This window comes from Leptinotarsa decemlineata, unplaced genomic scaffold (assembly GCF_025532065.1).
Source record: "Leptinotarsa decemlineata unplaced genomic scaffold, Ldec_3_MD MMD2_tig00001973_RagTag_RagTag, whole genome shotgun sequence".
NCBI lineage: Eukaryota > Metazoa > Arthropoda > Insecta > Coleoptera > Chrysomelidae > Leptinotarsa > Leptinotarsa decemlineata.
The window spans coordinates 3,532,288-3,815,927 of record NW_027412572.1 but is presented as its reverse complement, the minus strand read 5'-3'; the positions used below and the strand labels follow the sequence as shown (position 1 = coordinate 3,815,927).

The 283,640-nt window shown below is 35.0% G+C and overlaps 4 protein-coding genes and 2 long non-coding RNA genes across 11 annotated transcripts; 3 read left to right on the top strand and 3 right to left on the bottom strand.

Moving 5' to 3' along the window:
• Positions 1-44,313: 44,313 nt before the first annotated feature.
• On the bottom strand, positions 44,314-51,188 carry LOC141482822 (uncharacterized). The gene is made up of 2 exons (XR_012465742.1): positions 50,402-51,188; positions 44,314-45,204 (listed from the first exon to the last, which is right to left on the bottom strand). It is a non-coding gene; the product is annotated as an uncharacterized lncRNA (long non-coding RNA).
• Positions 51,189-65,377: 14,189 nt separating this feature from the next.
• Positions 65,378-244,348, bottom strand: LOC111515069 (uncharacterized). Of its 4 annotated transcripts, none has more exons than XM_074176584.1 (2): positions 244,093-244,348; positions 65,378-66,185 (listed from the first exon to the last, which is right to left on the bottom strand). In XM_074176584.1, the coding sequence occupies exon 2, from the start codon at positions 66,172-66,174 to the stop codon at positions 65,491-65,493; it is 684 nt and encodes a 227-aa protein (XP_074032685.1). In that variant the 5' UTR covers positions 66,175-66,185; positions 244,093-244,348; the 3' UTR covers positions 65,378-65,490. The 4 variants fall into 4 exon arrangements, with proteins under 4 accessions (XP_074032685.1, XP_023027077.2, XP_023027076.2 ...); XM_023171309.2 differs by lacking the exon at positions 244,093-244,348 and adding an exon at positions 82,078-82,204; XM_023171308.2 differs by lacking the exon at positions 244,093-244,348 and adding an exon at positions 78,568-78,725.
• Positions 92,268-95,091, bottom strand: LOC141482821 (uncharacterized). Of its 2 annotated transcripts, none has more exons than XR_012465741.1 (3): positions 94,886-95,091; positions 93,367-94,831; positions 92,268-93,311 (listed from the first exon to the last, which is right to left on the bottom strand). It is a non-coding gene; the product is annotated as an uncharacterized lncRNA (long non-coding RNA). The 2 variants fall into 2 exon arrangements; XR_012465740.1 differs by having other exon boundaries at positions 93,367-93,851; positions 94,886-95,081.
• RpL35A (Ribosomal protein L35A) lies at positions 96,529-102,132 on the top strand. Of its 2 annotated transcripts, none has more exons than XM_023171306.2 (3): positions 96,529-96,681; positions 96,872-97,287; positions 102,067-102,132. In XM_023171306.2, exons 2-3 carry the CDS (start codon positions 96,874-96,876, stop codon positions 102,088-102,090), a joined length of 438 nt encoding a protein of 145 aa, XP_023027074.1. In that variant the 5' UTR covers positions 96,529-96,681; positions 96,872-96,873; the 3' UTR covers positions 102,091-102,132. The 2 variants fall into 2 exon arrangements, with proteins under 2 accessions (XP_023027074.1, XP_023027075.1); XM_023171307.2 differs by having other exon boundaries at positions 96,588-96,709.
• LOC111517008 (WD repeat domain-containing protein 83) lies at positions 115,835-153,044 on the top strand. The gene is made up of 5 exons (XM_074176691.1): positions 115,835-115,993; positions 116,048-116,187; positions 124,732-125,202; positions 131,367-131,475; positions 152,772-153,044. The coding sequence occupies exons 2-5, from the start codon at positions 116,121-116,123 to the stop codon at positions 153,037-153,039; spliced, it is 915 nt and encodes a 304-aa protein (XP_074032792.1). The 5' UTR covers positions 115,835-115,993; positions 116,048-116,120; the 3' UTR covers positions 153,040-153,044.
• LOC141482820 (uncharacterized) lies at positions 120,647-122,273 on the top strand. The gene is made up of 3 exons (XM_074176693.1): positions 120,647-121,131; positions 121,191-121,412; positions 121,471-122,273. Exons 2-3 carry the CDS (start codon positions 121,233-121,235, stop codon positions 122,116-122,118), a joined length of 828 nt encoding a protein of 275 aa, XP_074032794.1. The 5' UTR covers positions 120,647-121,131; positions 121,191-121,232; the 3' UTR covers positions 122,119-122,273.
• Positions 244,349-283,640: the final 39,292 nt, after the last annotated feature.

Sequence of the window (283,640 nt, the reverse complement as noted above, 5' to 3'; positions counted from 1 at the left end):
GCAGCTTTCAAATATTCCACCAACCAATGCAGCTGCTCATCAACATTTCAACCGTATAAATTATCAAGTTCAAACTTGGTTAGGACATGATTTGGAACCCCAGGTATGGGGTTGGGCAATGCGAAACGATTTTCTGGAGCCTATCATGACAATTTTACCACCTGTTTTTTTTTTCATCATGTAAGAGGTTATACATATTAATTAGGTTAAAATCCAAATATAATTCCTATATTTTCATTAACAATTCTGCAATTACATGGGCAAGTAAGTCTTGTTAAATAAATTAATACTGAATAAAAAGTGGATAAGTTAGGAAAAAAATGATAAAATATAATATAATAGTTAATAAAATTGACAAATATTTATAATCATTGATTTATCGATAGTTCATCAACTATATATGGCGCGTTTTTGACCGGAGGCACCGGTTGACCTGAAGTGATGCTGTTACCGCGCGCTCTCCGCCCTCTATCTCGAAAACGGTTCACCGTATGAAAAATTTTCTTGAACAAAATTTGTAGAGAATTTTGTATTCTACAATATTGATAATAAATACAAATAGCAAAAAACCCATAGGAAATGAGATATTTCCAAAAAAAGCGCAAAAAAACCGATTTTTGTGACCTTTGACCTTGAAATTTAATAGTTGCTTACACCCTACCATATGTAGGTTTTGAGACACCTTTTAGGGTGTCAATATACAAGTATTTACAGACTTACAGCTGGGTATCTAGAATTCCGAAGTGAACTTACTATAATGACTGGACTATGATGGCTTTGACAGAATAAACAATTTGGCAGCCACATCTGTCCATTCTGCCGCTACATTAACTTCTAATGGCGATTTAAGAAACGGAGATTGCCCATCTCTGCAAAGTCTTGAAATCTTGAGTAGCAAATTCGTTCCTAAGATCGGGCAGAAATTTTATGAACATTGCAATGTCTTCTTCAGAGTTCTTTTCTTACACGCTTTATATTAGCTTCACCTGTATGTATGTATGTTTGTATGTATGATGTTTGCTTGTCACTCTCAAGCCCAGGATCTGTATCGATAGAATTATCGGCATTATTGCTTGATCTATTCGCGGGCAGATGGCGCTGTATGTGACCTCCTTGATATTTCTTGATCTATTTGCGGGCAGATGGCGCTGTACGTAACCTCCTTGATATATTCGCGAGCAAATGGCGCTGTACGCCTTGATAGGTTGCTCAAAAGAGCAACTACAACTACTACATATGAAATATTCAGATAATTAAATATTTTCAATTACAAGTGATTCAGTACAGAAAAAAAAATTGTACGAAACGGGAGATACATTTTAAAGTCTAATTCTATTATTTGAAAGCAAACCAGAATATGGATTTCAACAATGAAAACTTCATCGTGAATTGTACACCTAAAAAATTCAGTTACTTAAATATTTTTAAAAAATCGAAAAATTCGAATTAAGGTGCTAGACATACAAATAAATTTTTAAATGGTAAACAAATAATAAGACAAAAAGTTACATTGGAAATAAATTTTAGGGGTTGCGTTTTCCACCCCTTACAACCATGGGGTAAACCAAATAAATTTCTGAGTAAGTGTCTTTATATCAAATCAAAAGATTGATTTGAAAAATAAAATTATTTACTGAAAAAATATTAAGAATCCATTAATATTTTGAAAGAAACTTCAAATCAAAACATCAAGACTGAATTGTTTTTTGAAATTATTACTGCAAATTTTCTCTATACTTCGAAACAAATTTTACAACTGTACGCCATGTGTTGGAGATTTACTGCATCTCAGTATTACTATAGAATTTAAGACCTCAACCTTTATTATGATGTTTGAGAGGAATTTTACATTCGTGCACCGTCTGTTAATGATTTATAATACTAGTGACTAGAACTTGAAAAAAAAATTATTTTAGGTAATAAATCGAAATTTAAAAAAATTTTAGACAATAAATCGGAATAAAAAGTGAAAAATAAATATAAATTTATAATTTATATATAATAAATTTTTTTCCAGGCATCGCAATCATTCGGAATTTCAAAATCTTATTTTTAACTGTTTTGAATAATTACACGCATTTGCAGCTTGTTGTAAATTTATGTACCTTCACTCTTATTTTTAGTCTAATTTGACCGGACTAAAATATGGAACCTACTACACCATTTATTGTCTTCATTTTAGAGTCGGGAAGTAGGTATTTGAAGGTAGAAGCTTGATTTAATTTTTTTTCTAGAAATATATTTTTTATATTGAAGCCAACCCTGGATGTGGCATCTATTTCATGGTGAATGTGAATGTGATTCAGCATATTCTGACTTACTGCAACTCAACAATGTTCGTTGGCTAAGTAAAGGTCAAATTATTGAACGTTTCTGGCTGATAAAAGAAGAAGTAAATTCCTTCTTGCAAAACTTAGATTTGGAGGGTGCCAGAAAGCACAAACATACGTAATATGCTGGTTGTAGCTTTTTTAAAAGATATTTTGAAATATTCAAATGAGTTTAACAAAGAACTACAAGGAAATGGAAAATGAATATGTCATCTGATACGAAGCGTGTCTGTCGCAAGCAGGATATCTTTGAAAAAGACATTGTAAGACAAGAATTTATTCATTTTTCGACAATTCTTGAATATAGTAAATATAGTTTTAAAAAACCCGCTTTTAAAGAACATCGAACTGAAAAGTTGAAAATAATTTTTTAAATAAGCTCAAAACAATAACGAACGAAAAATAACAGTATTATTGTGAAAAAAGCGACTGGCGCTTGTTATACAAAAAATATGACACAAGGCGCCCACGCTTTTTACTATTATTAAAAGCTTTTATTTAACTCGACTTGTATGTATGTCAACAAATCTTGCAAGTTTAATTCAACCCACTTCCCGATATCCAATTGATCTGAAATTTTGCATGCTGCTCCAAAACCGATGGTTGTGTAGAAAGAATATCTCTATTGGGAAAAATTTGTCTGAGAATGTTATAAGATGTTTTACAAAGATGACTAATATGTTTAGAAAATCTCAAATCAGAATCAATCCACAAACCCAAGTTTTTGCATTCAGAAAGCCATTTTTCGCCAAAAATTCAATGACTTGTACAATAACAAAATGTCATTGAGAGTAACAAACTGAAATTCAAATTTAGAAACATCAAAGTCAAAGCCTATTATGATAAAATTTAATTGTTTTTCAATATCTCCAATTTTTCGAAAAAGAAGGATAACTTATGATACATCATTGAAAAGGTAAAATCTGCTGGTTCTATCAAAAACAGAAAGAATCCAATGTAGCGCACATAAGAAAAAATATAGTTGATGATGGTGGCCGGAAGACGAAACGTCGGATAGCAAATCTGAAAACACCATTATGTAGCAGGAAAAAAGTGGCAATGTGGAAGTACAATTTATTTTCGAATCCTTCAAAAAATGAAGCCAGACGAAAACCATTTTATGATTACCAATTGTGTAAGTTTCTCTGGGCATTCATTTTAGCTGCATGCAAGTACAAATATTGAAAACCGTAACAGTTTGAGAGGCTCAACATCCATTTTCCACAACACTTATAACAAACAAAACTGGCTTAAAGAATTCACTATCAAAATTTGGAAACTACTCATGAAATACCATTTATAGAACGAAAAATTAAACATTGTATAGTAATTTCGTCTCTATAAACTATACTTATATAAGTATACTGTGCCTAAACCTCTCCCCGTTAGCCCGCCCATGCTTTTGAACAAGCCACCATCTAACCACTCACTGCCAGATGTCTCTACTTTCCGTACTTCGCTTCGACCAATCCGCTGTTTGCCGGTAAATGAGTGTCGTCTTCTTTTAAGGAGAGACGATCCATGATTGTCTACTACGCATTTTATTAAGTTTTATGAATTTTAGTGGCTCAGTTGATGATGTGAATGGCTTTATAAAAAAGTTTGGTGAATGTTTCTATATTCCACGTGATGTAATACATTCATACTTGTGACGTTGTTTTCTGAGATGCTTCAGTTAGTGTAAACCCTGGTGAGTACATTTCCATTAATATTTTGGCATGTTTCCTGCTTAATTTTCCGTTTATTTTCATAAGGAATCGCTTTACTGCATTCATTAATATAGTAGTGCCCAGTACAGCATTCTTTTTTATAATCACTACAAAAAAACATGGTCTTTGCTCCTTCATTTCAACGAGTCTATCTACCACATTCTAAAATGTTCACAGTGCGGATGCGGAAAGACGCTACAATTTTTTGTTCTTTTATTATGTTACAAAATGTATGTTCCTTTAATATGTATATGATCGCTCGATTAGCTCGGATAATGCAGATCTGTTGACTCCATTATTTCTACTCTGTTTAATTGAAGTTATCCACGTTTTTTTGACGTGTAGATCATCGAATTCGGGATAGAGAATATCCGTGGGTAAATTTTCGTTATGTGGACACCCGGCGATTTTGAAAAAATTTTTGACTGTACTTACGTATTTTGATGCGTAGATTACGAATCCGAAAGAAAAAAGCGGCGCTCTCCCTTATTTAAAAAGTTACGGCCCTTCAAAGTTCAGAAAAGGGCAACTTTTCAGCCTTCTTTTTCACTAAATAAACTATTTAAAAACACAAGCATTTATTCACTAGGTCACCTTTACACCTTATTCCTCCTTCTTTAACACTTTTCACTTCAATAATTAACATTTTTCTTATAAAAAACTTAATTTAAAAACGAATGCTTCTCCTGGTGACATTATTCTATTTTTAGGTTAGTTACTAGTGACATTTCAGAAAAAAGCGGTTGGTATTTGCCGTCGCCTACTATTTCAAATTCGTAATACACCACCAAAAACCAATTTACAATCTAAAGAATGAAGGTAAAAATTATTTGAATTACTTTAGGAATATGGACTGCATCAGTCGTACCAACCATATCATTAACCTTAAAAACGTAAAATACAGTGATATGTAACCAAAAAGCAGGTACATTTTTTAACATTTTTATAATTATTTTTATAAATTAATTATGCAAATATAATTAACCATCTGCAACATTTATATCAAGGATGTTCCATCGTTTACCAAAGTTTCAGCAAAAAATGCCAAACATTATTTTTCCTGAAATTAAATACATTGATAAATTAAGTATTACTTTTTTCTCCTTTAGGACACCATCGAAATCTATACAAACATTTCCAGATGTTACAATCAGGTGTATAAAAAAGCATACTAGTTTATAGTAGAATTCATTGCACGGATATTATCCTCTATCCGGATTTCGATGTCTACACGTCAAAAAGTGTGGATAACTTCACGAGATAAACTTTACGAGAACGAATAAAAAATTTAATCTTCAAAAAATAGTTCACGATTCATTCTTATTGTCATAATAATAATGTGTTGAAGGTTTTGTGACGACAAATAATAGTTATAACAAATGTCGACCAGTCTTTTTCCAGTTAGGATCGAGCTATCCGTTAAATACAGTGCGTTTCTTTAATGCCCCCCCCCCTTTTATTTTTTGAACGGGTCAACTCAAAGAATTGAAATTTGGGATAATGAAATTAATGCATGAATGCTTTATTTTAAAGTGAAATTGACAGATGAAACTTTCAAGATGGCGACTGGGCGCCATCTGGGAAAAAAATTTAATGGAAGTGGGGGTCTTGTGACAAATCATTTTGAAGCTCCTGAGGAATACTTCACAACCCTAGAATATAATGTTAATATCTTCACCTACTACAAAATGGCGGAACATTTAATAATTTCCTGAAGACAAACACATTAATATCGATATTTCTAGAAATACTCCTTTTTATTAGGGCAATTTCAACAACCCGATAAGGTTTGTTGAGTTATTTTTTGTTTATAAAAACTACAGAAAATGTCAGTATGACAATGAACATCATTGTTCAGTTAGAATATTCTCATTTAGTTTTCGGTTTTACTAGTAGAAAGTGTCCTAAAGGACCGCGGGTTTGGAGGGAGGCGTGCCACTACGCATCGTGTCCGCCATTTCCCCACGCCATTCGCCGTAATGGCCTCCTGACCTCCCAGACCTGGCCCTCAGGGACTTCGACGCCCATTCCCAGCCTGGGTACGACGTTAGGATTACGTGTCTCGGCAAACCTTTGATTCGGGATTGGTTGGAGGACTGGCCCCGCCATGAAGTCACCCCCAAGCCTCTCTCTCTGCTTCAGGGTGACCCCCTGGCCTACCACCACCCCCTAGCTCTTCTGTTAGGGCGCCAGTTCCGAGCTGGATCGGGACACGAGGCGCGCCTGTGTGCAGCGTGTCCGCCACCTCCCAGGGACCGCTAAGGGTTTCCCCCTGGAGGCATCTCGACGCCTGGCGTCGGACGACCTGCACTACGTCGTTCCCAAATTCTCTTTCGACGTCGTTTTCGAAACTTTCCCTGTTTCGAAAATTCTGTCCTTCGTTATAGCATGAGTTTCTTGTCGGGTTCGACAATGGCAATGATTCTTTTGGAATTTTCGATTCCACAGGATGGCTGTACACCCTGTGTATTCTTGACCTCCATAAAGTTAGTAAGGCATCTTGCAGTGAAATTATTGAAATATACTTTTTTTATTGTCGAATAATTGTCGAAAATTTGTCGTGAAACAAAAATAATTGTCGCGCATCTTTTTTTTATAAGGGATAGCCCTGCTAACTTGATATAAAGTTAGCACAGCACCTGTAGTAAAATTTTTATTATAACTGAATTATTAAAACATTACTAGTATTTGTATAATAATTGTCGTAACCCAATCCATATAAAAAAATCCTGAAACGTATTTTTTTGGAAAATATTGCGTTCTTCGTGTCATACCTTGTACTATATGGATATTTTGAACCATATGGCAACACCGCAACAGGCGTATTTGATTTCTTCATATATTTTTAAATAATAGGTGGCAAAGCCACCTATTCAAAAAAAAATTGGAGAGCGACAATTGTTTTTACAACAACACTTGTCAAAAAAATCCATGGCTAGAACTCGTGGCTGCTTTCACACTGATCAGAAATAATATGTTTTTTAGAATGAGGATAATTATCAAAACTTTTAGTCGAGTATATCTCCGTTTTTACATTACCTTTCCCAACTTTTTTAAAGAAAATTTCTTGTTCGTAAGACAGTGTACGCCCAATTAAAATGACAAGTAAATCAATATCTTGTCCTATTATAACTGCAGTTTTTTTAGACTTTGATTCTTCAATTGCAGTTTCAACAATAAGAACATCCGCATCATCTCTGGCTTGTTTAGTAGTAATATTTGCAGCTTGTAATTTTTCAATTAACATATTAATGAACTTATCTTTGTTATTTCGATTTGACGTAGTGGAAGAATTTTAAAATTTACAGATTTTAAAGAGGCACTAAATTATTTTCTATTTGAAATGTCATTAGTGTAAATGGGAATGTAATTATATTATGATTTAAGTTTTTCTCTTAATTATTTTTTAATTTTAGTAAACGGTTATCAGTATTATTGAATAGATATAGATTTAATGCATGAAGAAAATGATAAAATATAATATAATAGTTAATAAAAATTGACAAATATTTATAATCATTGATTTATCGATAGTTCATCAACTATATATGGCGCGTTTTCGACCGGAGGCACCGGTTGACCTGAAGTGATGCTGTGACCCCGCGCTCTCCGCCCTCTATCTCGAAAACGGTTCACCGTACAAAAATTTTTTTTTAACAAAATTTGTAGAGAATTTTGTATTCTGCAATATTGATAATAAATACAAATAGCAAAAAACCCATAGGAAATGAGATATTTCCAAAAAAAGCGCAGAAAACCGATTTTTGTGACCTTTGACCTTGAAATTTAATAGTTGCTTACACCCTACCATATGTAGGTTTTGAGACAACTTTTAGGGTGACAATATACAAGTATTTACAGACTTATAGCTGGGTATCTCGAATTCCGAGATTCTTACCTAATTTAAGCTTAAATGACTGGATTATATTGGGCAAACACGACATCGAAACAGTCTTCAAATCCACGAGGAAGATACAACAAAGCCTCAGGTCGGCTAAAGACAAAAGAGACCCATTATCAGCAACAGGGGTCTATCGCATTCCGTGCAGTTGTGAGAAAGTATATATCGGAACTACCAAACGATCCATGGGAACAAGACTGAAAGAGCATAAAAGCTAGTGCAGACTAGGCCAAACAGACAAGTCAGCTGTGGCAGAACACGCACTGAGTGAAGGAGACCACAGAATCTTGTTTGAAAACACAGAATTGATTGCCCCCAACCAGGGATATCATAGCCGACTGGTACGGGAGGCAATAGAGATCCACAAACACACGGATAATTTTAACAGAAGAGAAGAAGCGGCGAACCTCAATCAAATATGGAACCCCATTTTAAAGAATTCGAGAATAACGATCAGGACAACAGGCAGCAAGATTGTTAATGTTCCAGGTTCAAGTTCAGGTACGAATACAGGTACACATTCAAGTACAAATACAACTGATTACCTGACAAGGCATAAATACGCTTTACGAAGCCTAAAAGGGTAGTCATCGGACAGCAAACCATGATGGTTAAACCTCTGAAGAAGCTAGCCACTCGCGCCAGCGAAACGTCAGGAAGAAATTCCAAAAACCCACGGCTTTCAAACTCGAAAAGTAACGACACTGAAATTCTTAAAGCTATCGGCGAACTCAAAGGCCAAAAAACAAATACAAAGACATAACGCCGCTACGAATTAGTCCACGTGGACTGAAGAACTGGCGGTTCGTATTGAATAATTTCTACTAACTGAGTTTTATGATTGGCTGAAGAATCATAAAATTAAATTTGAAGTCATGTTACGGTGATCAATAGAATGTAGCAATGAGTACCTCCGTTGTGTCGTCAATGTTCAGCTCAGGAACTGATCGCGATTTGAGTGTTGAAATTCGATATTGGTGAAGTTATAATTACTTGAAATTTGTGTTAATTGTTTGAAATTTGGCGTCCTTGGACATGTACTAATAGTAATAACGACTGTGATAACAACGTAGACTTTTTCCTGTGCAGTGATTCCAATAGCGATGGTGAACAATGCGAAAAAGAGATACCAGTGAATAAGATTCGGATGCATTTGAATACTGAAACAGAAAGTATGTTTCAATGTATATAAGAATCTACATATCAAGCTTGGTTTCGAGGGAAAAAAGCTATCACAAATAACATCAGATTTGACAGAAATTCCTTTCTTGACTGTACGTAAAATATTCAAAAACAAACCTTATGAACGCAAGACGCGATTTGATGCGGGATTACCAAAACCTTTAGATGTATATCCAATGAAATCATTAAAAAAACAATACACAATTGTTACAAAAGCAATGAGATTCCTACAATTGAAATCATAAGGAAGAAATTGAATAATTCCGGCCATAACGTGAGCTGCTGTGACAAAACTCTTCAGAATTGGATAAAGAAACTAGGATTTATATTCAAAATAATAAACAAACGTCAAGCAGTTATGGAAAGCAGAAGAATAGCGGAATTGTGTAACATATACATGGAACAAATAACTATAGACAAGAACAACTGCAAACTTTCTATTTGGACGAAACTAGATATGACACTCACGACACAGTTACGAAAGGGTGGACTGATGGTTCGAGAATGTGTACGCCTAACAAAGGATCGCGACTAATCATTGTGCATTGCGGAGGAAGTAATGGATGGGTTCCGAACTATTCGAAATTATGTGGAAAAAACTTGAGGACTGCAATGTTGACTATCATAAGAACATGGAAGCTAATATTTTTGAGGAAAGGTTTGAAAACACATTGGTCTAAATTTGGATGCGAATAGTGTAATAGTTCTTGACAACGCTTCGTATCATTTGCGACAGCTCATCAAAGTGTATAACTGAAGAGAAAAAATACAAAGTTTTTTTATGGATAACAATTTGTATTTTGAAGATAATCATACCAAAAACCTACTGCTTCGAATTTCACAGACAAAAACATTTAAAAAAGTATATGCCGTTGAGAGTATTGCTGAAAAGTATGGACACACCATATTGAGATTTCCCCCCTATTTTTGTGTTTTCAATCCCATCGACTTGATTTGGGTAAAATTAAAACAAAGCATCAGGCGTAAAAAGAATTTTCTAAAATTTGATAAGAAGGTGATAGAGCTAGTTGAAGAAGAAGTAGCTAATATTACCGAAGAAGACTGGCAGAAAAGGATTAAGAAAGTAATTTTAGTTGAAAAAGACTATATGGAGATTGGACACTTCCATATCAATAGTGGAAATAAATTCATTATTGATTTAAATGACAACAGTGATAGTGAAACGGAGAATATGGAAGAGGAATTATCAGAAGCTTTCGAAGAAAGTTATATATATATATGTATATATATATATATATATATATATATATATATATATATATATATATATATATATATATATATATATATATAATTCTAGGTCTTCTAATTGAAACCACAAATGTGCGGTTAGCTCCTGTTGGTGACACCGTGCATATGTGATGTTTTTCATGTTTGGTAACCAGTTGTTGTCCATCTTTACAATTGGCTGCACCGCGCTGATGAGGCCAATAGCCAGAAACACGTGTCCGCGGTTTGCCCCTATTTTTTGAGTGTTCTGTCCACGAATTTTCCCCTTTTGATTTATATCATACACACTCGTTAATATTTATATCTCTGTATATATATATATATATATATATATATATATATATATACACATTAGTGCTTGTATATATATATATATACATTAGTGCTTGTATATATATATATATACATGAGTGCTTAGTATATATATACATATATATACATTATATATACATTTTTGCTTAAGGGAAGGGTGTACTATTTTTCTATTCTTTTTTTCAAACAGAGTATTGAATTGATTTTAACTGATTTCTTATGGAAAGAGTAGTAATTGATATATCTTCCTGAATTAGTAGGTTTCACATACCAATCGGTGATCAAAAAATTATCAGTTTTACGGATCACTTTTGTATCAAGAAAAGGAGGGGTCTGATTATTTTCTAATTCGATAGTGAATTGTAATTTTTTATCATATCTATTGACAACATCAAGAATTTCATGAGATTTGTCATAAGGTATTGCACAAATGACATCATCAACGTATTTCTTTAAAAAAGGAATTTCAAAACTCAGTTTAGGAAGTATGTTTTCAAAAAGATCATCCATTACATATTGAGCTATAATAGGAGAAATAGTAGCTCCCATTGGTGTACCAAGAATTTGTTTATAGTATTCACCTTCGAAAGAGAAATAACTTGAGTTGAAGATGAAATCAATTATTTCAATAAACTTTTTTTGGGTTATTGAACATTTTTTATTTATATCATTCCATCTTTTGATAATACTTTTCTCCACTAGATGCATAGGTATATTGCTAAAAAGTGAAATCACATCAAGGCTGATCAGAATATAACCTGGAGGTAATGATTTTTCGTTTATAAAATTGGAAAAATCGAAAGAATCCTTAATATAGAATTCATTTTCATAATTATAGGCATCAGTGAGAATTTTAGTGACCATTTGGGCAATTTTGCTATTTGGAGCATCAATGGAAGAAATAATGGGTCTCAATTTCATATCAGGTTTATTTACTTTAGGTCCATAATATTTGGGTGATACAGAATTATAAATCATATACATTTTTGCTTCACCTTCTGATATCATTTTAGATTTTTTCAAATCTGTAATGATTTTATTTGCTTTTTGTTGAATTGTTGAAACAGGATCTCTATTAAGTTTAACATAAGAATCACTATCATTAATAATCTCAAAAGATTTTTCAATATAATCAGATTTTTTCATAATCACTGTCACGTTGCCTTTATCAGATCTTGTAAGTATCAATTCTGGATGATTTTTCAAAATTTTTTTTGTTTTTTCAAATAGGGAATTAAGATAATTTTTATTATCATGTGGTTTCTGGAAAAAGTTAGTGACAATATTACCATTGTGAAGGTGGCCATGCATTTTCATCCATGTGTTTGGTGAAAGAGAGGCGAGCGCGCTATTCCGCCATAGGTCGTTTCACCGCAATTATTCACATGGCTAGCCATGGATATTTTTTCATTGATAGACTCATTGCTGGAAACGAACTGATGTGATTGGAAATGATTCTAATGATGATGAAAATCCTTTTTTTTTATGAAATGAACCGCATTTTATTGAAATTGTACAAACAACTGATAATAATAATGAAAAATAATTCCAAATAGAAATTCGTTGCTAGGAATATTTTTTCTGTCAATTAATTGAATACACCCCCTTCTACCCTTAATTCAATTTTCATTAGAAAAAATCATAAATCCTTACAAAAACACATTGCTGGGAAAATTTTTCCATGAAACCATCCAATTTGGCATGCTTAATAACCCCAGAAGGGTCGCTGATGTGGTCTCGCGAAAGAACACCCCCACCTACCCTTAACTCAATTTTCATAAAAAAAATCATAAGTCCTTGCATAAACACATTGCTGGGAGTATTTTTTCAAGAAACCATCGAATTTCGCAAGCTTGTTAACCCCAGCAGGGTCGCTGATTTTGTCTCACGAAAATACACCCCCTTCTACCCTCAATTCAATTTTCATTAAAAAAATCATAAGTCCTTGCAGAAACACATTGCTGGGAATATTTTTTCATGAAACTATCGAATTCAACGAGCTTGTTAACCCCAGAAGAGCCGCTGATTTTGTCTTAATTAAGTGGCTGTGACACAACTTCTGCGCTTTTTAAAAAGGGAAAAAAAACATTTTTAAAAGTTTTTGAGAAACTGACAAATTTGGATGAACTAGCTGCAGCATTTGAGGAAGAAAATTGTTCGGCCTAGAGATTATTAGAGAGTGGAACTCAAACCTTATTGGCAGTCTATAATGCTCCGAAATCTGTGAAAAGTCTCGATCATCTTCGTTATATGCATTACGTCAAGTCTACAAAACTTAATAAACCTGTGCAGCTTTCAAATATTCCACCAAGTGCAGCTGCTCATCAACATTTCAACCGTGTATATTATCAAGTTCAAACTTGGTTAGGCCATGATTTGGAACCCCAGGTATGGGGTTGAGCAATGCGAAACGATTTTCTGGAGCCTATCATGACAATTTTACCACCTGCTCCAGAAGATTTGCTAAATACAATTTTCTGCAACTGCAAGAGTGGTTGTGGTTCGCGATGCGGATGCAGGAAAGCGGGCTTGCAATGCTCTTTAGCTTGTGGCCAATGTAATGGGCAAGCTTGTCTCAATGCTCTACCATATCAGAGCGACATTAACGAAGATGGAACCTTTGACCCCGAAATCATGGAAGAACTTGAGACAAATGTCGTTGAAGACGATAATGAAGACCAGTTTGAAATTTACCAGCAGCCAGAAGACGACGATGAAGAGGAAGAAGATGATTAAAATTATAAATTGTAGTTTTTGTACCCTTTATTCCATTTCTTTACTTTCAATAAAAATAAATGTATTCAATGATATTTTTCAATAAAAAGATTAATTCATAATTTATTTGTTTTTTTTTTCATCATGTAAGAAGTTATAAATATTAATTAGGTTAAAATTCAAATATAATTCCTATATTTTCATTAACAATTCTGCAATTACATGGGCAGGTAAGTGTTGTTAAATAAATTAATACTGAATAAAAAGTTGGTAAGTTAGGAAAAAAATTATAAAATATAATAGTTAGTAAAAATTGACAAATATTTATAATCATTGATTTATCGATAGTTCATCAACTATATATGGCGCGTTTTTGACCGGAGGCACCGGTTGACCTGAAATGATGCTGTGACCGCGTGCTCTCCGCCCTCTATCTCTAAAACGGTTCACCGTATAAAAAATTTTTTTAAACAAAATTTGTAGAGAATTTTGTATTCTACAATATTGATAATAAATACAAATAGCAAAAAAACCCATAGGAAATGAGATATTTCCAAAAAAAGCGCAAAAAAACCGATTTTTGTGACCTTTGACCTTGAAATTTAATAGTTGCTTACACCCTACCATATGTAGGTTTTGAGACAACTTTTAGGGTGTCAATATACAAGTATTTACAGACTTACAGCTGGGTATCTCGAATTCCGAGGTGAACTTACTATAATGACTGGACTAAATAGATATAATTGGAAAACTTAGCTTTAAGTCAGCTTTAGGAATTACTATATCAGTTACTTCGACTATACCAGTTTGCCACAACTGCCATGATATGTTGCGGACCTGCCCAGAATACCTTCCAGCCAATGGAAGGTTGAGAGACAGACTGGTTCATTGCGCCGTTGACGTTAGCCTACTAGCACCATATATAAGTAAACAGAAGTAAATTCACTCCCGTCGGCCTCTTTGATGTTTCGGGTCGAGATTTTATTTGTTGCTAGCATGTAGCGGGGCAGAAGGGTGCAGGCTAAGAGCTGTTGTGCACGAGGTTCGATCAAAAAATATGTGACCATGATCTGACTTCATTGTTACGAGGTGTTCCCAATAAATAAGACAAGGTGGTGAAATAAACGTATATTTTATGTAGTAAGATTATGCAATTTAGGTCAAAAACGTATGCTAATATATTTTAAAGGTTTTTCAGAATGATAAGTTTTTGATTTTTATTTTACATTTGTTTTCAAATTTCTATTGACAAATTTCAAAGTATAATCAACTCTTACCCTTGTGAAAAGAGAAAATAAATAATCCAAAGGAAAATTATCACAAGGGTGGGAAATGTTGATTTTTGAAAACATTGTTTTAAGCTGGTTGCCTATGCAATCAGTGGCACATAAATTGCTAAAATGATTAGGAAATTTTGTCTCTAGATGAATGATACATTATAAAAATGAATCTGGAGGCATATATAAACTTCCAAACTGTTTGGCTACTGTATTACTATATGCCTTGAAATGACTATATACTTACATTTGTTTCATTCAGTGTCGTACTAGCTGCAGTGGCAAAATTTCTACATACTTCACATGAATGTTTTCTTACACATTTTCTCAAAAGATATCCACAAACATAGCCCAAGTTGTTGCCTTCTAGAGTGGTTAGAGTTCCATAATCATTTGTCTCTACTTCTCAAAGGTTTATTGGGATTTTTTGGAACTTCCACAAGAATCTTCATTCTATTTATGTCTGCATCTGTAATATTCATATTTCTATCAACTCACATTTTATTATTCCAGAAAAGTTGTGGAAATACCAACTAATGAATGAAGAAAAGCGAATAACATTGAGTGGTTTCGACAGAAAAACAAAATCATTCGACGAAAGTATGGTCATTACTTTGCAGTGTCAGGAAATAGTTTACGAGAAGAATATATTGCCGAACAGATAAAAGCTATTTCGTCAACAGAACAGTCAACAGAAAGTGGTCACTTGGGATCCGCCGATGTCAAGAATGCCAATTATATTGATTCCTTGCGAAAAGATTCGAACTGTATATTTATTAGCGTCTTCTGAAGTCGCTAAATTTTAGATTTTATATATACCTAATTTTCATGATTTAAATATTCAGCGAACCATAACTCATCTCACATAACGATCTTCTATTATGTAATGGAAATACATATGGATTCAGTTCGAGAAATTTTATCACATTTTTAATGACGAACAGAACAATGAGACAGGTGAAATAACTTCGACTCATGTAAAAATCTTATTTGAGAATCTTTTTTTTAATGCGTCTCAAAGTGCTTCTTCATATGATCTCGCCTGTGGTGAATCTTTTGCCACATTCGATACAAATGGGTGGCTTATCTCCAAAGTGCTTAAACATATGCTGCTTGAAATCGACTTTATAATTGAATTTCTTTGTATTCACATTTGAATGGTTTGTTCAACATATGTCGTCTGAAATGTGGTTTCAGGAGAGCGCCAGTCAATTTTTTGTCCCATATTTGCCACATTTGAAGAGTCGGGTTTCCATGAATTGAATTGTTATGCTGTTGGAGATGACAAGTATGTAGGGACAGTGTGAATCTCGTTAATCCATTCGTGCGCGTTACTAATTGAATGACAAGGCATTTGGCAAGTGCGTCATCCGCGGGAATGTAGCAATCGCCTAGCCTGATCTTGAAGTGTATCCTACAACGTCCGCTCGAACGGCGTCACGTCTAGGGAGACTAATGCCTGCAGATGTTCGGCCTACGAATATTTCCAGCCTTTTGAAGCCTATTGGTTCGTTCAGTGAAAATATATGCGATGAAAAGTACTGTCAAAGATACCCTACTAGAGACAATGAAAAAGCAGTGTTAGATCTTTCCATATCTGCTAGACGTGGGTGGTGATCGGTGTTGCTAACTCGCCCTTTTGACTGTTGGGAATCGTCCCCATGAAGTCGTACGCTGAGCTGATAGATGAGGGCAGGGCCGTCAACGGAATTGTCGTTACTAGAGACCTGCCATAAATCTCAAATATCCTGAGTGCATTGACCGTAAATTTGGAACTCTACCTCTTGTGTCTACGACGAAGGGTACTTCTTCAACTGGCCACTCATCTCCTCAAGTGTCGCTTGCTTCACGTCCTCATACTTGGTGAACTTTTTTCCGCGTTCGCTTTAAGGGAAACCCCATCCTCGTAGCAGACTGCAACGTCGACTACAAAGACCCTTTCATTATCTCTCAAGACCAAACTTGTCGGTACGTTGACAGATTACATTAATCAGCCTACTGCCCGTGAGCACAGCGACTCAAATATTTGTGAGAACAGATGTTGTCCCTCCTGTATAAAGTGCCTATACCTTGGGAAGTGATCTTCAAATTGGTAAATTCCAACTGGAGTTGATGGTCCTTTATGGCTTAGAACTCCTTGATACTACTGGCCTGTTGAACCTTCAGATTCCTTACCGCCATGCCGGAAAATTTAACCTGGTCAGGACTCTGAACAATTCCTCTGACAACTTCGTCATCGAGACATACCTCCTCAATACAGCAAGCCGTATTATCTTATGTAACCTCGGTAAATCCGGGCCTTCGTTCCTAGTTCGTGTGTAGAAGATGTGATTGATGAAGAATTTGACGAACGACTTGACGAATCTCGTCATGCGCTTGTGTAAGCGCCGTTTTTGATGGCGCATTTAGCGATAGCGCATAACTACTTCGGGTACATGTATCTTTTGATCAACTCTAGTTTCTTCTTATGCTTTGAGGGTTTTACGCTCGCTGTCCAATGTATACAGTCAGCCAGTCTACGGAGAGAGTCGACCCCAGTCGCTTTCCAAGGAGTGAGGTCGATCCCAAGATATTGGAACTCACATATTTGATTTCGTCGCCTCTGATATTCAAGTTCGGGGTTTGTTATCGCCCAAGTCTTTCGCAACGGTCTGATCTTCAGCGGATTCATCGACCAAGGTCAGGTCGTCCGCAAAAGCCAGTACTGATACACCTTCTTTTCGCTTATGATAATGTTTCCCCCCGATTCTCAAGGAACGTCAGCAACGGGTCCACGGCCGCATTGAACAAAAATAGGGACATCGGGTAATCCTGATTGATGTTTTATATCTACATTCCCATCATAACCTCTTTTCGCTAATGGTAATTTTTCCCCCGATTATCGAGGAACGTCAGCAACGGGTCCACGGCCGCATTGAACAAGAATGGGGACATCGGGTAACCCTGATTGTTCCCTCGTAGCAGTTCTATACCTACATTCCCATCACAACCCTTGATCACTGTTTTGAAACCTTTTTAGCTACGGCTAATGTAACTGGGTATGTCTTGAACATACCCCGCCTTTTTTTGTCCTATATAGTCGCTTGTACTTCCTTTAGAATGGCCACATTGTTAGCTGTGAAATTTTTCTGTCGATAACTAAATTCAACGTTCACCAGTTGACGATTAATGACGGATCGGCGAACCCAATCGCCGGGACCACATCAGCACATCTACTTTTCTATCTACTCCAATTACCTGGGCACGTTGATTGTTCCTTACTACTCCAAAGAGTGCACTCAATTCTCTTATTTTCAGGTAGGGAGGGTTCTGGTCTGTTCGAGGTCGCAGAGTTCATCCTTGACGATCAGGTCCGTTACACGCTTCATGTCTTTCTGGACAAGCTGTTGAACTCTCTCGTAGTTGCGCTTTCGTTGGTTCGTTCTTTTATTTCTAGAAGCCCGTTTTTCTCTTGACTGGGTCTGTCCAGGAATTATCTGCCCTTCGGTTGGTTGTATGGGTGGGGTGCCTCACTATGCATTCTGCGATTGTTAGCAATCGCAGTGCCGATCCGGATATTCCCCACCTTTCACCTCGTCCGTCAACTTGTGGTAACTGCTGATCACCAAAGTGGCCAGTGTTCTCCGCCAAGTCACCTCATCCCCTACTCCTTTGGGGGTGCAAATACTTGGGTCAATGTTGTGTACCGGCAGCGCCTCAACCTGTAGGGTGGCTCCCCCGGAGTAATCTGGATCATTTATCTAATTATGATTCCTAATTATGGTTCTCGTTGTTTAGCCACGCTCTCTTTCTCCAGTTGCCCGCCAACATCCGGTAACGATTGGTTCCAGTGTTTAATGTTTCTTGCTACTAGTTCAAGATTTCAAAGCATAGCTCCTAGTTACAAGGATCTTACACCACCTTCTGCATTGGATGTCCCATCATCTTTCTCCTGTTCTAGAGGGTATAATGGTCAATTTTTACTGGCTTGCTATAACCATTATAGGAATCATGCCGACCTAGTTTTGCTTTACCTCCGCTCAAGATTTTGGAGTTTGGTCAGCATGCTTCTGGGTGCGCCTTACGGCTAGCACTTCTACCACCGTCCGTGCACATTTTGAGTTCGAGTTTACCACGACGGAGTCTGGCACTATTCCCTGTCCCTTATGGCTAGGTACAACTCGAACAAATCGAGACACCGGACGGCTATTTGCGAATTGGAGTGACTCGACGACTGGGGCTTCTTCGTTGAATTTCTTTCTGGCAAGTCGACTGGCACCTTCACGCGGTACCGCCGAGGAAACGCGATTCTGGGTATGCCTACGCTAGCGGCGAACAAACATCAACCGTGGTGAGCTCCAAGGGCTTGATCGAAATGCTTGAACCACGTGAATAGCAGGTAGGTCATAACCGTGGGGGACATGTATGAGCACCTAGCCATAAGGGACAGGGAATAGTGCCAGACCACGTCGTGGTAAACTCGAACTCCAAATGTGCACGAACGATGGTAGAAGTGCTAGCCGTAAGGCGCATTCCAGAGGTGTGTGACCAAACTCCAAAACCCTGTGCAAAGGTAAAGCAAAACTTGAACTAGGCCGTCATAAATAACCTCTATGATATCTATGGCAAGCCGGTACCAAAAAAATTGACCATTGTTACCTCTACAACCGGAGAAAGATTGTGAGACATCAAGTAATGTAGGAGCAACGCTTGAACTAGCAGCCAGAAACATATAATACTGGCACCAGTCGTTAGCGGATGCTGGCTGGCGACTGGAGAAAGAGAGCGTGGCCAAACAACGAGAGTCACAATTAAGTAAACAAAACCGTTGTGCATTATGGTGATGAAGCCGCTTGAGAGAAATAATCCGGGTTAGGCTCCAGTTGGATTACCCGAGAGATGACCCGTCAGCGAATCCCGTTAATGTGCTGCCGGCACACAACATCGACACGATTCTCCGCGGGATGTGGCCAAAACATTCGAGTTGTACCTAGCCACAAGGGACAAGAAATAGTGCCAGACCCCGTCGTGGTAAACTCGAACTCAAAATGTGCACGGACGGTGGTAGAAGTGCTAGGCGTAAGGCGCACCCAGAAGCATGCTGACCAAGCTCCAAAATCTTGAGCAGGGGTAAAGCAAAACTAGATCGGCATGATTCCTATAATGGTTAAAGCAAGCCAGTAAAAATTGACCATTATACCCTCTAGAACAGGAGAAAGATGGTGAAACATCAAATTCGGAAGGTGGTGTAAGATCCTTGTAACTAGGAGCTATGCTTTGAAATCTTGAACTAGCAGCAAGAAACATCAAACACTGGAACCAAAGAGAAAGAGAGAAAGAGAGCGTGGCTAAACAACGAGAACCATAATTAGGAATCATAATTAGATAAATAATTCAGATTACTCCGGGGGAGCCACCCTACAGGTTGAGGCGCTGCCGGCACACAACATCGACACGCCGGCCATCGAGCTGTCTTTCCGCTGGATGTGGTCAACACACCAGAGGCCATGTCCACAACTCCCACTGGAACTAACAAGAGTCTAACTCTCCTATTCCCAGTGAAGGGACAATATGACTGCGAAACATGCAGGCGATCTGGCCGGAGGAATGACATTGCTTCAGACAGCCAAGCAAGGTGCGCAACACGTGCAAACTGACCACTCGACCTTCAAGTTTGTCTAGAAGTGCCAAAGGTGCGAAAATTACTACCAAAGATGGAAAACTATTAACATACACCAGCACCAGCATCACTGTTAAGGAAAGGTCACAGTGGAACAAGGGGATTTTTCCTGCCCAAAGAGGGGGCGCCACTGGAGGCCGCAATCAAGCTAGACGTCAGTCGGCTGATTAACGCAAGTACCGCAAAACGGATTAGTGACAAACGTCACGATCTGCGGCGCATTTAAGCGAGACGGACAGCATCGGACATCGGACAGCCCACCCTCCACACACATACTGGTGACAGGGCAAACTCTTATTCGACTCGGAGTCGAATGATGACGGAATATTTAATATATTCCAGCCGGTGCCCGAAGTTTTAGCCGAGTAGAGAATAAGCTGACTTGGCGGAGAACACTGTCCACTTCGGTGATCAGTAGAAACAAGTTGATACCCGAGTGCGGGATAGATCCGTCATAAGTCGCCAACTGGCTACCGATAACGATCAGCTCAGTGATTAGTCGATTGTTCTCCGAAATAATTGACGAAATCTTGGGAAAACACTTTAAATTTAGTTATCGACAGAAAGTACTGGCGACTATGAAGAAGGAAGAAGGGTATGTTCAATATTGGACATATCCAAAGCTTTCGATATGGTGCCACACGAAGCTGTCGAACCGTCTGTTACTGGGATAGGAGTTCCTTCTCACATAGCCAGTTACATCAGCCGTAGCACAAACAGTTGTGATAGGAATGTAGGTATAGAACTACTACGACGGGTGAAACAGAGTGACCCCATGTCTCCATTCTTGTTCAATGCGGACGGTCCTCGGGAATCGGGGGAAAAACCATAAGCGAAAAGGTGTATCAGTTCTGTCTTTTGCGGACGGCTTGATCTTGGTTAATGAATTTGTTAAAGGAGCCGAAGAGGACAACTGTCGACTACTTCAAATCGCTAGGTATGAACCTTATCGCCAAGTGTTGCTCATTTAAGATCAGATCGTTGCGAAAGACTGGGCGATAGAAAACATCGAATTAGAGATCAGAGGCGTGGACGTCGAATATGTGAGTTCCGACAAGAGTTTGCAATATCTTGGGATCGACTTCACTCCCTGTAAAGGGAGTATCTCCGGGGGCGACTCTTTCCGGAGACTGGTTGACTGTATACATAGGACAGCGGGCAACCTCAACCTCAAATACTACCCAGAAACTAGTAGTGATCAAAATATACATGTGCCGGAAGGTATGCGCTATCGCTAGATGCGCCATCAAAAACGACGCTAGTGACGAAGTTGTTAGAGGAATTGTTTCGAGTCCTGACCAGATAAAGGTTATTGGCATGGCGGCAAGGAATCTGAGTGTACAACAGCTCACTAGTATCAAGGAGTGCCAAGCCATAAAGGACCATCAACTCCAGTTGGAATTTAGCTATTGGAAGATGACTTCCCGAAGTGTACGTGCTCTATAAATACTGTAGACATTTGTTTTCACGAATGGTTGAGTCATCGCGACTTGCTCATCTGTAGTAGGCTGATTAGTGTAATCTGTCTACGGACGTTGGGCAACAGTTAGCGCGCGTTGGATACGAGGGGTCTATTGAATATCGTCATTGTAGGTTGAGGCCTGAATCATTCAGCCACATCCTCGGTGGGTGCACTCGGTGAAAAGACCATCGTCTCAATGAATGCGGGGGAGAGACTCAAACAGGACCTGTTCATGAAAGATCTATCAGGTTAGCGTGCAACTTCTTGGGGACAGATCCCTACAGCCAAGGGGGCGAGTCAACAACACCAACGGTGACCTCACGTTCCATAGCAGATATGGAAAGATCTAACACTGCTCTTTCCTTTTCTTTAATGGGTTTTCTTCGACAGTACAAAACATTTCTTTTTTCACCGCGTATATTTTTCACAGAACAGTGCCAAACCAGTAGGCTTTGAAACGCTGGAAAGAGTGGTGGGAGTAGCCAGCATGGCAACAATCTTGGAATCTGAAATCACCGCGTCTAACATCGACGGCCGAAGGTCTGCAGGCATTAGTCTCCCTAGGCGCAACAACATCCGAGCAGAAGTTGTAGGAGACACCTTTAGATCGGGCCACATCCCCGAGGATGACGCATCAGCCAAACACCTCGTCATCCTATTAGTGATGCGAATGAATGAAATAAAGAGATTTACACCGGGCCCGCAACTACCATGTTTCTGTGGCTACGGTGAGCCTGAAACGGCAGAACACATGATTGGGAGATGTATGGATGGAGACAGAACTGGATGACATGATGGAAAGAACATTGGGAACGAGAAAATGGAGAGATTACACTGAGAGGAGAGAACGGAAGGAGTAACGAATGGATACGGTTTGTGAACAAATGAGTAAAGATTATAGTGAGGGATGAAAGAGAAGAATGATGGGTAAGGTGTCAGCTTACCGCTGTGTTAGATTGAGGGTTAAAACAATGATATCCCCTATTAGAGAGGGATCTTGTGGAAGGTACAGTTGATCGTGCGTCGTGCTCATGTCTATTCCTCACGGTCATCTCCTACCTGCTATTCGCGTGGTTGAAGCATTACGATCGGGGCCTTGGAGCGTAGCACGGTCATTGTTCGCTCGCCGCTGGTGTTGGCCTACTCAGGTCTGCGAGCAGATCTCCGACGATACCGTGTCGACTTGACAGAAGAAGCCTGATTCGTCGAACCGCTCCAATTTGGAAATAGCGGTCCGGCGTCTAGAACGAATCGAGACACCTGACCGCCTTTCCCGTCACCATCTATCGAAAGCCAAGCAAGTACTAGGCTCTCAATTAGGAGTGATAGTTCTGCAGTTTACGCAGCCTGGCTGGGAAGGAAAAGGGCGAAATTTCTCCGAACAAGAACATAGCGACGATAGTGGAAGCGTAACTTCATTCACCTCCTCCACCTCCAAAAAATTGCGCTTCAACGGTGGATTCCCTCCGTTGCCGGATGTCTCCAAGCGACGCATCGATGAATGGATCCGCGACAAAAATGAAAAGCCAGCCAATAAAGTTGAGGTCAAAGAAATTAAAGAAAAAGGCCGTTCTTGACAACATCAAGGACGAGGCTCGGAATTATTCCGAGTCTGAGCCCTCTTCTCGCCAAATAGCCCAAAATCGGGTCAATGAGGTGGTCACATCTAGTGGAAACATAAACGACATTGAAATGGACGTCAATGCAAAGACGCCTAATGACAGTGCTTTGGAAAAATCTGCAGGCACCGTCAAGACAGTTCATGGCGTGGAGCCCACCCCCCCTACCCCTCTGAAACAAAACATTCATCCAGCCGCCTCAAAGGCCAGAATACTGCCCATTGTCGTCGGCGAGAAGGTCAAATGGGTGACACTGATAAAATTGACGGCTCAAGAGAATATTAAGTTCTCAAGTGCCGTCAATTTGCATGACGGGATCAAAGTCCAACCGGAGTCTTCTGACGACTCATCGACTGGCTAGACTCCTGGTGAAGGAGAAAATCCCTCACCATACTTATTCGCTCCCTGAAGAACGGCAAATTCGCGCGGGTCTTCAGGGGAGTGCCAAAGCACTTGGCAGTCGAAGATGTGCGCGAGGAGCTTTGACCTCACCACCACCACGCGCATGAAGCGTGCTGGTGAACCGATCCCTCTGATCCTTGTTTTAGTACAGGGACCAGAAGCACATATTCGAGGTCAAAGACCTCTTGAGTGTAAAAGTTCAGGTCGAACCCCAACACCCAAAAACTTCGGTGCGCTAACTCCCCGAAGTGCAACAACTGCAAAGGGGTCCATACAGCAAACAACCGCGGCTGCCTTGCGTACCCCAAGGTACAACGCAAAGGGCAGTCAACACCCAAAAAACCAGCCCCTTCAGGGAGATCTGCGGGGTCTGGACGTGTCCAGGAGGGGGTCAGCTTTGCTAGAGCTGCATCCAAGGGTGCAAGCAGTACAGCAAAGCCCACCTCCCCTCGACCTGAACCCTCACCTCAGACTCAGGGGGTTTCAGACATCTGTCCCGCACTGGACCAGATGAAAAAGCTGTTCGTCAAATTCCCCGTGCTACAGAAAATGTTCGCGGTGAATACCGACGCGATAACCGGAACTGTCAATGTCTAGACAACCAACATTGCCTAGATCTCTGAAGATAGTGTTTTGGAATGCTAATGGCATTCGTCACAAGAAACTTGACTTAGAAAATTTCCTTACTGAAAACAACATCGATGTGGCTCTGGTTCAGGAGACACATCTGAGGAACGAATCCATTGTCATTCCAAATTACAGATTCTACCACAGAGAACGTGTTGGACGTGCTGGAGGGGGAGTTGGCAATTTTGTCAAATGATCCCTTCAGTGTGTCCAATACGGCATTGACAGTGCTCGATTACACGGAACTGAAGCCGTGGGGGTCGAAATTCAACCGAGCAGGGGTTGTCACAGAATAATCTCGATTCACAACCCTCCGAACAATCATTTACTCCCAGAATCTCTGGATGAACTGCTGATGGGAAGCAACATTCCGACAATTGCTGCTGGCGACTTCAATGCCAAGCACAGACCTTGGAGCAGAGCCACAAATCGAAACGGCCAAGTGCCCCATGCGTATGTTGACAGGCACGAATATCTTGTGCTGGGATCAGATGAGCCTACGTACTATCGCGGGCTGACTAGGCACGACGTACTAGACATCGCGCTTCTCAGCTGAAGAGCTATAATGAGTTTCCCCCTCGTATCAAAGTCTTGATACGAGAGAGAAATCGCTTGAGAAGGCTCTATCAACGAATCCTCTTCCCAGGAGACAAAATTGCGACAAACAGGATGGCCAATCGAGTCAAGCAGGCCATCATTGATCATCGAAACGAAAGGTGGGAAGAGCTTTTGGAATCCTTTGAACCTGGGGATGACGAGCTTTGGCGAGTCACCCGCAGGCTCAGAGGAAGAAGACTGCTCTCTCACCCATTCACGGAGAGCGCGGAGTGTGCTACTCCCCCGTCGACAAAGCGTTAGCCTTTGCCGACATGATGGAACGTCAGTTTCAGCTTAACGTTGACGATGACGACGACATCGACCGCGATATGCTGTTGGAAAGACCGGGTTCACCGTATCCTCAGAGAAGATGACGATGATAACATTCGTTCAGCTTCTGTGGAGGAGCTGAAGGGATACATCAGGGCCGCAAAGGCCAAAAAAGCTCCGGGGTCGATTCAATAATCAATAAGTTGTTGAAGAGGCTCTAGGAAAATTGCGTCGAGAACCTACTGTTCATTATAAACAGTTCGTTGGCCCTCAGATACTTCCCCAGAAGGTGGATACATGCGATCGTCATCATGATCCCAAAACAGGGTCAGAACCTGCTGCTCCCACATAACTATCGCCCGATCAGTCTACTCTCGTCGGCGGCTAAGCTGGCTGAAAGAGTTGTTCTCCAAAGGCTCAACGAAGAAGTTGAAGACGGAAATGTTCTGCCTGATGAACAATTTGGCTTCAGGAGAGAAATCTCCACTGAGTTACAGGCTCCAAGGCTGGTCGAAAATACCATTAAAGAGTTAAACGACAACAAAAAAGTGCATATTGTGCTGTTAGACATCTCGAAGGCTTCGACCGTGTATGGTACGAAGGCCTTCTGCGCAAATTAGTCGCGTTCGACCTGCCTCGGGGCCTGATCTGGAGGATTGAATCTTTCCTGAAAGACAACATTTCAGGTTAGAGTAGAGGACTCTGTCTGACAACAGATAGATCCTCGCTGGAGTGCCACAGGGAGTAGTGCTCTCTCCGACACTGTACTCACTTCACACCAGTGACCTTCCGAGGCCCGAGTGTGCGATAACCATGGGAAGATTGCTATCTTCACCGGCCAGAAAAGTGAGAATCTCTGGAAGGGAGATTGACTGGCAAGCGCGGGTAAAGAACCTCGGCCTTCTAATAGACCGTAGGCTCACTTGGAACCCGCACATCATGTGCGTTTAATCAAAGATCGAGGTTTGGATAGCCAGACTGTCCCCTCTGATCAACAGAAGATCCAAATTTAGTTAAAAAACAAAATTACCATCTATAATACGATGTTCAAGCCTGTCATCATGTATGCTTCAGGCGTCTGGGGACAAGCGGCTCCGTCCAACATCTCCATCTTGGAGAGATTACAAAACAAGTTGATTAGGATGATTGTGAATGCTCCTTGGTTCGTGCGGAATGAAGCCAACCGCAGAGATTTACACCTGCCTTCCATTCGGCAGTCCATCCAGTCGAGGAATTGACGAGTTTTTGAAGGTGCGGAAACTCACGAAAATCCGTTAGTTAGGGAAGCTATAGACTATGCTGTAGACGACCCCTCCCGATATAGAAGGTCCCGACACTCTGTTGAATGAGGCCCTCATGTCCCCCGTTGAAGGACGAATAGTTTTTTCATCCATCCCACCCCAGCCAGGTAGGGGTACACCGTGAAGGGCGGTACTGATATCTGAGGACTTCATACCGCCAATTTCCCCTCAGTCATGAACCCATTTGTCCTTCTTCGACAAAAAAATCAGCTAAAAGGGTAAGGGAGCTGGGCCCCAACCTGATTGAACTGAAGACGTTGGTTGATCAGCCGTTTACGCCATGGGGAAATCGCAATGTTTCATTTTATTCATACAGTCGAATTCTCCGGGTCCGTGCCAGTTCTGAGATGACCTCAAAACAAATTCAAAGTCTTCGGACTTCCTTTTTCAATCAATTCTTTGATGACAATTTAACTGTCCTCTGTATTGATATATAATCTCATAATGCAATTTTATTTATTTCTCTAGGATATTTTTCACAAATTACTTATCTGAGAAATTCTTTGAAATGTATTATTTTCTATTTCATTTTTTGGGTACACTTACCACCAGAAGAATGAACAAACAATATTGCATATTCCTCAAAATCGTCCAGTTTTTTTATAAATTGAAAGATGTTTGTATCGTTTTAAATTCATTAACAAAATGATGAAAACATTTGGAATTTATTTCTGAACCAAATTATGCTTTTCATTTTCTAATATTGTTATAAAGTGTTATGTTTTTCGTGGTTCCTCGGAAATAATTTTACATACTGAATCAGAGGCGTTCGGCATTACATTCATTGGATATTTGTAATACAAAATTAGGTACCAAAAAACTAGTTTTTGAAAACATCCAACGAACTTCAATGTTGATTGACTTCATATTCGAAACAAGAATATTTTGTCTTTCAAACCTTAGTTTTAGTGATCTGAATACTTTCAAGTGTTTCTTTATTTTAATTTCCTATCCGTCATAGGGAAATTTCTCTTTCTCATTTTTTGTATCAAGATGGAGAAGAGGAAAGCCATAATCTATTTCCCACAAATAATTCTCCCCAAAAAATATAACCCTTTTTTTCACTAGTTCAGACTTCCATTGTCTACTATATAAAATGATTTGAAATCCCTGAAACAACTAAAAAAAAAAAGAATTGAAATAGAATAGCTGAAAATAACAATTATATTAACCAAAATAAACCTGAAATGAAATAATAGTGAAATAAAATACAAGTAAAAATAGAACAATTGAATAAATTAAAATAAAGAAATGAAAAAAGAAAATAAAAATAAAAAGTGGAGAGATTGACTTGGAATCTCTCCACTTTCTATTTTTATTTTCTTGGAATCTCTCCACTTTTTATTTTTATTTTCTTTTTTCATTTCTTTATTTCAATTTATTCAATTGTTCTATTTTTACTTGTATTTTATTTCACTATTATTTCATTTCAGGTTTATTTTGCTTAATATAATTGTTATTTTCAGCTATTCATTTTCAATTCTTCTTTTTTAGTTGTTTCAGGGATTTCAAATCATTTTATATAGTAGACAATGGAAGTCCGAACTAGTGAAATTCATCATGAAACATTGTCAATCATTTTCAAATATAACCCTTTTGTTTTAAGAAATATAAATGTAGGAAAACTAGTCACTTATATATTAGAGTTATTAAATGATAACAGTGAGGATAAGTGGGATGAAGTATACATAAGATAAAAATATTTAATATTTTTTGATATCAAAAGTGTTGTCAAAGGGAATTATGCGAGATGATCCATCCTATGAGTATTGATAAAATGATGTGATTATATAAAAGTGAAGAAAATATATGAAGTAATGGTTAACATAAGTATTATTTTTTGTTTAAATGGTAACTATGGTTGTTACCGTGTCATAAAGGAATTATGGAAGGATGTAATGAATGATTGCCTGTGAGTATGAACATGAATATTAATGCAAGGGCAATAATGCTTTTAATGAAGTTGCACCAAATAGATGTTGGAGAATATGTTCTTTGCTAGTGAATAGTCATTCAGGAAGATAAATATTAGAAGTCACTTTGAGAGTTTAATTATTCCGAAATTAAATGATTGTTTCTATTAGGTTCTTATTATAGAGGTGAAGTTATTTTTTACTCAAGATATGTAGATCCACCACATGTATAAACGGGTTTATGAAAACTAAGGGATACTGACTAAACGTATGTTAAAATGTAGTATTTTAATTATACTTATAGTTAGCTCTAGAAGCTCATGTAGAACCCAAATTCGCAAGAATAACTTCTTGCGTTAATGTAATAAAACCAATAGTTAAGTAAACCACTCTGTTTTAATTCATACAAGAATTATAATTTGTTATATTAAGAGTACTTACTGCAAAAAATTTGTTTCATGTAACCTTGGTCATCACGGAGGCACTAATTTGAAGAAGAGAGACGGCACACCATCAGACTTGATCCAAGCAGTATCCACCATGCAACAAACTCACTCCAAAGCAGCACCCAGTCCCACACGAACGCTATACGTCCCCTGAACTCGAAAATGTTTCCATGACTACAGCTGGACACCACGCCTTAGACCGACTCGATTGCTGAGATTTACGTACCTGGTCTAAACACAATTGGTCCGGGGTACGCTAAAGTTATCGTCACAATGTCTGGAAACCACAACCAGGAGGTTGGAAAATTAGTTAAACTACTGTAACAATTACCACACTTTAACTAACAATCCCAAAATGGAGTATTTGGCTTCCAGATTCAGCAAATTTCATCCAGGAATCTGGACTTCCAATTTCCAATCACAGGTTATTAACACCTTGAACTGTTATCCATAACCTGTCAATATGTAAATAAACAAAGGAGGGAGAAATAAAGTTATACAGTGTGATTCAAAAGTACTTTGACAAACTTTAGGAGGTGATTCCTCACAATATTCTAATATGAATTGTCCAAATAAATAAATGTCCGGAAACGCTTCGTTTCCAAGATACAGGATGTTGAAGTTTAATTTTTATTTTCGTTTTTTTCAAATAACTTTTGAAATACTGAACTTAATTAAACGAAACTTGGTCATAGGAGGTTTTTGAGGTGTCGAATTCGAACCTGATGTTCTTATTGCTCTTACTCGTAGGGGGCGCCACCTACACGCCTTTTTCTTTTTTAAAGATTCATAACTTTTTTTGGGCGTACTTCTAGCACATTTTTCAGTAAAAAAATCGATTCCTCTATCATATCTACGTAAATAAGCTACCCTTGTTACTAGTCGCTGTAAGCAACCGTTTTCTAAATATTTGGACTTGAAAACTTCAAGTCGATTATTTGATAATCGATGCATGTTGAAGTTATTACGAATATTTTGCTTTTTTCACAAGAATGCTTTGGAAATAAATTTGACGTTTGTGAGTAGTTTTGGTAATTACATATTTTGTGACAGTTAGACGTTTTGTTGAAGTTTCCGTAAGTAGAAGTAGAAAACACTTATTTTGAAAAAATGGATTATTTAAACAATAATGCTCATTTGGCCGATATGCATTTCGTTTATGGCCTTGCGGATGGCAATGCGCGCGAAGCAAGACGTATTTACCAGGAGCGATTTCCTAATCGAGTACTGCCTTCAGCTCCAACATTTGCTAGTCTCCACCGTCGTTTGGCAGAAACAGGTAGCTTTAAGAGGGCAGCTGATATTATTGGAAGACCACGAGCAGTCCGAACCCCAGAATTGGAAGAAGGTGTTTTGAACGCTCTCGAGGAGAATCCAGAAAAAAACACAAGAGTAATTGCTAAAGCTGTCAATTCTACTCAGTCCACAGTTTGGAGAATTATCCACGATCAACAGTTTCATCCACACCATATTCAAAGGGTACAAGCTCTTTTGCCACGAGACTTTCCCCAACGCATTACTATGTGTCAATGGTTTTTGAGAAAATTGGCTGGAAATCCTCAATATTTAAGATATGTACTCTTCACGGACGAGGCAAACTTCTCCCGAAATGCTATCACAAACTTTCATAACAACCATGTTTGGGCTCTTGAAAATCCGCACGCAGTTAGTGAAAGGCATCATCGGTATCAATTTTCTGTAAATGTATGGGCGGCAATAATTGATAATTACTTGATAGGTCCTTTATTTCTTCCGCTCCGACTGAATGGCGCAACTCACAGACATTTTTTAGAAAATGAATTGCCGGGACTACTTCAGATTGTACCATTAGAAATTCGTATCCGCATGTGGTTTATGCATGATGGGGCTCCGGCCCATTTTAGCGTTGTAGCCAGGGAATTCCTTAACACAGTCTATCCAAATCGATGGATCGGTAGGGGTGTAGAAGAACCTAACCAGGCGTGGGCACCAAGGTCCCCAGATCTAAACCCGATAGATTTTTATTTTTGGGGACATTTGAAGTCACTAGTTTATAAGACTCCAGTAGTGAACGAGGAAGATCTAAGAAACCGAATAGTAGACGCCTGTGAAACAATAAGAAACACACCAATAATTTTTGAGCGGGTACGAGATTCAATGACTAGACGACTGACTGCCTGTATCTTCTCTGAAGGTGGACACTTCCAACAATTTATTTGAATACAATTTAGTTTCGTTTATTTTAGTTTATTCTACATATTCAAAATTTCCTGAAATAAAATGTTGACATTTCTTGCAAATTTTATTAAAACAAATACTGATTATGCACCCTTGATACAAAAATAACTATTTCGCTTAAGGATGTCATAAAGGAACGTACCCAACAGTAATGATCTCTTCAAACGAGTAAAACGTCAAATTCATTTCCAAAGCATTCTTGTGAAAAAAGCAAAATATTCGTAATAACTTCAACATGCATCGATTATCAAATAATCGACTTGAAGTTTTCAAGTCCAAATATTTAGAAAACTGTTGCTTACAGCGACTAGTAACAAGGGTAGCTTATTTAAGTAGATATGATAGAGGAATCGATTTTTTTACTGAAAAATGTGCTAGAAGTACGCCCAAAAAAGTTATGAATCTTTAAAAAAGAAAAAGACGTGTAGGTGGCGCCCCCTACGAGTAGGAGCAATAAGAACATCAGGTTCGAATTCGACACCTCAAAAACCTCCTATTACCAAGTTTCGTTTAATCAAGTTCAGTATTTCAAAAGTTATTTGAAAAAAACGAAAATAAAAACATCCTGTATCTTGGAAACGAAGCGTTTCCGGGTATTTATTCATTTGGACAATTCATATTAGAATATTGTGAGGAATCACCTCCTGAAGTTTGTCAAAGTACTTTTGAATCACCCTGTATACCGTTCTAACATGGCATCAGGCGAGGAACCCATTGTCATTCATCCGGAGGGTAGACGTAGTTCCAGAAACAATCGCCACATCAACCACCGTCGCATCAGATGAACTAAGCCGAAGAACCAATCAGCATCGTCAGCCGGACAATCATTTACTAGTCCACCTACAAAACGTATTGCCTGGCGTATGGACGTATCATAAATAAGTACAAAGCGCTGGACGGGGTGCAGTAGTGTAATTTTCTTTTCCTGTGTTGGGGACACTGCAGCTCATGGAACATTCAACCAAGAGGGCGTTGCGACGTAAGTGGAATGTAGCTATGGCAGTCTTCCCAGACAGAACTGAAGTGATTAGTGCCGAACTCGGTTTTTGGTGCCACATGTGAACTCCATGACCGAAAATTTGGATTTTATGAATTATTTCTGTTTTTTTTCAAAACTCAGATAGTTGTACCTTATTTAATAATTTATTACCTTCAAGCTGAGAGCCAGCTTTTCCAAGTGGGGGAGAGATGTGTCAAGTATGGAAAAATATTCTTTGAATTTAATTTGATTTTATTTATCTTCTCAAATAAATAGTTCAATCATTCGATTCTAATTATTCATCGCATATTACATTTATCATAACATTAAATTTATGATTCCGATGTTTGTCACACAATCAGGTTTGAAGTTTCTTTTCAGGTTATTGCAATAATTTACACCACCGTCATTGAGAATTGCCTATTCAGCTATCGTCTGCGTAATTATTCATGTTGAAAGAATACGTTTTCTTATAAATTGGAGTTGGGGTACTGATTTTTAAATTAAAGCATTTGTTTATCAGTTTTTGTTGAAGTTACTCCAATTCTCAGTTGGAGTATTTTCTCCAGCAATGGCTTTCTTGACACAACTCTTCCTAATAATGCAAGCAACATTTTCGATTTATTTATTTTTTTATGAATCAATTAGTTCAAAAGTGTTTTTGAAGATAAGCGTTCAATTTAGAAGAATTTTAATCACTTGTCTGATAAATCGATAAATCACTGTTGATAAAGATACTGTGTTAGCGAAACATGTGGCTATATATTTTTCAAATTAAGTTTGTGGAGATCAAATCGTGAGGTGTAGTTTATGAAAAATTATTTTGTTGTGTATTGCACTTTGTTTTTATGTTCCATTCACTTTAATATTTAATAAACCAATCAAAATTCACTTCACTTCATTCAATCCCCAATACCAGGGTTGTTACCCTACAGGGTGTTCCTTAAACACATGCTAATATTTAAGGAGGTAATTCTTAGACCCATTTTAAGGAAAAAACGTCTTATAGACGTATGTCCTAAACGCCTTAACTTTTGAGATACGGGGTGGCCAAGTTTTCAAAAATAATCAGTTTTTTAATAATAACAGATAATTTTGTAGACATCTTTGGCATATTTGGTACATATATTCCATGCCTCAAGGCGCATTTTCTGATGTACAATTTTCTTAATTTTCTCTGCCAGTGGCGTACGTACGAGTTTTGAAATGTATATTTTTGGCGAAAAAAATAATACGCTACTGCTTTATCTTGAATTAAAAATTATTTTTAAAATATCCATACATTTTTGAGCACATTTGATTTGCTGGGTTTTCTCTGTCCGACGCATGGTTTTCGCTCAAAAAATTAAAAATCGCTTTACTTAAGGATAAATTCCTTAAAAATCTGATGCGGTATCGTGCATCGACTGAAAGCAAACTAAGAGATCAGATTTGTTGCAAAATAATTGAGGATCTAAAAGATATTTGTTTGTTGTCAGATGCACTGTTCTCAATTAAAATTACGTCATAACGCAGCACCGCTTAATAATTTTTGAAAACATAAATTTAGTTATCCTGGAATAAATGACGTGTAGCAGAATTTATTTACTGCACCTCTTGGAAATATGGAGTTTGTCGATATGTGATTTCTTTTAAAGATTGAAAGCAGAAAAAACAGCGTACCCACCATAGCAATAAAAAACGAATTCTCTGTATGTACAAACGTCAGTAGCTAATATTGATGTTGGTTTAAAGTAAGGTGTTGGTGTTAAAAACTGTCACAGCGCGTTTTGATTGATTTTGAAGTGTTATTGAAGTTATTTTGGTAGTCCGCTGTTTTTCTGAATATCAGTAAATATGGCAAATTATACGAATGCGGAAATGGCGCAAATGCATTACGTATATGGCCTTGCCGATGGTAATGCAACAGAAGCCAGGCGCATTTATCAGATAGCCAAACCTTTTCAAATATTCATCGTCGACTTGGGGAAACTGGTAGTTTCAAGAAAGGGACTCCGGAAGGTAGACCTCGTGTAGTAAGAACTCCTGAAATTGAGGAAGCGGTGCTGCAAGAAATTGAGGAACATCCTAAGACGAGTACGAGGAAGATCGCTAGAACTATGGATATTTGTCATCAAATTGTTTGGCGTATTTTGGTTGATTTTTTGTTGTACCCATACCATATTTCAAGAGTGCAGGCATTACTCCCCAGAGATTTTCCACAGCATGTGAACTTCAGTCAGTGGTATCTACAAAGTATTGCACTAAATCCGCAGTTTGAGACACAAATTTTGTTCACAGATGAAGCAAATTTTTCTCGGAATGCCATTCAAAATTTCCATAACAATCATGTGTGGGCTGAAGAAAATCCCCATGCAATAACCGAAACCCATTTCCAACACCAATTTTCGGTTAATTTATGGGCAGGAATTATAGGTGATCATCTAATAGGCCCATTTTTTCTACCAGGACGCCTTGATGGTCGTTCTTATTTGCACTTTCTCGAAGAAGACTCACCTGGGTTATTGGAAGATGTGCCACTTGCGTTAAGGAATCGAATATGGTACATGTACGATGGTGCCCCTGCTCATTTCAGTGTAATTGTCCGAAACCATTTAAATACAGTTTATCCTAATCGTTGGATAGGTCGCGGAGGAGCTCAGCAATGGCCAGCAAGATCCCCCGATCTCAACAGTTTAGATTTTTTTTCATGGGCTCACCTTAAAACTCTTGTGTATAAAACTCCCGTTAATACTTTAGAAGATTTAAGAGAGCGAATAGTTGCCTCGTGTGAAACTATACGAAATACGCCGGGAATATTTGAACGGGTGCGTAATTCCATGCGTAAAAGGGCGGAAGCATGCATACTAAGTGCAGGTGGCCACTTCCAACAATTTTTATAATCAGTTTTGGTATTATTACTAATTAACAAATTTGTGCTATTCCTTTAGACTTACTGTCACAAAATAAAATGAAACTCGTTTTTGTGAAAAATTTATTTTTTTGCAGATTATGTTTTCAAATATTATTAGGGAATTGGTAATGCGTTATGAAGCAATTTTTAGATTCTCATTCATTTTAGAATTGATCTAATTTCTCAATTTGCTTTCTGTCGATTTTTATTTTTTTGAGTGAAAATCATGCGTCGGACAAAAAAATACCAGGAGATCAAATTTTCTCAAAAATAAATGAGGATTTTAAAAATGATTTCATTTTGAAAAGAAAGCATTGGCGTAGTACTTTTTCCCCAAAAATATTCAATGCGAAACCCATAGGGATGCCACTGTTTAAAAAAATACAAATTTGTGTACATCAGAAAATGCGCCTTGAGGCATGGAACATATGTACCAAATATGCCAAAGATGTATACAAAATTACCTCAGTTATTATCAAAAAACTGATTATTTTTGAAAACTTTGCCACCCTGTATCTCAAAAGTTAAGGCGTTTAGGACATACGTCCATAGGAAGTTTTTTTCTTAAAATGGGTCTAAGAATTACCTCCTTGAATATTAGCATGTGTTTAAGGAACACCCTGTATATATATATATATATATATATATATATATATATATATATATATATATATATATATATATATATATATATATATATATATATAAAATCTAGAAAGGTTAATGCAGTCAAGCTGCTGGAAAATAATTCCATGAAAAGCAAAAAATGAATAGATTAGTACTCTTTGATCATTCCCATATTGATTTCAATTTAAGAGCCACCGGTATACAGCTGTTTCAGCCTATTGGGCATCGTCAGTACCGGGCAGGCGGTCCTCGATTGAAGACAAAATGAGAAAAAACCAAGAAAGTACTTGATAAAAATAGCTGCGTAAACGCAAGCGAAACATAAGTGGAACCACCTATTGGTGTGACACCCAAGTCAACTTGCCAAGTTTTTATGTCAGTGTTGGTGGTTTGACCAATCAACCGACAACTGCGGTAGCAGAAATTTGGGAAGCTAACCTGAAATGCCATCGGAAAACGAATCCACATGTTTCTAGAAATGATATGAAATCTAGAAAGGTTAATGCAGTCAACTTGGCAAGTTGACTTGGGTGTCACACCAATAGGTGGTTCCACTTATGTTTCGCTTGCGTTTACGCAGCTATTTTTATCAAGTACTTTCTTGGTTTTTTCTCATTTTGTCTTCAATCGAGGACCGCCTGCCCGGTACTGACGATGCCCAATAGGCTGAAACAGCTGTATACCGGTGGCTCTTAAATTGAAATCAATATGGGAATGATCAAAGAGTACTAATCTATTCATTTTTTGCTTTTCATGGAATTATTTTCCAGCAGCTTGACTGCATTAACCTTTCTAGATTTCATATCATTTCTAGAAACATGTGGATTCGTTTTCCGATGGCATTTCAGGTTAGCTTCCCAAATTTCTGCTACCGCAGTTGTCGGTTGATTGGTCAAACCACCAACACTGACATAAAAACTTGGCAAGTTGACTTGGGTGTCACACCAATAGGTGGTTCCACTTATGTTTCGCTTGCGTTTACGCAGCTATTTTTATCAAGTACTTTCTTGGTTTTTTCTCATTTTGTCTTCAATCGAGGACCGCCTGCCCGGTACTGACGATGCCCAATAGGCTGAAACAGCTGTATACCGGTGGCTCTTAAATTGAAATCAATATGGGAATGATCAAAGAGTACTAATCTATTCATTTTTTATATATATATATATATATATATATATATATATATATATATATATATATATATACAGCGTGACTCACGGTCGATGATAGGTTAGACGTTTCTGGAAAACGCGAAGCATGATTTTCCTGAAAATTTCACCTCTCACATTTCCTTACCTGTTCTATCGATCTAAAATATTTTCAGCATTGCGGCGTCGCCACTTCCATCAAAAAGTCCTAGCAACTTTATTTTTTTAAATGGAACACCCCATATATTGATACATTTTTGGAATCGCTCTGGTATTTTAATACTTTTTTGTTGATAATATCCTATACCTATCTCTATCTGTTTTCGAGATAAAAAATAAATTGTGCTGAATATGGTCCAGAACATAGCCTTAATTGAAATTAAGTACATCAGTACTCTCAATTCATGAAAAGTTGATATTTTGATGATAGTTTGGACAAACTCGAAATATTCAAATAACACCAAGAAATCGACTCCATATTGTACAGGGCGTGCTAAAATTACTATTATTTCCATTGTGCATAAAAGTAGTCAAAAGTTCATTTTTTCAAATGAAACCCCCTGTATATTACTCGGTAAATTGAAAGATGGTGAAAAATGCTTCAAGATGATATATCATGTCCCTATACCTAAATCGTCAAGTTTTCTCAATAAAGTCGCTTCTTCTAGAAACATTATTTTTTTTAGAATTTGGATTTAGGTAGCAGTGGAATTATCAAGCTTATAGCAGTTTGGTTACTTTTATAAGTAACTAGTTGTTGCCCGCGGCTTCGCCCGCGTAGAATTTGGTAGTTGTAGTACTAATGAGTACTATATTGCTCTATCGCTGCTGTTCCAATATTTTGACAGAATCAGAATCAACGAACTTAGGCATGCGCACCGTTATAGAATAGTGCTTTCAAAAAAATTGTTCTACAGCGCCATCTAGTGGCGAGTTACAGAAAAATTGATAGCCTAAAAACCTTCTCTATGAAAAATTACTTATACATGTCAAGTTTCATCACGATCGGTTGAGCGATGTAAAAGTTTATCATTTACCAACCAAAATCCATTTTTATATATTAGATTAGATTAGTTTGCTTCATTGGTTCTGTTTTATCTTTCAGTTTAGTATATAGATTTCCAACGGTTTTGATATTTTTGTATATATATTAGAAGTGATGTCAAAATATCTTCAGAAATATTAAACAGATCATTAGCATTCAAAACAATTCTGGATGTTGGTTAGTGTTTTCCATAGTTGCTCTATAGAAATCAATTGCAAACGTTCGAATTGCTCTGCCTGGAACATCAAATCTAATCAAAAAATCTTCAATTCCGTAGACCTAGGGAAGGCATGGAAAAAGTCACATAACTCAGTACAATTACAATGAGGTCACAATCATAAAACAACATAATAAGACATATTATATTACATTTAGACCAAAAAAGGGATAGAAAAATGAAAATTTAAAATTCCAAATCAGACTGAGAAAATTCATCAAGCGAATAAAATATCTTTTCACATAATAGTTTCCGAACTTTTTGTTTAAAGACTTTACACTAGTTATTATTTTAATAGATATTGGGAGCTTGTTGTACAGTTTTATTGACATGATATGAGGTCCATTAGTCACCTTGGCTAACTTATGACTAGGAATTAAAATGTTATAGTTTTTTCTCAGGGTGAAGCCCGAAAGAAGACATGTATCATCTCTGTTCTGAAACGTGGAGCAATTTGATGTAACGTAGATTATGCAATTAAAAATATACATGCAAGTAACAGTTAATATATTCAACTTTGCAAATAGTGGTTTACAGGAATCGAGTGGTTTTTTAAAACAAATTGTTCAATCTTTTTCTAGAAAATTAATAAGTCACTGATTCTATTGCAGTTGCCAAAACAAATAATACAGTAATTGAGGGCAGAGTAAACATATGCATAATAGTAACTTTTAAGAATTTCAATAGACACAAAATTACGCAGATTCCATATAACGAAACAATGTGTCGCTAATTTCTTCAGTATGAAATCAACATGATGATTCCAATTGAGTTGGGAATCAATAAAAACTCCTAAAAATTTTTTATAGTTTACCTGTTCAATACTTTTAATCTCAGACCTAACCAATACACTATAATCAGTTTCCTGAATTGTAAAGAGAATGGTGTTGGTTTTAAAATTATTTAGAATCAAGCCATTCTTAGAACAATAATTTTGCATGTTCGATACAGCATCATTTGCTTTTACTGACAATGTTTCACATTCCGAACCACTGACAGTAAAAGATGTGTCATTAGCAAATTGTATAGAGCACTGTGGATGATTAATTTTTGAAAGGTCATCAACAAATTGAAATAAATAGTGTAGGCCCCAAAACACTACCTTTGGGCACACCTGTAACAACGTTTCGGGATTCAGAGAAAAATGACCCAGTCTGAAGCCTAACTTTAACAACCTGTGTACGACCAGTTAAATAGGTTTCAATCCATTTCAGACTTGGACCACGGACGCCCATGTCAAACAGTTTATCAAGAAGAAGACCATGATGTAAGGTATCAAACGCTCGTGTCAAGACGAAAAGAACACTAAGTGATTTTTCACCGTTGTCGAAGTTTGATAATACATGATTATGTAGAGAAAAGATGGCATCCTGGGTTGACAAGCCCACTTGAAACCCATATTGGTTGTCAGATACGATATTGTATTTATTTAAAAAGGAGACAAGTCTGTTTTGATATGATTTTTCAAATATTTTCGAAAATGGAGGTAGGAAAGCAATACCTCTGTAGTTCGATATTACATTCTTATCGCTTTTTTTTATAGAGTGGGACGACCGCTGCTTGCTTAAGCCGGGAAGGAAAAATACCTTCAGAGAAAGATAAATTGATTAGATAAATCAGAGGTTCCATTATTTTCGAAGCAGCCTTTAATAAAACATTGGCTGGCAATTCATCAACCCCACTGGAATTTTTTGAACATGCGAATTTAATTATTTCCACGAGTTCAGTTTCATCTATTGGATAGAGGAAAAGACTCTCAGTTTTTACACAACGATTTTCAATGCCACCAGGTGCAGTATTTTTTACTAATGACTCCACTGAATCGACAAAATAACTACTAAATGCTTGAGATATACCGGGACCATCGTCAACAAGTACACCATCGCCAATGTCAAAATAGCTGGGTAAACATTTGAATCGTTGATAATAGTATTTTTCCTGATGATGGACCAGGCAGCTTTAGATTTATGTTGAGCCTTAAGGAATTGATTATTGAAGTATTGACTTTTTGAGAGCACAATTTTATGTCTATGATTTTTTAAGAGTTGCTTATATTGACCCAACAAATGTACATTGGTTTGGCTCTTGTTCAAATTATATATATATCTCTGAGTAATATACCTTCTTCAACGATATCCTTAGTAATCCATGGTTTGTGTCTACTTGAATTTTGATTTCGTTTAATTTTTTGAAACTGTTTATGAAAGGATATATCAAAAGCTTGAAGAAAAACATAATAAAAATGGGAAAATTTAGTATCGAAGTCAAATTCAGTGAAGTATAGAAAATTCCAATTTTCATCCGATAATAAATTTATGAAATGGAGGATATTATGATCATTAAAATTTCTCTTCAAAAAATAATGGTATTTATCAGCGGCGACGAAATTTATAGGTAATGTAATGAACTGGAGAGCATGGTCCGAGAAGTCCTCATTCAAAACTTTGTTTTCAATTTCATACTCAACCGATGAGAATATATTACACTGGTCTACAGTGGTTTTGTTGCCCTAGATATAAGATTGATTTTGGGTGTATTTATACTCACAATTCATGAAATTATCAATGGTTTTGTAAGATTTGCTCTCGTTTTCCTTTAAATATTTATTTTCATTTTACATTACAAAAATTCGAAAACAAGAAACAAAATAACAAAGATATATTTATAATCTTAGTTTTTTTGTGAAAAAAATATGATACTTTGAAGTAAATAGAGAGGGAAATTTCGAAAACATGTTATATTTCCATGAAACGCCTTTTAAGAGCTTTTCTTTTATAATTTTTCAGAGGACAATCTCTTTTTAAAGACCAGCAGTAATCGGCCATCATGTGACAATTCCATCGACCCTGATATCTTTCTTCCATTACTTTTAGATCCTGGTGGAACCGCTCTCCCTGCTCCTCACTATAATTTACTAAATTATCTAGAAATTTATCCGAATGGTTGCGAAAATAGTGTAACTTGATACTCATATTTGCTCCTAGAATCTGAAAGATCGTCAGCATATTTTGTACAATTTCTACATAGTTTGGTGCTTTATGGTTACCTTGGAAATTTTCGACTACCAACACAAAACTTTCCCAAGCTTTACTTACCGGAACAGTCATAACTTTAATAAAATCAGTGTCTTTCTACAATTGCCGTATTTGAGGACCATGAAATATTCCACCTTTCAACTTTTCCATACTAAGATTTGGAAATTTTCTACAAATATATTTAAAACAATCTCCTTCCTTGTCCAAAGCTTTTACGAATTGCTTTATCATTCCTAACTTAATATTCAATGGTGGAAGTATAATTTTGTCTCTGCTCACCAACGGCTCTCTTATTACATTAACTTTACCGACAGTTAAAGAATTTCTTTCAGGCCAAACATCTTGTTCCCAATGACGTTGCTTTGCTCTACTGTTCCACATACAAATGAAGCAAGGTTATTTCGTGTATCCACTTTGTTGACCAAGTAAAAAATTAACCATTTTTAAATCCACACAGATGGACCATTGATGCTCCGAGTAATAGATTTTTTCTAAAACTAATTTGACATTTTCATATTCTTCTTTGAGTTTTGTAGAATGGCCAATTGGAATTGATGCAAATTTATTTCCATCATGCAGTAAGACGCATTTTAAACTTCTTTTACAGCTATCAATAAAAAGACGTCACTCAGTAGGTTTGTATTCTTTTAAACCCATGTCCAGAAGCAGCTTCGCAATATTATTACAGTATGCCAATCCTTCATTTTCATCAAAAAATTGTAATAGCTCACTTTCTCGCGTTCTGTACGTTGTAATTGTAACTGTCGGTGCCAATAAATTTTTTTCTTTCAATCTTGAAGCTAACAGTTCTGATCCTTGTTTTGATAAATTTAGATCACGTATTAAATCACTGAGTTCATTTTGAGAAAACAACTTTGGCGTTGATGTTTCACCCTCCCATTCACTTTCACTGGTAGACTGATTCGATTTCTGTGAATTTGGCAATATCATTGTTTCTGAGGGCATGCGAATCACTTTTGAAACATAAATAGGCCGAGGGAGATTTTCACTGTGTAAAACAGGACATTTTGTACACTGTAAGCCTGGATATCTCCACGTTTGATTTCGATTAAAACCTTTAGCATCTACTACGCAAAAGTATCAATCATCGAAATGATTCTTAGGCTCCATCCAGATCATAGGAATACCAAAGTTTAATACAGAACGTTCTCCTTTTTTCCACAACCGCAAAGACTCAACGCAAGACTTACAAACTTTATTAGGAACCCATGATTTATCTAATTTGTCCATTTCAAAACCGAAATATTCAGCATAAGTTTCCTTAACAAAGTCTGTGATATTTCTTTTTTGATATATAAATACCACAAATATAACAGAATAAATCACTACTATATTTGCACTTCCTTCGTGACAAACTCATGTTTAAAAAGACAAGATAAATATATTAGAACGGACACTCAACAATTGAAACAAAATATTAACATATAACAACTTATCCAGATTTCCGTGTTAGTACTTCAATATTATCAAATAACTGAGTTCTCAGCTGTTTTGCAGAGCAAGGAGCCCGATAAGTGGGGATCACGTGATGTTTGTACGCGCAAAGAAAATGCGCAGAAGCCTAATCATGACAGAAAATAATTTTTTTTACTAACAAGCCGATTATTATTAAAAATACAAGTTACGCAAAAATCATAAAAAATAGAGCACATTCAGTACTTTCATAAATATATTCGTGATTTAGGCACTCGAAAACATAAAAATTTGCAAAAATATCCAGGGCAACACAAAAAAAAATTTGTAGAGCTGTGTTATCAATTGTAGATTTACTGTCTCCTTGTAACCTTGTATATTCGAAGATACATTGTTTTAAACCATATGCTGAAAGTAGATTACGAAGTATTTTTGCCTCACTGTCATGCACTTCATCATGAAAATTGAAGTTACAGTCACCAAAAATAATATTAATCGACTTAGAATGTTTATAACTGAGTGTTTCAAGAAATGATTCCATTTTAGTGAGAAACGTTTTACCATCAGTAGCCGGTGTCCTGTAAAAGCAACTTATGAATAATTTTAGTACTTTTCATTATGAAATCATGATCATTTCTAACAAATATGGCAACTCCACCACCATCTTTGTCTTTCCTACAAAAGTAGTCTGAGACGTTGTACGAGTTCAAATTGACTGATATAATTTCATAATCTTTGCACCAAGTTTCAGTGATACATACAATATCCGGATAACCAAGAGTTTGCAAGACAAATTCAAATTTATCAATTTTGTGTCTGATACTACGGATATTTCAATTGAGAATTTTCAGATTTGGGTTATTTTTGTTAAAACCATGTGATACATTAAATAAATTAGAGCAATTATGGAAAAAGCAGAAATTCTTTTATAATGATATTTTCAGGCCATGCATCACTATTTAGCAACAGTTGCTTGCACGACTCCGATACACCCAGTTTGAAAGAACTATTTTTTCCTTTTGTATTTAATTTGAAACACTTAATAACTTCATTCGGGAAGGCTTCATCCAAAAACGATCGCATAACTTCATAATCGATCTGTCCTTTTATTTTTCCGACATACAGTCATGCTAAATCATCATCTTTTTCAACGCCTTGGATCTTCATGTTCAGCTTTTTGTTGGATCCGATAAATAGAATCTGGGATTTATCAACTGGACTAATATTAGTTTGAGACGGAAGGTTTGCTGTAATTCACATTCTCATTGGTGTTTATTTTATTTCAGATGTTTCACTTCTTTCGTTTGGTTTTTTTACTTTTTGTTCGGTATGGGTGTTCAGGTTTGACACTTTTTTATCTGTATTCAACCGAACATTTGACGAAATTTGTTGCTTGTTATTGGAACTAGCTATTTGATTTTTAAGGAGAAATATTATTTCTTCCTGATCTTGCAGTCTTTTTGCCATCTGGTCAGATAGTTTATCTTGAAGTAAACACTCACGTTCAAGTTGCTGGCATTTTTTCGAAATAAACATGCTCACTTTTCTTCAGCTTATTTAGCTCTGTTGATAACACAACCTGCTCAGTCGACGACATGTCGACTACGACATGTAGACCAATTAAAAACAAGAGGTGTGAACAATCAACATGAGAGTTCAAAATCTTCTTTAGAAATCTAATGTTTGCTTACACTCTACGAGTACTCAGTTTCAATTAGTCAATATCAGTGTAATAAAATTCTGAAAATTATATATTCTATAATTCAAAAATATTGTTCTCAAAGGAAGAATTTGACAAGAATTGTTATACATAAAGTACACAAAAAAATTTAAAAAAAATCATTTTAAAATAATGCATTACTCTTTTAGTATGAAATCATCTTCTCTTCAGTTAATTCTTCTTTCAATCATGAACTTGTCGTTTCCCTTCTTCCTCTTCTTCGTGATAAAGTTTTCAGCTTACAAACAACATTATTTGTACCTCGTGAACACAGTTTCAAGTTTTTTGATTTTGTCCGTCGACTTGTTGCATTACCATTGTTTCTACGAGTGGAATTCTTCATGATCCCCTTGAAAAATGATTCACAAAGCTGCTTGGTGAAAGTTTTGTTCAATAAATGAATGACCTCAAAAAAGAGGGCTAATACATTTTTATAAATTTTGAATGGTATCTTTTCCATATTCCTTTCTCTACAGGCGCCTGTCCAAGAACATTGAGTCATGAAGTTTCTCGTAAAAAAATAGTCAATCAATTGACAGCAATCATCTTTGACCGTGTTGCTAATTTTTCTATTTGAAGTATAAATTTCATTGACTTTTTTTAAAAATTCGTCAAATATATCTTTATCTTTCAGTTTGTTTTCAAGGCTGTTGAGTTCCTGGACATTTTCAATGGGTTCAAACATTTTCACCTTCACATTTTCACGATTTTCCTCCTTTTTTATTAAATTATTTATTTTACTGAACGCTATTTCAAGTTTAGCAGTTCTTTGAAGTAAATTATCTTGATTTTTGAGGATTTGATTAATTTTGTTTTCAAGTGTACCAAAACCTTGATACTTTGGTAATGTTTTGGTGGTTTCATTCAGCTTGTTACCATTCTGTACATCAGCAGAAGCTGGTTTTCTAGCCATGTCCTACAAAAAAACAGAAGGAAATCAAAATGAGCATCTGACATATTTTTGATGAATTTTTTTATGAGTTTCTTAAAAAGACGTCATGTTACATTTGTTAAAAGAACATTGAGACATCCTTTTGGGGATAAAATGGTGAAAAATTGTTACTACACAATGTCATGTATTCAGTAGAAGCGGCAACACGGCAGCGAATCCAGTTGTCAATCAACCATCACGATGGTGTGCACCTATTGTATACAATCACTATTGTATCCATTATTAACAAATGAAGTACATCAAGGAAGTGATATAGAGAGTTGTCAATGATGCCTTTATTAGAAACAATCAGTATTTCACACACAAAATATTTTTGAAAATATTGATCACATCCTGATAGTATTCAACATAATACTCTAGTAAAACCAATAATGATTGAGAGTGAAGCGCGTTCTCATATCTAAATTTTACGTTACCAGTTTATAGCAGAATCAAAATATAATAAGCAGTAGAGTTGTAGATTGTGGCAAATTATAGATAATACACAATACTAGTACGATTAAAAGGTATTATTTATGACAAAAATCAGTAATGAGCTTGTAATGAGTAATACTTATACATTTCCTGATTACTGATCAGTTAAAATTCATTATTTTCTGTATAGTGTTAGATATTTATTACAACTAGTGGCAACGCTGTACGCAACGATATTTCTGTCTTTGTCACTTTACCGTAACTTTCATCTAATCGTTGCAGTCCTCACTAATGTACTTGCAGCCATGAGCGTATCATTGGTTCGTGAATTATACAGCGTGAATTGTACGTTTTACAGTTAAGTTAGTCAGCAATCGACGTGTTGTGATAACAATTGGTGAAAATAATAGTGCTAAGTGTTTAAGCGTTTCATAATTATATTTCTACACCGTTCTCAAACTACTCAAAAAATGGGAGACATGAACGGGCCTTCCACGTCAAAAAAGGTAAAACGGTCGGAGTCTCGGTCAGTAAGAGAAAAACAAATTGTACTGCGAGTATTTCACTGTCTTGAAAGAGATCATCAGCCACCAAAAGATGACTTTGTGCATATGTGCTGTAATTCTACGTGTGTACCTCCGAATAACCAACCGGGCATTTCTACATCATTAAGTTCCACAATTACAAAAGATAAATTATTTGATATGTGATCTGATTATACCGGTGTACCAAAATCATCGAAGATTAGCAGAAATTCATGGGGACTTACAAACGCCAAAAACTAGTAGCGGACGAAAAAAAATCACAGTTGATGAAGAAGCCAAAACCAGTATACGCAGAACTATTCACAGTTTCTTTTTCAGAAATGAGCTGCCCACACTACAAACAGTTCTGGAGGCACTTAGCGATCATGAATTGGTCCCAAAAATGGGTAAAGAAACTTTTAGGAAACTTGTACACGAAATGAAATTTACGTACGGAAAAGTTGACAGGAAAAGCATTCTCATTGAACGTCAAGAAATAATAGCATGGAGAAGAAACTATCTAAGAAAAATTGACGAATTTCGGAAGCTAAAAAAAATTGTACTTCATGGACGAGACATGGGTTAACCAAGGACATACGGTCAAAAAAGTATGGCAGGATGGTAATATAACAAGTGCACGACAAGCCTTTATTGAAGGTCAGTTGGGTTAAAACAGCCATCTGGAAAAGGTAGTCGTCTGATAGTTACGCATATAGGAAGCGACAGTGGATTTTTACCAAATGGTGAATTAATATTTAAATCTAAGAAAACAGGCGACTATCATGAAGAGATGAATGCGGAGGTGTTTGAAAAATGGTTCGAAGGCATCATTCAACTTGTGGAATCTGGGTCTGTCATCGTCATGGACAATGCCCCATACCACAGTCGACATTTAGAACCATTACCGAAACAATCATGGAAAAAAGCAGCAATTCAAGAATGGTTAATTAATAAGAACATCCAATATAACAAAGATAGTTTAAAGGCAGAACCACTTCAGCTAACAAAATTACACACAGACAAATATAAAAAATTCGCAGTGGATGAAATGCCGTTGAGTCGTGGAATTACAGTTTTAAGGTTACCACCATACCACTGCGAATTAAACCCAATAGAATTAATCTGGGCGCAAGTAAAAGGATATGTGGCACGAGAAAACAGAACATTTAAATTAGTGGACGTGCAACATCACCTACAAGAAGCTATTCGAACTGTTTCTGCAGAAGACTGGAAGAAATGCATGCAGCATGTTTTAAAAGAAGAGCAAAAAATGTGGGTCGTAGACAACCGTATTGAACACAATATTGAACCACTCATAATTCACTTTGATGATAGCGGTAGCAACAGTGACGAATCTGAGGTTGAAGATTAGACGAAAATTTGTACATTTACATTTATATTATATTCTATTACCAAAAATTTGTAATTTGTATTTTCTAGTACCCCTGACGATGAGTTTAAGTTACTCGAAAGCTTGAGAATAGTTATAAAGAGTTCATTTATCAATTGCTGCAACCCAATAGTGAAAAAAAGTTATATATATATATATATATATATATATATTGTGTTTTTTATTAATATTGTTAATTTATTTGGTACCTACTATAATTACCATGATTATTACTCCGTTTTCATAAGGCCCACCTAATGACTACAACGATTAGGTAAATTACGATATTGCAAAGTTTTAATGAAATAAATAAAAAATGTGTATGAATATTTTAACTAATTGTACTTAGAACTTTTCTTTCATTCTTAACCCTCTCAAAAATTAATAAGCACGCCCCCGATTTGCTGTCAACTGGGCTTACTTCTACTCTCAATCATTATTGGTTTTAGTATAATAATAGTAATAAATTAGCAGGGATGGCCATCCCATATGTTAGACCAGGGGTCGTCACGTAGTTTTAAGTGGGGTCCGGATACTGTGGGAAAATTTTGACGGGGTCCAAAAAAAAAACAACTGATAAAAATTGAGTGCTAACCTATGTATCATTTTGGTTTCAAATTAAATTCTGAATTATAAAACACAAGACCTAAAATTAATGTGAGAAATGGGCTTGTTTCATGCTATGGAAAATGATACTAATTTGCTTATAGACTGATCGAGTTAGGGGTATATTATACTTATCAAGCCTAATCGGTCCCAAGATCTCTTTATATTTGCAGAAAAAAGAACAATTCGAAAAGCAAGAATTTGAATTGGCCGCGTGTCTGTTGACCAATAAAATTGATCGTGTCTAGAGCGGAGTTGCCAAGTGTATTGGTTTTCAATATCCAATCACAGATCTGATGATCCAATTTGACAGACGCCATTTTTGTTGTTATTGTTGTCAACTCTGTGTGAATACAACTGTTACAATTATCTAATTAAAGATTTTTTTTTTGTAAAAGATGGGTCTCGGCGGGTGCCTATTTTGCGGCATATTCCGTGTCATTAGTTTACATTCTGAAAAATATTTTTTCATGTTATTTTTGGATTGAATTTTACCATTACTACCACCAAAATGGTTGAATATGTTTTATACCTAGTTGTAAAAACAGATTATCCATATCAGACAAAAAGTTTTTCAGTGTTCCAAAAAACGAAACTCTAAGAGATCTATGGTTTTATTTAGTTGGCCGAGCTAAAATAACAATAAAATCAAAACTTTCCATCCTTCGATAAAAGACAAAGTCTGAAATGGCCTACTAAATATACCACCTACCGTTTCAATTTTTCATTCTTCATTTCGGTACCCAAGTATTGCAAATTTTACAGCTAAAATTCATCGATCATTTCAAAATCGACACTTGTGGTAGGTTGTCGGAGTCAGCTTTAACAAAACAAAACTCAACATTCATTTTGAAATTATTTCAACAAAAATACGAAATTATGTGTGGAAACCATTGACAGTAGAAAGAGCACATTGTCGTATACACTACAGCGGGCAACGTGATCCTGTTTTTCTGTCAATTATTTTTTTTTTACAAAAGATACCTTGTTGATGAATTGTTGTATATCTTTCGACAATTGTTTATGAAGGAAAAACAATTGTCGCTCTTCAACATTTTTTTTAAATAGGTGGCTCTGCTAACTTGATATAAAGTTAGCTGGGTCACCCCTGTGCAGGTCAAAATAATACTCAAACATCGGAATTTTTGTTATTAATATTTGTCGAGTAATTGTCATAACGCTCTTCATGTGAGAAAACGATAAAAAATGTATTTTTCTGTACGTTATATTTTAAGAATAGTTTGCGCTAGATGGCAACACCGCAATAAAAATATCTTATTCGTTTATTGGTTTTTTCTAGAGATATTCAAAAAGTAAAGTATTGATGAATTGTCGAAATATCATAATTGATATGTCGTATGTATTCGTGTTGAAAAAGTCGATTATATTAAAGAGGAATTATGAATTTCTCGCAGCGGGCAAAGTGATCCTGTTTTATTATTTTTTTTACAAAAGACAACTTATCAATCAATTATCGTATCTCTTTCGACAATTGTTCACGAATAAAAAACAATTGTCGCATCTCAACTTTTTTTTAAATAGGTGGCTAAACTAACTTGATATAAAGTTAGCAGGGTCAGCCCAGTACAGGTCTCAATAATACTCAAATATCGAAATACAGGTACTGTGCTAACTTTATATCAAGTTAGCAGGGCTACCCCTTATAAAAAAAAAGAAGATGCGCGACAATTATTTTTCTTTCGCGACAAATTCTCGACAATAATTCGACAATTAAAAAAGTATATTTTAATAACTTTACTGCAAGTTGCTTTGCTAACTTTATGTAGGTTGAAATTTCGAGATTGAAGTCGAAATTTCGAGATTCAAAGTTGTAATTTCCAAGAAACAAATAATAAAAATATGTGGCCCTTTTGCGCTTCCGTAGATATACATCTTTATTCAAGGTAATTACACACGCTATATCAGTAAGATATATTCTTCTGGCACTGAAGTTTATTCATTATTATCATTATAAACATTCATTATTGTAGCCAAAATGGTAAATGAAAACATTAAAATCTAATGACAGTGCTTAATGCAGTTGCAACAAAATTTTCTAAAAAATCACTGTATCTACTGACGACCTGATACTGACCAGATATTTCACCATTTAACATAAAAAATTGGAATATCAATTTTTAATGCATTCTCCCAATAAACCCATGATGTCTATCAAGATTTAACTTGTTCGAAAGAACTTACAAAAGCTAATTTTCACCATACTTACTGTAGCCTGCGTTTCCTCAATTTAGCAGATTGAATTCACAATATCCATTCAACAATCGAAGTTTTTGCACCTCTTTATCCCACACCGTGTTTGTTATTCAAAATGTAAACTTCATAACTTAGGTTAGGTTACCGTTTCACGGTTTGCAACCCAACGTTAACACACTAAAATATCCAGTGAAGCTTACACTGAGCACCATATAGTTTTTCAAATGTATTAGTCAACAGATTAAGTTTATTCCCAAAGTAAAATTAACCGAAAACTATCACAATCACCTCTGAATAACCAATTATACTGCTTCCCGCCTTGTGAATCGAGACTCGCGAGTAACGTACCCGATGAGGGAGTGAGGGGATATGAACAGACCAGTGATGCCAGATATATTAGAAATATTCAGGGTTTGGTAGGATTCTTGGGTTATAAAATTAGAATAAACGGTATTATTTGTAGAGACCTCAGAGTAACAAAAGACAATAGAGAGGCCTTTTCCATCCTTACATTGAAGGCAGCATAACTTTGATTGTTTACGGGAAGTAAGTTGGACCATAAAACAGTGGCGGTTGGTTTAGCTGATAATTGGAGGGATATTATATATTTATAAAATAAATCATTTCAAGTGAAAATGTATTCTTTTCAAATAGTTCCTACAGAAAATCTGATTCATTATTGATGATTATGAAAATGGGGCCAGTTTTTCTACCACCTACTTGATTTTTATTTATGTATGGCTTTATAATAAAGCGCATGATTTACTGGGTTAAAATTAAGTAATGAATTTTGCTTCATGTAATCAGATGAAGAAATTTGTGATATATTCTTAAATTTGATAAACAAGTGGTAGGGGAGAGGAGGGTACTTGTACCCATCTAAACAATATTTGTCATAAATCAAATGTTTTTATCGGTAAAAACTACAGATTTGCCATAGACGTTCATTCATATGTTCCCTTTAACATAGCCATCTCAAATTTTCTACAAAATGAAAGGGGTTGGTATAAAACAGATAAACCCAAGTTTTGAGGTTTGCGTACCATTACCCTCCACGGCGGTTAATAATACGCATTTTATCGGGCAATGATACGCAAATAAAAACTGTTAAAAAAAATCGTGTTTATTAAAAATTGTTAGAAAATATCATAAATTCAAAAAAAGTAAACTTATTCGTAATTGAAACTTAATAAAAACGAAAACTTTAAACATATTTTAGATATTTAACAAAAAAATTGAACTTGTATAAGAAACTAAATCAAAATTTCCCAATAAGGCTCCTTTTTGTAAAGGATTTTTTACTGCAAAAGTCGCATTCGTAGTCAGTGGCAGAGTCCTGCCCACTGCATTCAGCATGTACCCGCACTTCCTGCAGGTAATACATCTATACCAAATTTCCCCATCTTTTCCGAAATCTTCACATAAGAAGCATTGATCCTTCTCGTTTGAATCCACGTACATGCCATCCAGTTCATCAACATCAACAACATTTTTCTCGTCAATTTCATTGTCCTCGGAAGTATCAGAATCTAGTTCCATATTTCTTTTATTCATTGTTTTTTTGCGTAATGGCACTTTTGCTTTGATATTTTTACCCTTACCTTCTCGAGCAAAATTTATTTTATACCTTCTATGTTGCTTCTCCTCGAGAATTAATTTCATTGGTGTAGCTGTTAATATTTCTGACTTTCCCTTGGTACATTTTCTAATTTGACGGCAATGGTGAAAGTTCTGCAATGCTGACTTCGTCAGCATTTCGTTTAGGACAGGATTGGGGTATAATTGGAACTTTGGAAGTTGACGGGCCGGGGTCAGGCTGATTTTTGGAGTCCAAATAACCAGATACAGTAAGCAAATATTGACTAGCAGCTTTAAAATGGGCCGAAAAACGAAGTATCGAGAGGATGTAAGCGGTGGGAGGTATGTGGCGGTATTGACAACATGTCAATTCCATTATCTTTGCAATAGTCATACATCGGAATGGATATATGGCTATAATGGTTGTTAAGCACCTGGAGAACAAGTAACCACTGAAGAAGACATTTTTCGTCGCTCCAGCCATTATCGGTAACTGCATAAACTCCCTCTAGTGATCCATTTTTCGTCAATGTAGGAGATATTCGTTTCCGAGTAAATATCAGGAGGAGGAATAAAGGAATTTCACTAGTTCGGACTACCATTGTCTACTATATAAAATGATTTGAAATCCCTGATACAACTAAAAAAGAATAATCAAAAATGAATAGCTGAAAATAACAATTATATTAAGCAAAATAAACCTGAAATGAAATAATAGTGAAATAAACTACAAGTAAAAATATAACAATTGAATGAATAAAAACAAAATAAAAATAAAGGAATGAAAAAAGAAAATAAAAATAAAAAGTGTAGAGATTCCAAGTCACGTTACTTCACGACGTTTCGATTGTCAGTATCTACAATCGTCTTCGGGTGATGACTGGACTGATTCCTCCGAGAGATGACTATTTATAGGTCGTTGAAATACTTTCACTTATCTTCCTGTGTGAGGTCACACAGGAAGATCAACTAATTAGTTTCGACGTGGAAAGCCTTTACACCAACGTTCCGGTCGAAGAAGCACTCCAAATCATACAGAGAAAGCTATCCGAAGACGGGAACCTGAAAGAGAGAACGAATCTACCTATAGAAGTAGTAATCATGGAATTACTAGGATGCTGTGTACGAAACTGTTATTTCCAACTGAAGGACGAATTCTTAACACAAGATGAGGGACTGCCAATGGGATCGCCACTTTCACCAGTCATAGCCAATATATATATGGAACGGTTTGAAACTCTGGCCATTGAAGAAGCCCACAAGAAACCCCGAGTCTGGTTGAGATATGTTGACGACACCTTCATAATATGGAACCATGGGAATACTGAACTAGACGCCTTCCTGAAACACATCAACAGCGTGAGACCTTCCATCAATTTCACAATGGAGAAGGAAATTCACAACGAATTGCCATTCTTAGACGTTTTGGTGAAGAGGACCGACACTAAGTGGCAAACATCTGTATACCGAAAACCCACTCATACGGGACAGTATCTGAACCACGAATCCAACCACCATCAATCGACTGAAAGAGGAATCATCAAGACTCTATTAGACCGTGCTTTTGGGCTCTGTAATACGAAGGAAGGTCTCGAGAAGGAACTAGACATCATCAAAAATGATCTTCAACGGAATAGCTACTCCAAAGCGATGGTAGAAAAAACTTTGGCTAAAAGACAGCAGGAGCCTCGCAAGGAAGAGAAGCCGTCACAACCAGTGCTTGCACTTCCCTACATCAGAGGATTATCGGAGAGGATAAGAAGAATTGGTTCCAAGTACAACATCAGAACCTGTTTCAGATCCGGTAACACTATCCGTAGCAGCCTCACGAAAACTAGGCCACCAAACGCGGACTGCGATTCCAAGAATTGCATTACCGGATACCCTGTGAGTGCGGAAAATCCTATATTGGTGAAACTAAGAGGCCATTGAATGTTCGCATTGCCGAGCACAAGAAGCACACACAGCGAGGGGAAACCAGGCAAATAGCAGACCACGTTTGGACCCATCAACACAATATCGAGTGGTCCCAAGCTGAGATCTTGCACAAAGAGGAACATTGGTTTAGGAGAAAATTCAAGGAAGCCGCATACATGTTGTCCAACAACGTATTCAGCCAGGCCAGCGTAGAAATACGCAACATATGGAAACCCTTCATCAAGCGAAAAATGGCCAATTCCCGCCAAACGGTTATCTCCCACGGAACCAGTGAAGCGGAAAATGGAAAGCAGGGATAAGTGAAGGTATTTGTACGACCTATAAATAGTCATCTCTAGGAGGAATAAATTATTTTTATTTTCTTTTTTCCATCCGTGTTAGGAATCACACGTTAAAAGGTAAGACCTCGTTAATCCTTAGCTCGCACAAGTTTCGACTTCTGAGGGTTGTCGTTCGTAGGGGTGCGACAGCTGGTTAACGGAAAAACAGATTTTTTAAACAGATTCCTTTATTTTTATTTTGTTTTTATTTATTCAATTGTTATATTTTTACTTGTAGTTTATTTCACTATTATTTTATTTCAGGTTTATTTTGCTTAATATAATTGTTATTTTCAGCTATTCATTTTTAATTATTCTTTTTTAGTTGTTTCAGAGATTTCAAATCATTTTATATAGTAGACAATGGAAGTCCGAACTAGTGAAATTCATCATGAAACATTGTCAATCATCTTCAAACAAACGAGGAATAAAGGTCCCAGAAGCACTCATTGCGCATATGGCAGTTAAGTTCTTTCCACGTTCCCAAGATATTTTTGATCCAAATTGTTTCACGCCTTTTGGTCCCAGTTGCTTAGTTGGCTTCTGAACAGTTGAAATCCCAGTCTCGTCAACATTGAAGATTCTGCTTGGACCAAATTTTAATTATTCTAACTAATATCCCAAAATGGAAAAAAGTTTAAACGGATTCTTCATTGAAAGCAGTAATTCTATTGATACTTATTCCTTCAGGTTTTCTTAGGCTAATTTGGGGGTTTCTCTTAAAAAATAATCACACCCAATCCTTGCCTGCTTCTTAGCGAGTTTTATTAAAATCGTGTCATATGCCTTTAGATTCTGCATATTGAAACGCGAGTTTTCGTAACTCTACTGGAGTCAATCTATAAAACAATTTAGCCAGTTTAAGAACGTGACTTGCCATTTGAGTTTCAACCCCAGCTGAGAAGATAGAGGGTCTTCCTAGTCTTGGACCAGATCTGTTGTTGTTCTTTTTGCGCGCCTCGTGAATGTTTAATGATCTGGAAACCGCTCGAATTTTTCTACCAGAATCTATTGCCTCAAGAACTTTCTGTAAGGTCTCCTCGGTCCAACCAGCGATATTTGTTTTTCTCACGTACTTGTTAGACATCTGAAATAACAATTTGGGCAGCTGAATCACATGTACTGATGGTTTCGGTATTATGCGGGTAATGGTAGGGTAAAAGAGGGTAATGGGGGTCACTTAAGCGAGAACTCGAATAAAAGTGTAATCATAAATAAACTATTTATTGCAACCGCCTTTAAACATCATATACTTAATTAACTATCATTAGAAATAATTATCAGCCACTCTGGCAATCAACTTTGTATATTATAAAATTAATAAAAAAAAACAGTTTGACTCCCATTACACCAACATGAAGGTAATGGTGGTCACCCTGGGGGCAATCGGAGTCAAAGAAAACCTAGCACATATTGTAATAAATGACCGTCGGGTCTGAATTGGCGATCCCTATATGAGTACTACTAATGCATATATAATAATCATTTCAGTTTACTCGCACCAGAAAAATTCACCCCCCCTGTATATGGGATCGTTCAGCCAAAGATATTTATTTTCTTAATTTAGTTTGGTAGCGTGAGAGTTGCTGCCACCAGATCAGAAAAAGTTTGAAATCCGTCCTGATCACACGGATTGAGAATTAGTAGGCAACTTGGTCAACAGCTGAATTTTTCCTACCTTCGGAACTTCGTGGAGAAATGACTTGGTTATGCCACCAATTATATCCTCAGAGACTGGATTCGGCCACGGCTTAAATGCGTGGTCTTTTAGGGGTTTGAGGAAATGAAATAATATTAGCAGAGTTTTCACAAACCAACTTTATTGATGAGTAAAGTTGGCAGAATAATCGGATTAACAATAAAAAAAAATTAAATAAACAAAAAGTAATAGTGAACGTTATTTACACTATATAAAAGAAAAATAAATATATAATTATAACCATGAGCAAATTATGGATAAACTACTAAAACAAAATGACAGGAGTATTCTTTTGAAAATTGAAGATACTTCACTCAGGGCATAGATATGCCTTGCCTGAATTCTACTAGCTATGCTATAAAACCAACTAAAATACAACTCTGAGAAACTATAAAGAGACCCACTTAATCGCTCCCTGTATAACGTAGGAAATTACTATGACCTATAATAACCTAATAAAATGAAAAGGGAACCCGATTCGTAGCTATATTATTATGGTAAATGTTCACTAATACCCTAGGTGCCAAGTCAAAAATATAATCCACATACACATGCAATAACATCTACACTATATATCAGAATTGTTTAAAATACGCTCACCAAAATTATCGTAGACGGACTCCCCTGAAAACTCCAACAAAAGCTACTATTTCCCCAAAAACTCTTACCAGGAACTCGAAAAAATCTCTAAATCACTAAATTGAATAAACCCGCGAATACTTCCAAAACCCAATTAGTATCACTTCTCTAAACAGTGACTTGAAATATATCACTATTTCAATTCACCCAAAATTTCCTCTAGAATTTCCAGCTACTGTAGGAAATTCGACTGGATTCACCAAATCTCCGCGCACCACTGACTTTACCTCAAATCAACTAAACCTCGATTATTTATCAATTCCAAAACACCTCGCAAAACGGTGACCTGAACTACCTCGTATTTCAGTACCTCCAGAAGTCACTCAGAACTTCGTAGGAAGTCCAACCGATTTACTTCTGAGTTCGTACGCTCCTGACTTTTTACCTCAAGTCAGCTAGCCAAATAAAACGCGAATAACTCCCAAATATCGAGATCACTTCTTGAAACCGTATTTCACTCTATTCGAGTATTTCCCAAAACTCTAGGGGAAATTCAACCGGCCTATTTCTGACTTCGTACCCTCCTGACATTTTACCTCAAGTCAGCTAGTCAAATAAACCGCGAATATTCATCGCACTACTGAAATCCCCTCACGACTCAGTATTTTAAAATCCCTAGCACCTCAGTCCCTTCAATAGCTTTCCCAGCAACCTCCCCAAAGGGGCGAACTGCCCCGGGCAAGAGCCCCTAAACGACCCTGGGGTTCGCGCACGACTCACTTAATTCTCTCACAAAAATTTCCACCTTGACTCTATTAGGAGATGTAATTCAAATAATCTCATAAAAATTCCCACCAATCAGAAAGTCTGAAATTATTTCCGGAACTGGTACTCTTAACGTCCTCTACATGTCCAGCGGATAAGTCCGCAAGAATTACCGTCTAGTTCCCGACATTTCTAATGTCGTGAGTCTGCTACTGATATATAGATGTCACTGCAAGGGTCATTTTGATATTTTTGCTGTTTTGAATAGTGGTATGTAGACTATGCCAGACATTAATTTTATCATGTCGTTAAAATTAAGGCTGACACTCTAACCCCTCGGAACATAAATAAATAATAAACTGTATACTGTGACTTTCTCCCTGGTATTCCGGATATTTTATAGTGAGTGTAATAAGATGGCACAAAACAAAAGTCGGTTAAGATTTACATATGAAAATGATATTATATTAGCTAGAGAAATATTAAGTCAGAATCCCTATGAGGATGCTGTAAGATGGGAAACAATCCAAACTAATGTTAATATCTTAACCACAAAAAATTTTACAATACGAGTACTAAAGGAACACTTAAATATGCTTATATTACCTACATTTAACAGATCCAAGTAAGTATCATGTAATTACTTCATTACTGTTATTACCTAATAAAAATTGTATTTTTAGATCTGAGGTGGAAGAGGTTTATTCGGAATTGGATCAACTTCTACAGGAAATAAGCGATATTGCCAAAAATAAAATGGTTACGTCGGAGAAAAAAAATGAAAAACAATTATTGACCATATTGGCAAAAAAAGGAAAAGAAGCCAGAGATTCAGCAATGAAGTTCCACATTATAAATAAAGAAAATGAAATAATTAATTCAGATCATGATTATGGTAGGTATATTTTTACTTTTTTTTATCCAAAACGGGAGTTGCATGGTGAAAATATATTTTGTTACATTACATTTTGTCAAATTTAATAGTTATTTATGTATCAAGGGAATTAGGAGGGCCTTAATTACCGATGGCAAAGTTTGCGTCCCGAGGGCCTCTGGCCCGAGGGACAGCAATTGCCTGAGGTTATTAAGGCTCATTAATTCCCGTGGTACATAGATAATTTTATTTCTGACCGATTTCAATAAAATTTTGTTCATTTTTGAAATGGAAAAATGTACCAATTCATTACCTTCCCGGTATATTTGAATCAGGTACCGTTGATTATAGTAGAGTTTTCTTGTTGCTAGGTTGTTGCTATGTTACTTGTTTATAAACAGAACTTTGTTATCAAGCTGTGTTTGCGGTGAAAACGTGTTTTCTACCTCAAATATAATGGAGGATATTTTGAAAAAAGCTGAACAAGCAAGAGAATCATTAATTCCATCGAAAAGTGAAGCCGTATACCAAAAAGAATACAAGATATATCTGGACTGGCTGACACGGAAAAATGTTATGCCAAAAGATGTCACTGAAACTGTATTTCTGGCATATTTTCAAGAACTGGTAAGGAATTTTCTATGTTTTTCGGTAGATTTGGTAGTAATTGTGTTTATTCGTTTCAGTCAGAAACGTATAGTCCGAATTCTTTATGGACTAAATGGTCAATGCTAAAAGAAGTGCGACGAAGGCAATGTCCCGTATAGGAAGATGAGTTTGGCAATCCTAAATACATTGCGATTTTGCTGGGGATTTTCCCAAACATGTTTTTTCCAATTGGCTGAGATGTACATTTATTTTGTCGGAAGCTCAAAAAAAATCGTTCAATACCTTTAGGACGTAAAGACATATAAAGTCTTAATAAAGGCAAAGCGGAGAACTCTTTTTCATCCACAACTGTAAATTTCTTCGATACACGTGAATAAATAAAATATGGTTCAGTTTTCATTTCTATTTATTTTTACTTGTGAAAGGTAGAGGGAATTATAAAATCTATAATGTCCCAAGGGAGTTATGACCCTCTTTATTGATAGCGTAACTATGACGATATAAGCTTATAATATCCCGGTCAGAAATAAAATATATTTTCAGCCATATCGAATGCTGAAGAAATTACAGCAGATGTGGATTTACATTGTCTGATTGAAGAACCTGATTCAGTTACCACACATACCCCAAACGTAAAACGAAAGATTTTGAGTAAGTAATGTTCAAATAATGATTTTGTGTAAACACTTAGTACAATTGGGGCTAGTTGAAAACGGTTTTATAAATTTCATCATTTTGTGTGCTTTATTATGCCTATGTATTTTAATGTTGTTTGTATATTTGAATTGTAATTACTTACAAGTTTCTACAAGACAAAGAGGAAAGAAAACAAATAATTGAAATGATTAAAGTGCAAACGCAACTATTGCAGCAGTTTGTAACATTGAGTAATACCTCTAAGTTAGTGTAGTGTAGGTTTATTTAAATATAGATTTTAGTTGTACAGGTTTTTATTTTTAAGTTAGCTTAGATAATCCTTTATAAAGTAGGTTATTGTAAATAAAAATGTCTAACATTTAGTGTTCACTGTTTATATTTTACATATACACTTGTCTGGAAGTTACGCTGTTAAACTCCCAAGTATTCTTCTAAATTTGGAGGTACCACATTAAAATATTGACTCGTCTGACTGCCATATAGGGAAGTATGGCAATTTGTTAACATTACAGCCACTTTATAAAGTTGTTCTATGTCTTCAACAAGAAGTTTCTGATTTTTCTTGAAATCTAAGACAGCAAATTCTGCAGTAAATTTCTGGAAACCCCATTCTACAGCTTGTCTAACTGCACTCATGCTTCTAACTCCTGTTGTTGTGGAGTTAAGTGCTGGTTTCCGTAAGGACATATCAATAGATCTCTTATACCATATGCTAGATCACCATATAAAACAAAATTTTCTTCATTTGGAAATCTTGCAACTATGTCCAATTCATCGTACAAATGGGAGATCCGAAAAATACCTGCATCATGTCTTCGACCTGGATATGCACCTTTCAGGCATAATATCAATCCATCAGGACTCAACAAAGATTGATATTTTACACAATGATATCGTTTGTGTCCAGAATAATAATTTTCTTGTTCTTCTGTAGGTCTGCAAATGGCTCGTGTTGTGCCATCAATAAATCCCCAGCAATTATTTAAAGGAGCATCTTTGGCAAATACTGCCTAAAATGTGAGATATTTGTTAAAAATGCTATTTTAAGCAACATTCAAAATTAATAAGCTTTGTGAGAATTATACAAATGCCAAGAATTTTCTAGAAAACTTACATGTGACTATAGTCCGTTTATAATTTGTCGATAGCACAAAATGAGGGCCCAAGTCATAAAACACTCATAAAACTCGTAAAATCATAGGCGGAGGTTCCTAAGGTGTTTATTCATTAAATATAAAGCTTCAGTTTATATTCGAAACTTGCCTTGAAAGGGTGAAGTTGTTACGAACGAAAATAATTTTTGGTTTAGTACATTTTTTAATCGCATTTAATTTACGGCTCGTTGGTGTTTCGGCGTCTACGGCAGTAATTAACGTCTCTAATATTTATTTTGCGAATTTTGTGCAGTGCGTGAGTAACTTTTTTTCATATTCCTACAAACATATACGTACCTTTCGTTCCTGCTTGTTTTGTTTGATTGCTTGCGATGGCTTCGTCATCATCATCAACATCATCAAGTTTTACACCGGTACTGTTGCGTACAGTCAGTAAGTCTGTCTATTCACCAAGAGAGAAGACTATTGTTTTGAACGTTCACGATGCTCTGGTTTCTCAGAATCCCACAAACACTGTTCAGAACATAATCAAGAGTTGTGCCAACATGACGGGCGTAGGGGAGTCAACAATATATATGTTCCTATCAGAAAGAAAAAAAAAAGGTATAGCTAACCCAAATACAAACGAATACTTAAAGAGGGGGAGAAAACCTATTGAAATTGATGAATTTGCCAAAAATGGTATTCGAAGGAAAATTCACGAATTTTTTTACAAAAAAGAAATACCCAACTTAAACAAAATTTTACAAGAAGTTAGAGACGACCCGGATTTGCCTCATGTCGGACGAACCAAATTGTGGCAAGTTTTAAAAGAATTAAATTTCCGGTGGGAGAAATCAGACCGAAAATCACTTTTGATTGACCGGGAAGAGATAATATGTTGGAGAAGAAAGCATCTAAGATCTATACGAAAATTTCGGGCTGAAGGAAGGCCAATTTACTATCAGGACGAAACGTGGGTAAACGCAGGTCATACTCTCACAAAAATTTGGACAGATAAAAATATATCAAGCTCCAGGCAAGCCTTTATGGAAGGTTGGTCTATTGGTATTTCCCCACCCTCTGGTAAAGGCAGTAGATTAATAGTTTCTCACATTGGCAGTGAAAAAGGATTTGCTAAGCATGGTTTGTTGGAATTTGAATCCAAAAGCACAAAAGACTATCACGAGGAGATGACAGCTGATGTTTTCGAAGAGTATTTTGAGCAGATGATTGAACATATACCACCAAACTCAATTATAGTATTAGATAATGCACCTTATCATTCACGACTAGTTGAAAGACTTCCAACGACTGCGTGGAAGAAACAGGATATCATTGACTGGCTGCGGAATAAGTCCCTGCCTTACGAAGATGAAATGGTTAAAGAAGAACTTTTAAAAATTGCCCGGCAACACAAATCTAAGTTCAAGAAATACATAGTTGACAAAATGGCGGAAAGACGAAACATCACAGTCCTTAGACTTCCACCCTACCACTGCGAATTAAATCCAATTGAACTCATTTGGGCACAAATGAAAAGCTATGTGGCTAGAAAAAATACGTCATATAAAATACAAGCTGTACGTGAATTGTTATATGAGTCTTTACAACATATTACAGAACAAAATTGGCGAGATGCAGTAAGACATGCAATGGAAGAAGAACAAAAAATGTGGGATCTCAACAATATAATTGATGCGACTGTAGAGACACAACCGCTAATTATTAACCTGCAAGACGACTCGGATTCCGAAGATGATCCTGTTTATTTTGAATTTGAATAGTTTTGTAAGTAATCGTAGTTTATATCATTTAAAAATAGGTATTAATTAAATAAATGTATCTTTTACAAATTGCAAGTAACTTATTATTTTTGAATAAAATAAAGAATTTTTTTAAAAATAAAAATACAGTTTACAGTACCTACAGTTTAAGAATATTAATATATTTATTTATTTAAAGTAACTAATATTTTAATCATATACTCTACGACACTGGTCACTCATTTCCACTCAAAATACCTACATAATCGGATTAAAAGTTTTATAGCTGTATTGTATTTCTTCAGATACAAGGTGGGTTAGTCGAAAACATCTTAAACTGCCAGTTTTAGTTTGGTTTTTGTTATTATATCATATTAGCTGTCCTCTCTGTATTTCAGTTCTCTAATGAGGGTCAAACTTGCAGTGAGCTATCAACAAATTATGAACGGACTATAGTACCTTAACTTGTAAATTCTGTAAATTTTCAATTAAATGACCATGATTTTGGTATATTATATCTGCTACTTTATTTGCAATCTGCGATAATGATTGTGCAGATAATCCAAACAATGGATCCAAATCACATAGCCGATTAGGATATGCTAATCTTCGCAACAAAATACAAAGTCCATGTAGCCCTGAAATTAAAAAGATCATTTGAAATATTAACAACTCTATTGAAATATAAGAGCATACGTTTATTCAAATAAATTAGATAGTTTTTTTACTCACCAGAAATACGATGCCTTTGTTGGGTAACTATTTCATTAGGTAGGCCAAGAGCTCTTTCTAAACGATTTATATTGTCTTTGTCAAAACGGAAGTTATTTTTTAATTCAGCAGGAACTAATTCGTTTAAATCAAACCTTCCATAACGTTCTGCTCGATTTCCCACAGCATTCTCTCCTTCATTAGGAATTTCAAATAAAATTGCATCCTCAATATCGTCGTCGTAGCCACCACCAATAATCACAGCTTCCAGAATATTATTCATAATAAATTTTTATGTTGAGTAAATCTACCAAAATTTATTATTAACTTTTGTTTTATTGCATGAAGTTAAAATGTCCAGGTTAAAATAAACTAATGGGGGTTATGTTATGATTGTGACATGACATATGCCATAAGTCAGTCATCATTTTTACGTATTCCCAAAGTTATCGCATGTTGCGATAACTCTCTTTTTTTCATCATACCGTAATACCGTATTGGATGTCAAAATAACGTTACCGTATTTTTCAGAGGAGTGGCGATAACTAATGATATAGGTATACGGTGCTAATGATTATGTGAATATTGGTATGGAAATTTAATTACTCTCTTTGGTGTGTTATACAAAAATGTATGATTTTGGATATTTACTTAAATTTTCAAAGTAATACCATCATTTCTCAAATTGAATCAATGTTATCAGACGCATAGGTAAATGTTTCGTTCTCAATTTTAGCGTTGTTCGGTAGAACTAGCTTTTGCTTTTTATTGCTGTAAAACTCTGTACTTTTTGGTGTCTACCTTAGTAACAGGGGTCCCAATTTATTCACAAGTTAATCGTTAAATGGTCTTTGGAATTATGATAATGAGTTGCAATAAAGATATTTTGTATAACTAGGATTCAGGTAGGTCTATAGGAGTATCAGCCTTGGCTGATACTCCGCCTATTCACCATATACTGGAAGTTTTTTCCTTTGTTTTTTTTAATTGTTCCTGTATACTGTTTCATTTTATTTTTGTCCATCCCATTTGTGTTTTTGGAGCATTTCTCCTTAGGGCAGCTGCTCGAGCAGCTGATGAACTCGGTATAGTTTTCGACTCTGAACGAGGTGACTACATATCTGTCACCGAGTTGGAAACCGCTCAGCAAAAAGCTCCGATAAAAGCCGCAGAGATCACCGTACTTCTGCGGAGACACAGGGATAAGCCAATGCATGGGGTCTTCTTCAATAATATTGAAGACCTTGGCTTATCAAAGCGCCTGACGTTCGCTTTTCTCAGGTCGAGTGGGCTGAAGTCGGAAACTGAGGGGTTCATCATGGCTTGCCAGGATGATGTCTTCAACACCTTAGTCTACCGCAGTCGCGTGATGGGTATAGAGGTTCCTGACACAAGGTTCAGGGCCTGCCGCGAGGCGCCCGAGACCCTAATGCACTTGCTATCAGCATGTCCAGCATATGCGGTCTCGGCCTATATCCATCGACATAACGCGGCCCTAAGAGTGCTATATTACCATCTACGGCACTCTTACGGTATTGGCGAGACACCGGTGTTGCCCTACGCTCCGGGGGATATTGAATCCGTTGTGGGGAACGAGAAGTGCCGAATTTATTGGAACTATTCGTTCCCCACCCTCAGGCTCATACAAGCTAATAAGCCTGATGTAGTCCTTCTCGACCACCAGACCAAAACGATATTTGTCGTGGAGTTTTCAGCTCCTGGCGAGACGAATATCGTCAGAAAAAAGGAGGAAAAACGGATAAAATATCGAGATTTTCTCTTCGAACTCCGCAGACTCTATCCAGATCACTCTGTCAAGATGGTCGTTCTGATTATTGGAGTCCTTGGTGGAATGATGTCTTCTCTACTCTCGAATCTCAAAATCATACCGGCTTGCCGCACTAAGGCAGAAATCTTAGCCGCACAGATGCAGAAGGCTGTCATTCTCGGCTCACTGCGTTTGCTCAGGGCACATGATTCTCGGACCCAATGATCACTTACCCCACGGTGTGGGGAGTGGTCATTGGTTGATTATGCTGGCGTTGATTATGTATCGGGGCTTCGGGGGATAGGGCCTGACCAGCGCACAGTACGGTGAATAAAGACGTATTATTATTATTATTATTTTTATCATATTCCCCTCCTGTTTTTAATGGGTTTCACCCTACTTTTATTTTATTTTTTAATTTTTTACCATTTTTGAAGGCTTTATTAACCCTGGTCAAAATCTCAAAATGTTTATCTCTTCCTACACAGTAGATTCTGGTAAATGCTTGCCAAAAAACAACTGCTTTCCCGGCTAATACCACGCTGGATATAATATTCCACGCAGTTGTTTTAATACTATGAAAAAAAAATACGTTTAGAAAAAATTCGCTATTGAAAAATGAATGAAACTATTATAATCGTCATAAATTTAATAAAAAAAATTCACAGTAATTGTAGATTTGTTACTGCCCTCCTGAAGTGGAACTTCACACTGAAAATAACGTGCAGCTTCATCAAAACACCTTCACTCTTTCTCTGAATCTTCTTCTTCTTCTTCTTGTGTATTTACCACTTTCGTAGTTTTACAACGAGATATCATATTTTTTGTCTTTGATTGTCGAATTGGTGGATAACCATCGTTGTTTCTTCTATATGCATTTTTCAAGACAGTCAAGAAAAAAATTTTACAATCGTTCATTGTGAAGGTGTTGTTTGCTAGACGAATAATTTGGAAAAATAGTTCAATTACATTTTCATAAGTTCTCAAAGGTATTTTTTTGACATTTTGTTGTCTCGAGGCACCGGACCATGAACATTTCGTCATGAATTTTCTTGTGAAGAACCAATCTACCAACAAGTAGCAATTATCTATAGCGTTGTTTATTTCTAAACAAATATTCCTCAAACTATCAACATATTTGTCAAATACTACTTTATCTTTCAATATTTCTTCGAGTTTGATTAGTTCTTCAACATCATCAATCGGTTCGAATGGTTCTAATGTCATATTTTCATCTTCTTCAAGAAATCTGTTCAGATTTAAAACCTCATTGAACATTAATTCAAGTTTCTCAATTCTTTTTAACAAAACAACTTGGTTATCCAGAATTCCATCTAGTTTTTGTTCAAGTGTATCGATACCTCCAGCTTCTGATTTACTAATTCCATTCGGCTCATTATCATTTTCATCAGCTGGCATTTTAGACATAATGTATTGTCCTGAAAAAAAAGTTGAGTAAGTCGTTTTTATAACTGTCCCCAATCCAGGGGCGGATTAAGAACTAAATTTTGGGGGAGGGTAATTTCGGAATTTCGGGAGTGGGTAATTTTCAGGGGGAATAACTTAAACAGACCGTTTTTTTCAGCTGATCCTACTATTGCTGTCTCCTAAACGATGAGACCTACAAAGTCGGTTAAATTGGACAAAAATTTCATATTTTGGGGAACTAGAATAATCTCTTTTCTCAAAATGGTTTGGGGCATTTTCAGCCGAGGTTTACACTGTCACCGTATAGAAGTAAACACAAGCACCGTACATAAGTAAACAGAAGTAAATTCACTCCCGTCGGTCTCTTTGATGTTTCGGGTCGAGATTTCATTTTTTGCTGGCATGTGGCGGGGCAGGAGGGTGTAGGCAAAGAGCTGTTGTGCACCTCTGCACGAGGTTCGATCAAAAAATATGTGGCCATGATCTGACTTCATCATTGCTACGAGGAGCTTCCAAAAATGTCTCATATGATTGTGAACTGTTTAGGAACTCATTAAAAATAAGACAAGGTGGTGAAATAAACGTATATTTTATGTAGTAAGATTATACAATTTAGATCAAAAACTTATGCTTATATATTTTAAAGGTTTTTCAGAATGATGAGTTTTTGATATTTTTTTTCAAAATTTGTTTTCAAATTTCTATTGGCAAATTTCAAAATATAATAAATTCTTACCCTTGTGAAAAGAGAAAATAAATAATCCAAAGGAAAATTATCACAATCAGTGGCACATAAATTGTCGAAATGATTAAGAAATTCTGTCTCTAGATCAGGGGTCTCCAAACTACGACCTGCGGGCCAAATCCGGCCCGCCAGTGTCATCAATCCGGCCCGCGACAGCCAATGATTACCTAATTGTTGTTACTATTGCTGTGATAAGTTGAAGAAGAAAACACAGAATGATAATTACATTTACATTACATTACATTACATTTTTTACGTAATTGCGATTGAAATAGTATTATTTTCTGCCTGAAGGATTTGATATTGGTGTATAAATCAGAGAGAAGCTGATTTTCTCCTTGCAATGTCAAATTCAGTTCGTTCATATGATTTGTCAAATCGACATAAAAGGCTAACTTCCACATCCATTCACTATTTTCTAAATCGGCAAAAGGGCGCTGCTTCTCATTTAAAAAAAAATTCGATCTCTGCTCGAAGTTCAAAAAAGCGCTTAAGGACTTTTCCGCAACCAAGCCAGCGTACGGCAATATGATATGGTAAATCATTTTCTCCAATCTGTTGAATAAACTCGCGGAATTGTCGGTGATTCAGCCCAGTGGATCTGATGAAGTTAACAACTAATATGACTGGTTTTAGAAGTTCAGACATATCCAAACATTTTCCGCACAAGGACTGTTGATGAATGATACAATGTAAGACTAATGGTTTTGAACCACCATCATTTTCTACAGCCTTTGACACAAGTGCAACCACTCCTTTATTTTTACCATACATATTTTTGCCTCCATCAGTTGTTATAGATTTCAAATTTCTCCATCGAAGCTTATTTTTATTAATGTCATTTTCAACTCCCTTAAAAATATCTGCCCCAGTTGTCGTGCCGTGAATACTATCAATATCAAGAAGTTCTTCATACACTTTATAGCTTTTATCTACTCCGCGAATAAAAATCAACACCTGAGCAGTATCTGACACATCCGTTTACTCATCCAATGCTAGAGAAAACCACTCATGATGTCCATTTTTGTCAGACAGTTGAGATGATATATTTTCTGCGATGTCTTGCACCCTCCGAGCCACGGTGTTTGCTGACAAACTGACACTTTTAAATAAATTTACCTTTTTGGGGCATATTTCTTCGGCTACTGCAATCAAGTATTCTTTTATCATTTCTCCATCGGTGAATGGTTTGCCACGTTTTCCGATTTCAAGAGCCACACGAAAGCTGGCGCGAGTTGCAGACTCTTGTTCAGTATTTGCTTTGGTGAACAAAGATTGCTGCGATTTGGGTCCGCGTTTCAAAGCTTCAAATTTTTCCTACCGCAAACTTCCTGTATACTTAGAGTAACTTTGAAGATGTTTCGATTCATAGTGTCGTTTAATGTTATAGTCTTTGAAAACACCTATGGTTTCATTACAAAATAAACATAGCACCTTATTACTGGACTCAATCACAAAATACTGAAAGTTCCATTTTTCTTGGAACGTTCTGCATTCACTGTCGATTTTTCGCTTCTTTTCCATACTAACAAATCACACATAAAAACAATAAGTCAAATCAAAATACTTTTATTGACAAGTGTTACTTTATTTCACAATAGACAGTTTCGCTTCCTTCGCCTTTCCTACGCAGACTAACTCGCACTTGCGCCGCTAACCTTTTTATATGCAATTATTACTGCCATCTCGAGGGGATCGGAATACACTAGCTAGAACTAGAACTTTCTCGAACCAACGCGGTAATTCCAAATATTTAATTACGCCTAATGCCACCTAGCGGGTAGCTGAAAAAGATAGTACTTAGTACCACTACTCGCCACTAGATGTCGTTGAGTGTCACAATACACAATAATAATTGAAATGCAAAAAAAGCGTAAGTTTGCTTAGGTCACGCACTTTGCGACTATCCTAGTCTAGAAATATAGTTAAGGGCAGAAATTGGCCCTTGGAACAAACTGAAAAAATCATTATGGCCCGAAGACTTCAAAGTTTAGAGACCCCTGATCTAGAGACAGAATTTCCAGAGCATTTTTATAATTTATGTGCCACTGATAATTTTCCTTCGGCTTATTTATTTTCTATTTTTACAAGGGTAATAATTTTTTATATTTTGAAATTTGCCAATAGAAATTTGAAAACAAATGTTAAAAAAAAATAAAAAACTCATCATTCTGAAAAACTTTTAGAATAGATTAGCATAAGTTTTTGACCAAAATTGTATAATCTTACTTTACAAAATATACGTTTATTTCACCACCTTGTCTTATTTTTTATCAATTCCTAAACAATCCACAATCATATGAGACATTTATTGTGAGCTCCTCGTAGCAATGATGAAGTCAGATAATGGTTACATCTTTTTTGAACGAACCTCGTGCAGAGTTGCACGATAGATTTTAGCCGACATCCTCATGCCCCACCACACGCCAGAAAAAAATAAAATCTCGACCCGATACATCAAAGACGCCGACCGGGAGTGAATTTACTTGTGTTTACCTCTATACGGTGACACTGTAGACCAGCGATACTCAACTTGCGGGCCGCATGCGGCCCTCTAGCGGCTCTAACTTTTTCTGCAGCCTGAAGGCTGATTCAATATTTCTATATTATTTGACAATAGTTTTTTCTGATAACGACAAAAAAATGTGTAGGGGTTTTTGACCCAAATCGAATACTGTTGTCGAACACAGGAAAGCCTTGTGTTTGAATACTCGCGTAACCATTACAATGGCTGACGTGACCTCAAAATCAAAACGTAAAATTTCTGACGAAAAAAGATTATTTCAAGACAATTGGGAGGAAGAATATTTTACTTATGATGCACTTTTTGGGACCTTTGGTGTAGTAATGAATATTACTGGAGTTTTTTCCCAACACCAAATCGTTAGTTTTAACACCTCGACACGTGTTTCGATCACCAAGTGATCATCTTCAAAGAGGAAGATTGAACTCAGTTTAATCTCCTCTTTGAAGATGATCACTTAGTGATCGAAACACGTGTCGAGGTGTTCAAAATAACGATTTGATGTAGAGAAAAAACTCCAGTAATATTCGAAGAATATTTTGTTGTAACTAACAAATACAGTTCAAGTACTTGTTTGATTTGTCGAGAAAGTGTGATACTAAAAAAATACACACATCGGAAAAGTCTAGGAATATTTTTAAAAATGGCAATATTTTTTTTTTTTGGATCACTTTAGGGAAAAAAAATTGACGGGTGATTATTAAACGAATGTAACTTACAACAAAATTTATTAAATGGTCAAAAATACTGAGTGCGACTATAAGCAAAACTAAAAAAAAATATGGCTCTTCTTTGGCACCCCGAAAAAAAATCATAATACAAAAAAAATTGGAATCAGTACAAAGTATAGCCTCCACGCTGGTTTATTACAGCCCTACATCTATCGTGCATCGACAAAATGAGATTGTCAATGTCTTGTTGAGGTACATTTGCCCATTCAGCGATTAAAAGCTCTCTCAATTCAAACGTTGTGTGAATATTCCCCATATGCGGAGTAATTCTTCGTTGAAGCATGTCCCACACATGCTCGATGGGATTCAGGTCCGGTGATTGTGCTGGCCATGGCAATACATCAACTCCTTCGTTGGTGAGCCAGTCAGTCACTAGACGCGCGACATGTGGACGAGCATTATCGTGCATTAGGTGGAAGTTTTCACCAACAGCACCAGCAAACGGTCGGACGATAGGTAGAAGAGTGGTGTCGAGGTACTGTCGAGCTGTGAGGGAGCGATTTGGAAAAACGAGATCGGTTCTGCCGCCGATGATGATTCCGCCCCATAGCATTACTGTACCACCTCTGTATGTGTCGACTTCCTGGACGTGTCTCAAACGTTCATTATTTCCAGGTCGTCTCCACAGTCTTACTCGACGAGAATCTGGATGAAATCCAAATCTGGATTCGTCTGTAAACAAAACTGTGGCCCAATCATTTGCATCCCAGTTTTGATGTTCTTGACACCACTCTAATCTTCTACCGTGATTGCCTCTCGAAAAAGGTGGACATCTAAGTGGCCTTCTGTTGTGGAGATCTGCTTCATGCAGTCGATTTCTGACAGTATCACGACCAATGGTTACCTGGTGCGTCTGCTGCAACTAGTTAACCAACTCAGGTGCTGTGATTGTCGGTTGTCTTCTTGCGGTTAAGACCAAAAATCGGTCTTGAACTGCAGTTGTAGCGCGTCTTCGCCCTGGATGTTGTTCGGCTGGACTGCCATTTTCATGGAAACGCCGCCACAATCGACTGATAACACTTTGGGAGACCCCCAAACGAAGAGCTACATCATTTTGTCGCATGCCACCTTGAAGAAGCCCTACAGCTCTATTCATCTCAGCCAATGGTAAGTGATGGCGTTCCATGTTAAAGCACAATATTTCCAGTTTAATTGCTGGGCAAGAACTGCATAGAATGTACAAACTCGACACTTTCAGATTATTCATTTTAGCCGAAAACCTACAGTTTATAAAAAACTTGATAAAAGATTAGTTACCGTTTTTGCAGGCTTTGTCCAACCCATAGAAATCTACAGGGTGGTCGAGCGTACCAATTTAATCGAAATTAAACGACCTCATGCATTCATTTTTATAATATTTAGTATGTTATAAAAATATTCCTAGACTTTTCCGATGTGTGTATAATGTTATGAAACATTATAATACAAAACAGAATATGTTCAGCGATAGTTTTCCAGTCGGCTCTGCATTGCGAAAAGAAAAGCTATGATTTTGATATGAGCTATAATATGAGCTAATTGATTTTAAAAATGATACAAATCTGTAGGCGATTTTTAAAGGAAACAGAGAGGGAAACAAACATGAAGAATTCTGGAAATTAGTACCGGATAGCTACAAAACGCTCAAAAATTGCGTACACTTGTTCCTCACCTTGTTTGCAATAACTTACCTGTGCGAATCCTCATATTCAAAAATGAAATATGTGAAAAATGTGTATAGATCCCGACTAAGTGATTCGCCCCTGGACGACATTTTGAGAGTAGCATGTAGTAATTATGAGCCAGATTTATCAGAAATTGTAAATAGTTTGCTTCGATGTCAATCATCACATTAATTTTTAAATAAATGGTTTATTTTTACAGTTGTGTTTTATTGTATTTCACATACAACGTCGAACTCTAATAACGCAAAACCTGAAAGTAATTTGTTCATTCTAGTTTTATTATTGCGGCCCGCAAGGTCTAGCAGTAGCGACTATGTGGCCTAAGGGGAAAAAAGATTGAGTACCGCTGCTGTAGACGCTAGATCTCTTTTCAGATCGAGAATATTAATGATTGTTTTCGAAATATTCGCAAAAAACTAGGATTATCGAATTTAAATTTTTGGATCTACAGCCGTCATTCTCGAATGCAGCGTCGGCTCGTCAGAGGAGGCAAGGAAGGCTTAGCCTCCCCATAAAATTTGAGGCTATTCATCGCAATAAACTAAAAGATACTGACAAATAATTATGTTTTTTTTTTCTAAAAATGCTTGGGTATCATTACTTTACCATTAATTTTTAATGTAAATACATAATATGCCCGAAAAAACACTATCACTCACTACGTAGTACGTACCACACTGTATCCTGCATGAACGAAACTCAACGCACCGTCCATGAACGAATAATGAATAAACCATCAACCCGAAATAATAAATGCCATACGTTGCAAGGGAGCCAAGCCTCCGACCGCTTTAAGAAACACAGGCTCCACGAGACCGATCCAACCAAACGCCGACATACGTCTCGATTTGTAATTTCAGTTGCAGAAGTTATAGTCTTAGAGGAGGCTAGCCTCCAGTTGGTCTCCGTTAGTGTACGACTGCATTTGTTTTTTATTTAATTATTCGGACGGGATGCCGTGACGGACCGGGACTGAAAAATATTTCGGTAAATCAGATAAATTTTTGTTTTGAGGTCACCCAGCGATTTTGAAAAAATGTTTGAGTGTACTTACGTATTTTGATGCGTTGATTACGAATCCGAAAGAAAAAAGCGGCGCTCTTCCTTATTTACAAAGTTACGGCCCTTCAAAGTTCAGAAAAGGGCGATTTTTCAGCCTTCTTTTACACCAAATAAACTATTTAAAAACACAAGCATTTATTCACTAGGTCACCTTTACACCTTATTCCTCCTTCTTTGACACTTTTCACTTCAACAATCAACATTTTTCCAATAAAAATGGTAAAAATGTACGGAGCTGCTTTTTTATTACATATCCCTGTATTTTACGTTTTTAAGGTTAATGGCATGATTGGTACGACTGATGCAGTCAATATTCCTAAAGTAATTCAAATGTTTTTTGCCTTCATTCTTTAGATCGTAAATTGGTTTTCGGTGGTGTATTACGAATTTGAAATAGTAGGCGACGACAAATACCAACCGCTTTTTTCTGAAATGTCACTAGTAACTAAACTAGAAATAGAAGAATGTCACCAGGAGAAGCATTCCTTTTTAAATTAAGTTTTTTATTAGAAACATGTTGATTATTGAAGTGGGAAGTGTCAAAGAAAGAGAAATGAGGTGTAAAGCTGACCTAGTGAATAAATGCTTGCGTTTTTAAATAGTTTATTTTGTGAAAAAGATGGCTGAAAAGTCGCTCTTTTCTGAACTTTGTAAATAAGGGAGAGCGCAGCTTTTTTCTTTCGGATTCGTAATCTACGCATCAAAATACGTAAGTACACTCAAAATTTTTTTCAAAAACGCCGGGTGCCCTCAAAACGGAAATTTGCTCTTTTTGGTAATATTTTTAATGTGTTTTTAAAGTGTTTTGTTTCAATTTCAAGGTGTTTTCAGGTTTTCACTTTTCGGTAAGTTTTTTTTTCATTTATTATGGATAAGTTGGACGAAATTGAAAGATCTGACGATCTAGTCGATTGGTTGCTGACAAATAATTTTAAGTATGTATCTTATGATAATAAATTTTACATTATTAAAACTCTGGGAAGGCCTCAACCAAATTTGATTTCAATTAAAGCGTTAAATAATCGACAAAATCGAGGATTTAATATTAGTTGGTACGATAAATGCGATTGGTTAACCGGCTTCATTAAACGAAAAAAACTTTTTTGTTAGCCCTGTGTTTTATTTTCCGTACAAACCGAATACCAAACGTGGTCTGAAATAGGATACTCCAATTTGAAAAATTTAGATACGTCGTTCTACAGAAAAACATTTTGAATCTAAGGAGCATATATTTTCGTCTTGTAAATTAAAATTGTTTAGCAAACAAAATATAGCAACAGCTTTAGATACAGCTCAAAAAGAGGCCATAATTTCTTTTAATAATCAGGTTAGGAAAGATCGGGCGACTTTAAAAAGACTTATCGATATTACGATTTATTTGGGTTCGCTTTTCGCAGACACAATGAAACCGAAGATTCGATTAATCGCGGCAATTACAAGGAACGTTCAATGTTATGGGGCAAAAATGATTCACAATTTGGCACTTTTTTAAATGGTAGCGTTTTTTCGGGCATCTCAAAAACCATCCAAAATGAGCTCATAGACAGTGTGGCATATATTATTAATAGTCTGGTTCACATGTAGGTACTCGATTTAGCTCTTTTTGGTGACATTTTTCAGCTCTGTCCAGAAATTACGACCAAGGTGTCATTCGATTCGTATTTTTGCCTAGAAAGTTTGAGGGAAGGTCCGAAAACGCGCCGATAAAAATTACATAAGTTATAAACAATTAAGTGAAAAAAAAGGGGCTTTAGTTTTTTCTTAATATCTCGGAAAATTTTTAAAATTTTGAAAATGTAAAAAAAGATTTGAAAAGATCAATGAATTTACGTAAAAAAAGTCCCGACTTCCGAAACTGTATCTCGATTATTTATAATTTTTACAGAGCCCTGAAAATAGAGCCAAAAGCGGGTAGTCTGGCTTCCGCGCGCCTTTCGTTACTCTGACATAAAAACAAAAAAAATTATTTAAACATATTAAATGTAAATATTAAAGAATGAAAAAATTCATGTAATGTTGGGATACATCAAACAATAATCCGCAGTCAAAAAATTTTTATCCCAATTTTAACGTTAATTATAAATTTGTTAATTAGTAACTTTTTTTGAATTGAAAGTTAATATAAAAATCCCTATAATTATTGAATTAAAACCCTGGCATTTTTTCCTTTGGTGAAGTTATCTTTAATAGGCAAAAAAATAGATTACCGTTGCCAAAATAAAAAAATTGTTATTTTCCATTTTTTTATTAACAATTGAAAATTATAATTTTATAAAAAATACATAACAATTTTTTTTTATTTTTTATTGTTTCAATGTCTCATGGCTAAAAACTAATTAATAATTTTTTTTTAATTTTTTACAGCTATTGTTAATAAATTTATTATAAACGAATACATTGTTTATAAGCAAGTCGATTTTTTTTGCATTATGTTAATTGAAAAAAATCATGATATAAGGAAAATATAAGCAAAGAGATTGAAAGTGTTTCTTTTTTTGCATGGGAAATTGATGAAACTACCGATATTACCTGTACATCACAACTTTCAATCGTTTTTAGATATGTCAAAGATGGTAATGTGGTAGAACGTTTTATGGTTTTTCATGATGTTTCATCTGGGTGCACATGCAGCTGACGATTTGTTTAATTTTTTAATTCGTACGTGTGACATCTATAATTTTAAGCAAAAGTTAATTGCGCAAAACCTATGAAGCTGCGGTCATGGCCAGCCATTTAAATGGTTTACAAACTAAAATGCCCATGCCCCAACTTTAGTATTAATCAAAGCGTGCATATAGTGTGTATATAGTCTTTATGACTTTAGCCTTCCCTGTTCTCCAATGCACGAGCCGTCACTGCTCGAATGATATAAAAAAGATAGGGGAACTTTCAAAACTGTTTTATATTTGTTATGATCCGATATGAAAGAATTTACATTTCGACGTTTCATTCATTAGATAGATAGATAGATAGATAGATATATTTATTCGTGTATACAATAAAAATATGTCTACATTTGTCATTAAACACAAAACAAAACAAATGCTATAGAAAACAATATATATATATATATATATATATATATATATATATATATATATATATATATATATATATATATAAAATCGATACTCACACACACATGCACTTCCATGAAGCAAAAATTCTTCCACAGAATAGAAACAATGATAAACTAAATATTTCATCATCAACTTAACTTTTTTTGAATACGGACCTCTAGTATTTTTCTTTGATTTCTGTAGCCACTGTAATAACAAATTCAGATATCTGTTGCAACACAGGTCGGTATCTAAAGAAATAAAGTTGATGATAAAATCTCATGAACGAAACGTCGCATTGCAAATTAGTTTCTATCAAATTATAACGAATATGAAACAGTAGAGGAAGTTCTCCAGCCTTTTTTTGTTTTATTCTAAATTAGTCTTTTTCAAAGTGGGCGATAACGTCCCCTTGTGGGCGCTGGAGGCCTATAGGGGGGCAGTGAAGGGCACAAAGAAGATTGGGGGGCGTTGAAGTGTTTTAGGGGGGCGATGAATAATTTAAAATTTGTTTTTGCTTTTAACACAAACTTTACCGCTCCTTTACGATTGACGCGCTTCCTCGTGTAACGCCATCTAGGGGACTATACAGTAACTATTTCCTGCCCGATAGTTGTCAAACTGCACAATAGATGGCGGTAAGCTTCAATACGAAGCGATAAGTTTTCAGTCTCAATTCTCGAAAGTACTAAGCCCGCCCGCTGCCTCAATCAATTTAATTTCAGAATCTTTCAATATCAATTGTTTTAAATCTGGTATTTTAAAATAATGCCTCAAATTACTTTCAATTCCAAAGCAAACAAACTCTGATGTATCATGCTCAACAGGTCTCAAACATTTTTTTAGTTCCTAACAGTGTTCGGCTATCTAGGGGTAAACTAATCTCTGGAAAAACATTTTTGAGTCCCTTTAATAGGCTACTGAGCTGTACTGAATTAACATTATAATTGGTAGCCCATGATCTTAAATATGTCTGTAATTTTTTACTTCGAACAGTACATTTCAGAATTTAATTGGCTATCAAATACATTGTCGCAGTCGTTTTCATTACAAAACATCAGCTGATAATTATCACGGTATTTTTTACAGTATAAAGAATTGCGTTGCTTATCCACAATAATACTTACACCATATAGTTCAAATTGAAACAACAAACAACTCTAACAAAGTACCTATATCTACACAAAACACGTTTTGCACGTTGTCTCCAAAACTCTAACCTAAAAAGCCGGACAAAAGACAAAACAAAATATAGCTGTTCGTCCCGCACACGTTCACGTTCTACACCTCAATGCATGCTCAGTCACTGTGTCACTGATTGCGAACTCTCAAAATATAAAGAAAACAAGATTAAATAAAATTTATAACTTGTATTTTACTTGGGCAGAAATATTTTTCAAAAACGAAAAATAAACTGTCTTTAGTAGGTACCTATAACATCTTGTTTCAAATTAAAACTTGTTATATATTATTTATTCTTGTCGAAATATTTATAAAATATTTTTATAATATAAGCTCTTGAATATTTTATATACGTTAGAAATCGAATATTTGTTCTATATACTTAATAAAATATTACTTTTCGAATATATTGGAAATATTAATTGAATATTTGAAATGAAATATTGTAAAATGAATATTTTAAAAAAAATTTTTTTAGATAACAAATATTTGTAAAAGATATAAATATTTATTTCATGCAAAGAAAATATTTACCAAATATTTGGTGCTATCGGAATCATATTTGTGTGAACGTGGATTTAGTGCTGTGGCAACGTTGCTAACTAAAAAGGGAAATCGGTTACAGATTACCGAAGGCGGTGATTTACGGCTGTTTTTGAGTATATTCGAGCCTGATATTAAAAATCATCAAATTTATCCTTTTAATAAAATGAATAAAAGTTTTCCTAATAATACAAAATGGTGTTTTACATTACCTTCATCAGTAAATCTTATTTTCACATGACACACATAATTTAATTATTAAAATAATGACAACGATTGTGATTCTTAAGATGTAGTAAAGTAAAAAAAATTGGGGGTAGCTAGAAAATAATTAATTCTTGAAGTAGGCGGTAAACAAAATAAGTTTGAGAACCTCTGTTCTAAATGCAGGCGGCAGAGCCAAAAAACTAAATTCGACAAATCTAGTTTTTAGCGTATAGTTCAAAAACAAGCACTGACGTTCTCGATCTGAAAAGAATTTATTCTAGTTTCCCAAAATTGGAAACTTTTGTCTTGTCTTACCATTTTCGAAATGACAATATCATGTGAAATGTTCTGAATGTTCAAAACAAACAACAGAACACAGAACTGCGGTAAGAATGAAGCGTAAAAAAAATTAAAAAAAACATGTGCTAAGTATACGCTTGATTTTCCTCAGAAAGAATATATCTATTTCCGAATTAAAATTACAATAGACTACAAATTATGACTTAGATAATCGCCATAATTTTTTTATACACTCCTTCGATTCTGTTAACAAAAATAATAGGAGGGGATAAAAAAATGGAACAAAAAATTTGTTGGCTCCAGAGCCCGGTCTACTATTATAAAAATGTGGCTAGAAATCTGTGGCAATTTAACGTTAATAAATAATGAAACATACCTATATTCATCTCCTAGTAGTTGATTTAGTATTATTTTGGTTATAACTGATAAAATGGAACAAACAGTCTTCTTGACAACGAACAGTTACCTACTTCACCAAACTCGGAAGAACTAGAATAAATTATCATCAAAACTGGATAAGAGGGTTTGAAACTTTCAGAAGTTTCCTTTTATTTAGTACCCATCTATGATTTACATGGGAAAAATACAACTTGGCATTGTTATTTGTGTTCCATTTACACAACATGAGTAAACTATGATTTGAGCTAGAAAACTGTTTAAAATTACGGGAAACAGCACTCTGAGCCTCTCAATAATAGATGGCGCTGGTTGTATCAATTTGTTTTCAGAACTGCAAATTTAATAATCATATACGGAAAATGAAAAAAATTAATGTATTTTTTGTTACATAATGTATTTGGAATATAATGCCTTCATTGTTTTTCATATCCATATTTATGGTGAATCCTCAAGTATCGAATAACGATAGATGGGTAATAAAAAATATTTCAATAAATTGATGGATGTAGCCGTTACTACCTGGTAGGTAGATCATCATGAAAAATGAGAAATAAAACTTCCTATGTTTTTTTTCACTTGAATTTGTAACTGACGTAACTAATAACCTATTTGTTCTGAGTGGTAGAGAAATTCATATTGAATATAATATAAAGAAAATAACTCTCGTCTGATTTCTACTGAGTTTTTTATTTGTTACGACCGGGTTCGGTTTGTTAACCCTTTGAAGCCCATAGAGAAATTTTTCTGTTTTCAAAAGTTTTTATTCGAAAAATAGTCTCTCGAAGTTTAAAAAAATTACTTTATTAAATGATTTTTTTCATGTGAAACACAGTTTTTTCAAAAATAGGTGGTTCCGCCAAGCAACCACAAGGCCATTAGTGTTTCTGATGAAATTTTTTGAAGCAGTTGAATTTTTCGTTGAAACATAGACCAACGTCGCAAGTAGTACAATGCCATCTTGTACGATGTGGCTCCAATCAAGTGCTACATTGGGCACAACGAACTTTATTTCCATGTTCAGGTAAATGTGCACATTTGTCATATCTTCTCTCAAGCGGTACAATTTTTTCATACCTGTTTGATTCAACACTATCACTTGGTCTCTTATTAGATATTTTGGAGCCGGCTCCGAAGAGTCCTGCCGCTACTGCAATCCTAAAATCTTTCAGGCTTAGAGTTTTGGTTCCAAGTGCACGAGATTTATAAATAATATAAGCATTTCCAATTGCAAGATCTATAAAGTGCTGTTGAGTTGTACAATCAAATCTAACGCTTTCTATTTAGTTTTACTCCAGTGTATATCTTTATCGTTCCAAGTTTCACTAGAACCGATGGCAACACTGTTGCACGTTGACGTCTGACACAAGTAAGAAGAAATACAATGTATGTACACAGTATTTCTGTATACAGTAGTTTCACTCAGCGTCGGTCCCTTTGATGTCGGTGTCCAGGAGTTTCATTTTTTATAATGATGACGTATTTGACACTAATGACATTTCTCCCTACTACAATCTCAACCAAAGCGTGTATACACTGCTCAACATAACAACTATTCATATAAACTGCTCAAAAAAAAAACAGTCTATGAAAACCATGTTGGGCACCTGAGAAAATTGTACAAATGATAATTTTGCATTTGTGTAATATTGAAGTAACCCAGATCATTTGGGCAATGATGAACTAAGTTTCAAGTAGATTTTAAAAATTCATGGAATCGGCAGATGTTCATATTCGAATGTGACAAAATATATTTTCATTTCAACAAGAAAAAAGACAAGATAAAGAACGTGTTTTGTTATTCATGAACCATGGTACGAATCCATGCGAAATTTCTTTGTAGTGATTTTTGGGGCCAAATATAGCATATTCATTTATTGATTGGAGAATTCAAGATGGCGGACGAGTTTGCCGATTCGATTATATTAAGGACCAATTATTAAAAATATTCCTAATCGAATTCATCACTCAAGATTAAGGAATCTGTAGAGCCTATTCTTTCTGAATTATGTAGTTACTATTCAGGACTTGAAGAAGTAAAAAAGTAATTAAGTATGTAGTGTTCAATCATACAAAAATATTTTTTTTGTATGTATGTACTAACTATAAATGTATGTGAGAGTTTTCGGAGTCGGAAGTTATGAATTATTTACACTGTAAGATGATAGGTTGTTTTGCTGCTTCCAGCTTTTATCCAAGTAAAAATTGATAATAAAATCACTGACAAGTCCAAATGCATTTTGACTATACCATTATATATGTTTTCCGACAGAAAACAACTACTTCTTTAGCTAATAACTCGACATATATTGACAAATGTTGATATTTGAATCTATACAAGTCTAGATGTCTAATCAACCCCGAAAAGTTGCTGCGTAGATTAAAAACAGTTATTCTAAATGAAACATGTCCTATTAGTCAGCAACTTCTTATATAATGTAAATTTGACTATCAAAAATACCTTACGACTGTTAACCTTTCGGAATCCAAGTCGCCTCAGACATAATTGCAAAGATTCTCACTTTGAAGAAACAACTTTGCAAGAGCTCTCTAGGACAAATAGTGGGACTTCGCCTGATTCGAACAAGGAACCAACTGCGAACTGTTTTGAAGTGTTCCTCATCAGTGCAGACCATGCTATCACGGTTGTATACACACAGGGACTCGTTATTCCTCCTAGAGAGCTCTTGCACAGTACCATGGTTCATGAATAACAAAACTCGTTCTTCATCTTGTCTTTTTTCTTGTTGAAATTAAAGTATATTTTGTCACATCCGATCCCATGAATTTTTAAAATCTACTTGAAACATAGTTCATCATTGTCGAAATGATCTGGGTTACTTGAATATTACACAAATGCAAAATTATCATTTGTACAATTTTCTTAGGTGCCCAACATGGTTTTCATCGACTGTATTTTTTTGAGCAGTTTATATGAATATTTGTTATGTTGAGCAGTGTTTAAACGCTTTGATTGCGTGCCTGTCTTGAACTCGTCGTTTGCGCAGACCTGAGACTGCAACTCCTGGGTCTGCGTGTAGAAAATTCAAACCAAAAATCACCCGAAGTGGGATTACTGTATATAGTATACTGTGGTATGTATGTATGTAACAATGAAACTCATCAACAACTTTGAACTTTGCAATAAAAGAAAGCAATAAAGGAATCAAACTCCATTTTCCTGATTAATTAGCATTCCCAACAAGTGCCACAAGATTCCATCGTTGAAAAAACTGTCGAAGTATACGTTGTGATTTTTTCCAACAAGGAATATCTTCTACTATTTCAAACATTTCATTTGAAGTCAATTTATTCAAATCAAGGAATTTTCTATCTGAAAAATTGACCAAAATTAGAGTGGCCTTGTGGTTCCAAGTGGAACCTCCTGATATTTCTCTGAAGATATACCATTTGAAATTTGATTTCCATTGTTTTTGCAGTGTAATGATGAAATATACTAATGTCTGTTATATATTTACTAGGATCTTACCTGCCTTTATCGAAAATGCCGTTTATTTAGATGATTTTATAAGAATGTGCACACAAACATGAATACTTGACGTTTTCCTGCACTTCATGACTTTATATCTCCAAACAATTAGAATTTCTTTTCACCTTGTGCTTCTGGTAAAGAGATGGCGGTAGGTAGTATATTACTGTTTCAATCATGTGGTTCCAGCCAGCGCTTACTGGGCCACTTCAAAAAAATAATTTGATTTGTGGTTCCACGGTGGCACTTCTAGGCTTCAAAGGCTTAAACTACTTTTGAGTAAAATACTTTCAAGAAAAAAACTTCAGCTTGAAAATAGTTCAGCAAATCGAAACCGGTCGTAACAAATGAAAAACTTTGTAGAACTCAGACGAACGTTATTTTTTTATCCTATATTCAAATCGATGTTACTTTTCAATTTCCAAAACCATTAATAAAAAGGAAAAACCCGCACTGTTATGTAGAGTCGCACAATACTTTGTAAAAAGGAATCATTTTCAGTATTTTTTCATGAAAAGGCCAATGGTGTGACATAATAATAATAACAATAAAAAACTCACCTGGAACGCTCACTTGGAAAAAGTTTTACACAAAGCCAGGGTGTCCCTATGGACGTGTCGAAAGATTTGTGGTAAAACTTGGGGTTTAGGTCTCAAACAAATCCATTGGATTTATGTGATGATTGTCAGACCAATGATCACTTATGGTGCAATTGCCTGGTGGCCGAAGGCTTTACAGAAAACGGACCAAGCGAAGCTCTTTGGCTTACAGAGACATGCTTGTCTGGCCATCAGTGGTGCCAACAGTACCACACCGTCAGCGGCCATGTCAGCTACCTCCTATCCACATTTTTCTGGAGAGAGAGGCTAGATGGACTGCATATAGACTTGTGCACATTGCCAATTGCACAAATCACTTTAATGCAGAGTGCAATAGACTGTTGGTCGACACTGGAAGTCACAGCATTCTGGAAATGACCTCTGACTATATGGCTCCAACTGTCAACTACGAACTGCCTTATAAAGAACTGTTCCCGAGTAGAGGGCTGGATCCTCCGGGAGAAGGAAATATTATGAGCAGATAGTTGTTATAGTGCACAAATGGATCAGAAACACCTTCCGGTTCTGGTGTTTTCAGTCGTAGACCCAGGACAGAGATAACCTGCCTAGGAACCTATGCGCGACTGTGTGAATCATGGAATACTGCTGCAAAAGCTTGAGTACTATAGCATCAGAGGCATATCCCATAAATGGATGACATCTTGCTTGCAAGACCGGGAACAATGTGAAAGCTTCGGGTACAGTATCTGAGAAAAAGTTTAACCAGCGGAGTTCCACAAGACTCTGTCTTGGGTCCCATATTATTTCTGTTATATGTAAATGATCTCACTAACTTGAATATTAGTGGTAGTTTCACTTCATTTGCAGATGATGCAACCATAGAATGGTACACTAAAGATAAGAATACTCTCAGCCAACTGATCTCTTTAGATCAAACTGAAATAAAAAGGTGGTGCGATGCCAATCAAATGGTCTTCAACTCTAAGAAAACTGAAGTGTTATCATTTAAATAGGACATCGACAAAATACAACTAAATATTGATATTCTCAAGAAATCTGACAATTATAGATTCTTAGGTATTGTATTGGACCATAATTTAAAGTTTGATGAGCATATTATGGCAATGGCAAAGACATTGTCATCTGGGTGTTATGGTATCAGAGTTATTCGAAATTAAATCGGTTATCTTATTGCTAGAAAAGCCTACTTTGCTCTCCTGGAATCTCACATCAGATATGGGATAGCATTTTTGGGAGCCTGCTCACAAGCGTTGTTCTCAATGATCTTTAAGCTACAAAAAAAACACTGACATACATATGCCATGTTAATCACCAAACTTCATGTAAACCCTCATTTATATCTCAAAGGATACTTACGTTAACATCAATCTTCGTGTTAGAATCAACTAGTTTAGTTTATAAGCATAAACTACATTTATTAAAATCTGACAACTGCACATAATACTAGGGCAAATGGCCAATATATACCTTTATTAATCCACAGAACCACCCAATGCCAAAATTCAATTGTTTGCAATAGTACGAAAATGTTCAACCATCTACCGAAGCAAATCAAAAATATTCATAGCACTCCGAAATTCAGAAGAGGTGTAAACAAATTTTTAATAACAAGACCATTTTATGATTTGAGGAAATTTTTTGAACAAAATTTTGAATAGCTGTGACAGCAGTACAAAATATGTCGTATTGTAATATATATATATTTATATATTATTTTAATGTTTTTATCATCTGACAACTCTGTCCTGTTTTGTATTTATAACCAATTAATATAGAATAAATTAGAGAAAACTTTTTTTATATCTAGTTTACTGTATTGTTGTGAAAATATTTTATAGTAGCATGACTGTATGTTCACAGAGTACATCCACTTTTAACATCCGACAATCCATATTGGTTTGCATAATTTTAATCAAGAAGAAGAAGAACTTTATTTCCAGATAGGCAAGCCTAATATAAACATAATTAATGTACTTTATCCAAATATAATACATAAAAATCAAAATAAATTAGTGTATTATAACCAAATAACACAAAATCACAAAAAAGAAAAAAACTATATCGCACATATTCTATATAGGATACACGTTTACATATTTACATATATATTTATTCAAAACAAAGTCTTAGTTATTATTATATTTTAAATATAAATTAACTTTAATTCAGTTTTTCCTTATGAATGTTACCAAGTCCCTCTTGAATAAACAGAGAGAAGAGTTTTTTTTGTTATTTGGTAGTTTATTGAAACTGTCCAGACCTTTGAAAAATAACGAGTTCATACTGCTACGTGAATTTGTCCTTGGGATGTGAAAATTGGTGTTCGATCTAGTATCATGATGATGTACTTCACTATTTGTGATTAAAAGGTTTACTAAGTATGTTGGTTGCAATTTATTTATTATTTTAAATATAAATAATACAATCGTTGAGACATTAAGCCACCTCAAAATACAGAGCATATTATGTATATAGTAAAACCAATAATGATTGAGAGTAAAGCGCGTTGTCATATCTAAATTTTACGTTACCAGTTTATAGCAGAATCAAAATATAGTAAGCAATAGAGTTGTAGGTTGTGGCAAATTATAGATAATACACAATACTAGTACGATTAAAAGGTATTATTATGAGCTTGTAATGAGTAATACTTATACATTTCCTGATTACTGATCAGTTAAAATTCATTATTTTCTGTATAGTGTTAGATATTTATTACAACTAGTGGCAACGCTGTACGCAACGATATTTCTGTCTTTGTCACTTTACCGTAACTTCCATCTCATCGTTGCAGTCCTCACTAATGTACTTGCAGCCATGAGCGTATCATTGGTTTGTGAAATATACAGCGTGAATTGTACGTTTTACAGTTAAGTTAGTCAGCAATCGACGTGTTGTGATAACAATTGGTGAAAATAATAGTGCTAATAAGTGTTTAAGCGTTACATCATTATATTTCTACACCGTTCTCAAACTACTCAAAAAATGGGAGACATGGTCGGGCCTTCCACGTCGAAAAAGGTAAAACGGTCGGAGTCTCGGTCAGTAAGAGAAAAACAAATTGTACTGCGAGTATTTCACTGTCTTGAAAGAGATCATCAGCCACCAAAAGATGACTTTGTGTATATGTGCTGTAATTCTACGTGTGTACCTCCGAATAACCAATCGGGCATTTCTACATCATTAAGTTCCACAATTACAAAAGATAAATTAGTTGATATGTGCTCTGATTATACCGGTGTACCAAAATCATCGATTTACAAAATACTAAGAGAAGCAGAAATTCATGGGGACGTACAAACGCCAAAAACTAGTAGCGGACGAAAAAAAATTACAGTTGATGAAGAAGCCAAAACCAGTATACGCAGAACTATTCACAGTTTTTTTTCAGAAATGAGCTGCCCACACTACAAACAGTTCTGGAGGCACTTAGCGATCATGAATTGGTCCCAAAAATGGGTAAAGAAACTTTTAGGAAACTTGTACACGAAATGAAATTTACGTACGGAAAAGTTGACAGGAAAAGCATTCTCATTGAACGTCAAGAAATAATAGCATGGAGAAGAAACTATCAAAGAAAAATTGACGAATTTCGGAAGCTCAAAAAAAAATTGTACTTCATGGACGAGAGATGGGTTAACCAACGACATACGGTCAAAAAAGTATGGCAGGATGGTAATATAACAAGTGCACGACATGCCTTTATTGAAGGTTTGTCAGTTGGGTTGAAACAGCCATCTGGAAAAGGTAGTCGTCTGATAGTTACGCATATAGGAAGCGACAGTGGATTTTTACCAAATGGTGAAATAATATTTAAATCTAAGAAAACAGGCGACTATCATGAAGAGATGAATGCGGAGGTGTTTGAAAAATGGTTTGAAGGCATCATTAAACTTGTGGAACCTGGGTCTGTCATCGTCATGGACAATGCCCCATACCATAGTCGACATTTAGAACCATTACCGAAACAATCATGGAAAAAAGCAGCAATTCAAGAATGGTTATTTAATAAGAACATCCAATATAACAAAGATAGTTTAAAGGCAGAACTACTTCAGCTAACAAAATTACACACAGACAAATATAAAAAATTCGCAGTGGATGAAATGGCGTTGAGTCGTGGAATTACAGTTTTAAGGTTACCACCATGCCACTGCGAATTAAACCCAATAGAATCAATCTGGGCGCAAGTAAAAGGATATGTGGCACGAGAAAACAGAACATTTAAATCAGTGGACATGCAACATCACCTACAAAAAGCTATTCGAACTGTTTCTGCAGAAGACTGGAAAAAATGCATGCAGCATGTTTTAAAAGAGGAGCAAAAAATGTGGGACGTAGACAACCGTATTGAACACAATATTGAACCAATCATAATTCACTTTGATGATAGCGGTAGCAACAGTGACGAATCTGGGGTTAAAGATTAGACGAAAATTTGTACATTTACATTATATTCTATTATCAAAAATTTGTAATTTGTATTTTCTAGTACCCCTGACGATGAGTTTAAGTTAGTCGAAAGCTTGAGAATAGTTATAAAGAGTTCACTTATCAATTGCTACAACCCAATAGTGCAAAGTTTTAATGAAATAAATAAAAAATGTGTATGACTATTTTAACTAATTGTACTAAGAATTTTTCTTTCATTCTTAACCCACTCAAAAATTAATAAGCACGCCCCCGATTTGCTGTCAACTGGACTTCTACTCTCAATCATTACTGGTTTTAGTATAGGTGTGATTCTATTGCAGAGTAATATTATTCGCATTCCACGATTTTGTAATTGATTTAATTTGTTTTGATTCAAGAGATATAAGAGAGTCCCGCAAAAATCGTAATAAGGTTTTATTATGCAATTATAGCACGTGTTATTTTGGCATACATTGATAATACAGATGCCACTCTAGAAGAAAAAAACAGTTTCTTTGATATTTTGCTTATTATATAGTCAGCATGATCATTCAATGAAATTGTATTATCTACAATGAACTCTAGATACTTAATTTTACTCACTATTTCTACATCAGTTTCGTTAATTTTAATTTTGACTGTGTTTCTCCCAATTTTATTTTGTTTATACTTTGTTGTAATGATCATTGCCTTAGTTTCAGTGATATTATAAGTTTCAGTTTATTTATTCCAAGGTACAACTAAATATTTTTCAATGAATTATTCATCTTAATAGTAATAGTAATAAGAATTATAATACTAGAAATTCCCTACAGTTGGAGGTGCCAACAACACACACATTAGTTGTATCTGAATCATGTCCCAGGCTTATGGCCATTAAATTGTACAATAAACTTCCAAGTACAATAAAAAGTCTGGCTCTGAAACAGTATAAATATCAAATCAAAGAGTTGCTCCTGGATAAATCCTATTATTCTCTCAAAGAACACATGGATGATAACGTATTACCCTGTACATGTGTAACATTTAGGAAGATTTTAATAACGATGCTGTTACATAAATAACAGATTTTTGACTTTTATATAGTATGTACATGTCCAACATTTAAGGCTGATTTTAATAACGATGCTGTTGCATGAATAGCAGATTATTTTAGGTTTTGACTATTATATATTGTATTATATTATCTATGTAAATTGTATATTCTGCCTCTAAGTGCACGGAGTTTGTATTTTTGATTTTGTATTTGTACAACTGATCAGAAGTATACAGCAAATGTTTGGGTGTTGTTTCACAAATACTGTTGGCAATGAATAAAGCAATATTATGGGGCATTTACCATTTAAATCGCAAAGTTACTACCTATTGAGTGACAAGTTTTCTATTCTTCACAGCAGTTCAAGGTCAAACTTGTTCAAGGTTAAATTTGAAATGCTTCCTCAAAGTCACCTTGTGTACGTTGTCATTCAAGGTTAAACCCAAAACACCACCTCAAAGTAACCTTGCCTGCATCGTATGACGTAGGTCAAGGTCATTCGAAGTCAAACTCAAGACACCTCCTCAAAGGCATCTTTGCTACTTTGTGAGACGTATGTAGAGGTTATTGTCAGAACGCCGGGTAGCTTTTATTAAAACGTTCTGCCATTTCAAATGTATGTTAGACCGTGAATGTTTTTAAATTTGTATTGTATTTATTATGTTTTACTCCCTATGGACGTCTTCTTTGTTACTGTGTACTAGTTTGTAAATGAAATTTGTATATTTTATAACGAGGGAAGTAAATAAATATTATTATGATTATATTAATTGAGTAATTTGGAAAAGTTAATTGGCGTATAACCGAGTTGGTTGATACTTTTACTAAGCGAGTTGTTGAAATTGGACAGTCAAGTCGTTATCCCTGCACCTGGACAGTGTAGAACTGAATTCTTAACCTTATCATCTTGAAGAAATCATAGAGGAGTAATACGAGCAATGCAAAATTTTTGGACTTGTGGCAGATGGATTTGATGGAAATGCAACCATATGTTTTGTTTAATAAATAAGTGGACGTAATTTATACCGATTTCTCAAAAGCATTTGACATCGTGAACCAATGAAGTTCTTTGTGAAAAATTAAAGGCAATTGGCTTCTTTAGGAGCTTGTTGGATTGGTTCTCAAGTTATCTTTGTGATGGATTACAGTTTGTGAAAATTAAAGGATTTATCTCTCACAAGATATCTGTTACCTCAGGAGTACCTAAAGGGAGTCACTTGGGACCTTTTGTCTTCAATATCTTTGTAAATGATATCAAAGAAAAAATTACTCACTGTGAAATACTGATGTTCGCAGACAATCTAAAAATTTTTAGAGCAATAGATTCATTGCAGGATTGTGTGAAAATTCAAATGGACCTTAAATCTTTTTCTGATTGGTGTTGGAACGTGTACAATATATACAAGATCTGGGTGTTATGTTGGATGACTAAATGGACTTTCATTTACAGTATGAACACATATCTAACAAAACGATGATAATGTTAGGATTCATATGCAGATCAACTAAAGATTTTACCAACATTTTTTCTATCAAAATACTATACATTGCATTGGTTAGATCAGTGATTGAGTATTGCACTTGCATCTGGTCTCCAACTTACTTCAACCACAGTTATGATATTGATAAAGTTCAGAATAAATTTCTTAGATATGTTGCCTACAAAATGAACATGCCAGCTAGAAGTCATTTGTTCTACTATTGGATTGCTCCAACTCAGAACAAGACAGGCACATGCAGACATAACATTCCTACATAAATTGTTGAACAATGAAATCAAGTCAAGTCAATCTGCATGTTCCCCCGAGAAGGACACGTAATAACCAAACTTTCAATCTCAACTTTCATAGGTGTAATTATGGAAAACATTCTCCTTTGTCCAGAATTCTATCGAATGCCAATGGGACCAATACTGATTTTTTTCACATATTTCAGAGCACTCTTACATATACTCTACGTGGTACAGATTTATAAGTTTTTTTTTTATCACAATTTTATTTTAATTTTCTCTATGTAGGTTGACTTATTAGATATATAGACGTTTTCGTTTTCAAAAAACCATCATCAACTTTATTTTTTTAAATAGCCCGAAAAAAAGTACACCCTGTATCTGATTCCATTTTTTATAACGAATTCAACGATGTAACACATATCATTGTTTTCTTTTTAGTTTAAGGGAAAATTGCATTTTTTCTATTTTTGAAATGTATTTTTAAGGAGGTTAATAATGATTTTTTTAAAGTAATGAAAACAACAAAGAAATTAACGCATTTTTTATTTAATAAAAAGGAGGTGTTCAAACAGGTTTCCGTTATTTTCCAAACATAAGTATGATCTTCTAACTGTAGAACTTAAAACATCACGTAACATCTCTGGTGTAATACTGTTAAATGCGACAGTTACACATTCTCGTAACTGCTGTTCAGTTTCAAAAGAATGTTGGTAAACTCGGTTTTTAACAAAACCCCATATGAAGAAGTCCAGAGGAGTTAAGTCAGGGGATCGCGCTGGCCAAGACACTTCACTAAAGGTTCCAATCCACCTTCCAGGAAATCGCTGCGAAAGATACTCTCGAACTTGTCTAGAATTATGTGCAGGAGCACCGTCTTGTTGAAACCAACAGTTATTGACCTGTGCCAGAGGTAAATTATCTAAACAGTCTTATACATAGTTTTGCAATAAATGATGGTATCGTTCGGCGGTCAAAGAATTATAGTAAAAAAACGGACCTAGTATTTTAGTTCCTAAAATTGCACACCACATATTAAACCCAAAACGTTCTTGATGTCTTGATATTTTCTTAACACGCGGATTTTGCTGAGCCCAGTAATGCGTATTGCGGCGGTTGAAGATACCATTATTAGTGACCATACTTTCGTCGGACCATATTATTTTTGAAGGGAAATTATAATCTTCTTCACACGCGCGTGTATACCATTCGCAAAAATTTCGGCGCCGTTTGAAATCCCCTGGTTTAAGTCCTTGGCAAATCCTAAATTTATAGGGGTGATATCTATTTTTACGCAAAATAAATTGAGCTGTGGATTTGGCTACTCCTACATTATTTTCGATTTGCCTATTTGATATTTCAGGGTTCTCAACAACTGCTTGTAAAACATTATTTTGGGCTTCTTCTGAAGATTCCTTTTTTCGGGATAAAACAGGCTTTTTAAATGAACCATATTCTTTTAAATTTCGAGCCAGCTCTAAGAAAATGAACTTACATGGCTGCTTTCTTTCTGGATATGTATTAAGATACATTGCTGCTGTATTTACAGTATATTTGTGGCACAAAATGAGCACGTTAGCATGTCAAACTTTTCTTCATGGCTATAATGCTCACCCGGCATATTCGACGATAATAACACAATATTATCTATTCAACAATAAACAATAATAACGACAACAGTAACAATAACTCTAAAAACAACAACTCGACAAACAGGCTAACAACAACGACAATTACTATTTTATCGTGTAATTAAATAATATTTGACAGGCTCGGTGACAGGTATTTACGTCAAAGCATTTGTTTGCAACGCCTACTTAAAGATTTTTTTTAAAATAGAAAAAATGTAATTTTCCTTTAAACTAAAAAGAAAACAATGGCATGTGATACATCGTTGAATTCGTAATAAAAAATGGAATCAGATACAGGGTGTACTTTTGTTTCGGGTCATATAAAAAAATAAAGTTGATGATGGTTTCTTGAAAACGAAACGTCGGATATAAAATCTAAAAATACCATCGTGTAGTACCTTAAAAGTGCCAATAAAAAGTGTTATTCGTTTTTTGATATCTTTTCAAATAAAGTCAGAAAAAAATAAAATTGATATTGTCAAATTCTCGTTTTTCCCAAATATCTCAGCAGGCCATGAAAATTCTTCAAGTTTCTAAACGGCATGTAAATAAGCTTTAAAGAACACAACTTTTTCCTAATTTAACCTAAGCTGTATCTCCAACAGGTACTGAGATTCCCATGCTTAGGATCCTTATCTTGGACACACTGTATACAGGGTGAAATATCAATTTTGCACAAAAAAACTAGTAAAAATTTAAACCGTTTTCAACAAACATCGATATAATAGTTCGAATAATAAATTGGACTGAATTTCGCATTGAAATAATATTATAGTAATATGAGGGAGGCGCCTAAGGTGTATAGTAGTAGAAGTAGTATCTTTATTCATCATTAAAGCAATCTACAGATCTTTGCAGTTGAACACATAAAATGCTTATCAGACTAGACAAATATGGACTTACATACTAGTTTAAAATCTTAATATTAAAGTAATTATATAATAAAACAAAGATTAAAAAGAATTCATTCATTAAATATATAAGATTCACATTAAAATTATCATATTGAAGAATATTCTTCCAAGGAATAAAATGCCTGATCAACAAGAAATTCATATAGTTCACTTTTAAATTGATTCAAGTTCCTATATGAGATACTAACACTCTTTATGAAGCTAGAACCATAAAAAAATGATTTATATTGTTTTGTTACCTAGGTGGGTGTGATTTCAAATCTGAATATTGTGTTCAAATTTAAACAATTTTTATAAATCAACATTTTTGATAATGTCGAAAACAAGGGTAGTTTAATCTTTTTTTGACAAAAGCATAATAAAAAAGTTTCCGATATGGTACAAACTTTTTGAAACTCACTGTATTGATGCAAATATTTAAATATCGGTGTATGTTGTGATCGGTGGTACCATAACCAATGGAATGTATGTCCGAGTAAAGTTACCATGGATTTCTTGTCATTTCATCTGATTTTCATTCTCGAACACCAACAATGCCGGAAGTGAATGTTCTCATAGAAATGGAAATCACCAACATTTTCACATATCCAACCACTTCTACAAATACTACATAAATTGTTCCAACAATCAACTTTGTAGTTATCACAACATAGACAACGTTTAACTGGTAACAGTTTACACAAATATTTCTAGAAATTCCCTTATTGTTACTCACGACTCCGATGAAACTTTTGCAGCACTGATGATGGAGGCATACTTCAGGAGTTGAATCTTTGTCGTATTTGGAACTGTGATTGGACTTGAAACTTGCAGACCGGTATTTGGATCAATATAACCCTCAGGCCAATAACCTTGGCAATTATTACCCACTATAGTTTGACTAATTTTGATTGGATAGCCACACACTTTTGGTTTTGAATCCCACTCTTTCTGAAAAGGCATATATATCAGTATTCACTATTAATGTTGAAACATTCAAGCAGACCTCAATTCAAGGATAGATTTGCTCTTGCAGTTCAGCAATTTTTGCTCTATACTCGGATTTGGATTCATCCTTGAGTTGACGCACCTTGGAAAATTTCCTTCTCACAGATTTCGCATACAAAATCAACTCTACTAATGATTTGTTCTCGATAATAGTCTCTTCATGTTCGGTCTGCGGGGGTGACGGTGTAGGTACTGGACTAACCTTATCGTGTTCAGGGTTGACCACTTGATAGGTGGAGGTGATCGAGTAACATCTTGTTGCATTTGAGTCTTGACAAATACCTGTTGGACTGATGTAGAAGGTCTGGCGATGACTTCCACCTCTCCCACATTAATTTAGTTGTCCTTTTCCTCTTTTTAATGTTTTACCTTATTTCTTCTTCTGGATGGACAATCACATTCCTACTCTCCAGTTCATACATTTATGACTGGTTAACAGAGATTGATAGGGCTAACAACGCATTTCTCAACATAGACATGGTACTGAAAACATGTGAAAAAATATTAGGCAATATAATATGAATAGTTCTCAAAGAAAGTTTTTGGCTTTCTATTCCTCCACCATGATACAAAATAATGTGGGAATCTTTCAAAGAGAGCAATTTCAAAAAAAGTAACTATACAAAGAACTAACTTTCAAAAACAAACTGCCCTCTTGAAAATAACTATTTTATGAATATTGAATTACAGGAAAGAAAAAACCTATGTGAAGTTGGCTGCGAGACCCAGCTGCTAAATTTTCCGAACTCTGTCGAACGACCAGTGGCGTGTATCCTCACTATTAGCGGAATAAATATTGTCGTATAGGAATATATAAAAAGTCATAATTGATATTTGTTGCAGAAAATCGACTTATACAGTAATTAAAATATAAAATTGCTTCATTATGCATGAAATTGTGTAAATACTTTGTTATTATAGTGACCCAATTAAACCCTTCCATAAAAATAATTCCTTGCTTACGACGCGTTCGGGTCATACACTGCGAAAAATAAATTTTCTATATATCGTCTGAGCAGTATTATGCGAAAGGAATCAAAAAATTTTTTTTTGAAAATTTCTTTTTCGCAGTGATGACCCAAACGCGTCGTAAGCAAGGAATTATTTTCAAGGAAGGGTTAGAGATTGGGTCACTATAATAACAAAGTTATTAGATAATTTTATGCATAATGAAGCAATTTTATATTTCAATTACTGTATAAGATAAGTCGATTTTCTGCAACAAATATCAATTACGACTTTTTATATATTCCTATATGACAATATTCATTCCGCTAATAGTAAGGATACACGCCACTGGTCGTTCGGCAGAGTTCGGAAAATTTAGCAGCTGGGTCTGGCAGCCAACTTCACATAGGTAAGAAAAAATACTTTCAAAACAAATTCTTTTATATGAACACTGAATTATACAAAATGCAGTTTGTAGAAATTCAAAAACTTTTATTACCAAAAATTAATCTCTCCTAAAAATATATCCATTTCAATTCAATATGAATAGTATATTGGTGTGTACTTACACAACCTGATTTCAACTGCTGAGAATCGACGGGGTTGATCGGGTCGCTTGACTTAACTATATTACTGGACTTGGCTGTGTCACTGCAAGTTCGTTCGATGGGTAAGAGGTACTACAATAGAACGACGAATTATGATTGTGATCTCTTATCTTTTCCAAGTGAAGCTTAAGCGTAGCTTCACTGATAAACTAAATTCTTCTTCTTATTTTTTTTATGGTTTTTGCTGCCTTTCGGCGCAGTAGCCAGTCTCCTCCTCTTGCATAACGGATGTTATGCAATTTCATCCGGGGACGTGTGTGTCTGTCTTGCTTATTACAAACTACGTCTGTATGTTGTTGATAGACACTGAGTCCACGTGAATTGAACCTACGTTGCGTAATTGAAACTTTTGGCTTGAGTATCTGCCTTAAACCTTCACTTGCTGGTAGGTATTCACCGGACAAAGAATACATACAAAGGTTATATGATAATAGGATTGAAAATAATAAATTTGGGATCAGGAGTTTGTGTGTATCGTTTTGTGTATCGTTTAGCCCTATGCGGAATTGTGACCTGTTTTCATGCGTATAAGACTTGTGATATGTCTTTTATCCTTCGAAGGAACTTTTCAGTACTATATTTTTTAATTCAGTATTATTTGTTCCAGGTAAGGAATGAAATTATTTTCATCTATTTTCATATCCAGTGGAACATTTGAAGAAGTACCGATTTTCGCCAACATATCCGCTTGTTTGTTGCCTACAATATTATTATGTCCAGGTATCCCAGCAAATTTGAAAGTAATGTTGTTATGACTGCCCTATTTATTAACTCTCTTATATTGAGCGCAATATAATCAACTATTTACCCTATTATCTGTTGTCTGAATTCTATCCAGTACACTTTCAGAATCAGTAAATATAAAGTTTCTCTTAATATTCTTTGATATACATGTTGTTATTCCTTTATAAATTGATATCTTTTCCGCTACTGCAAATATTCATTTGATCGTATAACCGAGCTGAGAATGCAAAATTCATTTGAGACATCAACAGGAAATGAAAATCAAAAATTGAAATATTTCAAGCCAAGTTACTTCACGATGTTTCGATTGTTAGTGTCCATAATCGTCTTTGGGTGATGACCCGAAATACAATACATTTTTCAGTTACGATTTGTCACCATTAAAAACAGACACCTGACATAAGATGAACTATTTTCATGAAGATGCACCGCTCATGTTTGAAAGCTCAATGCGATAGTTATTTATTTATTTACGATTCGCAAGAAACATACGATTCGCAATAATCGAATGAGTATCGTTCATCCTTTGAATGTTAAATATTAAAAAATTATAAATAGTCGGACACAGAAAAAAAAATTGTGTGGCCCTTCCTCGCACAACTGCTACAATAATTGCGGAAATATTTCGAAACTGACAATGAGTCTTAATGAATAACACTGCTGTCGAAAATTCCCCTTCCGAACACGAGAGCCAAGTTGTAACCTTCGCGAGACACTCCATATCTCCAATTCATGGGTTAATGGGTTAATTCTCATTTCTTACTCCTCAACGATGAGTCTCCCAATTGATATAATGGTTTCATCAGAAATTTTCTGTTGAAAAAAATTCGCTATATGTCAATCAATCATTCAGTGCAGTGTACACTGACATTGTTCGGGTTACGTCCGGGATGTCACTAAGAAAGCGGCTTGTACTCTGGCAACCTTGCGGTAATTTTAAAATTTGTTGTCTCTTTCCATTTATTACTCTTTTTGTATTACTATAGTATAAGGTACGGAGTAGAATTTGTTTGGTGAGTAAAAATATCAAACTAAAATAAGGTAGTTTTCTTCCATTTCGAAAATAAATTCAGAAATATATTATGTTCACCTTCATTATCTCAATTTTGCCAAATTTTACTGACATATTCCAGTCATTTTTTGGATGAAACAGGATATATATACACACACTATCCACTTTTTTCATTTGACATTGATTTTCAGATATGGCAGACTCTGTAGGCAAGAAGAAAAAAGTCGACCAGAAAGTCGATAAAGAAACGTCAGACCAAAAAGTTTCAATTAAAAGAAGGCCAATCAAAAGACATGGTAGGTTATACGCCAAAGCAATATTTACTGGTTACAAACGAGGACTTCGTAATCAACACGAGAATACTGCTCTTTTGAATGTGGAAGGAACTGAATCAAAAGATGAGAGCTGGTTCTACGTTGGCAAGAAATGTGTATATGTTTATAAAGCTAAAAACAAGACGTGTGTTCCTGGACGTCCCAAGTCTGTAAAATCCAAGGTACGAGCCATCTGGGGAAAAATTACTAGGCCCCATGGTACAAGGGGAGCAGTGAGAGCCAAATTCAACAGAAATTTACCTGCCAAGGCAATGGGACACCGTATTCGAATAGTAAGTAGATTATTACTTGTTTATTGAATTATCATTTCATGGTTAATTAATACACCTATTGATTTTTACCATCTTATGGTGAATTTAGGCACAGTGGATTAGCAAGTGACTTTATCAATTCTGAGTTGAAGTCGTCTCAAATGGAGACATTTATGTAGAAAAAATAACAATTATCAAGCAACAAATTGTGACTATAAGTTGGCCAACTTTTAACTTACTTTAATTGTACCATGTATGCATCTAATACACAAATGATCGCTGATTGGCCCATTTCACAACACACGACATTGGAAGCGAGGGATAACCTAACCTAATGATTTTCAAATTTATTAAACGTTATAACCTGTTTTCCGTTTAGATTCATTGTATCTATTATCACTGAAATGGAAATTGATATTGCTGTGTTGAAAAATAGACAATAATGTATATTTCTTTTTTCTGATAAAAGCTTCAGCTCTCTTATAATATTTTATTGCAAATGTATACATTCTGTCGTTTTTGTTTCTTTCTTCTTTTTATTGATGAATAAATATTTATTTGGGCTTTTAATAATAATAATGAATAAACTTTATTGCGTAAAAAAACGACAAAGTTATTGTAAATTTGACATTGACAAAGTTGTAAATTTTTTTCAGACATCATACTTTATACAGTGCTAGTCAAAAGTCCCCTCCCCCCCTCGTATCTTTTGAACGGGTACACTTATAATAATGAAATTTGGAGTGTGGAAATAAACGGATGTAGGCTTCTTAACTGGTCATAACAGGTGACGCAATAGTCATAAATGACGTCACAAGGCCACTGTGACCAAAAATTTTAAATGGGACCCTATGGCAAGTGACAGCTCGTTTGAAAGGTATTGAAAATACCTATTCAGTCATACCAACTTTGTTTGGGTTTCGGCTGATTTTGATTGATAAATTGAAGAAATACGAAAATTATAGTTTCGCATTTAATTAATGAAGATTTAAGAACCAGTTCTTATAATAAGTGTTCAAAATGTGCTCCATCTACTTCCTGGCAGTAATGCATCCTATTGCTAAACTCTTGTCGTACTCGTCCCAGTGTGTCAGCGGAAATTGCCCTACATTCTTCAACAATTCGTTGTTTCAGAATGGCAATACTGTCAGGTGCTGTAGCGTAAACCTCAGATTTCAAGTACCCCCATAGAAAAAAATCTAATGGTGTAAGGTCCGGTGACCGAGCTGGCCATTCGATCGAACCTCGTCGTCCAATCCATCTACCACGATATTCTTCATCTAGGTAACGTCTTACTGCACCGTAATAGTGTGCAGGAGCACCATCTTGTTGAAACGTTATTTCCAAGTTGTCGAATTCATCTGGATTATCTTCTAGAATTTCAAGAATTAACGCCTCAATATCAGTTTGTAACATCTCCAGATACAATTCACCGGTTAAGTTAGCATTGAGAAAAAGAGGCCCAACTATGTGGTTTCCCAAAATACCTGCCCAAACATTTACTTTTTCTGGAAATTGAGTATGTTTTTCACGAAAGATGTGAGGATTTGTGTCACTCCAATACCTCACATTTTGAGTGTTAACATTTCCATTGAGAAAGAAAGTACTTTCGTCACTAAAACAAATTGTCTGTATGTAGCCTGGTTGTTGGTTCATTTTATCGGACATAGTTTCACAGAATTCTAGTCTTCGGTCGGGGTCATCATCTGAAAGTTGGTGCACCATTTTTAATTTGTATGGATGAAATTTGTTTTTAGCCAACACCCTATGTACTGTCCTTTGACTGACTTCACAGATAGACGCAACTTGGGCTGTGGAAGAAGTAGGGTTCACTACCATTTCTCCAAGTATGTCAATTTTTTTGTCATCACTAATTGTGGGTCGACCAGATCGTTTGGCATCTTGAACACTACCTGATGCTTCAAACTTCCGAAGAAGCTCCCTCAAATAAACCCTCGATATAGGGCGATCGGGGTACCTCTCATTAAACAGTCGTTCCGCTGCATGGAAATTGTTTCTACATTCACCAATTATTAAGATAGCTGCTACTTTGTCGGCTACAGTACGTACCATTTTGCCTATGTAAACACTTAAACGTCTCGTTAAACAATAGCTTAGGTAAATTTTCAAGGTATAAACACTTTTGACAAGTAGATAATTCAAACACGTCAACCTTTTTGACAATGAACCAGAGGCGTACTTTAAAATCTTTATTATTTAAATGCAAAACAATAATTTTCGTATTTCTTCAATTTATCAATCAAAATCAGCCGAAACCCAAACAAAATTGGTATGACTGAATAGGTATTTTCAATACCTTTCAAACGAGCTGTCACTTGCCATAGGGTCCCATTTAAAGTTTTTGGTCACAGTGGCCTTGTGATGTCATTTATGACTATTGCGTCACCTGTTACAACCAGTTAAGAAGCCTACATCCGTTTATTTCCACCCTCCAAATTTCATTATTATAAATATACCCGTTCCAAAGATACGAGGGGGGGAGGGGACTTTTGACTAGCACTGTATACATATATACACACAGACGTACACATAGGGTACAAATCACATTAACATAACTTTAATACAGAGTAGCACAAATATAGACTTGCATTAAACAATTTTATTGAAACGCCTACAATATGTACTGATTCTGAAGAGAGGTATTATTACACATTAAGAAACAACACCAGAAAAGTTAAAATATTAAAAATGCAGTATATCATACTTTGTAAATATTTTAAAAATAAGATGATAAAGTAAATTAGAAATGTTTCCTTGCAGAAATCTTCTAAACTATAATGGGGTGTACCACAAAATAATTCTATTACTGATTTCTGAAATTTACAGTTATTCTCTAAAATTTTAATATGGCCAAGTGAATGATTAAACATCTTGAGACCATTATAATATAAGGAGTATTTGACTAGAGTATGTACTGTAAGTACTTAGGTCACTAGCTTGATGAAGGGCATAATTATTTGAATAGCTGCTGAATATCAGTTTATGTTTGTTGATCAAACAGACTGTTTCTAATTTCATGAACTACGCCTTACGATTTGATCTTCACACACGTTATTTTCAAAAATATATCAGGACTTGTTTCGTTACCACAGTAGCTTTTTTATAGTGAATAGTGGTGTTTTGTTGATTTCTAGAACATCCCGATAATGTTCTATGAGAAATATAAAGAAAGTTCTTACCTTTACTTAATCTGCAATCTGTCTTACTATACTTGACCAAATTTTCTTAAATTTTTGCAGAACAGTATTCTTAGAGTTAGATGAATTCAATGAACATACCTCCTTTTCCCCAAAAAGTGAATTCAAAAGAAGTTTCAGTGAATATAATATTAATAACTTTGAGAACTTGTTGTCTGAAAATTGGGAGTACATTTATAACATTTCAGAGATAAATGAAGCCTTCAATTCTTTTTTTGAGATTATAAAACATAACTTCTCCAGACATTTTCCTGAAAAACGTTTTTATTATAAAGTTGTTGAGAAAAAAATGGGTTGATACCGAAGTAAAACATTCAAGTCAAGCTCTGAAAAATCTTTTTGCCTTGAAGGCTGCTTTTCCCTCTTGCACCTATTTATAGGAAAGCTAAAAGAACACATTACAGTTTAATGAAAGGTGTCATATTCAATTCTCCAAACACAATGCGTGCCTCATGGAATGTTGTGTCTAATCTCACAAATAAAAACTGCAAAAGAAAGAATATTTCTCTCAAAGTTGATGATTCTATGGTAGAATATCAACATACTGTAGCATCTGAACTCGACAAATTTTTTATAGAGGCCCCCTTCAGTTTGGTCAATCAAATATCAGTTGATAAAGCTCCACATACAAATTTCAAGGAAAACTTTTTTAATGTGTTCACAATGTTCTTGAAACTATTTACTGAAACTGAACTATTATCCTTATTAGGGAATAAATTAAAAAATAAGAAATCCTCTGGAGCAGATGATATTCCCATGTACATTTGGAAAAGAATTCTTCCAACGATAATAAAACCATTAACATATCTGATTAATCTGTCATTTGTAAAAGGTGTCTTTCCGCAAGAAATGAAAATCGGAAAAGTAACTCCCATTTTCAAGAAAAACAACCCGAACTTAATGGAAAATTATCGTCCAGTAACAGTACCATATGGACTATCAAAGATATTCGAATATGCATTTTTGCATATTTGAAAGCAGAAACTTTTTCAATTCCGATTCGAATTTTGTTTTATGATTCAGTTTTAGTTTCTCTGGAAGCTTATATATTTTAACTCCTAAATGAAATATTGATTTCTCCCCAAATTTTGAGCGATATGATTCAACTAGTGTTTTTTTTGCTTGTCTTGTATTATAGTCATGGATGGTATTTATTTGATTGAATTCCAAATTCGAATGTTTGTGATTTTTTCTAACAGAATGAATGAAACAACAAATTTTCAATTGAAAAATTGACTGAATATCTAAAAGATAACGTGGTATATATATAAATTTGACGTAGGTTCAAGATATGGTAATTTGAATATACATTTTATTATTTTATTTTGCAGTCTCTTGAGAGGATTTATTATTGCTAAATTAGCTGTTCCCCAAATTGTTCCCTTTTGAATGGTACAATTCAATTATCTATTATTTTCTTTATCTTGAAAATACAATATGATTTGCTTAGCACATGATGTTTAGACATTTGAAACCTGAATTTTTCAAAATGATGTTCACTTTTACTGATCATTCATTTGTTCTTAGTGTTTGTTCAGGATTTTTAAAAATCACCTTGTAATTTTCATTTCTTTTGTTGCAGATGCTGTACCCATCCAAAATATAACTGTATGTATAAAATGAATAAAACATATGCATTCTAAATGTTTCTAGTAATTTTTATTCTTTTTACACCTGTTAAAAAATGAAAAACCTGAGATAAAGTATCTTAATGTTTGTTTGAAGGTGGTTGACAACGTTTCGTTGTGCATTTCATTAGTTCGGACTTCCATTGTCTAATATGATATAAATTGATTTGGAATCCCTGAAAAAATCTGTGAATAATTTAAAAAATTCAGCTGAAAAATAACAATTATACTAAGCAAAAATACTGAAATTATAATGAAATAAAATACAAGCAAAGTAACCTTTAAAGGTCATATTGATCACATTATATCTCACTCAATTCATTGGGATTTGTTCAACGATCCACAGATAAATTTTCTATAGATACCTTTAAAATATTGTACTGTTCTTTGGTACGCTCGGTCTTGGGAAATAATTGCGTGATATGGAGTCCTATATATCAGACAAATATATCTATGATTGAGAAAATACAAAACAAATTTCTGAGATCATGTACGTTTAAGCTCGGATATCTGAGGTCCGACTATGTGTACTCACGACATTCTGCTTCTTCTGAATTTATCTACTTTGGAGCACCGCCGAGCTGAAATTGATCTAGGACTCCTTCATAAAGTTATAAACGGTGATATGAACTGTCCATTTGTAACATAAATGATTAACTTCAATGTAAATTTAATTATTTATTTATACGGGATAAACTCCTTTACAGTGTAAACATTTTACAGAAAAAAAGCACAATATAACAATGTAAAATATAAACTAAAACGCTACGGAATGTTTCTGCAGCAAACAACTATGTAATATTATAAAATACTTCAGGATATAGAATCAAAATTAAACTTGTTACTACCTTATGTAAACAATTACCAACTTAAATTATTCAATGATTGTTTAAAACGACCATAAGAGACACCAAAAATACTGATGTTTTTGTCATCTACTAACTTTAGGGTGCTTTCCAAAGGTGTATGTTTGTCATAATTTGTATGTTGGAAGGGTATATGAAATAAATGGCTGTGTCTAAGATTCCTGTTCGGAACATGAATGTTGACAGATTCAAGACAAGTTATTAGTCCATTGAGCAGCTTGAATGCCTGGCATAGATCTGCATGAATTCTTCTGGTTTGCAATAGTTTCAGCCCCATTTCTTGTAAAATACTCGAATAGTCATGGTACTGTATTTGAAGACCCAACTTGAAAGAACAAAATCTCAAAAATTTGTTTTGCACTCTTTCTAGAGACACACAGTGCACATTGTAAAATGGAGACCAAATGATACATGCATATTCTAACTTAGACACCACTATAGCTAAATATATCCTTTTTAATGCTTCAATGGAAAATCGTGAACAATGACGTAAAATAAGACCCAGTGTTTTGGATGATTTCACACTCGCTTGGTTAATATGGTTTACAAATTTGAGTTGTTCGTCAAAAATGACCCCCAAATCTTTTATGGAGGAAGTGTATTCTAAGTGCTGATCATTTAAGTTATATGATGTATCGAATTTCCTACCAACTCTTGAGAAAGTAATAAAATGGCATTCATTTACATCAATCAATCAATTTATTCATTGTAAATGAAACATTACAACGTCGTTATTTCCTTAGTATTAAAATTAAAATACATATACACAGAGATGCACAGATCAAAATAAAATAAATATATACAAAATTGTCATGCACATGTAAACCTACAAGAGATGTAGTACATGTATTATTCATTTATAAAATCTTCTATCGAATAGAAACATTTTTCTATTAGGACATTTTTCAGCCAGATGGAGAATTCATTCGAGTGTTTCTTTTTTGCAAAGTCGGGATTTAATTATATAATTTTGCGCCCCAATAATCGCATCCTTGCTGTGTTTTCTTCAATCGATGAAGAGGAACTTGCAGTAAATCTTTATTTCTGGTATCATAGGAATGATTGAGTACATTTTTTGAGAACATCTCTGGATTTGCGTGAACATATTTTAGACAACTATATATATATATATATATATATATATATATATATATATGCACTGGGAATGGTGAGGATTCTATGTTGACGAAAAGCCTCTTTGCAGCTATCTTTATATGCAAGTCCGCATATAATTCTGATGGCTTTTTTTTGCTGAACAAATATTTTGTTTGAATCAGAACTTGTGCCCCACAAAAGGATTCCGTAAGTTACTATGCTGTGAAAGTTTGAAAAACAGGTTATTTTAGCCGCTTGATGTGTTGAAATTGTTTTCATTCTCCTTATACAATATATTGCTGAATTAAACTTCTTACTCATTTTGCTTATTTGTACCTTCCAATTTAGTTTTGAGTCCAGATGTATTCCAAGAAATTTTAGTGATTTTTCCTCTGTATTGTTTTTGCTTGACATCATTAGCCTTTGAGTTTTTTCTTTGTTTAGCAGGAGTATATTTGCCGTAAACCAAATATCTGCTTCGGCTAGAACTTGCTGTGTCTGTTGTCTTATGTCACCTTCATCTTTGCCTTTAACTAGAAAAGTTGTATCATCTGCATATGCACTTGATGCATAAACCTTGATATTTTCGAGAAGATCGTTTGTGTAGATGATAAACAGAATTGGCCCTAAAATAGAACCTTGAGTTACCGGAATTGTCTGAGATAGTGAATTTTTCCACCATGTCGATTGAAAACGATTTGACAGGTATGACTTGAGCAGTTTATACGAAATTCCTCTTACTCCATAATATGATAATTTCTCTAACAGTATTTCATGGTCAACAGTATCAAGTCACAGCCTAATATCTGGGAGTCCTCTTGATTATCAATAGCATCTATGATTTTTTGAATAATCTCTATCATTGCTGTCATTGTAGATTTTCCTTGCTGATATCCATGCTGAGAGCTGTTGAAAAATGCTGAACTGTTAAAGAATTGGACTAATCTCTTTTTGATTACCATTTCGAAAATCTTTGATATTACTGGTAGAATTGAAATGGGTCTAAAGTTATTTGGAATATCTTCCCCTTTTTTAAAAACTGGTATAACTTTTGCATGCTTTAGTTCATCTGGAAACACCCCTTCGTTTATGCATTTATTGATTATTAATGCAATAGGTTGCGCTATTACATCACCTAAGTCCTTCAAAATTGTGGTTGAAACTCCAAATATATCTTCAGTTCGTTACGTTTAATTTCATTTAAAATTTGTTTAATTTATTTTTCATCCGCTTCAGAAAAATAGATTGATCGGACATTATCTATATTATTATTTCTCAGCATTTCAATAGCGGGAACATTAATTTTTCCTATTTTACTTGCTGTTTCTGATCCTACCATTGCAAAATAGTCGTTTAACTCATCAGCCTTGAGTTTAGATTTGTTGATTTTTGTAATATTCGGTGCTGTTTCAGACTTATTAATATTCCATATTGCTTTAGTTTTGTCGACAGCCTGTGCAATGTACTCTTCATTATACCTCTTTTTTGTTTCTATTATGTTTCTATTATAATCGTGTTTGTACTGAACATAAGCTCTTTCTGATGCTTCATCTGATCTTACTTTCCTTATTGTGTCTAAGGCATCCAATCTATTTTTCATCTTTTTCAGTTCTTCAGTGTACCATTTTGACGATTTTGTTCTTCTTTTATTTGTGATTTTTTATTCTTTCATCTTTTTGAGGCAAATTTAGTATTTGTCCCATATGATCTGACATATGTAAATTTACTGTTTGAGATTTCGTTTCAGAAATTGTGTTTGTGAATATGTTATCGATGCAGCTTTGAGATCTATATATTACACGTGATGGTTCTACATTAAGAAATAAGTTATTTGTAACACACCATTCATAAACTTTATTTAGATCATCTTGAAGGAGAATTTGGTCATTGTAAGACTTTATCGGTCTGAAAAGCTTCAGGTCATCCGCAGACATTAAAAATTCACTGTTCTCAAAACAGCATCCTATGTCATTCACAAAAATATTGAATACCAGGGGTGAACAATGTGAACTTTAAGGCACTCCTTATATTACTAATATATCACTCGATTTGCATCCACCAATTTTAACATGTTGTGAACGACCAGCCAAAAAACTACCAAACCAATTTACCAAGTGTTCTGTAAAACCGAAATTTCCGATCTTCTTCAATAGAATATTGTGATTTATTCTGTAAAATGCCTTGGAAAAGTCAGTGTATATTCAAGAAGAATTAGAGTTGTTTAAAGTTCTTTACCATTCTACTAGCTATGGCTTGAATTAAACACTAGGCTGCTTAGGTTAGCAAATAAGAATTGCAGCTTTATTGATTTGTTTGACTCGTCCTTGTACTCTTAAAAATCAGGTCTAAGGTATTGACCTACTATGAAGAAACTGCGGATTATTATTAATAATTAATTGATATTTGCTTTTTTTTCTCTTTTTTGGTATTCTATATTATTATTCAATTGTTTATTTTTTCAATCACACTATGTGTTCATTGTGTAATGGCAAGTCCGTAAATAAATAGAGTCAGAAATGCTTTATTGTCATAAAAGTTTAGGTTGTGTTGACAAAGCTGGCTTAAGAACTAAAACAATCTGAAACATTAACATAAAGGTCAAGAATTTAAAACAAGATATTAATATGGCTCAAGAACACTTCAAAAAGTCTGTGACGAAAAATTTTATAGGTTGCAGTTATAAGTTGCGAAGTCATCCGAAAGAAATTTCTCAATACTATAATAACCTTTATCTAGCAGAAGTTTTTTGACTTTTTTTGGAAACTGTAGCAGGTTAACTTTCCGATTGAAAGGGGGAGACGATTAAAATATGTTTTGCTATTATAAAGAATCTAGTTGATAAAGAGGCAGTAGACTGTTGAGATGTGATGACAGCTGCTCCCCCAGAAACATACTCTGTACCGCAAGTGGGATTCGAAAAGTGCAAAGTATGCTTTTCTAGCAGAGTAATAGTCCAAAGAGTTAGAGATAGACCTTATTGCATAACAACTTGAGGATAATTTATTGCATAGTATAACTAATATGCGTTCCAAATTTCAATTTGTTGTCTATGTTGAGGCCTAAAAATTTGTTCTCTAGTTTATGACGTGTTCTTCAAGAATTATATGGTCCAGGTTACATTTGAAGGACATTATATTAGTCTTTGAAATATTGAAAGATAATAAATTGGCATCACACCATTGTTTAACTTTGCCTATATCATGCTCTACCCTAATTTTTAGTGCATCAGTGCTACTTCCATGCCAAAGTATAGACGTGTCGTCAGTAAAACTTGTGAATTTGCCTTCAATCGATATGTATGCCAAATCATTTATATGTAATAAAAACAGCAAAGGGTCGAGGACAGATCCCTGAGGTACTTCGCATTTAATGCTCATTTTATCTGAAGATGAACTTTTGAAATTCACTACTAGAACGTGATCTGATAGATATGACTCAAACCACAAGATGTTTCCTCTAAATCCGTAATTTTAGGGGGTTTGCCTAGGAAAGTGGACATACCCAGCTGTAAATTTGTATAAACTTTGTATTTTGGCATCATAAAAGTATTCTCAAAAATTGGGGGGTCAGAAGTCAAAAAAATCGACTTTATGCACGTTTTTTTGCCAATATCTAGTTTCCAATGGGTTTTATGCCAATTGTATTTATTATCAATATAATTCTCTACAATATTTTCTTTTGTTTCAAAAATTTTTTTCATACGTTGAATCGTTTTTGAGATAGAGGGCAGCGCGAGCGCAGATTAAATATTGTTGTCCCGATCGAAATCAGCTCACTTAATGTTTATAAATTATTACTTAATAAATAATTTTCATTTTTTATTAACAAATACATTATATTTAAATATTGTTTTCATCAATTATTTATTTTCAATTAAGTATCAATTTATTTAATAACACTTACCTGCCCGTGTAGTTATAAGTTTGTAGAGGGAAAAATATATATTACATTATATTTTAAATCTAATCTATAGTAATCATGCTTCAATTAATAAAAATGAATGGAAAAGAAATAAAATTTTAAACAATATTTTCATTAAAAAATCTCATTTGATACATTCGTGAATGTCAAAATTGAAAAAACAGATAAAATAATGAAAAGAATAATGAGTTATAATTTCAATGTTCTTCTTCTTCATCGTCGGTGTTATCATCTTCATTATCTTCACCCAGATACGTTTTCAATTCTTCCTTGATTTCTGGATCAAAGGACCTATCTTCGTTAACATCGGTCTCATACGGTACAGCATGGAGACAAGCTTGCCCATTACACTGGCCACAAGCTAAAGAGCATTGTAACCCCGATTTCCCGCATCCACATCTTGAACCACAACCACTTTTGCAGTTATAGAATATCGAATTGAGTAACTCATCTGGAGCAGGTGGTAAAATGGTCATGATAGGTTCTAGCAAACCGTTACGCATTGTCCAACCCCATTCCTGGGGTTCCAAATGATGATACCTAACCAAGTTTGAACTTGGTAAAGTAATAAACACGATTAAAATTTTGGTGAGCTGCTCCACTTGTTGGTGGGATATTTGATAACTGCTCAGGTTTATTGAGCTTTGTTAGCTTGACATATATTGTGCATAGCGAAGATGATCGATAGTATCTACAAACTTTGGAACATTATAAACAGCTAATAAAGTTTGCAATCCACCGTCAAATAATCTTTGAATCGGGCAGTTTTCTTCTTCAAATGCTGCGGCAAGTTCAATCAATCACTGTACTTTATTGTCTAAGAATAAAATCTTATTGACGAAGCATATGAAAACAATACTATTACACAAAATAACATACACATATATAACACATATATGCACATATATACACACACATATATGAAATACAAGTTATCAAGTAATTATAAAGAAAAATAACAGGTGCAGACAAAATAAAAATATAATAAAATATGATAGTCGAAGTTATGTAAAATTTCCAGAACTGTAAAAAGTTCAAAAAATAAAACCTAAATCAGAAGCTGGTCTCAAAGCCTGTCTTCAAAATATTCGACTAAGCTGTAATACGCTTTTAAGAGCAAAAGTTCTTTTACACGGTTACGGAATACCTTGTAGTTCACTATACTTTTCATTTCGGTAGGTAAATGGTTGAAAATCTTCCGACTCTCAAACAAAACAGAATGTTTTGTTAACGTTGTTATTGGAATAGGCAGAGGTATGTCGTGAATTTGACGGGTAAAGTAGGTATTTTCTGATCTATAGCATTCTCTTCTTTTAAATATGAGACTTACTGTTTCCAAGATAAAAATGCAGTGTACAGTCAGTAATTTATTATTGATAAATAGGGGTTTGCAATGGTCCCTAATATTGGCTTTGTAGATGAATTTCACTGCTCTTTTTTGCAAAACGAAAACAGATTGTAGTAACTGTTTGCTACAAAACTCCCAGAAGGCGACACCATATCTCAAGTGAGATTCGATTAAAGCGTAGTACGCAGTTTTACCAGCAGTTGCTCCCAGTTCTTTAGTGATAACTCTAATGGCATAACAGCTAGATGAAAGTTTTTTGTTCAAATATTTTATATGATCTTCAAATTTCAGAAGGTTATCAATCCAAATTCCCAAGAATTTAGCAGATTGTTTATTTTCTATCATATGAGTTCCTCCAAATTAGATAGTTTCTCAAATGTTCTTAAAAACGTTTTTTCCTTTTTTAAAGAGCGCAGAAGTCGTATCACAGCCGCTTAAAGCGTGAAGGAGCAAAATGTGTTTTTTAGAACTTGAATATTTGTTGAAACTCTTAGAGGAGTATATTTCCGTTTTCACATTTGCTTTGCCAACTTTTTTAAAGAAAATTTCGTGTTCAAGAGATAGTGTACGCCCAATTAAAATCACAAGTAAATCAATATCTTCATCGACTATAATTCAAATATCTCTGAGGATACAGTCAGAAACAGTATCAAGAAATTAAAACCAAAAAAATGCTGTGGTGTGGACAATATTCCTCCATACATTTATAAGGGATGTATTGACTTTCTTGTACAAACTCTAACTTATCTATTTAATGAATCTCTTAAATGTAAAGTGTTTCCTTCTGCTTTAAAAATGTCAATTGTTACACCAATTTTTAAATCTGGTGACAAAAATCAAGTTAAAAACTACAGGCCAATAAGTATTATGAATACATTGGCTAAAATTTTCGAAACAATCATCTATGATGACATCTACACTCATTTTAAATTTGCAGAACAACAACACGGTTTTCTTCCAGATCGATCTACAGCTACGAACCTTTTTTTATTCACTCAATCTGCTACTGAAGCTATTAATAAAAAGGAGCAACTTGATTCAATTATGACTGATTGTGCAAAGGCATTTGATAAAGTTAATCATAACATACTATTAAAGAAACTTGGTGATTTTGGATTTTCTGAGGTAGCTCTGCAATTTATAAAATCTTATTTGCTTGACAGATATCAGCAAGTCAGGGTGGGGCAGTCATTATCTGACAGGTTTTCTATAACATCTGGGGTGCCACAGGGTAGCAACTTGGGCCCACTTCTTTTCATAATTTTCATCAATGACCTAGCTCATTGCATTTTACACTCATTTTGCCTTATATTCGCAGATGATTTTAAGCTGTTTAAGCTAATAACGTGCCTAGAAGACTGCATGAAATTGCAGGAAGATCTTGATTCGGTTTGCAGGTGGTTTGAAAGTAACAAAATGTTCTTAAATATCGATAAGTGCTCAGTTATAACATTCACAAGGAAAATTAACTATATTTCTGCTTCTTACAAAGTAGAAAACGTTCCACTTATGCGTAAGTCTGAGTGTAAGGACTTAGGTGTTTATTTTCAAAGTAACCTCAAATTTAACACTCACTATGAATATATTGTCAACAAAGCCTATAAGATTCTTGGTTTTGTTATTAGAAATACAAAAAACTTTAGAGATGTTGGGTGTATTGTAAAGTTATTTAAGGCTCTAGTTAGACCTCATCTTGAGTATGCTTCTGTTATTTGGTCACCACAGGGAGAGACCAACGCAGATTTGATTGAAAAAGTTCAAAAAAGATTTCTTAGATATCTTTATGTCAAAATTTATGGCTGCTTACAGAAGCATGCTCAAGGAATTTAACATTGTTACTTTACAGAGCAGACGTGCATTACAGGATGTTCTTTTTGTATACTATATAATTAATAATGTAAAGTACAAGGGATCATCTCTGGTCAACTATGTAAAATTGTTGGTGCCTAAGGTAAACCTGCGTAGACAGGACAAGAGAATATTCTTTATCGGCCTTTCTGATAACTCGCCAATCACCCGTATGCTAAATCATTGCAACATTTTAACTGAAAATAGCACCGTGGATCTTTTTACTAAAACAAATGCCAAAGAGATAAGGGCCTACTTTTTCTCACAGCCGGATTAATTTCTAGGTATTGGGTAACTTAATTTATAGGTACTTGTATACATTTTAAAAATTGTGATAATTTATTTGATTTCTTTTTTGTTTCCTTTTATATTTACTGTTTTGTTTTATTTTAATTAGTAGTTCTTAAGCTTATTTTGTTACTGTAGTTTTATCTCTCTTACTTTTAATTACAATTCAATATTGTGTTTGTAGGAGTAAAAAGTAAAAGTAAATAATACGCAATAAAATTGCCTTTTTTCATCAGTATTAAAGGAAAACTACAAGTGTGCTATATGGCTGAATTCAGAATTTAATGCAGAATCCAAATACTGCAATTGAAAATACTGGGCTACCATTTAAAAAAATTGGCGTCGGTGTCGCGACGCCCTAACGGATGACACCTAGTGCTGGATCTCTACGTAAATAAGAGGACCCTTTGACACCGAAATTATCTACTTTAACGAAATATGAATATTCTTTTTCATTTTTTAGATATTTGCCCGCGGAGTTTTATATGGGACACCCTGTATATATACATATGTGAAAATATATCATTCGTTCCATCATAAAAACGTTAACAGAAACTACTTATTCCACCCCGAATTCGGCTACTTCTAAAACTCTGATGCGGAAGTAAAGAAATAAAAGTTTGTGGTACAAAGGAATGAAGCTACTGATTAGTTGTGCAGTGCCGTTGAGAAAACGGGACTGTATTTCAAGGAGGTATTCAAGAATCACTTTATTGTGAGATTTTCACTAGAGTTTTACAAAAACTCAACATGTGTTTCAATCAATACTTCATTGTCATAAAAAACATAGAATTCTTGTGAATAAAGCACTCTTATAAATAAAAACACTAAATACTAAAAGCTACAATTAGTTAACATATATGAAACAAGAAAACAAGTAAGTGAAACCAAGGTTTCTGGCCACATTTGTGTAATGGAGAATTAAGTTTAAAATCCTTAGCAATAAAAACAATAATTCAATTAAAAGGTTTCTGCATAAAATTCTTCCAAAGTATAATACAGACTACACAGCAAGAAGTAAACAGCCTCTTAAAAATATCTAAGGTGTTAATTTCTCTTATAAAATCAGGTAAGTAACTGAACATCTTGCAACCATTATAAATAATAGAGTCCTTCACTAAAGTATAGATCGGTCTGGGTAAGTTAAAACTGTCGTGAAATAGTTGAAGTGAGTGAAATAGCCAAAACAGTATTCTAATCTTGCTCTGCTACGCACCAGTGCTGTGCCGGCCTATATACCGACACTTGTTTGTAGGATGTGGTGAAATACAGATTTGGGCTGAGAATGTTCAGAAATTTGTTGACTATAAACTTTGAATAAAAACAATTACAAACTTAGTTGAAATTTAATGGTGGCTTGTTAAAATATGTTGAAAACATAAACAAAAAATAGTCCTCACAAAAATGAAAATAAATTATAACAAAAACAGTCTCAACAAATCACAGTAAATATAGAATATAAACATTCAAACACTATTCAAAAATAAAATTTAATCCAAATGTGTCGGTGAGAGGCGATTTCTCCTTAAATTTGTAAGCTGTCCAGATTTCGAAAATACTTTTTCTGAAGTGACTGAGGTAGCTGGAATTGACAGGTATTTCATTGCCAACCCATGTAATTCGGGAAACATCATTTCATACTTATGCCAAATTTAGGCATTTCCAAATATTGCCTTATTGTTGATGTTACAATACTTGTTGGAGTGGAGAATGATTTTGCCTTTGCTACTTTTCTATCGAAATGTGCCCAAATATCGATTCGAACTCAGCTCTTCAGTTAAAAGTTTTGTGCTGACACAGCGTTGGATTCATTACCAAATGCCAGTTTCTTGAAACGAGGGTCTAAAAATGCAGCTTTGGCCACAATTTTGTTATTCTCTAACATTCCCAATCGACGGTTCACAGTTTCAACCAAACTGTTACGCAATGCAAAACAAATTTGAGATTTGGTTTTTGAATCATTCAACGAAAATTGAAGACCCCTCACTAGTGGAATAACTGTTGACAAAGTCGCGTACTTATCAGCCGTTAAAGCGGTAGTCATCACCTCCAGCGGTTTGAGAACTGAAATAGCCTCTTCCACTATCGCCCATTCACCAGCATCAAGAAACTCAGGAGCTCTTTCAATTTTTGTCATTGTTATAGAAAGAGCATCTTTCAGTTTCAACAATCTTTCCAACATTATCAGAGAAGAATTCCATCTTGTGGCAACGTCCTATTTTACTTTCAAGATTGGAAAACCCATCTGTCCCTGTACAGCCTTAAGCTTAGTGCAGGATACGGCGCTATGGTTGAAATGAGCCACGATTGTTTTGCATTTCTTCAAAATGCACTGAAATTCATGATTATTATTAATCACATCGTTCACACTCAGGTTCAAGGTATGTGCGACGCAAGGATGGTGGCGTTTTCAAAATTCTGTTATTACACATTTTATATTGGAACCATTGTCCGAAACAATAGTTGTAATCTTCTGAAGGATATTCCACTTTCTACAGATTTTTTCGAGTACTGTAGAGATATGTTCTCCAGTGTGACTCGCAGGTATTTCCTCTGTTGAATGAGTATGTGAATGGAAATCAAGGTCATGGATAAAATGACAGTAACTGTTATGTAACTCTTGTTACTGTCAGATGTCCATATGTCGGTGGTTACAGAAACATTTGGTATATTATCAAGAATGGTTTTAATTTAGCAACTTCCTTGGAATAAAGGTCTGAAAGAATATCATACCAGCGCTTTTTTCGGCTGGGAAGTTTATATTGGGGCTGTAAAAATTGGGTGAATTCAACAAAGCCTTCATCTTCCACAATGGACAGGGGTTGATAATCCTTTCTTATCATCTTAACCAGAGCATTGTCTATTTTATGAATCTCGCTCTCTTTCAACAGGGGCACCAAAAAGTTTCATTTGTCTCACTTTCTGTCGCTTCAAAGGAGGTTGAAAACTTGAACTGTCAGAAACGGCGGTAGACGGTCCTGCAACATCATGTGGATCGCTGACTTGCATATTATTGACATTATTTCTTACACCAATATGATTATTACTAGTGCTAGTAGTGTCTTCAGGTTCTGAAGTTGAGAGAAACGATTGGATGAAGACGCTTTATATGTTGGTTTAAATTGGTAGTGTTACCAAAAAACTTGGGAACTCTCTTGCAAATTCGACACTGAACTTGACCATTATTTATTTTGTCGAAATGTTCCCAAACAATAGATTTCTTAGCTCCAGACAATCATATTATTTCTGGTAATAATTCACATTCATGGAATAAAGGAAATTCGACAATAGAATTCTCCGTTACACAGAATCTCATCTCAACCCTATGCTTCAACACGAAATATCGCTGTTGTCAAGTCTAAACATTCAGTCGGATCCTAATTATCCGATTTTCGACAGGGTGAGAAAATTATCCGCCAACCCTTCAAATTATCCGCAAATCGGATAATTATCCGCCAATCGGCAACACTGGTGAGTAATGTCTAAATCGACATAACCTAAACCTGCCTAGACCACAGATGCCAAACTTTTTATCTCTCTCTTTTGTATGGCCGTTGCTTTACCACTCTGGCGCATTTGGCCAATTTCCTCCTGTCAACAGTTGACAGGAGTCTTCGTGGGGGACGCTGAAGTCTTGCTTGAGTTTTTTTACCAATTCATCTGATGCGTTTTCTGGCGCTTATGTATTCAAAACGTATTCGTCTTTGATACAAATACATTCATTCTGGCGTTGAAACGATGATGTCATATCAACTATCATTTGAAACGTACAGTTACCGGACTGAGTCATAGGTGGTGGGAGAAATCGTATCATATCTTCATGATTTTGACTATTTGAAACATGTTTATGCAATTCACTTTTAAACTCCATCACTACCTGAATACGGCCCTGAATTTGGATGTTTATGGCTCGAATAATCTAACAGACTGATAACAGATTTTTATACATCTACTGCACATCTTGAGGGAAGGGCTTCTCGCCGGCCATGACTCAATCCGGCAGATATATTCATGATGATTCAAAATTAGCGTGAGGTTGGTTTTGAAACGGACTGTTACGTTACGTCAGTTGTCATTTTTTGCTTTCTTTTGATCGTTATAATTTATAAAGTGCTGAAAACTTTTCATCAAATACATTGTTAGGATGTACAAAATAAAACTGAAGAATTATTACTTACTCAAATTCGATTTTTATTGAGGTTAGAGAAAATTGTAAAGTTTGTTTTTATTATTGACTTTGACATCTGACACAAATCATTCCATTCTGGCGAATCTTATTATTAATGACGTCACTACGAATCGTTTTTGAACACACGCTGGAATGCGATTATACGCCAGAAAACACCTAAGGTTTGAAAATAAAGCACTAGAAACAACACTGGTTTGCAAGGGGAAATATTTTAACCTCACTTTTTTGTGTTTTTCGAAAATTAAGGTCTAGACTTTGAGTTAAGACGTTTTCTAATTGTAACTCAATATAAACTGACCTCATTTCGGAAATATCATCATGTTGAGGTGTGGCAAAAGTGTTTTCAATAGACTGAATTTACTAAACTATCTGAATTTTAGTAACAAAACAAAATATCGAGTGGCAACAGACTGTGCTCCATCGTAGAATAATTTCAATTCTCAACATTCGATTATGGATCTTCAATGTTTGAATACTATAGACTGTAATATTGGTGCTGTGAGAGCAGTAAGATTCAATGGTAAGCTGAAAACCCAATGTTAGAGTTTCTTTGTGCACAAATGGTGCGCCAAATGGCGCCGTGGTAGTGCGCCCGACTGACGACTGGAAGGTCGTGAGATCAATCCCAACCTTGACCAGATATTTTTCTCGAGAGAATTTATCTAGTTGAAGTTGGGATGATTCTACAACGTTACATGGCTGGGGGACTGCCTGACTACCCATGACACGAGGCTAATGACCAATGTAATCAACAAACCTTCAACTAATAATGTAACGCCTGTGATCGATGAGTATTACTATGATTTTAAAAACGTAAACATAAATCTATCCAATATTATTTGGGTTTCGTCAATGGGGATCAACTGTTACTCAACAAATCACCCTAAAATATGCTCAATGTTTTCTGACATAATTTAATAAATTTGATAAACAAAAACTTACTAAATAGAATGTAGCTTTGTAGGGTACCATTGAAGAGCATTTCTTGAGAGCTTTTAGATAAGTTATCACAAGTAAGGGGTTGCCACATATACTGAGGTTTTGTCGTCTCTGTTGGTGAACATTTACAATGATCTTATTGATGATATATTTCCAATGAAACTAATGAAATTGAGGTTCAATGTGAATCCTGTGTCTTGGTTCAATGACGAATTGAGAAAACATCGTGATAATCTGTCAAAACTGAAAATTATATGTGACGGTACCAAGGCACCTGAAGATATAAGTAACTTCAAAACATTCAAAAAAGACTACAATATGCAACTAAGGCTAGTTGGAACATTGTGAATTTTCACAGAAAAAAGACTAAAGAAAGGTGTTTCTCAGAGAAATTAACTGAAAATGACTTTAATGATTTTTTCTCAAGTATAGCCGCCAATATCGTAAAATCCCTTTCTTATCTGCCTATCTCTGAATTGGTGAACTTTAGAAATTTTCCCTCTCCTGGCTCTTCATTCTTTTTAACTCCTGTAACATGTGATGAAGTACAAAAAATCATTACATCTTTGAAAAATTCAGCTTGTCCGGATATCAATGGAATAAATAGTCGAATTATTAAGGAAACTCAGGATATTATTCTTGTCCCATTTACCAATTTGATAAATCAAATCTTTAAATCAGGTAATTTTCCTAACATCTTCAAATATACCTCTACCTATTTCTATTATAAGTATCTTTTCAAAAATCATTAAGAAAAGACTCGACAAATATTTCGAAATCAACAAATTTTTTTGCAGTTATCAATTTGCTACTATGAGTGTAGTCAGAGGCATAGTTGAGGGACTTGAGTCCATAAAGGTTGTGGGGGTCACACTATTGGACCTGTCAAAGGCCTTTGACTGTGTTTCCCACGGCATTTTACTCGAAAAACTGTCATATTATGGTGTAAGAGGTACTCCTTTGGGTTTGATTGAAACTTACCTATAATCGTTTCCAGAGAGTTTTTTATAACAATACATTTTCTGAGCTGAGGCCGATTGACCTAGGTGTACCGCAGGGATCGGTTTTGGGCCCGCTTTTGTTTGTTAATTACATCAATGATTTTTACAACTATATGAAGCCATGTCACAGTGTACTATTTGCTGATGATACATCCTTGATATACTCTTCTATGCATTATTCAACTCTCGTTGATAAGTCAATGGAAATACAAGAAAAAGCGGAGCATTGGTTCAGTGTCAACAAACTCATGATGAATAAGGAAAAATCACAAAACATGATTGTTTCTATGGCTCTGCCATTACCTGAATTCCAGTGTGTCAAATTATTGGGTTTTACTCTGGACAATAGGCTAAATTGGTTAAGCCACATTTCAAGTTTGAAAAGTAAGCCTTATTTTTACTTAGACAGCTGAAACCAATAACAAATTTCACTACGTTGAAAATTGTATTTTGCTCGCTTATACAGTCTCATGTTTCTTACAGTATTCTACTTTGGGGAAATTCTAGTGATGCCCAATGCATTTTTATATTACAGAAAAAAGCTCTGAGAATTTTTGCTGGAATCGGTTTTAGGGATTCTTGCCATGAATCATTCATCACTCATGAGATTATGTCGGTGCCTTCTTTGTATGTTTACTCAAGCCTATTAGATATTCACAAAAGGGCCCCCTTTTTTCCCAAGTAATCCAGTTTACACAATCATGATACATGTAACAGCAATTTTATTAGACCTCAACGTTTCAGGCTGATGAAATCATAAAAAAACTCCTATGATTTTAAATTATTGTATAATGCACTTCCTGCCAATATTAAAAATATGAATATGTTTTGTTTTAAAAAAGTTATAAAAAAATATTTAAAAAAAACTTTTTTTATTCCACTTCAGAATATGTACCCTGTAAACTTGTTACAAATTTTTACTGTTCAATTTATTTTATAGAAAACTTTGTACCTTGCATCTATTTGTTTTTCTGACTTGTCATAAATGTATTTTATAACATGATCAAATAAATATATCTATCTATCCATGACAGATAACATGACAACAGTAAAAAATATTACTGACTCATCCACCAATGCCGTAGAGAGTGACTTTGCTGCAAACAGAAATACATTTGGTGGAATCATGGAAAATAAAGACAAAAACCACATAGAAAATAACAGGAAAGACCGTAAAACGAGAAACTTGGAGGAAATCGATATAAAATCCGATAAGAAAATTATCTTTGTTGCTGGAAATAATGGTCGTGATGTGGCAGGTTTCTTAAGAAAACAATCATCAGGCGAATATACAATTGAATTGATCTTAAAACTAAATTGTACTGAAATTGAATTCATGAAGACTTCAATAAATGCAAGCCAGCATCTGTTAAAAAAGGATCACTTAATCATATGGCCTAACAAGAATTGACAGTATTACTACTACAGAGCTGGCCGAAATTTCACATAAAACAAACCTAATGATTCTGATTGAACCTTATAGATACGATAAGACATACCTGAACGACAAAAAACATATAAATAGTATTTCTCTCCAGAAGGAAACATATCTTGCTGGCCTTCCTCTAATAGTCGTAGAATACAACAATGTCCTGCAAAGAAGGAACTACTGCCGAGGCAACAGGAACATCAACAAAACCGGAAAATGGAATATTTCTAAATTGCTGGTAAAAATTTTAAAATTGAAAAACAAAATGTTTTTAGGACCCTCTACAACCAACATGAACTTTAAAAACGATGAGGAAAAAATAGATCATAGCGAAAATTCGCAACCTAATAGACGGGTTACTCTATTTGAAGAATTAATGGAAGCTGACACACAGGAAGATTACTTAGATTATAATTTTTTATATCCTCGCCTAAGCCAGAATGCTCCAAAGGGCATGTAAAACAAAACCAAATTTTAATTTTCAATATACACGAAAACCCACTAACAAAGGGTTCCAAAAGAAAATCTGTTGGAAAAAAAAACAACAGTTATGATACCAAAAAATGCTCCGAATCCGGAAATAATGATTTTTCATCGGAATATCCAGTGTCTTAAAAAACAAGACACTAGAGATAGAAGTTCTACTAAAAAAACTACACCTTAAACCTACATATACAGGGTGTTCCTTAAACACATGCTGATATTTAAGGAGGTAATTCTTAGACCCATTTTAAGAAAAAAACTTCCTATGGACGTATGTCCTAAACGCCTTAACTTTTGAGATACAGGGTGGCAAAGTTTTCAAAAATAATCAGTTTTTTAATAATAACTGAGATAATTTTGTAGACATCTTTGGCATATTTGGTACATATGTTCCATGCCTCAAGGCGCATTTTCTGATGTACACAAATTTGTATTTTTCCAAAATGTGGCATTCCTACGGGTTTCGCATTGAATATTTTTGGGGAAAAAGTACTACGCCAATGCTTTCTTTTCAAAATAAAATCATTTTTAAAATCCTCATTTATTTTTGAGAAAATTTGATCTCCTGGTATTTCTTTGTCCGACGCATGATTTTCACTCAAAAAAATAAAAATCGACAGAAAGCAAATTAAGAAATTAGATCAATTCTAAAATGAATGAGAATCTGAAAATTGCTTCATAACGCATAACGCATTATTTGAAAACATAATCTGTAAAAAAATAAATTTTTCACAAAAACGAGTTTTATTTTATTTTGTGACAATAAGTCTAAACGAAAAGCACAAATTTGTTAATTAGTGATAATACCAAAACTGATTATAAAAATTGTTGGAAGTGGCCACCTGCACTTAGTATGCATGCTTCCGCCCTTCTATGCATGGAATTACGCACCCGTTCAAATATTCCCGACGTATTTCGTATAGTTTCACACGAGGCAACTATTCGCTCTCTTAAATCTTCTAAAGTATTAACGGGAGTTTTATACACAAGAGTTTTAAGGTGACCCCATAAAAAAAATCTAAACTGTCGAGATCGGGGGATCTTGCTGACCATTGCTGAGGTCCTTCGCGACCTATCCAACGATTAGGATAATAGTTATTTATGTATCAAGGGAATTAGGAGGGCCTTAATTACCGATGGCAAAGTTTGCGTTCCGAGGGCCTCTGGCCCGAGGGACAGCAATTGCCTGAGGTTATTAAGGCTCATTAATTCCCGTGGTACATAGATAATTTTATTTCTGATCGATTTCAATAAAATTTTGTTCATTTTTGAAACGGAAAAATGTACCAATTCATTACCTTCCCGGTATATTTGAATCAGGTACCGTTCATTATAGTAGAGTTTTCTTGTTGCTAGGTTGTTGCTATGTTACTTGTTTATAAACAGAACTTTGTTATCAAGCTGTGTTTGCGGTGAAAACGTGTTTTCTACCCCAAATATAATGGAGGATATTTTGAAAAAAGCTGAACAAGCAAGAGAATCATTAATTCCATCGAAAAGTGAAGCCGTATACCAAAAAGAATACAAGATATATCTGGACTGGCTGACACGGAAAAATGTTATGCCAAAAGATGTCACTGAAACTGTATTTCTGGCATATTTTCAAGAACTGGTAAGGAATTTTCTATGTTTTTCGGTAGATTTGGTAGTAATTGTGTTTATTCGTTTCAGTCAGAAACGTAAAGTCCGAATTCTTTATGGACTAAATGGTCAATGCTAAAATCGATGGTGACTATACATGAGAAACGAGATATCACCAAGTTCAATGAACTACAGGCTTTTTTGAAACGGAAGAGTAAGAGTTATAAGCCGAAAAAGTCTGCTGTTTTATCTCCTAAAGATGTTATCAGATTCCTAAAGGACGCTCCTAATGATATTCATTTATTGCATAAGGTAATTTTTTTCTTATTTTCCTTTTTGTGTGTATTCATTTCCTTTTTTTTTGTTATAGGTTGTTTTGATTATGGGTTATTTTGGAGGATGCAGAAGTCAGGAACTTTTGAATATGAAGATATCGGATATAGAGGACCGGGATTCCGTTATGGTAGTGAACGTACCGGAAAGTAAAACTGGTGTATCGAAGAAATTTACAGTTGTGGATGAAAAAGAGTTCTCCGCTTTGCCTTTATTAAGACTTTATATGTCTTTGCGTCCTAAAGGTATTGAACGATTTTTTTTGAGCTTCCGACAAAATAAATGTGCATCTCAGCCAATTGGAAAAAACATGTTTGGGAAAATCCCCAGCAAAATCGCAATGTATTTAGGATTGCCAAACTCATCTTCCTATACGGGACATTGCCTTCGTCGCACTTCTGCTACTGCTCTAGCCAATGCAGGAGCAACTATGACTAACTTAAAAAGACACGGAGGTTGGAAAAGTTCCACGGTGGCGGAGGGGTATTTGGAGGATAGCATCGAATTGAGAAATAAAACGGCGTGTATGTTGTCTACTTTGTCATCAAAAGAGGCAGGTACCTCGACTGTAGTGAACAGAAGCTCCAGCCATACAAAAGAAGAAATTGTTTCCAGTGGCGGAAGTAATTTTCAGGGAACATTTCAAAATTGTACATTTATTATTTGTTATGACGTGAATAAATAAAATATGGTTCAGTTTTCATTTCTATTTATTTTTACTTGTGAAAGGTAGAGGGAATTATAAAATCTATAATGTCCCAAGGGAGTTATGACCCTCTTTATTGATAGCGTAACTATGACGATATAAGCTTATAATATCCCGGTCAGAAATAAACTGTATTTAAATGGTTTCGGACAATTACACTGAAATGAGCAGGGGCGCCATCGTGCATGTACCATATTCGATTCCATAACGCAAGTGGCACATCTTCCAATAACCCAGGTAAGTCTTCTTCGAGAAAGTGTAAATAAGAACGACCATCAAGGCGTCCTGGTAGAAAAAATGGGCCTATTAGATGATCACCTATAATTCCTGCCCTTACATTAACCGAAAATTGGTGTTGGAAATGGGTTTCGGTTATTGCATGGGGATTGTCTTCAGCCCACACATGATTGTTATGGAAATTTTGAATGGCATTTCGAGAAAAATTTGCTTCGTCTGTGAACAAAATTTGTGTCTCAAACTGCGGATTTAGTGCAATACTTTGTAGATACCACTGACTGAAGTTCACACGCTGTGGAAAATCTCTGGGGAGTAATGCCTGCACTCTTGAAATATGGTATGGGTATAACAAAAAATCAACAAAAATACGCCAAACAATTTGATGACAAATATCCAGAGTTCTAGCGATCTTCCTCGTACTCGTCTCAAGATGTTCCTCAATTTCTTGCAGCACCGCTTCCTCAATTTCAGGAGTTCTTACTACACGAGGTCTACCTTCCGGAGTCCCTTTCTTGAAACTACCAGTTTCCCCAAGTCGACGATGAATATCCGAGTCATATTTTCATTTGCCTCATACAGGGTCTTCAAAAAATGCAGATACTTTGATCTCATGAAAAAATGAGTGGAACTCAATTTTTTCAAATGGAACACCCTGTATATTTCAACATTTTTGAGCTCTACATCCAATTTTAGATCAACTTTGTTCAGATAATACTATTTCTATTTTGAACCGTTTTCGAGATAAACTGTTTCAAACGGAAATTGACATGGTTTCCATGTTCATCATTCATTTTTGTAAAACAGATTTCGTTTAATGTTTCTCAATTAGTCACAGATAATACAATGAAAAGATAGTTATTAAAATACTCCTCAACCATCGAATGAAACTTCTCTTCAAACAATAGTTTTATTAACGCTGAAACACGAACTGAAAATAATAAACCCATAAATCAATGAGTTAATTTAATCGTCAGTGTATTTCAGAATATGTTCAAACACATCTCCACCTCTACTTAAACAAACATGTAATCTTTTCAAAAGATTGTCATGTGTAGCGCTTCTGATCAAGTCTGGAGTCAAACTATTGAAAGCAGTTGTAACTCTTGATTTCATATCTTCCATTGTTGTTATTGGAGTAGAGTAAACCATATTTTTAATGAAACCCCCACACGAAATAATCTAATGGATTGCGATCTGGTGTTCTAGGAGGCCAACGAAAAGGTCCATTATTACCAATCCATCTGTCTTCGAAGATTTCGGTTGAAGCTTCGCTGACTGAATGAGAATTATGGGGTGGAGCACCATCCATTTGGTACCATACACGTTCTCTTCCTGGTCTATTATTTAAAATCATTTGAATTCCATTCCTCAGTAAATCTTCATATTTTGATGCATTCAAATTATCATCATAAAACTCGATATAAAAAATTGACTCATTCTTTATGGCACAAAATACATTGAATTGCCATCTTTCTTGAAAACCCCTTTGGCGGACAACATGGGGATTTTTCTGTCGCCCAATAATGACTGTTGTGTCTATTGAAAACTCCATTTTTTGTGAACTTGGCCTCATCTGTCCATATGATATTGTTAAGGAAATGTTCATCCTTTTGAGTCTTGACAAGTAACCATTCAAAGAATTTCACTCTACGAGGTAAATCAGTCTCTTTCAAATGTTGGACACTGTAGAACTTATAGGGATGCCATTTATGCTTGTTAAGAATTCGACAAATTGTCACGTAGGGTATACCTATCTCCCTTTCAGCCTCGTGTAGAGAAGCATTTGGAAATGCATGAAAGTATCCCAAAACTGTTATACCATTGTCATCATCATCCACTTTAGTCTTCTTATGTTCATGTTTGGTAAAAACAATATTGAAATTAATTTATATCTTCTAAACGGTAATAGATAGGTATAGGGAAATAGTATATGAATTTGTTGACAAAGTGATAATGAATCATAATATGATATTATATACGGAGTGTTCCTTTTGAAAAATCAAAGAAGCCGCTACTTTATAGTAGAAGCGACAACGCCGCTTCGTCTAAAATATTTTAGGCTTGTAGGTCACATTGACTTATGCAATTTTCAGGTTGATCCGTTGAATAGTTTGCTAATTAACGGCTAATTAACGCTCATCATGAAAAGCGCTGTATATTTATATTTATACTGGCATGTTCTATGCCCTCGGAGGTACTGTATTTTTATCCGGAACAAATACATTTTATCTATCTTATGTATCTGTCTATCTTAATCTAATCTACCCTCTCGCCCCCGGTTACCCCAGCTTTATATTCTTAACATATAAAGCCCTGTATAGCTATAGAAATAACATTATTCTATTTCTTTTTTAGTGGATGGGTCTTATTGCCTAACTTGTGGATCCGACAAGAAAATAAAATTATGGAATCCTTACAATGGCTTTCTGCTCAAAACTTACGGCGGGCATGGAAATGAAGTGCTAGACGCGTGTGGTTCATGTGACAGCAATCAAATCGTTTCTTGCTCGTCGGATAAATCTGTTATTGTATGGGATGTATCTACGGGTCAAGCATTGAGGAGGTTAAGAGGACATGCAGCATCAGTTACTTGTGTTAAATATAACGAAGAATCAACATTAGTCATTTCTGGTAGTTCGGATAACACTGTAATGTGTTGGGATATCAAATCTCGAGCACAAGTTCCGGTCCAAACTTTAAAAGAAGCCAAAGACTGTATCACCTCAATTCAAGTTACTGATCATGAAATACTCACAGGATCTGTAGATTGCTCATTGAGAAGATATGATTTGAGGAATGGAAGATGCGAGATCGATTTTGTTGGAGGTAATTGAAATTATATTTCCTTTTCAACGTTCATTTGTTTCAAGTAATATGAGGTCTCTTACATTTGATGTACATTCGATCAGTGGTTTTTTTAAAATTTTGGTACAGAGTACGCCAAAGTTCTACACTTTTGAAGGGAAACTCTTGTTTTCAAATCAGATAGATGAAAACAGATGGCTGTGCCTGGGGTTCAAATTTTATGACAAACTTAATGGTGAAAACTGTACAGGGTGTCCCTGGACTTCCTCTTTTCCTCTCGGGAATGTATAGATGGGGTCAAAATATCACCAGTACTTCATATAACTTTTTTTCCTAAAATCCTTCGTTACCAAGTAACGGGCCCTCGAAGTTACAAAATGAAAAATGTTTTTCTTTGATAACTTTTCGAGTAAATATTCAAAATCATCCAAATTTTGGTAATTGACTAAACAAATGAATTCCTTCGATGAGCTTTCATGCAGGAGTCAGTTGTTTTGCTACAAAGTCAGGAACGGACTACCCCCGATAGACCCCAAAACTTTGAAATGACAGATATTTTTCAACAAATTAAGGTTACTTGGACAATTTTATGAATAAAAGTACTCGTGTGGAAAGTCGATCGGAGCAACGAGTCTTGATAAAAATGTAGTTTCACTCGACGACATCAAACCCGCTCGTCCACAATTATTTGAAATGAATAATTATCAAAGCAGAAATAATAATGATAACGTTAATTCAACAACATTTATCCTGAGATGTCTACCATTATTCGAAAATATTAGTTTTTAAGGAAAATGGAAATGATAGGTAAAATGTTCATAACGAATTTTTATAATGCAAACACGTTTAACTAACGAAACTCAAGAGCCTCAAGAGCAAACAGAAATGAAAAATCCGCTACAGAAACTGCTCGATATGACCACCTTCTCTCTCTATACATTTTCTTAGTCTGCGAAGACACCCTCTCTGTACTTGAAATAGCATTCCAGGGTCGTTTCGTATGGCTTCACAATGTAATGTTATTCTATTCAACAATGCATCTCTTGTGTGAATAGGTGTAGCGTAAACAAGGCTTTTTAGATGCCCCCACAGAAAGAAATCCAATGGATTTAAATCCGGAGACCGCGATGGCCATGAATATGGCCCACCTCTACCAATCCATCTATTGTGGAAAATATGGTTCAGATGGTCACGCACAATCAAACTAAAATGAGGAGGAGCGCCATCATGCATAAACCACATATCTCTTTGGGCTTGCAATGGAACATGTTCCAAAAGTCCATTCAAATCGTTCTGAATGAACTCCAAATAACGTTCTCCATTCAATCGGTCCTGTAGAACGAATGGTCCTATAAGATGGTTTCCTATGATACCAGCCCAAACATTCACGTTGAATTTCCGTTGGTGTTTGGTTTGCAATATCCCATGGGGATTTTCTTCGGCCCATATATGGAGATTATGAGAGTTGATAACTCCATCTCTACTGAAACCTGCTTCATCAGTGAATAAAACTCGAATAATAAAAGTCATATCCTCTCTTTGCCTATCCATGAACCAATTGGCATATTCCAGTCGTGCTGGAAAATCTTGAGGTGTCATGGCATGTACCTTCTGGATGTGAAATGGGTGGAGCAGTTGTTCCCTAATTATTCTATGAATAGTGGACTTGGATGTATGGAACTGTTCTGATAGATTTCTGATGCTCATTGAAGGATCATCAGCGACGGCTTCCAAAATATTTTCCTCCAATACAACGGTACGTACAGTCCTAGGAGCGCCCTCACCACCTCGTTTTGGCAAAACTGTACCTACAATAATATCGAAATAAAACAACGTGCTCAAATTAATTATCAATTATTACATACCTGTCTCCCTCAAGCTGCGATCGACACGCTCGAATGTTTCTCTTGATGGTACCGTTCGATTGGGAAAATGCTCGGAATACAGACGACGAGCTTCTGCAGCATTACAAAATGCTCGTCCATAAAATACATGCATATCTGCATATTCATCAAAAAAATTCAAAATATCCTATAGAATATTGACAATACAATGATAGTCATATGACAACGCACCACTCAACAAAACAAAATCGCATTCCAGTTTCTCATTTTTTATCAAAACTTTCTAAAAGGTTTTTTTGTCAACATCTGTGAAAGAAATGGAACATAATTATTCCCTGGATATTTTTCACCTGATCATGTGCAGCCGTTTTTGTAGTTCATTCGTTTGCTTTTTATTAGTATAGTAAATATTTTTTCCGATGTGCGTTTTTTCAGCTAAATTTAGATTCGTGTTAAAGAATTTCTCCCATAAAATTATAATTATCAGTGAAACTCCTCAACAGTTTAGCTGTGAAGAAGAATTTGAAACATTCGAATGTTGAGTTTCATGAGATTCAGATAACTGATCAACACGAAACGTGATTATTCCACACGTATTATGTACATACAATATATATATATATATATATATAGTACATACAAAATATATATATATATATATATATATATATATATATATATATATATATATATATATATATATATATATATATATATATATATTTCATAGTAGAGTAGCTTGTTAGTTTAAAAACACCACGAATCTACAGAACTTGATATTTCTTTTGAAAAAATATCTGCTATCACAATTGTGACTTAAACTTCCATATAGGTACTGTACTTTTTGTTTACGACTTCATTTTAGCATACTTTGTATTATTCCTGTTATAAATGTTGTTGAATTAACGTTATCATTATTATTTCTGCTTTGATAATTATTCATTTCAAATTCATTTCAAAGTTTTGGGATGTGGACCATCGGGGGTAGTCCGTTCCTGACTTTGTAGCAAAACAACTGACTCCTGCATGAAAGCTCATCGACGGAATTCATTTGTTTAGTCAATTACCAAAATTTGGATGATTTTGAATATTCACTTGAAAAGTTATCAAAGAAAAACATTTTTCATTTTGTAACTTCGAGGGCCCGTAACTTGGTTACGAAGACTTTTAGGAAAAAAAGTTATATGAAGTACTGGTGATATTTTGACCCCATCTATACATTCCCGAGAGGAAAAGAGGAAGTCCAGGGACACCCTGTATATCGATATCTCAATTATAATGTCTTGAGTTTCAGCATGTTTTTCGAAAATGAGCATTTTCAAAGAGTTGCCGTAACTTTTTTCCTGTCGAGAATTTCTTGTTTCTATGAAAACATTTTCATAGCAATTTTTTTACAAAGAATTCAATGGTGTAAAAAACTTATTTTTTCAAATGTGATATTAATAGTTATTGATGGAAAACCCTGTATATTCCTGCATATTTCAATAGAGGTTAAAATTACCCTTCCAAAAATGTAGCACACTTGATTTTTTGCTAAAGTCGTCTTTGAAGTACATTACTTTTAGGTTTTATCATGCATTTCATTAGTTCGGACTTCCATTGTCTAATACAGCGATCGTCACACTTTTCTTTCCAAGGGCCGCAGAGTATGTGATACCTCTACATTAGGTCGCGCGGCTGTTTTAGTATAAAAGTCGCGCGGCAGCCCCGCGACCTAATGTGAAGTTCATATCGTTATTTATTTTGCACTAGCTGTGTCCACGATGTCGTTCGCGTGGGAGTTGATATCGAAAAAACTAGTCATAAATATTGTTCATTAAAATATATATTGGAAAAAGATAATTTTTGAACATAGGTAGGTAAAAAACAATAAACACTATAATTATAAATATCTCATTATAATTACGAATTATTGTGTTGAACTTTTTTAATTATTTCTTGTATATCGGCATCTTTTGGACTACATGCAATTCTCATTGTGTCTTCATCCCAAAATAAACCAGTTCGCAGCAAAAAATCATTTTACGAACAACTACAGAGATACATTGTCATAAATGCGAACTGGATTTATTATTATTTTGTAGTTAGTACCTGCATTAAAAGATTAAAGGGTAATAAACAAAACTAATTTATCAATAACAAAACGCTCAACATGTAGAAATCATAGTGAATGTTCAAAATGTCTACCTTCAGACATTACACATGCGTCTAGACGTCGGCGCATTGAGCCACGTATTCGCTCAAATATTCCTGGAGTCTCTCTAATTACCCTGCACACATCGATGATGCGGTTTCTTAAGTCCTCTACATCGCGAACAGGAGTACGATAAACCAAATGCTGTAAATGGCCCCAAATAGATAAATCGAGAGGATTGAGATCCGGGGATCGAGCGGGCCAGTTCTGTGGTCCTCTTCGACCTATCCACTGATTTGCATATGTTTCAGTTAAATGCTGACGTGCTTCTTGACTAAAATGGGCGGGGGCCTCATCATGCATAAAAAACATATCCCTTCTGACGCCCAAAGGAACTTCCTCCAGCAATACTGGATGCACTTCTCTTAAAAATTGAACGTATGCCTCATCATTTAATCGAGGAGGGAGAAAATGAGGCCCAGTTAAATCATCCCCAATAACTCTGAGCCACACGTTAAGAGAAAACTGTTCTTGATGGTTAGTTTCGATAATAGCGTGAGGGTTTTCATCAGCCCATATGTGGTAATTATGAAAATTAATAATCTTGTTCAAAAAAAAACTACATTTGTCTGTGAATTCTATCGTCTTCAGAAAGTCACAATTTCTTCTAATCATTTCCAGCATACAATTGCAAAATTCAAGACGGTTTGGAAAGTCTCGCGGTAACAGTGCCTGTACTTGTTGCAGATGGTAAGGGTATAAGAGTTGTTCCTTTAAAATTCGAAATACCGTCATATTATCAACATATAGCTGGAAAGCAACCTTTCTAGTACTGGTAGTAGGTTGTTCTTCAATCAAATTAAGTACTGCTTCCTCAAGCTGTGGTGTTCGTACTTCTCGATGGCAACCACAATCCTGCCTTTTTTTGTCGAATGAACCATATTCTCGTAATCGTTGATAAAGTCGAGCAAATATTCTATGTGAAGTATGCTGCCGTTGAGAATACATTTCAGCATATCTTCTAGAAGCTTCTAACCCATTCCCCTGCGATAGACCGTAAACGTAATGCATATCAGCCAATTCCTTATTTGTGTATGCCATTCTAATAACAAGTGAATTATTAAAGTAACAAATTAATAACAGAACAACAACACACAATTAGTATTAATTTCATTTCGTAAATTCACAAACTGACAGTGTCATACCAATTAAATTGTCACTATCGCTAATAGCGACCTACTAGATAGATTAGTTTCGTATTTTCGCATTTATGACAATGTATCTTTGTAGTTGTTTGTAAAATAATTTTTTGCTGCGAACTGGTTTATTTTGGGCAAAAAACCCAGAGACATTTTTTGTTTAGAATGAAACAGACTATCGGAAATTAATTTTTAAATGGTAAACAAATAATAAGACAAAAAGTTACATTGGAAATGAATTTTAGGGGTTGCGTTTTCCACCCCTTACAACCATGGGGTAAACCAAATAAATTTCTGGCTATGTTTCTTTTTGATAGTACAAAACGTCAGGTTAATTTCAATATTGTAACTTTTTTTAGTGCTTGTGAAAAAAATTGTTATACAAATTTTATGTACCCCCTTTAAGGGGATGTATCTTAACAAGGGATGCTCCAATGAAATTTCCTTATATGAAAGATCCTATCTTTTTTTTTGATGAGGAATCACCTCCTTAAATGTTTTACACTTATTTAGTTACACCCTGTATTTGTCTTGTAATTGGGATTACTCCTGTTAGACAATAAACCTTTTTTTATACAATGGAAGGCTGAACTGATGAAATAAACTATTCATGGCTTTTGCATAATGCACCTGCTCACTTGTCATCACGTGTTCTTAATTTTTTAACAAAAAACAACACTGTAATCATGCCTCAACCACCGTATTCACCAGATCTGGCCCCTGCGACTTTTTCCTGTTCCCAAGATTGAAGAGACCCATGAAAGGTCGGCGTTTTGCACTGATTGAGAAGATAAAAACCGAATCTCTGAGGGAGCTCAGGCACATATAAAATATTGCATATCAGAACTGCATTGACGATTGGAAAAAGAGCTGACACAAGTATATTGTATATGAGTAGGACTAATGTGAAGTTTGCACTATTCTCTCACTTTGAAAATAGTTGCAAGATAAATTTATTACTCTCAACTTCTATCATAATAATAAAATTGGGTTCTATTTTTTTTTCAGCTCCAATACTATCGGTTGACTTTTCTCGAGATAGGCAATGCATTTTAGTGAGTTCAGCTGATAATTTGGTGAGGTTGTTTGACAAGACAACAGGAGAACTCTTAGGAGAGTAAGTGATACTATTGAATCAATTTGTGATTTTTGTCAATATTCTATATTGTGTAGCAATCCTGTGAATTATATCTGATTCAATTCCATAACGAATGTTTGGACTACATAGGAAGAAAAGTATTTTGTATAATTGAATGATGATCAATTGTATTGCCAAATATGCGCCAAACTAACTGACTATTATAAGAAAACAAGCATAGCTGAGGCACCAGTCAATCTAATAATGACACCGATGCTCTTCAAACATAACACAACCTCTGACGGAAGCACCAAACTCTTACAAAGGTTCAAAATAGATGAACACTTCAATCTAGCAGACCACTATTATAATCTTCAGGCAGTCATTTTTCACTGTGGTTTTGGCGTTGAATCTGGTCATTATTACGCATTGGTCAAAGACGAAATGAACTGGTTAAAAATATATATGTATATATATACATATATACAGGGCTTTCCATGATGAGCGTTAATTAACCGTTTCTGACAAATTATTTAACGGATTAACCTGAAAATTTCACAGTATGCATAAATCAATATGACCTAACCGCCTAAAATATTTCAGACGAAGCGGCTTCTTTGATTTTTCAAATGGAACACCCCGTATATAATATCATATTATGATTCATTATCACTTTGTCAACAAATTCATATACTATTTCCCTATACCTATCTATTACCGTTTAGAAGATATAAATCAATTTCGATATTTTTTTTACCAAACATGAACTTTTATAAATGCTGATAATCTTGAACTCTCTTGAACTAAAACGATCAAATTTGAAATGGAGTGGAGTGATACTATGAGGATCTTCACTCCGAGTCATATTTTCATTTGCCTCATACAGGGTCTTCAAAAAATGCAGACACTTTTATCTCATGAAAAAATGAGTGGAACTAAATTTTTTCAAATGGAACACCCTGTATATTTCAACATTTTTGAGCTCTACATCCAATTTTAGATTAACTTTGTTCAGATAATACTATTTCTATTTTGAACCGTTTTCGAGATAAACTGTTTCAAACGGAAACTGACGTGGTTTTCTTGCTCGTTTTTTTGAATTCATCACTTATTTTGGATATTCAACATTTTGTTTTATACTTAGTAATATATATTTTTGATCCAGTTTTTTAACTGTCTCAGATCAGTCAATTCGAAATTGGTATGTACCTACCTTAGAAAAAGTTACAATTTGTATACATTGAGGTATTGGTCTCTAACGTACAACAGTACACATTAATATTTTTTAATAGTGTGCTTTGGAAAAATAAATAAACCAATTATTTAACGTCAGACTTTCGTTGGTGGTTTTGACTGATTGTGATAGCTACCAATTATAATAGAATAATGTCAAAATTAGGTTACAGTAATTAAGATTTCTTGAATTTATTAATAATTTATGGTGAGTGCAATAGAATTGCAAGTAGAACATGCTGAGTATTTCATGAAAGATATCCACAACTTCCGAAGCCGAATAATAATGTGATAAATCGACTACTAAAAAACTGTAGGTTGAATGGAACCTTCCGTCCAAAAATCATTCGTAAGAAGACTAAAGTGGATGATGATGACAATGGTATAACAGTTTTGGGATACTTTCATGCATTTCCAAATGCTTCTCTGCACGAGGCTGAAAGGGAGATAGGTATACCCTACGTGACAATTTGTCGAATTTTTAATGAGCATAAATGGCATCCCTATAAGCTCTACTGTGTCCAACATTTGAAAGAGACTGATTTACCTCGTAGAGTGGAACTCTTTAAATGGTTACTTGTCAAGACTCGAGAATATGAACATTTCCTTGACAATATCATATGGACAGATGAGGCCAAGTTCACAAAAAATGGAGTTTTCAATAGACACAACAGTCATTATTGGGCGCCAGAAAATCCCCATGTTGTCCGCCAAAGGTGTTTTCAAGAAAGATGGCAATTCAATGTATTTTGTGCCATAAAGAATGAGTCAATTTTTTATATCGAGTTTTATGATGATAATTTAAATGGATCAAAATATGAAGATTTACTGAGGAATGGAATTCAAATGATTTTAAATAATAGACCAGGAAGAGAACGTGTATGGTACCAAATGGATGGTGCTCCACCCCATAATTCTCATTCAGTCAGCGAAGCTTTAACCGAAATCTTCGAAGACAGATGGATTGGTAATAATGGACCTTTTTGTTGGCCTCCTAGAACACCAGATGGCAATCCATTAGATAATTTCGTGTGGAGTTTCATTAAAAATATGGTTTACTCTACTCCAATAACAACAATGGAAGATATGAAATCGAGAGTTACAACTGCTTTCAATAGACTCCAGACTTGATCAGAAGCGCTACACATGACAATTTTTTGAAGAGATTACATGTTTGTTTAAGTAGAGGTGAGAGAGAAATAGTATTATCTGAACAAAGTTAACATAAAATTGGATGTAGAGCTCAAAAATGTTGAAATATACAGGGTGTTCCATTTGAAAAACTTGAGTTCCACTCATTTTTTCATGAGATCAAAGTATCTGCATTTTTTGAAGACCCTGTATGAGGCAAATAAAAATATGACTCGGAGTGAAGATCCTCTTAGTATCACTCTACTCCATTTCAAATTTGATCGTTTTAGTACAAGAGAGTTCAAGATTATCAGCATGAATATTACTGGAGTTTTTCCCAACACCAAATCGTTATTTTTACACCTCGACACGTGTTTCGATCACCAAGTGATCATTTTCAAGAGGAAGATAAAACTAATAACTACTCAAAACTAAAGCTACTTATACTAATCAGGTACATCATACAGGTAGGTAATCAGTAATACCACCCATACAAGTGTACCACCCTAAATTAATTTTACAATTGGCCTTTCTATTATTTACAATATGTCCTTATGTATGTTTAAATGTTACAGCTATATATAGAACAATTTTCAGCTGTATAAAATTAGTTTCACAATATTGCCTATCTAAATATATTTACAATGTGTCTTTTTGTAGTAATCAGTAAACCCAACAATATTATTTCAACAAGCTATATAGTATGCTATTTGGTATTGGTCCGTTATCGTTATTCATAATATTATTATGTTTACTTATTTCCACACTCTCATAGGCATCTAGTTGCCTGTTGTTATTAACTTGTCTAACTAATCTTAAAGAACTGAAGTCTATGGAATGGTTTTGTTGCAAAATATGATGGGCGACTGCTGATTTTTCAGGTCTTCCATATTTTGAGTGTGCTATGTGTTCCTTATATCTTACTTTATTAGATTTTTTTGTCTGTCCATAACATTTTGCATCGCAGTCCTTACATTCAATTTCGTAAATTCCAGACTTTTCCGAATCCTCGACTTTGTCTTTTGGACTTTCCAAAAGGTTCTGCAGTGTATGACTTATTTTAAAAACCACCTTCATACCTAGTTCCTTGAAAATCTTTCCAAAGTTCTTCGTATATTGGTGGTATGGAACTGAGATGTATTTATCTTGGTTTTTGTCCTTTCTGAAAGTCGAGATTTCGTTCATTCTTAACCTAAATTTCTTTTTCCTAATTATGTCATCTACAATACCCCTCGGGAAACCGTTAGTGGCTGCTATTTCCTGTATTGTACGTTTTTCTTTTGTGAACCTATCATGTGTTAGAGGGAAAGTCAAAAGACGATGCACCAAAAAATTCAACTCAGCACGTTTGTGCTGTCCACAGTGATGTGAACTGTCAGGAATATACCTGTACGTGCTTGTTTCTTTTCTAAATATATCGTATTCTAACCCTCTATCTTTGCTCCTCATTACCAAAACGTCAAGAAATGGTAGTTGTCCCTTATTTTCTACTTCATATGTGAATTTCATTGATGGACATCTATTATTTAAAAAGGAAACAAAGTCCTCGATATTCGATTTTTTGGTATCGAATACCGCGAAAATATCATCCACATACCTTAGCCAAATCCTAGGAAAATACTTTGACTTTTCTTTAGTTTCCATTTCGAATCTGCTCATGAACAGGTCTGCCAGGTAGGGGGACAGGGGATTTCCCATGGCCGTTCCTTCCTGTTGTTCATAAAAGCAACCTTCTACCTGGAAACGATTTTGTTTCATACACAAATTGGTAAGAGAAACGAATTCATCGATTTCGTTGTCATAGAAATTATTTTTCTCTAGTAGTTCCCCGAGGTATTGCAAGGTCTGTGGAATTGGGACGCTAGGAAATAATGAACTAACATCAAAAGAAACCAAAATCTCACCTTCTTGCAGAACCATGTTTTGTATGTTGTATGAACTCTAAAGAGTTTTTTATACTAAAACCTGGTTCCGCAATAGACAAGGTTTCAAATTCCTTAGTGAGCCACTTCGCTATTTGGTGGGTAGGAGCTCCAATAGCTGACACGATGGGGCGCGTTGATTTTCCCGGTTTATGGATTTTTGGGAGGCAATATAGTTTCGACACCGTTGGGTTGGAAACTTGTAACTTCCGTTTCAGTTACCCCTCAACTGAAACGGAAGTTACAAGTTTCCAACCCAATGTCATCGACTATATATTTTTGGTATTCAAGCTTGCGCTCCTTGACAATTTTTAGTAGCTGTACTCTTAGCATTGAGTCTTCAAAGCTAATATTCTTTGGTCGCAGCCAATTTTGGATTTCAACCTTCTTTGAAGACGTTGTCGGAATCTTCTCTATCCGTCGCGAATGATAAGGTGCATTGTCCATTACAATCATAGCATTATCCTCCAGATAGGGTAGAACTTTGGAAAACCAATGTTCGAAAGATTCACCGTTCATTTCTTCGTGATAATCTTCAGTTTTCTTCGACTCGAAACACCACAGCCCTTCAGCAACAAACCCATTCTCATTGCCGATGTGACAAATAATAAGTCGTTTTCCTTTACCTGAAATAATGAAGAGGTATGTAAGTAAATAAAACAAATACGAGGGTTACTTTTTATATATTGAGATTGAGGCAGGTCGTAATATAAATATAAGTTTACCTGATGGATTTGTTAATCCGGTGGATAGTCCATATAGAAAGGTCCTCCTAGATGAGGCCACAGTTTCATCGACCCATACTTTAGGGGTAGTGTGACCAGCATTAACCCAGGTTTCATCCATATAATAAATTGTTCTCTGTTGTTCCCTATAATATTTAATTTTGGTCAAATACTCTCTCCTCCATAACACAATTTCCTCTCTATCCAATAATAAACTATTGCGCCCTCGTTTTTTCCATACAAAATTCAAATGTTTCAATACTTTATGGAATGTTGACCGCTTAAAACTTGGCAATAAACATCTTCATTTATTTATGTGAGTACTTTGTTTATCGTGGGTATTTTATTTCTGAAAAAGTACTCATGCACTTTCCTCCTGCATGTTCATCAGCATCATCTATTGATTTTATAATGGTTTGACGATTCTGATTTGTATTCGGTTTGGAAAATGTATGATTTTGTTTATATTCCCGTAAAACATTGTAAATCGAAGCGCAACACACTCCAATTTTATCGGAAACTTTCGATACGACTTCGTCGACAGTCGATGTCTCAATTTCTTCCATCTCTTTCTTGAACACATTTAAAATCACTTCTTTCATCTCAACACTCAAATGTCTTTTTTTGGATCGTTTCCTGGCTGGACTCAGAGGATAGCTCACAGTGTCTGTACTGGACATCTTGGAAAACAATTTCAAACAATATACTAGAACGCACGCCACACAAACACGCAAACGACTGATTACCACCCTGTGCTGGTACCGAACTCGTACCAAGAAGGCGAATTCACCAATGAACGCTGCCCTTTCCATCTGACACTGGACGATCACGTGAACATCACGCTTCGCTTTTGTTTTGTTTTATTCTATCTTGGATTTGGATAGACTTTAGAAAACTGAAAAATTAACATTCCAGTGGAGAAGATGAAATTCCTATTAGTATTATGAAAAAAAAAAGCTTAATTGCCATTAACAAAATCATAGCATATGTAACGGTGAATTTCTTGTTTATTGTTAAGAACTCTCACCCGTTTCCAAATTAACCCGTTTCTTGTTCAGTGTAAGTACCCTTAAGCGTTTATGATTCTATTGATATATTTTACCTGGAACGTAGGCAAACAACAAGGCCATTTTGATCAATGGGTTGCATAGGGCTCAATACTTCGGTTAAATATTTTATATTCCCGTGATATACATTTGGAAAGATAATTGCGCGACAGCACCGTGAAAATGAAACTTAATATTGAATAAAAAAAAAAGATTGTATTTGTCGATAATATATTGAATTATAAACGCCAATTTTATGAAGCCACGATTCAAATTACTATTTCATTGGCGCGGGCTTCAAGATAATATCCCGAGAGTTTCCGAATCGAAACTGATAACGGAGGGTTTAAAAAAAAACAAAAAAAGGAAGAGAGAAGAAAGAACTCTTCCAAAAGAATTGGTGGTGTTGATTCCATCTTGAGTTTTATAAAAAGAAAGAAACCTCATTAAATCTAAGGTTAGTGTTTCTTTGACTAAAATCAATTCATTCTCCGAAAATATGTAACTTTTAGGTTTTTTTATGGAGATAAATTTATACGGGTAATATGAGGCGTTTCTTATAAATGAATTGAGGAAAGAGGTGGCCGTTGCAATAAATATTTCCCTCAACGGATACACGGGGTGCCGCCGATTATTTCTCAAGGCTCCATTAAGTTGAGTCAAACAGAAGTCCTACGTCAAGGAGGATTCCGACATTTCAAGACGGAACCTTCCAGAAAAGTTTGATACGACATTCTCCGTAAAGAACTGTGAGTTTTTTTGGTTATTTTACAAAGACGAGATTCCCCAGGCCTACGAATTCGACGATTTTCAAGGTCGCTACACTGTACAAAAGTTTTTGTTTGTTTTTTTGATTTTCTGTAACTTAAACAGCTGTTTAGGAAGTCCAATTGTAATATTTTCTTTTCCTTAGGGTGAGAAACCCACAAAGATATAATTTTTTGGATAAAATTGTCCCCAGATACAGGAACCCTCAAGTTTTGTTTTCCCATTTAGTTATTAAAGTGTTAAATGTTGTTAACGAAACAGGCCTGTTCGTTATTCGAGTTTATACCTTTTTCTGTTTGTGAATTTTGCAATTACATTTAACAAGACTTAAAATTCAAGTTAACCAATGGCCTTGGTTGCTTATTAATTGAACTTGTTATAGTGTATATTTCAATCAAATGTAATTTTCTTAACTTTTCATTAACCTTACTAATTTCAATATTAAAATTAACTGCTTGAAAGAAGTGTTAAAAGGCTTTGTCTATTTGCCCTATTACCCCCCTCCTGTTGAAGAAATATCAACTGGCGCCCACAGCTTGCTAAAAAAAAACTATAAGAATAATACCAATAAAGAATTTTTGGGATACTCAGATATCCCGACTCTAACCCACGACTCGCCCCATTCTAGGTGAGCTCCAGGCAGTCGTAGATTAAGGAAAACTTAAATTTGTCCTGTTTTAAGTCACACATATATCATCAATAATTCACTGAATTATGGCATATTTCCAACAGGATTAAAAACCTCCATTGTAAAGCCAATCTTTAAAAAGTGATCCAGAGAGCCTAGAAAATTACCGACCAATATGAATCCCTCCCAGTTTTTCAAAATTGTTCGAACTAGCAATGTCGGTGAGAATTATAGAGTTTATGAATTAATGTAACCTATTTAGTAGGCTTCAACATGGATACTTACAGGATAGATCAATACAAACGGCCATATATCAATTAACACAAAATATAACGAACATTGATAACTCTCGGGATGTTTTTGGACCTATCCAAAGCATATGACTGCTTGAATCATCAACTAATGTTAATGCAATTGAAAAGATATGGAATAAGAGGTTCAGCGCTGAAGTGGGTTGAATCCTACCTATCAGATCGCCTTCAATTTGTAGAAATAAAACGAAATGGAAGATTCTATACATCCGAAACCCTTTCCACAGACGTGGGAATTCCGCAGGGGAGTATTGCCGGCCCTCTTTTGTTCGTCATTTATCTGTTATCAGGTGGTGAAACCTTCCCAGAGATGATGGTAAATAGTACATATCTATTCAACAAAACTAAGGACTAGTTCAATAAAAATAAACTTGTACTAAATGAATCGAAGACACATATGATTTTGTTTAGAACAAACCAAGACAACATTGATTATCCAGTTAGGGTTGACCTTCAAAACTCTTCTTTTGAACTGTCCCACAACACCAAATTTTTAGGAATCCACATAGACGAGAACATGAATTGGACTTCTCATATTGATAACCTCGCAAACACACTAAGTGGAATATCGTACGGAATTAGAGTTACATCAAAATATCTGTACAACGAGGCTATAAAAACAATATACACGGCTAACTTCGAATTGGTTGCTCCATACGGAATTATTTTTTGGGGTAGCAATCGAAATATCGAAAAAATATTCATATCAATCAGTATCAAAGCTCAATTATAATGGAGAATGTGTGACAGATCTGAGGGAAATTTGTAATATATTCAGTAATCACTTCAATGATTTGCAGTGTCCCCCAGTTATAATGATAAAATCAAACTAATATCTCATTTCCATCATACATTCTTTGTCTCTCCTACTAATGCATATGAAATTGAGGATTATATTATGAAAACCACCAAGAAAACAGCTGAAGGTATTGATGACATTTCTGGAAAACCGTTGAGATATGCCATAGAACATATAAAAGAGCCACTAGCACACTTAATCAATGAAACGTGCGTTACAGGTCAATACCCAACAAATTTGAAAACCTTCAAATCACTACCTATATATATAAAAATAAAGGATCCAAATATGACGTTAATAATTATAGAAACATCTGCTAACAAAGTCAGTTATCAAAAATTCTCGACTTTGCTTTCAATTGCCGCCTCAACAAATTTTTAGAACATCATAATTTAGTGTTGAACTATCAACACGGATTTAGGCAAAATAAATCAACATCAACAGCAGTAGCAGAACTCTGTGAAAACAAGTATAACTATTTAAACAACAAACAAAACACAATAGCTCTATACTTCGACTCAAGCAGAGCATTTGATACTGTGAGTCATGATACTTTGATACAAAAATTATATCGAATAGGAATTCGAAGAGTTGTGAATGACTGGATTACAGCATATTTGAAAGATAGAAAACAGATTGCAGTATTGAATAATAATAAATCAAAAGAAAAAACAATTAATATGGGTGTTCCACAGGGTTCTATAATGGCCCCAGTACTCTTCATCATTTTCATGAATGATATGATCAACTCATGTCCAAGTGCGCAAAATATAATTATGTATGCCGACGATACCAATTTTCTTATATCAGAAAAATCAATATGTGATATGGTACTTAGAGCCAATACTGTAGCGAATGAATTCTATAACTGGTGTACTTACAATGGTCTAGTGGTGAGTTTGGAAAAAACATGCTTCATGCAGTTTGTAACGAAAAATCTGAATAGGAATTCTAATTGATCAATAAGAGTAAATCATAGTAGCATTGAGCAGATTGATGTTGCTCGCTTTCTGGGAGTTATATTGGATAATAAAATGACATGGAAAAATCAAACGAAACAACCACCAAGCTGAGTAAAATCTGTTTTGTAATAAGACAACTGAAAAATACTGTATCAACTGAAACTCTAAAATTGGCATACTATGTATTGGTTCAATCAACACTCGGTTATGGTCTAATGTTTTGGGGTAGCTCAAGCTACCTAAATCAGATATTTATAATCCAAAAAAAATCATCAGAAGTATGATTGGAGTCAAACCTAACACATCTTGTAAATCAATTTTTCCAAAGATAGGTATTCTCATATTGTATTCACTATATATATTTCAAATTACTCTGAATATTAAAACACAAGAGAATTCCATTCATAAAAATAGCAGTTTACACAAGTACGATACAAGAAAATGTGGTAACCTACATCAACCATACTCAAGATTAACCATTGGGCAAAACTCGCACATATATAAAGGTATTCGCTGCTATAATAGATTTATTGATTTGATTAAAAGCAAAATTGATCTTGCCGATCTGAGAATTTTCAAAAACTCCCTGTACAAGTATTTAGAATCCAGGTATAATTTTATATATGTCTGTATTTTGTTTTTTATACTTCTTCACGTGCTGATTTTTATATGTAGACTAAATTCTAAATTTATATCATATTTTGTGTAAGTTATACATTCTGTACTCCTTTTTGTAATAATTTCAGTGATGAATAAAGTTCTATTCTATTCTATAGTATAAAAAAGAGTAATGAGAGGAATCAACAACTTAAATTATAACCAAACTTTCAGAATAGTATTCAAATCCACCAATATAATGACAATCTACGCGATTTATATCTATGAATGCCTAATGTTCATTTATAAAAATTCACACCTCTCCACTGAGAATATACCTGCTTAATAAGTAACTCACTAGAACAAATGAATATAATGTATCCCCTTCATAGAGTAACAGTAACTGAAAAAAGCGACTTCTATATGTCAATCAAGCTTTTCAACTATCTTCCTAACAGATTAAAACGAACTAAGAAAATTGGAGTTTTCAAAAGGGAACTAAAAAAACTTCTCAAATACTTAGAGCACTATGATTTGAACGCATATCTCACTGGAACATTCATTTAAAAATATTCATAACAAAAACATCTGTACCTTCTTGTTTGACGCCATTTTATTCTATGTTACCGACCATTTGCAATAAAAGTTTGTAATCTGCTCTGAATTAAAGCTGTTTATTATTATTATTATTATTTATATTTTTTAATTTGTACTCATTTATCATCCACCCATCTAAGCTTTGTAGTTTATATCTTAATTTTCATTTATATTTTGTGTTTAATTTATCTGCATGGTTTACATAATTTTCTCCAGAAAAATTATTAAGAATAAATATAAGACTTTGTCTATAAAATGTATTTTCCTTCTGACAATAAAGTATACAGCGTGACTCACGGTCGATGGTAGGTTAGACGTTTCTGGAAAACGCAAAGCATGATTTTTCTGAAAATTCCACCTCTCACATTTCCTTACCTGTTCTATCGATCTAAAATATTTTCAGCATTGCGGCGTTGTCACTTCCATCAAAAAGTCCTAGCAACTTTATTTTTTTTAATGGAACACCCCGTATATTAATACATTTTTAAAATCGCTCTGGTATTTTAATACTTTTTTGTTAATAATGTCCTATACTTATTTCTATCTGTTTATGAGATAAAAAAAAATTGTGCTAAATATGGTCCAAAACATAGCCTTAATTGAAATTAAGTACATCAGTACTCTCAATTCATGAAAAGTTGATATTCTGATGATAGTTTGGACAAACTCGAAATATTCAAATAACATCAAGAAATCAACTCCATATCATACAGGGCGTGCTAAAATTACTATTTTTTCCATTGTGCATAAAAGTAGTCAAAAGTTCATATTTTCAAATGAAACCCCCTGTATATTACTCGGTAAATTGAAAGATGGTGAAAAATGCTTCAAGATGATATATCATGTCCCTATACCTAAATCGTCAAGTTTTCTCAATAAAGTCGCTTCTTCTAGTATAATACTGGTATAATAAATAATTTCATAAGAACTTCGTTTGAATAATCAATATTTGCATTCATTTTTGGCGATTTTTTGAAACACCGTCAATAACCATTTATCAATTACTTATAAAAGTCACCAAACTGTCATAAGCTTGATATTTCCACGGCTACCTAGAAATCAAATTCTTTAAAAATTATTTTTTGTTCAACTGTTATTGAAAATTTTTTTGATAGAAACACTTCAATCAGAACACCTACCAAAAAATCATTTAAAAAAGTTCACACATGCAGTTCGTGCTATTGGTAATATTAAATCCCTGTGAAGTTACTGACGATGACGAAGTAGTATTCAGTCCAACTGTAGGAAGTCTTTCATGACTAACCAATAATCCTCTTCAAAATAACGTGAGTTGTCGTATGTAGTTGTAACATAAGCCTTGTAATCCAAAGATCGTGTGTTCAAATCCCATGGACCCTATAATTTTTTTATCAGCAGTAACGTTATACAAAAAAATTTGTATGATACATTTGTTAAAAGTGATTTTATTTTGCTCGTGAGTTTGCTGCACTTGCTGACGCTCGTTTTGCAATAATCCTCACCCACAAAATAAAATGCCAATTTCAACACTTGTGAGTAAAACGTGAATAACTATTTTTCCACAAAAACGGCTTTATTAAGAAAACTTGACTTAGGTATAGGGACATGTATATCATCTTGAAGCATTTTTCACCATCTTTCAATTTATCGAGTAATATACAGGGGCTTTCATTTGAAAAAATTAACTTTCGACTACTTTTATGCACAATGGAAATACTAGTAATTTTAGCACGCCCTGTATGATATGGAGTCGATTTCTTGGTGTTATTTGAATATTTCGAGTTTGTCCAAACTATCATCAAAATATCAACTTTTCATGAATTGAGAGTACTGATGTACTTAATTTCAATTAAGGCTATGTTTTGGACCATATTTAGCACAATTTATTTTTTATCTCGAAAACAGATAGAGATAGGTATAGGACACTATTAACAAAAAAGTAAACAGGTAAGGAAATGTGTAACGGCTAGTTTAGCGTTACAACAAAATGAGCATGACTATTCAGGAACACCCTGTACTAGCCATTGAACAAAATGAATTTGTGGTTGTCTACTGACAGTTGAAGATTGTAGGAAGTTCGGCAAGCAAAACATTCTACGCACTCCACAAAAAGTGTTAAATGCCAGGGGATTAAAAAAACAACAAACAAAACGAGTTCTCGAAGTTTGAACGAGAGAATAAGTCGAAAAAGTAGCGAACGGTTCACGAAGAATTTGAAGTGATTTCTTTTCATCCAAGTTTTGGGATTTTTCTTTGCTGAATCTTATGTTACACTAGTTTTCATGTTTTCTTGTGTAGATACGTTATAAACGTATTCGTGACATTTGGTTGAAAACTAGTACCTTGAGAGGGATTTACATTCGCTGCTTGTTCCTACAAAATCGTAAGTCGAAGATTTTCATACACAATTTTCTTGTAACTCGAAACCGAACGTTTTCAGGCAGCACTTTCCAACAAAATCGAGAAGCTGCCGAATTTCATATATGATCGTAGACCCTCATCAAAAGAGGTAGTTTTACTCTTATTAGTAATTAAGTAATAGGTTTCAATTTATTTTATTGTGCATTCTAGGGTCTTACTCAAGGGTCTCACTCTAGGATCGTACTCTTACTCTTAGTATCGAGTCAGTCTCAGACAGTTGAATCCGTGACACAATTCTGATGTACCTCGATGAATTTGAATGAAATACCTTTTGTGCAGTTGGATTGGAGAGTGCAGTAATGCTGTTCACCCGCCGGTTACCAAGTTACATCTGAACCTGAATCCTGAATTATGTGACAGATAAGATGCATGATATTTGTTTGTGACTGTAGAGAAAACATATGTATTTATGATACTTACATTTATATCTATTATATTTAATTCTCCATATTCAACTATACGACATCTTACCACTCATTACGAATTAGCCTTAAAGTGTAAGCTTCACGTGCGCACGTTGAGTATATATATATATATTTTTTTATAGCTACATCACTAACCCTATTTTGACTGATAGGAATTTCATATGTGGTAAACTCAGAAGTAATCTCGAGTATGATACAATGCTGTAATCAGTATTTACTCGTTACTATTAGAAATTAAACTTCTTCACTCAACTCACTCATAAATTAGAACCTTGAAGAATTTCAGTGTACTTATCAATAATATTAATATACCTATTTTTTGTCATCCAAACATATATCCTTTTTTTAATTTTTTTTTTCTTAATAAATAAGTGGTTCAAGGTGAAGCTTGCTATCTGTCTCTCCCGACAAATCATCATAGTCTTTCCAAACCAAATAAGCATAATTGTACTTATATCCAAGTTCTCAAAGTATAGTACAGGACGAAATCCAAAAGAACTGAAGGTTCCCCAGTTTGAACCTGCGAAAATAAACTGGTGGCGCCCCCTAGCATTTTCTTATATTTTATTATTTTTTTTTTTTAAACCCAGCCTACTCTCCGACTGCGCGCCGTGCATTTTTGGTTTTGCAGCGCGTTAACGCATTTCGTCCTGGGAAAGCTGTTGAAAATTGAGCCGTTGCAAATTTGGCGCCCAACGTGGGGCTTCGCTTTAACTGAGACGTCTCAATATTTTGTGTTTATGAAATTGACCCTTAAATTTTCGCACCGACGCCAGGCGTCCTTTTGTTATTTTTGTTGATTTTTGAGTTTTTTTCAATTTCTCAATTGATTTGAACGCATTTTAGTGCTACATCCACCGACGCCGAGTATTCTTTTGTTATTTCAGTTTATTCCTAAGTTATTTCAATTTCTTACTAATTTTTTTTTGTTGTGCTTGAACTTACCACACATAAGATTTTTTTTAATACAAATTATCCTACTATGGCAACTACAAAGATCAAGATTGATCCAAACCGTCTCACCAAAGAAGAACTGCTGTATGAATTGATAGTCCGAGGCCTGGATGGTACAAATCTTGTCGTCACGGAGTTGAGAGCGGTACTTCGCAATGCTTTACGTTTGGAGAAGACTTCTCTTGCTATCAAGAACCCTATATACCCTTATGCTTTCTCAGAGGATTCGCAGTCACTGAAGAGTAACTTGGATACTATAGAATTAGCTATCAACGAATTCGAAGGTACTGAGCAAGATGGAAAATATAAAAGTATCACCTCTAAAATTGCGCACTCTCTAGGCCGACTGAACCGTGCTCACCCAGAAAGTGAAGTTGAAAAGAAATGCATTTCAGACATAAGGCTCAAATTGCTTCTGGCTTTCGATAAATTACAAGAGAAGAGCAAGAAATTTCGGAAAGGTAGGGACTCAACTGTGTTTGACTTATCGGTCATACGAGGTACTGTTGGTGATCCTGGAGCTCAGAGCTCTACTGTTGATCTGGACGGAGATTCAAGTGAGGAAGACGATATTATCACCCGGATAAAACCCGTACCAGTACGCGACTGGGGACTGAGATTCACTGGAAAGAAAGGAGACATGTCATTGAGTACATTTTTGGAGAAAGTCGACGAGAGGAGACGTTCTCGTGGTATTTCCCGAGCTGTATTATTCCGAGATGCTGTTGATTTATTCGAGGGAGACGCTTATATTTGGTTCAATATGGTGAAGGACTGGGCCACTGATTGGGAATCACTAGTAGACTTGATGCGCGAACAGTTTCTTCCTGATAATTTTGATCGTGATCTATTTGAGGAGATTAAACGACGTACGCAGGGAACAAACGAAAATATCGGTCTGTATATCGCAAGTATGAAGGGACTTTTCAAGAAAATGAGAAACCCTATTTCAGAAGAATCCCAGCTGGAAATTATTCTTGAAAGAATTGATCCATATTATCATCCATTCTTAGCTTTCGGTAATATAACCTCCATAGCTGATCTGCTGGAATCTTGTCGGAAGTTGGATGCAAAAAGACAGTTAGCCAAATCATATACTCCACCACCGCATAAGAATAGAAGTCTCATCCCAGAACTAGCATATGCTTCCACCAGTGAGCACCATTCTTCCCCAGCTGAGAGTACTATGCGAAGATATGAATCAACGAAGAGGGGTGTAAACAGCATAGAAAGTACAGATGTTTCAAGAACTGACGGAAAACGTTGTTGGAATTGTAGAGAATTTGGGCACCTTTCGACCACCTGCCGACAACAACAAAAACGATACTGCTACAAGTGTGGTTACCAAAATGTCACGGTGCGCAATTGCCCACGTTGTAATAAATTGCAGGGAAACGATCAATCGAGGCGCTAGGTACTGACCAAGCCACGCCTCGAAGAGAAAAGTTGGTCGATGATTCGTGTAATTCGGTCAAGTTCGTTTTAGATTTTGTTTTATCTCATGCTAATGGTGATGACCGACCTTATGTGAATGTTTCAATTTTTGGAAAAAATTTGCTTGGGTTACTGGACTCTGGAGCAAGCAGAACAATTGTAGGGAATAAAGGGTGGCAATTACTCAAAAGCATTGGCTTAATTGATATACAACCTGCTGAGTTACAATCAGTAACGGTGGCAAACGGAAACAATTGCAATTGTCTAGGAGTCCTTAGGGTTCCTATTAAACTTCGGGAAGTTGAAAAAATTATAGATGTTTTGGTGGTTCCCGATTTGAATCATACTCTAATTCTTGGGATAGATTTTTGGGTTCGCATGGGAATTATTCCTGATCTACGATCAAATGAATGGAAATTTGGTATTATTGACGCTGTTGATACTAGTCCATCTCAAGAAACTTTACGCCCACTTGGTTGTTTGACTCCGGAGCAATATAATATTTTGAACAAATTAATTGAAGACACCTTTGAAAAGATGGGTGATGGTATAGGATGTACCGATGCTGTGGAACACAATATCGAAATTCTTAATAACGTACAGCCAATAAAGCAACGCTTTTATCCAGTATCTCCAACTCTGATGAAGTACATGGATCAAGAATTACAGAAAATGCTTGAGCAGGATATTATCGAGCCGTCAAATAGTCCTTGGAGCAGCCCAGTAGTCATGGTGCGGAAGAAGGATAATTCATATCGATTTTGTGTGGACTACCGGAAGGTAAATAGTGTTACAAAGCGTGATGCATATCCGCTCCCGTTCGTATCAACTATTTTGGATCGCCTCAGGGATGCCAGATTTCTATCAAGTTTGGACCTTAAATCAGCCTACTGGCAAATACCAGTTGCCAAGGCATCTCGGCAATATACCGCTTTCACTGTACCGGGAAGAGGACTTTTTCAATTCAAACGACTACCGTTTGGTCTCCATACTGCACCAGCTACTTGGCAACGACTTATAGATAGGGTTATAGGAGTGGATCTTGAACCATATGTATTCGTTTATCTGGACGATATCGTTGTTGTCTCTGAAACGTTTGAGAAACATGTAGAAATACTTTCTAAGATTTTTAATAGGCTCATGTCCGCTGGTTTAACACTAAGTAAGGAGAAATGTCAATTTTGTCGCCCAGAACTACATTACCTTGGATATGTTGTTGATGTGAATGGACTTCACGTAGATCCTGCGAAAGTGCAAGCAATTTTGAATATTCCTTCGCCCACTAAAGTGTCTGATGTTCGTAGTATCATTGGTACTGCCTCATGGTACCGCAGGTTCATACCGAATTTTTCCTCTCTAATTCAACCTTTGACGGAACTTTTGAAAAGGAATGTAAAATTTTGCTGGACAGACCGACAGGAGGATGCGTTGAAACTCATAAAGGAACGACTGATATCAGCTCCTGTGTTGTCATGTCCTAATTTCGATTTGGAATTCGTCATTCAGACCGATGCCAGTGCCTATGGAATTGGAGCTGTCCTAACTCAAACATATCCTGAAGAAGGTGAAAAAGTCGTGTGCTACCTTTCGAGATCTCTAACTAAGCAGGAAAGGAAGTATTCCACGACAGAGCGTGAATGCCTGGCCGTGTTGTGGAGCATCGAGAAGTTGCGACCATATATCGAGGGCTCTCATTTTACAGTGATCACCGATCATTGGTCATTGTGTTGGTTGAATAATCTTAAGGATCCGACGGGACGTTTAGCGAGATGGGCGCTGAAACTTCAACAATATAATTTCACGCTAGTACACAGAAAGGGAAAGGAGCACGTTGTCCCAGATATGCTTTCGCGATCTGTTCCAGTTGTAGATACCGTCGAAGAATCTGACATCAAAACTGATAGGTGGTACTTGAAAATGCTAGATAATGTTTCAAAAAATCCTCTTAGATTCCCAGCCTGGCGTATCGTGGGTTCGAACCTTTATAAGGCTGTTGATGCCAAGTGTAAATCTTTGGAACTAGTAGATGAAGGAGACAGATGGAAGCGCGTGTTACCCAAAAATAGTAGGAAATCAGTGTTAAAGAAGTGCCACGACGAACCAATTTCTGGTCATCCTGGTGTATTCAAAACTCTTCGAAGAGTTGCGCAGTATTACTATTGGCCCAAAATGAAATCGGACATTTCTAAGTATGTCCGAGAATGTGTAATTTGTTGTCAAAATAAACCGGAACAAAAGAAACCTGCTGGTTTACTGGTTCCCCGCAAGGTGGCTGACAAGCCTTTTCAAATCGTGTCTTGCGATCTCATAGGACCGTTACCTAGGTCGAGTCGCGGATTTAAATTTATTCTAGTTATAGTAGACAATCTAAGTAAGTTTACCATTGTAGTTCCACTTCGTAATGCTACTTCAAAGTTGGTATGTATGGCAATCGAAGAGAATCTTCTCTTAATGTTCGGGCAGCCGGAAGTACTCATAAGTGATAATGGCCCCCAATTCAAATCTAAGGAGTTCCACAACTTACTTGAGTCATATAATATTCGACAGTCTTTTACTGCTTTCTATCATGCTCAAGCGAACCCTACAGAGCGTGTCAATAAGACATTAGAAACAATGATCCGGTGTTATATCTCTGAAAACCACCGAGAATGGGACAAGCATATTTTTAAACTGGCTTGTGCATTACGTACGCAAGTTCATGAATCCACGAGACATACGCCGTATTTCACCATTTTTGGACGAGAAATGCCATCGAACTTATTTTCCCAACAGGGTGAGCAGCCACCCATCTGCCAAACGGAAGGAAACACATTAATGCAGGATAGGAGTAAAATGTTTCAGGAACTCTATGCAGATATCAAGAAAAGATTGGTTAAAGCGGCAGAGAAGAATAAACGTCTTTATGATTTACGTCATCGTCCCGTCACCTATAATTGTGGGGATCGTGTTTATCGAAAAAATTATGTCCTATCAGATGCGGCGAAGAATTATTCGGCCAAGTTGGCACCAAAATACCTGGGGCCATTTATCATTTCAAAGAAGGTCTCAACCTGGACATATGAGCTGAAGGACTCCGATGGAAGATTCAGGGGAACTTGGCACGCCAAAGACTTGAAGGCGTCACCTTAATAAGTTAGAGTCATTTTTTTTTTTTTTATTTATTTATTTTTTTTTAATAGGTTCAGGTGGAATTTGTAACGGCTAGTTTAGCGTTACAACAAAATGAGCATGACTATTCAGGAACACCCTGTACTAGCCATTGAACAAAATGAATTTGTGGTTGTCTACTGACAGTTGAAGATTGTAGGAAGTTCGGCAAGCAAAACATTCTACGCACTCCACAAAAAGTGTTAAATGCCAGGGGATTAAAAAACAACAAACAAAACGAGTTCTCGAAGTTTGAACGAGAGAATAAGTCGAAAAAGTAGCGAACGGTTCACGAAGAATTTGAAGTGATTTCTTTTCACCCAAGTTTTGGGATTTTTCTTTGCTGAATCTTATGTTACACTAGTTTTCATGTTTTCTTGTGTAGATACGTTATAAACGTATTCGTGACATTTGGTTGAAAACTAGTACCTTGAGAGGGATTTACATTCGCTGCTTGTTCCTACAAAATCGTAAGTCGAAGATTTTCATACACAATTTTCTTGTAACTCGAAACCGAACGTTTTCAGGCAGCACTTTCCAACAAAATCGAGAAGCTGCCGAATTTCATATATGATCGTAGACCCTCATCAAAAGAGGTAGTTTTACTCTTATTAGTAATTAAGTAATAGGTTTCAATTTATTTTATTGTGCATTCTAGGGTCTTACTCAAGGGTCTCACTCTAGGATCGTACTCTTACTCTTAGTATTGAGTCAGTCTCAGACAGTTGAATCCGTGACACAATTCTGATGTACCTCGATGAATTTGAATGAAATACCTTTTGTGCAGTTGGATTGGAGAGTGCAGTAATGCTGTTCACCCGCCGGTTACCAAGTTACATCTGAACCTGAATCCTGAATTATGTGACAGATAAGATGCATGATATTTGTTTGTGACTGTAGAGAAAACATATGTATTTATGATACTTACATTTATATCTATTATATTTAATTCTCCATATTCAACTATACGACATCTTACCACTCATTACGAATTAGCCTTAAAGTGTAAGCTTCACGTGCGCACGTTGAGTATATATATATATATATATATATATATATATATATATATATATATATATATATATATATATATATATTTTTATAGCTACATCACTAACCCTATTTTGACTGATAGGAATTTCATATGTGGTAAACTCAGAAGTAATCTCGAGTATGATACAATGCTGTAATCAGTATTTACTCGTTACTATTAGAAATTAAACTTCTTCACTCAACTCACTCATAAATTAGAACCTTGAAGAATTTCAGTGTACTTATCAATAATATTAATATACCTATTTTTTGTCATCCAAACATATATCCTTTTTTTAATTTTTTTTTTCTTAATAAATAAGTGGTTCAAGGTGAAGCTTGCTATCTGTCTCTCCCGACAAATCATCATAGTCTTTCCAAACCAAATAAGCATAATTGTACTTATATCCAAGTTCTCAAAGTATAGTACAGGACGAAATCCAAAAGAACTGAAGGTTCCCCAGTTTGAACCTGCGAAAATAAACTGGTGGCGCCCCCTAGCATTTTCTTATATTTTATTATTTTTTTTTTTTTAAACCCAGCCTACTCTCCGACTGCGCGCCGTGCATTTTTGGTTTTGCAGCGCGTTAACGCATTTCGTCCTGGGAAAGCTGTTGAAAATTGAGCCGTTGCAAATGTGAGAGGAAATGTCAGAAAAATCATGCTTTGCGTTTTCCAGAAACGTCTAACCTACCATCGACCGTGAGTCACGCTGTATATGGTTGATGGAGAATGTCGAAGCACGACACATCCGAAGCTAATAATACCACATAATTTTAATAATAATAATAATAATAATTTATTAGTCTCAAGAAACACACAGTTTTTAGACACGTCAATATAGTTTTTAGACACGTCAATATAGATTTTTGAAAAATGCTTTTAGATAAATAAGATTCACAAAAAAATATAAGTTAACAAAATAAAATTCCAATCTTATAAAAATTTACTAAAATGTAAAGCCATAAACTTTTACAAATTATAAATCACATAATCGTACTGGTTGACCTACCTCTGTAGAATTCAAGACAATAACCAAAAGAAAGTAGCCTTGATTTGGTATATTACATCTCGTATCCCCCCAATTGAAGTATACTATTCAAAGAAATAACACTATTATCTTAAACGTATTTCATTAAATATTACGTTTCTGTCTTATGATAATGGTAATTGTTGTTTCTCTTAGATTCTGTAACTTGTGAATAACGATTTTTGAAATTTCAGATATTCAGGACACAAGACAGAAGATATGAAGATAGAGAGTTGCATCAGTAACAACGACAATTTCATAATGAGTGGCTCTCTAACAGGAGAATTGTGGTGTTGGGACTTGGTGGGTCAAGAAGTAGTCCAAAAAGTATTTCACACTCCTGGAAAAGTTCTGAATTCCCTCAGTGTTCATCCCAAGAGACCTATATTGATAACATCTTCAGTAGGTTCTATAAAAATATGGGAGGAAAATGATTCGTTGAAATCCAATGAAAATTTGTGAATGAACTTTTTCTTGTTTTCATTATTTTCCTTTGATGAAAAGTTCGTAGGCTAACATAGAAAATTTTCTTTTTGATAAAATTTGAGTTTCAATATAGTTACCTTCGAGGCGTTAGAACGATTATTTATTTTATTTATTTATTTCATTTATTTGTATTCAAACAGACCTACCGGTCTGTTTGGATACAAGAATACTGAAGAATACGATGAATGAGGAACCAATTCGAAGCCCAATTTATGCAATTGCCATCATTTTCATTGTCTTCATGAAACACCACTTTTTTTTTCTTCAAATGAAGCTGTTTTTTCGCGATTTTGTTCTTCAAACGCTCAAATAATGCTATGTAATAGTCGCTGTTGATAGTTTTCCCCTTTTCAGGATAGTTGATGAATATTATACCATGCACATCGCAAACTACTGATACCATAACCTTGACAAACCAACTGCGGCGTCTTTGCACGCTTCATACATTTCAGTACACTTAGATGACGTTCATTTTGATTCTGGTTTGAAATGATGAAGTCATATTTCATCCATTGTCACATATCGACGTATAAATTCGGATGGAACAGCCACAAACACTGCTCAGAATCAACAATTTGTTGTTGTTTTTGGTCGATTGTGAGCATGCGTGGCACACACTTTGAACAGAGCTTTCACATACCCAAATATTCACGCACCTTACGCTCAACACATCACCTATCTATCAAAATTTCCATCTCTCTATCTTATCTAACATTATTTTGTGCACTTATTTTATGTTCTCGTCGGTAACAGTCTCGTTGGGGCGTCCACTGCGTGCATCGTCCTCGGTGACCGTTTCACCTCGTTTTAACTTAGCCAACCACTTCTCATTTCCTTTTGATCCATTTTCTTCAATCTAACATAAGTTGCTTCACTCAAAATGTTCTATCCCACAAACTAGTAGTCCGACAGCTGTGAAATTTGACACGTGTCTTTTGAAGGTTAGAGTTAACGAAAAATCATATGGATTAAATACTTACAGCGCCATCTGTGTGTTAGACTACGAACTTTTCAGGCCACCTAATATGATTTATTAATAACTAAATTTCATTAATATCAAACTAAGTGTTTGTTCTGCAGTAAGAGAGTACCTCAAAAGTAAACTAGGTTTTTTTCACAGCCACCATGAAGGCATAACACTGGATAACCCACTGCCCCCCTTTATATCTAATCTGTTCAGGGGCCTTTTAAGTAAGCATATTTATTACAATTATTTACCCCCACCCCCCTTGTCAGCAAAATTAAGCAACGCTCTTACCCCCCTCCCATGCTTAAGTAAACATTGTTATATGTTGGTTAGATTACTTGCCATAGACGATGAATTTGTTATTACAAAAAGAAATCAAAGGTAGAGGGACTTTGCTTCAACTTTCAGTAACGGATCCTCAAATATTGAGTTCATATATGGATTTAAAAAAAACGAGAATTACCTTTTTTGGCTGATGATTAGAATCAACCAGAGGGTTATCCACAGAAAGAATACCTGTACTTTCAGATATATTTCTGATAGCTCTCATACCACTGTATACCCTATCACAGAATATGAAGTAGTTGATTGTCTTAATAGAATGAAAAATAAGACATCTTCAGGATATGATGAATTATCGATTATAGTTATAAAAAATATTATTGACTTAATACTAAAACCATTTATATACCTAATGAATCAATCACTTATACAAGGGTTCTTTCCAGATGAATTTAAAAAAGCATTGGTAATTCCTCTGCACAAAAAAGGTGACCTAAAAGTAGTTGACAATTACAGGCAAATTTCTCTTCTCAGTTCTTTATCGAAATTGTTTGAAAAAATAGTGTCTACAAGAGTGATTTATCACTTAGAAAAGAATAAATTAGTAAGTACTTCTCAGCATGGTTTCAGGCAAAACAGGTCGATTGAAACAGCCTCGTGTCACTTGCTTAATTATATATATAAAGAGATTGACAACAACAAATATGTCCTATCATTATTTTTCGACTTGTCAAAAGCCTTTGATACAGTGTGTATTGGAACTTTAATAGATAAATTGGCGCCTCTAGGACTTCCAGCCAGTATAATAAAGTGGATACAATCATATATGACAGATAGAATCATGATAGTGAGATGCAATAATTCAATTTCACACAGTCAGGCTGTGAAACTTGGAGTACCACAGGGTTTAGTTCTTGGGCCACTGCTGTTTCTTCTTTATGTAAATGATCTTCCACAATATTTAGAAAACGTTCATGTTACCATGTTTGCCGACAACACAACGATAACAATATCCGATCAGGATGCAGAACAGCTTGCAGTTAAACTGGAAATGGTTGTAAATCAATTTTCATCCTGGTGTCAGAGAAATAAGTCAATTCTAAACACGTCCAAATCGGTAATAGTCAAATTTTTTCACCGAAAATTGTTACCCAACGAACTTTTTGTAATTGACGACATCCAACCCTCTATGGAAACTAAATTTTTAGGCATTCATTTAGATGAGAGTATAAATTGGGGTAGACACATTGAAAGTGTATGTTCAAAACTAAATAAAGCCTATTTCGCTATTAAACAAATGAAATCAACCTTGAATATAGCAGGCTTGCTAAGCATTTACTATGCTATGGCATATGCACATATTAATCTGAATATATTGGCATGGGGTCGAGCAAGAGAATTCTTGAGAGTGTTTGTTTCCCAAAAGCGTTTAGTAAGACTGATTTTTAACTTGAATTATCAAGACAGTTGTCGATCTATCTTTAAAGAAAATAAAATTCTTACGGTGCCTGCTGTGTACATTTTTCGATGTATTATCTTTGCCAAACAGAATATAGATAATTATCCGTGTAATTCTGAGAAACATGAATATAACACCAGACACGGCAACTTATTGAAAATTCCTAAACATAGAACGACATTCTATGAGAGGTCTCCGGATTACAATTCAATCATATATTACATTAAACTACCAGAATCACTCAAATGGACTGGAAGATTTTTTTATTGAAAAAATCACTACGCCACTGGATTCAGAGTGCCTCTAAACAGGTGTGACCAAAATTTCATGAAAAAATATTCATTATTAACAAAGTTATGACAACTCAAAAATTCGAAAACTCACACAGCTAACAGTCACAAAAAACACCCTATATCAACAGATATAGCCATGAGAATATTTTTTTTATGATTTCAACAATAAAGTGCCGCCGGATGACAAAAAAAAACAAATAGCGTAAATATTTTTAATGAAAATAACGGAATTACATTTAAGTTTTCACGCAAATTAACTAAAACTAAGACCTAATATTTCAATTTAAATCTTAGTTGCCATGGAAATGATATTACAGTTTGACACTTGTGAAAGATTTAAGTATACTATTGTCAACAATATTCACCTTACAGTTCTTCGAATTATTTTGTGTCATGGCTGCAAGATTGAGCGTAAGAGGGAAAATTGAAATTGTACGCCTTTCGGGAGATGACGTTAGAAGTGCTAGAGAGGTTTGTAGAGTATTTAATGAGAGACATCCAGATCGTCCTCGTATTAGCTGCGGTACGGTAAATAAAATAAATAAAATATTCAATGAAACTGGTGCAGTATCAAAAATGATGTTAAAAAGTAATCCTGTACAAAGACGAAACAGGAATGATCACTCTATTGCTATTAGGAAAGACGTATAAAACATTCGGGATAATTGCCAATATTCACATCAATTACTAATACAACAATTTCAGGAACTAATAGTAGATACATATTATATACAAGACAATATGATTCACAATTCACACCCACTTTTGGCGAGAACTTTTTTAAATGTCATCCTGGCCAGTGACGTCATAATATGGGCTGGTCAATAAAGAGAGAACATTGGCACCAACAACTAAAAAAAGATGAAGAGATCCTCGTCCTGGCATTTACGTCCCATACACAATGTCGGAAACGTCATGAGATGTTTTACGTGTTGCATATTTCAATTGTAAACATTCTGGGATTTGCTGTAACTGTGACGCACTGGCCAAGAGGTTGTGTGATCCGCAAGTGGAATATATGTAAAGTGACATCACGCCGAGTCCATATTATCATAGACATGTCCTGGCCAAATCCGTCACGCAGGAAGCAACGGCAATACAAATTAAGAGGAAATGAATAATCAGTCATCCAGCGCGGTCATTTCACGTGTTACAGTCTAAAGAACGTCTCGAGATAGTTGTAACTTGGCTCCCATACTGTGGATCGAACTTTATTGTCTAGAATGTACTTTCGGAATTCCGACTTCAAATTCAGGATTCAAATATTACCTACCTTCATCATAACCGAACCTAACTTGTCATATACAATTCACATTATTTATCGTTTAAGGCCATTTCGAGTTGAATGTTGGCCAAACAAATTCAAAAAATTCGAATTCGAAAACAAATTTTGGAGCTATTAAAAGTTAAAACTGCTGTACTGCTGAGTGACTGACAGATGACAGAACCACAGTTCACAGACACGACACAGGATTAAACAATGCAGAGTTGTGATGACAACACGCAATTTTGATATAAGTACGGTTTTTGGTGATCTCACAGAACTATAACTTAGAGGGTGATCTGGAACTTGAAACATGGAATTGCATTGTTGCCACACATATTGTTATTTTTTATTGTACTCAACGGGAGTCAACGTGAAAATGTAAAAAAATTAGATTGTAGTAAATAGTACCAAATAGTCTACATATTGATCCGGATAGCACTTTCGTATCAAAATCATGGAATAGTACCGAATGCGGTGCACTAGTACTTTAGGCAGCACTGGAGCTAAGCCGCAACTGCGAGACGCTCTAATTATCCAGAGCGCGGAATAATGGCGTGTGCACGGAACAGGAAAATGGGGCAAGTTAGCACGGAACAGAAAAATGGCGCAAGTTAGCACGGAACGATGACCGTGTAATTGAGGTCTGGAAAAGTATGTATAGGATTAGAATCCTGACCATCGGTTTAATAAGAAAATGCTTTGATTACGCTCGCTTTACCTGAAACAAGTGAAGTTATTGAGATTGAGAGGTTGCAATGTAATGTAATTTCAAAGTTAGCAATTTGTAGGCATTGCCCTATTAGTTTTACTAGTTGATTGCGACGCGTCGTCAGAATAACGGCAAGAAGAAGAAAATGTGAGATAGCCGGACGGCACGTAGAATTCCTCTGTGGGATGTGAGAGCCGAATAAATCTCATTATTAATATAAGGTTATTAACTAGTGTGTTACCGATAGATTCAGATATTATTCACTGGTTGGAAAAAAAGCGATCGATGAAAACATATAGATATGTCGTATGTAGAAGTTTTGAAAACATGGGTAAATCGAAGGAATTTTCTAAAATCAATGAAAAACTGAAAAATCAACGATTAGTTATGTTGAACGCTATAAAATTTACAAAACAAATACTGCTCGCTCACACCAGAACTGTAACACTTTTCTCGACGCAGCTTTTCACCAATCAAGTTAATCAGTATAGTACAATTCCTAACAACTTGAAATTTGTGGAAATAGAATAATATCTGAATTAACAGAATTCATCATAACCGATTGATTTTGTAATTGTAGAGTAATAAGCAATGTAAGAAGCCCGTCAAAGGAAACATATAGTTACCAAATGAATACGATTTGGTGAATTAATATGAAATAGAAAATACTGCCAGCATGAGGTTTGTTGTTGTTGGCTACTCTGTTTATTTATCATTAGTGCTAGTTGAAATATTAATTGTTTACTTCGTTACGTTACATGAATATTTTAACGTACTTATGTTACACCCTGTAGGTATCAAGTGTATTTTTTCTTGAGGTTGATTTTTACAGCAGAAAATACGACTTCCTTCGTATTATAGTGTTTGGTTGCAGAGCTGCATTCCTCCTCCACAAAACTAATATTAGCAACCTCTATCTCACAAGGTTTCATTTGTGATTTTCCTTTTTGTTTATCTCCCATTATTTTGGTGGTATTTTTGTCGACATTGATCGACTGCTGATGGGTCTTATCTTCTGACATTTGCGAGCATTCCACAGACTTTTTGTTTGTTATTTTTGTTTTTATTCACCAGTGAACTGATTTTTTCATTCCATAGGAGTTTATTTTCTGATAATATGGCATGTTTTTCATCTTTTTCTTGAATGATTGACTTTGGAAGATCAATTTCTTCCGTCATATGTCTGATGATTTCATCATTAATTGATGTGGAATATTTTGGGTTTGAAGACTTACTTTGAGCTTGAGATAGCAAGCTCAAAGTACAACAAATAATACCTACGTGTTTCATATATTGTTACATAGTTTTTAACACATTCCATACAGATTCTGAGGAAAACATTTTCACAAGTAATGCACACTACAACTTTAACTTTATTTTTAGCTCAACCTAATATATAAAAATGGATGTTTGTTGGTTGGTTGGTAAGTGATAAACTTCTACATCGCTCAACCGATCGTGATGAAACTTGACATGTATAAGTAATTTTTCATAGAGAAGGTTTTTAGGCTATCAATTTTTCTGTAACTCGCTACTAGATGGCGCTGTAGAACAATTTTTTTGAAAGCACTGTTTTATAACGCTGCGCACGACTAAGTTCGTTGATTCTGATTCTGTTAAAAATTGGAACAGCAGGGATACAGCAACATAGTACTAGTATTTAATAGATATTTATGATATGAGTGTTAAAAGTAAGGTTTAAATTTGTGAGTGAAAAAGTTTGCGAATCGAGCGCAGCATGTTGAGCAATTTCACGAACAAAATGAAACTTACTTTCAACACAAATGTCATACAAAGTTTTTTGTACAACTGTCTTGTTTTCATAATAAAACAGATAAATCTAATATATAAAAATGGATGTTTGTTGGTTGGTTGGTTGGTTGGTAAGTGATAAACTTCTCGTCGCTCAACCGATCGTGATGAAACTTGACATGTATAAGTAATTTTTCATAGAGGTTTTTAGTATATCAATTTTTCTGTAACTCGCTACTAGATGGCGCTGTAGAACAATTTTTTTGAAATCACTGTTCTATAACGCTGCGCATGCCTAAGTTCGTTAATTCTTATTCTGTTAAAACTTGGAACAGCAGGGATACAGCAACATAGTACTAGTATTTAATAGATATTTATGATATGAGTGTTAAAAGTAAGGTTTAAATTTGTGAGTGAAAAAGTTTGCGAATCGAGCGCAGCATGTTGAGCAATTTCACGAACAAAATGAAACTTACTTTCAACACAAATGTCATACAAAGTTTTTTGTACAACTGTCTTGTTTTCATAATAAAACAGATAAATGTAATATATAAAAATGGATGTTTGTTGGTTGGTTGGTTGGTTGGTTGGTAAGTGATAAACTTCTACATCGCTCACCCGATCGTGATGAAACTTGACATGTATAAGTGATTTTTCATAGAGAAGGTTTTTAGGCTATCAATGTTTCTGTAACTTTCCACTAGATGGCGCTGTAGAACAATTTTTTGAAAGCACTGTTCTATAACGCTGCGCACGCCGAAGTTCGTTGATTCTGATTCTGTCAAAACATTGGAACAGCGGCGATACAGCAACATAGTACTAGTATTTCTAGTACTACACATTTTGACATCTGTTGACGCCAAATCATCTGGTTACCAACAGTGTTGTTTACACTCAAATTATAAATGCAGTGCCAATCCTGTTGGTATAAACACGTTTGGGAAAATGCCCTCTACCAAAGGAATATACAGGTCACTGTTTCAGAAGGTCTTCTGCTTCTTTGCTAGCAGAATCAGAAGCAAATATCTAAAGCGGATATTAAGAAGCACGGAGGATGGAAGTCTACAACAGTCGCTGAGGGACACATCGATCAATTTATTTCTTATAAAAAAGAAGGCTATTGCTGAAAGAATAATCCCAACAGCTAGCTCCAGCGTTACAGCATCGTCTTCTTCACTTCAAAAATTGAATGTTAATGCCCATGAAATTGTCAACTCAGATTGTTCGAATATCCTATTACAAGGCTCTTCAACATCGTAAGGTATTAATATCAGCAGTTGTTCTAATTGTACTTTTCATATTACTGTTCATAAAACATAATAATAATGTAATTAATGTATATAATACATTTGTAACAGAATTTAATTGCATCTATATTTATTGTCCATAATGAAACTTCCTTGAAAATTGCATAATTATGTTTTGTTTCTTGCTATTTGGTCGAAAAAAATCGTCTTAAAAATACTTTCAACACTAGTGTTAAAAATATTTTTAACACGCTACTTTGTAAACATCATCTTTAATACTCTTGAAAACAAATAGAAATGTTGAATATTACTGGAGTTTTTTCCCAACACCAAATCGTTATTTTCAACACCTCGACACGTGTTTCGATCACCAAGTGATCATCTTCAAAGGGGAAGATTAAAACTGTTTTAATCTTCCTCTTTGAAGATGATCACTTGGTAATCGAAACAGGTGTCGAGGTGTTAAAAATAACGATTCGGTGTTGGGAAACTTGCACATAATATTTGTTCTCTTCTTTTATAACGTGGGCCACAAGTTCTTCCACACATCACTATTACCTACTTCATTCACCACTCGCCTTATATTGTCAAGCACCACAGCATTCAAAGTCGGTGACTGATTACATTTCCGCAAGCTTTCTTTCATTGTGGCCCAAACCATTTCAATTGGATTGAACACACAATAGTATGGAGGCAAACGTTAGAGAATATGACCACGTGTTTCACACATCGAATCAATAACATACTATTTTTTGAAATTACGTTGTTTTATGGTCGCCAGTAATACCTTTTTCGTTGTAATTTTTTCAAGTATTTCCATGTCATGATTTCGCATGAAATCAACAATATCTGCTTTTTTGTGTTATTGTTTGGTATTGTAGTCAATGACCGAGAATGATACGAAGCGTTATCCATAACAATAACCGAGTTTGGAGGAATATTTGGGAGAAGCTGCTCATTGAACCAGGTTTCGAATAAAGCCGCAGTCATATCTTCGTGGTAATCAGCAGACGAATCTTTTATGTTTTTGGCCAACAGAAGCAAAGCGTTAGGTACGAAACCACTTTCATTCCCGGCATGCAAAATTATATTATAACACGTTTTCCCCTTGAACAATGTGTGTTCAAAGCACAATACTTGGTTTCGTCTACCCAGCCATATTTGACAACATCATGGGTGTCAAACCAAGTTTCGTCGAGGTAGATTATATGTCTGCTGGATTCTCGGTAGCTTTTCATTCGCCTGAAATATTCTTGTCGGAGTTGAACAGTGCGTGTCGATTCCATTATGACCATCCGTTTGTTCAATTTTTTATATTTGAAACCACAAGACAATAAGACACCTCGTAGAGTTTCTAAAGATTTGTAATTGTAATCGGGATAGCCGAGTAATTTATACCAAATCATTTCTAAGGTTGGTACTTCATTTTTTTGGTATATACCATGAATTGTTCGCCTAATCACATCTTTTGTAGCACCATCAACGTTTGCGAATTTTTCATTCCTTTGTTTTCGTTTCATTGCATGGTCAATGACATCCCCTATTTTAATCACTCGAAGAACTGTCGAACGAGATAGTTTCGTTAACTCGCATATTCTATTCACAATAGCATTCTGTGAAGTGTGACAGTTTTCCTTCTTCAAGCATTCATGAATATTTAAAATTACTCGCTGAATTTGAACATGTAAGTCTTTATTTTCAAATTCCGGATCCCTGTCGATTGACACAGATTCCTCACACGTAATGTTATCATTTGTTTCAAAAGGTCTCCAGAAAGTCGTATCTATTGTTGACAAATCAATTTGTATATTTAGTTATATAAACAGCTAACCCTTGTCTTTAGATTCAGTATCAATTTGCTTTTCCTGAAGATGCCAACCTTGTTAGCGAAACGCGCGTCGAGTGCAAAAATATCAGTTTGGTGTTAGGATAATTGATCTCTAGAAAAAGTTTTCAAAAATCGGTTTGCAAAACCACTCACTACCTCACCTAACCCCACGAACACACAGCACTGATAAAGAAATATTGTGAAACGGCCAAATAATTAGTATTCAGCGAGTCCAGCTAGCCCAGCCTTTACTTCTCAACTATAGTAAAACCAATAATGATTGAGAGTGAAGCGCGTTGTCATATCTAAATTTTACGTTACCAGTTTATAGCAGAATCAAAATATAGTGAGCAGTAGAGTTGTAGGTTGTGGCAAATTATAGATAATACACAATACTAGTACGATTAAAAGGTATTATTTATGACAAAAATCAGTAATGAGCTTGTAATGAGTAATACTTATACATTTCCTGATTACTGATCAGTTAAAATTCATTACTTTCTGTATAGTGTTAGATATTTATTACAACTAGTGGCAACGCTGTACGCAACGATATTTCTGTCTTTGTCACTTTACCGTAACTTCCATCTCATCGTTGCAGTCCTCACTAATGTACTTGCAGCCATGAGCGTATCATTGGTTTGTGAATTATACAGCGTGAATTGTACGTTTTACAGTTAAGTTAGTCAGCAATCGACGTGTTGTGATAACAATTGGTGAAAATAATAGTGCTAATAAGTGTTTAAGCGTTACATAATTATATTTCTACACCGTTCTCAAACTACTCAAAAAATGGGAGACATGGTCGGGCCTTCCACGTCGAAAAAGGTAAAACGGTCGGAGTCTCGGTCAGTAAGAGAAAAACAAATTGTACTGCAAATATTTCACTGCCTTGAAAGAGATCATCAGCCACCAAAATATGACTTTGTGCATATGTGCTGTAATTCTACGTGTGTACCTCCGAATAACCAACCGGGCATTTCTACATCATTAAGTTCCATAATTACAAAAGATAAATTAGTTGATATGTGCTCTGATTATAACGGTGTACCAAAATCATCGATTTACAAAATACTAAGAGAAGCAGAACATATATATATATATATATATATATATATATATATTGTGTTTTTTATTAATATTGTTCATTTATTTGGTACCTACTATAATTACCACGATTATTACTCCGTTTTCATAAGGCCCACCTAATGACTACAACGATTAGGTAAATTACGATATTGCAAAGTTTTAATGAAATAAATAAAAAATGTGTATGAATATTTTAACTAATTGTACTAAGAATTTTTCTTTCATTCTTAACCCTCTCAAAAATTAATAAGCACGCCCCCGATTTGCTGTCAACTGGGCTTACTTCTACTCTCAATCATTATTGGTTTTAGTATACATTTGATAGCACGTTTACTAATTATCTGGGCGACAGTCAAGAAATGTTTATGACTGTACTCATCTTTTTATTGCCGTTCCAATTGGGAATGGATAGACTATAACATCCATAGTTCTTTTTCGTATGGTACATTTCATTACGTTTTGCATTACATTTAAGTTTTTGAGTGTATTTTATCGCATTTCGGTAAACACATGATTTTGATTAATTTTATCTTAATTGTTGCCATAAACTTGAAAGCGATAACATTTTTGAATAGAGAATGAAGAGACCTGTCAAACGATATATCAAAAATTTATACTTCTCATTTAAAAAATTGGGGGTGGTACCTATTATTCGAAGGGTGTTGAAGGTAGGGGTGGCATTTTTACATTGAAGCATGTCAAATTATATTTTAAATTTGACGTGTTTCGGAATTTTGTTAAAATATGTACTGTAACCGAGATAATGAATTTATTCCATTTGGCTTTTACACACTGTATGTGGAATTTCACTGGAGTATCAAACGAAATATTTGTGAGATCAATGAATAGAACAAGGAAACTGTGAAATCGCATTTTATTGAAAACTTTTGAATCATTATCCTTGTCGACGAAGGAATAAGTTCATTACTTTCTGATAATACCGTTTGAATTGACACGTTGATCCAAGTAATCCCCGAATAATTCGCTTTTAGCTGTTCGCTAACACCGAAATTAAAAACTGTCCCCTGACTTGCTTTAATCAAATCATCAAACAGGCAGGACTGTTTGCTTAGGATTATAGGATATGATAATTCGACTGCTGGAAATTTATTTTCGTCCATAGTGATATGACTCATCACTACGGTCGTGTTCAAGCGGAGATCGATTCAGACAAAAAACAAGTTTTAATTAAATATTGCCTAGTAAATGCGCAGAGGAAGAAACTTATGAATATTTTGCTTTGAATTATATCAATAATAATATGAAGACTCATCATAAACTGACATTCCTTATCTGTCATAATTGATACTTGAAAAAAAATCAGAAGCGGTTTTTTTACTGAAGTTATTTTGTTTAAATGTTAGGTCACTATACCAAATTCACGGGAAATAGTAATTTATTTATTTATTTTACGGGATCACCCCCGTTTGAGAATGAAATTAACAATTATATAATAAAGTAATATACTACATTACATTAACTTAAGTTATTATAAAATACATTGTTCTGAATTCGTATAAATTTCTTGAGGTTCATTGGCGGTAGATTCGGATACATTTCATTGAACTTTCTACATGTTCTGCTGATAATTTTGTCACACTGTCCAAAAATAATAAACAAATTCATAAGAACTTCGTTTGAATAGTTTTGTTCCATCGTTTTGAAGGTATTTGCAACTTCTGAAGTGACGAAAATGTCGATATTATTAGGAGAATGTCACAACGCTACTGTCAAATAGTAATCATGGCCTGCTTACCAAATACCGAATGGAAATACCATTCTGAAGGGACATTTTCACAAATAAATGTTCATAAGTCCGAAACTTGACTAGTTAGGTATAGGTATGATATACATAGAAAGAAAGCAAATTTCAGCAGCTTTCCGAATTTTCAATAATATACAGGGTGTTCCATTTAAAATAATCAAATTTCAGCAACTTTTTCAAGCAAACGAAAAAACTGTATTTTTTTACCACCCTGTATTGAAGTAACGGAGATTAGTCTGACGTGTGGGAAGTGTCCAAGTATCACCTAACTCCAAACCAAATTTCGATATCATAGTACTTCTTAACTAAAAGATATCGGCATTTTTAGAAGTCATGTTTTCGAAGAAAAAAATTGAAATTAATTTTTATTTCGAAAACGGTAACAGATAGGTATAGGGAAATATCAAGAAAAGTTGTCGGGCAATTATTGGAGATTCCAAAAATAATATTATATACAGAGTGTTCCATTTGAAAAATCAAAGTTGCTACTGCTTTCTAATAGAAGCGGCAACACCGCATTGTCGAAAATATTTTAGTTGGCTAGAGAATGTCCGAATATGCCCTCCATTAAATTTTCAAAGTGATCCGTTGTCTGGTTCACCAGAAACGTCTAATGTGCCATCCACCGTGAATCAGCCTGTATATATATATATATATATTTCCATATCTGCAGTTATGATTTTTTTCAGTGAATGACATATTACTAATATAGATGCTTTGGTTGATATTCTCAATATCAAATCGGTAAGGTTCCGTGATTACAATAGTATTTGTATGTTTTAATTCTAATGAGATTTTGGCAAACAAATGCGTATCCATCGTGTTTGGCCAAAAGATAACGGTATCATTTTTTGCAAAATTTCCTGAATTATTAATTGCCGTTTTTAGCAGAATATTATTATTTGCATTAGGTTTGAGTAGCATCTCTAGTATATGGTCGTCATTTTTGTACTTTGTGAGGAACTTCGTCATATTTTTTCCGAAGAATCCAGCAACCATCAATATTCTTCTTTTTCTTGGGACACAGTTTTGCTCCAGTGATATATTATTTTGTTTTGCTTCATCATTGGGTATTTTTATCATCGGTGGATCTATTAAATTTGTCTGTACTTCCTTGTTTAGTGTATTTATATTTTTACGTTTATTACCTTTTCCTACGGCAATGAACTCGACTTCATCTGTTGAGATTCCTATTGTTTTTTGTACCACTGGTTTTGTCTGAGTTCCAATACAGCGTTTTTCGTTTTTAGAAGCTATTTTATTTTGTAGATCTGCAATAAGTTCTTCCAACGAGTCATTGAGTTCCATTTCTGATTGTTCTGCAGCCTGCATCAAAGCATTCTTCTCTTTGTGTAACAGCTCCATATGTTTGTCTTTCAATACATTATCAGTTGATAATTCACGGACAGTTTGCTCCAACAGGCTTATTTCATTTAGCCCCCTGAATTCGTCGTACTCTTCGCAGCATAATATTTTGTTACCTTGTAAAAATTTTATTTTATTTTTAAATTTTTTTTTTGGATACAGCTCCGGTGATAAACATTAGCACATTTGGTATACACATAGTGAATGAAAGTTTTTGATTTGCAGCACATAAAAGACATTTTCTCGAGCCAAGTACAGACACAACCGCAACTCACAACCGCCAGTCAGTATAGAATATAAAACAAACCAACACTTCACGAGAAATGCGGACAAGGTGAGAATATGCCGTTATCGTTTGACCAGATCAAAAATGAATTCTGTTGATTAGAATCTTTCTAACTCTCTGCCAAATAACTTCAAAGAGCTGTATCACCAAATTCAAAAGAGCCGTCAAGGAAATGCTACTCAACCAATGCTTTTACTCAGTCTCGGAATACTACGATCATTTCAGGACAGTTCTCGTCAGCTATGTCTACTCGAGATGAAACATACTCACCGATATCGATTGTATATACTGTGGTAGTTTGTGAATATCCCTATTAACATATGTGAATATTTATTTGTTTATATACACATCGGAAAAGTCTAGGGATATTTTTATAACATACTAAATATCATAAAAATAAATGCATGAGGTCGTTTAATTTCGATTAAATTGGTACACTCGACCACCCTGTAGATTTCTATGGGTTGAACAAAGCCTGCAAAAACGGTAACTAATCTTTTATCAAGTTTTTTACAAACTGTAGGTTTTCGGCTAAAATGAATAATCTGAAAGTGTCGAGTTTGTACATTCTATGCAGTTTTTGCTCAGCAATTAAACTGGAAATATTGTGCTTTAACATGGAACGCCATCACTTACCATTGGCTGAGATGAATAGAGCTGTAGGGCTTCTTCAAGGTGACATGCGACAAAATGATGTAGCTCTTCGTTTGGGGGTCTCCCAAAGTGTTATCAGTCGATTGTGGTGGCGTTTCCGTGAAGCTGGCAGTCCAGCCGAACAACATCCAGGGCGAGGACGCGCTACAACTGCAGTTCAAGACCGATTTTTGGTCTTAACCGCAAGAAGATAACCGACAATCACAGCACCTGAGTTGGTTAACGTGTTGCAGAGGACGCACCAGGTAACCATTGGTCGTGATACTGTCAGAAATCGACTGCATGAAGCAGATCTCCACAACAAAAGGCCACTTAGATGTCCACCTTTGTCGAGAGGTAATCGCGGTAGAAGATTAGAGTGGTGTCAAGAACATCAAATGTTTGGGATGCAAATGATTGGGCCACAGTTTTGTTTACAGACGAATCCAGATTTGGATTTCATCCAGATTCTCGTCGAGTAAGACTGTGGAGACGACCTGGAAATAATGAACGTTTGAGACACGTCCAGGAAGTCCACACATACAGAGGTGGTACAGTAATGCTATGGGGCGGAATCATGATCGGCGGCAGAACAGATCTCGTTTTTCCAAATCGCTCCCTCACAGCTTGACAGTACCTCGACACCATTCTTCTACCTATCGTCCGTCCGTTTGCTGGTGCTGTTGGTAAAAACTTCCACCTAATGCACGATAATGCTCGTCCACATGTCGCGCGTCTAGTGACTGACTGGCTCACCAACGAAGGATTTGATGTATTGCCATGGCCAGCACAATCACCGGACCTGAATCCCATCGAGCATGTGTGGGACATGCTTCAACGAAGAATTACCCCGCATATGGGGAACATTCACACAACGTTTCAATTGAGAGAGCTTTTAATCGCTGAATGGGCAAATGTACCTCAACAAGACATTGACAATCTCATTTTGTCGATGCACGATAGATGTAGGGCCGTAATAAACCAGCGTGGAGGCCATACTTTGTACTGATTTCAATTTTTTTTTGTATTATGTTTTTTTTTCGGGGTGCCAAAGAAGAGCCATATTTTTTTTAGTTTTGCTTATATGCGCACTCAGTATTTTTGACCATTTAATAAATTTTGTTGTAAGTTACATTCGTTTAATAATCACCCGTCAACTTTTTTTTTTCCTAAAGCGATCTAAAAAAAATTATTGCCATTTTTAAAAATATCCCTTGACTTTTCCGATGTGTGTATATGTACGTAGGCAACCTCTGCGTTGCTTAATATTTTTACAATTTACTTCTTTATTTTATGTTCATTTTAGAATGCCTATACACCCGACTTGCTGAAAATATGAAAATGTAACGTAGTTAATGAACTATTCTATTCTTTTTTTTTTTTTTGGAAAGAAAGTTTTTGGCTTTCTACTACTCCATCTGATACAAAAAAAGGGATGAGAGAATCTTCCAAAGAAAGGAAGGAAGTAATCAATTTGAAACTCTATACATGAATGTGTAGATCATGCAAAGAAGTAACTTTCAGACACAAACTGAAAGAAAGTCCTCGTGAAACAGCTACTTTCAAATAAACATTGAATTACACGAAAGAAAAAAATTCTTTCGAAACAAATACTTCTATATGAACACTGAATTATACAGAAGATACTTTTCTCTACTCCTAAAAATATAACCCCTTCAATTCAAATAAATGATTAAAAATTTAATATTTTCCTTATGTTACTTTTATACATTTGTAAGGACATGGAGAAAACGTCCAAATTGGAACAGTATCTGTTGAACACTGAATTATACAGAAGATACTTTTCTCTACTCAGTTTGTATTTCAAACATTTGTTGTGGAATAAGAATCAGATATCATTCACATGAGTTCTACTTTGAATGAATGGTAATAAATTGTACTCACATAGAACACTGTCACCCTCACTGGTATACACCGATGTTTCGCCTTAAGACACTTGCCCTAAAGGCACCCATTCATTTACAGGCCGCCTTCAGGCCGTGGACTGTCGATCAAGTCGGCCGTCGGCGACCTTATTGAGGCCACACATTACTCAGGCCGCCTGAGAGATGAAGCCTTCAGGTTTCGGCCGGACAGGTCGCAGACTGCAGGCGGCCTCATATTTCACTACACACGTCAGTCCAGTTGATCCGAAGCAGGCGAAGACGGCGACACAAAATATACCAAAAAGTATCAAATATGATTAACTTCGAAAAAAGTTTTATAGCGTGTTTATTAATAGTGTTATTACTATTAGAGAGACCACCTCGACAAAGAAAGCGATTTTGGGTGAAGGATTGGCTTCTTGAAAGAGAACATTTGTCATACATGCAACTAATTGAAAAACTCCGTATGTCTAGTACAGATGATTTAAAGAATTATCTTCGTATGGGTGATGTCACTTTTCAAAGGTTATTAAAACTAGTGAAACCTTTTATATCGAAGAGAAACACGAGAATGAGGAGAGCAATTAGTGCAGAGGAAAGATTAATTGCAACACTACGGTTTCTTGCCACGGGACGCAGCTTTGAGGATTTAAAGTTTTCAACGCTCATTTCTCCACAGGCACTAGGAGTCATTATTCCAGAAACCTGCAAAATAATTTACAAAGTATTGAAAAGAGAATATTTGAAGGTAGGGAAAAATAAATTTATTTCTCAAATTGTAACATAAAAATAAAAGACGTTTGATGTGAATAGGAGTGTACACATATTTCTTTTCATTTCTTGAAACTGATCAACTTCGTTAACTCTGACGGGACATCTTGGACGGGTGGCTGATATTGTCGTTCGAAAACGCATGGCTGATTTGGGACTGGTATCTGATGGTTGTTTAGATACGATGAGTAGGATACATTATAAACAGTCTCGTTAACAGATTGGCTCAGTACAATATCAGACTCACTAGTTAGTCTATTTTGAATGGCGTAAAAAAGGGTTTTATTAATCAAATGTTCCGCGTACAGTCTCTGTTCTTCATTTAGTCGACGAAACTTGTGGGCGACGTTTTCTCCATTATTATTTCAGTTTCCAAGTACATCCGAAGACTGGCAAGTCATTGCGAGAAACTTGAGAGTAGATGGAATTTTCCCAATTGCGGAGGATCTATTGATGGCAAGCATATCAGAATTGTCCAACCTGCTAAAAGTGGATCGTATTTTTATAACTACAAAGGCTACAATAGCATCGTCCTAATGGCAATTGTTAATGCCGATTATGAATTCATTTATGTCAGTGTTGGGTGTAACGGAAGAGTATCTGATGGAGGTGTTTTGGAGACGACAACTTTCTATGATAAACTGATGCAGGGAACACTGGGTCTGCCAAGTAAGGAATCGACGAAAGAAAACATGACTTTTGTATTTGTAGCAGATGATGCTTTCGCATTACATGAACACATAGTTAAACCCTTTCCTCAAAAAAACTTAACACCAGACGAGCGGATTTTCAATTATAGATTGAGCCGAGCCCGGCGTACTGTTGAAAATGCATTCGGAATTCTATCTAATCGATTCAGAGTTTTTCATACGTCAATCAACATGAAACCTGAAAAAATCAATTATATACTTCTTGCATCTTGTGCTTTGCATAACTTTTTACGACGACATTCATCAAACTCTTACTTGCCCAAAAATAGCATCGATACTGAAGTACTTGATACAGGGGACATAATAATGGGAGACTGGAGAAGTGATCACACATTAGGAAACTTACAACATGGATATGGACGCAATCCATCAAATGCAGCAAAGGAAACTCGCGACACTTACAAAAGCTATTTCATGAACAACGGAAAGGTATCTTGGCAAGATAGGTTCATATAAAATAGTACAATTTTGTATACAACAACTGCAAAATTGTTCCATAAATAAATATCATTAAACGTATATATTCGTGTTTTAATAACTATCGGAATAGCATTCCTATTAAGTATTATTTACTAGATAGGTATATATAAACTCACCTCATTCTCCGAGTTTTCTGTTTCGGCGTCTTCGTCATTTGAAATTGGTTGTATGGGTTCTTCTTGATCGGATGTGAATAACAGTAGTTTATAGTACCAAAGTGTAGGTACATATATTTCGTCAGTACCACTTCCGGATTTTTTACTTTTATTAACTTTTTTCAATTCCTTTCTAAAAGAACTTCTGAGATTATTGATTGTTTTTCACCGTGTCTATTGTTGCATTTTTATCAACACTTTTATAATATTGTAACAACGACGCATATGCTTTATCGCGCAATTGTCTGTTTGAATAAAATTTTGATTTTATTTTCCATAAACATGGATGACTCCTATAAATATCGATGAAACCTGTAATAAATTCAGGTTTGTTGCATCCCTTTTCACTCATTTTGATTGAAATAATGCGAATGAGGCACAAATTTCAAACTGAATTGAAGTTCAGATCTTCAGTCATGGACTGACGATAAATGAACACACACGATGCGAATTCATTGAGTTTCGATCGCCTGCAGTTCTGAACCTGTCATAGGACGGTGTGTCTGTGGTGAAAATTGGCCCTAAGGCGGCGCGCCTTGAGGCAACGGCCTGAAGGCGGCCTGTAAATGAATGGGTGCCATAAGGCTCTTCAGCCTGGTAAAGGAGTGGTTGCACTTGTGTCAAAGGCTGTAGAAATTGATGGTGGTTCAAAACCATTAGTCTTACATTTTATCATTCGTCAACAGTTCTTGTGCGGAAAATGTTTGGATATGTCTGAAGTTCTAAAACCAGTCATATCAGTTGTTAACTTCATCAGATCCACTGGGCTGAATCACCAACAATTCGGCGAGTATATTCAACAGATTGGAAAAAATGATTCACCATATCATACTGCCGTATACGCTGGCTTAGTTACGGAAAAGTCCTTAAGCGCTTTTTTGAACTTCGAGTAGAGATCGAAATTTTTTTAAATGAGAAGCAGTGCCCTTTTGCCAATTTAGAAAATAGTGAATGGATGTGGAAGTTAGCCTTCTATGTCGATTTGACAAATCATATGAACGAACTGAATTTGAGATTGCAAGGTCTATACACCAATATCAAATCCTTTAGGCAGAAAATAATACTATTTCAATCGCAATTATGTAAAAAAAATTTCACACATTTTGAAACATGTGAAATATTCAGCCACACTATAGAGACTGAATTCCCCGTCGATTTTGCAATCGAAACTTTGAGTGCTTTGAATATAAATTTTGATACTCGTTTTTCAGATTTTGATGTCATTGCGAATGAAATTAAGCTTTTTTAAAATCATTTTGATTCTGACATTGAAACCATGGCTCCGGAAGTCCAAATGGAAATTACTAATTTACGGTGCAGTGATATGCTTAAGAACAAATATCAAAATTCATCTTTGTTGGAATTTTATAAGAGTCTTCCACTGGAACAATTTGATAATTTGCATAAATTTGCTCGTGGATTGTTTTCTGTTTTTGGTACTACTTACTTGTGTGAGAAAACGTTTTCCAAGATGAAGTACACAAAGAATGTTTACAGATCTCAACTAACCGATGAGCATCTTAAATCTGTTTTGATAATTGGTACAAGTAAAATTGATCCACAACTACAAAGTATTGTCGGTGAAATATCACAATTACATAAATCTCATTAGTGCTTTTGTTTTACTGTGATTCATTTTAATTATTTGTTAGTTATTAATATGCTTAAACTCATATACTTAAGTTAAGTTTTCTTTGTCATCATTTCTAAGTTTTACCTTGCAAGTAAATAAAACCGAGTAATCATCATTCTGTGTTTTCTTTTTCAACTTATCACAGCAATAGTAACAGCAATTAAGTAATCATTGGCTGTCGCGGGCCGGATTGTTGACAATGGCGGGCCGGATTTGGCCTGCGGACCGTAGTTTGGAGACCCCTGTTCTAGACCTTGTTCAAAAATTTGAAGAGACCGGTTCTGTGTGCAAGAAAGCAGTAAAGCAGCCGAGAGTTCTTACGGAAGCCGCACATATTGAGATTTAAGGCCAATCCACCGTTGAGCCTACTACTTCAATTTCGAAAGTCGCTAAGTTAGTAAATATTTCAGTTGGTTCTATACACAAAGTTTCAAAACTAAACAAGTTCTTTCCTTACAAAATGAGTATTCTTCAGCAACTCAGTGAGGATGACTATGGTAGGAGAATTGAATTTTGTGAAATAATGACTGCGAGAATTCAAAATGACCCGAATTTAATAAAACATATTTGCTTCAGTGATGAATCAACTTTTTTTCTTAATGACTTTGTAAATGAGCATAACTGTAGATACTGGGATAATGAAAATCTACACTTGTTTCGAGAGGATCATACGCTATACCCACAAAAAATAAACGTCTGGGCTGGAATTCTGGGAAAAGAAATAATTGGCCCTATTTTGATTGAAGAAAATTTAACTGGTCGAATGTATTTAAACTTATTGGAAAATGTAATCGATCCACTGATGTCCTTAGAACGCCAAGTTGATGAAGAAGACAACCCGCTCTTGGATGAACAAAATTTATATTTTCAACAGGACGGCGCACCGCCACACTACGCATTGCATGTCCGACAGTGGCTCGATCAACGGTATTCTGACAAATGGATTGGCAGAAGAGGCGCTCTGGAATGGCCGGCGAGATCTCCGGATTTAACGCCATTGTATTTCTTTCTCTGGGGTTATTTGAAGACAATGGTATACAAATCTCCCCCGCAAGACATTCAGGATCTGAGACACAGGATTACTGACACATGCAGACAAATTATTAACGAAACATTTACAAAAGTCCGACAGGAATTTGAGAATAGATTTTACTTTTGCTTTGCTACCATTGGTGAACATTTTGAACACCTAATAAAGTAAGGTACATTTATTTAATTGTAATAGCTATTATTTTACTTTTTATTATAATTAGTTTTCTTTTTGCCCTATTTTCCGAGAACGGATCAACAAATTTCAGTTTTCTAAACGGGGTTGAGTGAGGATTTTTAAGATCTTTAAAATTATGTTTTACAAGATAGGGGGTGCCATTTAAAATTATTAAGTGGGGGTAGCTAGGGGTAAGGGGGTTAAACCTAAAATACCACTGGCACTGGTTTCAAACTTCCCCCTCGATATCTAAATTGACGTGTTTTTTGCCTACGGCCAATTCTCCCTGCTAAACGAAGTACTAGGGGTGGGAAGTTTTGAAAAGAAGGCACTGTATACATTTCTATTTAGTTATTCAGACATGTTTCGTCGATATGATCTATTTTTCTGACAATATTGCTCATTCATTATTGATATTGTTTTTATTGATAACATTCTTATTACCATTATTGTTATTATCATTACAGAAAAACACGAAATCCCACTACATTCTTGTCCCTGTTATCTGCTGAAATATGTCGAATCATATTGTTCCATCAAATTCCATATTTTGTGCGCCTGCCTGGTTTCTTTTAATTAGATTATAAATTATATCGTTTTTTCCTGCTCCAAAGAACGAGCCGGGCGATTTATGGCAGTCATATTTATTTATTGGATTAATACATGTAACATATTACCAACACAAGGAAGATATAAATAACTAGTGAATGTATGGTATTAATTTAGTGGACTGGTTTTCTATATTGCATTATAAATTGTCTAGCGATAGAATAAAACAACACAATGTGTTTCCAAACATCTAGTGAAATATACAGACTGACATAAATGAAATGAAAATAGAATATTCACAGAATTCATTTGGAAAAGTGGAATATGTCACTCAATTATTTGACCTTGAAACCTACGTGTGACAACTTTGGAAAAATTTAAATGAAAAACACTTTTTTGTTTAGAGTGGAATTTTGATTTCATCACCGGATTTCTTCTGGCAGTCAGTTGAAATAATTATACGGACGTAAATTCCCCCCCCCCACTTAGCCGTTGAACGGGGCAATATAGGGTGAATCTCCAGGAACTACATCGCTCGATTGTGAGAAAACTATAATTAGAAAGAATCTGAAAATTTGAGCGCAATCGAGAAATATACAGTGTCACACATAAAGTCCGCATCAAATGGAATTTTTTTTTGTTCATCTCTTCAAGCAACTTTTGATATCTCCATTAGGTTGTGCTTTGAAAATGATGCCAAATGACATTCCAAAAAATGTTCAGAAAAGCAGTTATTGCTCGAAATTTCGAAAATCGGTAAAGAGAAAAGATGATTGTTTTTTCATTTTTTACCCATATACCAATTTTTAGCTCTCTAGTACGAATTTTGTTTTTTTACAGTTTTTCGAAAATTTGACATTTGCCGATTTCTCAAATTTAGCCAAACCTCAACAAAGTTAGTGCTCTATGCCTAACTTATCTTTCCAACGCATTTTTATTACCAATTGCAATTCTAAATACAATTTATTTCGCAAAAATTTAAAACATCAGAAAAAATTATGCCAAAAATGATGTAAAGTTGATACAGTTTTTAAAAACAGATAAATATTTCACTTTATTTCTACTTTTTGCGAAATAGCTTGATACATAAGCATATTTAAAAAACAATGTCGATGAAAAGTCAATAATTTATTCTTTACTGCACTTTTCAAACAGTTAAACTTTGATTTACTAATTACGAAAAATTACAACGCAATTAAACTAAGGAAAGGAATTATACGAAAGTAATTTCACATTTACTAAATATCTTTTATGAGGTATAAATGAACAAAATTACTTCAGAAATCAATTTAGATCTTCTTGCCTAGAAAACTAAACCGTAAAAAATTCTAACAAACATGTGTTAAAATAAAGTTATAGTTTAAATCCCTATAATTATTAAACTAAAACCCTGGTATTTTTTTCTTTTGGTGAAGTTATCCTTAATAGGCAAAAAATAGATTACCGTTGCCAAAATAAAAAAATTGTTATTCTCTATTTTTTTATTGACAATTATAATTTTATAAAAAATACATTACAAACTTTTTTTTTCTAATTTTTTATTGTTTCAATGTCTCATGGCTGAAAACTAATTAATAATATTTTTTTTAATTTTTTTACAGTTATAGTTAATAAATTTATCATAAACAAATACATTGTTTTTGAGCAATTCGAATTTTTTTTTTGCATTATGTTAATGGAAAAAAATCATGATTTAAAAAAAAAAGGTTTCTTAAAAAAATTTCTCTGTGAAAATTATAAATAATCGAGATACAGTTTCGGGAGTCGGGACTTTTTTACGAAAATTCATTGATCTTTTCAAATCTTTTTTCAAATTTCCGAAATTTTGAAAATTTTCCGAGAAAGTAAGAGAAATCTAAAGCCCCATTTTTTTTTATTTAATTGTTTATAACTTTTGTAATTTTTATCGGCGCGTTTTCGGACCTTCCCTCAAACTTTCTAGGCAAAAATACGAATCGAATGACACCTTGGTCGTAATTTTTGGACAGGGCTGAAAAATGTTACAAAAAAAGTACATGTGAACTAGACTATATAGTGGAAATGAGTGTACCTGCTCTAACATAACCATTGTGTTAAATAAGCATCCTAACCAATTGTTGAAGATATGTTGACATTTGATTGTGCTCAATTACTAGTAATGAATGTATCAATTCATTACTATGAACTATCAATTTATAATGTAAATTGTAATAGGCGTGCTTTTGATAACACCAAAATTACAAGTGTTAGAAATTTATCTAACGCTAATTTATTGAATATGAAACAGAATATGATGTTAGAAAATTTTTCTTGTGTATATGGAATGAGATGTCAATTTGGCCTATGAAACTTTTTTGAACATTTTGCTCTATAATATTGAGCTATATTGCCTGGTGACGAAGAAAAGAGTAGACAATAAGCATAGAAATAACTGGATTATAGATGATGTAAAAATGGGGGAGGACCTGAAAAACCTATTTTGGTTAGCCAGAACGAGTGAACACTCAGATTTACAATCGAAATATAAAGCAACAAAAAAAGAATACAATCTTAAGATAAATGAATCTAAAAAAGCGCATTTCCAAAATACATTAAATGAAATGAGTTCCACAAAAAAACAGAAATATATATGGAAAACTGCCAACAAAAACTTAGGGACCCAATCAAAACCAAATCAATTAAATGAAATCAGTGTTGCAGGAAAAAATTTTAATAAAAAACAGGAAATTACCAGTCTTTGCTGAACATTTTGCAACTTCTAGTTGATTATAATATTTGGGTGCATTATACGAGAAGCAGCGGGTGAAGATGGAAGATTTGTATTTGGGGATGACTAGAAATGAACTGTTCCTTGTAGTAAAGCTGTTAATCGTAGATAATGTTTTAAGCTTCTTCAGTAAGTAATCAGGTTGTCGAGTAATCAAAACTTTATGTGTGTTGGTAAGAAGGTGTAGAGTTCTAAGTTTCTCAACATTTAACCATCCTGATTCTTGCATTGCTGGGGATATATGGTCATATTTCCGAATACCAAACGAGAAACGTAGACAGCTATTCTGAATACGCTGTAGTCGGAGAGCATCCGATTGTTTCAAAGCAGGTCCATAAATACTGTCGCAATTGGTAATTTTTGACATAATCAGAGACTCGCATAGTCTAAGTTTTAAGTTTGTGTTGAACAAATCACGATTAGGAAAAAGCTGTCTGAGAACGTTATAAGAAGATTGGTTCAGATAGCTGACATGTTTAGTAAAGCGGAGATCCAGATCAAACCACAATCCTAAGTTTTTTACCTCGTCCACGGAGGGAAGTATATCGTTTTCGATGCGAACTTGAAAGGTAGAGTTGGTGAGCTCTCTGTTCTTCTTAGCTCCGAACATCATTATTGCGGATTTGTCTGAATTGAGCTTGAGCTTATGGGCAGTAGAAATGTCAAAGATGGCTTGGAGATCGCCTGGCGAAAAAGAGAAATATAACTGCGTGTTGTCTGCATACTGATGTATATTGCATTTTTCACGGACAGATAAAAGTCACAAATATACAAGCTAAAAAGCAAGGGTCCAAGGATAGATCCTTGTGGCACTCCCTTTAATACTGGCAGAGCATCTGAAATAACTTCATCCACAACAACTCTTTGAGTCCGATTCTTCAGATAGTTTTCTAAGAGAGACACTCGCCTGGCGAAAAAGAGAAATATAACTGCGTGTTGTCTGCATAGTGATGTATATTGCATTTTTTCACGGACAGATAAAAGTCACAAATATACAAGCTAAAAAGCAAGGGCCCAAGGATAGATCCTTGTGGCACTCCCTTTAATACCGGCAGAGCATCTGAAATGACTTCATCCACAACAACTCTTTGAGTACGATTCTTCAGATAGTTTTCTAAGAGAGACACTGCTTTCCGAGAAAAACCGAAGTAGACAAGTTTGTCACACAATATCTCATGATCTAGAGCAGTGGTCGCCAACCTGTCGATCGCGAGCTACTGGTAGCTCGCGGAGGCAATTCCGGTAGCTCTCACAACGATTTTAATTTAAAAAATACAAACTGCAAAAAATCAGAGAAGCTTCCGAAAATTCCACAACAAAATCTAATTGTCATAATATTAAACATAAACAGCGGCAACGTTGCGGTGAGCGATCTGCCGCTGACGCCATCAAGCTAGAATCGGCTAGAACTGACCAGCCGGACCAGCGCGTTAGTGTTCGAGAACCTTCTGGATTGCTTTGAACAGGATAAATACGCACGGCGCGGCGACATTGCGCTTAGTTTAAATCTGAACGCGTAACCAACGTCCAGCGGTTGGGTTAGTAGAGAACAACAAAAATAATATTATGGCAAGCAGTTGTAAGAAGGTAAAGACATACCACTTTCATTCGGAATGGGAAGAACAATACTTTTTTACAGAAGTTGAAGATAAAAATATGTGTTTGTTATGTAATACTTCGGTCTCCGTTGCTAAAAAAGGAAATATTGAGAGACATCATAAAACTGTACATTCTAATTTTGAGAAATCATTCCCACTACATTCTGCCGCCAGAAAGGAGAAACTGAAACAGTTAAAAAAGCAGTTAATTGGACAACAATCAATATTTTTAAGAACAGTCGACAAAAATAAGGCTGCAACTGAAGCATCGTACCGTGTGTCCCAGATAATTGCACAAAAAAAGAAACCTTATGAAGACGGGGAAATGATAAAACAGGCGTTTTTAGAAGCTGCTGATTCGTTATTTGCCAGCTTTAGAAATAAAGACGAGATAGTTTCAGCTATAAAATCTATGCAACTTTCTGCTAATACAGTGATGAGATGTGTAGAAGTAATGAGCAATATTTTTTTACAGTTAAGAACTGACTCAGATAACTGTTTATTTTTCACTTCAACTGGATGAATCAACAGATGTCGTTGACACTGCCCAGATGGCCGTGTTCGTCAGGATGGTTTTTAGTGATTTTAAGATTAAAGAAGATCATTTGAAGTTCATTCCACTGAAAGGACACACTACTGGACATGAGTTGTTTTTTCATTAAAAAAATATTATTTCTTCCAAGAAAATTCCAATATCGAAAATGGTAGGCTTGACAACCGATGGCGCTCCAGCTATGGTGGGTTATGATAAGGGTCTGGTGGCGTTATGTCGTAAAGATGAAACTTTTCCGCAATTTCTCTGTTACCACTGCATTATCCATCAGCAAGCATTATGTGGAAATTTCCTGAAACTAAACAACGTTATGAAACTGGTGGTAAAAATTGTGAACAAGATTAGAGCTCAAGCGTTACAAAGAAGATTATTCAGAACCTTGGCCGATGAAGTTGACTGTCAATACGGGGACCTACTCCTTCACTCTGAAATCCGATGGTTAAGTAGAGGACGGGTGCTGAAACGTTTTAATGATGTCCTATCTGGCATAGTTCAATTTTTCAAACAACGCGATGAACCGACTCCGGAACTAGAAAATTCAATCTGGCTTAGAGATTTTGGTTTTCTCGTGGACATTACAGAGAAATTAAACGAACTTAATTTGCAGCTTCAGGGGAGAGACAAAGAACTAGCGGAAATGATTTCTGATATAAAAGCATTTATCAAAAAGCTGGAGTTTTGGGAACGAAACCTAATTAACAGCGATGCCAAGCATTTTCCTATTCTTTCAGAAAAAATATCTCAAAATCCATTAGAACCCTATGACAACAAATATCATGTAGAAATAATTTCTACCCTGAAGAATAACTTCAAAAATCGTTTTAAGGATTTCAATGAAATGGCTTTAGTAGCGCAGTTTGTTGTTTCACCCTTTATGGAAATTGACATCCAACAGTTTGCAACTTGTGTTATGCAGAACTTTGGCGAAGACATCGCTGCAACAGAAATGGAAGTCATTGAGTTTCAGCCTTAAAATCGTTAGTCCCAAGTACTGAATGTATCTGGCCTATTGTAAGTAAAGACAAATATTCAGTTCTATGCCGTGTTGCCTTGAAAGTGAAAGCATTATTCAGTTCAACCTATTTGTGTGAATCTTCTTTTTCCAATATGAAGTTTATTAAGAACAAATATCGCAATCGACTTACAGATGAACATTTGGATAATTGTATTCGAATGGCTGCATCAAATTATACTGCAAACATTAAAAAAATTATCGATGAGTCTGAGTGTCAGCCTTCTCATTGAACGTGCTTTTTTATTTTTCAATGTTTATGTTCATGATAGTGCGTTACCTTTTTGGTGTTATTATTAACTATTTTTGAATCATACGTGACATGCTGTTGTGGCTGGATAAAAGTTTGTGTTTATTTTTCAAACACCTTCGTTTGTTAGGTATGAATGTAGCTATGAACAAGTACGTATTAGTAATATTAGTTATTTTGTTATTAGTTTATTATTAGCACCTACGTATTATGTATTACCAGTTGAATAGTAAAATAAATACATATAATGATAAATTAACTGTGGATTATTTCATTTACGTTGCGTTACGTGGCTTCCGTGTGGGTAGCTCGCTGTTTATTCCAAAATTAACAAAGTAGCTCAACACATTGAAGAAGTTGGCGACCACTGATCTAGAGTGTCAAATGCCTTGCTGCAATCTAGAAGTATTAAACAGGTCAAATTTTGCAGCTTGAAAAATATCGTCAGTAATTGACAGAAGAGCCGTGGTGATACTATGCTGAGGTCTGAATCCTGATTGTACATATGTTATAATATGATTTTCATTGACGTACTCATTGATCTGATTTTTCAGAATCGATTCCACTACTTGAGAGAGATACGGTAGAATTGTAATTGGTCTTAGGTCAGAAAGGACAGTAGGTGAGTTACACTTAGCCAGAGGGATAACCAATTCATCCTTTTGGAAATTGGCAACTGGTAATGATAAAGTTCATGAGAAAGGTGAAGTGATTTATCAAAAAAGAGTCAATGAGATTGATCATTTTGAGGGATATCCCGTCAGAACCCAAAGCGTTGCGTATCAGGGAACTTCGCACAATCTCACAGGTGACTGAGGTGAAGTGAAAGGAGTTTTCAGTTTCTTTCCAAATAACATATCGATCTAATAAGGACAATTAGTGAGCAGATCTGATAGGTTGAGGTATGAAATTGAAGTGCTGGTTAATGAGATTGACGTCTTTTAATTCATCAGGGATATCTGATTTTTTGTTGTTCCTAAGGATATCAAGCGTTCTTAAGGTATTCCAAGTTGCTTTGGAATTTTTATTTCTTAAAACAAAGTCCAGATTTGCTTTTTTCTCACGTCGTATCGCAATACATGTATAATTTCTGAGGCCCTTATAGCTATTCCAATCGGCGATAGATAAAGATTTCTTCTATTTACTCAGAGCTCGGTTTTTGAGTGCAATCATCCAATATGAATCGCTACTTTCGCACAGGCACCGCTCTCAAAGCGCCTCAAAGATTTTCCTGTAGTGCTTGTGTTCTGTCCTTAAAAAAATACTGAATTTGAAAAATTGCAATTCATCGAAAGTCGTTTGTGAAAACCGAGCATAATAATTTGTGTAGTGTGATGCTTCATAATATTCATATTCATATGCAGCGATATCTCTCTAACAGTCAATTTTTTGAATCACCATCCGAAATTACAAAAATATTTTCTAAAAGGGGGAAGATAATATCCTCTCAAACTTCTCACCCATCTTATTGTTTCATATTCTATATATCATACAAAAGACGTATTAAATTTATGACTTATCGCTTGACTTATCGATGGAAGCGTATGCCACATATATGATTGTGGGAAGGGTGGCATTATGGATGTAATGGTTCGGAAGAGGTTTTTGGCGCCACCCTCCACAGAACACATACACAATCACGCGGACTGCACGCTCCTTGACTTCGCGCACATAATAATTCACGGGTAATGGGACAAACAATTAACGACATCTCACCGAGGAGACAATCGTTCAGTGTTTGTTTTTGTCATTTGATTATAGCTTCAATAATAGAGTCTTTTGGTTGTATCCAAGAAATTTGTTGTTATTCAGAAATTGATTGTAACTTCTCGTTTTTTTTTTATACTGTTTGCGAGACAATCTGAATGAAAAGAAATCCTCTTTACCAATTTTAACTTGTTAGATTTTCCAGTTTTATTACTCACTGGATAAGCGATTATCTCAAGAACAGGTCACAGATATCAATATCAATATTGATACTTTTAGGTATAGTCGAAGTAAACGATATTGTGCATATTTCAAGATATCGGCACTCTCTCAAAGGCCAAAAACCCAATACATAGAAAACTAGTTCACGTGGACTGTGGACTTGGTGGTTCGTATCGGATTATTTTTATTAACCGAGTTTTATGATTGGCTGAAGAGTCATACACTTGAATTTGAAGTCATGGTACGTTGACGAATAGAAATCGAGGAAGGTTATCGCCGTCGTGTTCAGTTCAGGACTGATCGCGATTTAAGTGTTGAAATTCGATATTGGTACCTAATTACCTAAAACTTTTGTTATACGTTTAAAATGTGGCGTCCTTGGACAAGTACGAATAGTAATAACGAGTGTGATAACAACGCAGACTTTTTCCAGCGAGATTCCAATAGATATTGAAGAGAGTATGTTTCAATGAATATAAGAATCTACAGCTCAAGTTTAGTTTCGAGGGAAACAAACTATTACAAGCAACATCAGATTTCTCAACTGTACGTGAAATAGTCAAAAACAAACCTTATGAACGTGAAACGCGATGTAATACAGGATTACCAAAACTTTTAGATGTTCATCTAATAAAATCATTGAAGAAAACAATATACAACTGTTACAAAAGCAATGAGATTCCTACAACTGAAATCATAAGGAAGAAATTGAATACTTCCGGCCATTACGTGAGCTGCTGTGACAAATCTCTTCAGAATTGGATAAACTAGGGTTTATATTTAAAATAATAAACAAACGTCAAGCAGTTATAAAGCAGAAGAATAGTGGAATTGCGTAACAAATACTCAGAATAAATAATTAAATATAGACAAGGACAACGGCAAATTTTCTATTTGGACGAAATTTGGTATAACACTCACGACACAGTTACGAAAGGGAGGACTGATGGTTCGAAAATGTGTACGTCTAACATGCCTGCAAACAAAAGATCTCGACTAATCATAGTGTATTACGGAGGAAGTAAAAGATGGGTTCCGAATTCTTTAAAAGTATGAAATTTGAAATGTTGACTATCATAAGAACATGGAAGCTAATATTTTCGAGGAATTGTTCAAATACACATCTATTCCAAATTTGGATGCGAACGCTTGACAACGCTTCCTATCATTCGCGATAGCTCATCGAAGTACCGAATAAAAATTTGAGGAAAGCTGGAATACAAAGTTTTTTAATGGATAACAATTTGTATTTCGTACTATACTAAAAACCAACTACTTGAAGTTCAACAGACAGAAACATTTGAAAAAGTATATGCCCTTGAGAGTATTGCTGAAAAGTATGGACACACCATACTGAGACTTCCCTCCTATTCTTGTGTTTTCAATCCCATCGAGTTGATTTGGGGAAAATTGAAACAGAGTATCAGGCGTGAAAATAATTTTGCAAACTTTGATAAGAAGGCTAATTATACAGGGTGTTCCTTAAACACATGCTAATATTTAAGGAGGTAATTCTTAGACCCATTTTAAGGAAAAAACATCCTATGGACGTATGTCCTAAACGCCTTAACTTTTGAGATACAGGGTGGCAAAGTTTTCAAAAATAATCAGTTTTTTAATAATAACTGAGATCATTTTGTAAACATCTTTGGCATATTTGGTACATATGTTCCATGCCTCAAGGCGCATTTTCTGATGTACAATTCTCTTAATTTTCTCTGCCAGTGGCGTACGTACGAGTTTTGAAATATATGTTTTTGGCGAAAAAAATACTACGCCACTGCTTTATCTTGAATTAAAAATTATTCTTAAAATCTCCATACATTTTTGAGCACATTTGATTTGCTGGGTTTTCTTTGTCCGACGCATGGTTTTCGCTCAAAAAATTAAAAATCGCTTTACTTAAGGATAAATTCCTTAAAAGTCTGATGCGGTATCGTGCAAGTTATGTATATAAAACCCTCCTTTATGCTTATTCATCAAATGCTGACTAAGTTATAATAAACTTATAAAAGCTAGCCATCTTGAAGGAAGAGTCAGTTCTGTTAGTACGATTGTCAGAGTAACTTCTGTACAATAAAGTCTGTAAATCTAAATAAAGTCTTTTTAAAAAGTGGTTCCCGTGGCCCGAAACTATAATTGGCGCAGTCGATTGTAGGATAGTGGAAGAAAATCGATCCTGAATTTTCTTCAGTACCAACTGTTTGTTCACTACAAGAAACCAGCTTCGTCCACCAACCACCCACAAAAAGGACCGGATCGTCAGACTCAGCTACTACAGTCCTCCAGGAAAGAATACTGACACACCATCGAGGTAAGTCGAGTTTTCCTACCTGATTCCAAAATTTCCTTAAATCTTTATCGTAAATATTTGTGGAAGTTTCGGAAAAGTGATTATTATAATCAAAAAACGAAAGCAGACATCATTTTCTCTTATAGCAATTGAAATTGGTGACAGGACTATAGAAGTCACGTAGATTAAGGAAGACAATTTAAATACTGATTTAAATTGAAGCAATTAAGTGAAAAACGCCGAATAAAAATTTCATACATTCAAATCATTTTTCTCTTTCCTCACTCATAGCAAACAATAAATGCATAGTGTTCACTAAATAGTAAAACAAAGAAGCTAAAGAATAACTTGCTGCTACTTATATCATATGCTTAATAGACAGAAAATAATCTATTTATATCATACGCTGATATAAAGAGAGTATCAATTTCACACACACACAACGACGCTTCAGAAATATTCTTGTGATAAACTTCGCAATATTATTACCGTGATTCTTTTCTGAATAAATGAAGAAAGCAAACTCTTATCTTGAATAGATTCGCTGAGTAATCTTTTCCGATAAGATCGCGACAATAATACATGACCGAACCTGAAATTGAAGATTTAGTACAGTCGCTTGTCTCTCTATCCGTTTCAAATATGTCCACCGAAATTAATTATACTTTATTTAAAATTTATTCTGACACCATACCTTTGTATGATGGATCTCCAGACACCCTCGAAATTTTTATAAATGCAATTGACAAATTTCATAATAAATATTATAGCGCTGACGATACACTAAATCAGTGTATCTTGAGTATTATTATTGGTAAACTCAGAGATAGAGCACAATTATTGATTGGTGCAAGAACGGAATTAAACACATGGATTTTAATAAGAAATGAATTAAGAAATACATTTGGTGATAGACAAAATTTAGATAACCTTGAACAACAACTTTTTACACTTGTCCCTAATAGAAACGAACACCCCCTCGATTTTGCGAAAAGAATACAAGTACTGAGAAGTAAATTAATCTTTAAAATTAATTCTATTGCCGCTGTAGACCCACAGACTAAAGCGATATATATTCGTCAATATCAATCACAGTCTTTGAAAGTATTTATGAGAAATTTAACTATTAGATTACAAGATAAAGTAATTGTTCAAAAACCAGATAGCCTTGAAGAAGCAATGAATTTAGTTTTGGAAGATGAAAATTTTAGACAAACACAAAATATGGTTTTTCAGAACCGCTCAAGCACTAACGTTCAAAAACAACACCCACCAAAACAAATAAAATCAAATTATAGTAATTTCCCTGTACAAAATTATTCACACTTACAAAATTTTCAACAAACTAACTTTAGAAATCCTACACCTTCTACTAGTCAAATGCCAAATAGACCTTTTAATAATTATCAACAATTTAACCAAAAACCACAATTTCCAAGCCAACCCATAAATATCCAACCTAAACAAGTTCAACATAAATTTTTAACGAATAAACAAGTGTTTGGACCACCCCAAAATGTGTTTAAACCAACAAATAAACCTGATACTAGAATCATTCAACCAATGTCGACTACTTCTAGAAATCCTACGGTTAGTAGATCAAATATGCCTTACCACCCAGCAAATAACCGATCTTTTAGGCAACCCCCAAGACAAACCTTTATAAGTGAAGAACTTTACAACCATAATGATGACAATGAATACGACATGACACTAGGTTACCCCATTAACCAATACCCTGTCGAAGACCAATACCCAATTGAAGACCAACACCCTCCAGATCAATATCAATTAACTGATGAATTAAATGAATATTACTTTACTCCCCAAGAAACGACTGAAATAACTGACTCAAACACTGAATACGAAGACGAAAATTTTTACAAACCGCCTCCGATAAACAAGACGGTATAATAGAACTTTATTCAGGTTCTATAAATGGATTACCTTATATACAAATCCAAAATCCCCCTATTAAACTACTAATTGATACCGGATGTCATACTTCCATGTTAAGACCATCTATTGTAGAAAAATATTATCCAGACAGAATATTTAGAGAACCCTCTCAGTTAAAAACTTCATTAGGTGAAAAAGAAATTCAATATAAAGCTATTATCCCAGCTTTTGAAGAATTTCAAAGCAACTATGAAACGGAATATATTTTATTCCAATTTCATGAATTTTTTGATGGAATTTTAGGTTTAAAAGAACTTAAAAATCTTGACTTAAATATCGATTTTAGCAATCAAATCTTAAGAAATGAAAATGTACAAATCCCTTTCTACTATAGACAGCCTCACGAAACTTCTTTTACTATCGAAATACCACCATATGAAACTTTAATAAAGAAATACCCTGTCGATATCAGTGAAGGAGAAATAATAATTCCAGAGGGATTTATTGATAAACTATACGTACCTGAAACAATAACTTATGCCAAAAATTATCGCGCAACTTTCGAAATTTTTAATAAAACTAATAAAACTATCTCTATAACAATGAATGAACCGTTCCCATCCAACCAAATAAATAAAGAACAATTTGAATTTTATAATATTGAACAAGCCTTACCTGAAAATTATAATAATAATTCCATAACTGATATAACAAGTAAAATTAGGACCGACCATATGAACACGGAAGAAAAAAACGCAATTTTAACAGTTTGCAAAGAATTTTTAGACATATTTCATGATGAGAATACTAAACTTTCTTTCACAAACAAAATAAAACATGAAATTAAAACGACAGACGAAATACCAGTACACACTAAATCCTATCGGTTTCCTCATTGCCATAAAGAAGAAGTAAATAAACAAATAGAAAAAATGTTGAATGACGGAATAATACGACCATCATCATCATCTTGGAGTAGCCCTATTTGGATTGTACCAAAGAAAGCGGACGCCTCAGGAAAGAAAAAATGGAGAATTGTCGTTGATTATAGGAAATTGAACGAAAAAACGATTGATGACCGATACCCCATTCCTAATATCGAGGACATACTGGATAAACTAGGGAAATGTAACTACTTCACTACTCTAGATTTAACTTCAGGATTTCACCAAATAGAGATGGAAGAAAATTCTATTGACAAAACAGCCTTCAACGTAGAACACGGCCATTACGAATATGTCAGAATGCCGTTTGGATTAAAGAACGCTCCAGCGACGTTTCAACGCGTTATGGATTACGTTTTGAAAGACCTAAGAAACAAAATATGTCTCGTCTATATGGACGATATAATAATTTTTTCGACCTCCCTTCAGGAACACATCTCTAATCTAAAACAAGTCTTTAAAGTATTAAGAGAAGCTAAATTGAAAGTACAATTAGACAAATCGGAATTCTTAAAACAAAATGTAGAATTTTTAGGACATATTGTAACACCCCACGGTATAAAACCCAATCCGAATAAAATAAAAGCAATCCAAAATTTTCCCATACCAACTACTGCTAGAGATATTAAATCATTCCTCGGTTTGCTAGGATATTATAGAAAATTTATTAAAGATTTCGCGCAATTAACAAAACCGCTAACTCAATGTCTAAAAAAAGGAGAGAAAATCCTTCATTCTGCCGAATTCCTAGAAACCTTCGAAAAATGTAAACAAGTTTTAACTAATGAACCTCTTCTTCAACATCCCGATTTTAGTAAACCTTTTATCTTGACAACCGATGCTTCTAACGTAGCAATTGGAGCTGTGTTATCACAAGGCCCTCTAGGTAAAGATAAACCCATCGCGTATGCCTCAAGAACTTTAAATCCCGCAGAACAAAATTATTCAACTATAGAAAAGGAATTATTGGCAATTGTCAATTTTACCAAATACTTTAGACCTTACCTTTTTGGTAGAAAATTTATGATTGTTACCGATCATAAACCACTCCAATGGTTATTCAATTTAAAAGACCCCTCTTCAAAATTAGTAAGATGGCGCCTAAGATTAGAAGAGTATGAATATAACATCATACATAGAAAAGGAAAAAAGAATTCTGTTGCTGATGCCCTATCCAGAATTGAACTACATCCATTAGAAAATTATTCTTTACTAGGAAATTTCGATACGGAAGAAGACCGTTTAGAAGATTTCGCAGAATATTGCGTAGATGAAAACGATAACCCTGAGATTGATGAAATTGCCAAAATAGTGCAAGAAATAGATGAACTCGCCAATGAAGAAGTCGAAAAACATCAATCAAGAGAAGAACCCCAACCCGAAAATTACCACACAGGACATTTTCAACCAGCTAAAGAAAAACAAAAACTCCCAGAGGAAAAGAAGATTAAAATACTTTCAGACATAATAGTCGTACCAGCCCAACAAGAAGAACCGAAAATAAAACACTCAAATGAAACACAACATTCTTCGCAAGAAGACCCAATTTTAGAAATCCCAATATCAGAGCAACCATTAAATAAATTTAAAAATCAAATATTCTTAATTCAAAGTAACGACATAATTTCACCAAAAGTAAGTATAACTAAACCCTTTGATAAGACACGTTTAAAAATCGTAATATCTAATAGAAACATTGAAAACGATATAGTTAAAATCTTTTTAGAATATTTAAAACCTAATACTGTTTATGGTATAATATTTCAAGAGGAACTAAAGAATGTAATAATTCCGATAATCCAAAAACATTTTAGAAACTCAGCCTTTAAACTTGTTCAAAGTAATATACTATTGAAAGACATTTTGAAGAAAAATGAACAACGAGAAAAAATTAAATACCATCATGAAACAAAAACTACACATAGAGGCATAAATGAAACAAAATTGTCTCTATCAAAAGTATACTATTGGCCTAATATGATTCAAGACATAACAAACTACGTAAATACATGCGTAACATGTCAAAAATCAAAATACGAAAGGCACCCTAATGTCATAAAATTTAACCCAACACCAATTGGAGAATACCCGTTCGAACATATTTATGTTGATGTTCTATCACTTGATAGACTAAAATTCCTAACAATTATTGACAGCTTTTCGCGCTTTGCACAAGCATACCCCATACAACTAAATGCGACAGACATCTTAGATGGTTTATTAAAATTCATATCTCATTACGGTATTCCAAATAAAATAACCTGCGATTCTGGCACAGAATTTAAAAATAACTTGATTGAAGATTTTTGCAAACTTCATAAAATTATGTTGCATTACATCACCCCAAAAAACCCGAACAGTAATAGTCCGGTAGAACGTTTTCATTCTACTCTAATTGAGGAAATACGAACTTTAAAATTAGAATTTCCTAATCGACCAATAACAAAACAAATGTTGTATGCGATTCTAGGATATAATAATACTGTCCATTCCGCAACTAAATTCACACCCTTCCAAATTATTAAAGGTAATGTAGAACACCAGAGCCCTTATGATGTAACGTTAGAAAAGATAACCTCAAACTATATAGAAAAACATTCAAGAAATATGAAAATATTAAAAGAAATAGTAGAACAAAACAATGAAAAAGCCAAGAACCTATCTAAAGTAAATTCCAACAGAAATGATCCCCCAGAAATTGAAATTGATAAAAATACTTTTCTTAAAGAAACTCCTCGAAATAAATTATCACCCTTATATAAGGAAATTCAACCAAAAAAAGATAGTAACTTCAAAATTGAAACTTCTAAATCAAAATACCATAAAAGTAAGTTAAAGCCACAAAGAAAAATCATTAAGAAACAAATTGTTTCAGATGACAACGTTATACCTTCTACTTCTCGGAATCCTTGCGACGACAGGACAAGACATAATAATGACGAGGATAAATAACCCTATCCTTCCCTTTTCCCTTGGAAAAGCAAGATCCACTACACAAAAACATACGTTTATAAAATACATTGACTTAAAACAATTTGATTCTCCCCTAAACATCTTAAATAATAATACAAAAACAATCGCAGAATTTATCTTGATCAAAGACCCTTTATACCCACAACTACACCACATGTATAATCATCTGAATTATTTGCTAGACACAATCAAAGTGAAATTAATCAATATTAAACCTCAAGAAAATAATCGATCGAAAAGGGCACTTATTAATATAGTAGGCAGAACAAGTAAATGGCTCTTTGGTACTTTAGATGATGAAGATGCAGAAAAATATAATAAAGCAATTTTCACTTTGGAAAAGAATCAGAACATGCTTCACCATGATTTAGAAAATTACCTAACTATCACAAGAAAATTTATGAATGAAACTACGAATAGCTTACAGCAAATTGTTAAAAACCAACAATTAATTGACGAACAAATAAAAAGTATTGTCTTAAATTTGAATAAGTTCACGCTATTCTTAAGACTTCAAAATTCTCTTGATACAATGATAATAGATTGTCAAATTATATTATCAATACTTAATAACATTGAAGATTCAATTTTATTTGCAGAATTAAACATCATTCATAGCACGATATTACCATTATCTGATATCGAAGAATTATTAAAGATAATGTCAAACCTTTACAAAGGCAGTTTACCAAACTTTAAAAACATTCAGTCGTATAATAAATTACTAAAAATTGAAATTAATTATAAAAATGGAATTATTATATTTGCAATTCATTTTCCGATACTTCTTGAAAATGTTTATGATTACTTCCATTTGTTCCCAATTCCAATACTCAACCAAGCTATCGTTCCTTTAAAACCCTATATAATTCTTAACTCGACTTACCATCATTATGAAGATGAACCCTGTACGAGAATTGAAAATACCTGCATATACCATGTTGACAACCAAATTTCAAAAGAAGATTGTTTACCGAAATTACTAATTGGTAAAACCGATCATCAATGCCAGACGATTCAAATTCAATTAGACCAGGACATAATAGAACCTGTCAACGATGCCTACATGATTATTATCCCCATTGATAAGATCATGATTGAGAAAAATTGTAAGGAGCATGGATACGAAAATATCAGACAACCACAGTTGATCCATATCCCACATAAATGTAACCTCACTGTTAGAGGCGAAGTTTATTCCAACGACGCCACTTCCGTTCAAGGAAACCCTCTACAGTTACCCGAAATAGATACTATTCAGCTACATCCTGAGAATAACCCTATGAAAGTTCCTGAAAGAGTAAACCTCGACGAACTAACCCGACTTCAGGACCTTGCTGAAAAAACCCAATTACATCGACTAGAAGCCTTAGAAGAAGACAGCACTTCTTATACTTTAATGTATATTTGTATATTCATAGTTATAATACTTATTACATATTTTATTTTATATTCCAAATATAAGAACAAATTCAAATGTTTTAAAAGGAAAAATAAACAAGAAAATATTCATTTAGAAAATGTTGATGAAAATAATGTTAACGTATTATTTTCATCTTAGGGATGGAGGAGTTATGTATATAAAACCCTCCTTTATGCTTATTCATCAAATGCTGACTAAGTTATAATAAACTTATAAAAGCTAGCCATCTTGAAGGAAGAGTCAGTTCTGTTAGTACGATTGTCAGAGTAACTTCTGTACAATAAAGTCTGTAAATCTAAATAAAGTCTTTTTAAAAAGTGGTTCCCGTGGCCCGAAACTATAATTTGCATCGACTGAAAGCAAACTAAGAGATCAGATTTGTTGCAAAATAATTGAGGATCTAAGAGGTATTTGTTTGTTGTCAGATGCACTGTTCTCAATTAAAATTACGCCATAACACAACACCGCTTAATAATTTTTGAAAACATAAATTTAGTTATCCTGGAATAAATGACGTGTAGCAGAATTTATTTACTGCACCTCTTGGAAATATGGAGTTTGTCGATATGTGATTTTTTTTAAAGATTAAAAACAGAAAAAACAGCGTACCCACCATAGCAATAAAAAACGAATTCTCTGTATGTACATACGTCAGTAGCTAATATTGATGTTGGTTTAAAGTAAGGTGTTGGTGTTAAAAACTGTCACAGCGCGTTTTGATTGATTTTGAAGTGTTATTGAAGTTATTTTGGTAGTCCGCTGTTTTTCTGAATATCAGTAAATATGGTAAATTATACGAATGCGGAAATGGCGCAAATGCATTACGTATATGGCCTTGCCGATGGTAATACAACAGAGGCCAGGCGCATTTATCAGGAAAGATATCCTAATCGTGCCTTACCAGATAGCCGAACCTTTTCAAATATTCATCGTCGACTTGGGGAAACTGGTAGTTTCAAGAAAGGGACTCCGGAAGGTAGACCTCGTTAGTAAGACCTCCTGAAATTGAGGAAGCGGTGCTGCAAGAAATTGAGGAACATCCTGAGACGAGTACGAGGAAGATCGTTAGAACTCTGGATATTTGTCATCAAATTGTTTGGCGTATTTTGGTTGATTTTTTGTTATACTCATACCATATTTCAAGAGTGCAGGCATTACTCCCCAGAGATTTTCCACAGCGTGTGAACTTCAGTCAGTGGTATCTACAAACTATTACACTAAATCCGCAGTTTGAGACACAAATTTTGTTCACAGACGAAGCAAATTTTTCTCGGAATGCCATTCAAAATTTCCATAACAATCATGTGTGGGCTGAAGAAAATCCCCATGCAATAACCGAAACCCATTTCCAACACCAATTTTCGGTTAATTTATGGGCAGGAATTATAGGTGATCATCTAATAGGCCCATTTTTTCTACCAGGACGCCTTGATGGTCGTTCTTATTTGCACTTTCTCGAAGAAGACTTACCTGGGTTATTGGAAGATGTGCCACTTGCGTTAAGGAATCGAATATGGTACATGCACGATGGCGCCCCTGGTCATTTCAGTGTAATTGTCCGAAACCATTTAAATACAGTTTATCCTAATCGTTGGATAGGTCGCGGAGGACCTCAGCAATGGCCAGCAAGATCCCCCGATCTCAACAGTTTAGTTTTTTTTTATGGGGTCACCTTAAAACTCTTGTGTATAAAACTCCCGTTGATACTTTAGAAGATTTAAGAGAGCGAATAGTAGCCTAGTCTGAAACTATACGAAATACGCCGGGAATATTTGAACGGGTGCGTAATTCCATGCGTAGAAGGGTGGAAGCATGCATACTAAGTGCAGGTGGCCACTTCCAACAATTTTTATGATCAGTTTTGGTATTATTACTAATTAACAAATTTGTGCTATTCGTTTAGTCTTACTGTCACAAAATAAAATAAAACTCGATTTTGTGAAAAATTTATTTTTTTGCAGATTATGTTTTCAAATATTATTAGGGAATTGGTAATGCGTTATGAAGCAATTTTCAGATTCTTATTCATTTTTGAATTGATCTAATTTCTTAATTTGCTTTCTGTCGATTTTTATTTTTTTGAGTGAAAATCATGCATCGGACAAAGAAATACCAGGACATCAAATTTTCTCAAAAATAAATGAGGATTTTAAAAATGATTTTATTTTGAAAAGAAAGCATTGGCGTAGTACTTTTTCCCCAAAAATATTCAATGCGAAACCCGTAGGGATGCCACTGTTTGAAAAAATACAAATTTGTGTACATCAGAAAATGCGCCTTGAAGCATGGAACATATGTACCAAATATGCCAAAGATGTCTACAAAATTATCTCAGTTATTATTAAAAAACTGATTATTTTTGAAAACTTTGCCACCCTGTATCTCAAAAGTTAAGGCGTTTAGGACATACGTCCATAGGAAGTTTTTTTCTTAAAATGGGTCTGAGAATTACCTCCTTAAATATTAGCATGTGTTTAAGGAACACCCTGTATGTGTTAAAGCTATCCGGAAATAATTCTAAATTAGTGATGGATGAGTCGAGCCAGGTTTCGGTTAGTGCAAAAACGCGATAGTCGCTTTGGAATACAGAATTCAGTATCTGACCAGTTTTTGTCTTTAATCTCAGAGTATTTTGGTAAAAAATTGATAAGGTGTTCGTATCTTTACTAACACCTGGCTTTGAAGCTACGAGGGAAATATGACAATTACCCTGTAGTTGCTATTGAGAACTTAAGAGACTATTCTTAAATATTTTTAAAGTTTCTGCGTACGAGACCCATTCATTTTTTTCTCAGACTGCATGATCAATATTCACATCTTTGTTAGTTAGTTTCATGCAGTTAGAGCATTTTTTAACGGATGATTGACACTGATTTAATTCATGGGCACCCCCACAATAGCTGTTAATAATATTAACAGCTATTTCACAAAAAAAGTAATTTATTTCATGTGGTGAAAAATCAGGAGTTCATAATTAATGACTTTCCAACAAGCCTTTGCTCTGTTTTCAGATGTTGAGGTATTTTTTTTCCTGAAAATCATTGTTCCAAAAGTTATTCAGGGTGGCTCGTTTTCCACCCAAATAATTTGTAGCTCCCGAACCATAAGCTTCAGCCCATATGTTTTATACTTTGTTGAAATCTGCTCATCATGGAACACCTGATAATGCGAAACAATATAGAGTGATCCATTTGAAAAAAAATCGTGATATGCTCTGGAGGTCGATAGGGGAAATAAAACATTAAATTAATTAATTTTCTTTTTTCCCTATTTTACGAGAACGGATCAACCAATTTCAGTTTTCAAAACGGGGTTGAGTGAGGATTTTTAAGATCTTGAAAATGATGTGTTACAAGATAGGTGGTGCTATTTAAAATTATTAATTGGGGGTAGCTAGGGGTAAGGGGGTTAAACCTAAAATACCACTGGCACTGGTTTTAAACTTCCCCCTCGATATCTAAATTGACGTGTTTTTCGCCTACGGCAAATTCTCTCTGCTAAACGAAGTGCTGGGGGTGGGAAGTTTTGAAATGAAGGCACTGTATGCACATATGTTTGCATATTCTATAATTTTATATTTATAAGGTATATTATAAATTTATACTTTTGAGTATTGTCTTCATTGCATAATTTGTATGGATGAAATGCTTCTATCTATCTCGAAACAAGTATTCACTTACTTATCGAGCATCTTGTTATTTATTTGAAATTTCAATTTGTACTTCTCATTTGTATTTGTATTTGGATCTTAAATAAATAACATATTATTATTATTATTATTATTATTATCTATTTACATATTGATGAACAAAATTTTTATGGCAATAAAGGTGAAATAAATAAATTATAATAATGTTAATAATTATATAGCATTTATTGCCCAACAGAAACCATTCACAAGGCAATTTTCAAAAGATAGCAAATACAATATAATTAGACAACAACAAATGAAAGATGACATGGATACAACACAAAAATGGAAAGAAAAAGATAACATCTGTGATTGATTCCCAAATTGCTTATAGATATGCTCAAGATTTATTTCTTAATTCACTCTCGCTGCAGTTGAAAATATCACACAAATTTGATAATGACTACAAATAAATTGCATTGAATTCATTTTAGTTTTCATTTGTTCTTTCAGAGATTTTTAATCAGTTTATAGTCTAGTTCACATGTACTTTTTTTTGTAACATTTTTCAGCCCTGTCCAAAAATTACGACCAAGGTGTCATTCGATTCGTATTCTTACCTAGAAAGTTTAAGGAAAGGTCCGAAAACGCGCCGATAAAAATTACAAAAGTTATAAATAATTAAGTGAAAAAAAATGGGGCTTTAGTTTTTTCTTAATATCTCGGAAAATTTTCAAAATTTTGGGAATTTGGAAAAAGATTTGTAAAGATCAATGAATTTGTGTGAAAAAAGTCCCGACTCCCGAAACTGTATCTCGATTATTTATAATTTTTACAGAGCTCTGAAAATAAAGCCAAAAGCGGGTAGTCTGGTTTCCGCGCGCCTTTCGTCACTCTGACATAAAAACAAAAAAAAATATTTAAACATATTAAATGTAAATATCAAGGAATGAAAAAATTCATGTAATGTTGGGATACATCAATAAACAATAATCCACAGTCAAAAAATTTGTATCCCAATTTTAACGTTAATTATAAATTTGTTAATTAATAACTTTTTATGAATTGAAAGTTAATATAAAAATCCCTATAATTATTAAACTAAAACCCTGGCATTTTTTTCCTTTGGTGAATTTATCCTTAATAGCCAAAAGAATAAATTACCGTTGCCAAAATAAAAAAAATTATTATTTTCAATTTTTTTATTGACAATTGAAAATTATAATTTTATAAAAAATACATTACAAAATTTTTTTTTCAAATTTTTTATTATTTCAATGTCTCATGGCTGAAAACTAATTAATAATATTTTTTTAAAATTTTTCACAGCTATTGTTAATACATTTATTATAAACAAATACATTGTTTATAAGCAATTAGAAATTTTTTTTTGCATTATGTTAATGGAAAAAAATCATGATTTTGCGAAAAAAAATGGTTTCTTAAAAAAATGTCTTTGTTGCTAAAAATGCTTTTGTTAATTAACAATTGTTTTTTGCAACTAAATATTAAAATTAAGGAACCGTTTTTTTTAAATCATAAATTCTATCGTTTTTCGAGGTTTTGTAAAAACTTTTTTTTATTCTTTTTTTAATTGTTTATTTAAAAAAAAATGAACAATTTTTTTTAATTTTTTTTTTCAATGCTTTGTTCTATAATGAAAATAACTGTTTTTTTTAATTCATTCTATTTTTTATAAAACTTTTAATATTGTGATACCTTGATACTTGTCTTTTTCATTTGCTCCCATTATTTTTTAATTATTGATCGTTATTCATTAAAAAAAGAAAAATTTTCAAGTCTTTTCAACATAAACTTCGTGTCATGTAACAATAAATCATAAGGATTTCATTACTTGCACTTTTAGTAGTTGTAGGATCCATTAACATTCACTTATTGTCATATTTGTATGGAGTTTAAGAAAATTAAATGAAGCAATCAGTCATTCTGTTAATTTAATTATAATGAGTTTACTCATTAACCTTCTTTAAATTTCCGATGCTCACAACTTTAGTAAAAGGCTTAAATTGTTAATAAATTCATAATGACCAAAAAAGACTTGAAGCATATTTGTCATAACTGCAATAGTTTAAAAGTTATTATAATTATAAAAGCGAAGGATCGAATGAAAAAGACAAGTATCAAGGTATCACAATATTAAAAGTTTTATAAAAAATTGAATGAATAAAAAAAAATAGTTTCTTTCATTATAGAACAAAGCATTGAAAAAAAATAAATAAAAAAAATAATTTGTTCATAACAAATTTTTTTTCAAATAAACAATTAGAAAAAGAATAAAAAAAACCTTGAAGAACAATAGAATTTATTATTAAAAAAAAACGGTTCCTTAATTTTAATATTTACTTGCAAAAAACGATTGGTAATTAACAAACGCATTTTTTAGCAACAACATTTTTTCAAGAAACCATTTTTTTTTCTTAAAATCATGATTTGTTTCAATTAACATAATGCAAAAAAAATTTTGAATTGCTAATAAACAATGTATTTGTTTGTAATAAATTTATTAACAATAGCTGCAAAAAATTAAAAAAATATTATTAATTAGTTTTCAGCCATGAGACATTGAAACAATAAAAAAAAATTTCAATGTATTTTTTATAAAATTATAATTTTCAATTGTTAATAAAAAAATAGAAAATAATAATTTTTTTATTTTGGCAACGGTAATCTATTTTTTTGCCTATTAAGGATAACTTCACCAAAATAAAAAATGCCAGGGTTTTATTTTAATAATTATAGGGATTTATTATATTAACTTTCAATTCAGAAAAAGGTATTAATTAAAATTTTTTTAATTAACGTTAAAATTGGGATAAACATTTTTCGACTGCGGATTATTGTTAATTAATGTATCCCAACATTACATGAATTTTTTCATTCCTTAATAATTACATATAATATGTTTAAATAATTTTTTTTGTTTTTATGTCAGAGTGACGAAAGGCGCGCGAAAGCCAGACTACCTGCTTTTGGCTCTATTTTCAGGGCTCTGTAAAAATTATAAATAATCGAGATACAGTTTCGGGAGTCGCGAGTCGGGAGTCAAATTTCCAAAATTTTGAAAATTTTCCAAGATATTAAGAAAAAACTAAAGCCCCATTTTTTTCCCTTAATTGTTTATAACTGTTGTAATTTTCATCGGCGCGTTTTCGGACCTTTCCTCAAACTTTCTAGGCAAAAATACGAATCGAATGACACCTTGGTCGTAATTTTTGGACAGGGCTGAAAAATGTCACCAAAAAGAGCTAAATCGAGTACATGTGAACCAGACTATTAGAACCATATTGGACAATGGCAGTCCTAACTAGTAAAATACACCATGAAACACTATCATCCATTCTCAAGCAAGATTTGAAAATCATATTGAATGATACAACACAATTTTTTTTTGTTTTGGCTTCAACGATAATAATTTTTGAAGATCAGTATGTCATTCAATGCTGGTGTTGCAAATTGAAGATTCAATAATTCATCAGGAATGGAGACATTTTTCGGAGGAAGCATGATTAATTTTCGTTTCAAAGACTTTATTTGAGGCATGTTCGTAATAACCTGGATAATAAGACAGGAGGAGAAACCATCACAACTTGTCGGTTGCACTAGCGCTGCCACGCGCTGTTTGTCTGTATGTGAAATGTACGTGTGTACGAACTAATGAGAGATTTTATATGCGTTATTGTTATTCTTGCCTCATTGACTTTTCACCAACACATGTAGGGGGATCTCTTTGGCATCATTTCACGACTTGATTCATTTTATATCTGCCTACTTATTTTACGTGGTACTATTTTCATTGATAATCATCGATTTCTAGGTCGTTACACCGAAGAAAACGGTTATTGTTGGAGTCGTGGGTTAGTTTAAACATTTTCGTTTTCACTAGATATCAGTAAGGGCGAATTCAGCGAAAGAAAAATATAATAAAAAACATTCCTATTCAATTTTTAGTGAGATCATTTGCTTCTAACTGATAAAATAATTAAACAATTGAGAGCTAGGGCACCAAAATACAGTTTTTCTACACCCGTACTCTAACAATACACTTATATGACCATAATCCGTTTCATAATGATATCCATTATGATACAGATTTTTCATAACGATACAGATTATCAACCAATGGAAACCCATAATTTTTCAATCAAGAATCCTGTTCCTTTGTTTGTCCTAGATTCTAACCTAGGTAACTAATTGCTTTATTTGTCAAAATCAGTTTTCATATTACCTACCTATATTATCAAAATGTCTGAAAACAGCGATATAGAAGGAATACCATCGACTCCAATATTTTTAAAAGATCAGATTAATTACAGTTGTTATATTCAATATAAATATAATTAGAATCTTTATAGTTTTCATATATCCATGATAATACCATTAAGTTTGTGTTTTTTTTTTAAATATGAGTTAATTACTGTAAATGTGTTCAATACAAATATAATATTTATAGTTTTTCATTATTTATCGGGTTTAGAAAAAATAACGTATGCAACTCTCATGTAATGGTTATTAATACACTCGCATATACCATACAAAACTCGCCTTCGGCTCGTTTCGTATCTCGGTTAATGCTCGTGTCTTGATAACCATCATTACATGATCGTTGCATAATATACTATTAACACAAATATCAAACAAAGTTTTTTGTACAACTGTCCTGTTTTCATAATAAAATAGATAAATTTAACATTTCTATAAAAACACGTTTTGACATCTCATGTCACTTAACTATTTTTATGTTATCGCATTTGCTGTGAAGTATCCGTGTCAGGTGACGCCGAATCACCTGATTACCAACAAACAGTATTGTTTACAGCTCACGCGTTTTATAGTCCAATAAAATGAGGATTTAAATTACCATGCAAAATGCAAGCCTACATTTTTTAATATAAGTTGATTTTAGCATACATTCAAAGGATTTATAGTTAAAAAATGTTGAATTTCATTTAGGGGATAGAAAATGAATAAAAACTACCCCAAAATGAATTTTTTTAATATATCTTGAAAGCATAAAAATATATTAAAAAAAGGGCGGAACAAAAAATGTAGGCAATAAAATTTTCTATAAAATCGTTTCTGATCACTTTTGACGTATTTGCAATAGAAACCGAGATATTTGCAATAATCAATTTATACTCATAGTTCAGATGGGCTGCAGTAGGTGCACATATGAATGAATTTATTTTCGTTCCCGAAGGTGTTTGCATCCATTTCATTAGAGTGTTTTTTTTGCATTGTATTGAAAAACCTGTGAAAAATGAAAATGGAGCGTGAATTGTGCTCAATTTGTGAATTGCCTCTTGAAAGTGATTGTGACACAATTGCAACTGTGAAAAAAAATGGTTTAAAGACTTAATAGACAAAAGTGAAGTGAAAAGTGACCTGAAATATAAAGTGTGGGAAGGCGAGGAGTCATGTCGATTTCATGATGGTTTGTATGTTTTACTCTACAATAACATATAATAAATTATTCATCTTATTCATTCTTATGTAGAAAAATTGAATAATTTGTTGTACACATGTGTCACAAAAATATTATCGAAAATAAATTTGTATTATTTAATCTGTGAAATATATACAGTGTGTAAAGGCCAAATGGAATAAATTCATTATTACGGTTACAGTTCATATTAAAAAACATCCCGGAAGACGTCAAATGTAAATTATAATTTGACATTATTCTACTTAAAAATGTCACCCCTACTTTCAATGCCCTTCGAATGATAGGCCCCCAATTTTTTAATGTTATCGCTTTTAAGTTCATTGCAACAATTAAGATAGAATAAATTGAAATCATGTGGTTACCGAAATTCGATAAAATACACTCAAAAACTAAGTGTAATGCAAAAAGTAATTGAATGTAGAATACGAAAAAGAATTATGTATGGTAACGAAGTTAACCGCAAACGTCTTGGCAACATCCTGATCTCAAATAAGATTATAGCAGTTCGGTTACTTTTATTAGTAATTTACAAAGAGTTATCGACGGTGTTTCGAATCATCTTCCAAAATGAATGCAAATATCGATTATTCAAACGGAGTACTTATGAAACACCGTCAATAACCATTTATCAATTACTTATAAAAGTGACCAAACTGTCATAAGCTTGATATTTCCACGGCTACCTAGAAATCAAATTCTTTAAAAATTATTTTTTGTACAACTGTTATTGAAAATCTCTTTGATAGAACACTTCAATCAGAACACCTACCAAAAAATCATTCAGAAAAGTTCACACATGCAGTTCGTGCTATTGGTAATATTAAATCTCTGTGAAGTTACTGACGATGACGAAGTAGTATTCAGCCCAACTGTAGAAAGTCCTTCATGACTAACCAATAATCCTCCTTAAAATAACGTGAGTTGGCGTATGTAGTTGTAACATATGCCTTGTAATCCAAAGATCGTATGTTCAAATCCCATGGACCCTATAATTTTTTTTATTATCAGCAGTAACGTTATACAAAAAAATTTGTATGATATATTTGTTGAAAGTGATTTTATTTCGCTCATGAGTTTTCTCACCCTTGCTGATGCTCGTTTTGCAATAATCCCCACTCACAAAATAAAATGCCACTTTCAACACTTGTAGGTAAAACGTGAATAACTATTTTTCCACAAAAACGGCTTTATTACGAAAACTTGACGATTTAGGTATAGGGACATGTATATCATCTTGAAGCATTTTTCACCATCTTTCAATTTATCGAGTAATATACAGGGGGTTTCATTTGAAAAAATGAACTTTCGACTACTTTTATGCACAATGGAAATAATAGTAATTTTAGCACGCCCTGTATGATATGGAGTCGATTTCTTGGTGTTATTTGAATATTTAGAGTTTGTCCAAACTATCATCAAAATATCAACTTCTCATGAATTGAGAGTACTGATGTACTTAATTTCAATTAAGGCTATGTTTTGGACCATATTTAGCACAATTTATTTTTTATCTCGAAAACAGATAGAGATAGGTATAGGACATCATTGACAAAAAAGCATTAAAATACTAGAGCGATTCCAAAAATGTATTAATATACGGGGTGTTCCATTTAAAAAATATAATTGCTAGGACTTTTTGATAGAAGTGGCAACGCCGCAATGCTGAAAATATTTCAGATCGATAGAACAGGTAAGGAAATGTGATCGGTGAAATTTTCAGAAAAATCATGCTTTGCGTTTTCCAGAAACGTCTAACCTACCATCGACCGTGAGTCACGCTGTATATTGTTTTATTTATGTGTATTTGTATATGTACATTTTTCAACCCTATAACATAATTTTTATATTTTTTTAAAAAGTTTAACATTGTTGACTTCATAAGGTTTCACTAGCTTTGTCAATAAGAATTTATTAGACAATAAAGCATGACTGATTGATTGATTGACTTGTGTCTGACTCTCAATACAGTTTATGTAATCAATATTGGAAATTTTTTAAATACATTATTACTGGCTATTTTCCTAAAGTGTTGTATTGGGCAAAGTAAATACAAACTGTTTCTGTTATCTTTTTATATCTTATTTTGTTACATATACATACATATCGAGTGGTCCAACGAAAAGTATGCACCTTGCTTTTCTCCTTTTTTTGTAACTTAACGCAAAAATGCTTGGAGAGGTCAATTTTGCTTTTGAGGGGGGCACATTTTAGATGTATTTTTCTACCTGTGCCTTCAGCCCCCTAGCGAGGGTGAGTAACAACCCTAAAATTTTAAATGGAAAGTGGGGTAGAGTGATATATCATTTGAAAGGGCACAACATTCTCTTTCCAATGATATCTAATTTGTTGTATTTACTTGAATAGTTATAAAAAAAGCAAGAACATTTACTCGATATTTTTGGTGTTAATGAAAATGTGGAAAAAACAGCATTTTTATCACTACTACATTCCTCAATTTCTCTCGTGCGTTTTTTGGTTCAAATAACGAACAGCAGATAAGTGTACAAAAGGAATTTAGACAAACGTTCATTGATTCAGTTCGGTTGCTTTTATTATTTCAACTTTACTGTAAAGATGGTTTATTCCATTCCTGAACGAGTTGAAATTGTTAAACTTTATTATCAACATAATAGTTGCGCTAGACTTACTGCTCGCCTCTTTAATAACAGTCATCCCGGAAAAAAACGTGAATGATTCGTACGTTGCCAAGTTAGTCCAAAAGTTTGTCGATACCGGATCTGTCTGTAATGTGAAACACCAGCCACGGAAACTGATCAGAAATGAAGCAGTGGAAGTCGCTGTTTTGGGACATGTTGAATTGGATTATACTCAAAGTACCCGTCAGCTTGCTGCAGCCTCAGGTGTCTCCCGTTCGTCCATAATACGGATATTAAAAGCCTATAAATTTCATCCGTACAAAATTAAATTAGTACAGGAACTCAATGAAGATGATCCTGATAGAAGGCTGCAATTTTGTGAACAACTGAGTCAGCTACTAATTGATGATCCGCATATATCATTCAACACGTGCTTTTCCGATGAGAGTAAATTTTTTTTGAATGGAGCTGTGAATAGGCATAATTGCCGTTACTGGGATGACAGTAAGTTATACTTATTCCGAGAGGTCCATACCCAGTACCCTCAAAAAATCAATGTCTGGTGTGGCATATTAGGTAGTCATATCGTAGGGCCACTTTTTATTCCTGGGAATTTAACTGGTGAGGTCTACCTGAACATGCTTGAAGATACAGTTGATCCTCTCATAACAGAAATAATTGAAAATGACCAAAATCATAATGATGATCGGCTTCATTTCCAGCAAGATGGAGCACCTCCTCACTATGTTGCTCCGGTAAGAGAGTTTTTAGATGACCGGTTCCCTGGACGGTAGATTGGAAGGAGAGGCCCCATCGAATGGCCTGCCAGGTCACCTGATTTATCGCCTTTAGACTTTTTCCTTTGGGGACACTTGAAAAATAAATGTTTTGCTACGCAGCCCGAGTCCATAGAAGATCTTCGCCAACGAATTACAGCAGAGTGCAGAAGTATAACACCTGATATGCTACAGAATGTTAGGAATAGATTTGAACAAAATCTGTGTTATTGTATGAAAGCAAATGGGTCACATTTTCAGCACTTGCTGAAGTAGAATTCAACTAAGTCAATTACACATTTCAAAGTACTGTTGTTGTTGTGTAGTTGTTTTTCTTCATAATACCTACATGTTTGAGTGAAATACAACAAATTAGGTATCATTGGAAAGAGAATTTTGTGCCCTTTCAAATGATATATCACGACCCCACTTTCCATTTAAAATTTTAGGGTTGTTACTCACCCTTGCTAGGGGGTTGAAGGCACAGGTAGAAAAATACATCTAAAATGTGTCCCCCTCAAAAGCAAAATTGACCTGTCGGAGCATTTTTGCGTTAAGTTAAAAAAAAATGAGAAAAGCGAGGTGCATACTTTTCTTTGGACCACTCTGTATATTCAGTATTTACTTGAAATTGTATATTATTTTATAGTTCATAGTTTTATATGACTAAGAAGCGATAGCTCATATGTGTAATTTTGTTTGTTTGTTTTTTTATTCAATCAATTTAACCAAGCTTTGTCAATTAGATATGAATCTTCAGACAATAAAGCATATTTTGACTTGACTTGACTTGATAAGTAGCTGTTTCGATAGATCTGCTGTTTCCATGTTGAGAGTTGCAAAATATACACAGTACTTGGACCTATTCTCTTTTTAACATATATCAACGCATTCTTATCTTCATCAACAAATGCAAAAGTAATATCATATGCGGATGATACCGTCATGTTGTTTAATGGCAATACATGGACTGAGACAAAAGATTTTCTGCAGAGAGATATGGAAATTGCCAAAAACTGGTTGGATAAGTACCAATTATCCCTGAATGTCAAGAAAACACACTATATTGCATTCTCAACAACATATGTTAATAGACCCTCCTTCAGTAGTATAAAAATTAAGAACATCAAGGAGGAAATTACAGAGTTGAAAGAAATCAAGTACTTAGGGGTTATAATAGATAAAAACTTAAAATGGAGTAACCATATTGACTATCTAACAATTAAAGTGAGGAAGCTTATATATAAAGTTTATCAACTACGAGATATCCTCTCTAAAAATCTCCTTTTATTAATTTACAAATCACTGGCCGAATCACTCTTTCGTTATGGTATTCTAGTATGGGGAGGAATGTACAAAAATGCTCTACAAAAACTAAATGTCATTCAAAATTATATATTAAAAATAATATATAGGAAAACAAAACGTTATCAGACAACACTACTTTATAATGAAGACGTCGGTGACATAAGATCTCTATATTTTCATAGCCTATGTATATATGCCTACAAATACAAGCAATATCAGAACCATTCTTCACATAACTATACAACCAGAAGTACTACAAACCATCACTTAAGAATTCCCAACTGCAACAAAAATATTGTTCATAGATGTTTAATATACAGGGTGTCCCTGGACTTCCTCTTTTCCTCTCGGGAATGTATAGATGGGGTCAAAATATCACCAGTACTTCATATAACTTTTTTTCCTAAAATCCTTCGTTACCAAGTAACGGGCCCTCGAAGTTACAAAATGAAAAATGTTTTTCTTTGATAACTCTTCAAGTGAATATTCAAAGTCATCCAAATTTTGGTAATTGACTAAACAAATGAATTCCTTTGATGAGCTTTCATGCAGGAGTCAGTTGTTTTGCTACAAAGTCAGGAACGGACTACCCCCGATGGTCCACACCCCAAAACTTTGAAATGACAGATATTTTTCAATATTTTTCAACAAATTAAGGTTACTTGGACAATTTTATGAATAAAAGTACTCGTGTGGAAAGTCGATCGGAGCAACGAGTCTTGATAAAAATGTAGTTTCACTCGACGACATCAAACCCGCTCGTCCACCATTATTTGAAATGAATAATTATCAAAGCAGAAATAATAATGATAACGTTAATTCAACAACATTTATCCTGAGATGTCTTGATAAAAATGTAGTTTCACTCGACGACATCAAACCCGCTCGTCCACCATTATTTGAAATGAATAATTATCAAAGCAGAAATAATAATGATAACGTTAATTCAACAACATTTATCCTGAGATGTCTACCATTATTCGAAAATATTAGTTTTTAAGGAAAATGGAAATGATAGCTAAAATGTTCATAACGAATTTTTATAATGCAAACACGTTCAACTAACGAAACTCAAGAGCCTCAAGAGCAAACAGAAATGAAAAATCCGCTACAGAAACTGCTCGATATGACCACCTTCTCTCTCTATACATTTTCTTAGTCTGCGAAGACACCCTCTCTGTACTTGAAATAGCATTCCAGGGTCGTTTCGTATGGCTTCACAATGTAATGTTATTCTATTCAACAATGCATCTCTTGTGTGAATAGGTGTAGCGTAAACAAGGCTTTTTAGATGCCCCCACAGAAAGAAATCCAATGGATTCAAATCTGGAGACCGCGATGGCCATGAATATGGCCCACCTCTACCAATCCATCTATTGTGGAAAATATGGTTCAGATGGTCACGCACAATCAAACTAAAATGAGGAGGAGCGCCATCATGCATAAACCACATATCTCTTCGGGTTTGCAATGGAACATGTTCCAAAAGTCCATTCAAATCGTTCTGAATGAACTCCAAATAACGTTCTCCATTCAATCGGTCCTGTAGAACGAATGGTCCTATAAGATGGTTTCCTATAATACCAGCCCAAATATTCACGTTGAATTTCCGTTGGTGTTTGGTTTGCAATATCCCATGGGGATTTTCTTTGGCCCATATATGGAGATTATGAGAGTTGATAACTCCATCTCTACTGAAACCTGCTTCATCAGTGAATAAAACTCGATTAATAAAAGTCATATCCTCTCTTTGCCTATCCATGAACCAATTGGCATATTCCAGTCGTGCTGGAAAATCTTGAGGTGTCATGGCATGTACCTTCTAGATGTGAAATGGGTGGAGCAGTTGTTCCCTAATTATTCTATGAATAGTGGACTTGGATGTATGGAACTGTTCTGATAGATTTCTGATGCTCATTGAAGGATCATCAGCGACGGCTTCCAAAATATTTTCCTCCAATACAACGGTACGTACAGTCCTAGGAGCGCCCTCACCACCTCGTTTTGGCAAAACTGTACCTACAATAATATCGAAATAAAACAACGTGCTCAAATTAATTATCAATTATTACATACCTGTCTCTCTCAAGCTGCGATCGACACGCTCGAATGTTTCTCTTGACGGTACCGTTCGATTGGGAAAATGCTCGGAATACAGACGACGAGCTTCTGCAGCATTCCAAAATGCTCGTCCATAAAATACATGCATATCTGCATATTCATTGAATGTAAACTGTTCGGCCATATCAAAAAAATTCAAAATATCCTATAGAATATTGACAATACAATGATAGTCATATGACAAAGCACCACTCAACAAAACAAAATCGCATTCCAGTTTCTCATTTTTTATCAAAACTTTCTAAAAGGTTTTTTCGTCAACATCTGTGAAAGAAATGGAACATAATTATTCCCTGGATATTTTTCACCTGATCATGTGCAGCCGTTTTTGTAGTTCATTCGTTTGCTTTTTATTAGTATAATAAATATTTTTTCCGATGTGCGTTTTTTCAGCTAAATTTAGATTCGTGTTAAAGAATTTCTCCCATAAAATTATAATTATCAGTGAAACTCCTCAACAGTTTAGCTGTGAAGAAAAATTTGAAACATTCGAATGTTGAGTTTCATGAGATTCAGATAACTGATCAACACGAAACGTGATTATTCCACACGTATTATGTACATACAAAATATGGAATGAATTCGATATTTCATAGTAGAGTAGCTTGTTAGTTTAAAAACACCACGAATCTACAGAACTTGATATTTCTTTTGAAAAAATATCTGCTATCACAATTGTGAGTTAAACTTCCATATAGGTACTGTACTTTTTGTTTACGACTTCATTTTAGCATACTATGTATTATTCCTGTTATGAATGTTGTTGAATTAACGTTATCATTATTATTTCTGCTTTGATAATTATTCATTTCAAATAATGGTGGACGAGCGGGTTTGATGTTGTCAAGTAGAACTACATTTTTATCAAGACTCGTTGCTCCGATCGACTTTCCACACGAGTACTTTTATTCATAAAATTGTCCAAGTAACCTTATTTTGTTGAAAAATATTGAAAAATATCTGTCATTTCAAAGTTTTGGGGTGTGGACCATCGGGGGTAGTCCGTTCCTGACTTTGTAGCAAAACAACTGACTCCTGCATGAAAGCTCATCGACGGATATCATTTGTTTAGTCAATTACCAAAATTTGGATGATTTTGAATATTCACTTGAAAAGTTATCAAAGAAAAACATTTTTCATTTTGTAACTTCGAGGGCCCGTAACTTGGTTACGAAGACTTTTAGGAAAAAAAGTTATATGAAGTACTGGTGATATTTTGACCCCATCTATACATTCCCGAGAGGAAAAGAGGAAGTCCAAGGACACCCTGTATACTTTACCTAAAGCATTCAACCTTCTTCCATACAGTATAAAAGAAAAAAAAATTCAAGAAATTCAGTGTTCTATCAAAAAAATATATTTTTCATAATTATTACACCTTTCTAAAAATACTGAATAAATAAATTAATAAAATATTTACACTTCTTTGCTGACATACGCTTATGAAGTTTTCATTATGTTTTAATATTATTCCTAAGCCATTTTGTTACAAGACTTATTTGAAATCCGCATATATAATAGAGTTGCACAATACAAGTGTTCAATCACTTAGGTGCCAAACTCAGTAATGTAATCAGAAATTAGTATAGCTAACCAAATCTTCGATTAACTTGCTGAACTATAAAATTTATAGTATATTTCCTAGTAAAAAGGTGTGGTATATATATATATATATATATATATATATATATGTATATGTGTGTGTGTATATATATCATATCATATTTATTGTATTGTTATCATTTTCATATATTGTAGCTTTTCGACTGTCATGAAATTCCACTTGGAACAATTATTTCGAGAAATTTTGATATGAGACCGAACAAAGAAACCTGTATGTTATTTTCGAGTTACCTATTGAAGAAAGACGAGTTTTCCTGACATACGAAAAATTGGGTTTTGATAAATGAAAATTCACAGAAAAGGAGACCTAATTCATAAAATTAGCACGGACGTTACATTACTGAACTGATTTCGCAACAAACATTCAATTCATTTTAAAAATCGTCTTGAATCATTGCCGTCACCGTGTCGTGTTGTGATTCCCCACAACATTTTCATGGTCTCCATGACGACACCTCACAGCGGGAGGCGGAGCAATCGATAGTCCTCCATTCCACCATCAACTATCGAACAAAATACATTTATCAGAAGAAGCATACGAATTCTTTATAAAAAACTCATAAGCTACAAATGTTCGAGAAAAACTCAACAGTCTCTGCGATATAGTTTAATATTCTTCAACAGTTCTTTCTGAATATTGTGAATCATTCAAAAATTTACAATGAGATTTCGATTTTCACTCACTATAAAAGGTTTATAAAACCGCTGTACAATAGTTATCTCAAGCAGGATTTAGTTAACTTCTTTCATATGCTAAAATCTGTGATGTCTATCGACATCACCTCTGAAACAGATCTGAAACAGGTCCCAAGATGTGTACACATAGAAATTTTAAATATTTCGATGCTGATCTGTTTGAAATTGATCTACTTAACACATCCTTCTTCAAGATATTTGATCAAGATTCGATAGAAGGAAAAGTTAATTAAAATATTTTCAACTTCCGGTCTCTTTCCGTTATACCGGAAGTTGAGGGCAACTTCCTTATTTCAAATGAAACACCCTGTATTTTATTACATTTTTTAATTTCTCAGCACATTTTAGGTCCACTTTGTATAACAATGCCTATACCCAAATTTGTTAGTTTTCGAGATATTATTTTTTTTCTGAAAAATTTGACAGTTACAGCACCGCTCCGAAAAAATCATAACTCATAGACAGTAACAGTTAAAAATGTGAAATTTCACAGAATCACACCTTGAGCATCAAGTCATAAACAGGTCCATTGAATTTTCGAAAATATTCCCAATTTCCCAATTTTGGGAAATATTTGAAATGTAAATCGTTCGAAGCAACAGATGTGGATATTAGTTGAAGTAAATAATGAAAAATTTTCAATAGGACTCATCTACAGACTGCCTCACTCAAATATAGATTCGTTTTTTTTATAGCTTCGAGGACGTTATGGCCAACATGTTCACTGAGTTCGATAAAATAATATGTTTAGGAGATTTCAATATCAATATTCTCGATATAAACTGTAATCGTTCTTCACAACTATTATCATTGTGTGAAACTTTTCGCTTGAAACAAATCATTGACAACTCAACTAGAATAACAAAAAACTCAATATCATTGATAGACATGATATTTGTTAGTAACAATATTACAATCTCTGAATCAGGGGTAAATGATTGGGGAATATTATATCATCTACAAACGTATGGAATAATAAAAAAGCGACTCCTTCTCTGCACCCGTCAATTTTTTTTTATTCAGAGACTTGAAAAATATAAACCGAGAACATTTCTATAAAGATTTGGAAGCAATTCCATGGCAATCAATCTTCGAAATCGATAACAATGATGATGAAGTGCATTTTTTCAAAGAATAAATCTTACTTCTATTCGAAGTACATGCACGCACCTATTAGAAAAGTACGACAAAGAAAAAATTATAAATACTCTCCCTGGATAACTGATAATATAAAATATATGCAACTGAGAGATAAGGCATTAAAAAAATTCAAATGCACTAAACAAACCCATCACTGGGACTACTACAAACAATTGAGGAATTATACAGGGCTTTTCATGATGAGCGTTAATTAGCCGTTTCTGGCAAACTATTCAACGGATCAACCTGAAAATTCCACAGTATGCATAAGTCAATACGACCTACACGCCTAAAATATTTAAGACGAAGCGGCGTTGTCGCTTCTACTATGAAGTAGCGGCTTCTTTGATTTTTCAAATGGAACACCCCGTATATAATATCATATTATGATTCATTATCACTTTGTCAACAAAATCATATACTATTTCCCTATACCTATCTATTACCGTTTAGAAGATATAAATTAATTTCGATATTTTTTTTTACCAAACATGAACTTTTATAAATGCTGATAATCTTGAACTCTCTTGCATTAAAACGATCAAATTTGAAATGGAGTGGAGTGATACTATGAGGATCTTCACTTCGAGTCATATTTCCATTTACTTCATACAGGGTCTTCAAAAAGTGCAGATACTTTGATCTCATGAAAAAATGAGTGGAACTCAATTTTTTCAAATGGAACACCCTGTATATTTCAACATTTTTGAGCTCTACATCCAATTTTAGATTAACTTTGTTCAGATAATACTATTTCTATTTTGAACCGTTTTCGAGATAAACTGTTTCAAACAGAAATTGACATGGTTTCCTTGTTCATCACTCATTTTTGTAAAACAGATTTCGTTTGATGTTTCTCAATTAGTCACAGATAATACAATGAAAAGATAATTATTAAAATACTCCTCAACCATCGAATGAAACTTCTCTTCAAACAATAGTTTTATTAACGCTGAAACACGAACTGAAAATAATAAACCCATAAATTAATGACTTAATTTAATCGTCAGTGTATTTCAGAATATGTTCAACCACATCTCCACCTCTACTTAAACAAACATGTAATCTCTTCAAAAGATTGTCATGTGTAGCGCTTCTGATCAAGTCTGGAGTCAAACTATTGAAACGATTTCATATCTTCCATTGTTGTTATTGGATTCTAAAAATGTATTAATATACGGGGTGTTCCATTAAAAAAAAGTTGCTAGGACTTTTTGATGGAAGTGACAACGCCGCAATGCTGAAAATATTTCAGATCGATAGAACAGGTAAGAAAATGTGAGAGGTGGAATTTTCAGAAAAATCATGCTTTGCATTTTCCAGAAACGTCCAATCTACCATCGACCGTGAGTCACGCTGTATAAACCATTACAGATAATAAATAAATAAATCATTACAGATAAGTAAGCATCTGAAATACAAAAATACCAAAAAGTACCAAAAAATCACTTTATTAACTCCGAACTGTGAATTTGTCAATTAATAGTAGAAAATGTGACAGCGAACTTCTATTTTTATAAACAAACTTTCATAGCCTACTCGATTCAATTAACTTAATTTGCAAGCGGAGAGTGGCAAAAATTATTGAAATCAAATTTGGCCATTGATATAGAAAACTGTAAATATCTCGAAAACGATCACCTCCAGCGTTGTTGAGGAGGTGTACCTTTTTTACTTGGAAAAGGTGTGGGAATAAGATTTTTTCATGAATAGTACCAAAAGTTTACTGTCAAAAAAGTTAGGACAATGTGAAATGAATAATGACAGCGTAAACAGCGCCTTCTAGATGTTACATGAAAATTAATACGAAATTATTTCCCACGTCAAAAAAAACCCCGGGTGCCAAATTTCGTGCAAATAACTTATTTTTTGCAAGTGTTATTTTCAAAAAGCGAACAAAAAAAATCAATTTCAACACCCCGTATCTCCGAAATGAAGCATTTTCGGACAGAAGTTCATATAGACTTTTTTTCTTAAAATTGTCTCAGGAATACGTCACTTGAATATTTTAAAGTACTTATGTTACACCCTGTATCTGACAGCCCTTTTTTGTAGAAGGAATACGGAATTTAGTAATTGCTGACTACAAAAGCCCCAAAAGGCAATTCCATATCTCAAGTGCGATATCAAGGAAAATACACCGTTCTAGCTGAGAATTGATTGAGTCCGTTAGAAACAACTCGAACTGCATAGCAGCCAGATGCTATTTTTTTGCATTCATTTGTTATATGCTCATCAAATTTTAATTTATCTTCTATAAGTAAGTCGTCAAAATTGAGTTTTGAGCAAACTATTTTTGCTCATCACACGTCTGCAAATAAAATATTGAGAGATGTTCTGTTCTTTTCGCGTAATTCTCAATATTCATGTATTTCTACTATTCAGAATAACATCACGTCGATTTTGTTGGAGGTGCCTCGAAACATCATTTTAACTGTACTCGAATCCTCTCAAAGTCAGGTCTTATTTTGTTTGTATTCTTCATTACAAACAACTCTCAGGGTATAAGGGATATAACATCCCCCTCTCTCTCTCCCCTATATTCATTTTTCAAATATACACAATCATATTTCTGTACAATAACCTGAGCTTATTATTGTAATGAGATTTCAATAATGCTTCTTCATTCTCCAAAAAACTATACAGTGATGCCATAAAAATTATAGAACGTTAAAATATTTGAACCAACCCAGTTTGAATATTTCAAATTTTCTTTAATTCAAATCAAAATCAAATCAAATCATTTTATTCTCAAATATGAATTGGAAACCACACATACTATTTATTTTAAGACTTAGAATGTAAGAATAACAATTAATACAATTTTAAGTGATTTGAGAATAAATTCAAAATCACACTGAGGTTACAAACCTGTGTGTGGTTAAAAAATTTAAAAATATTAAGAAATATATAATAAAATACGAAATACATATATCGGAACGAATAATAATATTGAGTAAATACAATAATAAAATGATATGACATAAAATATAAAATGTAATAAATAAAAATAGATAAAAATAAATCCTTAAGTTACATATAATATGAAAGTTGGGAATATAAAAGTAACCTTTTTTTTTATTTTATTTTATTTTTTTTTTTATTAAAAGCTAATAAGCGAAGTAAGGTAGAGATACTATACGGAATTCAATCAATATATTCTCGTATTTTTTTTCTTTCTTTACTTGATATATGTTTTTTCAACAGCATTTTGAATTTTTTCAAAGAAGTTTCAGATTTTAAGTTCTCAGGTAGGTCATTATATATTTTAGGTGCTATATGATGAAAACATTTCTGTCCAACTGTTTTGTTCATTTTGGGAATGACATATCTATTTCTCTGTCTAGTATTATATGAATGGGCAGGTAATATCAGATTTTTTTATTTAAATGTTGTTTTATACAAACCTGAATATAAAAAAGTTGCCTAACATCCATCATTTGTGTCTCGAGGAAGAGATTTTCGCTAGGATATCTTCTATCCTTCTGTAGGATCATTCTCAGAAATCTCTTCTGGGAGACTTCGAGCATATGCATGGACGTCCGTGATACCCCTCCCCATGCTATAATGCCATAGTTAAGGTGAGTTTCAACGAGACTTTTGTAAACAATTTGTTTTTGTTTGTAATTAAGGTAGGTGATGAGTTGTTTGAATCTGTATAATATACATCTTAGTTTTTTTGTTAGATATATAATATATTCATTCCATTTCAGGTGGGGATCTAAAAATATACCTAAGTATTTTATTTTGTTCACAGGTTTTAACATCAGATTATCTTGGATCATCAAGTTATAGTTGGGAAGAGAAGTTTCTTGGCTACTAAAAGGCAGGTAATGGGTTTTATTGAAGTTAATTGATAAAAGCCTACTATCGAACCAATCTTTTAAGTTGTTCAAGTCGTTTTCTGCTTTTACTTTTAGGTCATACCAGTTTTCAGCTTTGTAAATTATCACGGTGTCGTCTGCAAAGCTTATTATTTGACCATCTTTTTCTTGCATGAAGAGGTTATTCATATAAATTGTAAATAGTTCGGGTCCCAGAACTGTCCCCTGAGGTACTCCACATGTTATTATTTCTTCGGTACTAGATATATTGAGTTTTACTTTTTGTTTTCTATTCGTCAGATAGCTTCTGAAAAGATTGAATGTTGTACCTCTGATGCCAATTTCATGAAGAGTATTCAAGAGGATGTTGTGGTCGACGGTATCGAAAGCTTTGGACAAGTCGAGAAAGACACCTAATGATGGGATACCTTCATCCAAGCATTCATATATCGTACTTGTCAAGACATGTATTGCATCTTGAGTCGATTTTTGATCACGAAAACCATACTGTGCATCAAATAAAAGATCGTATTTTTTAAAAAATTTATTTAATCTATTTTTTATGATTTTTTCTATAATTTTACTTAATGTTGTGATAAGTGAAATTGGTCTGTAATTACTAATATTTTGTTTATCTCCTGTCTTATGTACAGGATTAACGACTGACAACTTGAAAGCGGTAGGAAAATAACCTACTTCAAAGGATTTGTTGATGATGTATGTCAAAGGAGTACTAATGTAATTTGAAATTATTTTTAACGTTTCCGCTTTGATGCCATCATAACCTGGAGCTTTTTTATTTTTCAAACTATTTAGAATGTTAAAAACCTCCAATTCATTTGCAGGTGCGAGGAAAAGGGAGTTTGGTGTTATTTTTTTTCATTTCTATAATTTTGATTTGTAGTAATATTTTTTCCTAAATCTTTTCCCACTTCTATGAAATACTTGTTAAATAACCTCGTCATTTGCTCAGGGTCGCTGATTAAGTTGCCATTTCCATTTTGTATCTCATTTATTTTACTTTGTGAGATCTTTAGTATTTCATTTACCGTTTGCCAAAATTTTTTAGATTCATTTTGCTCTTTCTCCACACGTTTTATGTAATAGTTTTTTTTTGCCTGTTCAATTAATTGTTCAACTTTATATTTCATTTTCATATATTCACGTTTTAGTACTTCATCATTTGGATATGTTTTCCATTTAAGATACATATAATTTTTTTTGTTGACTGATTCAATGATAGACTTCGTGATCCATTTATTTCTCTTTCTTTCATTATTTTTAATTTTTATTTTCTTTGGTGATTTCTGTATGCATTCATTTAATGTAGCTATGAATTTATCTGTTACAGAATCAAGATTCTGTTGATACGAAAGGGTTTCATTCCAGTTGATGTTTTTAACTGATTCGATTAATAGATGTTCACATATTACTTTGTAGTAGTTTCTGTTTGAGTTACTATTTGTTTTGTTACACCTGCTCATTACGATCTGTATTATTGTTATATAGTGGTCGGTTATTGAAGAAGCTATAGTGATAGGTAAAATAAAATTGTAGTTATTACTTTTTTCTTTAATAAATATGTGGTCTAAACATGTTTTCGATTTTTTTTTTCTCTAGTGGGGGTGTTAATTGCAGAATAATAACCATATTCGCTTAGAAGATCCAAATAGTTTTTTGATAATTCATTTTCAGTGAGTAAATCGACATTAATGTCACCAAGAAATAAATTGTACTGATATTCTTCTTTTTCTGAAGCCAGTATATCATTCAATTGTCCCAAAAACAGATCTACCTTAGTCGAGGGAGATCTATAAAAGGAATATATCAGTAGTGTACTATTTGAACATTTTGCTTTTGTTTTGATTATAACGCTTCCGTTGAGATCAATTAAGCTATGGGACTGATATAAATCTGATTTTATGAACATAATCACCCCATCATTTTGATTCAAATTCCCGTGGTTATACAAAGTGATGTACCCTTCAATATCATAAATCGAAGTATCGGGAATTTGCCATGTTTCTGTTAAAACGATGCACTCGAATGAAGTGTCAAGTCCCTCAACGGAAACCTTGAATTTATCAATATTTTTCCCAATACTACAAATGTTATTATGAATTATTTTGAAATTTATAGAATTTTGGTTAATTTACAAAACTTCTTTCGCCTCTTGGGTGTTATTTAATGGGTAGGTTGGTAATGATTCTATTTGGAAATCTCTTATATAAGGCTCCATTCCATAAATCTATCTAATTTCCTTAATTAAATACATTAAAATTTACTAGAGTTCATGAAATAATATAAAATATACTATGAATGTTAGCTAGGAGCAGATTTGACATTGTCGTCAAGAGCATTATAGAGCCTGACACCCATCGATCGGATTCTGCGACACTGATAATCTAGAGATTGTTTGTTGTAGTTTATACGGTACGATGCAAATGTATGGAATAAATTCGATATTTACAAAATGAGCGTCTTTCGGAAGAAATCCAAAAACAGGTCAACTTTAATTTTTGACGGCCCATCTCATGATATTCATATGAAAGACGTTTCGTCACCGGTGTTGGCGTGATGACGTAATCGACAATTTTTTTAAATGCAAACAGGGGTCATGTGGCACCCCATTCAAAAGGTCTACTAATCATCTATTCAACGGTATAACCATGCCAATATTCATTTATACAAGATGAACCAAAACATGTTATTTATTGAAGTACAATAAAATTATAATAAATGTTCAAATTGATGACCTTCAGCTATGATGCAATGTGAAAGCCGGGCACTGAATTCATTTCTAACGTTTCCGAGAACTTCGGGGGTTATTTGTGCAATCTCCGCTCTGATGCGTTCCTTCAACTCTTCTAAATCATTTGGTCGATTCTGGTAAACTTTACTCTTCGAGTATCCCCATAAAAAAAAGTCTAACGGGTTCAAATCCGGAGACCTTGGTGGCCATTCGATCGGCCCTCTTCTTCCTATCCACTTTCCTCGGAAAACAGTATCCAGGTAGGTTCGTACATCAACGGCGTAGTGTGGGGGCACCCCATCCTGCTGGAACCACAAATCATTTCTATTTGGAAATAGCTGATTCAGTTGTGGCATCAGATAATCTTGAAGAAAGTGTAGATACCGAGCACCAGTTACGCTTTCCTCAAAAAAGTATGGTCCTATTATCTGGTTGTTCAAAATTCCGGCCCAAATATTCACTTTTTGTGGATATTGTGTGCTATGCTCCTCCATCCAATGTGAATTTTCTCTTGCCCAGTATCGATAAGTCTGACGGTTTACGTGACCGTTGAGCATAAAAGTAGCTTCATCTGAAAATAGTATATTTTGTATGAAACTCCGATCTCTGTGCGAGCGCTCCATCATGATTTCGCAAAATTCGACTCTTCTGTCAAAGTCATCTTCTAACAGTTCTTGGACCAGCTGAACTTTATACGGATGCCACTTTTCTTTTTTCAACACTCTAACAACAGTCGATTGGTGTAAATTATTATCCAGTGCGACTTGCCTCGTGCTGGTATGGGGGTTTTCTTGGAACGCAAGTACCACATCAAGTTTTTGGACTTCTGAAATTGATTTTCTACCTCTTTCAGGGAGATCTTTAACATGGCCCGTTTCTCGAAACTTTTTCTCAATTTTAATTATTGTTGATGAAAAACGGGTTCTCGGTTGGGGTATTTCGCATTGAATAAATCACGAACTTCTGCCTGAGTCCTTACTTTATCTCCACAGCCAATCATAATTAAAATTTCGATTCTTTGGGTTTCTGTTACTTTCATTGCCAGATTATAAGTGATTTAAATATTTTTCTAGAAATAATGTCAACCGCTTCAATGATACTTCACTTCAATGACATTGACTAATCTCAAGTAGAGTGTAGGACTTTTATCACCATTTTTTTTCTAATCAACAAAAACAATAGAAGACAGTACGATACTTTATTCTCAGTGGCGGTGCATAGCATTATTTGGTTCAACGAATTACTATTATTTGTAATTCCAGTCTTCTGAATACATAATTTCGGTTGACCCTGTATTAATACATATTGAAACCATTATACCGTTGAATAGACGACTAGTAGACCTTTTGAATGGGGTGCCACAGGACCCCTGTTTGCATTTAAAAAAATTGTCGATTACGTCATCACGCCAACACTGGTGACGAAACGTCTTTCATATGAATATCATGAGATGGGCCGTCAAAAATTAAAGTTGACCTGTTTTTGGATTTCTTCTGAAAGACGCTCCTTTTGTGAATATCGAATTTATTCCATACATTTGCATCGTACTGTATAGTGCATTTTTTTATGTCCCCCCCTTTTATTTTTTGAACGGGTCAACTCAAAAAATTGAAATTTGAGATAATGAAATTAATGCATGAATACTTTATTTTGAAGTGAAATTGACAGATGAAACTTTCAAGATGGCGACTGGGCGCCAAAGTTGTAAAAAAATAACGTCATTTCGACATTCTCGAGCGTAGCTAGTTTTTTTTTATTTTGAAGAAAATAATTCAAGGTTAACGAAAAATATATAATCTGACGATTTCCGCAAGCCAAAATATCAAAAATTCGTCGATAAAGTTTAATGCGTGCAGTTGTGTGATACCAATATTTCCCGAGTTTCTATTCCTCTATTCTCTATTAACTTTTTCTCTATCTATTACTCTCTCACTCCGTCCCCACTCTGAATTCTTTTGCCATGACGCCATCACAACTGATCACAGAGACTCGTTCGTGATGAAGATGAAGATGATGAATAGTTAATCAATTAATTGATGGATGTAGCCGTTACTACGTGGTAGGAATGGAGAAAAGAGAAATTAAACTTTCTATGTTTTTTACCACTTTTATTTGTAACTAACGTTACTGTAGTTTGGTCCTATAAGGACATTTTCAAAACTTATACAATATATAAGGACATTTTCAAACTTATAAAATATATAAGTTTGAAAATGTCCTTATAGGACGACACTGCAGTAATATTATTTACAAATAAAAGTGGTAAAAACATAGAAAGTTTCATTTCTCTTTTCTTCATTAATTTATCATTTGATTATAAAAAATTTAATTTTTTTGAGCATTAAAAAAAATTATTTCCTTATAAATACAAGTATTCTACTTAAAAAACATACACTTATTTATTTGCATGCCATTTCCTGAGATTTTCAATTAATTAGGTTCAATGAATTAAAAAAAAAATTAAAAAAATATTGTTTTGGTCAGATTAAGCGAATCTCTTTAGATAATCGTTAGATTATGAGACAGCACGTCTAAAATATAAAGATGAATCATGTCACACATAAAGTCCGCATCAAATGGGATTTTTTTTGTTCATCTCTTCAAGCAACTTTTGATATCTCCATTAGGTTGTGCTTTGAAAATAATGCCAAATGACATGCATATGACCGATCAAGTGATTTTTCTTCCCTGCCAAATTTGACATTTTTTCCAAAAAATGTTCAGAAAAGCAGTTATTGCTCGATATTTCGAAAATCGGTAAAGAGAAAAGATGATTGTTTTTTCATTTTTCACCCATATACCAATTTTTAGCTCTCTAGTACAAATTTAGTTTTTTTACAGTTTATCGAAAATTTGACATTTGCTGATTTCTCAAATTTGGCCAAACCTCAACAAAGTAAGTGCTTTATGCCTAACTTATCTTTCCAACGCATTTTTATTACCAATTGCAATTCTAAATACAACTTATTTCGCAAAAATTTAAAACACCAGAAAAAATTATGCCAAAAATGATGCAAAGTTAATACAGTTTTTAAAAACAGATAAATATTTCACTTTATTTCTACTTTCTGTGAAATAGCTTGATACATAAGCATAATTCAAAAACAATATCAATGAAAAGTCAATAATTTATTCTTTACTGCACTTTTCAAACAACACTTTTCAAATTAAAGTTTAACTCTTTGAAAAGTGCACTTGATCACTTGATCGGTCATATGCATGTCATTTGGCATCATTTTTAAAGCACAACCTAATGGAGATACCAAAAGTTGCTTGAAGAGATGAACAGAAAAAAATCCCATTTGATGCGGACTTTATGTGTGACACTGTATATCTTAATCTGACGCGCTTAAGTATTTCAAAATGGCAATTTTTTTTGCACATTATAATAATGGCCGCGTGTTTTCGTCAGATCTAAATCGTTAGATTATTGAATGAGAGCTTTTTTTGGTGCACTCCTCCTTAGAAAATCTGACGCGCTCGATTAAATTTTTTTCTTTTTACTTTTAACCCTTACGTACAACCACCTACATCATGCAAACGATCAGATTAACATAACAACACTATTAAAAATACGTAGGACATTGATGCTATTAATATCTGATGCGCTCGAGTATGTCCATGCAACAGTATTTTTTTACATATTTAAAAATCTATAGCCGCTTCCCCCACCTATGAAAAGGTATATATTATACAACATTTTTTCTTATCATCTAAGCTTTGCAACCTAATATATCTCAATGACGCTCGAGTATCCCCATTTTGCATCGTGGGCTCCCCTGTTATGTGATTTAAAATTTTATTTTTGTCTTTTTAGATCACTTAAATGAAAGCTTGTTTTAAAAGTTTTTTTTCATCATTACTTTATTTTATATTTTTTAGTTTCAATCGATAGTTATAGATCAATACGAAAGTCCATCTATAAAAAGGAGAGTCCTTCAACAGAAAAACTTAAAGAACGGAGAAAATTATTATTAGGATAAACTATATTCTATAGAAGTAGGTAGACATTGCGTGATGGACCCTCTCACTCTAGGAACTTAGAGGGTGGTAGATAATAATATTTTTTACAATGCAAATAAATATGGGTTCTTGCAACCTACTACACCATTTATTGTCTTTTTTTTAGAGTCGGAAGGTATGTTTCTAAAGGTAAAAGCTTGATTCAATTTTGTTATAGAAATATATTTTTATATTGAAGCCAACACTGGATGTGACATCTATTTCATGGTGGGCCTACCAACTGCCTACCATAAACGAATGCGTATACAAAATTTCGTGTCCCTGCTATTTACCGCTGAGGAGATTTCTCGTACGGAGCCGATCCTGGCAGCAGCATCAGGTCACGTTTATGATCAACGTGCATTGTCATCGGTTCTGGACCAGCATGCAAAATTTCAGGTCAATCGGATACCGGAAAGTGGGTCAAATTAAACTTGCAAGATTTGTTAATATACATACAAGTCAAGGTAAATAAAAGATTTTAAAAAGCCTCCAGGTCATCCGTACATTGAAGAACAGCAGGTGCAAATAATTGCTGGGATGGTAGTTAATCCTGAACAGTCTACTTATTCCATCGCGAATGTTTGTGATACACTAATTAACTGAAGATAACCCTGATCGAAGAACAGAATTCTGTGAAATCATGACAGAAACCATTGCAAGGCATCCTACCTATCTCCACAATATTTGTTTTAGTGACGAATGTACAGACGAAATTGCCGTTATTGTAGTGAAACCAACCCTCACGTTTTCCGAGAAACACATACCTAATATCCAGAAAAAAAATAACATTTAGGCAGGAATATTGGGACACCATATTGTAGGACCTCTATTTATTGATCGAAATTTAACAGAGGAACTGTATTTGAATAATAATAATAATAATATTTATTTGACTACGTTACATAATACAATATGTTTGTAGCAAGTCATGTTTGGCTTTACATTTGAAATTTACAAGTTAAAATTCACACAACAATCACATATGTAAAAAACTTTGAAAATCAATAAGAAGTAGTGACTTGTATGTTACCAAAAAAGTGTGTTATGAAGTCATCGACAGAATAGAAGCAATGCCTCAACAAATAATTTTTCAGTTTTCTCTTGTATGTGTTCAGACTGAGTTCTTCGAAATCTTGGGGCAAAATATTGTACAGAGAGTAATCTATGGAATTTTTTTGCTATAAGTCAAGACGAAATCGATTTATTCTAATGTGGTGAGCGTTTCGTGTGTTATGCTCGTGGATATGACATTGTTTCGCCAAGGATGGTTTCTTCTTATGGATTTCAATCAAGACGTAATAAAGAAATAAAGTTGGCAATGACATAATTCTTGACAGTGATCCCTGTATCCAATATTGGCCAGAACTCTCAATGCCTTCTTTTGCATCCTAAATATTTGAATGGAATGACATTAATTTCCCCAAAATTGTACACCATAACTGATATGTGAGTGAAACAGTGAAAAATATGAATATATTTGCACTAGTGATGTACTTCAATTGGCGAAGAACAAATAGAGAACTCGAGAGTTTTCTCTTCAGTTGAGAGATATGTGCAGACCAGTTGAGTCTATTATCTAATGTATTGCCAAGTAATTTAACTTTATTAGTTTCACAATTAGAGATAATTTGATTACTAGCAGAAATCTGTATGTATTGCGTTTTCTGACAATTTATTTTCAGCTTATTAGATAGAAACCACTGATTAGCACTATTAGATACCTCGTCTAGATGAGACTGTAACATATCATTATTTTTATCCGACAGAATGAAAGTGGAGTCGTCCGCAAAGAGAACCGATTTGAACGGCATCATATGTTTGCACATATCATTCACATAAATGACAAATAAGAGCGGGCTCAAAACAGACCCATGCGGAACGCCATGCTCAATATTTTGCAAGTTTGATAAGGTACCGTTGAGCATCACTGCTTGTTGACGATCAGTAAGATATGTACAGTGTGACCCATTTTTAATGGAAACACCCCCCTAAAATTTGAAGTTGTAAACCGATTTAAATATTTTTTTTTTGAAATGTCAAGTACTGAAAGGTCTACCTTGGGACAAAATTTGAAATGTTTATTGAAGTTTCAGGGCATACTACGATATTTTTTTATTAAAAAAATCACTACGCCCCTGGATTCAGAGTGCCTCTAAACAGGTGTGACCAAAATTTCCTAAGAAAATATTCATTATTAACAAAGTTATGACAACTCAAAAATTCGAAAACTCACACAGCTAACAGTCACAGAAAACACTCTATATCAACAGATATAGCCATGAGAATATTTTTTTTATGATTTCAACAATGAAGTGCCGCCAGATGAAAAAAAAAACAAATAGCGTAAATATTTTTAATGAAAATAACAGAATTACATTCAAGTTTTCACGCAAGTTAACTAAAACTAAGACCTAATATTTCAATTTAAATCTTAATTGCCATGGAAATGATATTACAGTTTGACACTTGTGAAAGATTTAAGTGTACTGTTGTCAACAATATTCACCTTACAGTTCTTCGAATTATTTTGTGTCATGACTGCAAGATTGAGCGTAAGAGAGAAAATTGAAATTGTACGCCTTTCGGGAGATGACGTTAGAAGTGCTAGAGAGGTTTGTAGAGTATTTAATGAAATACATCTAGATCGTCCTCGTATTAGCTTCGGTACGGTAAATGCCAGTATAAGGAATGACACTTTAGATTTGAATATTCCACGAGAAACTATTCAAAGATGTCTCAAGGCGAAGAATATTAAACCTTTCGAGCCAAAATTTTTACACACACTTCAAGAAGACGACGAAGCAAGACGCCTGGAATATTGTTTATGGGCTCAAGAGGAATATTTAAACAATAGAAATTTACTAAAAAATATTTTATATACCGAAGAAGCCACTTTCACTACAAATGGAGTAGTGTCATTACAGAATTGTCGCTATTGGGCAGCGGATAATCCTAACTGGGTAATAAACTGTAAAAGCCAGTATTCCCAAAAAATCAACGTCTGATGTGGGATATTGAACGAACGAATTATTGGTCCTTTCTTTTTTGAGGAAAACATTAATGCGCAGAGATTTCTAGAATTTTCAAACACAGAGTTTTGGGATGCTATTCACGAGCTGCCAATCAATGAACGATCAAATTTAATTGTCCAGTTGGATGGATGTTCATTTCATTATGCCAGAGCTGTGAGACAATGGCTTAACGAACATTTTCCAAACCGATGGATAGGCCGTGGTAGTCCGTTTATAGAGTGGCCACCCAGATCTCCAGACCTCACAGTTTTGGACTTTTTCTCTGGGGACTTCTCACACAAAAGGTTTACAAAAACCGCTCAAGAAATAGAAATAAACTTTGTGCAAGAATTCGACAGGTATGTGCAGATATTAGCCCTCAAGAACTTAGGAACGTAATCAGAAACATTCGTAAGCGCTACGACACATGTATCGAAATACGTGGTGGATTAGTAGAGGCTACTAGAATATGAGTTAGAATTAATTGTTGCACTGAATTGAAACATTTCAATAATTAGTTATTAGTTACGTTTATTAAATTTTTTTGCTTCATTGTTAGTTGAATTGTGTGAATGTAATTCCGTTATTTTCATTAAAAAGATTTACGCTATTTGTTTTTTTTCTCATCTGGCGGCACTTTATTGTTGAAATCATGAAAAAAATGATATATTGTCACTGTTAGATGTGTGAGTTTTCGAATTTTTGTGTTGTCATAATTTTGTTAATAATGAATATTTTTTCATGAAATTTTGGTCACACCTATTTAGAGGCACTCTGAATCCAGTGGCGTAGTGATTTTTTCAATAAAAAAATCGCTAATAAAAAATCCCGAGTTTCGATTAAGAAAAAATATCGTAGTATGCCCTGAAACTTTAATAAACATTTCAAATTTTCTCCCAAGGTATCACCGGGAAAAATGATTGAAATCTACCTCGGAATTTTCATTTCGAACGAAGAAAATTACTTCAGTTTTATTGAAAATATACTCTCTCTATTGAATAATTCACATCCCCGACCGTAATTTCAGTAGGCAATGTACTTTTCATTGAGAATTAAATATTCATCTAATATATGTGTGAAATCATAACGCATTATTTCATGTGAAGAGAATTACTAACTGGACGATCGGCATTCCCCCTTAGTGAAATGTAAATTTTCGCCATCTCTTTATCGAATGTAAAATTACGCTTGTATTTGTGAGTATTTATTGTATTGTTCATTCTTGTCTACAGAAGCGCATCGGTTTGTCTGACGTGTGCATTAGAATATTTTTGTTGTTGGTGAAAATAAGTAAAGAAGGTGAGTACATTTCTTGTAAAATTTCAATAACTAGTCCAATAAACAGATGAATTCATTGAGTTTTCTCGTTATGCATCATAGAGTGTTTTTTTATTACAAGTATATTCTAACCTCACATCGCGAATTATTTCATACTATATGGAATAGTACAACATATTTTAACTGATTTTCAAATAATTACAGAATATATATTTGAAAATGTTTGTGATAATTACTGAATGGTATTGAGAAAAAGAGAAAAAAAGATATACTCGATAGCAGTGGCGTGACTCATCAGTGACGCCGTATGCACTATCCATTTTAAAAATGAATTTCGATGAGGAATAAAGTTTCGTATTGGTGGTTGCAAATATCGGACAATGTTAAATCGTAATTTTATTCACCTAAAAAATATATTAACGTTTTATTCGTATATGTCATAATTTTGGATGAATTTGAGGATTTGTGATTCTTATTATTGAACTTGAAAACATTTTTGCGATGGGAGGCAAGAAAATTTTGGAAAACATTTGGAAAAATCAAATTTTTTATTTAAACGGTTGAATATGTATCAAAAATTTTTGAGAAATATTAATATTGAACTCAAACTAGTAGTAGTTTTTCTCTAGGAATGTGTGTTCGTCAACTTACTGTGTTTTTAGATTTCTAAACCTATTCGTTTGATGATATTTCATTTCTCTTTTAGGATAATAACAGGAATTGAGGAAAATAGAAAAAGGAATATCACTTTCATTTCTCTTTCCGAATAATACCACCATGAGCAAGAAAGAAAATGTGTTAATTTGAAGAATGGTTTTTTATTTTGTACTATTTGACTTTTTTGAAAATGAAAAAAAAAAATGTTTTGTAGAATCTCATTCCAAGAATGTATATGAACTAATTCTGTATATACATTTTTTTTAATATATCAATGTGTAATATGTCTTGTGCATTCAATTATCTAAATTATGAGGAAAAATGGCCACTTAAGAGTCAAGAGTCAACATCCGATTGAGGTATCATTATCTTCAAAACTACTCTGAATACGGACCTTCTTACAACGGAATATCCCAAGGTAATATAACCCGTAAATGAAAAATTACACCGTAAAATTTTATCAGAGTATAGAATTCCACTGTGAAATTATATAAGACTGTAAAATTCTACTGTAAAATTCTGTCAAAAGTGTAAACTCTCGATATAAATTTATATCGCAAATTTACCCTATAAAGTTTTATTTCAACACAAAAGTACACTCAAAATGAAAAATTACACTGAAAAATTCTACACTTGTCTTCGGGGTAGAATTAGAAAATAATATTCCGCATGGAATGTAAGATCACACACGAAAGTAATTTCTCGCTAATATGGGCGGTAATTAAATTGCCACCGGTACCGGTGGAAAAATTTTTACCAGTGTAGACCTTTTAGTACTTGACATTTAAAAAAAATCATTAAAATCAATTCAAAACTTCAAATTTTAGGAGGGTGTTTCCATTAAAAATGGGTCACACTGTATATACTGGAAACTACTGTTGACCCTCTCATCACTGAAATCGTCGAAGCGAATCCTAATGAATTCGATACGGATATTGTATTCCAACAAGATGGAGCACCACTACATTGATCCAGACAAGTAAGGAACTATTTGGATACTACTTTTCTCAGATTGGCCGTCGAGGTCCTACAGAATGGCCAGCCCGCTCTCCAGATTTGACACCTTTGGACTTCTTTTCATGGGGCTATTTGAAGCAGAAGGTGTACGAAACTGAACCTGCTTCAATATTGGATTAACGGCAGAGAATAATAAATATTTGTAGAGATATTGACGTTACTGTGTTCGAAAATGTTCGGCGTGAAATATCGGATAGGCTGTTCATATGTCAAGAAGTTCAAGGCAACCATTTCGAGCATTTTCTGAACTATCCTCAAGCTTATTACCTCATGAATGTCAATGTATTCAGGCAATTATTAAAAGTTCCGCCATTTTGTAGTAGTTGAAGATATTGACAATATATTCTAGGGTTATGAAGTATTTGTCAGGAGCTTCAAAAAGATTTGTCCCAAGACCACCCTTTCCGTTTAATTTTTTCCAGATGGCGCCCAGTAGCCATCTTGAAAATTTCATCTCTCGATTTCACTCCAAAATAAAGTATTCATTGTCCCAAATTTCAATTTTTTGAGTTGATCCGTTCAAAAAATAAAAGGGGGGGAGGACATTAAAGAACTGCACTGTATGTAGTGGAATTATGAAAACATTATTCATGACACTTTTCCCTCATCCTGTACATTCGACGCGACCCCTGAAAAATATTTGTATTCATTAACTTAATGTTTCTAGTTTAACGATCCAGAAGTCGGTGTATCGTATCGAGTGAAACCAGACCGATTTCAAATTAAAGAAACATTTTAAAAATCTGTACAGAAAAGTGCATCCTGATTGGCGCCGAATAATGACAGAACAATCTCTTTCCATTTTTAGTGATCTTTATCTGGAATTTATCGACCAATGTCGTAATAAAATGAAATAAAATTAATATAAGCAATAAAAATCTGAAGAATGCTGCTACTCCACGTTTGAACATATATAATATAATTTGCTTCACGTTTTATAGTTGTTGTGTGTTTGGTTACCATTTCTTAAGGTATTATTAATGTTGAAACGACAAAGCTTAATCAAAAGATAATTGCCAATATTCTTTAACATGCGATGGTTTTTTCGTTCGAATAGCATTCTTTGTTCGGAGCTTCTTCATAATTGGTACTAAGAAGATGCGTTGGTTATAAAAATGAAACACTCAAATTTGGCCCCGATTTTGAAAGTCGATTGAATCTACTGTGACCACACAGTAAAAATAAAAATCTCAAAGTGAAGAACATTATCTCGATTTAAAGAAATCTTGCTCTCCTATATTCATGAAGAAATATTTTTTTAAACTGAGAAACATTCTCTCAAGTTGAATTTGAATAAACGCTTCTTTTAAGTAATAGGCCAGGCGTACTATATTTTTTTGAGGAAAAAATTCCTTACAGGGCAAACTCAACGGGAATGGGTTGGAAAGGTAGTCAGTAATATTGGGGCAAAAATTCAACGGCTGAATGTTTGCAGGGGCGGAGGGGTGGGGGTGAAAAGGGGGGAAAAACGGTTTTTCGCGGTTTGTGGTCAAAATAATGGTTTAAGAGAAAAAAGTTGAATAGGAAAGATGTAAATAATAAAAAAATCTATAACTTTTGTGTTTATACTTTTTTCACATAACCTCAAAATTTTCGAGTAAAACGCGAAAAACCACTTTTTTCGGTTTTTATTTTTCATTTCACGAAAAAAAAGCGTATCACTATGAAAATTTGAGCAATTGTACTATTTTTTTATCACAAATTAGTAGCAATTTTTTTGTGATAAGTTAATTAGTTTCTGAAAAATTCGCGTTTTTCGAAAAAAAGCATTTTTTTCAAGTTACTCAAAAAGGTTTTTTTTGGCCTAGACAACTTTTACGCCGCTCATTTTTTTTCGTAATTACATCAGCTTTCAGATGGAAAAATGAAAATATACTACTTTAAGCAAAAAAATCGTTTAAAATGGCAAAAAACTGAAAAATTGTGCTTTTTTTCGTGATTTGTTTCATACTATGTAATTAAACGGTTTTAAAGCTGAAATACAGTTGAAAAATTTTTATTATACAATATTTAGGATGCTTTGAATTAATTATCAAGGTTTTATAGTGGCAAATTGTACAAATAAAGCTTAAAATAAAATGTTTATTCAACAAAGATGCAGGTAATCATACATAAGATAATGAGATAAAAAATTGTCTTAATTTAATTAATTCTCGCTCTTTTACTTTGCGGCCCTGGTTGTTGATTTTGTTGTTGTTTTTTGAATATTGGTTTAGAATAAGAATTTTTTATTTTGTGAGGTACGGTATATAATTTATTTGCCATGAAAGAATATGCTCTTTGTGAAATTGACTTTTTAACAGTAGGATAGGTTAGTTGGTCGCGATGTCGTGTGTTATAGTCGTGGTTTCGTTATGATGCTTTATTTTTGCTGAAATGATACTTCACGTTTGCACAATAGTAATATAATTGTCTCATATCCATAACTTCACACTCTTTATACAGGAGATCTGACGAGAAACGTGAATTTCTAGACATGATCAACTTCATGAATCTCCTTTGTAATACCTCAAACGGATTGAGGTGTACACGCAGAGCTGATCCCTATGCAGTTATATCATATCTCAAATGGCTCTCTACTAGGGAACTATATAATTGATTAAGTTCTTTGTGAGTTAAGTAATTTTTCAAGGAACGGAAGTTGTGAAGCATTGTTTGCAGTTTTTTTATTGTATAATTTATATGAGAGTCCCACCTCAAGGTTCTATCTATGTAGACGCCCAAGTATTTGATTTCTCTCAGGGAATCTATTTTTATTGTTTTTCCTTGTTCGCCGACATTAATACACACATCGGAAAAGTCTAGGGATATTTTTAAAAATGGCAATAATTTTTTTTAGATCGCTTTAGGGAAAAATAGTTGACGGGTGATTATTAAATGAATGTAACTTACAACAAAATTTATTAAATGGTCAAAAATACTGTGTGCGCATATAAGCAAAACTAAAAAAAATATGGCTCTTCTTTGGCACCCCGAAAAAAAATCATAATACAAAAAAAATTGGAATCAGTACAAAGTGTGGCCTCCACGCTGGTTTATTACGGCCCTACATCTATCGTGCATCGACAAAATGAGATTGTCAATGTCTTGTTGAGGTACATTTGCCCATTCAGCGATTAAAAGCTCTCTCAATTGAAACGTTGTGTGAATGTTCCCCATATGCGGAGTAATTCTTCGTTGAAGCATGTCCCACACATGCTCGATGGGATTCAGGTCCGGTGATTGTGCTGGCCATGGCAATACATGAACTCCTTCGTTGGTGAGCCAGTCAGTCACTAGACGCGCGACATGTGGACGAGCATTATCGTGCATTAGGTGGAAGTTTTCACCCACAGCACCAGCAAACGGACGGACGATAGGTAGAAGAATGGTGTCGACTTACTGTCGAGCTGTGAGGGAGTGATTTGGAAAAACGAGATCGGTTCTGCCGCCGATCATGATTCCGCCCCATAGCATTACTGCACCACCTTTGTATGTGTGGACTTCCTGGACGTGTCTCAAACGTTCATTATTTCCAGGTCGTCTCCACAGTCTTACTCGACGAGAATCTGGATGAAATCCAAATCTGGATTCTTCTGTAAACAAAACTGTGGCCCAATCATTTGCATCCCAGTTTTGATGTTCTTGACACCACTCTAATCTTCTACCGCGATTGCCTCTCGACAAAGGTGGACATCTGAGTGGCCTTCTGTTGTGGAGATCTGCTTCATGCAGTCGATTTCTGACAGTATCACGACCAATGGTTACCTGGTGCGTCTGCTGCAACACGTTAACCAACTCAGGTGCTGTGATTATCGGTTGTCTTCTTGCGGTTAAGACCAATAATCGATCTTGAACTGCAGTTGTAGCGCGTCCTCGCCCTGGATGTTGTTCGGCTGGACTGCCAGTTTCACGGAAACGCCGCCACACTTTGATAACACTTTGGGAGACCCCCAAACGAAGAGCTACATCATTTTGTCGCATGCCACCTTGAAGAAGCCCTACAGCTCTATTCATCTCAGCCAATGGTAAGTGATGGCGTTCCATGTTAAAGCACAATATTTCCAGTTTAATTGCTGAGCAAGAACTGCATAGAATGTACAAACTCGACACTTTCAGATTATTCATTTTAGCCGAAAACCTACAGTTTGTAAAAAACTTGATGAAAGATTAGTTACCGTTTTTGCAGGCTTTGTTCAACCCATAGAAATCTACAGGATGGTCGAGTGTACCAATTTAATCGAAATTAAACGACCTCATGCATTTATTTTCATGATATTTAGTATGTTATAAAAATATCCCTAGACTTTTCCGATGTGTGTAGTTTCAAATGGACAATCACTGGATAGATTGCAGCTAAAAGGAAGAAAATTAGTTTTTTCTAGATTCACTGTCAGGAGCCTTTGGTCAAACCACTTTTTGAGCAAGTCGAAATCTGTTTCTACGTTCTTTTTCAAATCAAGCCAAGTGTTTGCCTCATAGAATATCGCAGTATCGTCTGCGTATCCAATTATTTTCCTAACGCTGTCCAAATTGAATAATTAATTTAGATATAAATTGAAGAGCAGAGGGCCAAGTACCGTACCTTGTGGTACTCCACATTCTGTTTGTTGTTGGATTGCTAATTGTATCTGCAATTCGCACAACTTGTATTCTATTTCGAAGATAGCTTTCAAAAAGCGTTTGGCAGTTCCCTCTGATACCATTATTTTCTAAAGTTTGTTGGAGTAGTTGATGATCGACAGTATCGAAAGCCTTCATTAGGCCTGTAAATAGACATAAAGAAGGTTTTCCTTTCTCCAAGGATTTATGTATCAATTCTGTCAGTTCAAGAATCGTGGCTTCGGTTGAAGCCAAATCGTCTATCTGAAATCAATTCGTATTTGGTTATAATAATAATAATAATAATAATAATATGTTCATTATGAAGAAACTGGTAGCTACATTACAATTCAGATACTATAAACATAGAAACCTCATATTAACCAGGTTGGTTGTAAGAGTTGACATAGTTTTTGTTTTCAGAGTCTGAGCCGAATACAAAGCAAAACAGAAAGAGAGGAAAACAAAATAATTAAGATAATAATTATAGCCTTTACCTGTTATGTCAGGTGATCAACAATTTCATTATAGTAAATCAAAACAATTCATTTATCGCTTCAGAATCTGTGCTCAATAAAAAGGTTTTGAAACGTTTCTTGAGAAGACGGTAAGAATTCATGGAGTGAATGTATATTTTGTACATCTCTGGAAGTAAATTAAAAACCTTGAGTGATATGTGTGTGAAACATCTCTGTCCCATTGATTTTTTGGTTTTGTTTATTTTGACATATTCGTTACACTTTGTTCTTGTGTCATAGTTATGATTATGATTATTTTTAAAATTCTTTTATGAAGAATGTCTAATTTTATCAAGTGTGATGGTAAAATACCACCCCAACTGAGAATAGCATAGTGAATTCGCGATTCAACTAAAAACGTTCTTATTTGCTTGAATTTGAATAGCATGCACCTCAATGTTTTAGTTATACTGGTGACATGTTCATCCCACCTCAAATGTTTGTCAATCATTATTCCTAGGTATCTGATATGATTTGCAGTACCGATATCGATCATAACACCCTGATTGTCAATTGTCAATGTTCGGTATAACGGTAGCGACGACGTATAAGATGCAAATGGCATAAAGAATGTTTTTGAGTTGCATATGGTTGAACCAATTTAGCTGTATCATTTTCACATTTTTGCTTAACTTTCTCCCACGAATTTGCAGAGTATAAGATTGCTGTATCATCAGTGAAACTGTAAATTTTTCCATAAGAATTTAGAGTTTGTTCTTTTCTTTAGCAATTTTTCGAAAACTTTTGACATTTGTAGGTACATCAATTTCTTCATTTCCTCATTTTATAATTTCAACATGATTTGTCAGTGGACAAAAACAAGAGCACATACTTAAAGTGGGGAGGATATGATAAATAGCACATATTTCAGTAGAAAATTAGGTTCTCCATCTTTATTGCCTGCCAACAGAACGTATAAAAAACTGATATAAGATCGAGAGCGTATTGTCCAAACGCGACTCCCGCTGCGCCGAAATGTTCTCAGAGGCGAGCCTGGGATTTGGGTATGATGGCAGAAATGACTCACTGATAATAACTAAATTTGAAGTATTACTGCATGAACGTCCGAGAATTGATTTCTTTTCCTCTAATGTAGAAAATTTGGTACTCATATCGAACGCGAAAGACTTTGGAAGTAGCTGAAATCAAAATTATATTTTTATAGAAGTTCTCTCATAAAATTAGACCCAAAAACATACGATTATCATAGTTCAGTAGCAGTCGAATCAAATGATAATAATAATGATAATCATCATCTCATCTCAACGGTACATTTCCAAATATTCATAGAATATTCTTGGAATATATACATGCCTTCAGAATATTCATAGAATATGCTTGAATGAAAATGGCAGGATTATTCCCGAAAGAATGTGCATAGAATGTCTATAAATGGATAATTCTCCCTTGAATATTCTAAGAATATTGTCGATTGAATATACCATATGGTATATTCTTAAAATATATTCTCACGGTATATTTTGGAATATTCTATACAATGGAATTTTGAATTATCTTATAATATCGTATTCAAATAATTCAATATTATTAAAAACAAAAATATTTGAAGATCTTAATCGAATGCATAACCTAATGTATATAACCCTGATAGTGTTAACCAGTTTTTGAACTCAACGCGAAGATTCTGGATGAATTGCTCCAACAGCAACTGTTGGAAACGATAAAAAAATTTGAATGGGCCAATTAATGAACCAATTGCATCAATAAATTGGTTAATTCTCATCCTATTTGTCTTTTTGTATTTGAAATTATTTAATTACAAAGCGAAAAATCCTGGAAACAGAGAAATGGGGGAGTGAAGAATTGGAGAAAACGTTTCTCATTGGTCAACTGAAGTGTAGCGCGCGACAGTCGAATAAGCTCTGTGGAAGCGGCTGTCCCTTAACGCTTGGTACCTTTGCGTTAAATTCGCCATTTGATTCAACATGGCGGTGGACGTGGCAGGTTCGCGTGTGTAATGCATGGTGTATTGGTGTTATTATCAAAGTATAATTCTCTCACGTTCAGTGTACCATTTATAATTTGGGGTTGTCCAATTTGCAGTACAGCGATTAGTTTGATTTTGGATCTTCAAACAGGAGAGTTGCATATATTCAGTCTTTAAGAAAAGTAAGTAAAATGCAATAGTATCGATAGTAAAGTCATAGTGATTAACCTACTATACCTCATTTTAGGCTCGAGGAGAGTTGGTGTGTGGGATTTGTTGGTTTGACTAAGTACATGTTTGAACTAGAGTGATTTCAGTTGTCTATCTTCAATAGAGAAAAGTAAGTGAATGACACATTCTTTTGTATCATTTGTTTTCATAATTTTTATCACTCGTTTTCAAGATAGTATCAATTTGCCCAAAAGGAAACAGAGTGGTACCTGGTACAGGCAGGTGCGCCAAGGAACTGAAAACGTAATGAGTACTTTTCAACAAGACAATGCAAGTTGCTCTCCAAGTCATGAAATGTTGTAAATGTTCATGAGTAACCTATGCGAAAAATATCCATTAGATTTTTATTCCAGTTTTATTGTGCCACTTTCAAATAGTGATAATGAACGTTAATGTACATTTTGTTCCAGGTATTACTATTGAAACACTGGTTGATGCATTGTTGGACAAATATAAGGAAAACTATTCTGGTGAGCAAAGTTTGGATAACTTTAAGTAAGTGAACTTCATTGAAGAACCCATCATACACCACTCATTTTAAATACTTCATTTGTGGGTTTATTTTTTTTGAAGTGAGAAACCTAACCTAACCTAACCTATATCTTGATGTAATGCATTTTTTCTTCTTCAATGAAATGATATATTTATTATTTTTTAATTAGTGCTGATGAACTCACAGAGTTGTTATTTCAGTATATTTTTTAGTATACATTCGTTTGAGAGTAGGAACATCCTAATTTGAATACATTTCTAATATTTGTAATATGACAGTATTCAGGAATATTTTATTCAATGAATAAATATTTTGAATAAGATTTTTTATCTTCAATATTGGTTGAAACGTCAAATATTTCAGCGTATATTGTTTTTGAAATATATTTGTTTATGAATATTATGTGTTTTATTACTTGTGTGAATCTTGCATCAAAATGCAATATATACATGCCTAATAGCGTTAACTCGTCACATTCTTGGAATATTCCAAATATTCCTAGAATATTCATAAAATATATTTAAAGAATATTCTATGTTGTTTCCCTATTGTATATTCCTACAATAAACTAAGAATATCCTGAATATTTTATGAATATTCCTCGGGTTCTATTCCTGGAATATTCCCAATATTCCCAAGGAATATTCTTAAAATATATCAAAGGTTCGCCAGGAGCACTTTCAGGGAATATTCTCCAGAAGATATATATATATATATATATATATATATATATATATATATATATATATATATATATATATATATGAAACACGCATCCATAAGCCAGTTCACGAAACATCCCGGCCATGGAACACACACTCTCGAAAACTTAAGGTAGGTTCACAATAATAACGTATCGGGGCTTCGGGGGATAGGGCCTGACCAGCGCACATTACGGTGAAAATAATAATAATAATAATAATAGCGGATGGCCACTAACACCCTTGGCCTTTGGTGAGTTGCGACACCACTTACCCGAGCAACTGGTGCAAAACCGGACCGGCAGCCCCGGCGCATCCGGAAAGGAGAACTCCATTCTCCCTCCAGTGCCGGCCGTGGGTCCACAGGGCTAACCACCCGATGGACCCAACACTTGGTTCCCAATAATCAAGGAAGGGGCCTCCACAATCGACTCGCTCGGAGGGATCAGAGGCAAGGTGGTGGGGCCCATAACGATGATTTGCTTACTGATGACAACCCTGGCAATGAAAACGGGCGTTTTGAGTGGACGCATGAGCTAAGAGATAGCCTTATGCATTGCTACGAGAGTAGTGAGCCTGCGCGAAGAGGGTACATGACGAGATTGCATGCTCTGTGGTGTGAAACACATCCGGAGCATGCCGCCTTTTCCGCCCAACACCTTAGGGATTATGTATCTTATCTTCGGCGGCAGGGCTATTTAGCTCCTTCCCAGCCTGCTAACGAAGTGGTAGAAGTGACAGTTCTACCACCCGTTGGCACGGCTGAAGAGGAGACTCGCATCATACCACCAATGGAGACGACAATCAGAACACGCAGGGCGCTCCACAGGATTAAGCCCCCGAAGCCACAAGAACTGGCTCGTTTGGATGCGGAGGTTCATAGTGTTCTAACAGAAGAGGCTGACATCTGGCAAATCAACACCGCCGTGTATAACGTCGTCCAATCGCTTTCCGAATCGGAAGGAGGAAATTCCGGCCTTGCGGTTCGGAAGATTGAACGGTGTGTACACAAGATGGAGGCTAAGATCACGTCGGCGAGACAACACGCGTCTGGTATCCAATGTGTGATGGATTACAGGGCGGCCAATAGGCCTTTCACGCCCGCAGTGCGGCGAATAGCCGCCAATCTACGACGTATCCATCACACTTTAAGCCAAGGCGTGCTGCTGACCACCAAACAGCACTGCCTTGATAGGATACGAATGCTAGTGGCTGCTAAGAAGTCACTAGTGAGGCGAGCGAGAAGTATCGCGGAAAACCTCAGGTTCCGCGAGAAACCTTCTCGCTTATTCCAAGAGCCTCCACGTGTTGTGGATAATCCGCTGACCTCTGATCAGGTAGAATCCTTCTGGAAGGATATCTATGAACACCCGCAGCCACTCAACTTAGACACTCCAGCCCTAGCGCAGTTAGAAGCTTTCAACAGAGAGCTTCGACAGCCTGAGCTCAATAAACTGCGCAACCCGATAACCCCGGATGATGTTCGACAAAGAGCCCTTGTGGGTTCCAAGAACTTTGTTGCTCCAGGCCCAGATGGGCTGAACACTTATTGGTGGAAAAAACTATCAAGCACCCACCGCCATCTGGCCAGAGTTTTCAACTCATGGCTGGACGGAGAGCAGCCGTTTCCGGATTGGTTTGTTGAGGGGCGGACCGTTCTTATCCCCAAAAGCGGAGATTTGTCGAATCCTAAGAATTACAGACCGATAACATGCTTGAATTCTTGTTATAAGTTGTTCACAAGCATCTTATACACACGAATACTCACCTCAGTTGACCGAGTGTTCGAACGGATATATGAGCAGAGAGGGTCGAAGAGAGGAGTCGCTGGATGTAAAGAGAACCTGCTCATCGATAGATGTGTAACGCAGGACTCGATACAATATAAGCGTAACCTCTCTATGGCCTGGATCGATTACCGTAAAGCATTTGATACAATTTCGCATGAGCTCATCTTGCATTTGCTCAGATGCCTTGCGGTACCAGTCAAAATAGTGAGATGCATTCAACAACTGATACCACTTTGGTGAACTCGCTTCACCATAACATCAGGTCAAGCAAGAGTCCAAACAGGGTGGGTCACTTTCAGAAGGGGTATATTTCAGGGTGATTCCCTCAGTCCTCTTCTTCATACAAGCTAATAAGCCTGATGTAGTCCTTCTCAACCATTAGAGCAAAACGATATTTGTCGTGGATTTTTAGCTCCTGGCGAGACAAATATCGCCAGAAAAGAGGAGGAAAAACGGATAAAATATCAAGATTTTCTCTTCGAACTCCGCAGACTCTATCCAGATCACTCTGTCAAGATGGTTGTATAGAATTACTAGGATGCTGTGTACGAAACTGTTATTTCCAACTGAAGGACGAATTCTTTACACAAGATGAGGGACTGCCAATGGGATCGCCGCTTTCACCAGTCATAGCCAACATATATATGGAGTGGTTTGAAACTCTGGCCATTGAAGAAGCCCACAAGAAACCTCGAGTCTGGTTGAGATATGTTGACGACACCTTCATAATATGGAACCATGGGAATACTGAACTAGACGCCTTCATGAAACACATCAACAGCGTGAGACCTTCCATCACTTTCACAATGGAGAAGAAAATCCACAACGAATTGCCATTCTTAGACGTTTTGGTGAAGAGGACCGACACTAAGTGGGAAACATCTGTATACCGAAAACCCACTTATACGGGACAGTATCTGAACCACGAATCCAACCACCATCAATCGACTAAAAGAGGAATCATCAAGACTCTATTAGACCGTGCTTTTGGGCCCTGTAATACAAAGGAAGGTCTCGAGAAGGAACTAGACATCATCAAAAATGATCTTCAGCGGAATGGCTACTCCAAAGCGATGGTAGAAAATACTTTGGCTAAAAGACAGCAGGAGCCTCGCAAAGGAAGAGAAGCCGTCACAACCAGTGCTTGCACTTCCCTACATCAGAGGATTATCGGAGAGGATGAGAAGAATTGGTTCCAAGTACAACATCAGAACCTGTTTCAGATCCGGTAACACTATCCGTAACAGCCTTACGAAAACCAGGCCCCCAAACGCGGAGTGCGATTCCAAGAATTGCATTTACCGGATACCCTGTGAGTGCGGAAAATCCTATATTGGTGAAACTAAGAGGCCATTGAATGTTCGCATTGTCGAGCACAAAAAGCACACACAGCGAGGGGAAACCAGCAAATCAGGAATAGCAGACCATGTTTGGACCCATCAACACAACATCGAGTGGTCCCAAGCTGAGATCTTGCACAGAGAGGAACATTAGTTTAGGAGAAAATTCAAGGAAGCCGCATACATGTTGTCCAACAACGTATTCAGCCAGGCCAGCGTAGAAATACGCAACATATGAAAACCCATCATCAAACGAAAAATGGCCAACTCCCGCCAAAACGGTCATCTCTCACGGAATCAGTGAAGCAGAAAATGGAAAGCAGGGATAAGTGAAAGTATTTCAACGTCCTACAAACAGTCACCTCTCGGAGGAATCAGTCCAGTCATCACCCGAAGACGATTGTAGATACCAACAATCGAAACGTCGTGAACTAACGTGACTTGGAATCTCTACAATTTTTATTATTTTCTTTTTTCATTCCTTTATTTTTATTTATTCAATTGCTATATTTTTACTTGTAGGTTATTTCACAATTATTTCATTTCAGGTTTATTTATGCTTAATATAATTGTTATTTTCAGCTATTCATTTTTAATTATTCTTTTTTCGTTGTTTCAGGGATTTCAAATCATTTTATATAGTAGACAATGGAAGTCCGAACTAGTGAAATTCATGGTTGTTCTGATTATAGGAGTCCTTGATGGAATGATGTCCTATCTACTCTCGAATCTCAAAATCATACCGGCTTGCCGCACTAAGGCAGAAATCTTAGCTGCACAGATGCAGAAGGCTGTCATTCTTGGCTCACTGCGTTTGCACATAATTCTCGGGGCTTCGGGGGATAGGGCCTGACCAGCGCACACTACTAAGAAATTATAATAATAATAATAATTAGAGCTAGAGCAGTGAAAAACTCTTTTCGCGGCAAGTATCAGCACAAACTGGTCATCGGAACTGTCGGGGAAGAACAAAGTTGCTGCAACAAATATGCTTGCCGTAGTGAAGTGGACTCTAGAGGAGCTGAATTGTATCAACTCGACGTAAAGATTCGAAAAATGATGCATCTCTTTAGGAGTTTGCATCCCAAATCGCCTGTCCCACGGTTATACTTCCCCCAACAAGGAAGGCCGTGGACTTTTGAGTTTGGAGTGTCTACATGAGAGAATGGTACTGGATATAGCCTGTAAAGTCGTCAGGAGTTCGGATCCCCTTCTCTGCATGGTCCGTGACCATGACAGAGCAGGAATTGGAGCATTTCTCTTCAGGGCAGCTGCCCGAGCAGCTGATGAATTCGGTTTAGTTTTGGACACTGAACGAGGTGACCACAACTCTGTAACCGAATTAGAATTCGTTCAGCAAAAATCTCATATAAAAGCCGCAGAGATCACCTCACTTCGTCGGAAACACAAAGATAAGCCAATGCATGGCAGGTCGGAATCTGAAGGGTTCATTATGCTTGCCAGAATGGTGTCTTCAACATTTTAGTCTACCGCAGTCGGTTGATGGGTATAGAGGTTCCTGTCACAAGGTGCAGGGCCTGCCGCGAGGCGTCCGAGATCCTAATGCACTTGCTATCAGTATATCCAGCATATGCGGTCTCGGCCTATATCCATTGAAATAATGCAGCCCTAGGAGTGCTATATTACCATCTACGGCATTCTCACGGTAGTGACGAGACACCTGTGTTGTCCTACGCTCCGGGGGATATTGAATTCGTTGTGGGTAACGAGAAGTGCCGAATTTATTAGAACTATTCTTTCCTCACCCTTAGACTCTTAGGCTCACACCAGCTGATAGGCCAGAGGACTATGGACTCTTCTGAAAAAACTATTCAACAACATGCAATTTTTCATAAAGAATCAAAAGTTTGCTAAGGTGTGTACAGTCTGGTTCAGAACAATGTTCCACAACAATGTTCCAAGCTTTTGAGGAGTAGCATTTGTAATTCCAGCGACATGATTATGCCAAGGCATATTGCTATCGACTTTAAAACTCCCAATTCTCATTAAGATATACAACCGCCTGCTGCCGGTGAAGATGTGCCTCCGTAGTCGATATCCCGGAATCCAAATGTAATGACGAGACAAGTGTGCTGTCGTCAGCAAAGCAATATTTTGGATTCTTGAAATGAAAGAGGGTTGGAGACAACCATTGACGGCCAGTTGCAGGGAACGATCTTTCAGAAGGAGAGCTATACACAAAAATGATCTGACGCATGCCATATAATCGAACTTTGCCCAGCAAACCTTCATGTCACACACAGTCGAAGACCATAGAACTAGAGACCAATAATTCGATGAAATTTTTAGACGCCACAATCACAAAAATTATCAACAAACGTGATTTCGAAATTCTCCACAAACCTGTCCATACAGACACAACTATTAACAACCATTTACCCTGATCAACATGAATTAGCAACTTACTTTAGCATGATCCGCATACTTATCAGTAATTCGATGACAATAGATAATTTTTATAAAGAATTAAGTTTGATCAAACAAATTGCAGTTAACTTAAACCCATGATCTATCAAAATAAAATTCAAAAAAGCCATTAACCAAGTATACCCCCACATTAAAAATAACACTCATTAATTTTTTCATCATTGTAAGGAATCATTAAAAATGATGTTATTAGTTTTTTTGCAAACTATAAGTGATAATTATAAACAAGCATGGTCATTATCCATTTATAAGTTCTAGAATGGAATAAATTTGTTTTGGGTCACTTATAATTTCCTGGCAAATGAAAAATTCTGTTTCTGGTTTTTAAATTCGAGAGTACTTAAAACCTGCAGAAGCATGGGTGTTAAATATTGACGTAAGGTAATTTGCAGCACATCTGGCAACAGCGCAATTGTCGCAAGATTTTGAGTCTTGTTATAATGTTGATGTTTGGATTTTGATGTCATCAGAAAAATATTAATTTCGGTAAATTTTCGTTATGTGGACACCCGGCGATTTTGAAAAAATTTTTGACTGTACTTACGTATTTTGATGCGTAGATTACGAATCCGAAAGAAAAAAGCGGCGCTCTTCCTTATTTAAAAAGTTACGGCCCTTCAAAGTTCAGAAAAGGGCAACTTTTCAGCCTTCTTTTTCACTAAATAAACTATTTAAAAACACAAGCACTTATTCACTAGGTCACCTTTACATCTTATTCCTCCTTCTTTAACACTTTTCACTTCAATAATCAACATTTTTCTTATGAAAAACTTAATTTAAAAATGAATGCTTCTCCTGGTGACATTATTCTATTTTTAGGTTACTTACTAGTGACATTTCAGAAAAAAGCGGTTGGTATTTGCCGTCGCCTACTATTTCAAATTCGTAATACACCACCAAAAACCAATTTACGATCTAAAGAATGAAGGTAAAAAACATTTGAATTACTTCAGGAATATGGACTGCATCAGTCGTACCATATCATTAACCCAAAAACGTAAAATACAGTGATATGTAACCAAAAAGCAGCTCCGTATATTTTTTAACATTTTTATTTGTTTCTAACATAAATCTATTTTGAATAGGCTGCACCTTCCGGTTTTGTAAAAAAATTGGTTGTACTTACGTATTTTGACGTTCAGATACCAAACCTGAAGAAAAACTCAGTGCACTTCCTTATTACCAGAGTTCCAGCTCTTCAAAGTTCCGAAAAATGCAGTTTTTCAGCCTTCTTTTTGCACCAAACAAACTATAGAAAAACACTGTTTATTCACCATATCACCTTTACATTTTATTTCACTCTCTTTTACAGTTTTCAGTTCGACAATCAACATTCTTCCTGTAAAAAAGTTTATCAACTCACGGAGCTGCTTTTTGGAGATAAATCTCCCCATTTTTTGACGTTAACGTCATACGTGACATCACCGGTTACTATCAACCTTTCAGATTCAAATAAAGTGTTTTTAGGTAACTACATTATTGACACCTTCAAATAATGTTTTATGTAAAAATGAATTCAAGAATTGAATTAATATTGGCATATATGCCGCAGAACAAAACGACTGAATATGCATTTCAGAATAATTTCAATCATACAAATTTCGAATTAAGTATGTGACAGTTGCCAACCGCTTTTTCTGAAATGTCACTAAAACCAGTACACGAGTATGACCTTAAAATGGAGGAATGTCAACAGAAAACAAATCTGCCGTTAAATCTAGTTCTTTATAAAAATAATGTTGGCTTTCGAGCTGAAAAGTGTCAAATGAAATGTGGTGAATATCTCTCTTCAGTTTGTATTGTGCAAAAAAGGCGGATAAGTTGCAGTTTGGAAAGCTGGAAATAAGAGCAAAGACTACCGATGTTTTCTTGGTTTCGTATTCTACACTTCAAAATACGTAAGTACACATTTTTTGTTAATTCGGAGGGAGCAGCCCATCCAAAATTTTATCTCAAATGGAATGACGAGCCCTAATAATTGACGTTTCTTCGATCTGAATTTGTAAGCAGATACCGATCTCGAATAATTTAGAATGTCCACAAAATCAGAATTACCACATAAATACGGGAGATTTTGTCATTTATTCCGGCGCTGTTCAAATTACGTCAAAGTATAGTGTAAATGTTACCGCGAGTGTTCCGGACTGTTAATAAACTGAGTTTTGATTGGTATCTACCATAGTAAAAATTGTGAAATTTTTACAAATGATACTTTTGTTGGCCGGCTTTCCGATTTTACAATTTGTTGAACTTGAGCAGTGCATTTTGATTACAAATCAACTATCGAATTCCTAGATCCATAAACAATTGAAGTGTTTTTATTACTGTTGTTATCAGTGTTAACAGAGACTTTTTCTATTTCAAAATGCCAGATATGGCTAAGTGTCCGGATTGTGATACGGTACTAAACAGGGTGGTCCAACTACACCTTGCGATGGGTGTAAAAATGAAATTTACTTTAAGATGTATTGGAATAAACCCACCCTGATGATTCGCAGCAAATCGAAGAGTAGGTAAATTTTTGTTTTGAGGGCACCCGGCGATTTTGAAAAAGGTTTTGCGTGTACTTACGTATTTTGATGCGTAGATTACGAATCCGAAAGAAAAAAGCGGCGCTCTCCCTTATTTACAAAGTTACGGCCCTTCAAAGTTCTGAAAAGGGCAACTTTTCAGCCTTTTTTTTCACAAAATAAACTATTCAAAAACACAAGCATCTATTCCCTAGGCCACCTTTACACCTTATTCCTCCTTCTTTGACACTTTTCATTTCAATAATGAACATTTTTCTTACAAAAAACTCAATTTAAAAACGAATACTTCTCCTGGTGACATTCTTCTATTTTTAGGTTACTTACTAGTGACATTTCAGAAAAAAGCGGTTGGTATTTGCCGCCGCCTACTATTTCAAATTCGTAATACTCTACCAAAAACCAATTTACGATCTAAAGATTGAAGGTAAAAAACATTTGAGTTACTTTAGGAATATGGACTGCATCAGTCGTACCAACCATGCCATTAACTTTAAAAACGTAAAATATAGAGATATGTAACCAAAAAACAGCTCCGTACATTTTTTAACATTTTTATTGGAGAAATGTTGATTATTGAAGTGAAAAGTGTCAAAGAAGGAGAATTAGGTGAAAAGGTGATCTAGGGAATAGATGCTTGTGTTTTAAAATAGTTCATTTTGTGAAAAAGAAGGCTGAAAGGTTGCCCTTTTCAGAACTTTGAAGGGCCGTAACTTTGTAAATAAGGGGGAGCGCCGCTTTTTTCTTTCGGATTCGTAATCTACGCATCAAAATACGTGAGTACACGCAAACATTTTTTCAAAATCGCCGAGTGCCCTCAAAACGAAAATTTACCATCAATTGCGTGTTTAGTCCAGTCAAATTAGACCGGAAAAGTAGGAGCCCTAGCAGATAGAAGAAAATGCACCGCAATTATGTTTTAAGTTGAACTTTTGCATAACGAAATTGATTGTAGTAACTTGTTAGGACAAATTCAGTTTCTTGTACCTAGATCACAATCCGGGCATATGATTACTTTCAACATATTTTTATTTATGTATCTGTAATCTATAATCATTTGTATTTTCTCTATTTGTGGGTGTAAACCTGCTGAGAATAAACATATTATTATTTATTATTATATCGATTGTACAGTGGCGTAGCGTAGTGGGGGCGGGAGGGGCAACCTGCCCCGGGCGGCACTTTTTAGGAGCAGAAAAATTTCACAGTAAATAATGAAATATATGTTTCATATTTTGGCGCAACTATAAATTCTGACCGAATGAAAAGAGCACGGAATTTTTCATTACTTGTTCTGTGACGAATTCGGGGAATCCCCTTTCTTGCGGACTTGCGGAAATTTCTAGTATTTTATTTTGTGCTTGGATTGTTTATCACTTATAATCAGCGAGAATGACTTCTATTACATATATATTATATTCAATATTGTTTATTACGTCCCTTTAAGAAAGTACTTGATGCTTTTGACAATTCAGACAGCAATAAATGTAATCTAGACGACGAAATTGTTCAAATTGACGAGCAGGATTTCAAGCTGGAACAACTTCGACTGCGGACTTTTGTTGCTGCTACAGGAAACGAAAATAAATCAATTAATGCAGACTCACTTGAATTATTGAAGTTTATTGTAAAATATAAGCTGGAACTCTGCCCAATATTTTAATCATGCTGCGAATATTTTTTACAGTTGCCATAAGCAATGCCAGCTGTGAGAGATGTTTTTCGAAATTGAAATTGATTAAAAATTATTTATGGTCGACATTGACTAACAAAGACTAACAAATTTGGCTATCTTGTCAATTGAACAAGAGGTGTGTGATGCTATAAACATTGATAGTGCAATGAAAGACTTTGCTCTTAAAAAAAAGTAGAGGTATACATTTTCAACTAAAGCCCGAGGTTTTGTTTTTAACTCTAACAAGTACATACTTATATTATTTTTGAAAAAGATATAAATATAACTCAATAGTATCATCCTAGTTTTAATTAAAAATTGTTTTTTTTATATTCAATTCGCTAATTATTCAATCTTGTCGATTAAATAATACCTATGTACCTGTTATATCAATAGTTGAAGTAAGAATTTTTGTATTAATAAACGTGATTGTAAAACAAATGAACCTTTTTATTCAAAATCTAACCTGTATAATGCAAAATAATGATGATTAATCTTGCCGAAAAGTTTTCTAGAATTTATATAGATATATACAACAGGGTGTCCCTGGACTTCCTCTTTTCCTCTCGGGAATGTATAGATGGGGTCAAAATATCACCAGTACTTCAAATAACTTTTTTTCCTAAAATCCTTCGTTACCAAGTAACGGGCCCTCGAAGTTACAAAATGAAAAATGTTTTTCTTTGATAACTTTTCAAGTGAATATTCAAAATCATCCAGATTTTGGTAATTGACTAAACAAATGAATTCCTTCGATGAGCTTTCATGCAGGAGTCAGTTGTTTTGCTACAAAGTCAGGAACTGACTACCCCTGATGGTCCACACCCCAAAACTTTGAAATGACAGATATTTTTCGAAATTTTTCAACAAATTAAGGTTACTTGGACAATTTTATGAATAAAAGTACTCGTGTGGAAAGTCGATCGGAGCAACGAGTCTTGATAAAAATGTAGTTTCACTCGACGACATCAAACCCGCTCGTCCACCATTATTTGAAATGAATAATTATCAAAGCAGAAATAATAATGATAACGTTAATTCAACAACATTTATCCTGAGATGTCTACCATTATTCGAAAATATTAGTTTTTAAGGAAAATGGAAATGATAGGTAAAATGTTCATAACGAATTTTTATAATACAAACACGTTTAACTAACGAAACTCACGAGCCTCAAGAGCAAACAGAAATGAAAAATCCGCTACAGAAACTGCTCGATATGACCACCTTCTCTCTCTATACATTTTCTTAGTCTGCGAAGACACCCTCTCTGTACTTGAAATAGCATTCCAGGGTCGTTTCGTATGGCTTCACAATGTAATGTTATTCTATTCAACAATGCATCTCTTGTGTGAATAGGTGTAGCGTAAACAAGGCTTTTTAGATGCTCCCACAGAAAGAAATCCAATGGATTTAAATCCGGAGACCGCGATGGCCATGAATATGGCCCACCTCTACCAATCCATCTATTGTGGAAAATATGGTTCAGATGGTCACGCATAATCAAACTAAAATGAGGAGGAGCGCCATCATGCATAAACCACATATCTCTTCGGGTTTGCAATGGAACATGTTCCAAAAGTCCATTCAAATCGTTCTGAATGAACTCCAAATAACGTTCTCCATTCAATCGGTCCTGTAGAACGAATGGTCCTATAAAATGGTTTCCTATGATACCAGCCCAAACATTCACGTTGAATTCCGTTGGTGTTTGGTTTGCAATATCCCATGGGGATTTTCTTCGGCCCATATATGGAGATTATGAGAGTTGATAACTCCATCTCTACTGAAACCTGCTTCATCAGTGAATAAAACTCGATTAATAAAAGTCATATCCTCTCTTTGCCTATCCATGAACCAATTGGCATATTCCAGTCGTGCTGGAAAATCTTGAGGTGTCATGGCATGTACCTTCTGGATGTGAAATGGGTGGAGCAGTTATTCCCTAATTATTCTATGAATAGTGGACTTGGATGTATGGAACTGTTCTGATAGATTTCTGATGCTCATTGAAGGATCATCAGCGACGGCTTCCAAAATATTTTCCTCCAATACAACGGTACGTACAGTCCTAGGAGCGCCCTCACCACCTCGTTTTGGCAAAACTGTACCTACAATAATATCGAAATAAAACAACGTGCTCAAATTAATTATCAATTATTACATACCTGTCTCCCTCAAGCTGCGATCGACAATCTCGAATGTTTCTCTTGACGGTACCGTTCGATTGGGAAAATGCTCGGAATACAGACGACGAGCTTCTGCAGCATTACAAAATGCTCGTCCATAAAATACATGCATATCTGCATATTCGATGTGCGTTTTTTCAGCTAAATTTAGATTCGTGTTAAAGAATTTCTTCCATAAAATTATAATTATCAGTGAAACTCCTCAACAGTTTAGCTGTGAAGAAGAATTTGAAACATTCGAATGTTGAGTTTCATGAGATTCAGATAACTGATCAACACGAAACGTGATTATTCCACACGTATTATGTACATACAAAATATGGAATGAATTCGATATTTCATAGTAGAGTAGCTTGTTAGTTTAAAAACACCACGAATCTACAGAACTTAATATTTCTTTTGAAAAAATATCTGCTATCACAATTGTGACTTAAACTTCCATATAGGTACTGTACTTTTCGTTTACGACTTCATTTCAGCATACTTTGTATTATTCCTGTTATAAATGTTGTAGAATTAACGTTATCATTATTATTTCTGCTTTGATTATTATTCATTTCAAATAATGGTGGACGAGCGGGTTTGATGTCGTCGAGTAGAACTACATTTTTATCAAGACTCGTTGCTCCGATCGACTTTCCACACGAGTACTTTTATTCATAAAATTGTCCAAGTAACCTTATTTTGTTGAAAAATATTGAAAAATATCTGTCATTTCAAAGTTTTGGGGTGTGGACCATCGGGGGTAGCCCGTTCCTGACTTTGTAGCAAAACAACTGACTCCTGCATGAAAGCTCATCGACGGAATTCATTTGTTTAGTCAATTACCAAAATTTGGATGATTCTGAATATTCACTTGAAAAGTTATCAAAGAAAAACATTTTTCATTTTGTAACTTCGAGGGCCCGTAACTTGGTTACGAAGACTTTTAGGAAAAAAAGTTATATATATATATATATATATATATATATATATATATATATATATATATATATATATATATATATGCCCAATAGGCTGAAACAGCTGTCTACCGGTGGCTCTTAAATTGAAATCAATATGGGAATGATTACCGAAGAATCCTGAAATATAAAATTGAATTTAATTTCTCAGTATGAAGTGAACGTCTACGATCCAAAAACTACAACAAAAAATACAGGTCCGTATTTAAAAATTCAAAGATGGGGGTGGCCCAAGTCAGATGACACCCTGTATAAAATATTCATGGATATATTCTGAGAGCCCACATCAAGTACCAATAGCAAAATGTGGACTGATTTTCAATATTTCTGCGAATAAAGAAGATATAGGCAAAACAATAATTTGGGATTTTTTGTTTTTTCCTGTATATCTCCGAACCGTATTTCCGAACCGTCTTGAATTTTGCAATTGGATGCTGGAAATGATTAGAAGAAATTGTGACTTTCTGAAGAAAATTGTGACTTTCTGAAGACGATAGAATTCACAGACGACTGTAGTTTTTCTCGGGACAAGATTATTAATTTTTCTTAATTACCACATATGGGCTGATGAAAACCCTCACGCTATTGTCGAGACTAACCATCAAGAACAGTTTTCTCTTAACGTGTTATTAACGGAGTTATTGGGGATGATTTAGTTGGGCCTCATTTTCTACCTCCTCGATTAAATGGTGAGGCATACGTTCAATTTTTAAGAGAAGTGCATCAAGTACTGCTGGAGAAAGTTTCTTTGGGCGTCAGAAGGGATATGTTTTTTATGCATGATGGAGCTCCCACCCATTTTAGTCAAGAAGCACGTCAGCATTTAACTGAAACATATGCAAATCAGTGGATAGGTCGAGGAGGACCACAGAACTGGCCCGCTCGATCCCCGGATCTCAATCCTCTCGATTTCTCTATTTGGGGTCATTTACAGCATTCGGTTAATCGTACTCCTGTTCGCGATGTAGAGGACTTAAGAAACCGCATCATCGATGCGTGCAGGGAGACTCCAGGAATATTTGAGCGAATACGTGGCTCAATGCGCCGACGTCTAGACGCATGCATAATGTCTGAAAGTGGACATACTGAACATTTACTATGATTTCTACATGTTGTGTGTTTTGTTATTAATAAATTAGTTTTGTTTATTACCCTTTAATCGTTTAATGCAGGTACTAATTACAAAATAACAATAAATCCAGTTCAAATTACTGGCTAAGTGTCTTTTTGGAAGTAAAAAACGTCAGGTTAATTTTCATATTGTAACTTTTTCAGTGCTTGTGAAAAAAATTGTTATACACATTTTATGTATCCCCTTTTAGGGGCTGTATCTTAACATCTTAAATTAAATCGATTTGGTCTACTTTGGCTTGATCTGATATGTCTCGTTGTACCTTATGTTGGAGAACATACTCTTTACATCGAATGAAACTAAAATTGAATTATGAGGCGTGGTTTGGTTCCTTATGTTTTCTACTAAAGTCAGTGAATTTTTAATGCTGAGGTGGGACGAAATTAGTAATATTTTTGAACAACTTGTTAAGACATATTCCTAGTTCTCTTACCGGACTATTTATATACAAAACTACCGGTCTTATGGGGTTATCCTCTTTATGTGTTTCCATCAGGCCATACAGTTTCGGGCAAGAGGGGTTTATGTTGGTGATTCTCCGTTTCTCTGGCGGCGGCGAATCGACATTTCACGGTCATCACGAACACTGGCGGATACAGCCGCAATATTTTCTTCGGTCCTTACTTTACGTATGCGTTTTGGTGGTTAAATGTCCAATAATGTAAACTGGGTTCGAAATTTAGTCACAAGCTTCCGAATAGCTCTCAGGTGGCTGAGGAAACTGCCCATGAATTGGAAAAAGTGCACGATGTACTTTCTTCACCGAGCATGAATTTTGATAATAAAATTCAATAATTTGCAAGCATTGTTCATTCGTAAGTCGATTCACGGTTAGATTATAGACCAAACTGAACAAGTTTGACAATGACACAAGATACGATTCACGCGTGATCTGTCAAAAAAGTTGGAAATTTGTCTTTCTTCTATAAAAACTTTCACTAGAAGTGTTCAAGTGACTTGGCACATTTGATTCTATCAAACGTTTCTCCAAATGAATTCAATCTGCAGCGATTCAGATCCAATGTGAATCGCTACTGTAGTGCTTGTGCTTTGTCCTTGAAAAAAAGTTCTGCTCGATAAAAATCAATGCAATTCTTTCAATAATGGCAAACTGTAATGAAAAAGTTGGTGAATTTTGATTTCAATAATTTTTCACAATACTCCAATGTGAGACCATCTGAATAATAATAATAATAATAATAATGTTTATTTCCAAAGAAAAAAGTTACAATTATATCAATAACAAATTGCTTGATTAAATTCAAATGTACTAAGTTAAATAACATCATTCGATACTCTACAAAAATTGCATTTTGAAATAAACAAACGAACCACTAAGGCTAAGAAGCCAGCGCGTGGTTATGGTACGTTATATTTTGTAACGCAATTTAGTGTAATTGTTTGAAAATAATTTCAATATTTAAACAAACTATTGTAATAATGATATTCTATACTACATAAACAAAATAATTAAATGATCATAACATGAATAATTTTTTAAAAGTTGCGCGCCAATGTGTATGAGAACCATTTTTTGTGACAATGTCATTTTTGTATAGTTTTCCTATCTTTCAATGAATATTACCGCAAGGAATTCGGGTCTATCAGATTATGTATTTTTTTCCTCTCTATTTCGTGGAGGTACTGCTTTGTTTTTTTTTGAATAAAACAATTGATGTTAAGTCTTTGATGTTCTTAGGGATATTGTTAAATATTCTGGTGCTCAGATGAGTATATCCTCTCTGACCAATAGTTTTGGATGAGTACTCAGTGCGCATCATGTTTTCTTTTTTGCCCTTGTATCATAATTGTGGTCAATATTTCTCAAACGACTTTTATTTTTGAATTGATCTAACGCTACACGTAGAAAGTAGATTTGTCTGAGGTCCAGTATTCTACTTTCCGAATATAGTAGGGTCGATGAATACGTTTGACATTTATTAAAACAAATCTTTAGGAACTTTTTCTGCAAAATATCTAGATGATTCAAATAACTGCTGGCGACACCACCCCAACCTAGGATTCCATACGACAATCTAGACTCTATTAATGCATGGTACAGGATTTTCATTTGGTGGGTATTCAATATGTCTTTAAAGTATATACATTTAGAAATGATACTCCTCAGTGTACCTACAGTTTTTTTTATGTGAACATCCCATCTGATGTGTCTATCAATGTAAACACCTAAATATTTAACAAATTCTGAGGACTTTAATTGAATAATATCATCAGCATTTTTTATTTCAAGATAATTGAAATTTGGGATGTGGGATGAGTAACAAGCGAAAGGTAGGAACGAAGTTTTTTCAAAGTTCAGTGTTAATTTTTTTTGATTGAAACAATCTATAATTTTACTCATGTCACTCTCGACTTTCTTTTTCAGATTTTCCCAGGATGCATCTTCATAGAATATTGCCGTGTCATCTGCAAAACTAATGATATCTCCGTTGATCTGTGAGGTGAGTATATTATTCATGTAGATAATAAAGAGTACCGGTCCCAATACTGTGCCTTGCGGCACCCCATATTGTACTATTCTTTCTTCACTTAGTGTATTGTCGATTATCACCTGCTGCTTTCTGTTGTCCAGATAGCTTTCAAATAACTTGTGTACATTTCCTCTGAATCCAAGGTCTTGCAAATCCTTCAAAAGCTGTTTATGGTCGATAGTGTCGAATGCTTTTGCAAGATCCATAAAAACAGCTAGGGAATGTTTTTTGCTGTCCAGGCTGTTATATATTTTTGTTGTGAGCGCACAAATTGCATCATTTGTAGATTTTCCTTTAACGAATCCAAATTGTTTTTGAGATAAGAGTTTGTTTTTATCAAGATAACTGACTATTCTGACCTTCAATAGTTTTTCGAAAATTTTTGCGATATTACTGATTAGCGTAATGGGCCGGTAATTGAGAATTTCATCATTCTTCCCACTTTTGAGTAGTGGCTTTATTATCCCAAGTTTGAGTATTACAGGCCATTCTCCATTTTCCATGATTTTGTTTATCAAAAACGTGAGAGGTTTTGAAATTTCGTTTTTGATTTCTTTCAGTAACTCTGTTCTTATTCCATCAAAATCGGGAGCTTTTTTGTCTTTCAAATCATTTATAATTGTGATTAATTCATTTTCTGTTACAGGTGAAAGAAATATTGAAGACTGTGTCTGCGTTCCTTTCAGCGGTGGAATTGCAGGCGCCCTAATTTTTTCAGCGAATTTTTTTCCTAACAATGTATAATGTTCATTGAATAAGTTTACTATTTCAACTCTATCAGTAATTGTTCTATTCTCATGTTGTATTTGGTTTATAATATTTTGTTTTCTGTTAGCTGATAGCTCCTTCACTGTATTCCAGATGGTTTTACTATCACCTTTACTGAGGTCGATTTTTTGTTTATAATATGAGATTTTAGCTTTTTTTTACTAATGTATTAACTATATTTCGATATCTCAAATATTCATTTTTTATGTTGAATATGTTGATATATTAGAAAAAAATCTGAAGTATGCAATAAAAACCACACGACAGAAAAATAAAACGGTTTTTACCTGCATTTAAAAATTAATAACCCTAGACCAGAATAGACGCATACCTATAAACACAATATTATAATTCGGACAGGATTTATATTGATTTTAATGAGGTAAGATTCATCTTTAGTGCATCGTCAGAGAAGAGAATTTAAACTGTGCCTGGGTATTATTTATCGTTTCTGTGTTACCTGTTTTATTCCATCTGCAGGACAGAGTGCCTAACGAGATGAAGATATTTTCGGTGGGCGTGTGGAAGCCAGCTAATAAGTATAATTATCGGATTAGTGTAATTACCACTTTTGGAGAGATATATGGGCTCATAGAAGAATGATGAATACTTCGCATTTCGATTCTTCAGCGAAATCAAATTTGAATTACCCTGTCACTGAATGCATTTGGTGAATTTTCAATGGAAATTCAACGTCTCCACCAAACACTTTTGGCATATCATTGAATAGAATTAGAATTTAGAATTTATTTATTCATCACTGAAGAATTTACATATACATACAAGAGAATACATATATACATCTAAAAAACTTATAGGACTAGTCACAAGGCAATAAAGAAAATTCAGAAATATACGGCAACGAATTTACTGTCTTGAACAAATTTATTTTTAACAATATTTCACTATCACCACTAATTTATATTCAATACTTAGCAACTAACGCTTAATTTATCTTCACTGTTCGAATTCTTCGTTTACCGCTCGATTCGATATTCATTACTAAGGAAATTCAAGTTGAAGTCTCCAGCAAGAACACATTTGTATTTGGGATTGAACAAAGTTTCACACATATTTTCAAAATCACTCAGAAATACAGAATGACTGGAATTTGGCGAGTGGTAAAGACAGCCAATTATGTAAATTTGTTCATTTAAAGTAACCCCTACAGCTCTACACCAGTAATTTGTTTCAAGTATAAATGTTTTATACAGTGTGACCCATTTTTAATGGAAACAACCCCCTAAAATTTGAAATTGTGAACCGATTTTAATATTTTTTTTTGAAATGTTTGAAATGTTTATTAAAGTTTCAGGGCATACTACGATATTTTTTCTTAGTCGAAAATCGGGATTTTTTATTAGCGATTGAAAAAAATCACTACCCCACTGCATTCGGAGTGCCTCTAAACAGGTGTGACCGAAATTTCATGGAAAAATATTCATTATTAACAAAGTTATGAAAACTCAAAAATTCGAAAACTCACACAGCTAACAGTCACAAAAAACACCCTATATCAACAGATACAGCCATGAGAATATTTTTTTTAATGATTTCAACAATAAAGTGCCGCCATGAAAAAAAAAACGAATAGCGTGAATATTTTTAATGAAAATAACGGAATTACATTCAAGTTTTCACGCAAATTAACTAAAACTAAGACCTAATATTTCAATTTAAATCTTAGTTGCTATGGAAATGATATTACAGTTTGACACTTGTGAAATATTTAAGTGTACTATTGTCAACAATATTCACCTTACAGTTCTTCGAATTATTTTGTGTCATGACTGCAAGATTGAGCGTAAGAGAGAAAATTGAAATTGTACGCCTTTCGAGAGATGACGTTAGAAGTGCTAGAGATATTTGTAGAGTATTTAATGAAAGACATCCAGATCGTCCTCGTATTAGCTGCGGTACGGTAAATAAAATAAATAAAATATTCAATGAAACTGGAGCAGTATCAAAAATGATGTTAAAAAGTAATCCTGTACAAAGACGAAACAGGAATAACAGGAATGATCAGTTCATTTTAGATTATTTCGGAATTAATCCTAATGCCAGTATAAGGAATGCCACTTTAGATTTGAATATTCCACGAGAAACTATTCGGAGATGTATCAAGGCGAAGAATATTAAACCTTTCAAGCCAAAATTTTTACACACACTTCAAGAAGGCGACGAAGCAAGACGCCTGGAATATTGTTTATGGGCCCAAGGGGAATATTTAAACAATAGAAATTTCCTAAAAAATATTTTGTAAACCGACGAAGCCACTTTCACTACAAATGGAGTAGTGTCATCACAGAATTGTCGCTATTGGGTAGCGGATAATCCTAACTGGGTAATAAACTGTAAAAGCCAGTATTCCCAAAAAATCAACGTCTGGTGTGGGATATTGAACGAACGAATTATTGGTCCTTTCTTTTTTGAGGAAAACATTAATGCGCAGAGGTTTCTAGAATTTTTAAACACAGAGTTTTGGGATGCCATTCACGAGCTGCCAATCAATGAACGATCAAATTTAATTGTCCAGTTGGATGGGTGTTCAGTTCATTATGCCAGAGCTGTGAGGCAATGGCTTAACGAATATTTTCCAAACCGATGGATAGGCCGTGGTAGTCCGTTTATAGAGTGGCCACCCAGATCTCCAGGCCTCACAGTTTTGGACTTTTTTCTCTGGGGACTTCTCACACAAAAGGTTTACAAAAACCGCTCAAGAAATAGAAATGAACTTTGTGCAAGAATTCGACAGGTATGTGCAGATATTAGCCCTCAAGAACTAAGGAACGTAATCAAAAACAGTCGTAAGCGCTACGACACATGTATCGAAATACGTGGTGGATTAGTAGAGGCTACTAGAATATGAGTTAGAATTAATTGTTGCACTGAATCTAAACATTTCAATGATTAGTTATTAGTTACGTTTATTAAAATTTTTTGCTTTATTGTTAGTTGAATTGTGTGAATGTATTTCCGTTATTTTCATTAAAAATATTTATGCTCTTTGTTTTTTTTTTCATCTGGTGGCACTTTATTGTTGAAATCATAAAAATAATGATATATTGTGACTGTTAGCTGTGTGAGGTTTCGAATTTTTGAGTTGTCATAACTTTGTTAATAATGAATATTTTTTCATGAAATTTTGGTCACACCTATTTAGAGGCACTCTGAATCCAGTGGTTTTAGTGATTTTTTTCAATAAAAAAAATCGCTAATAAAAAATCCCTATTTTCGACTAAGAAAAAATATCGTAGTATGCCCTGAAACTTTAATAAACATTTCTAATTTTGTCCCAAGGTAGACCTTTTAGTACTTGACATTGAAAAAAAATTATTAAAATCGATTTACAACTTCAAATTTTAGGGGGGTGTTTCCATTAAAAATGGGTCACACGTTTTGGTGAAGAGGACCGACACTAAGTGGGAAACATCTGTATACCGAAAACCCACTTATACGGGACAGTATCTGAACCAATGAATGTTCGCATTGCCGAGCACAAGAAACACACACAGCGAGGGGAAACCAGCAAATCAGGAATAGCAGACCATGTTTGGACCCATCAACACAACATCGAGTGGTCCTAAGCTAAGATCTTGCACAGAGAGGAACATTGGTTTAGGAGACAATTCAAGGAAGCCGCATACATGTTGTCCAACAACGTATTCAGCCAGGCTGGCGTAGAAATACGCAACATATGGAAACCCATCATCAAGCGCCAAAACGGTCATCTCCCACGGAACCAGTGAAGCGGAAAATGGAAAGCGGGGATAAGTGAAAGTACTCGAACGACCTATAAATAGTCATCTCTCGGAGGAATCAGTCCAGTCATTACCTGAAGACGGTTGTAGATACTAACAATCGAAACGTCGTGAACTAACGTGACTTGCAATCTTTCAACTTTTTATATTCATTTTCTTTTCTCATTTCTTTATTTTTATTTAGTTTGTTCAATTGTTCTATTTCACTTGTATTTTATTTCACTATTGGAATCTTTCAACTTTTTATATTCATTTTCTTTTCTCATTTATTTATTTTTATTTAGTTTATTCAATTATTCTATTTCACTTGTATTTTATTTCACTATTGTTTAATTTCTGGTTTATTTTGCTTAATATAATTGTTATTTTCAGCTATTCATTTTTTATTCTTCTTTTTTAGTCGTTTCAGGGATTTCAAATCATTTTATATAGTAGACAATGGAAGTCCGAACTAGTGAAATTCAACTTACTTTTAATCCACTGTATTGTATCCAGTCCTACATAGCACTCTACTACTTATATCTGAATTGAGCTTACACGTGTATATAAATAAATAAATAAATTTCGAAACTGAGGAGTTGGACATGTCCTTTAATTGCAAATCTAAATGATTGAATAAAACAATTGCTATTCAGTTTCGATATTTCGTTGCATTCGTACTAATCGATACGAATATTGTCAAAATTCATGAAATTTGTGATAATAAGCATGATTTACTTATGCACTTGAGAAACTGGCAGCTAATACCGCCGATGGGAGGCGATTAACTTAATTTAGTTGATTCAATAAATGTTTTTGAAAACAAATTTCGTGATTCAATCAATTACATTATACAAAATTGGATAATATCAATCAAAGAATGATCAACCAACAAAAATATATAGAAGAAATAAAGCGAGACCAGCGATCAAAATTCCTTGTTATAAATGGTATTGAGGAGAAAGAGAAGGAACATTTACTTGATGACGTTGTTGAACTAATGAACGAAAAACTCAAACTATCTCCAATATTAATATCGACAACTGCTATCGTATGGGAAAAAAACGTCAAGATAAGAAACCTAGGCCGTTGGCTGTTAAATTTGTACACAAATGGATGGAGATAAGGTGTTCGTCGCTAGGAAAAATTTTAAGGAAAGTGGTGTTGTGATAAATGAAATGATCTCTTCTGAAAATCGAGAACTATTTTTGAAAGTACGTGAATTCGTGAGTGCCAAAAACTGTTGGACATATGAAGGTAACATTTTCGCATTTCTGAACAATAAACCAGGGTCGATAATTTTTGAAACAAAAAAAATAACAGTAGAATGAAACCCATTAGAAAAGGAGGGGAAATGATAAAAATGAAAGGAAAAATAAATTACGGGCGATCTGAGTTCGGGAAGTGTCAGGGAGTGAGTTTTTAAGGGTAAAAAATTACTTCTCCCGATTTCCGACAAGTCCTATAGAAAAAGTTAAATGGCAAAGTTGTAGGTAATAATAAGATCTACAACCTTTGTATCCACAATTTTTTCAACATATCTTCAAAATTTATGTGAAAACTTCTAATAACCGAGTCTTTGGTTTTTTATAAAAAAAAATCTACGAAATTTGGTCAAAATTCACCTTTCTATGTCCCAAATACACTGTAATTTATTCGATTAGAAATATATATTTTTTTCACCTTATTTTGAGTTAATATCAAAAAAGCACCCTAATTTATAATCGAAAATTCTCGTGTCAAAATATCAGCTTTTTTCAAAAAGTTGGTGTGCTTTTTGTTCGTTGAAATCTCTACCTTCTGATGGTGTAAAAAATATACATTACTATAGTAAATGTTCTCAAAAAATCGAAAAAAATTCGAATTCAACTTTTTTTATCATTATGTACAATTTCATGAAAAAAATGTGATTGCTGCCATTTAATTCACTTAAGAAGTTCATTTATTCAATTCTAATTACATAGAGAATCTAGATACTTCATTCAGATTACGTTATTGATTATAATATTTTTTGTAACGTTAATCTTGTTATTTATATATACTTGAATGTTGATCACTTATTCATTAGTTTTTGTTTTTTTGATGACATTTCTTCATCGTTAGATTCGACAAACCTTTCCAATTTTAGTTGATCTTCGAAATCTTCTAGACCAGGGGTCTCCAAACTACGGCCCGCGGGCCAAATCCGGCCCGCCAGTGTCATCAATCCGGCCCGCGACAGCCAATGATTTACTTGTCATCAATTTGGCCCGCGACAGCCAATGATTACCTAATTTTTGTTACTATTGCTGTGATAAGTTGAAGAAGAAAACACAGAATGATTATTACTCGGTTTTATTTACTTGCAAGGTAAAACTTAACAACAGAAATGATGACAAAGAAAAGTTAACTTGAGTATCTAAGTTTAAGCATATTAATAACTAACAAATAATTGAAATTAATCACAGTAAAACAAAAACACTAATGAGATTTATGTAATTGCAATTTTCCACCGACAATACTTTGTAGTTGTGGATCAATTTTACTTGTACTAATTATCAAAAGAGATTTGAAATGCTCATCGGTTAATTGAGATCTGTAAACAATCTTTGTGTACTTCATCTTGGAAAACGTTTTCTCACACAAGTAAGTAGTACCAAAAACAGAAAACAACCCACGCGCAAATTTATGCAAATTATCAAATTGTTCCAGTGGAAGACTCTTATAAAATTCCAACAAAGATGAATTTTGATATTTGTTCTAGAGCATAGCACTGCACCGTAAATCAATAATTTCCATTTGGACTTCCGGAGCCAGGCTTTCAATGTCAGAATCAAAAGGATTTTGAAAAAGCTTGATTTCATTCGCAATGACATCAAAATCTGAAAAACGAGTATCAAAATTTATCTTCAAAGCAAAATTGACGGAAAATTCAGTCTCTGTAGTGTGGCTGAATATTTCACATGTTTCAAAATGTGTGAAACATTTTTCATGTAATTGCGATTGAAATATTATTATTTTCTGCCTGAAGGATTTGATATTGGAGTATAAATCAGGGAGAAGCTGATTTTATCCTTGCAATCTCAAATTCAGTTCGTTCATATGATTTGTCAAATCGACATGGAAGGCTAACTTCCACATCTATTCACTATTTTCTAAATCGGCAAAAGGGCTCTGCTTCTCATTTAATAAAAATTCGATCTCTGCTCGAAGTTCAAAAAAGCGCTTAGGACTATTCCGCAACTAAGCCAGCGTACGGCAGTATGATATGGTTAATCATTTTCTCCAATCTGTTGAATAAACTCGCGGAATTGTCGGTGATTCAGCCCAGTGGATCTGATGAAGTTAACAACTGATATGACTGGTTTTAGAACTTCAGACATATCCAAACATTTTCCGCACAAGGACTGTTGATGAATGATACAATGTAAGACTAATGGTTTTGAACCACCATCATTTTCTACAGCCTTTGACACAAGTGCAACCACTCCTTTATTTTCACCATACATATTTTTGCCTCCATCAGTTGTTATAGATTTCAAATTTCTCCATCGAAGGTTCTTTTTATTAATGGCATTTTCAACTCCCTTAAAAATATCTGCCCCAGTTGTCGTGTCGTGAATACTATCAATATCAAGAAGTTCTTCATGCACTTCATAGCTTTTATCTACTCCGCGAATAAAAATCAACACCTGAGCAGTATCTGACACATCCGTTGACTCATCCAATGTTAGAGAAAACCACTCATGAATTCATTTTTGTCAGACAGTTGAGATGATATATTTTCTGCGATGTCTTGCACCCTCCGAGCCACGGTGTTTGCTGACAAACTGACACTTTTAAATAAATTTACCTTTTCGGGGCATATTTCTTCGGCTACTGCAATCAAGCATTCTTTTATAATTTCTCCATTGGTGAATGGTTTGCCACGTTTTCCGATTTCAAGAGCCGCACGAAAGCTGGCGCGAGTTGCAGACTCTTGTTCAGTATTCGCTTTGGTAAACAAAGATTGCTGCGATTTGAGTCCGCGTTTCAAAGCTTCGAATTTTTCCTTCCGCAAACTTCCTGTATACTTGGAGTAACTTTGAAGATGTTTCGATTCATAGTGTCGTTTAATGTTATAGTCTTTGAGAACAGCTATGGTTTCATTACAAATTAAATATAGCGCCTAACTACTGGACTCAATCACAAAATACTGAAAGTTCCATTTTTCTTGGAACGTTCTACATTCACTGTCGATTTTTCGCTTCTTTTCCATACTAACAAATCACACATAAAAACAAGTCAAATCAAAATACTTTTATTGACGGGTGTTACTTTCGCCTTTCTTACGCAGACTAACTCGCAGTTGCGCCGCTAGCCTTTTTATATGCAATTATTACTGCCATCTCGAGGTGATCGGAATACACTAGCTAGAACTAGAACTTTCTTGAACCAACGCGGTAATTCCAAATATTGAATTACGCCTAGTGCCATCTAGCGGGTAGCTGAAAAAGATAGTACATAGTACCACTATTCGCCACTAGATGTCGATAAGTGTCACAATACACAATAATAATTGAAATGCAAAAAAGCGTAAGTTTGCTTAGGTTACGCACTTTACGACTATGCTAGTCTAGAAATATAGTTACGGTCAGAAATTGGCCCTTGGAACAAACTGAAAAAATCATTATGGCCGAATGCTTCAGAGTTTGGAAACCCCTGTTCTAGACCATCATCCGCTTCGTCCCCAATATTATTTTCAGTCTCCATTGGTTCTTTATCCACAATTCATCTTCCCCGTTGGTCTTTTCTTCCACATTGGATCAATTTTCAGAACCATGACAATTTGAGCATAACTTTGTGCATTTCAAACCATGTTTTCGACAGCCACATTTTGAAGTTCACATCCAGTTTCTCAGCTGCAGCAAATAGTTTCAAGCAATACTTCTGGAATGAACTAATTTTTTTCTTTTTGGAAGAGAAAGTTTTTGGCTTTCTACTACTCCATCTTGATACAAAAAAAGATGAGGGAATCTTCCAAGGAAAGGAAGGAAGTAATCAATTCTAAATTGAGTAACTCTATACATGGATGTGTAGATCATGCAAAGAAGTAACTTTCAGACACAAACTAAAAGAAAGTCCTCCTGGAACAGCTACTTTCATATAAACATTGAATTACACGAAAGAACAAAATTCTTTCGAAACAACCACTTCTATATGAACACTGAATTATACAGAAGATACTTTTCTCTACTCAGTTTGTATTTCAAACATTCGTTGTGGATTAAAGTTAGATATCATTCACATAAGTTCTACTCTTTCTACAATGTCGCATTGATGTTGCTTTCAGCTTCAATCTGTTGCCGTGAGTTCGTTACCCAACCACGTTTGAAGCTGATAATATGCCCTCTAACAATGTTTTTCTTTTGCTCCTTCTGTGGGTGGGAGGTTTGCCAAAATGAAAGATGATTTAATTTTTGCCAATTGTTATTTTTGGAATCTTAATTGATTCAGTGTTATTTTTTCATTTATAAATAGATTTCATTAATTGTTATCCATTTTTTGTTATATCTTGTTTACTTGCATTTTTCTTATAAAAAACATTGGCCAAATTTGACAAATTTTTAGCGTCTAATAATGAATTCACGATACTTTTCTTTCCTTTTCCGGCAAATCCAAATGTTGTATCGCAACGGAAAAACAATGCAGAAATGCAACAATATTTTTGAAGGATTTATGTTTGAAAATGTAAGTCGTGAAAAATAGATCCTTTAGATCTCCAGAAGCTGATTTGAGAAAATAAATGTTTCAAATTTGAATTTAATTGATTTGAAAGGACCAAAAGACCAATGTCTTGATCCACAACAATGACAGTTTTATTAGTATCTCTGGCAGTTTCTATCGAGGTCTTAATTATGTCAGCATCTCCTTCTACTTGTTTACAGGAAAACTCTTATAACTGTAGTCTTTTCATTGAAGAATTTATTATTTTGTCCTTGTTTTTCTTGTTAGATAAAAACGTTTCTTGCAAAAATTGTATTTTTGTATGGTTTTGATAACCAAACTCTGGAATATAGTTGAAGTAGCTGCTGGTTCTGTTGTGACATTAACTGATTTTTTATTTAGGGGTACCCATCAAAGACAATACAGGGCTTTTCATGATGAGCGTTAATTAGCCGTTTCTGGCAAACTATTCAATGGATCAACTTGAAAATTCCACACTATGCATAAGGCAATATGACCTACACGCCTAAAATATTTCAGGTGAAGCGGCGTTGTCGCTTCTACTATAAAGTAGCGGCTTCTTTGATTTTTCAAATGGAACACCCCGTATATAATATCATATTATGATTCATTATCACTTTGTCAACAAATTCATATACTATTTTTCTATACCTATCTATTACCGTTTAGAAGATATAAATTAATTTCGATATTTTTTTACCAAACATGAACTTTTATAAATGCTGATAATCTTGAACTCTCTTGCACTAAAACGATCAAATTTGAAATGAAGTGGAGTGATACTATGAGGATCTTCACTTCGAGTCATATTTTCATTTGCCTCATACAGGGTCTTCAAAAAATGCAGATACTTTGATGTCATGAAAAAATGAGTGGAACTCAGTTTTTTCAAATGGAATACCCTATATATTTCAACATCATTGAGCTCTGTTTCCATCCGCAGTGAAAAAAAGATTTAGGTGTATCACATGCTTCAGTACAACAAAATTTGAAAAATCACGGAATGCATCCGTATAAATTTACCAAAGTTCAAGCTCTAAAAGCAGAAGACTTCGAACGTAGAATGCATTTTTGTAAATCCCTTTTGATTCATACACAGGATTATCGGGAATTTTTGTCAAAAATAATTTGGAGCGACGAATCAAAACTTACGAGGGATGGTATTTTCAATAGAAGGAATAAACATTTTTGGGCTGATCATAATCCTCATGTTACAAAAGAAATGGGTTTTCAAGAAAAATTTGACCTGAATGTTTTCTGTATTCTGAAGAACAATAAAATCAGCTTTTTTATTTATGAAGACACACTGAATGCAGAGAGATATCTTCAAATATTAAGGACGTCTGTAACCGATTTTTTTTGAAAATTTGCCTTTAGAGGAATATAGGAATTCGTGGTTCCAACTGGACGGAGCGACAGGAAGTTTCCAGGAAACTTGACGAACTCTTCGACGATCGTTGTTTAGGCGTTTAGGGCCGTGGGATTGGCCACCGAGATCACCCGATCTCACGCCACTTGACTTTTTTTATGGCGTGTTTTAAAAGAAAGGGTATACAGTACTCCAGTGCCTACCAAAGAAGAATTGTGACGGCGAATAGTGCGGAGTATTGAAGATCTGGATCCCCAGGAAATTGAAGAAGCAACCACAAGTCGTGTACAAAAAAACATTTTGAAGTGTTTAGAATTTAATGGACAACATTTTCAGCATTTATTGTGAAAATGTGATATTTTGTTTATAATTTTGTTATTTTGAATCATCCTATTCTGTTATTGTCTGTACTTTCACATGTTTCAGCCCAAAAAATCTTACTTTTTACCAAGAAATGACTGATTTTTGGTACAGTTGTTCCCTGGAAACTTTGAGTTAAGGAAATTATTTTGTAACCTTACAAACTTCTTCTCGTCCATTGGTGTTAATTCAGGATATATTTAGTTGAATTTTTCACACGTTCTGACAATGATTAGATCACTTTGTTCATGTGTATAATAAATAATTTCATAAGAATCGATATTTGCATTCATTTTGGAAAATGATTCGATAGTTCGGTGTAAGTCGCTGGAACAACACTACGAAAGTTCAGCAGATGTCAACCAACAGCTGTCTCAACCTTGTTATTGAATGTTTACAAAAATATTGACTCCAACCTATTTTCAACTATCCTTATTCATGCCATGGAATAGAAACATATAAGGTAAGTCGCTACATCTTTCCCATTCAGTACGAATATTTGAACATTCATATTATGTAGAATATTTACCAAAATATCAAACAGTATTCAGAAACCCAGAGCTAATCAATATTGTTTTTCAGGCGATATGGCTCTAATATGTAGTAATCCTTCTGGAAGTGATGAATAACAATCTATGCAAGAAATATTCTTGGAAAGGTATAGAGAATAAGGCAGACAACGGCTGAAAAATGATAGGTGAAGAAAACTGAGAAACATACAATAACAACTATTTCAACCTAGCGAGCAATTTCGGATTCCCAACGTCGAATGCAAAGTGAATGGTAAGTACTGGTCACGGCAGTGAGTCAGGAAGCATACATATATTCTTGTACATTTCAGGTATGGTTTTGTATGGAACGGAAGATTCCCATTACTATAATGTTAAATGAATAAAATCAACTTGTAACTGCATTACACTGTTAACATCCTATGAATAAAGATCTTAAAAGGGTAAGTTGTGTTCTAAAAGGTCACATAGGAGCAGTTTTGATCTAGTGCTAAATTGAAACGTAACACACCGAACCTGTTATGCTTGCACTGACGGCGAAACACCTTGATACCATCTCCATATCTCTTTGCATCGATTACGACACACGTGTCTCTCCCATTCTTACACACACATATTTTCCTATCTCCTACATGAAAATGATGTCAAAATTTACCTGAAATTCTACGGAAATCAAAAAATGCGGGAAGGTATAGATAATGAGCCAATTTCGGTCCCGACAAAACAACCGCTATAAATATCAACAATTCGCAATTATTTCAAATATTCCACGTTGGTGTCGAGGCTAAAGACAACGTCTACCACGCCGATGACCTGGGTTCGATTCTCATAAAGATAAGTTTTTTTAAATTTAATTTCACTCAGCTGCCAATGACCACTAGGACCACGTGACTGGTACGTGACAAGAGGGCCCTCGGGGTGAGGGAGAGTCCCAACAGGCTCGAGGTGTGGGGCGGAGTCCCAAGGAAGCCCAAGGGGTGAGACGGAGTCCAATGGGGGCCCGAGGGGTGGCGGAGTCTCCGATACTCATTCCATCCTTCTCTGCATCGATTACGTCACACGTTTCTCTCTTCCACTCTCCGAAACATACGTACCTTGAGTTGGGTGTTCCACAAGGTTCCGATCGGATGTCATGAAAATTGCAAAAAGTTTAGCTCCGTAAAAAATACATGGGATGTTGAGCTCGGAATTGATTGTGAACATTGAACATTTAATTTACCCGATACAATGAATAGTTAGTTTACTATCATATTAAGATTAGTAAAAATTAGGCAAAAATTACTTTTTCTATTCTATATTTGATATGCATTTCTATAAAATGAATATGTCATCAATCCCAAAGTGATCATGGTCCAATTTTCAGCTTACCAAGCAATCAGCAAGCTAGGACAGCTATTTACGTTCCTAGGAAATACAGAACCTTTCCGATGGCACCTCAGACCTCACTGCGGTTAAAGTGGAATGTCCGGATGGAACAGGCAAATATACGGTTTTGATACTCACATCGGTGTACCTCCCTTCAGATGCAGCCACCTTACCACCGACCAGATAAATGGAGGTTGTAGTAGATCACAGCCTCAACCAGGAAGTGGAGCTTGTATTGGGTTGCGACACAAAACTCTCACAACTTGACCTGGGGCAGCAAGGATGTCACCGCCCGAGGTAAGTAAGTCCCTATATGAATATATAATTAAGAAAGATCTAACAATCCCGTGACCCAAAGAGGACGGATGTAGCTCTCTACAATCGACTCTTAAAAGGAGCTCTGCGGAAAACAGAGGTCCTGACTCCTGGCATTAATCAAGAATTGGAACGGTACACGGTATCTATCCGAAACAAAATAGACATTGCCTATAAGGAATCCTGTCCGATGAGGATGGATCAAAAGATGGCACAACCAATACATGCTGGTGCTGTGAACTGGAACATCTCATGAAGACAGCGAGACCGACCTTTAACAAGGCAAAACATACAAGACTCGAAGAGGACTGGGTTATATATCAAGCCAAATTCAGAGTGCTCTGAAAAGTCTGCAGACAATAGAAAAGAGAAGCTTGGAGAGCCTGTTGTGACACAGTCGAAGACTTTCCACTAGCTTCTAGGCTACAGAAGACACTCTCAAATGACCACTATAAGAGTATCGCCATCCTGACAAGGGAACATCCCCAACCTCCAGCTTTTTCACGAGATTTACACAGTCTGGTGTAATACAAGGAGGAATCCGGTAAACGCCATAAACTACTTGCTCTCTAAGATTTGAAAATGTCGAACTGACAAACGGTGAAGTGTTTGAACCAACATGTATAATATCATATATCATAACGATCATATATCTATTCCAGGCCCATCATACTTCTTCTTCAGATATATCTCAGGTGCTGCATAATGTAAAGTCCCACAAAATGTCTCCAATGTATTTCTTGGGAAGAATTCGCTTGATAATCCAAAATCCATAAGATTAATGTTCATTTTCCTATCCAGCAATATGTTATTGGTCTTCAAATCTCTATGAACGATCCCTTTCTGGTGACAGTACTGTTACTGGAAGGGTAACTGTCCTCGCATCATTTCCTTTCATAATACCGTGGCGGGCCAGATAATCATACAGGTCACCTCCTGATGCATATTCCATTTCCAAATGAAGAGTAATTGATGTTGGGGTCCAATCCTCATAGAGTCTTCTATGGGAAAACCACTGCCTAATACTGCCCTGTTCAGGAAGTGGTCGTGTTCGAATAGGGTTCAATTTCATCATTTCCATATATCTGGTTCATCTATTCATTCTTAGTTACCGTGATGGTAACTAAGCTTGCTCTCATTGTGGGATCCTGAACAAAAATCTTCTTCACGAGTTTTACACAGTCTGGTATCATACAGAGAGGAATCCGGTAGACGCCATTGACCACTTGCTTTCTAAGATTTAAAAATGTCGAACTGGCAAACGGTAAAGTCTTTGACATCAACATGTATAATATGACGCCTAACGACCATACATCTACTCCAGGTCCATCATATTTCTTTTTCAGAAATATATCAGGTGCTGTATAATCTAGAGTCCGACAAAATGTCGGACTTGATAATTTTGATAATCCAAAATCCACAAGTTCAATGTTCATTTTCCTATCCAGCACTATGTTGGTGTTCTTCAAATCTCTATGAATGATCCCCTTCTGGTGACAGTACTGCATCGCAGTACTGTCATCTTTCTGGTGGCAGTACTGTCACCAGAAGGGTAACTGCCCTCGCATCATTTTCTTTCACGCTAGCGTGGCGGGCCAGATAATCACATATGTCACCTCCTGATACATATTATATTACCAAATAAAGACTACTTGATGCTGGGGTCCAATCTTCATAGATTCTCCTATAGGAGAACCACTGCTTAACACTGTCCTGTTCAGGGAGTGGGCGTGCTTCGATTAGGGTTCAATTTCATCATTTCCATATCTCTGGTTCTTTTGTTCATCCTCCGTGATGGTATCTAAGCTTGCTCTGATTGTGGGATCCTGAACAAAAATCTTTTTCACGAGATTCACACAGTCCGGTGTCATACAAGGAGGAATCCGGTGGACGCCATAAACCAGTTGTTCTCTGAGATTTCAAAATGTGGAACTGGCAAACGCTAAAGTGTTTGACACCAACATGTATAATATGACGCCTAACGACCATACATCTACTCCAGGTCCATCATATTTCTTTTTCAGAAATATATCAGGTGCTGCACAATCTAGAGTCCCACAAAATGTCTCCAATGTGTTTCTTGGGAAGAATTCGCTTGATAATCCACAAGATTAATGTTCATTTTCCTATCCAGCAATATGTTATTGGTCTTCAAATCTCTATGAACGATCCCTTTCTGGTGACAGTACTGTTACTGGAAGGGTAACTGTCCTCGCATCATTTCCTTTCATAATACCGTGGCGGGCCAGATAATCACACAGGTCACCTCCTGATGCATATTCCATTTCCAAATGAAGAGTACTTGATGTTGGGGTCCAATCCTCATAGACTCTCCTATTGGAGAACCACTGCTCAACGCTGCCCTGTTCAGGGAGTGGTCGTGCTACAAATAGGGTTCAATTTCATCATTTTCATATCTCTGGTTCATATATTCATCTTCGTGATGGTATCTAAGCTTGCTCTGATTGTGGGATCCTGAACAAAAATCTTCTTCACGAGATTCACACAGTCCGGTGTCATACAAGGAGGAATCCGGTAGACGCCATGAACCACTGGTTCTCTGAGAGTGAAAATGTCGAACTGGCAAACGCTAAAGTGTTTAACACCAACATGTTTAGTATGACACCTAACGACCATACATCTACTCCAGCTCCATCATATTTCTTTTTCAGAAATATCTCAGGTGCTGCATAATCTAAAGTCCCACAAAATGTCTCCAATGTATTTCTTGGGGGGAATTCGCTCGATAATTCAAAATTCACAAGTTTAATATTCATTTTCCTATCCAGCAATATGTTTTTGGCCTTCAAATCTCTATGAAAGTTTATTTTCCTATCCAGCAATATGTTTTTGGTCTTTAAATCTCTATGAAAGATCCTCTTCTGGTGACTGTAATGCACCCCATTATTTTCTTTCATGCTACCGTGGTGGACCAGATGATCACACAGGTCACCTCCTGATGCATATTCCATTTCCAAATGAAGAGTACTTGATGTTGGGGTCCAATCCTCATACAGTCTCCTATGGGGAAACCACTGCCTAATACTACCCTGTTCAGGGAGTGGTCGTATTCGAATAGGGTTCAATTTCATCATTTCCATATATCTGGTTCATCTATTCATTCTCCGTGATGGTATCTAAGCTTGCTCCCATTGTGGGATCCTGAACAAAAATCTTCTTCACGAGATCTACACAGTCTGGTGTCATACAAGGAGAAATCGGTAGACGCCATGAACCACTTGTTCTCTAAGATTTGAAAATGTCGAACTGGCAAACGGTAAAGTGTTTGACACCAACATGTATAATATGACGCCTAACGACCATACATCTACTCCAGGTCCATCATATTTCTTTTTCAGAAATATATCAGGTGCTGCACAATCTAGAGTCCCACAAAATGTCTCCAATGTGTTTCTTGGGAAGAATTCGCTTGATAATCCACAAGATTAATGTTCATTTTCCTATCCAGCAATATGTTATTGGTCTTCAAATGTCTATGAACGATCCCTTTCTGGTGACAGTACTGTTACTGGAAGGGTAACTGTCCTCGCATCATTTCCTTTCATAATACCGTGGCGGGCCAGATAATCACACAGGTCACCTCCTGATGCATATTCCATTTCCAAATGAAGAGTACTTGATGTTGGGGTCCAATCCTCATAGACTCTCCTATTGGAGAACCACTGCTCAACGCTGCCCTGTTCAGGGAGTGGTCGTGCTACAAATAGGGTTCAATTTCATCATTTTCATATCTCTGGTTCATATATTCATCTTCGTGATGGTATCTAAGCTTGCTCTGATTGTGGGATCCTGAACAAAAATCTTCTTCACGAGATTCACACAGTCCGGTGTCATACAAGGAGGAATCCGGTAGACGCCATGAACCACTTGTTCTCTAAGATTTGAAAATGTCGAACTGGCAAACGGTAAAGTGTTTGACACCAACATGTATAATATGACGCCTAACGACCATACATCTACTCCAGGTCCATCATATTTCTTTTTCAGAAATATATCAGGTGCTGTATAATCTAGAGTCCGACAAAATGTCGGACTTGATAATCTTGATAATCCAAAATCCACAAGTTTATTGTTCATTTTCCTATCCAGCACTATGTTTGTGTTCTTCAAATCTCTATGAATGATCCCCTTCTGGTGACAGTACTGCATCGCAGTACTGTCATCTTTCTGGTGGCAGTACTGTCACCAGAAGGGTAACTGCCCTCGCATCATTTTCTTTCACGCTAGCGTGGCGGGCCAGATAATCACATATGTCACCTCCTGATACATATTCCATTACCAAATAAAGAGAACTTGATGCTGGGGTCCAATCTTCATAGATTCTCCTATAGGAGAACCACTGCTCAACACTGTCCTCATCAGGGAGTGGGCGTGCTTCGATTAGGGTTAAATTTCATCATTTCCATATCTCTGGTTCATCTCTTCATCCTCCGTGATGGTATCTAAGCTTGCTCTGATTGTAGGATCCTGAACAAAAATCTTCTTCACGAGATTCACACAGTCCGGTGTCATACAAGGAGGAATCCGGTGGACGCCATAAACCAGTTGTTCTCTAAGATTTCAAAATGTCGAACTGGCAAACGCTAAAGTGTTTGACACCAACATGTATAATATGACGCCTAACGACCATACATCTACTCCAGGTCCATCATATTTCTTTTTCAGAAATATATCAGGTGCTGCACAATCTAGAGTCCCACAAAATGTCTCCAATGTGTTTCTTGGGAAGAATTCGCTTGATAATCCACAAGATTAATGTTCATTTTCCTATCCAGCAATATGTTATTGGTCTTCAAATCTCTATGAACGATCCCTTTCTGGTGACAGTACTGTTACTGGAAGGGTAACTGTCCTCGCATCATTTCCTTTCATAATACCGTGGCGGGCCAGATAATCACACAGGTCACCTCCTGATGCATATTCCATTTCCAAATGAAGAGTACTTGATGTTGTGGTCCAATCCTCATACAGTCTACTTTGGGGGAACCACTGCCTAATACTGCCCTTTTCAGGGAGTGGTCGTGTTCGAATAAGGTTCAATTTCATCATTTCCATATATCTGGTTCATCTATTCATTCTCCGTGATGGTAACTAAGCTTGCTCTCATTGTGGGATCCTGAACAAAAATCTTCTTCACGAGATTTACACAGTCTGGTGGCATACAAGGAGAAATCCGGTAGACGCCATGAACCACTTGTTCTCTAAGATTTGAAAATGTCGAACTGGCGAACGGTAAAGTGTTTGACACCAACATGTTTAGTATGACACCTAACGACCATACATCTACTCCAGCTCCATCATATTTCTTTTTCAGAAATATCTCAGGTGCTGCATAATCTAGAGTCCGACAAAATGTCTCTAATGTGTTTCCTGAGGAAAATTTGCTTGATAATCCAAAATCCACAAGTTTAATTTTTGTTTTCCTATCCAGCAATATGTTTTTGGTCTTTAAATCTCTATGAAAGATCCTCTTCTGGTGACTGTAATGCACCGCATTATTTTCTTTCATGCTACCGTGGTGGACCAGATAATTACATAGGTCACCTCCTATTCATTCTCCGTGATGGTAACTAAGTTTGCTCTCATTGTGGGATCCTGAACAAAAATCTTCTTCACGAGTTTCACACAGTCTGGTGTCATACAGAGAGGAATCCGGTAGACGCCATTGACCACTTGCTTTCTAAGATTTAAAAATGTCGAACTGACAAACGGTAAAGTCTTTGACACCAACATGTATAATATGACGCCTAACGACCATACATCTACTCCAGGTCCATCATATTTCTTTTTCAGAAATATCACAGGTGCTGCATAATCTAGAGTTCCACAAAATGTCTCCAATGTGTTTCTTGGGAAGAATTCGCTTGATAATCCACAAGATTAATGTTCATTTTCCTATCCAGCAGTATGTTATTGGTCTTCAAATCTCTATGAACGATCCCCTTCTGGTGACAGTACTGTTACTGGAAGGGTGACTGTCCTCGTATCATTTCCTTTCATAATACCGTGTCGGGCCTGATAATCACACAGGTCACCTCCTGATGCATATTCCATTTCCAAATGAAGAGTACTTGATGTTGGGGTCCAATCCTCATACAGTCTACTATGGGGGAATCACTGCCTAATACTGCCCTGTTCAGGGAGTGGTCGTGTTCGAATAGGGTTCAATTTCATCATTTCCATATATCTGGTTTATCTATTCATTCTCCGTGATGGTATCTAAGCTTGCTCTGATTGTGGGATCCTGAACAGAAATCTTCTTCACGAGATTTACACAGTCCGGTGTCATACAAGGAGGAATCCGGTAGACGCCATGAACCACTTGTTCTCTAAGATTTGAAAATGTCGAACTGGCAAACGGTAAAGTGTTTGACACCAACATGTATAATATGACGCCTAACGTCCATACATCTACTCCAGGTCCATCATATTTCTTTTTCAGAAATATCTCAGGTACTGCATAATCTAGAGTCCGACAAAATGTCTCCAATGTGTTTTTTGGGAAGAATTCGCCTAATAATAAAAAATCCTCAAGTATAATGCTCATTTTCCTATCCAGCAATATGTTTTTGGTCTTCGAATCTCTATGAAAGATCCCCTTCTGGTGACAGTACTGCACCGCATTATTTTCTTTCATGCTACTCTGGTGCACCAGATAATTACATATGTAACCTCCTGATGCATATTCCATTACCAAATGAACAGTAATTGATGTTGGGGTCCAGTCCTCATAGACTCTCCTATTGGAGAACCACTGCTCAACACTGCCCTGTTCAGGGAGTGGTCGTGCTACAAATAGGGTTCAATTTCATCATTTTCATATCTCTGGTTCATATATTCATCTTCGTGATGGTATCTGAGCTTGCTCTCATTGTGGGATCCTGAACAAAAATCTTCTTCACGAGATTTACACTGTCTGGTGTCATACAAGGAGGAATCCGGTAGACGCCATGAACCACTGGTTCTCTAAGAGTAAACATGTCGAACTGGCAAACGGTAAAGTGTTTGACACCAACATGTTTAGTATGACACCAAACGACCATACATCTACTCCAGCTCCATCATATTTCTTTTTCAGAAATATCTCAGGTGCTGTATAATCTAAAGTGCCACAAAATGTCTCCAATGTATTTCTTGGGGGGAATTCGCTCGATAATTCAAAATCCACAAGTTTAATATTCATTTTCCTATCCAGCAATATGTTTTTGGTCTTCAAATCTCTATGAAAGATCCTCTTCTGGTGACAGTAATGCACCGCATTATTTTCTTTCATGCTACCGTGGTGGACCAGATGATCACATAGGTCACCTCCTGATGCATATTCCATTACCAAATGAAGAGTACTTGATGTTGGGGACCAATACTCATAGATTCTCCTATCGGCGAACCACTGCTCAACACTGCCCTGTTCAGGGAGTGGTCGTGCTTCAAATGGGGTTCAATTTCATCATTTTCATATCATTTTCATCTATTCATCTTCGTGATGGTATATAAGCTTGCTCCCATTGTGGGATTCTGAACAAAAAGCTTCTCCACGAGATTTACACAGTCTGGTGTCATACAAGGAGGAATCCGGTAGACGCCATGAACCACTAGTTCTATAAGATTTGAAAATTTTGAACTGGCAAACGCTAAAGTGTTTGACACCAACATGTATAATATGACGCCTAACGTCCATACATCTACTCCAGGTCCATCATATTTCTTTTTCAGAAATACCACAGGTGCTACATAATCTAGAGTCCCACAAAATGTCTCCAATGTGTTTCTTGGGAAAAATTCGCTTGATAATCCAAAATCCATAAGATTAATGTTCATTTTCCTATCCAGCAATATATTATTGGTCTTCAAATCTCTATGAACGATCCCTTTCTGGTGACAGTACTGTTACTGGAAGGGTGACTGTCCTCGCATCATTTCCTTTCATAATACCGTGGCGGGCCAGATAATCACACAGGTCACCTCCTGATGCATATTCCATTTCCAAATGAAGAGTACTTGATGTTGGGGTCCAATCCTCATATAGTATTCTATGGGAGAACCACTGCCTAATACTGCCCTGTTCAGGGAGTGGTCGTGTTCGAATAGGGTTCAATTTCATCATTTCCATATATCTGGTTCATCTATTCATTTTCCGTTCTCATTGTGGGATCCTGAACAAAAATTTTCTTCGCGAGTTTTACACAGTCTGGTGTCATACAAGGAAGAATCCGGTAGACGCCATTGACCACTTGCTTTCTAAGATTTAAAAATGTCGAACTGGCAAAAGGTAAAGTCTTTGACACCAACATGTATAATATGACGCCTAACGACCATACATCTACTCCAGGTCCATCATATTTCTTTTTCAGAAATATATCAAGTGCTGCATAATCTAGAGTCCGACAAAATATCTTCAATGTGTCTCCTGGGGAGAATTCGCTTGATAATCCAAAATCCACAAGTTTAATGTTCATTTTCCTATCCAGCATTATGTTTGTGTTCTTCAAATCTCTATGAATGATCCCCTTCTAGTGACATGCTGCATCGCAGTACTGTCATCTTTCTGGTGACAGTACTGTCACCAGAAGGGTAACTGCCCTCGCATCATTTTCTTTCATGCAACCGTGGTGGGACACATGTCACCTCTTGATGCATATTTCATCACGAAATAAAGAGTACTTGATGTTGGGGTTCCAATCCTCATATATCCTCCGTGATGGTATCTAAGCTTGCTCTCATTGTGGGATCCTGAACAAAAATCTTCTTCACGAGATTTACACAGTCTGGTGTCATACAAGGAGGAATCCGGTAGACGCCATGAACCACTTGTTCTCTAAGATTTGAAAATGTCGAACTGGCAAACGGTAAAGTGTTTGACACCAACATGTTTAGTATGACAACTAACGACCATACATCTACTCCAAGTCCATCATATTTCTTTTTCAGAAATATCTCAGGTGCTGCATAATCTAGAGTCCGACAAAATGTCTCCAATGTGTTTTTTGGAAAGAATTCGCCTAATAATCAAAAATCCACAAGTTTAATGCTCATTTTCCTATCCAGCAATATGTTTTTGGTCTTCGAATCTGTATGAAAGATCCCCTTCTGGTGACAGTACTGCACCGCATTATTTTCTTTCATGCTACCCTGGTGGACCAGATAATTACATACGTCACCTCCTGATGCATATTCCATTACCAAATGAAGAGTACTTGATGTTGGGGTCCAATCCTCATAGACTCTCCTATTGGAGAACCACTGCTCAACACTGCCCTGTTCAGGGAGTGGTCGTGCTACAAATAGGGTTCAATTTCATCATTTCCATATCTCTGGTTCATATATTCATCTTCGTGATGGTATCTGAGCTTGCTCTCATTGTGGAATCCTGAACAAAAATCTTCTTCACGAGATTTACACAGTCTGGTGTCATACAAGGAAGAATCCGGTAGACGCCATGAACCACTTGTTTTCTAAGATTTGAAAATTCGAACTGGCAAACGGTAAAGTGTTTGACACCAACATGTTGAATATGACACCCAACGACCCTACATCTACTCTAGGTCCATCATATTTCTTTTTCAGAAATATCTCAGGTGCTGCATAATCTAGAGTCCGACAAAATGTCTCTAATGTGTTTCCTGAGGAAAATTTGCTTGATAATCCAAAATCCACAAGTTTAATTTTTGTTTTCCTATCCAGCAATATGTTTTTGGTCTTCAGATCTCTATGAACGATCCCCTTCCATTGACACTACTGCACGTAGTACTGTCACCAGTACTTCGGTGCAGTACTGGTGACCTCAATTTCGCCTTAGCATCATTTTCTATCATGCTACCGTGGCCAGATAATCACACATGTCTCCCCCTGATGCATATTCCATGACCAGGTAAAGAGTTTTTTCGTTCCTATCACTTGGATGTTTGGATGGTCTAACATTTTCATTATTTTTGCTTCTCTGTATAATTTATGTAACTAATGGGGCTTGAGTTGAGTTTTGTCGATGATCTTGATGGCAACCTCTTCACCGGTGGATTCATGCTTGACCAGCTTGACCTTTGCAAAATTTCCCTTTCCGATAGTCTTCAGTAGTTTGTATTCACCAACTCTGTTGATTCCTTCGTCTGTCCCAGAATGGTCTTCGTAGATGCTGGCCTGCTCTTTTTAGAAATGGCACACAATATACTGATTGGCCGAAGGTCATTGAAATTTTGGAGATTATTGACTTTGGCTAGAGGAATTACCTGCCAAACTCTAAAAAACCTGATTCGGTCCCCAGCGGGGCAGACACAAAGTATGTGCTTTGCTGTATTGGCAATATTAGACTTCGACTGAAAATCGGGGACACGGGTATGGAGGCAAGAGTATTTGATGTCTCAATATACTGAGCACACTGCAAGATAGCATATACTTTCAGGTGGAAGTGTTTACTATCTTGCAGTGTGCAAAGCTTATTAAATTGAGACCTCAAAGAAATGAGCGGATCAATATTTTAACAGACAGCAAGAACGCACTAGGCGCTCTGACAAATCCGAAGGTGACATCAAAACTGGTCTGGGAATGCCATGAAGAGCCGAATGAACTTGCAAACAGGAACAAATTAACTTTGTACTGGGTGCCAGGGCATTCCGGAATCACAGGTAATGATAAAGCTGATAAATGCGCTAGACACGGATCATCAACTTCAAATATGGGTCCTGAACCAGCTCTGGGGGTACCAAAATCATTGGTACAAACCAGATTAGGAGCAATGGGCCAATAAAAAGCACACAGAGCACTGGACAAAAGTACCTGGCAACTAACACAGTAGAACCTTCATTAGGGAACCATCCGAGAAAAGAACCGAAGAACTACTTCAATGTAGTAGGGATACAGGGTTACTAACCGGTTATTGTCCGCTTAGAGGACACCTGAATAAAATGGAGCTGTACAACGGATAGAAACAACTCTACACATCTTATGCGAATGTGAGACACTGAATCACAGGAGGCAGGCAATATACGGACGTACGAAATTATGTCCAGAAGAATATGACGGACATCCAACACATAACCTGTACAAACTAGTATAGGGAATGAGACTGATGGAATGGGTGTCATTCATGAGAAGATGGGAGAATAAACGCAATAAGCCCAAAAGGCTGCAGTGTTTTCTAAAGACTTAGACTAAATGGACAAGTCAGACAGCTCCCAAGGTACCGAAATAAAATGGGGGGATTGGGCTGCCACCTTCTGAAGAGAACAGATCCATCACCCCCGAAAATGTATCTTCGGTAAGTGTACCTTATGATTTGTATTGTTGACTTGATGGACTATATTTTTGAAAAAAGCATAACATTGTTAGTGTAACCGAGAGTGAATAACCCTTCTTTAGAATTGGGCACTATTGAACTTGAGCAAAGCATGTCTCACAAACCAGGGCAAAGTGTGAGGTGTATATTAAAAAGATTAGAAGATGACGGTGAGTCAATTATAGATGAGCCACAGGAAAATTCTGATTAGTAGTCGATTATTTGAATTAATTAATTGAGTGATTTTTCGAGCACAACAAGTTCTGGGCCCGAACTGTTATTGAAAAATCACTTGAGAGTATATGTTTAAAAAATGAATATTACTGGAGTTTTTCCCAACACCAAATCGTTATTTTTACACCTCGACACGTGTTTCGATCACCAAGTGATCACCTTCAAGAGGAAGATAAAACTAACAACTACTCAAAACTAAAGCTACTTATACTAATCAGGTACATCATACAGGTAGGTAATCAGTAATACCACTCATACAAGGGTACCACCCAAAATTAATTTTACAATTGGCCTTATGTATGTTTAAATGTTACAGCTATATATAGAACAATTTTCAGCTATATAAAATTAGTTTCACAATATTGCCTAAGTAAATATACAGGGTGTTCCTTAAACACATGCTAATATTTAAGGAGGTGATTCTTAGACTCATTTTAAGGAAAAAACGTCCTATGGACGTATGTCCTAAACGCCTTAACTTTTGAGATACAGGGTGGCAAAGTTTTCAAAAATAATCAGTTTTTTAATAATAACTGAGATCATTTTGTAAACATCTTTGGCATATTTGGTATATATGTTCCATGCCTCAAGGCGCATTTTCTGATGTACAATTTTCTTAATTTTCTCTGCCAGTGGCGTACGTACGAGTTTTGAAATGTATATTTTTGGCGAAATAATACTACGCCACTGCTTTATCTTGAATTAAAAATTATTTTTAAAATCTCCATACATTTTTGAGCACATTTGATTTGCTGGGTTTTCTTTGTCCGACGCATGGCTTTCGCTCAAAAAATTAAAAATCGCTTTACTTAAGGATAAATTCCTTAAAAATCTGATGCGGTATCGTGCATCGACTGAAAGCAAACTAAGAGATCAGATTTGTTGCAAAATAATTGAGGATCTAAAAGGTATTTGTTTGTTGTCAGATGCATTGTTCTCAATTAAAATTTCGACTGAAAGCAAACTAAGAGATCAGATTTGTTGCAAAATAATTGAGGATCTAAAAGGTATTTGTTTGTTGTCAGATGCATTGTTCTCAATTAAAATTACGTAATAACGCAGCACCGCTTAATAATTTTTGAAAACATAAATTTAGTTATCCTGGAATAAATGACGTGTAGCAGAATTTATTTACTGCACCTCTTGGAAATATGAAGTTTGTCGATATGTGATTTCTTTTAAAGATTAAAAGCAGATAAAACAGCGTACCCACCATAGCAATAAAAAACGAATTCTCTGTATGTACAAACGTCAGTAGCTAATATTGATGTTGGTTTAAAGTAAGGTGTTGGTGTTAAAAACTGTCACAGCGCGTTTTGATTGATTTTGAAGTGTTATTGAAGTTATTTTGCTAGTCCGCTATTTTTCTGAATATCAGTAAATATGGTAAATTATACGAATGCGGATATGGCGCAAATGCATTACGTATATGGCCTTGCCAATGGTAATGCAACAGAAGCCAGGCACATTTATCAGGAAAGATATCCTAATCGTGCCTTACCAGATAGCCGAACCTTTTCAAATATTCATCGTCGACTTGGGGAAACTGGTAGTTTCAAGAAAGGGACTCCGGAAGGTAGACCTCGTGTAGTAAGAACTCCTGAAATTGCGGAAGCGGTGCTGCAAGAAATTGAGGAACATCCTGAGACGAGTACGAGGAAGATCGCTAGAACTCTGGATATTTGTCATCAAATTGTTTGGCGTATTTTGGTTGATTTTTTGTTATACCCATACCATATTTCAAGAGTGCAGGCATTACTCCCCAGAGATTTTCCACAGCGTGTGAACTTCAGTCAGTGGTATCTACAAAGTATTGCACTAAATCCGCAGTTTGAGACACAAATTTTGTTCACAGACGAAGCAAATTTTTCTCAGAATGCCATTCAAAATTTCCATAACAATCATGTGTGGGCTGAAGAAAAGCCCCATGCAATAACCGAAACCCATTTCCAACAACAATTTTCGCTTAATGTATGGGCAGGAATTATAGGTGATCATCTAATAGGCCCATTTTTTCTACCAGGACGCCTTGATGGTCGTTCTTATTTACACTTTCTCGAAGAAGACTTACCTGGGTTATTGGAAGATGTGCCACTTGCGTTAAGGAATCGAATATGGTACATGCACGATGGCGCCCCTACTCATTTCAGTGTAATTGTCCGGAACCATTCAAATACAGTTCATCCTAATCGTTGGATAGGTCGCGGAGGACCTCAGCAATGGCCAGCAAGATCCCCCGATCTCAACAGTTTAGATTTTTTTTTATGGGGTCACCTTAAAACTCTTGTGTATAAAACTCCCGTTAATACTTTAGAAGATTTAAGAGAGCGAATAGTTGCCTTGTGTGAAACTATACGAAATACGTCGGGAATATTTGAACGGGTGCGTAATTCCATGCGTAGAAGGGCGGAAGCATGCATACTAAGTGCAGGTGGCCACTTCCAACAATTTTTATAATCAGTTTTGGTATTATTACTAAATAACAAATTTGTGCTATTCGTTTAGTCTTACTGTCACAAAATAAAATAAAACTGGTTTTTGTGAAAAATTTATTTTTTTGCAGATTATGTTTTCAAATATTATTAGGGAATTGGTAATGCGTTATGAAGCAATTTTCAGATTCTCATTCATTTTAGAATTGATCTAATTTCTTAATTTGCTTTCTGTCGATGAAAAATAAATGAGGATTTTAAAAATGATTTTATTTTGAAAAGAAAGCATTGGCGTAGTACTTTTTCCCCAAAAATATTCAATGCGAAACCCGTAGGGATGCCACTGTTTGAAAAAATACAAATTTGTGTACATCAGAAAATGCGCCTTGAGGCATGGAACATATGTACCAAATATGCCAAAGATGTCTACAAAATTATCTAAGTTATTATTAAAAAACTGATTATTTTTGAAAACTTTGCCACCGTGTATCTCAAAAGTTAAGGCGTTTAGGACATACGTCCATAGGAAGTTTTTTTCTTAAAATGGGTCTAAGAATTACTTCCTTAAATATTAGCATGTGTTTAAGGAAAATCCTGTATTTACAATGTGTCTTTTTGTAGTAATCAGTAAACCCAACAATATTATTTCAACAAGCTATATAGTATGCTATTTGGTATTGGTCCGTTATCATTATTCATAATATTATTATGTTTACTTATTTCTACACTCTCATAGGCATCTAGTTGCCTGTTGTTGTTAACTTGTCTAACTAATCTTAAAGAACTGAAGTCTATGGAATGGTTTTGTTGCAAAATATGATGGGCGACTGCTGATTTTTCAGGTCTTCCATATTTTAAGTGTGCTATGTATTCCTTATATCTCACTTTAATAGATCTTTTTGTCTGTCCATAATATTTTGCATCGCAGTCCTTACATTCAATTTCGTAAATTCCAGACTTTTCCGAATTCTCGACTTTGTCTTTTGGACTTCCCAAAAGGCTCTGCAGTGTATGACTTGTTTTAAAAACCACCTTCATACCTAGTTCCTTGAAAATCATTCCAAAGTTCTTCGTATATTGGTGGTATGGAACTGAGATGTATTTATCTTGGTTTTTGTCCTTTCTGAAAGTCGAGATTTCGTTCATTCTTAACCTAAACTTCTTTTTCCTAATTATGTCGTCTACAATACCTCTCGGGAAACCGTTAGTGGCTGCTATTTCCTGTATTGTACGTTTTTCTTTTGTGAACCTATCATGTGTTAGAGGGAAAGTCAAAAGACGATGCACCAAAAAATTCAACCCAGCACGTTTGTGCTGTCCACAGTGATGTGAACTGTCAGGAATATACCTGTACGTGCTTGTTTCTTTTCTAAATATATCGTATTCTAACCCTCCATCTTTGCTTCTCATTACCAAAACTTCAAGAAATGGTAGTTGTCCCTTATTTTCTACTTCATACGTGAATTTTATTGATGGACATCTATTATTTAAAAAGGAAACAAAGTCCTCGATATTTGATTTTTTGGTATCGAATACCGCGAAAATATCATCCACATACCTTAGCCAAATCCTAGGAAAATACTTTGACTTTTCTTTAGTTTCCATTTC

Excerpts from the sequence above, each read along its gene's own strand:
- RpL35A (XM_023171306.2), top strand. The coding sequence starts at position 96,874 with ATGGCAGACTCTGTAGGCAAGAAGAAAAAAGTCGACCAGAAAGTCGAT. Across the intron at positions 97,288-102,066 it reads TGGGACACCGTATTCGAATA|ATGCTGTACCCATCCAAAAT; the intron begins GTAAGTAGATTA and ends CTTTTGTTGCAG.
- LOC111517008 (XM_074176691.1), top strand. The coding sequence starts at position 116,121 with ATGGATCTTCAATGTTTGAATACTATAGACTGTAATATTGGTGCTGTG. Across the intron at positions 116,188-124,731 it reads GAGAGCAGTAAGATTCAATG|TGGATGGGTCTTATTGCCTA; the intron begins GTAAGCTGAAAA and ends TTTCTTTTTTAG. Across the intron at positions 131,476-152,771 it reads ACAGGAGAACTCTTAGGAGA|ATATTCAGGACACAAGACAG; the intron begins GTAAGTGATACT and ends TTGAAATTTCAG.
- LOC141482820 (XM_074176693.1), top strand. The coding sequence starts at position 121,233 with ATGCTAAAATCGATGGTGACTATACATGAGAAACGAGATATCACCAAG. Across the intron at positions 121,413-121,470 it reads ATATTCATTTATTGCATAAG|GTTGTTTTGATTATGGGTTA; the intron begins GTAATTTTTTTC and ends TTTTTGTTATAG.